Source organism: Melopsittacus undulatus, chromosome 4 (genome assembly GCF_012275295.1).
Source record: "Melopsittacus undulatus isolate bMelUnd1 chromosome 4, bMelUnd1.mat.Z, whole genome shotgun sequence".
NCBI lineage: Eukaryota > Metazoa > Chordata > Aves > Psittaciformes > Psittaculidae > Melopsittacus > Melopsittacus undulatus.
Window position 1 is genome coordinate 6,324,342 of NC_047530.1, and position 259,572 is coordinate 6,583,913.

The 259,572-nt window shown below is 47.4% G+C and overlaps 7 protein-coding genes across 16 annotated transcripts; 4 read left to right on the top strand and 3 right to left on the bottom strand.

Moving 5' to 3' along the window:
- The first annotated feature begins 2,593 nt into the window (after nt 1-2,593).
- Nucleotides 2,594-29,453, top strand: ARHGAP1 (Rho GTPase activating protein 1). 2 transcript variants are annotated; one of them, XM_034062338.1, is made up of 13 exons: nt 2,594-2,647; nt 8,351-8,534; nt 9,305-9,397; nt 19,877-19,964; nt 20,203-20,334; nt 20,799-20,885; nt 21,496-21,594; nt 22,265-22,372; nt 23,565-23,641; nt 24,027-24,104; nt 24,630-24,758; nt 24,926-25,029; nt 25,716-29,453. In XM_034062338.1, the coding sequence occupies exons 2-13, from the start codon at nt 8,396-8,398 to the stop codon at nt 25,893-25,895; spliced, it is 1,314 nt and encodes a 437-aa protein (XP_033918229.1). In that variant the 5' UTR covers nt 2,594-2,647; nt 8,351-8,395; the 3' UTR covers nt 25,896-29,453. The 2 variants fall into 2 exon arrangements, with proteins under 2 accessions (XP_033918229.1, XP_005154283.1); XM_005154226.3 differs by lacking the exon at nt 2,594-2,647 and adding an exon at nt 7,985-8,127.
- A 2,660-nt stretch (nt 29,454-32,113) lies between these two features.
- ATG13 (autophagy related 13) lies at nt 32,114-56,143 on the bottom strand. Of its 5 annotated transcripts, none has more exons than XM_031053575.2 (16): nt 55,784-56,143; nt 49,354-49,480; nt 48,455-48,535; nt 47,516-47,635; nt 47,040-47,086; nt 46,421-46,561; nt 45,322-45,362; nt 44,692-44,788; nt 44,242-44,340; nt 43,450-43,540; nt 39,048-39,181; nt 37,960-38,077; nt 37,237-37,314; nt 36,817-36,933; nt 36,233-36,361; nt 32,114-35,103 (listed from the first exon to the last, which is right to left on the bottom strand). In XM_031053575.2, exons 2-16 carry the CDS (start codon nt 49,420-49,422, stop codon nt 35,026-35,028), a joined length of 1,440 nt encoding a protein of 479 aa, XP_030909435.2. In that variant the 5' UTR covers nt 49,423-49,480; nt 55,784-56,143; the 3' UTR covers nt 32,114-35,025. The 5 variants fall into 5 exon arrangements, with proteins under 5 accessions (XP_030909435.2, XP_005154286.2, XP_030909434.2 ...); XM_005154229.3 differs by lacking the exon at nt 55,784-56,143 and adding an exon at nt 54,751-55,087 and having other exon boundaries at nt 49,354-49,435; XM_031053574.2 differs by lacking the exon at nt 55,784-56,143 and adding an exon at nt 54,751-55,087.
- HARBI1 (harbinger transposase derived 1) lies at nt 55,727-57,844 on the top strand. Its single transcript, XM_005154230.3, has 2 exons — nt 55,727-56,443; nt 57,019-57,844. Exons 1-2 carry the CDS (start codon nt 55,774-55,776, stop codon nt 57,393-57,395), a joined length of 1,047 nt encoding a protein of 348 aa, XP_005154287.1. The 5' UTR covers nt 55,727-55,773; the 3' UTR covers nt 57,396-57,844.
- A 2,995-nt stretch (nt 57,845-60,839) lies between these two features.
- AMBRA1 (autophagy and beclin 1 regulator 1) lies at nt 60,840-191,863 on the top strand. Of its 4 annotated transcripts, XM_034061665.1 has the most exons (19): nt 60,847-61,000; nt 71,958-72,213; nt 72,468-72,526; nt 73,250-73,433; nt 74,079-74,251; nt 75,004-75,070; nt 75,630-75,776; nt 76,935-77,089; nt 93,575-93,661; nt 100,210-100,392; nt 113,303-113,386; nt 113,908-114,008; nt 139,005-139,115; nt 147,313-147,501; nt 147,956-148,110; nt 163,624-163,763; nt 179,971-180,063; nt 181,665-181,858; nt 190,244-191,863. In XM_034061665.1, exons 2-19 carry the CDS (start codon nt 72,079-72,081, stop codon nt 190,732-190,734), a joined length of 2,748 nt encoding a protein of 915 aa, XP_033917556.1. In that variant the 5' UTR covers nt 60,847-61,000; nt 71,958-72,078; the 3' UTR covers nt 190,735-191,863. The 4 variants fall into 4 exon arrangements, with proteins under 4 accessions (XP_033917555.1, XP_033917554.1, XP_033917556.1 ...); XM_034061664.1 differs by having other exon boundaries at nt 60,840-61,000; nt 75,630-77,089; nt 113,306-113,386; nt 190,244-190,734; XM_034061663.1 differs by having other exon boundaries at nt 60,841-61,000; nt 75,630-77,089.
- A 1,084-nt stretch (nt 191,864-192,947) lies between these two features.
- On the top strand, nt 192,948-224,698 carry CHRM4 (cholinergic receptor muscarinic 4). 2 transcript variants are annotated; one of them, XM_034062629.1, is made up of 4 exons: nt 192,948-193,112; nt 199,295-199,384; nt 221,507-221,548; nt 221,767-224,698. In XM_034062629.1, the coding sequence occupies exon 4, from the start codon at nt 221,772-221,774 to the stop codon at nt 223,242-223,244; it is 1,473 nt and encodes a 490-aa protein (XP_033918520.1). In that variant the 5' UTR covers nt 192,948-193,112; nt 199,295-199,384; nt 221,507-221,548; nt 221,767-221,771; the 3' UTR covers nt 223,245-224,698. The 2 variants fall into 2 exon arrangements, with proteins under 2 accessions (XP_033918520.1, XP_033918519.1); XM_034062628.1 differs by lacking the exons at nt 192,948-193,112; nt 199,295-199,384 and adding an exon at nt 208,914-209,051.
- Nucleotides 224,699-225,026: 328 nt separating this feature from the next.
- Nucleotides 225,027-230,013, bottom strand: MDK (midkine). The gene is made up of 5 exons (XM_005154233.3): nt 229,859-230,013; nt 226,568-226,651; nt 226,313-226,474; nt 226,075-226,236; nt 225,027-225,725 (listed from the first exon to the last, which is right to left on the bottom strand). Exons 2-5 carry the CDS (start codon nt 226,644-226,646, stop codon nt 225,700-225,702), a joined length of 429 nt encoding a protein of 142 aa, XP_005154290.1. The 5' UTR covers nt 226,647-226,651; nt 229,859-230,013; the 3' UTR covers nt 225,027-225,699.
- Nucleotides 230,014-235,154: 5,141 nt separating this feature from the next.
- Nucleotides 235,155-256,725, bottom strand: DGKZ (diacylglycerol kinase zeta). The gene is given in 32 exon segments (XM_034061870.1): nt 235,155-235,328; nt 235,331-235,414; nt 237,708-237,807; nt 238,081-238,117; nt 238,612-238,732; nt 239,084-239,124; nt 239,877-239,908; nt 240,397-240,587; nt 241,147-241,187; nt 242,980-243,049; nt 244,481-244,560; nt 244,684-244,784; nt 245,559-245,758; nt 246,059-246,170; nt 246,280-246,353; nt 246,560-246,622; nt 247,591-247,646; nt 247,948-248,026; nt 248,520-248,660; nt 249,069-249,182; nt 250,039-250,099; nt 250,404-250,486; nt 250,745-250,840; nt 251,117-251,188; nt 251,281-251,397; nt 251,686-251,757; nt 252,395-252,463; nt 252,792-252,848; nt 253,133-253,210; nt 253,983-254,078; nt 254,772-254,880; nt 255,574-256,725. Coding segments are annotated over 32 exon segments (3,795 nt in total). The 5' UTR covers nt 256,689-256,725; the 3' UTR covers nt 235,155-235,295.
- Nucleotides 256,726-259,572: the final 2,847 nt, after the last annotated feature.

The window sequence follows — 259,572 nt, forward strand, 5'->3', positions numbered from 1 at the left end:
GTGTTGGAGAGGTGAGCAGCCTCTCAGCTGGGGACAGTGAGAACTGCACTGTACAGTGAGACGCTACTCTCACTATGAAGTTACAGCTTCATAGCTATGAAGCTATTCTTTCATGTCCTCAGAGAGACCTTCCAGTCACTGCAAGGCCTGAAGCAAGCGAAGCGTGACAGTGGAGAAGGAACACTCAGCACGAGCTCCAAGGTAGGACTTTGCTTCTGCTACTTGTGGGAAATGCCCTTCAAAAATGCACAACTGACACCTTGGTAACACCTGGGAGCTGCTTCCCAGCAATGGCTGCCATCAGCATCTCCTTCAGATGAGCACAAGTGCTGCTGAGCTCCAAGAGCAACAATTTATTAAAGGAAAGACTTGAACAGAAGGTGTTGTTCAAGCTGCAGTTTTGAGGCTCCTCCTGCCTTCCTTGGGTACCATGGTTTAGTGTGAGATGTCTCTGCCCATGGAGGGGGTTGGAACTGGATGATCTTAAGGTCCTTTCCAACTCTTAGCAGCCTTCCAGTATCTGAAGGGGGCCTATAGGGATGCTGGTGAGGGACTCTTCATTAGGGACTGTAGTGATAGGACAAGGGTCAATGGGTTCAAACTTAAACAGCAGAGGTTTAGATTGGATATAAGGAAGTAATTCTTTACTGTTAGGGTGGTGAGGCACTGGAATGGGTTGCCCAGGGAGGTTGTGAATGCTCCATCCCTGGCAGTGTTCAAGGCCAGGTTGGATGAAGCCTTGGGTGATATGGTTTAGTGTGAGGTGTCCCTGCCCATGGCAGGGGGATTGGAACTGGATGATCTTAAGGTCCTTTCCAACCCTGACTATTCTATGATTTCTATGATTCCCCATGGTGCATTGTCACTCACTGACAGCCTAATGGAGGCAGAGCACAAGCACTGCTCATTAACACTGTCTTCTCCAGGAAGTTATTCCCATTGACAGCCAGTGCTCTCCCTGCACCAGGCCTGGCATGTGTAGGCTCATAGCTCCAAGGAGCAGCTACCAAAAAGACCTGGGTCTACATAGACAGTTACTTTAATCCTGCCTGGGGCTGAGCTACAGAGCCTTGCTGCCACAGAGGGACAAGAGAGGTAGGGTTTTCATTGGGTTTATTTTTACCCCATTTTAATAAGTACAGAAGACCAGGACAGGGGGGACAGTCAGATCCCAGGCTTGACCTCCACCACTTCTGCAAGGGCTCTGAAGCCCACTCCTTCCCAGATGATGCCAACAGGTCTCGTTTGGTGCAGTAAGCACTGTCACACTGGGTGCACTGGAAGGGGCTGCATGTCCTGGTGGGCCAACACATGGGCTTTGAAGCTCTCCTCTGAACTATGGTGCTTGCCACACTCTGTGCACAGGAAGGGCTTGTGGCCAGCATGGACAAAGTGGTGTTTCCTGAGGTGGCAGAGCTGCGAGAGAGCTTTCCCACACTGCCCACAGCAGTGCCTGTGCTTGATCATCTCCTGGGATGGGGCTTTTGGTGTGGGATCTGGGATGTTGGAATGACCCCAAATCAAAGGTGACAACAGTCCCAGGTCTCCTGGACATGGCTCTTTATGCCCCATCTCTGCTGCAGATCTGGGATCCACATCCTTGTCAATTCTTCCTTGTACCTGCCATTGGCTTTCATGGTTGAGATGGTCTCAAGGTGCTGATTCTCAGCCCTCTGCTCACGTTCGGAAGCTGTGCTTTCCTCTTCTTGCAGCCTGTGGAAATGCTTGATGAGCAGCCTGCTAACCTCAGTGGGGACATCAAGGACCAAGGTTTTGTCACCTTGGAGACATCGGGATCCCCTGCACAAACACAGACACAAGGTGGGGGAGTTAACACTGGCTGTTGTTATGTGACATTATTGCTGCTGGATCAGAGGAATGTTAATGTTCGAGATGGATGAAGACAGGTTGAGAGAGTTGGGGCTGTTCAGCCTGGAGAAGAGAAGGCTGCATGGAGACCTCATAGCAGCCTTCCAGTATCTGAAGGGGGCCTATAGGGATGCTGGTGAGGGACTCTTCATTAGGGACTGTAGTGATAGGACAAGGGTCAATGGGTTCAAACTTAAACAGCAGAGGTTTAGATTGGATATAAGGAAGTAATTCTTTACTGTGAGGGTGGTGAGGCACTGGAATGGGTTGCCCAGGGAGGTTGTGAATGCTCCATCCCTGGCGGTGTTCAAGGCCAGGTTGGATGAAGCCTTGGGTGATATGATTTAGTGTGAGGTGTCCCTGCCCATGGCAGGGGGATTGGAACTGGATGATCTTAAGGTCCTTTCCAACCCTAACTATTCTATGATTCTATGACCGGTAAGACAGGACACCCGCTCCCTTCTCGGCCGGCGGCTCTGGAAGCAGCACAGGGTCCGCTCCGCAGCCTCAGGGACCCCTCCAGGCCGAACCGCTGCAGGCCGTGGGCCGCTGCCTGCACCGCCATGGGCTGCGCGTCCCCGTCGCGGCTCGTCCCCGCGGGGGGCTCCCACTGCCGCCGCTTCCCTTGCGCGGCCCCGGCCGCTACCGGAGCTCCGCGCTGCGGAACGGACCGAGCAGGCGGCGGGCGCGGCCGGACCGGGCCCGGCGGCGGGCGGGGCGGTGCAGCGCGGCTCGGCGCTCCCCGCTTCCGGCGGGCCGGGCAGGCGGCGGCTGCAAGGTAATGGTGTCTGCGGAGCGCGGCCGGGTCCATCGGGCAGCAGCGGGGCCCGGGCCGGCCTCTCCTCGGGGCTGCCGGGGCCGGGAACGGGCCCCGCGGTGGGGCTGAGGCTGGGCCCGCTGGGGCTGGGCCCGGAGCCCCAGCGCCTGACCCCCTGCCCGCGGTATTGCTGCGGGTGCGGGTCTGGGTCCAGGTCCGGGTCCGGGTCCGGGTCCGGGTCCTCCCTTCGCGGTCGGAGGGAAGAGCCCATCCGGTGCCCGGGCGGGGGGACCGGAGGTTTAATCCCTGCTTTGGTGCCGGCGGTGAGGTACAGTGGGGTGTAAGAGTACAACGGGGTGTAAGAGTACAACGGGGGGTGTAAGAGTACAACGGGGGGTAAGGGTACAACGGGGTGTAAGAGCGCTGGGGTTGGAGGGAGCTTTGCCGAGCGGGTCAGTGTCCCTCCGTTATGCGTGCGCGGTGTTTAACAGTGTGGGTAGCGAGGCTTACAGCCTCTTTGTTTGGATGCTGAAGTTGTGTGTGGGTCGCCACAGGAGCTCGGTGTAAGGGAACGGGGGAGCAGCAGATGTGTGCTGGAGAGGAGGGGTGCAGCCCCTGCAGGGCTGTGCTTGCCCCCGTTCCCTCACATGCTCCGCATGTGATCCCGCACAGTGCGGACTGCAGCCTCAGTACTTTGTGCTGCTGCTCGGGGAGGAGGCAGAGCTCAGCGCTTCTGGCAGAGCCAGCACAGGAGGGAACTGCTCCCTCGGGGGGTTCCCAGCAGGCACGGAGCGGTTTTCAGCAGCGGGTTTGGGATGGCTGGGGAGGGAAAGCTGCTCATTGAAGTGTCTGTTACAGTGACTGTAGAACCAGACTGGGTTGGGTTGGAAGGGACCTTAAAGCTCATCCAGTTCCAGCTCCTGCCACGGGCAGGGACACCTTCCACTAGAGCAGGTTGCTCCAAGCCCCTGTGTCCAACCTGGCCTTGAGCACTGCCAGGGATGGGGCAGCCACAGCTTCTCTGGGCACCCTGTGCCAGCACCTCAGCACCCTCACAGGGAAGGATTTGTTCCTGATGTCTGATCTCAGTCTCCCCTCTGTCAGGTTAAAGCCATTCCCCTTGTCCTGTCACTGCATGTCTTTGTTAAAAGTCTTTCTCCAGATTCCTCGTCAGCCCCTCAGACAATGGGAGCTGCTCTAAGGTCTCCCTGGAGCCTCCTCTTGGCCGGGCTGAACCAGCCCAGCTCTCTCAGCCTGTCTTCTCACAGGAGAGGCGCTCCAGCCCTCTTACCATCATTGTGCCCAACTCTGGACCTGCTCTAACAGCACCGTGTTGGAGAATGATAATGAGATACCAAAGAGTTTCCCCAAGCAATAGCGTGTCTGTTGTGCGTTAGTTGGTCACAGTGACCCAAACAAAGCTCTTCTGGCTCTTGACCCTTTGATTCTTTGAGGATAGTGATGCCCTCAGAGGTATCATCAGTCTTGATGTGAAGGAAGGGCTTGGGCTGGACTTCCTCAGTGAGTCTCGGTCCTGGAGCTCATTCACACGAGTAAGTACACTGAAGATATGCTGAGTAACTGCTTCCTTTTGTTGCAATGTGCTTGATATTAAGACTACAGCAAAGCACAGGGGCTTGATGGATGTGTACAGGAAAAGACATTTGTCCAAATGAAACAAAACTGGGAGGAGGTGCAGATAGCAGCAGTCAGAAAAACAACAGAGCCACCCAGAACTGGGATTCCCTTGGGTCTGAGTGTTGCTTGTTAATTGGGCAGGGAATGGTGTGTGTAATTCTTCCTTGTGTGCAGGTATGGGTCCAGGGTGTGGTAATACATGCAGGGACTGATTTTGTTGTAGGTTTACTATTGAATTAATAGTACATCTGGAAGGAAAACAGGAAAAGGAAACTGCCACACAGGTGCAGCTTGGAAATTAATGACGGGAAAGAAGTGAAACTGGAATTGCAGAAAAACACAGTCTGCATGAGCAGCAGCTGCTAGAACTTCATAGATACAAGAGAACTGTCTTCCCTGGGTAAATATCGGTGGGATCTTGTGTAAGGAGTCTCCAGCTCAGCAGAACAGTCTGTTCTCCAGCACATCTTTCTGTTATCAGAGAATCAGTTTTTATTAGACAACAAGTGTTCAGGTCTACCAGGGTAGGTGTGGAAAACATGCTTGGAAAAATGGAAACAGTTCTCTCTTTAGAGCCTGGCAGTCAGTAAATGCTTCTGATGTCAAAAGTGTGATTCTTTACTTTTTAAAAGTTTGACTGGCTTTTTACTTTTTAAACCTGGGTATGTCATTTTTCTTTCCTTATGACTGGCTATACAGGGTGCATCACTTGCATCTTGCCACGAGGTTGATCAGGGGACTGGAGCACCTCCTGTATGAAGACAGGCTGAGAATGTTGGGGCTGTTGAGCCTGGAGAAGAGAAGGCTGCGTGGAAACCTCATGGCAGCCTTCCAGTATCTGAAGGGGACCTATAGGGATGCTGGGGAGGGACTCTTTATTAGGGACTGTAGTGATAGCACAAGGGGTAACGGGTTGAAACTTAAACAGCAGAGGTTTAGATTGGATATAAGGAAGAAATTCTTTACTGTTAGGGTGCTGAGGCACTAGAATGGGTTGCCCAGGGAGGTTGTGAATGCTCCATTCCCGGCAGTGTTCAAGGCCAGGTTGGATAAAGCCTTGGGTGCCATGGTTTAGTGTGAGGTGTCCCTGCCCATGGCAGGGAGGTTGGAACTGGATGATCTTAAGGTCCCTTCCAACCCTAACCATTCTGTGATTCTATGATTCTATGCTGTTTATCTAAAACAAGTGTGCTTCTTCAGTTGTGTTACATCTGGTGGAATGCTCCTTTTTGACAACTGTTTTATACTGGTACAGATGGACTTTCTGCTCAATGACACATCCTGCTTAAGGGTATGCTTTGAGTACACAAACCTCATGACACTGCACTGTCAGGAAGTATCTATCTGCTTATACCAAGATCCCCAAGTAGTTTCTTACATCCAAAGTTCAAGTCTCTCCTCCTCAGTGCCTGCTAGGTCCCAGGAATTTAGAGGATTATATTTAAACTGTTCCGGACTTACCTGGTGTAAGACCTGTACTTTTGTCTTTTCCCCTGTTGGGAAATGGCTGGGGAAAATTCTGCTGTCTGGGACCTACAGTCTGGTTCACAAGGACCTGGCATCTAAGAAGTCTTCTGCTCTGGATCCTCCTTCCATTAACATTCTGCCATGGAGCACTAAGCTAGAGCCAAGGAATGGAGCTGTCTGCCTGGCTGTGAAAAGCACGTTGGAGATACCTGGGAAGTCTGGTCTGCCTTTCCAAAGGGTAGAGAAGGTTCTGGCAAGAGCACTATCCACCAGGGTTTATTTCCAGTGTGGAATTGTAAGGATCCTACTAACGGCTTCCTTCTTCCACAAGATGCCACACTGGGATTAATTGTATGTCTAAGGGGAAATCCCCCAGTGCTGTTTAAGAACCAGCTCTTCCACTTCTGACCAAGTGCATCAAATTGGCTCTGAAGCCAAGTTATAATCAGTGTAGGGACAAGTGAGGACACTTGGTGTCTTGCTGGCCCTATGGCAATACTATCACTGCTCTGTGGGAAGATTTGGCTTTGGTCCCCTTGTGCTTCAGGACCTTGCTTTGGGGACACTTGTGACTGGGCATCTTTAGGCATCTCTAGATGGCAGCAGTTGGATATAGGCCCTTACCAGGGCTGGGAAGTCCTTGGGAGCTGGAATGCTGAGGGGCTGCCCTGGGGGGCTGTGGATGCTTCCTTAGCATGGGGTGCTTGCTGTCCTGTGGGCTGCTGAGCTGAACAGGGAATGCTTTTGAGCTCACTGAGTCATCAGAGTTGGTGCCTGGTGTTACCATAGAAATCAGATCAGCTGCGAGGGGTGGGGAGTCCTTGTCCCTTGGCTCTGCTGCTGCTTGCATCCTTCCAGCATGAGCTCACTGTGTAAGGGGACCTGATTTCTTGCTCCTTCTCTCTTCAGGATCACAGGGGGTCAGACAGCTCTCACAGCCCTCACCGGAGGGCAGGGAGTAGTTTTCCTTGGGTCTCTGCTTGGGTGCAGTGGTCAGACCCTGTGTGTTTGCTGTGCTATCTCGCTGATCCACTGCCCATCTATGTTTTGCTCATTCGTATTTCATGGAACTTCATTTGCTTAGCAACAGCTCCCAGCCCTTTGGGAGCCCCAGGGAGGTGAAAACTGGTTGTAAACCGATGAGCAGCAGATAAGGGAGGACAGGAAGTAGCGAGTGTGGAGTGATCTAGAGAGAGGGCACAAACACCGAGTCTCCAGTTTCCTGTGCTCTCAAAATGCATCGCCAAGATAGGTCACAAGTGTTGCCCTGAGCATGGATGTGACGCCTTCCAGGGCTCTGTTTCTCACAGGTTTTGTCCTCTGGGCTTACATCTGAGTAACTGTTTCATCATCTTCTCTGGGTAAATATACACATTCAAGCTCTAGGGATGGAAGATGCAGAACATTATTGCCCCCCTGTTCAGCTAAAGGAAATAGCTTCCCTGTGAACATGATCTTTCCACACAAAGTTATTGTGCCTCCTCAGATCATCTTTGAACCCATTGCTCTCCTCGTAGTGCAAAACAAGCACAAGCCTGTCTGAGAAGCAGCCTTACAGAGTCTTCCTTATGCAAGGTGTCATTTTGTTTTGCTACAGTTCCTCCTGGCTTGCTGCCTGTTGGCTGTTGGATTACTGTCCGTGTGGTCCGTGTGAGCAATCCAGATCTATGTGCTTGTCCTTTCCAGTGTTTCCTTGCTTACTTCCAAGACACCGAGGATAACAGCTGTTTCCTAGGGGTTGTCCCTAAGAATTGGTACCCCTAGGAGGTGCTGTGTGCTGTGCTAGCTCAGTCCTGGGTTTGACACACCATCTGCTCCGGGTAAGAGGGAGAAATACCTGCAAGCAGCAGCAAATGCACTGAGCTGTCTCTTTCTTGGACCTCTTAATTCCTTGGTCTCCTCAGTATTATGTAATGATTGGTGAAAAATACTCATTCTGGCTATATGGCTTTAGATTAAAGAGATGATTCCTTGTCTTATAGGAGAAAGGGTTTGCTGGGTGATGCTGAAAGAAGATGACTCTTGTGTGTGTATTGTTCTCTCTGTCTTACTAGCTCAGCCTACGGAATCCTGTTTTAAGAAGCTGTTCACTTTAGTGTTCAGATCCCAGCACGCTGAAGCTGGCACTTCAGTGCTGTTGAGAGCTCCGGCCCTCCCTCATGGGGAGAAGGGAGGGTGATTCCTGGGAATGCTTCCAGCACTGGGCCAACTGTGGAAACAACTGGGCTTGGTGCCAGCCCTTCGGAAGGAGGGGGAGCTCAGAGCTGGTACAGTGAGCGTATCAGGCAGGGGCTGGTGTAGCCTGTCGCCTTCCTCAGCATCTTGCTGCTGCTCCATTTCAGGAGAGAAACTGCTCCTCGCAGAGCTTTGGCCAAGCAGGGACTCCGAGAGGGTTGGTACGTGCTCCTGATGGTCTTTTGATAGCAATTGGCAGCAAAGAATCTGACATATATCTGTGCTTCTGGCTTAGAGGAGTAGGAGGAGTTCCTGCCTGTGTTAAGGGGGAGGGGAAGTAAGATCTCTGGATACGTAAAGAGAGGATTTGGGGGAAATCGGAGAGAAAAGCCTTTATGGGAAGGTAAATTGTGATCTCTGTGTCTCACCCAGCAATCTCTGCAGTCCTTGTTGTAGATACTGCAAAATAACCCACGGTGTTTGGGGACCATGGCTACAGACCCGCTCTCAGAGCTTCAGGATGACCTGAACCTGGATGATACCAACCAGTCCCTCAGCCAGCTCACACTGGCCTCCATAGATGATAATAGCTGGCCAGCAGATGAAGCCCCTGCTTTTCCTAAGTCGGGTGAGTATCCTGCTTGTTTGGGGTCTGGGTTTTGACCAAAAAGGATTGTTTGTCCTGCAGCACTGCGGTCATATCTACATATACAGAGAGGCTCAGCTCCATCTGAAAGCTTTATAGACACATTAATCCTGTACCACACCCAAGTGAATTAGCCCTGCCACTGAAACAGCACTAAAAAGCTGAGAGCAAGCTGATGTAAATATGTTTTCCTCCATCCTGTAGCTGACTGCACTTTGGTGCTGACAGTACAGACATGCTCTAAGTCCTTGAGTGTCCTCTGTTATGGTCTCTTGCAGGATAGGTTGGCCTTCCTGAATGGAAGGGTCTTGAACTTCCATATGGGAGATGGGGATGGAGATTGAGTTCGTGCTCTTGAATCCTGTCCAATGGACTACTGCCCAAAGAGGTCGGGGATATTAGCTCAAGGGCTTATAGGATGACTGTGCATCCAGGGATGATGTTAAGATCCTCCTGCTCTGGAAAGCCATGATGTTACCCTTGGCACTTGGATATTGGTCTCTGTGAATGTTTGTGACCTATCAGAACAGTTGTTTTCGAGAGAGTGTACAGTGTGTACAGGATTGACAGGTCTCTTCTGAAGCCATTGCTGCTCTTGTCCTCTCAGAGTTTCAAAGGAGGGTTTCCAAGGTGAACAGTTATATGCATTAGTCCCTCCTCTGTTGAAGAACCATTTTTTCTCATCCCTGTACCCCTGGCCAAGGTGATCCAGATTCCTCCTTCTAATTGCTTGTTCCTTGTGTTTTGTGCAGAGGACTCCACAGGCTCCCCTGTGCCCGTCACTCACCTGCAGTGGGATGATCCCTACTATGATATCGCCAGGCACCACATTGTGGAAGTAGCAGGTAGGGGTCTTTCTGTTTTCTCCTGTGATGTCTCTGCAGCTGGGCTGAGGAAGGGTCTTTCTAATGGGGTTGTGGGGGCACCTGCTATATGCCAGGCCCATGTGGCAATGACATCTGGCATCCTAAAGAGAAGAAGCACCAAGCTTCATGAACACTTGCTGTGTGTGTAATGTTCCACTCACCTTGGTTAATCTTGCATTACTTCTTGGCTCTTAATGTCTTGGTTATATTATTAGCAGGACTTGGTTTCTTTTGCTGAATTGGCCCTTGACTATGTCCTGAGTACGGGATGTGGTTTTTATGTGATAATGCCACAGAAAATACCTAGTTATGCAGTACAGCTGCAAGGTCCTCAGCTGACTGAGTAATTCACAGTAAGTCTGTGAGCTCTCTTGTATCTGAGTGGTCAGAGCTTGCCATTCAGTCCAGAAACAGCATTTTCAGAAACAGGGGGAATAGACCCATGTCCGACTGCAAGGAAAGACCTGATCATTCAGGGTCAGGAGCATTTGGATTTTCTCTATGTGGTTGTCTTATCCTTATTATTTTATGACACTAACCCATGGCAGTTTACTGCTGGGGCATCCATTGGAAAGAGTTTTGGCGATATTCTTTATGTTGCTGTAGTAACCATGAGGGAAGGGTAATCCCAGTTTGTCTTGTATTCCAAATGCCTCTTCAGCCTGTTGAGACTTGATTCACACTTCCTTCTCCTCGATTATCTATGGCCACTTCCTACCCCTCCTGTTGCCATTCCTCTACCTTGGTCCATGCCCCAGATGTGAAATTGCAGTAAAGCAGAGCACAGGCTGGTGTCCTTTGGGTTGTTCTGCAGCAGGGTTTTATGACAGAGAGAAGATTCTCAGGCACTTACCTTGGTAAGAGTTGTCCTGACATCGTTCTTTTCTGGCCTGTTTTCTAGAATGAGCTCTCCTTCTCCTAACCTCTCATGTTACCTCATTGGGGAGCAAACAATAATGATAAACTCAAAACTTCATTGTCCTTTGTGCCTCTGGCTGCTCAGGTTGACAGGCCCGGGTATTTAATGTTTGGGCCATAGTGTCTTATAGATTTGCCACTAACACTTTCATTTGCAAACATGTTACTGACCTTTTCCATGAGGCTGGAGTTTTAGGACTGGGGTTCATAGAGGTCTTCACCCTGATGTCCCTACTGCTGGAAATGGGAAGGGACTCCACCATTTTCAGTCATAACAGCTAGACTATTTGTAATGCAGATGGCAGAGGTAAGTGGAGTTTCAGGACCCTGGGAGCTGATGAGTTAACTGGCTCTGTTGTTCACTTCAGACAAAGCTTCAGACAAAGTGCTTAGCAGAGGGTTTAGATCAGAGACATTGATAAGTCTGGAATGTCAGCCCGAACCAAGGATATACTTTGTGTGCTGCCTCCTGATGTAAGCACCAGTCTCTCTGAGGGGTTTCTGTTCCAAGGTAACACCATTTAGGTTTTTTTCCCAGGCTCTCTGAATGGAGTATCACTCCAGTGGAGGTGTGTATCGGTGGCCTTTGGAATGTTTGACACGTTGTCTAGGATAGCAAATGAATTATCTAACTTCCTGAGAGGATCTGGAAGTGGTTTGATGGCTGACTGGGAGCTGTGCCTGCATGCTGAAAGAGATCTCTTCCCTGACAGTGGTTTAAATTGGTATTTCTAGTGAGCTGTCTGTCCCTGTTGTGTCTGTGCATAATGTAGAAGCAGCTCAGAGAAGCTTCTGTTGTTGGTTGCTCCTGGCCAGTGTTCACCAGTAGCTGGTTTATCTAAAAGCGCGTGATGGTCCCACACACACAGCGTGGTTGATGCCTTTCTTGGCATTGGAATAGCAGCACAGCTCCAAACAGTGGATTTATTGCCACATAGTTTTGAGACTCCCGTGTGTCTCCTCTCCTGAAAGCAGGATTTATGAAGTGGATCTATGGGGCCTGAGTTGTAACCTGGCCTCTGAGGTGGTTTGTTCAGATTTTTTGGTCAAAAATTGATAACATGAACTGTTTGGAGAACGGGTGATGTTCTCTGGGCTGTTGTCGGAGTCAACCTGAGAAAATCTGGGAAAACACTGTTCCAAATAGCCTGGAGAATCAAAACTGTGCTGCAGGGTTAATATGAAACTGCTTGCATCTGGCTCTCCTGACAAGTTCTGCTTGTCAGCACCTTCATGTGCAATGAACGCTCCTCATGCTGAGCCTGAAACAAGTAGCTCCAACCTGGTTCTCTTGTAAATACTGCAAATGGCAGCAGATCAAGGATTGGTCTACCCATGCTACTGCTTTCTGAGCTTTCTTTTCTGTGTCCTTCCCTGCTGTGCACTGGAGAGCAGAAAGCATATGGCTAACTCTGTTCCTGCCTTCCCTGAAATACATTCTGGGATGCTGATGCTATTTTGAGACAAAACCAGAAGGCTGGTTCCCATCCTCGGGCTGAACTCCATGATCCCAGGGTTATCCTGTGTGGTCAGAAGAGTAATTGCTTCTTGCAGGAAGGAGGGGTGTGTGGTGTTAATTTAAACTTACTAAAAGCCCAGTTTTGATGACAGAAAGTTAACACACTCATTTTCTAGCTGACCTTCATTCCTGATGGAGTTCAAGGCGTGCTGGGTTTGAACATCCTGGATATCTGGCCTAAAGAGGGGGGAAAACAACACTGAAGATATTTTGCTAGAAATTTGCTAGAAAAAGAAGGGGTTTGCTCTTGTTTTTCATGTAAAAATAGTGCAGCAGCTTCACAGAGAGTCTCCTTTTATGCCTTGGGCTCCAGTCCCTTCTGGAGACTGGGATCTTCCTGGAAGAAGCTGTCCATGGGAAGGAGCAGGAATGTCATTGCTGTCCTTTGTGGTGGTGTGTCATAGGAAGATGGCAACAAAAGGCATCCAGGCCCCAGTTCCAAGGGAGTACAACAAGATGTTCCAGTTTTGGGAAGCGTTCCTTTAGTTGTGGGGTTCAAGGCTGCTCTGAAGGAAGGAGGTGGTACTCTGCCTTTCCCTGCAGACCTGCCTCACGGTGTGAATTTCTGGAGTGTTTTATGCAGGCTCTGGAGAGGTTTCTGTGTGGTTGTGCTCTTGACTCTTGAGTTCCTCTTTCTGTGAGCATTGTAGTAGAGAAATTGGTCTTCATGCATGGCTAGAGGCTGGAGCAGAGGCAGCTCGGTTTCACTGCCCAAACCACTTCTGCAAAGTGTGGTTTCTCTTCTTGCTCCAATCAAATGGCATTCAGAAGAAACACAGGCTTCTGGTTAAAGACTGTTGAGGAACTATCCCGAATTCCTGTTATGTGTAAGAGTTTCTGTATCCTTCTGCTAATTCTATGGCAAAGGTGTTGCTTCCATCTCCTTGAGGGTTGAGGCAGACTGGTGTGACATAATCTTATCCTCAGATGTCAGCAGAGGCTGAATTGCAATGCTGTGGTTAATAACAAGCTGAAGGAAGTCTCTGGAGATGGCAGTTCCTATTGGGAACCTGAAGCTGTGTGGGAAGAGCAGGACTCTTGACAGCTTTAGCAACGTGCTTGTTCCTTGTTCTTTTGCATAGTCCAAAATACTGGTCTCACCTTTGTGGTCAGTATGCAAACCTATAGCTGTAAAGTGCATCAGCATTCCCATGTTACACAAGAACTGGTTTTCTTCTTTTTGGGATAAGAAAACTGGGGCTTAGGATATGACTGCTGAATGGTGAATGAGTTTTCCACTGCTGTGGAGGCTGGAAATTGGTGATGCAGTAGTCAGCACAGTGGCTGTTACTATTTCCTTTAGCTATGTAGTCCCTGCCCAGTGACTTCAAAGCTTTGCTGAAGCCCAGAGCATGTTTCTGCTAGCTTTTGCTTCACACCATTAACTGTCAGTCTACAGGGCTGCCCTTGCAGAGGAGGCATGATGCTAGTGTGTGTAAGATCTGTGGGGGAAGGCAGGGTGGAGAGCTGGAGATGTAATTTATTATGAGTTACTGGATTAAAGCTGCAGTTTCACCAGTGGATCTTTATTTCAATGGTGAATCTGGTACCAAACCTACATGGAAACCATTGTGGCTGGCTGTTGGCTGCAGGTCCTAAAGCTATAACTAGTGCTGATGCTTTGTTGTTGCTGTCTGGGATTGACAGGAGGAGGTAAAATCAATCTTGGAGCACCAGTTTCATTAAGAAGGCAAAGCAAACAAAGAGAGACCTTGTGCTGAGAGTATGCTGCAGTGTGTCTTTGGTGGTAGAGGCCTCTGATAACAAGGGTTCTTCTCCCTTCCAGTATAGTATGTTATTATTGGCCCCAGGGTGCATCCATTTCTGCTGCTTTTGGGTGTAGTTTCTGGCTTTGACTTAAGTAATTTTTTTTAGCATATTTGTATGATACACAATGATGAATTGCATCTGCAGAATTGGGCCCATCAGAGCAAGTCCAGCTTGTGCACCATGTTTTGGCATGCAAGATCAAAGGAATGGAGGGTGTCTAAGGGGTTCTGAGCTCCTAAGGGAGACCAAGGGAATGAATGGAGGATTTCTTTCTACAGCCCTGCTCTAGAGCTCTCCATCCTTTCTTGTCTGACAAGACAAAATATGGGTCTGTTGAGTGCGTAGCTGGGAGAGTGATGGAGAGGGACTGGGCATGGCAATAACCACTTTGTAACCAGTCTCAGGTCATTCTGATTGGCAGTTTGTATTCAATTCAGAATCTACCAAACATTCTCTTTTAAGCTGTGTGTTGAAGATCTAAATTGTCCCTATCTGCAGCTTATTAGTGCAGCTTATTTAGTTCAGTTTATTTAGCTTCTTGCAAACCAATCCATTGGATGTGTTATTCAAACAGTATGATGCCATTCTCTGTACACTTCAGAAGGTGCTCAAAGGACCTTGGTGTTCAGATTTAATTGTGTTTAACCCTTTCAAAAGAGGCAGTACAGTGGTTGCCATTTTGGTGGTAAGGAAGGTGTAACAGTAGGGGTGAGAAGTTTGGCTGATAATACAGAATTAGTTGCAAATTCAAGACAGAAATTCGGGAATCATGGGTTGCTGTTACTGCTTCTCATTGTTAGATAAGATTGCTTTGGAGAAGAGCATGGGAGAAGGATGAAATAGGAGCTTGACTGTTGCAAGACAGCAACTAAACGCATCCCAGTGGCAATCCAACTAGCCTCTGAGACTATACTCAAGATTACTTTCTGGGGAAGGGTACAAAGCTTGGCTTGCTATAACCTTGTTTCTGTTCCTCCAGACCAGGGTGCACTTGATGGGGCCCAACCAGGTAGGTAGACTTTTTGTGGCGCTAACATTTGGTACTGTAGATCATGGTATTCCTTTAGCATGACCGTGGCCTGTAGCTGGACTGTCTCAGGGGAGCCCAAACTTTGCTCAGCTTTAGGCTGCATTGGCAACTCTTCAGGAGTCCAAAGCCTGCACCAAATTGTTGTCTGAGGGCTGCACCTCTGCTTCTGGCACAGCAGAACCATTTGAGCCAAATTGGGCATGTGGGCTTTACTTTGGGGCTCTTGGGTCTCAGTGTAAATCCTGTTCCTCTTCTGTCATGGTGGTGGCCTGCTTGGACCAGTTCAGTTTGAGCTGGGATTTGCCTCCTTGTCATGTGTGCTTTGGAAGTTCATCCTAGGATTGCTTTCTGTTCCTTCATATGATCTGCTGCTGCGCTCACATGCCAAGCAGCTGGCGCTTAAACTGGATTCTCCAGCTGAAAGCAACTGTTATCTGTTTCTTCTCCATTTGGCTGCAGAGATGTTGTGTTTTGGTAGCTTATTCTAGCCTGAAGCTGTGCTAGACTGCTCTGTGCTTGCTGAGCATTTGTTAATACTCTCTGGACTGCAGTCCCAGTCTGGCTGCCGGCGCTTTCACACTTCTCAGTGTAGGTGAAAACTTGTTTTGGTGTGAAATTCTTGCTTCTGTTTCTGAACAGCAGGTCAAGACCTTCACACAGTCCATGGAAATGCTGATCTTCACTGCCTCATTACATGGACATCTGCCTTGCTCTCAGGCATCCTCCCATTTTGCATTCTTTAATCTGACCCTGTAGTATATTTTGTATCAGGCAGAGCTGCAGTCACTTGTTAAGGCTTTATGGTTTGGATATTGGGAATATCTAGGTAGATGTTATGTGTTAAAATACTTCTACTTTGAGCTCCTTTCCTTCTTTAACTGAGGGGCTAAAGCCATGCTAGAATTGCAACAGGCAACTCAACTATATTTACACACTGCCCAGCTGTGTCATAAGCTTGGCAAGAGCCTGAAATGACATGAGAGAAGTTTTTTACTGGCAGTAGCTCTGATGAACATCCAAATCCCTGTGAAATCTGTGTAGTAGTGTTCCAGAATTATGCAGTGGTGTCATCTCCTTGACTCTCCACTCTTTCACTTTGCTGGTTTATGAATAGCACTAGCTTCTGGTGGCAAGTTTTATCCATCTTCATTCTCTCAGTATCAAAGTACTAGGATACTCCCATTTGAATCTTTCATCGAGGTGTGTCCTCAGCTGAGGGTACCTGATGAAGGTAGGAAGGAGCTGAGTCCCCGGGCTGCAGTGAGTAATATGATAGCTTCCAGTGATTGCATAAAGGATATATTTCAGGAGAAATACCTAGAAAATACAAAGCAGGATTTGCAGGTCAACCATGTCTTTCCTGTGTTGACTGTACAGATTCATTTAACAGAAAGTCCTGTCTCAGGACAGTACTTGGTAGGAATTTGTGCACTGATGTTTGTATTGCTGCAGGTTTCAGTCTGAAACATAAGCCTCAGTATTTAAACTTGAGCCCTTTTGAAAGTGTGGTCTTGCATCAATGGCTTGGAACCACCACAGTGATGTTCCATAACCCTTGTCTCAGAAGTGCTGCCCTTCAGGTGAGAGTTAAAACTGAGTCTGGCCTTTAAAAGCACCATAACAATGTTAAGGAGAGTTAGCATGTCCATCAGTGCTGCAAGTTAATGCCTCTTTAGATGGGCAGCTGTCTTGACTGGAGAGGCTTTGCATATTGGCTCTTTGTTGTTAAAAGAGATATATCTGGATTATATCCTATGGAGAGGTAGGTTTATTTCCAGTGTAATGTATGAAGTTACTCTCAAAGGTTTGCACATTGTTAGGGTGCTCTGTGAGTGCTGATGGCCATTGCTTCTCTGTTTGTTTGTTGTTAACAGTTGAGCCTTCCTCATCTGGGAGAGGTAGGAGACAGCCTGAGAAGCTGAGTGATTACTTCATGGTCTATAGTTGTGTTTAATGGAAACTTTAGCTATTTGCAATTGCAAACAAGGGGTGAAACCCTAGATACGTAAGATTAATATTGCAAACAGGAAAGCAAACAGTGCAGGGGCTGGAGCATCTGGGAAAGATCAAACACGATAAGAATCTGATTGGTTGGAGGCAGAGAGGCCACCTGCAGGCAGTTTTCTCTGACAGCCACGAATGCGTGGAATGGGCTTTATTTAGGTTCTTGCTTATGAACTGGAAGAACTGATGGTTCAGCTTTGATGCTGAATGTTGCATTTTGCCATGTCTGGAGGATGCAGGCTGACCTGATCTGGTTCAGGAGGAAACAAGATTGGCAGTTGGTTGTTTTGGCAGTGTCTGTGCTCAGGGAGGTTGTGAATGCTCCATCCCTGGCAGTGTTCAAGGCCAGGTTGGATGAAGCCTTGGGTGATATGGTTTAGTGTGAGGTGTCCCTGCCCATGGCAGGGGGGTTGGAACTGGATGATCTTAAGGTCCTTTCCAACCCTAACTATTCTATGATTCTATGATAGGCTGAGCTCAGTGTGATGAAACCAGAGTGAAATTCAGAACTCAGTGATGGACATGCTGGTTCCTGTGTAGGTCTCATGCATAAATTCATTCTGCTTTGGAAGGCAAAATGGACCACTCCTTTTTCACTCATCCGGGGGGCTATAGATTATCCTTTCCACCCCTAACTGTTCTATGAATCTATGATCTTCTGGTGTACTTGGTCCTGGAAATTATCCAAGGGAAACATACCGTCTCCCCTTCGGCAGAATCAGGGATTGTTCATTTCCTCTTTGCCAGCAATCCCAGACCTTTTCTCCAAGGCTATATAAGGAGCAAGATTCCAGATATTGCATAGGCCCTGCCGTAGGCCTTCATGTCATTCCAGAGGAAGGTCTTTAAGGTATGTGGCTCCTGATTTGTGATTTGTGAGGTGTGGAAGTCACTGCCCAGGAGCCGAAGCTGAGCATGTGGCCACCCACAACACTGCTTGAACACAGTTCTTCACAGCCAAGGCCTGCCTTGATGAAGTTTGCAGTCTGCTTCTGGCTCTCAGACCATGCACTCTGGTGTAATCCAGCCTCTCAGTTACCTGAAGACAGCACCTATTCTGACTTCAGCACAGAGCTATGATCTGCAAAGATCTGGAGTCTTTCTGACCATCTTCTTTAATCACTGTAAAACTCAAGAGATTCTCAGATGCTGCCATCTTCTTGCTGCTCTGTGCAGGCAGGACCCTTTATCTTCCATATAGAAACATACAAGTGGCTCAGGGTCATTGGGAAGAGTTAACAGGATGCCATATTCCTTGTCCAGGACTTTGTAGCATGCATCTTTGTTTTACAGACAGCTTATGTCCATTAGACCCAGCCCTAAAGCTCATAGCAAGCTACTAAGAAACTCTGGGCTAGGCAGAGAGTGGGCTGCTGTGGGATATGCAATGTGATGTTGGTCTTGTGGCCTGGCTGTGACTGTATCTGGGTGTTCCCAGATGAGCCTTGCATCACTCTCTCCTAGTCCTGCATTCTGGGTCATGCATCCTCCCTAATTGCCCCTTACCTCCGCATGTGTATGTCAATGTGATGGCCTATGCCAACCCTTTCCTGGTCTGTAGCTAGTGCTGCTTCAGTGTTCCAAGCTTTCGTAGAGGTTCTGGCTTGTGTGCATCAGTAATTTCTGTCTCTTGTGTTGTCTGGTGACTTGAAAATAGGACTTGCGAGGGAAAACCAGAAATGAACAAGTTCCAAAAGAATCTGTTCTTGTAGCCAGCATGGGGCTAAAAGTGGGTTAGTGGCATCTTAATGTCATGGCTGGTGTATGTAAGTCCTCTGGCTGCCATTTGCAAGGTGGTCATCTGTTACTGACAGGCAGCATTCCCAGGAACCTCAGGTTTGCTGTCCAGGGTTCAGTTTGAGGTCTCAGTTGCTGCACAGTAAGTGTAACCAAGCAGTAGTTGAGGCCAGAGCTCGTACAAAGGTGAGAAAATGGCTGCATGCTCTAAATAGTGTAAATCAGTGTGGGGAAAAGGATATATTGCAAGGTTGTTGTGCATAAGTAGTGATCCTTGCTGCTTTTCTGTGCTGTGGTCTGTATGAGATGGTTATGCTGTAGGGGAGCAAGGTGAGTAGCAAGAAAGATGGGAAAACTTGAACCCTTCACCCTAAAGGAACCATTTCATCTCCACTGGTGCTAAAGAGCAAGTCATCCTTATGGAGATGGATTGGGTGTTGTGTCTGGGAGAGAACTAAGCTTTTCTTCTAATTCCCTATGTCCAAAAGATTTGTGACCTGGTTCTTCCTTAGCTGTATCTCTGAGTTCCCCTGGCATTGTCTGCTCAGCTTGTCCATGCCCATCTGCCTGGATTTTGATAATGGAGCTGAGATCCCTGCTGTTGTAAGTCCATTGATGTATGAAGATTTACTTTGAGGAAGACTTGGCGTGTTGTTTCTGAAGCCTCAAGTGGTGCTTGGGAGTGTCCTCCCTGAGATGAGGATGCTCTATGGTTTGTTTGGCTCCAGTGAGATGATGACTGTTTTGTGCTGGGTTTATACATAATATACTTTGTTGTGCTGCACTTTGCAGCTCCTTGCAGCTTAGGCTGGAAAAATATCTCTGTGGATGGAAAATATAGGAAAGAGTGAACAGCTTGTTCTGCAATCCCCTGGAGAATCCAGCAGCTCTACTTGGTCCATGTGCAGAAGAGGCTTGTGATGATGCTTGCTTCTCATCTCTGGGATGCGGCTGGCTGGGACTGCCCTATTCCTAAGAATGTCTTGATTCCCAGGGTATGAAATGGCTTTGATTTCTGTGCAGGATAAAGCTTCTGGTGAAGCAAAGAACAAATGCACCAGGCCATGGGCAGTTGTTCTAGGACAGTGTGCAGGATGGAAGCAGTTGTTATGCTTGTGAGGGCAATTTTCTCTGTGCCTTCCTGCCATACATCAGGAGCAATGTCCAGGGGCAGTGTTGCACTCCATCCCTACATGCTCCAAGGCATCCTGGCTTCCAATCCTTTCCATTTTCTTTCAGGGCTGGAGCATGGACTCTGTTCTGTATTCACATTGTTGACTTGCCAGGCCTTTGGTTCAGGTTTCTGCTTCCATACTAGGCCCATGGTAGCTGCTGAAAATGAGGTTTAGCTTTGCTGGCATCCGTGACAATCCAGACTTCTGCCTTGTTATGGTGGTTTCCCATTCTCTGTTTGTCCCTTGCTGCCAGGACCACAATGTAGTCCTTAAACTCCCTGTAATCCCTGGCATTTCATCTGCAGGTGATGACAAATACGGAAGGAAAGTCATTTTGTTCAGTGCCTGCCGAATGCCCCCAAGTCATCAACTTGATCACATGAAACTGCTGGGGTGAGTAGTGTCTTAGGAGGCTGCTGTTAACTTCTTAAGCCTGATGTAATTCCCAGGTGCTGGATTCTTGAGGCCAAATCTAACAGTAGTTTCTGTAGCTGGATGTGTCCTCCCAAAGCACTTGCCTCCATTGCTGGGGATGCCAACCCTCTGTTCAGACACACAAAAATGAGTCCCCAAGGGAGGAAGAGCCTCTCTGTGGCAGTGTGAAGTGAGCTCAGCAGTTGTCTCTTCTCAGGTACCTGAAGTTCACACTGGACCAGTATGTGGAGAGTGATTACACACTGGTGTACCTGCACCACGGCCTGACCAGTGAGAACAAGCCATCCCTGAGCTGGCTGCGGGATGCCTACAGGGAATTTGATCGGAAGTGAGTAAGGCCGCAGTAAGCAAGGCTGTAACATGCTGTTCTCAAGCCTAATGTAGGTTCTTCCGTGTAGCTTGGGGATCATAATTTACTGTCACTTATTTCTGCTGTTTATGGAGGTGGGTTGTTGTTTAATGCAGGCTGAATCATGGGATAAATGGCCCCTTCTGTAGTTACATCCTTTAGGCCAACAGGCAAGCAGCAAAACCAGGACCCACTGCAAGGGTGTCACCCCATGGTGTAATTATTGCTTCCTGATGCTTGGTGAATCTTGGAATACAGTAGTGTGTGCCCTTAGGCTGCTGAGTGGCCTCACACAGCTGCAAAGCATGGGAGAACAGAGGCTGTAGGTATGGGAAGTGGTGAGGCTCAGTGCAGAAGGAATGGAGCACCAGGATGCCTTCATCTGGAAAAGTTGGGTCCTCTTCTTAAAGCACAGCTCATCCTCACATAGCTTCTTTTGGCAGGTACAAGAAGAACATCAAAGCCTTGTACATTGTGCACCCAACGATGTTCATCAAGACCCTGCTGATTCTCTTCAAGCCTCTGATCAGGTAGGGAAGCACTATAGGAGGCTCACCCACATCCTCACACTGCAGGCAAATAATGATGCATTCTCAGTGGGCACAAGATGAGCCCAGGCTGCAAAGCCTACTCTGAAGACTCTCATCCTATGCTGTTGCCTCTTTTCTGAGGTCAGACATACTCAAACACAAGAAGTACTGCTTTAAGAACCTGCAGAGTCTGCAGCTCTGTGCCACTGCTCCCTTTTTGTCCAACCAAGTAAAATGCTGCAGGCTCTGCTAATAATGAAAGAGGAAGTGAAAGCATCACTCCAAATTATACTTAATTCATTGTGAAATCCTAACTCTGTAAAGTAATCGAAAGCAAAACTTTCTCCAGCCTATTGCTGGAAGGAGAAATCCAGTGTTTTAGGGAGCCTGCTGCTGCTGGGGCATCTGATGTGACTTGGAAAGTCTTAGCATCTCCTGGTAAAACATACGGAGTTGGAGACCAATATGGGTGAAGTCTCTGCTGCTCTATATCTGCCCCTTTGCCCCATTGATGTCTCTTGCAGACCCCTGCTCTCCTTGTCTGTAGAAAGTCTGTTCTGATACTGGATTTCCCCATTCCTCAAGTTATCCTCTTTTCTCTTGTTTTCAGCTTTAAGTTTGGACGGAAGATCTTTTATGTGAACTTCCTTAGCGAGCTGGAGGAGTATGTGAAGCTGGAACAGTTGGGGATCCCAAGCCAAGTGCTGAAGTAAGGATGTTGCCTGTCTCCCATTTGCTTAGGACTCTGTGAGAGGGGACTTCTCTGGAGGAATGGCAAAGGGAGGAAGAGATTGTTCCGCTCAGGCAGTGGTTTTGCAGGGAGTGGTGACAAATTGCCTTAGGGACTGTTGTTTCAATCCATGCTCCTCTCTGTGTGTCCTCGGCCACAGTGCCCAGTTCTGTCCCACTGGAGCACCAATCCTGCTTCTCCTTTGGGGCTCTCTGCAAGCTCATGGAGCTCATGGTTCATCAGCTGTGTCTGGGCACCTGCACCTGCTCTGCTCCCTCTGCACAGTTCAGCTTGGTTTTGGGGCCTCCCAGCATTGCCACAATCCCAGTCCTGACAGATTGATTCCCTGTCCCTCACGCACACATGCAACTGGCTCATTACAAGCAGTGCTGCCCTGGCCTCCTGCCCATGCTGTCATCCGCAGCTACTCCAGCTCCTGATTCCAGATAGATATTCCTTTCTCCCTGCTTTTTCCTGGTAACCAGACATTTGATCTTGTTGCCCCTGTGCTCCAGAGCTGCATAGGTGGAATCAACTGCGCTAGGCTGGAGCTGTTACCGGTGGGTGTGCAGTGGCTCGCATGCAGCACTGGGTTCATGCTGCTTCTGGGAGGTGGGGTGGCTCCTCACTAGTCTGTGTTTCACCACAGATACGACGAATATCTGAGATCCCTGCAGAAACCTTCACAAGTGCCCCTGAAGCCAACCCCTCCACGCCCACCGCTGCCAAACCAGCAGTTTGGAGTCTCGCTCCAGCTGTGAGTATCCCTGGATTGTGTTGCTTGTGCCCCGACTTGCTTGATATGAGCTCACTGTATTTGTAGCTGAAGAGCAGCAGAAATGGCTGTAACCTTTGGGGTAGTTCAGACTTCCTGCAAAGCTTTCGTCATTCTTCTGAGGAACCAGATGACCAGATCCTGACCCGGTTCAGTTCCACCTTCTTGATTCCTCAGTTAGATTGTATCTAAACTAGGATAGGATTGCTTCTGCAGCTGAGGGTCACTAAGGGAGGAACAAAACAAGGGCCATGTGGGACAGCTTTGTGCCACTGCAAACTTCCTTTAAACAAAGGAAGTCTGTTGGAGGCTGGCGGAGGTGTCTTTAGGCCTGTTCTGATTGAGCAGTGCTGCAGGGCTGTTTCTTAGTTTTTTCCATATCATAAACTCTATTTTAAAAGCACTTCTGTTCACCCTTGTGCTGATCCCATCCCCCATTCCTGCAGGCTGATGCAAGCAAACACAGCCACTGGCAAGGGCTAGTGATACTGGCTAAGTGGTGAAGGTATTTTTAACTTGGAGTGTGATTTTGCTTCCCTGGGGGATGAGGAGGAGCCAGTACCCTGTGGCCAGGCAGATCCTCTGGAGCGATCTGGCAACACATTCCCCAGCTTCAGCACGTTTCTAAATGGTGTTTCCTGTGGTGCTGTGTGCCTGAGCTTGTGAGTAGCCTGAGAGGGGTGAACAGCTCCATGCCATCAAGTGGTGCAGAGAGCAAACACCCTGGCATCACTAGGTCTTCCTTGACAGGCCTTGGGTTGATGCATCTTCTGCTACAGGAGTAGGATGGATAAACTTACCCCATACATATTTCTCTCATGTGTCAGCTTCTTTCTACCCTTGCTCCTATGGGGAAATAAACAGGAAGTTTAACTCTTTTCATCTTATTAATAACTAGCAGCCTTGCCATCTGGGAACTCTTTTGCCTTGGAATCTACAGGCTGTGGGGTTTACAGAAGAGAGAGGATTACTCCTCTGGTGTAGTAATGAGCTCATGCTTGCTCCAGTGAGTGATGCAGCATGATGGGTGAATGGGAGAGAAAGCTGGAATAGTGGCTGAGCCAGGGACTGGGATAGCAAGATCCTATAGGGTAGGGCTTGTGACTTAAAGATGCAGGGCTGCGTATGGGGTAGGGAGGACCAGTCACTTGTAATCTTTTGTCTCTTCCCCCAGTCTCAGGGAGAAGAGCCCTGATCAGTCGCCTGTTCCTCTGGTGGTCAGAGACACCATTGCTCACTTGCGGGACCATGGTAAGTGTAGAGGGGGAACTGCAGCCCCTCTTAGTTCCATGTCATTGGCCTCTCCTCCGTCCAAGTTCCCATCCAGAGTGTGGTGAGATAAAGAACAACAGCCTACAGTGAGGTGTAAAGGCCTGAACTAGGTGAGTTAGCCTTCAAGAGAGCATGCAGGGCTCAGGAAACCTTTCTTCCACTCAACCCTACTTGTATAAGAGTAGCAAAATGCTCCTTGTATCCTTTGCCTGGTAGTAGAAGCAGAAAGAATTGCCATGCTCTGAAAAAGGGACTCATTGACATCTGTTTGAATGCCCACAGCATGGATTTATGACTGTTGAGACCAGCATTTTTAGGCTCTCACGTGTCTGATCTTTCTTCTCCATCTCATCTCCCTTCGCAGCTCTTACCACAGAGGGGATTTTCCGGAGATCAGCAAATACACAGGTTGTCAGGGAGGTCCAGCAAAAATACAACATGGGTAAGTGCCCAAACTCAGCAGAGCCCCTCTCATTCCCAACTGGAGCTGTGCTGGATCATGGCTCCTCTCCTTCTTTGATAGGCCTCTGGGTGAGGCCCCATCATGGTATGACCTGAGCTGCAAAGGAGAAGCACCTGATACTTCTGCTGTGTAGAAACCCTATTCCTTCCCACTTACATTCTCCTTGCTGCCTTTCTCATTCCTGAGTTTCCCTGTTTCTTGGGGTGGGATATACCACCTTAGTCAGGTTATCTTGTATGGACTGAAGATGACCAGGAAGAAACTCTTTCATCTGTTACATCTGATGACTTCTAAAGATGTAGTGCTGGATTCAGCAGTGCTTTGCACATGCTTTTGGGACACATTTTTCCACCCTCCTAAAAGATGTGGTGCTTCAGTACCCTCTCTGTGTTCTTCAAACTCCTGCTTCCCTAGTTCTGAGCTCTGGCCACCGTGTCCCATTCTTTGTCTGGAGGAAGCCCTGCTTTGGGCACTGAACACTGAGGCTCTGCTCTACTCTCTCAGGTGTTCCTGTAGATTTCCAGCAGTACGAAGATGTCCACCTCCCTGCTGTGATTCTCAAGACCTTCTTGAGGGAGCTTCCTGAACCCCTGCTCACTTTTGGCCTCTACAGCCATGTTGTCAACTTCCAGAGTGAGTTGAAACAAGAGTGTCCTACACCTGAATGTTACCCTGGCCAAAAGCAAAGACATCTTGGGAGGAGGGCATGCATGGGACACCCTGTGACTGCAAACAGGGCTTTCATCAGGGTGCGTGCTGAGGATTCCCCATGGACCTGCTTGTCTTTCCCCTCTTTATAGGTGTGGAGGAGGAGAATCGTGTGGATGTTGTTCGCAAAACACTCCAGACTCTGCCAGAAGAGAACTACCAAGTGCTCCATTTACTGACTGCCTTCCTGGTGCAGGTGAGCGGCTCCAAAGGTGGGCAGGCATATGCTAGTTCACTTGCCAGTGCCTTGAATCAGCTTTTTAACTGCTTGCTCCCTCTTTTCCTTCAAGAGAAAATGAGTCTCAAGTTAGGAAATTGCCTTTCCTTACCTTACTGTTAAACAGAGATCCAGAGTGATCATAATGATCTAGCCTAAGCAGTTATTTCTCATAATACTGAGATGTGCAGGTGGGCATTAAGCCTGTGTGGTTTGTGTGAGAGAGGCTGAGAGTTCCCCAGGGTTATATATCTGATGTGTGTGTGTGTATATATATATAAGCAAGACTAGAAGGAGGGGTCTCTGATCTGCCCCACAGTGTTTTGTGCTGCCAGGGAAGCCACTGCAAGGCTGCTCTAGCAAGAGGGAAGGTAGTTTTGTTTTGAGTGGTCACCTGGATCTGTAGAGTTTTTGGCTGGTGGTGCTTTTGGTCCTGTTGTTATGATATGGCCTGGGGGTTAAGCCATGGTGGCAAATGGCAAGTTATTGCTCCTCACCTCCTGACTGCTGGGTGTCATGTGTGTTTCTGTCTTCTGGAACTAGGCCTTCACTTTCTCTCCTCCCATTTTCCCTGGGAATCTGTCAGCTCTGGCTTTGGGGAGTGTAGAGGGCACCTGCTGTGTTGTTCTATAGGATTTATAACAGGCTCTCTTCTTCCCACACAGGTCTCTGCTCACAGTGACAAAAACAAGATGACAAACACCAACCTAGCAGTTGTGTTTGGCCCAAATCTGCTGTGGGCCAAAGATGTAGCCATCACCCTAAAAGCCATCAACCCCATCAATACCTTCACCAAATTCCTGCTGGACCACCAGAAGGAGCTCTTTGAGGATGTGGAGGCTTGAATCCAGGCCAGCCCACACCCAGCACACTGTGCTCACCTTCCCACCTCCTTTCCCACCTTGTCTTGGAGCTGTGACCGAGCTGACTCCAGTGTAAAGGGACTATTGATCCTCTGGGTGATGAGCAGAGCGAGGGGTGTGGAGATGGTGGCCAAAGTGTGTAAGTAAGCGAGCAGAGACCCACTGCTCGGGATGGGGAGGGGAGCTGGTCTCCCTGCTGCTCCGAGTGGAGTCCTGGCCCCCCTGCCAGTCTGTGCAGCTCCTCCAGGGCTCATCACCAGCCTGCTGCCCTATCAGATGCCCTGCCTCTTTCTTCCTTCCCTTTCTGCCCTCCTGGTCCCTTCCTCAGCAAAGACCTTTATTGTTTCAGCTCCCAGTAGCCCCAGCTCACCCCCTTGCCTCTGCTGGGCTGTCTGGGTGAGGGCAGCTTGCTGGGTTTGTGGTAGAGATGTTCTTGTTGCAGTGCCATCCCTCAGCACTGAGCATGCATCTGCCTTTCCCCAGTGGCACCTAAGGCAAGGAGGGAGCTGGGTAGCTCTTGTGCTTGTCCTGCACTTGCAAACAACACTCCAGACCCCATAGTTTTGGCAGGCAAGTGAAGGACAGGCTCACAGCACATGGGCTGTGTTACTGGCCAGATTCCAATACAAGGAAGCTGAATTTAGCCCAAACCCCTCTGGGGTCCCCACTCTTGATACTGTTCAGTGTTTGCTGGGGTGTAATGGGTGAGGTGCCTCCCACAGTTACCCACCTCAAGCGTTGCTGGTCCCTCCGGCAGCATTTCCAGCCCTGCTGGGAAGGTTCATGCCAGGCCTGGCTGTGTGGTGGGGCTCTGATGGCTGCATGAGTCTGAAGGGCAGGGAGCAAGTGCCCTGGGGACACTGAACCTGCTGCACACTATGAGCATCACTGCCTCTCCCTGGGGCAGCCACACAAAGCCCCTTTGCTCTGTCAGATGTGTACATCTATGCTGATGGCACAGACACCTTGGCTTCTTGAGCAGGACTCTCCCCAGCACAACATAACAGAGCATGGCCTTGAGGGAAGATGTAGGGACTGGGGCTCATCCTCACCCTGGAGTGCACCAGGCTGGGCTTATGTTTCTGCCCAAGTGCTGAGTACTCGTGTGCCAAAGCTGTGAGGGAGCAGCTATTCCATGCCAAGGGCCTTTGCCTTGTCTCCTCCTCAGTTCTGAGCTACCTTCCTTCTGTCCTCCCATGGAAGCCTGCTCAGATGCATCCTGCATGCCCTGGGCATGGCTGGAGAGGCTGGGTTGTCTGCAGGGCAGGCTCAGAGCAGGGTGGACCTGCTACCTGTGAGAGCATCACGGTTGGGTCTGGGTTGCAGCGTTCCCATTACCTGAGCTGAAAGAGATCCCTCTCCTCAGCCTGGTGCAGCAGGGTGTTAGCAGGGAGCTTCTAGCCTTATCTTACTGGTGTGTTGTATCTTTGTATCTCGTGCCCCGCGTGCCTGGGCCAGGCCCCTGTTGCTGCATCTGCCCACAGGGACAGATCTTTTTGGACCAAGCAGAATTATTCTAAATAGCTACTGAATGTAAAATAGCATTTGCTTTGTTGTAGTATTTTAGCCTGCCTTTAAACACTGACAAGGGTTGGTGCCCCAGCTGTAAGCAAAGTAAGTGTCATCTGCGGCAGGCTTTATGGAAATGGTGCTTATTGTTGAGCTCTGGAATGGGGATGGGTGAGGACACAGGCAGCTCTGTGCGGCAGCACTGGTCCATGAAGGAGGAACAGCAACATATACATGGGAATAGTGAGCAAGAACCTGAGCATCACTAAGGCTGGAGTAGGAGGTGTTTGAGGAGAGGGCTGGGGTCTCATCCCGTCTAGATAGTGGGGGACTTTGTCCTATGGAGTCTACAAGGCTGCTTAGTCTCCCTGTTCCAATGCCCGTGTTATTAACGTAGCTCCCTCTTTGTCCAGAATAGGAATGTTTTAGAGGTGGAGACACTCAGCTCCTAATTCACCTGTGCTCTGTGTTAGAGGAAGTTAGCCGGGCTGGTGTGCTGTGCAGGAGGGATGGATGGCGTGGAGGGGTGTACCTGCCCCAGCGTTTGCTTTAAGAGGCCCCAGTGTTTGCTCTAAGAGGCAGGGATTTCTGGACAGCCGGGGAGGAGTGTGGAGGCAAAGGGAGCCCAGTGCAGCCCCTCTTCCCCTGCAGGCACCCTGTGCTGTGCAGGCTTCAGTTTGGGGATAGACTTGATGCTCCAATTAGATCTGAGCTGACACTGGCCTCGCTTACATCCCCCTAGAGGAAAGGCAATCCCAGCTTGCTTCCCCTGGGACAAACAAGGCCAATGTTGGCAGCATGGATCGGGAAGTGCCTGCTTGCCAGGGCAGGAGGCCTTGGCCCTGTGTGTAGCCCCAGCTCCCAGGGGAGGCTGTCACATTCCAGCCACACAGAGCAGCAAGGACCATTCCCTTCAACAGTGAAGGGAGCAGTGCTGGGGTAGCTTAGCAGAGCAGGGATTGCTGGAAGTGTCCATGTTCTGGCTGGAATTTGGTGGGTGCTTCTTTTTAATTTTTTAATTTTTTTTAAGTGAATTCTTGAAATAATCTTTCCTTTTTTAGCCAAATGGAGACGGGCGCATCCCCTGCAGGCAGGGATAAAAGCCTGCTCCAGTTCAGTGCCTGCAGGGAGCAGATTTGGAAGGGCATTCAGGAAGCTGCTGCTGCGCACGGTGGGAAAGTGCTTGCAAATCCTGGAAGGGACCCAGTGTAAATATCCCTTTGTCTGCTGCTCCTCATGCCGGAGCTGCCAGGGGCCCTGGGACAGGCACGGGAACCGGGGTTGCTTTTGCTTCTGCAGTCTGCTCTCCTGGAGGCCTTGCATTGAAACACCCCTCTGTGACTTGAGCAGGGAGCTGCCTGAGGCTGCCTCAGCCTGTGCTGCGTGTGTGCCCACCAGAGCCTGCATCTGCCCGGAACAGGCGCTGAAATTCCCTCTGTTCCTGGGCAAAGAGCCTCTGCACACAGCCAGGCTGTGGCAGGCTTGGGTGTCTCTGCCACATACAGGTGCAGGCAGTATCTGTTTAGGGTGCTGGTCTTTGTTCTCCTTGCTGTAGAGCTGCCCAAGGGTCTCTTCCCTGTCTTTCAGGTTAGCTGTTAGCCATTTCTCCCTGTGGGGGTACTTGTTACACTTCAACCCTCTGCTCTTTAGCATCTCAACCATTCCCCTCTGCTTAAGCCTCCTGCTGTCTTATCGGCCTCTGCTCCCTGGCCCACGCTGTGTCCTGACACCAGAGCTGTCGGGGGGCACAGGGGTGCAGGGGCCAGCTGGATGCCTTGTGGCAACGTTTGCTGTTTGAGAGCTGAGGACCACTTTGGTCCTTGTTACCTTTCATGCACGGGGGCTCCTGTGCGTAACTGTTGGCTTTTGCTTTTGTTGCTGGTGTTCCTTGCTGCCTTTTCTGTTGATGTTCGGGAGGTGCAGGCTGGGGTTTTCACAGTTCACAGTTTGTTTTCTTCTGATCTGCACCAATCTTGTATTTCACAGTTTGCACTTTTTGTATTTCAATAAAATTCAAATGGTAATCCCAGATCCAGGTGTGTCTCTCAAGTGACAGGAGCTGTGGCACATCTGTAAGACACAGAAGTAAAGCTGGCTACGCTGCCAGCCATAATAACCATGCACAGAGGGAGGAGTGTGAAATTCCTCCTATGTGAGTAACCGGGAAGAAAGACTGGTTTGCAGGAGCCTCAGGTTGGGAGCAGAATTCAAAGCAAAGTGAAGCAGGGCTGGGCTCCCATGTTACCATCTCCCTGCAATGATGAGCAGTTTGAAGGGGATTGCCCTTTCCTAGAGCTGGACTCAGGCAGCTCCACAGGCTGTGGGATCACTAGGTGCTGAGTGGGAGCCACCTCAAGGCTCTCCAGGTAGGATTAGTGGGCTGAATTTATCCTGTGGCCATGTGGTCCATGCAGCAGAGACCTGCACCTTCTCGTGTCAACTCAGGTGGACCACTAACACCTGGATGTCTTCTGCTGCACTCCACCCCTTGATCCATGTACATCTAACCGTTGCCTGCAGACATGGTAATTTCCTAGTTACACAGAAAAATAGAATGGTTTGGGTTGGAAAGGTCCTTAAGATCATCCAGTTCCAACCCCTTGCCATGGGCAGGGACACCTCACACTGGAGCAGGTTGCTTCAAGCCCCGTCCAACCTGGCCTTGAACACTGCCAGGGATGGAGCATTTCCCACTTCATCAGTAAGCTTTTTGGCTGACAGAAAGGTTCTTAAATGCAAAGTGATTACTGTGATTAATAATACACATGTAGCAACAAGTGAACCCAATAGTGGCTGTGAGAACAGGAGAGCAGAGAGCACTGGAGCTAAAAGCATCACTGTGAGACACACGGGAGCCTGAGCCCTGACCACTGGCCTTGCCACCTGGATGATGTGTTGATGCTCATGCTAACACTTCCTGAAACTGCTGTGCTGCTTTTCAGTTTCTATTACTGATCAGATCAGCCACCCAACTGAGAGCTTCCCAGTGCTGCCAGTTCTCCTTCCACACACTGCTATTATTCAGTGTGACTCATGCCAAGCTGTCAGCCATACACCAGAGGTACGTTTGGCATCTGTTCACAGGTAACTCTTTGCATATGGTCCTTGTAATCTGATTTATGAATTTCTTTACCTGCTGTAACTGACAGGACAGTTCTTCAGTTCTTGAAGGGTTTAATACTCACTTTTGGGACTTTTTAATTCAGATGGTGCTTCTGGCTACAGTCTTACTAAGATTTTCCACACCTTTGGACTGTGGTGGCCCCTGTAACAGGGCTGGTGCAGTCTTAGGGCTTGGTCACAGTGACCTCAGGCTGGTGCACATCTGCTCTGGCTTCAGAGATCAGGAGCTGCTGGGTCTGGTCCTGATAGGGTGCTGTAGCTGGCAGGGCCTATGCTATGTGCAGCCACATGGGTAGTACTTTACACAGTGTGAACACCAGTGCTGGATGTTTTCATGTCCAACTGCCCTGTGGCCTTAAGGACATTATGCTCAGAACACTTTTCTCTTTACAAATGCATGCACTAGGCTCATGTGGATGGTATTTGATTGTTCCCAACGTTGGGGATGAACCACCCTTCGCCAGCTGTTTACTTTTCACTTATTTGTTGATGGTTTTTCCAGTGCCTTGTCTTACTGGTGATGTGGTGATGATGGTGGAGATTGGAGGCCCTGTAGTAAGCCCAGATCCCACAGGATGATTTTATGTGAGTTTGCCAGCAATGCATCTTGACCCACAGTGTACAGTGTCTTTTGCAAGTGGCTGAAATGACACTCATAAAAACACACACATGCACACTCATAATGTAGACAGATCAGTAGCTATAATGATGCAATGGGATACTCATTTTGCATTACATCCCACAGATAAGAGCACTTTTAAGAGTTAGCCTTGTTCCTCAAACTGGAATATTTCCTTTCATGGAAGCCTCCCATATACACTGTCATTTTTCTTTTCCCCCATTCCTGCTATTCTTCTTTGTAAGAACCAGACACCCTTTACATGGCAGCTTAAATCAGCAATTCTTGCATATACACACAGATTTTTACCATCTCATCCTTCCTTTAAAGTGAAGGTGTTATCATTTTACACTGCATCGTGTACTATAGAGGGTTCACTTCAAGCAACACTAGACTACAGCTGTTTAGACAGGCAAGCAGCATGCTCTGTCACCAGCATCTTGCTACTGAGACACCCACACTCATTTCTTCCCACATCTTATTTGTCTCTTTGAGCTCTTCTATCAGATCAAAACATTCCCACGCTCCCTTTAAGCATGTAGTAGCAACCATGTACAATGCAAATGCTGCTGGTGGGTTGGGTTTTTCCCTTTTCCCACCCCTTTCTTTTGGAGACAAGTTAATGTATTTCAGCTGGGGCAAGACATCCAGATAATTCCCTACTCCAGCTCACTGGGGAGGTCACCAGAGCCAATACTGTGTGTCTGTTCCCCATGTCTGCTTTTGGGACAAGATAGGAACCTGCTGTGCCTCTTCCTCACTCTAGGATGGTCTCACCTGAATCCTGCTGACTAACTGTAGCACATCAGTGCCTTATCCCTTCTGTGCTGGAGGCAGCAAGCTGATGCATCCTGCACTCTCTGACCATCCCATTTCCTGAAGGAGAATGATGATGAGAGGTTGGGACGTTCCCAGACCTGTCAGTATACAAGAGGACAAGCACAGAGCATTGCTTACATAAAAGTTTTATTGGAAATTCTTTGAATACTTGAAGTACATTGGAGACTGTTTCCAAAACAATGCAATTTAGGAGCCTTCCCCTTCACCCAAAGTTATCTGTAAATCAGCAGCTACATCCATCCTGTCCTCAATATAGAATCAAGCAGACAGCTGCTAAAGTAAACAGCCTTCATAACACAATCTGTGGAAGGCCACAGCAGCAGCTAGATCTTTCCTGAAGCAGAGCATTTGTGCAGTGGTCAGGGAGCCTAGATGCAGCAACCATGTGTTGAAACTGAGGAATGTCCAGGAAAGAGGCACATAACTCAGCCCTAGAGAATCTCTTTATTGCTGTGGCCATCCAGCTCAACACTAGCAGCTCATATAGGCAAGTTTCCAGCTTTCTGAAGTAGAAAAACCCCAAGTGCCACACTGATGTTCTGCCTTCTGGGATGTGGGAGCTGTAGCCATCAGCATCAATGAGCAGAAGTATTTGGTTCTGGGAACCTTCTGGACAGGATCAGCAAGAATGGCTTGCCTTCTGCCAACTCCACAGTGTGCCTCTGTGAGAAGGAGACAGCAGCAGCACTGGCTTGATGAAGTTCAACCTAGTCTGTTCTTCATTAATAGAGTGAATTAGCACTTCACCCCAGCGCTGCTGCTTTGCAACCCAGATTGTATCACTCTTCCCAGCACAGCCTGTACATTGAGAGGAAGGTGACAGCAACCACATCTCTGAGCTAGAAGGTGGCAGAGACCAGCTTCATAAGCGGAGGTGAGAGCCAGCTGATCTATTCGTTCCTTACGCTCCTGCACCCTTCTGCAACCCTTTCCACCTGTAAAACAAGGTGGCTCTGGCTGTGGGGATCAAGTGTTTGTTAAAGCCCATTTAACTTAAACCCTCTTGTGCACAGTTTACCTTGGAAGCTTTCTTAAATGTTTGGGCATCTTATTTTGCAAGGACTGAGCAGCTTCTGTGTGAGGCTGCTGAAAAGTTGATTTGGTTGAGTAAGCTGAAGAAGTTCTGGTGGGCAGCTATCCTTCAGTAAAGCTCTCCCCTAGAGTTTTAGAGCTCATATGGCCTCCCCCTGAACACAGCACTCAACATAAAAGCATTCTGTTGCTCTGACCTTACAGCAAGCTCCATTCTGAACTTGGTTCCTTGCTCCAGCAGTGGCACAGGAATAGTGTTCTACAGGGGGTTCCCCCGTCAGCTGCTTGTGATCTCTTTCAGTTAAGTCGAAGAAGCTGCTGCATTGCACTAACTAAAAGGCTGGTTACTCAGCCACTCTAAGGAAAATAAGATGTCTCCTCAGGCCTGAGGCAACACAACTCCACTTCCAGAGAAAGAAAAAGTGTTTTAGGACAGTCAGGGGTCCTGCAGTTGCTCACTGTAGTTACACATAGGAGGAGGAGAGAGAATCACAAGGAGATCTACCTTATCTAAGTTTCTGTTTAGTGTCACTGTTTCTCCTCCCCTCCTTACATCAGGCAAAAGACACGCACCAGCCGAATGAGCCCTTGAGCACTGCCACTCACACTGCTGATAACCACATCATTACAAAAATAACATTTCAGCTAATCAAAGCCAGCTGATTAAAAAGTACCATAAGCTCCCCCCCAAAATGTGCTTCTTTCAAGAAGCTGCCTTCTGAATGGCTGAAAACACTGCAAATTCATCCATGCCTATCAGAACACAGCTTTTTACCAAATCCCTGCCATTCCACCCCACTCCTGTGTGCGTTTAATTCTGTCAGTGGGCCCTGACTGGATGTAATGGACACAAAGTCCCCCAAACAGAGTATTATATTAGAATAATCAAGTCTGTCTTAGAAAATAAATATCTTGGATACTTTCCTGCAAGAAGAGACCAGTCTCACTGGCCAGGGTTCCATGGCACACTTGCTGTCTGCAGTGATCCAAAGCAGAATGACCCGCACTACTACATGAAAACAGAACATCTTTGAAATATAGGTTTCTTTAAAAGCAATAAATATTTCTTGACTCTTAAGATCATCTATTAACCATAAAGCAGGAAAGGTCTGCAAGGATTAGAGGAAAGAATCTTGGACTAAAGACTCCTAGTAACATAACCCTAAAGAAATAGGATTCCTAGTATTTACAGTTGTATTTCAGAAGCAGAGACTGTGAATTCAGCATTATCACAGCTGCTACATGCAGGCTTGCCAACAGTCAACACTGCTCAACTCAGCACGGCCGAGCGTCAGTATGCTCAGGAAGGAAATGTGGAAAGCTCTTCTCTTGTTCCATTCCTGCTTATCAGCCAGCCTAACAGAAGGCCTCACACAAAACAAGTGGAGGCCCAGTTCCTTAGAAGCAGTAAAACAAAGGTAACTTATATTACACAGGTCCCAACGCTGACGTCTCTCCCTGGCTCCAGGCACTCACACTGAAGTCAGGATGAAATGCCCCATTCTGCGGAATGGATGTCCTGGAGTGAAAACTGTTAAATCTGCTGAACTCACAGCCCCTGGAAATGAGCCAAAGCTTTCCATGCTCTAACAGGGTTGGAGACTGTAGGAAAGAGTCTGTTAGTAAGAAGCTACACCGAGGGAACTTACACCATAGGACCTCTGGAGGAAGCATATGACAACTTTTCACAAAGCCCCTCCAGAGAGAACAGAGACTGAAGAGAGAACAAATTTCATACATTGAAGTTTTGACTTCTTGTGTCTCTACTGAAGTCTTAAATTCAGAACTGTGAGCAGAAAAAAGCAGTCCAGAACTGTGTGGTGGTGTAGTGGAGGAAAATCAGATCTGCTGCTGAAGAGAGCAATCCAATGAAGCTCACTTGATGGAAGGGACTAATCAAAGTGAGACAAAAGGCAGAGCAGGGGCAACAGAGATATTTCTTGACGTCACTTTCCAGAATGCCTTGAGAAGGAAGAACTGGAAACAGCTTCACTGCAAGGTCTCTACAAAGGCATCAAACTCTTTGACATTTTTCTCATGGACTGCGAGCTTCTCTGGTAATGAGTCCTGAGGGGTAAGAAAGGGGCAGGTCAGAGCTCATTCACAGCAGATAAAAAGAAGCTTTAAACACACAAGTAACCCCTCTCCACTGCTCTGGGCTCCCCTTCCTACATGCACAAAACCAAGAGTCCTCTGGCAGCATCCACCAAGTGACCCTGAGAAGGGCACCCTGCCCACAGTGTGTTTGCTCTGTAGGAACAGTAGGTGCACTGGAGCCTCGCCTTGTGCAAGTCCTGCCACCAGCTGCAGCACAATAACCTGCTCATGTCACTGCCTCCATCAAGCCTCTTGCAGCTCTCAGCCTCTGGTATGTTACAATGCCTGTGAGCCCATTAAGGCACTCACCCAGACATGACTTTCACCAGGCACAACAGGGTTTGCCTCTGCTCAGGCTGCAAGATCAGGCTTAGTTTGCCACTAAGTTTGACACGCCAGAGGCAGGATTTGTTTGGGGGGTTTCAATGACAGCCATAGCAATGCAATGGCAGCTTTCAGCTTGAAGCTAAACACATCAGTTTCAGAATGTGCCACAGATTTACACTTGGCTGGAAAATGTTAGTGAGGGATCCCCTTTGGGCAGGGTCTCTCTTCTGAGAAGTACAGGGAAGACATGGATCTGCTGGAGTGGATCTGGAGGAAGGCCATAAAAACAGTCAGAGGGGTGGAGCACCTCTGCAATGAGGAAAGGCTGAGAGAGCTTGGCTTGTTCAGCCTGGTGAAGCCAAGACTTGGGGGAGACCTTGTTGTGGCCTTTCAGTAATTAAAGGGGGCCTACAAGAAATATGGCGACACTTTTTAGCTGTTGCTATAGGAGAAAGGCTGATGGTTTTAAGCTAAAAGAGGGTAGACTCACACCAGATATAAGGAAGAAATCTCTTTAAGATGAGGTACTGAAACACTGAGCCAGGGTGCCCAGAGAGGTGGCAGATGCCTCATCCCTGGAAACATTCAAGGCCAGGCTGGATCTAGCTGAAGATGACCCGTCTTATTGCAGGGGGTTGGGCCTTAAAAAGGTCCCTCTCAAAACAGATTGTTCTATAATTCTATGAAGATACATTTTTTTTCAAACTAGGAATAGGGAGAGCATTACAAACTGCATATGATTCCCATAAAAAGAAACATCAGGGCTTCATACCAAATCCTCTGCCATGGACTGAGCTCCAATGTCAATGGAGAGGCTGCTGAGTTGAGGGGGGTTCTGGAACTCACGGTAAAACGTTCCCAGGTCCATTGGAAGAATGTCATCCTTTGAAAATGCTGGTTTCTAGAATCAAAGATACTGCTGTTAATTCACATTCAGAGACAGTGGCTTCCCTTTCACTATAATCTCAGGTAATGTCATTACCTGCTATCAGTGAACATCTCTGCATTACAACTGTTGCTGCAATAATGCAGATTAACTGAAGAACAGCCAAGATCTGTGCCTGCCTGATCAATAGGAAGAGAACATTTCTTTGGAATCCTTTAGGCATTAGACAAGAGGATGCCAAGCCCAGGTGTTGGCATGGAACTGAAAAGAGTATTTAATTTGTAGCTGTTGGTTCCAAGTTATCAGTCTCTCTGCAGTTTGGGGGCTGTCAAGCTCTAGTTTGGAACTGAGACACATAGGTCCTTTACACCCCCATTGAAAACTATTCTTACATCATTTGCTATTGCACCAGCACCTGAAGCCCAACTAAGATGCAGCTGTTATGTGAGAACACTGATGAGGGCACTTACAAAGTCAATCATAACAAAGTCATCATGGGTGTTCCCTGTGCTGCTGCCACTGGAGCCCTCCGAGTGTAAGCTGCCTTGTAGAGGAGATGCAGTTTCTGGGGAGTCAGGAGGATTGACCTGCCCAAGAAATCAAAGGTGGTGAGTACTGATCTTATAATCACATCTATCTGTATTCTGATAGTGTGGGGACAGTTAGGAGGTTGGACAATAAACACATGCTACAGCAGGGGCAGCAAACACATACTGTTATTTTTATGTCTAGAGAGCCCAAGATTAACATGGGAGACTTCTTGAAACCAAACAAATCTAAGTAACTAGTTCTTTCCTCAAAACATGAAGTGTATTCAAAGTACAGAATAGCATGGATGTTGCATAAGGGATGCTGAGGAAGCACACATTATACCTCTGGAAGAGGCTTACCATGGGGTCGTTATCTTCCAGCTCAACATTCTTGGGAGCAAACATGGCAAAAGGAATGTCTAAGTTGGCCATGGTCACCTGGGGAGATTCAGCAAACAGAATTTCACTAAGATGCTCTTACCCAGCACAGAAAAGGATACTAAAAGTCTTTGCCCAAGATCATGTCAGCAGTTAGGTAGGAGGCTGACAACCTCATTTCAAAAAGGTATAAAATAGGGAAATTGTACTCTGCTGACTTAATGCAGACACATACCCAGAGGTGGGATTGCTGCTATACAGCTTGTATAATATAGGCAAGGATGAACAAACTGCTACAAATCCAACCAATTTTCCTTCATCCATCCAAAGGGCCTAGAAGAGCATCCTCAGGAACTGGGCAGATCTCTAAGCCACCTCAGCTGAGCTTAAATGCTTGCTTACTACTGGTCAACTGGTCTACTGCATGGCAGGCTTCCTACCAGCTTCCCCAGTTTATGAACTTGTGGTAGTGGTGTTATTGTGAGACCTCAGTATCAACTGTTCCACACTCAAACAGGGTGCTGGCAAAGTGTGTCTCTCACATCCCAGAAGGATTTTATGAAAAACAAGCCTTGTAGCTGGCAGAACACACTCTCCAATCTCCAGGGTTGTCCTAGCACTGGGTGCTTTTTGTTTCTCTATGTAGGAACAGATGGGAGCAGCAGGGTATTGTGGTGCCCTCTGAGAAGATCTATTGTTAGTTACCTGGTTAATGGGTTTGTTGACAAAAGCTCCCACCTTCCGGATAAAGATGGTCTCCAAAAGGTCATGTGGGGAGCCACATTTCCCTTCACTGCTGTTTGATACTGTTTCTGTGTCCTCGCTGGGGGAGGAAAATAGAGCAATTACTGACTCATGGTACAAACAACATTGGCAAATCCTATGATTGATCAGATTCCTTTATTCTTCTGGGTTTACTCCTAGTATTGGAAGGACAATAGAAATCTGTCCTTGTACCACAGATTCCTCCTAAGTCATAAACACAAAAGGGGAGTGGGACACCAGTGGAGCCAGATTTTTGTTTAAAGCTGGATGAAAACTATTTAGATGAAAAGTTGCTGCCATCTGAAATAGGCTTTTATTTTTGGAGATGGATTTTTAGCTTCAGAATGTGCATGTTCACAGCAATTCCTGTTCATCACTATTATTTTTCAGTAATACAGTAGTCACAGATCCATAGGGAGGTCCTAATGCAACTGTGATTTTTGGTTTCTTATAACAAAATGACTGCTTAAGATCCTTGACTCAGAACTGTGTGACCCAGAGAGACTGTGCAAGAAATAAACACAGTGACTAAAAGAGAATAGAGGGATTTCATTAGCTGAGAGGGAGGTGATTTAGGACAGCCTGAGCTTGCATTGTTTCCTTTTAAGTAACTTTGTTCATAAATAGTGAACAGATTTGCAGTAACTACAGCTGGTTTGGTAACAATTCGCATTAACTCTGGAGAATTTAAGACTCCCTTGAGAACTTATTTCACTTTGTTGTTTTACGATGAGCAAATACAGCAAAGAGATTTAAAAAGATAGAATTGATAATAAAGTTGACATAACAGAAGTTGCAAGGATGTTACAGCGACCAGGAGGTGTAAGGAGGTGGGTGAGATCATTGCTTGGAGAAAGGCTTGGAAAAGGCTGATGGGGAAAAAGCCCCATCAGAGAAAACTACTCATTGTTTTGGGGGATGGAAGGCAGATGTTATGTTACAGACAAAGAGGGGAAACCAACAAGTTTGATCTTAACAGGATTATAATTGGGCTAGCACAAGTGATAGATCATCTAAAACCAACCTACCTACTAGAAGGAGTAGCTGCTGAGTAGTGGCCTCCATCCAGTGGGGTGCACATCCTCTCTTGGTCAGCTTGAGTGCCATGTGCTGGCTGGCTGGGAACTGGGGGAACTCCCCCCTCTTTGCCTGGGCCAATCAACTGGGATGGAGAGAACAGGCAAGTTGGAGATCTCAAAATCAGGCAAACACCACAGTGCAATGCAGAGCAGATTCTGTCATTGTGGGACTAAGCTGTGCGACTTTTGGCATATGGTTGGGCTCTAGCCCCTATAAGGCTGAGAGAGAGGAGTCAAGTAGAAGGTGATCACCACAATACAAACTGGTTTCATTCCCTTCCTACTCCACTTCAGGCCTATTTTACACTGCAGAGGTCCCTGGCCTTAGGTCCTTTGCTTCAAGGAGAAGCAGGGGAAAAATAATCATATCCTCTTGCTATGACCTCACTGCTCTTTGCAGCTTCCTGAGGAGGGGAAGTGGCGAGGGAGGTGCTGATCTTCTCCCCGGTAACATGTAGGAATGGTTCAAAGCTGTGCCAGGGGAGGTTAGACTGGACATTAGGAAGCATTTCTTTAGCGAGAGGGTGGTTAAACACTGGAACAGGCTTTCTAGAGAGGTGGCCAATGCCTCATGCCTGTCATACTTTTTCCACCTGACCCTACCTCAGTAAATTCAGAATGCTGAGGATTCAACTCCCAGAATCTGTGCAAGTTGTGCTTTCTTTATATTTACCTTACATTCTTTCCACTCCTGCCAGACAAGATACTAATGCATGCACTAGTGTCAAGGCCTCTCTGAGATGTACAAGTGGCACAACTGGTTGCAATACCAGTCATGCTTGTTCTACCCTCTACAAGTACCTGGTGAGGGTGTGCAGCATTCAAGCCACCAGCAAAGAGTACAGGATACCCCATGTCAGCTGATCCAACTCCCAGGGCAGCAGGCTGATAGGAAAGACGAGAGCTGGAAAGCTAAGAAAGAAGAAGAAAAAACAAAAGGGCAAAGGGAGAGGAAAGAGGAAGGGGAATGCCCCCAGTCTGAATAATCATCAGTCACTGAAGAAGGACCAGGAAAAGTCAGAGGTATAGCATAGCATTTCAGACTGGCAGAAGGATGCTAAGTTTCCATTGGAATCAATAATGAAGGAAGGCTGTTACTATAAAACTTTACTGCAGGGGGCTAAGTCTGGGCCTTGACAAGAAAACAAGACTGGTTTCCTACACACATAGGAGAAAGCTGTGCAGGGTACAACTGATATTCAGTCACAGGGAAGCTCTGCTCTACAGCTCTGTTTTTGAGACTGAAAGAAGCATAAATGCCATCATCAACTCACTAAAGAGCTAATACTTTTTTCCCCAAAACAACTGCATTATCAACTGTTTGAACCCATTCCCACTGCACATTGAACAGGCCTTGAAGATACGTACATATCCTCAGCCAAAGAACAGAGTCCATAAACGTGCTAGGTAAAGAGAACTGGGTCTCTCCCAAAGCTAACTCTTGTGAGATTGCTTTAGGAATAAAGTGCTGGAAGCAGTGAAACCCAGAAGGTCCTTAGACCCCCAGCAGAAATCTCGCTGGTTGGATTAAATAGAACTTTCCCATTTTAGCTTACCTGACCTCAAGAGAAACACTCTTTTCAGAGCTCTGTGTGTGATACTCCAGCAACACCAATGCTGACATCATTTAGAGGGGTCTGAATGATGAACAGCAGGTTATTCACATGGGGCTAATTAAGCTGAATGGAGCACTACTGACTGCATAGGTTCTAGGGACACTGGCTGTTAAGAGAAAACACTCAATGTGCCTTACTACTTGGGTACTTCACTAACTGTGCAACCGCTGCTGTTTAGTTAGGGGTGCTTGTCCTGTCTTTGGGAGACCTTTCTCTATAAAGGCATTTAAGCAGCCAGTCTCAACAATATGCCTGGCCCATTTTGCATTCACCAGCCTTTCTCATGCACAACATTCCATATTGTTAAATTTCTACTTTTCTGCATTTGTTCTGGCATGCTGGAACTGTATCTGGCCACACATAACATATTCTATTGACAACTCACTTGGTGTGAAAAGGCCAGTCCCATCACTGGGACCTTCAGGGTGTCCGTCACCACAGGAGGAGGGGTCTGAAAATGTGCCTTTGTGACAGTAAAAACACACTGTGCACAGAGACAGACACAGAGGAAACAAGGAAAAGAGAGAGAGTAAGAGAGGGGGAGAGAGAAAGAGAGAGAAGGACTTCAGAGAAGAACTATGAAGAGTTGGATGAACTGAATGCTAGTGAAGAGGTTTGGGCTGCAGCAGCCACACCTACATATGGAGCAGAAGTCTCAGTATTGCCAGAAGCACATTCATTTTGTAAAAAATTGTCTGTTTTCCAATCTCAGTGAATCACTCAACACAGGTAATATTGGAGACTCCAGTGAACACTGAAAGTAACTGCCAGAGGCTCTGTTCCACAGCTCATTAGAACTGAACTAGATAATCAGCAAGGAGAAGGCTGAGCAGATGCCACAAAAAGCCAAGGGTATTTTTTTTCCAAATGTACAAATTACATGTATTTCAATAATCTCCATCCATACATATTCCTTATCTCCCAGCATTATGAGGCATCATATCTTGGCAGGTAGGTCTGTGCTGCACCCTTAGAATAAAGGGGACCCAGACTGAGGTGCAATTCAAACACACTGATGTGAAGAGATAACTCCATCAATCAGAGTGATGTTTCAGAGGTAAAGGCTGTCTCACAGAGGGTACTAATGCAAAAATGGCAATCCAAACCTGATTCAGTCCCATACCTTCTCTCAGTCACTTTCTTATGCAGTTTTCAGTTTAGGACAGCTTTGTTTCTGTGTATTGCTCATGGAGAGGCTTTTTCCTGAAATTCTGTCTACTCAACAACATAAAGACATGCTATGCAAGCTCACAGGGAGAAGGTAACAACTATTCCCTTCTATCATGCAGGTTAGGCCTCATTTCTACTGGGAAGGCAGGCAGAGATTTGGCCAATTTGCCTATAGAACCACACAGTTCCCAGTATTTTCCTACACGTTAAGTTGTATACAGAAAGCTAGAGAAAGAAATTAATGTCTTTTTCCCCCCCTTCTAATCTACTTTAGAGATCACTCTGCCAAGACAACCTTACAATTCCAACTTTAAGTAGCAAAGTAGCGAAGACTGGCTTTATAAATAAGCACACAGCATACGCCAACTATGAGCCACAGAAAAGCAAGAACTTAGGCTCATCCTCAATGTGAATCCTCAAGGTCTGTCTGGTTTCATAAAGCTTTTCCCCTCAGTGACAGCAAAGCTTCATGTACCCTGGGGAGATGTCAACCTCAATGTATTTACACTGTATTACTGTTAAGTAACACTGGCATGGGTCACTGGAAATTTCCTTATAAAACCTTTTGCATTTAACCCATTTTGTGAAAAGGCAGGACGCAACTTGGCCACAAACTCATCTTCTCAGCTATGTATCACAGAATAAGAAAAGCTTTATTTCATCAGACTTACTGCAAGTGCTGATTAGTTCAACATTACCTGATGCCCTGGTCACCCAAAAGCCACTTAGCACAAAAATGCTTCCTAAGGAAAGCTCATTTCTTAGGAAATAGCTCATTCATAGAGTACAATACATTTTGCTAAACCAGTCATGCTACTTCCTCTGAAGTAGTGGAAAGACCCATGGCAAATTCCTTCAGTTTGGAGCAGCATTCCAATTATAATTCATTCTATGTTTCACATGGACATCAAAAGAGATTGAGAGTCTTTAGATTGTCTTGAAAGATCAGTAAAGACATCTGTTTGGCTGGACAACAAGGTAGGAAACATTCCTGAATGTTTAAAGCTATAGGACAACTACAAATCTGACTAAGTCTTCAAAATACAGAATTGTGGAGTTGGGTATATAAGGACAGTGAAAGTAGGAGTTTCTGGTTTTTTATATTCAGAAGGAAAACATCATCATCCAACAAGTATGGCTGTTGTTTTTTTCCTGCTTTTCCATTCTGCACTGTGCTATAAGCATTTTCCTGATATTTCAGTGTTTCTCAGTGTCAGTCTGTTACCTTATGTTGCCTGGCATCAATCTCTCGAATTCCTCTTCTTACAGCACTAGTATGTGACTGTGTAAGTACATTGCTATCCTCTTCAAGCACATCTCAGCCCAACTATACTGTAGGTTCTTTGAATTTCAGTAATTCACTCTTTCCAGTCTCCTAGCATTTGGTTGAAATTAGTATCTAACTAGGTTTCTACTCAGAGTGTAACAATATAAATAACCCATACATTAGATTCACATTAGCATCAGGAGGCTGCCTGTTTGCACAGTGGTTGATGTAGGAGTATGCCCACTACCCTAACAGCGACTATACTATCTAGGAGTTAAAAAAGTCTGGTTTCCCTTACCTGAGATGGAGGAGAGGTGGAAAAAGATGTGGTACACACTTCTTGGGAATCTTCTACTGAGGGGTATACTGCACCATTGTCCTCACCAGCTCTAAAGCAGCAAGAAAAGAGAAGCTTTCTGACTGGAAATACTCCTTAAAACAAAGAAATAGTAAAACACACTGGGACAAACACTGCAGGAAGGTTGAGAGTATTTGGGTGGAGTTGAAAAGAAAAATATGAAGGGATCTGCTCTACATGGTAGAACTGAGGAAAACAATGTATGAAAACTAATTTTCCCCAGGTGTTCCTCTTCTACCTCCACACAGAAACACTTTCCAGTAGCTAATGCTACTGGCTTTGATGTTTACAGAACCATTGTCAAACAATACCACTGGTCCCAGTCTTAGTGCCCTCACATGCAATTTAGAGAAGACAAACATCTCATTGACAAATAGGAATTAAACTCTGATGTTTCCCCAATGGAAGTATCTGGAGATGCATGCCTCAGGACACATAGTTCTGCTGCAGAATTAACTGTTACATTTCAAAGGCAGGCAAGGTTAAACATCCTTTGTGTCCAAGTACTTCTGTAAGGAATCTGGGCACCTACTGGGGCTTGCTGCACTCAGTCTTCTAGATATGAGGGAAAAATGTCACCCTTCCTCGTATGCTCAACCATGTCAATATGGTTTGACACTTATCCTGTGGTCTCCCTTCCCATGCAGTCAGCAAACAGTGGAAAAGGCTCTGTATTTGGGCATAATTGATGCCTTCACCATACCCGATGACTTCAACTCATTATTTCCTCACCTGTAATTGCAGGGATGCATGGGTGAAGAGCTGGGATAGGGACGGTCCACAAAGTGATCAATGATAATCCCCATGATAGGAGGGGTCCTCTCAAACTGCCTGAAAGGCAACAAGCAATGGTGTTATTGGCTTTTCCCCCTCTACTCTCACCCCAACTCATGGCATCCTCACAGAAACCCTTTGTGTCTATTACTGGGACCAGAGCATCTTTACAGTTCAGCCCTGCAACTCCAAGCATGCATCAACAATTTGGGAGTTCTAGAGTCTGGCTCAGGGCTACCCAAATACTCCCCTTGCTGCAAGACTTAACCATGAGAAAGAGTATTCTCCATGAAGGAGAATCTTGGGAGGGAAGGATAAGAGTAAGGGAAAGATTTAGGGGCTCATAACATGAGGGGTTTAATAGTACACTATTGCAAAACAGGTTGTGGCATGATCATGTTTTCTCACCTGTTTGACATGAAAGCAAGGTTGATTCTGTAAGCACAAGACAAAGTGATGGTGCCCACTGGGGTACCCACTGTCCCAACACGGACTGTCTGGAAACCTGTAAGGTTAAGAAATGATTATCAGTTTCACTGATTATTTATGTTCTGTACTTTTTCTATTCTGAGGTTCCATTATCTTGTTTCTATACTGTTTATCCATTATCCCTTGCAATCTGAACTCCAAAGGCTTGAACCCATAAAAAAAAGCAAGACTATGTTGCCTTGCTGGTAGGCTTCATCCATGAGACTTCTGATGTTGCTTCCCATCTTAGTCTAAAACACTTCTCTGAAATGCTTATTGTTCCTGAGCAGATCATGGTCTTCTTTACTAGTCCTGCTCCTTATCAACATACTTCCATATTCTTATTTCAGTTCTGGATCACTAGAGTCAAAATGGCAATCACCCTAGATTTTGTCAAAGTACCACCATTATACTTGTCACCTTATGACACAACCCTTCACTGGTAGATCCAGATAAAAACCATGTAAACCTCAGACTTAATTTTTCTTATGGCACTTAGGAATAGTAATAAATGCCTAGCCAGTATGGGGAACAGTTCTGCTCTAGTTTGCATGTGTTGCCTAATCATACCTTCTCCCAAGCCGCTCAGTTGCACTTCACCAAAATATATCCTGCAGGAAAAGGAAAAAGAAAAGGTATTAGGTCCACTGGAGCATAATGCTATACATATCCTTATTCCTTATTTGATTTCATGAATTGAAAGGTTGGAACTAATTTTTCTCTTTAGGAAAAAAAGCAAAAAAAGTGGATAGAATGCCCACCTTGAGAAACCCTCCAGCTACATATCTTAGAGCAAGAGATGTCATGTGAAAAGAGAAAGGAAGATAAAATGGTAGTCTAATCAAAAATTTCTGTTTAAGTTTTTTAAGCCTCTGGCAAATCTACAGTTCAGAGCAAAAATGAGAAGTGACATAAACTTCACAGACAGATCTGAGTCTAAAAGTGAATACTCATCATGTAACATAAAAGATTAACTATGCTATGAAGAGACCTGCTCTTAAGTATATGCCAAAGCAGCAAGGGAGGCAAAAATGAAGCAATGGCTGGGATTTCTTTTTAAGCTCTCAGCTGTGCAAATGACAGCAAACCTGAGATTTAGAACCATATAAATTAGCTATGCAAACAGGTCAAAGACCTTTCCCAAAGCCAAAAACAAAGACTGGAGGCTGACAGCCATGAACCACAAGCCAGTCAGATCTCACAGGCGTAAAAAGAGCTGAACTCAGTATTTGGATGAGTAAACTGCCAGAAAAACAGGAAGTGGAGCTGAGAATGCATCTTTAATGAAACAGCAGAACGGAGTCTGAATTTGTACTGCAAAAGTATGTACTGCAGTTATGTGAAGCATAGACAGGCATTTGTCAAATATAGGCCAGACACTGAACAACTGGATGCTAATAAGCCATTTAACCAGTGCTTGCATAGAGAATTCTTATATTCTTCTCAACATGGTAGGCAACCAACAATACTTCACAGTCCATGCTTAGTTTGATGATACACAGCCCAGAATTCCCTCAGTTATCAGTAGTAGTTAAATCCCAGTAATTTGAATTTATTATCACTCATCCCTTTTTATCACAATTACAGCTGCACTGTTCAAGTCTAGAACCTCTGCTGTTTGTATTTCAAATGGGGAATCTCATATTATGCTTATTCTATATATATATACCTGTACAATATTACATATTCATGTCCTTGTTTCCTTGAGAGTCTGTAGGCTGGAGTTACCCTGGTTATAGCAAGCAAAGACTTCAGCAGCAGAGATAGCCTGTTGTATACGGTGTATGACACTTTGATTTCTTTATCACACCTAAAGAACACAAAAGGGAAAAAATGAGTCTTTCATTCACATCTAAGCTGTTTGGGGTTTTTTATTTTTTTAAATCAAAATTAGTCTGGGCCAATTGTTTAATGTCAATTTCATTGCAAAATTATAAAATAAAGCCTGAGTGTGGCTACTTGTTATTGAGCAGCCAGCTGAGAGCCTACTTCAATCTAGACACTTGTTGCAAAAGTGACTGGTGAAAAATTCCATGCAGACTTCTATTAGAAAGAAACATCTTTTCAGTATTAAAAACATTTGTCATCACTGAGCATATGAATTCTCTTATGTGAGGAAGCAGATGTTGTTGTAATGAATGAAGAAGGAATGAAATTACTAGTTTGTTTTCTTGACACCAATGTTGAACAGTTTGACTGCTAGACTAGACAAAGAGAGGACTTCCCATTTCATCAGCTAAAATACAAACACACACAAAGCAAGTGTGAAGAACGAAGAGTGTACTTACTTCTCATTCATTTCAAGACACCAAATTTCCAGCTCCATGGAGTCCCCCTGGATAAGAGAAAGGATGTCAGAGAAAGGCTCATTTCAGAACACAAACTCATATCTCCTTAAAGATCAAGAGCAGCCATAGTTCTCAATGAAAATGTTTCTCCCTGCTCTCACCCTCTTGTAGTGCAACAACAGAAAAAGGTGAACTGGAAGTCTCACACTGCACAGTTGGATCACCTGAGGGAATATCTTCCTCAGAAGTTCTTTAGGGTCTAAGAAACTAGATTTTGCTGCTTTATCATTTGTGTGTTTGGCCTCAGTTATTTGCAGTGGGTTGCTTCTGTTGATGTATTTCTTTTCATTAGCATACTACCTAACTGCATAAGTGAAGATATTTTCACACTGTTGTGGACTAAAGGGCAGGAACTCTGGTAAGTGACTTAAGATTCAGCTGAAAAAAAATGGCATCTATTTTGACTCAGTTCTCACCTCTGAGGTTTTGAGAGAAATCTCCACACACATGGACCGTCCAACCGCGGGGAGTTGTCCTGCCAGGGCTTTCTTTGCTTCATGAGTAACCTCTGGTATATCTTTAATTGCCAAATTGAACTGCAGAACACAAGAAATTATTTCATTTCGTTGAGAAACTGCCTAATGGTACACTGCAGACAAATTCATAGACCCATATAGAACATACTAGGTCAGCGTTCACTGAAATATTGATGAAACAGAAAATTCCCAGATGGACTCAGGCTTTTCATATTTGCAAACACTTCCTTGGTTGTTAATTCAAATGTTTTTCTTGATCCTGCTATAAAAATCTTGTTTTCCCTCATTTGAGTCCTATCTTTACCCACAGAGTAACCCGAATCTCTTCAATTTTAATAAAGTCCATTACTATAAAGTCCTGAACTGCCGAGTTGCAAACTTCTGAGAGAACAGAACTCCTCACCCTACCCCCAGCAGATCCTGAAAAGGCACCTTAGCTGGCAGGAGCTGCTGAGAGGTATCATTTCTCTCTCCTCAGCCCTTAAGAGCCCAGAGTGACATGTTAGGGTGGTGAAGGGCTGGAATGGGTTGCCCAGGGAGGTTGTGAATGCTCCATCCCTGGCAGTGTTCAAGGCCAGGTTGGATGAAGCCTTGGGTGGCATGGTTTAGTGTGAGGTGTCCCTGCCCATGGCAGGGGGGTTGGAACTGGATGATTTTAGGGTCCTTTCCAACCCTAACTATTCTATGATTCTATGAAAACAACAAAAAATCCCACACCACTAACGAACATATTCAAATATAGTACTTATGCTATGAATAGTTGTTATAATCTGCACGAGACTGTAACAACTACACTGTGTTCTCAACACATATGTGCACACACACATGAAAGAAACTCCAAATAGCTAATGGAATTGCTTTAACACCAGATGTCTTTACCCAGTCAGAGCCTGTTGGGGAGGATGATGATCGAGTACAGATTTTCTCTCCAAGTCGGGCCTGGACAATCACTTGTACCGTCTGGAACAGAAAGGAAAAGAAACACAGTCATGTTCTGAGCTCAGCAGAGCCCTCAGCTCAGAGCCTGAGCTGGACAAATTCCAAGTAAACAAAATATGAGAGGGCTGAGCAGGATGTAGAGAAATAGAGTTTGCCACACTAATGTTCAGGTCTAACTGGTTTGAATTATTACAGATAACAGGTAAATACATTTCAGACAGAAAATCACATTAAGCTGACCTTTCTCTGTAATAATATGAAGTGACTAAGCCAATTTTGCAATCAGGAGTTGTACAGTTCTTAGTAATACTGAAACAAAATTTACCACCATATCCTAAACCTGGACACTTAAACTGAAGTAAAGCATTTACATTTATAACATAGCCATTGTCAGGGAATCTATTTGCATCTGTGTACCAAGTGAGGCCAAATTTCATAATTCAGTGGAACATTCTGGTATTGTTTTTAGATGCAATCTAGAAATTGAGATAGGCAAAAAAGAAAGAGTGGAGTTCAACAGGAGATACTACCTAACAGCTGGGTGGTTACATGTGTTGATAGAAGTTGAAAGCTAACAGAGAGATGAAGTGCCTATAACTGATTCTATAATAGGACTCTTCTATAGGAAAGAAAATGATTAGGAGGTAGGAAAAAGAAACGGGAAAAATATGTTTTTCTAGTTATTCACAGGAATCTCCTAAATTTGACATCACCTTTTCTTGCTTTGGTTTTTAGCAAAAGTAAAAAACCCAACCAAACCCCAACCTTGTTACTCAACCACAGCAAGCATGGGTTTTCTTAAACAACAAAGAAGAGGAATTTGCCACAGGAGAAGTTACCTTTAAAGCAAAAAATTTGATGAACTTGTCCAGGTCCTTCCTGTCCTGGGAACTGAGATCAGTGTCCATTGCATCTGACAATCTGAAATATAGCACAGGCGTAGGGATGAAGTCCTCCTTCAGCTTCCTGTTTGAATGTCAAGATTTAAAAACATTTTGCCATTAGAGCAAAAGAAATGACAAGCAAAAGAAACGAAAGGCCTCTGCCTGTCAAAATCTTAACTAAGATCTGTGAGGGGTGGGTGTGAGGTATAAATGCACATGAATAGTTTATCTACTCACTGCAAAAGATACTAGAAAAGAAATAACAAAGGAGACTCACAATTCAAACTGGGTATAAGTTCTCCAATTTTGCTAGCTTAATTTAGTAATAAACAAACAAACCAACCCCAAAACACCCCAACAACCACACTGACTAGATTCTATACCAAGCTATGCAGCAGACATGACCATCTGCTTCAGAAATCTTCAGTTACCAACACTGGTCAAAACCAAGTCTTGAGTGAAATTCTAAAGCCAGTATTCCAGTGGTATTTCAGCAGATAATGAAATAAACCATTGCTTGAACAGGCTCCACAGTTTCCAACAAACAGTACTTGCATTAAACCTGTATAGCTACAGATTTACCTACAACCAACTGAAAAGATAAATATTTGCCAAGGGATAGACCAAAATCCTCAGTTCAGTTCTCCTGAAAGCTCTGACAACAAATACTGAGCTCTAACATTCACACTGCCTTGTTTGTCAAAATTCAGTTGTTTCTACCACAATGAACTTCCACAGTGCCAGAGGCGAGGCAGGGCAAGGCACTAATGAGATTCCTGCCACCATCACGTCACATAGCCTGGGATAAATCACAGTTTTTCTTTCAGTTTCTTTGTATTTAGGTTAATAATCACATAGAGACCATGGAGAGGAATGCCTTAATTAGCAGCATTAATTATACTTTTTGCTCATAAGCCTTCAAAGTATTAATTCACTCTTAATTCCTGGTGCTGTTTTTGTTTGGAGGCAGCTCATCAGCCTGAAGCAGCCTGTCAAGCATCACGTATTCATGGAACGCACTGCTCACCCCAGGTCTAAGGTCACTGAGCATCAGCAGCTGCTGTGCACAATGTCACTCTGCTCAGTGTCTAATCTTCAAGCAAAGATTGAACCTGCAGCAATGTACACTATTAATACACATTAAAGCCTAGTAGGCTTAGCGGGGCTGATAGCCCTGTTCACACAGAATATATGCAATCTTTAGTGACTGTGCACATCAGAACTTCTATTTAAGATATCTCACTTAATAGCAGTAAATGCCTGTTTGAAGCAGTGCTTTAGGAGCACCATCCAAGAAGAGGCTGCTAAGTAAGAATACTGCAATTTATAGAGTATTTTATAGAAAAGAGCAATACTTTCTGAATTACTTCATAAAAAGAAAGCTGGACATCTAATATGGTTGAAAGGCTACAGTCATACTGCATCTTATAATAACCTTGTAATAATCTATAATGAAAATTGTAATATAATTTGAGAACTAACAAGACAAGTGATTCAACTTTAGATGCATGACCAAATTATCCTTTGGATATTGCAGCCTCCTCATTGAAATGATTATATTTTCTTTCCTTGCCTTTACCACTACTAGAGATCACAGATCTTTTCTACTGGGGTGGGGAATAGATGGAAATCAGCGCTTAAAAGTATTAATGTTTCACTGATGCAGCACTCTAACTGGAAAGAAATAAGATTTTAGTATACACACTTCCCACTACAAAAAAAAATAGGTGAGAATGACCTGTTACCATTCTTTTGTCTCAACCACAAAAAGCACTGTAAGCATTGAGAGGACCTGAGATCTACAACAAAACCTGGCTGACAGAGGCAATAAAATATCCCATTAAAAAACCCCACATCTTTTTCTCAACAAGGAGAATGATGACATTTAAATACCAAGAGAAATTAAATTAGCTTTTAATGTGAAAAGAAGTGAGAAGCCATTTGTAGAAGACACCTGGAGAAAAGTGTAAGGAAGTATATATCCTGATGTTGTAAGGAGAGCTGTCAGCTAAAGCACCTATGTTTACTTGCCTTGTGGGGCTTAAAAGGAATGCTGGTATCAACTATTAAAAGATACTCAGGAACTAATAGAAGATGTTAGGCTCATGGTTAGGAAAGGAAACAAAGCAGACCATCAACATGGTTCTCTGTGCAGTGTAGGAATTAGTTCTAGTGACTGCATACCCAAATACCTCTGGAGAGGAAACAGCCACCAGAGCCATGTCTTAAATCCAGTGTTCAAAGAATGAGAGCTTCATAGTTTTGCCCTGCTGCAGCAGAATTGGGATTCTTCCTGCAAGACCTCAATTCAGAAAGCATTCATTAAGCACATGGATATTCATATGCCAAATGCCAGCAACAGTTGACTCACCAGAGCCTAAAGCAGAGCAGAAAGTATCAGGCAAGGTTTTCTGTGAGGAATCTGTCATTTCAGGGGCAAACTGGGACCTTGGAACTCAGCTCCTGACAAGTCTAAGGGTCATTATCTGACCAGCACCATCTCTCATTTTTGCAGGAGGGCTCTGGTGATTCCCTGAGATCTGCTAAGGCTTAGGACAGAGTTTACCTTTAGACACATTCATTGCAAAGAGTCAGGACAGGCCTAGAATTACAGCAAACATCTGATTTACAAAACTGCCTCAGTACCTTCAGCTAACCTGTTAAAGGAAATCCTTTAAACTTAGTTCCACTAAACTCATACAACTTCTCAGGTCCTGTAGCCTGCAACACCAGCACAGCTCCTTGTTAAGTGCCAGTACCTGTGCATGTGCTTAGCTCAAGCAAGACACTAATTTTGCACTGCAATAACCACTAGAAGGAAGTAACCTTTGGTCTAGGTTAGAAACCCACAGATGACTGATTCCCCCTCAACCGAGTAATCCCTCAAGTAAACTGATACCTCACTGCTTTAGCCATACACAGTGGCTGTTCATAGGTAAATAAAAGCATCTTGGCCACGTGGCTTTTTGCTTTGTTTCCCTCCTGCAACACCCATTTTCATGTTTTAATATGCCTTTGCTTCCACCTTCCTCTGAACAGAAACATCAGAGAGATGTTTAAAGGAGAACTGCCATGTGTGGCTCTTTGACTAAAGCCTTACTCTCTCATAAAGGTAAGAGGCAGAGAAGAACACTTAACCAACAGTTTAACACCTAAGCACTGTGCCTAATACACTCTACAGGGATTTATACTCTCCTACCCTAAGGAAAATGACACATCAGCATAAGGTGACGATACCCTACTTGCATGATGCAATGAACTGCAAGAGCCCTCCCCTTGGTGCAGCCCAGAGAAACTACAGCAACCAGCATGCCATGCAGCAGCTGCCTGTAACCCAGCCCACCAGAGGAGCACAGAACACTTACAGTTCGTGTTTCATACGTGGGAGTTTAGTGTGTGTGTCTGACGCTCACATACTTAAACAGGAAAGAAGCAGAAGCACCTGACACATACCAGGCATCATTATCACTGCTGGGGAAAGTATATACAGGTTGTTTCCATCATTTCCCTCCTCTGAGATTTCACTCTTGAGCAATGGCTGCTACAACTTAAAGTCATTGTGCTTTCCTTTTAAACAGATACTTACCAATGCCAAATAATTACTCATGGTTCCTATCCCAGAAGGAAGAAACAAGAAGGGCTGTCACTGTAAGGACAGGGCTATGGACAGCCCTCATCCCAGCTCTATGTTCCTGGTTACCTGACTGTGCTCCCCTGAACAGGCTCCTTGTCCCTACCAGAACCTCTTTGTTAACACAGGACCCAGATCCAGTCTCCAACGATGTCCTATGTGAAGCTCCAGAAAAGCCTCATGGAATCATGGAGGTAAACAAGAAGCACATGGAAGTTCTTGAAGCTTTTAACAGAGAGCCTTTGATAAATAGGCTTGACTGCCAAGCAAGCTTTCCTAGATCATCCCCTTCAATGACAAGCAGGTATTTTGAGCACATTAATAAGCAACTATAAAAAGATCTCCGTAAAGACGGTGCTCTGATTCAAAGCTGGGCCTACAAGTCAGCCTCCAGTATCCTACAATTACTTAGTATCTCTATTTTGCCTTCTTAGTCAGTTAGTCAGAAACCTGGGGGGAGGGAGAAGAAGGGAACAGTTCTAAATTTGAAGGTGTGCTACTCTTAAAGTTTCTGGATTTTTTAAGAGACGACTAGATTCTAGCAGAAAAACTGTTTCACATAATATAGTCTGACTGAAAGGCTCTGTTGTTTACTATATAAGTATTGATAAAGAGGCAATGTTTCCTGCTGATCGGGGAACAGATTTACTTTCTAACTGATTTCTAACTGATAAATTACTTCCCAGCTTAGGAAATACCAGCACTGCCAGCTCCACTGGCCTAAAAACAAAATGAAGCAATTCCTGTTGACCGGCAGTTACATTCTGTACTTCCCTCAGGTCTAAAAATGGTGCCAGTCCAAAGGTCCATCCTCTCATTTTGTTTGTCAGGCCAAAGTATGCAGAGTAACCCAGAACGTGCTTCCCCATACACTGTACTACAACTACCAATATGAGCACCAGGTCTCAACTTTTGTGTGAATACATGTTCATAAAAGTTGATGTTATACAATATCATTTAAACAAAGTAAGGTGATCCTGTGTGATCCTTCCAAATGTCTAAACACAGCCTGGCTCATTTGAATGACTTATTTCTTGCCAGGAGAAGGAGGGTTCTACCAGGTCAGGCCACTCCAGCAGTAATCTGGAAATGCTCTAAACTTCATTTACATAGGCAACCAATTTTCAGCCCAGGCAGTAACTGACCATGTTTTTCACTCTACATTGTGCCTAGTCACACCACTTTTGAGATTTGTAAGAAGGCAGTTTGTAGGTTGAACCCAAAGTGTCCTTTTTCTGGCTGTTCACTGACATGAAGATGTTTCTGCTCCTACTGAATCAGTGGGGATGACTCTGGCAGTGCCCTAAGAGCCATAGCTCTAACAGGACAGAAAGGTGCTGATCTGCAAACCCGTAATCTTTTCTAACAATCAGCAATACACACACTACAGGAAAACTATACAATGGCTCTGAGGTTTTAGTTTCTATTTGGCTCTGAAAGCATTCTGGTTTTAAAACACACCACTTGGAGAGGTTTCAGCAAGCCACATCCTTCCCACCAGCCATCCAGAAAACGAAGTCTGGCCACCCCTGGGTCGCGCTTTGTCGGGCACCGACACGGCTGCAGCAAACCGGGACCCCCGTGAGTAGCGAATGGAGACACGAAGCCCCAGCCAAAGGCTCACGACCCACGAGCCGGTACTCCCCTACCTACCCACCCACCCCTCGGAGCTCGCCCTCCCCAGCCGGGGACCCCAGTCCCGTCCCGTCCGGCCCCGGTACCTGCGGGGGGGCGGCAGTGCTGGCTGCACGGCGGCTCATCCCGCGAGGAGGCCCGGCTGCCCGCGCCGCTCCCCCGCCGTGCCCCGGCGTCTCCTCAGCGCCCCGCTTGGGCACGGGGGGATACCTGCGGCCCTGGGCCCGCTACCGGCGCCTCCAGGCACCAGCGGCCCAGCGGCCACTGGGCTCTGGACAGCGCCTCTCCTCCTCCTTCTCCTCCTCGGTGCCGGCCCGGTGGGGTTAGAGCCTGAGGGGAAACGGGGCCGGGGCTCGGGCTGCCGCTGCCCTCAGAGCCGCGGCCTGCGCCGCGCCGCCATCGCCGCCGCTGTTTGTTTTCATCTGCTGCGGGAGAGGAGGGGAGGAGAGGAGGGGAGGGATGTGTCTGCGTGTCCGCGGCCGCACTTTCCACACCGAGCCGCAGCCGCCTCCGCCGCCACCGCTCCTGCCCAGCCGATCCGCACAGCACCGAACCGGCGGGACGGGCAGCCAAGGTCGGGATCAGAAGGGACGGGTCAGCTGCCGCAGCCGCTGGGAGCCCCATGCTATGGCGAATCTGCCGCAGCGGGGTGCGGGCCTCCTCGGGCCGGCGCGCAGCGCCTGTGGGGCCGGGATCGCTGCAAGCGGCCGGTAAGGGCCGGGTTGGCGCCCGGCGGGGCTCGGGAGTCGCTCCGCTGCCCGTCATCGCGAAGGGGCGCCCGGCGGGGCTGGGGGACGCACACGGGTACCGGCCGTTCGCGTCCCGGCTGTTCGGGGCTGAACGCGGCCGGGTCGGCGGTGGCTGGGGACGGTTCCGCCCCTTCATGGGAGCCAGGCAAGGCTGAAGAGCCGTCAGTGAGCCCCCACCCCTTGGTTTTAAAAGTAGATGGAAGTAAAGGATTTGCTGGATATCCCTAGTAAAAGGAATATGGTAACAGTCTGAAAGGCTAACCGGGTTTTACCCGGTTTTTACCCTGGGTCTTCTTCCCCTTTGCCTTAGGCTCTGGGGAGGTGCTGTAACAGGGGAGCCCTCAGAGGACCCCCTCGGCCATGGCCGTACCTATTGCAGTTCTTGACTGCGACCTCTTGCTGTATGGCCGCGGACACAGAACTTTGGATCGCTTCAAGCTGGAGGATGTCACAGATGAGTATCTAGTATCCACATATGGCTTTCCCCGACAGTTCATTTACTACCTGGTGGATCTGCTGGGAGCCAGTCTCTCTCGCCCTACACAGCGGTCCAGGGCCATCAGTCCAGAGACACAGATCCTTGCTGCATTGGGTTTCTATACCTCTGGCTCCTTCCAGACTCGCATGGGGGATGCTATTGGCATTAGTCAAGCCTCCATGAGCCGCTGCGTTGCCAATGTAACCGAGGCATTGGTGGAAAGAGCCTCACAGTTCATTCACTTTCCTGAGGATGAAGCTACTGTACAGCGCCTGAAAGATGACTTTTATGGGCTGGCAGGCATGCCGGGAGTGCTGGGGGTGGTTGACTGCACCCACGTGGCAATCAAAGCACCAAATGCTGAGGACTTGTCCTATGTGAACAGAAAGGGTCTCCATTCTCTGAACTGCCTGATGGTGTGTGATGCCAGAGGAGTCCTCCTGAGCGCTGAAACACACTGGCCGGGCAGCCTGCCCGACTGCACTGTGTTACAGCAGGCAGCCCTGACAAGGCAGTTTGAAACTAAGCTACATAAAGATGGCTGGCTACTTGGTAAGTCTATATTCTACTCTTTTCTGTGGAAAGTCTACTATATACCACCACCTTATTGAGCCTAGAGCCTCTGGGCACAAGTGGTATGTTTACTTCTGATTGCTGCCCTGCAAATACCTTGAGATTCAAGACAGTCCTTCTCTTAGAAGTCTAGAGCAGTAACTTCCCATCTGTGTTTTATACAGGCTGATTCTTGCATGTGTTAGTCTACAGTCATTCTGTTAAGATCGTGCTTTCAGTATCCTACACCTTTCTAAGCTGAATTATGCCATTTTTAAATCTATACAGGGTCCTAATCCAGCTGTCTCTCACTGCCTTAGGTAGTAAATTAATTCTCTTTAAACTCCTCCCTGTTCTTCCAGGATTTCCCTGTGTAAAACTGAATGCCTTTATGTTGTTGTCACATTTGTAAACCTGTGTTACTGTTGCTCTTCCATGCCTTCTCATGCTTCCTGTTCTAGCCAAGTAACTAAGTTACTCTGTACCAGCAGTACCAGAAAAACAGGAGATAAGAGGTGAAACCTGTGGTTAACTACAGGTGTATAACCTGTCCTCCTCCTTTTCACTGCCAACAGGTGACAGCTCCTTCTTTCTCCGAACGTGGCTGATGACCCCTCTGCATATCCCTGAGACACCTGCCGAGTACCGCTACAACATGGCCCATTCTGCCACTCATAACGTTATCGAGCGGACGTTCAGAACCATTCGGTCGCGTTTCCGCTGCCTGGATGGTTCCAAAGGCACCCTGCAGTATTCTCCAGAGAAATCCAGCCACATCATTCTGGCCTGCTGTGTGCTTCATAACATCTCCCTGGAACATGGCCTGGATGTGTGGTCTTCACCGGCCACAGGACACATGGAACAGCCAGAAGAAGAGTACGAGCAAATGGAATCCATGGACTCGGAAGCCTGTCGTATTCGTCAGGAGCTTCTGCTTACTCACTTTAGCTAATGTTGTGATGGGGAGAAGGCTTCTAACGGTTCATCTGAGAAGATGCACAGAGCAACCATGCCCCTTTCTCTTCTTTAAGTCTGTAAACACTAAGCAGATCTGAGACAAAGAGAAATATTACTCTCTTCATTTCAGGTGGTTTTCTGAACTTCTCTCAAACCTCTCTAGAGATGCAGGTCAATCACTGAGTTTTTACTGTTGTGATGTTTAAATTCCCCCCTTTCACCTGACTCAGAGAACAATAACTAATGTGGGATGAGTGGAGAAACTTGGGAAATTGTCTGTGGTAACGATGAAAACTGTGTTAGCCTTGCACTGTTTTACAAAGCAACAATTCTATGCCACTTTCTAACCTAAACCAGTTCTGATTGTTTTTAAATGGTATTTCACACAAATTAAACTTCCATGTGGGCTCATGCCTACCATGAATTCATGAGCAGCAGAACAAACTTTTTGTTTGCAGGTAGAGATTCTTGCTAAATAACATTTTGTAGTTCTTCATATCTCCCAAAAACCCAGCAACTCCTCTGAAAGCAGCATCTGTGTTCTGTGAGGGATTTGCCTTTTTGCCTCGTACACACTAGTCTTGCTTGTACATAGAAGATCCAGAAGGACTGAAGGTTTCTTTTAATTAGACAGACTGGAGAAGATGTGAAGCTGTGGTTGACTCTGTTGGTTACTGAGCACATATCAAGACATGGGCTACTGAATGTAACTAGTTCTCGCTAGATATGTCTGCCACAACAGAAACCCATTCACCTTGTTGGCTGCTGTAAAAGAAATGCCAAGGACTGGCTGGGTCACACGAATTAAACTGATTGCAGTTCTTTATTTAGGTCAGAGCTGAGGTACATAAAGGCAGCTCTTCCACTGCTGGCAATCAACCTATTCTGTGGAAAGACTACTAACACACACAGCTGCTGTTGGCACAGGACTGGGAAATTTCCTGGCAACATTCTCTTTCCAAAAGATGCAAGTGTTTCCATGAATCTCCTGATAGCAGTCAGAGAAAATTTGGTTTCTTAGATTTTATTGTTTACTGGGCAGTAAATGAAATGGAAGTGGTAGGGAATGCAGAATGCTGCAGAAAGGTAGCTACTTAAAGTAGCAGTGCAACCACCTGGCACGGCAGGGCTGTATGTTCTTGCAGAGGAAATGTGCCTGGATCATGCCCCACGTTTGAGGAATAAGGAAATATGGGACACGTTCCCAACCAAGTGTAGGATGGAGATGCAGGATTATCCTACTGGGTGATGGCAGTGAGCATTTTACTATCTTACTGAAAACCAAGCATGCTTTATAGTGTGTAAACAAGATGTTTTCATAAGCCTTGATAAAAACTTTAAAATATACAGCAAACTGAGATGTAACTCAGTTTACCCTAAAAAAACATTTTTAGGGTAAGAGTTGTTGCTTGATGGCTCATAATTATATTTGATGGTCTGTGCTAAAAATACCAATGTTCAGATCTAAACACCAGCAGACACTGAATGAGCTGCATGGGTGACGTGAAGGTCAAGTGAGATTTGGACACATGTAGGTACAAACACCGTCATGTAGGAACAAGCTGGAGTTTCTCAACTTAAGCTATGAATAGCTCATCTCAGTGTGTGCTGGGACCAAAGTGAACCGAAAGTGGAGGCACTTCCTGGAACACGTGCTGCTGGGTCTTGTCTTCCTTCAGCCACTGGCAGCTTTGGTGGAGTTTAATTTCAAAATTCATCCCACTGCCTATCAACTTGGGCAAAAATTGCATCAGGCCACACCAGATATAATGAATCTACTGTTCTTCCTCTAGCCAGATGTCAGTACCCTTCAGTTCACTTGGGAACAGGAACCTCCTCATCTGGAGGACAGTTTGTCCTGTATATTCCTAAGCAGCTTCCTTCAGAACAGTTCGCCTAGACTTTCCCCTTTTCCATTGGGCTTAGACAATATTTAAATTGCACAGCTGAGAGTTACGTTTCTTTCCTGCTTTCTCACTTCCCTGTACTTCTGCCTCCTCTTGCCAGATGCGTTCTTGAGTACTTACAAGTCTGTGCATTATCAGAACTTTGTGAAGTTTACCCTGACCATATAATGTCTGCTGGTTCTCAGTCATCTGTGGGAGGATGACGGTGACTGACTGTCCAGCTGTCCAAGGTATTACTGCTTTCACTACATGACTAAACTCTTTGTGAAATCCCATCCTCAGCCCTTTTCAGTTTTCCCTTAAGATACCTCCTTGAAGACTGTTTTGCCATGCTGCAGCCTGCCTTTGCTCCCTCCAGTCAGGTACTACAGCAAACCTCAAACCCTAAACTCCAATGTGTCTGGGCCTTTTGACTCTTCCTTTGCTGGTTAACGGGTGCCACGTGCCCTGGCTTGCTTAAATTTTCCTCTCAACCTTCAAGTCTCCCTCCTCCCCTCCATTGAGCTCTCACTTCTCCAATAGAATGGTAGAATAGTTTGGGTTGGTAGGGAACTTCAAAGCTTCTCTAGCTCAAACCCCCTGCAATGAGCAGGGACATCTTCAACCAGATCAGGTTGCTCAGAACCACATCCAGCCTGGCCTTGAATGTCTTGAACACCACCTTCTGGGACACCCTGTGCCAGTGTTTTACCACCCTCACTGTAAAGAATTTTTTCCTCACACCCAGCCTGAATCTCCTTTTAGTTTAAAACCATCACCCCCATCCTGTCACAACAGGCCTTGATAAAATGTCTCTCGCAATCTTTCTTGTAGGTCCCTCTTAAGAACTGAAATGCCAGAACAAGGTCTCCTCAGTCCTCCCCCAGACTGAACAACCCCAACTCTTTCAGCCTTACTACAACACAGAGGAGGAAGCAAGATGCTGCTGCCTTTGCAGGGCCCCTCATTGCAGGGTGCAGCTCTCCCAAAGGGGCTGTGTACTCATTTTGTGTCTCCACCGCACACAGTATTGAATATATATGCCAATATATATAAAATACAGTCCTATTTCAGAAAAGGTTTCCAGTTACATCTGACACCCGTAGCTGTCAGTGTTTCACTCTGACACCGTTTTTCTTGCCTGTTTTTAATCACAGTTTAACCACCCTCTATCAGTCTGGAGGGGGAGAACTCCCAGTACAGGAGGCACGGAGCTCGTTCCGCAGGGTGTTATGTACCATCGGGGTACCACCTGCCCTGCGGCCTTCGCACTCCGGGGCACCAGGCCGCGGCCCGGCGCACCCGAAGGGTTCCAGCGGCCATCCCCACTCCCGTTCCGCCCGGTGGGAGCCCCTCAGTGCGCCGGCGCGGCCCGGCCAGGCCCACCCCCAACACCCACCCCCTCCACGCTCCGGGCTCGACTCGTCTCGCCTGCCCTCCGTCTCCCTCCGGCGGCCGCGTGCAGCGTAGCCCCGGCGCCTCGCTGCACCGCGGTGGAAGAGCTCGTCGCTCGGCTAGCGCGGCCTGGTGGCGTTCTAGCTTCGGCTGCTCGGGCCTTGGTACCGCTCTCGGCGCCGCTTTTCGGGCCTGGCTCGGCGCTCGGCTGGTTCGCCTGGCCGGAGCTCGGAGCGGCGGCGACGACCGAGCACTGGGGCCGTTCCTTCCGGGCCCGGCCCCGGCCCCGCTCCGCCCGGCCCCGGCCCTTCCCCGGCAGGTAGGCTCCGGGCCTACGCGCTCAGCCCGACTCCAGGCCACGGCCCCACCGCCGCCGCTGGTCCCTGGGCGGGCGGGCGCGGCCGTCCCCGCGGCGGCGCCCTGCAAGGCGGCTGGTACCTGCCCGCGCGGGGCCGCGGGACCACGGCGGGAGGAGCGGGGCCGGCTCTCACCTCCGGGGCCTTTGTTCGGGGGCTCCGAGACCGCGGCCTTGCGGCGGGGGGAGCGCGGAGGCCGTTGTGGCCACGGTGGGCTCCGCGGGGCGGCCGCGGCTGGTGAGGGCGAAACCGGCGGAGCTCGGTTTGGGGCCGGGCTGGGAGAGAAGGGAGAGCGGCTCCGGGCCCCGGGGAGCTGCCCCTGCCCCCCCGGGCGCTGCCGGACACCGGGCTCTCGTTGGGTGCCTGGGACTTCCTTCTCCATCGCCCCCTTCCCTCCTGCTGCTCCCACAGGGCAACAGCATAGGCAAGGGCTTCCAGGCATCGCGGGGGGGGTAAGGTCAGGCTGCTTTAGGAGGCTAAAGTAATGAATGTTTTTGTTGTTGGTGTTTTCCGGCCTTAGCCAAATGAAAGGTGAAATAAGTGTTGTCTTGTCTGTTTCTCCTTCTGTTTTTTATCGTGTGTTGTACAACACTTGCGTGTGTAAGTAGCATTGTGTATAAAATGCCTTCATGTGTGCCCCTGGTACTATGACACTTGGTAACCTCTTTTCTTGTGAGGAAGCAAGCCTGGTTAATTCATTAGCTATAGAAACGCTTTTGTTTTCACCTACAACACATAGATTTATGTAGTGTTGAGGTTTTTGAGTTTACTTCTTGTTGTGTCAGTACTGTGCTTTCTGCTCTCTTTATTGAACAACTTTTGCAGCACAGTTCCTGCACTGAAACATTTCATCTTCAGCAGATGCTTTACGTGGTTACATGCAGTTTTCCCTGACCTGTGCTTTTATGGTATCATTCTGAAGTAAGAGACCAATTTGAGATCAGTTGTTATCAAGGTGTGAGCCAGTGCTCAGGAAGACCAGCTATAGCAATAAATACATCCAGGAGCAACGCTAAGTGCTGCTCCATTTTGTCCTCCGTATGAAATGTTCTTGGGTCTTTGTATAAAATCCCAGTGTGTTTTTCTATATTTGTCCTTGTTTATTGCACCACCCAGTTTGGTGTCCTCCGCAAATGTCATCTGGCTTCTCTGCCTTTGCCACTCCCATCCTCTTTCAAATTGCTAATGGGAATGTTAAAATGGGACCTAAGAATGACCTGCTGGTAATGTGCTGCCAACCCATTACTGGGCTGTTTAATTTTGTTGTTGGGTCAGTTTTCAGAACGTGGCATGGGGTTAAACCCAGGCAGATTTGAATGAGGCAGGCAACAGTAGCTGAAATTCCCTGTTAAATTCAAACTCCTTGTTTGCGTTCTGCAAGGCTGCTGTGATGTTATTCCTGATGTTCGTAACTCTTCAGGTCCTGTGCTCCACAATTGGTGTTGCTGTAGATAAATACTGTTTTAAGTTGGACCATTTGTGTTTCAATGGTAACAAATCAATACCTTGTACTCATCTGTCGATCTGTGGCAGCGTGGATGTTTACAAGCGCAGCAGTCCATTAGCATTTATATCTGTTCTAATACTTGGAATGAAGAAAGAACTTGGATCCAAGTATCTGGACTTGCCTTTTCAGATTCAGTTGCTGGGGAGTTTAGGCAGAATGTTTACTTTGCTGACAGCTTCTCCTTAGTTTTCTTTCTTTTGCCCTTTTCTGAGTCATAACTGACCCTTTGGATTCCTGTTTGGTTGTTTCCTACTTTCCCATTTTTCCTGCAGTACTTTAACACAATTGTAACAAGTTATAAAGAAGGCAAGCGATGATACTGTCTGCTGCTATCCCTTTGCTATAGGTTAGGCATTTGGAGACTTCTTTTTTTTGTGTCGTAATCTTATATGAAACTTTTGGAAAGTATCTTTCATGCCATGGTTAGCGAGTGAATTGGATTCAAGGCTATTACAAAATTATTGTCTCTGTTAATGCTTATTAGTTCCATTAAAACAAATAGCATTAAGGTACCTTTTTTCCCCTATTGAGTTTGTATTATTGGAGACCTGATAAAGGGCATAGTGCATATTTAATGGTTGCTTGTGTGTTCTGTATTAGTAGCTCTGCACTAACCTTGTAATGAGGGTGATAGAAACAAAATATTAATAAGGTGAGGACAAGAGACTTGTGGCTTTTGAAAGTGGTGTGCAGTGGAAGAGGATTAAAGTTAGAACTATTTTAATGGGAAGTTGTTATATGATGTAGCAGTCACTTAATGAAAGGCCCATTGATTGGGTCGCTTAAAACAAGAGACCTACAACAATTAGAATTGTTGTGTGGTAGCTGTTTGTTGCCTCCAGTTTGTGTAAACTCTTTGTTGAAGGCTCACAGGATGATGAGGTGCCAGGTCTGGGCGTGGAGAGAGTCCTCTTAATCTATGTGCTCACACAGATCCACTTCCAGTGTTCCCAGGGAGGGCTGTGCCAGCACAGCAATTCTTGCCATCTTCTTCCTGGTACGTAGCACTAATTCTCCACCTTGAGCAGTGCAGGATTTTAAGAGGAGTCTCTCACCCATGTGTTGGACACTTTCCTCTCCCTCCCTTTATATTTCTCCCACAGTCTCAGTCCAAGGTCACAAAGGAAAAGAGCGTCAAGAACTGAGTGTTTATCTTTGTTCAGAGTCTAAATCATCATTGTCTCCCACATCTTTAGCAGTAATACATCTTAGCATGAAGACTTTAGCTTCTGTGTAGATCATCTTAGCTTTTTTGGCTCGTTACCTTATTTGATTATTTCCATGTGAGCAGGAAATTATATCAGCTGTGCTTTATAAAATACGGTCTTGCTTCCCCTTGCTGTTTCTTTATTACTTGGATAAGGCACACATGTGTGAAGTGCAGTCTTGAATGCATAAAAGCTTCATCTTGTGGGTACCCGATGCTGCTTCTGCTACTCTACTGTTGGTGCTCCCAAATTTCTCGTGTGTACGGTGTCACTAGGGGGCACTTGGCTGTGGCTCTGGAGCTTGAGGACCCTTGATGTGACTTTTAATGTAAATACTGGATTTTGAATTGAAAATTTCTTTGCTTTCCTGTATAAATGAGAATAGTTCTCTGAAGGGGTTAATCTGAACTCGATGTCATTCTGTTGCTCTCTCTTCCTTTATCTTTTGCCCTAGTTCTCTGTTTTTCTCTCTGTCCCTCATTTCCTGCTATGTACGATGCTTAGCAAAAGATGCCATGGTCTGAGTATGGAATTGTGGAAACCAACTCTTAATCTTATGAATCTCGGCTCTTTTGTTTGATTTATCTTACAGCTTTAGGAAGAGAATAAGTATAATTTCACATCTTGTGGATTGGAACTCATATCTCTCTTCTCAAGAATTCATTAAGTATATGTGGAAATTGTAATAATAGTCATGAAAGTGCTTCATATTCTCGTTGGTAAATGAAACTGTCAGACTCCAGACACTGCTTGATCACTTAGTTTTATTTTTATTACTTCCCTTTTTATATTTACAATTCCTTTTCTGACCTTTAGGAGTTGATAGCTGCAAGTTTCTCTTCCACTTCTTGATCGTTTTGCTTTAAATAACTAGCAATTTTAAAGTTCTTCTAAGAGTATTATAGCTCATTTAATTCAGCCTGGGAAGGCAAATTAAGATTCTAATGGCAATCAGCTCCTTGTTGCAGTCATATAGGATCTTGAAATGACAATGACATCTTTGTAATATAATTGAATTTCTTAAGCTGTTTGTAGTTTCAATTTAAAACATGGCATTGAATTTTTTAATAATGAAGCACTATTACAAGTTATTTTTCTTTAGGAATCCTCTTCTGATTTATGTGGAAGTGCTTAGAGCTGTGGATACAACCTAGAGCTGTGTACCTAGTGCAAAAGATGTGCTTTGGAATTACTTTCCACATCTGTCAGACCTTAATCAAGGGAAAACTTCAGATTGCAGAATAATACTTTAGGGAATATCTTAAAACCTTTGAAGACTAAAACCGGAGCCATGTAATTAAAGTGGCTTCATAATATTAGTTTTGGACTTTGTTGCATAGTTGCATCATAAACTTACTTTCTCTGTCCTCCTAAGGCTTATTTTTTAGTGGGGTTTTCCATATTTAAGGGACTCTAAGACTGGAATCTGCATGATTCTAGTGTCTTAAATTAAGCTACTTTTGGGTTGTTTTTTTTTTAAGCTTAATCAAGGACACAGAAACAGAACAAAAGAATGGGTTCTAGTTTTTCCCTTTTCATTGTTTTGGTTAATCATGCTCAAGATACTTGTTTGCGATACCTCGGCAGACTGTTTTTGTTTGTGGGCTTGTTTAAAGGCTCTAGTCCAATGTAGCTTTATTTCTGGATTACTTTTATTTCTCATTTTCTGTTCATTTAGTTACTGCTGCAAGATAACCCCAAGTTGTCTCAATACAGAACGTTTTCTGTTTGGGGTTTTTTGTTTGTTTTAACCCAGGAATTGCTGAGAATCATAGAATAGTTGAGGTTGGAAAGGACCTTGAGATCATCCAGTTCCAACCCCCATGTCCCCCAAGGCTTCATCCAACCTGGCCTTGAACACTGCCAGGGATGGAGCATTCACAACTTCCCTGGGCAACCCATTCCAGTGCCTCACCACTCTAACAGTAAAGAATTTCTTCCTTATATCTAACCTGAACTCCCCCTGTGTAAGTTTAAACCTGTTACCCTTTGTCCTGTCCCTACAGTCATAGAATCATAGAGTTATAGAATAGTTAGGGTTGGAAAGGACCTTAAGATCATTCATTTCCAACCCTCCCACCATGGGCAGGGACACCCCACACTAAACCATGCCCAAGGCTTTGTCCAACCTGGCCATTCCCTAATGAAGAGTCCCTCTCCAGCATCCTTATAGCCCCCTTCAGATATTGGAAGGCTGCTCTGAGAACAGTCATAAAGCCCATGGGGAAGTACCACAAATGGAGTTAATGGACAACAGTCATGATGTCTGAGGAAAACGTAGCTGATCAGGTACATTGTCAGAAATTCCTGTGACCCTGTTACTTTCTACTGAACATAGTCCTGTTCCTCCAGCACTTCTCTTAAGTTTTGATCCTTGGAACTGTTCTGGATATGAGTCATATCACCCTTTTTTGAACCTATTTTGTTGTTGTTACAGCATTGTTCGAATTCCAGTGTACATAGTTCAATTACTTACCAAACTAGGACTCTTTTAGTTGTCTTGTTTGTTTAGCTGAAGAAATGCAGTGCAAAGAGGGGAAATCAGTTGGATTTCTTTGTTGCATTGGTTCTGCATAAACTTGTCTTGTTTTGCTCAGTCTTGGGAGTGGAGACCCAATGAAAAGTGTTAGTGGGTATGAACTGAATCAATATCTTTAACAAAACTGCTGGTAGAATTCAGGTCTTATGTTCAGGATAGCATTTCTGGATCTTGTATAGTATTGTTTCATGGAAGTTGTTGGCATCATAATCTCCATTTGCAGAGGGGGCGGAAAACATGGAGTATAAAGAAGGAGGGGAACTGAAAACTCCCTGCAGCTGTGTGATTGCTCACATATATTCCAAATTGGTTTAGGCATCTGGTTTCTTCTTGCAGGTCTCCTGTCTGTGGGTTTCAGAACTAGGTTTTATTGCTTAATCAGTGGAGCTTCTGTAAGAGAAGGAGGGGTTGTGCAATCTGGAGTCACTGACAAGACTTTCTTCAATAGGCACAATGTTTTCTTTGCTCTTTTGAGCTTCTGAAAGACATGGGGGTCTTGATAAAGCAGTTTGTCAAAATTAAACTGGGTAAAATACAAGGGAAACTGATTTGTTATAGAAAATGCTTTGAGGAAATAACATGTCTTGTGACTACAGCCTACAAGAGGATCACTGGCAGCAAAGATAAAGCACTTTAGACTGTACTGCTGCATACAGTGTTTTCACTGTATCATCACAAGTCTGATGATCTTCTGCTGGTTCTTGGAGAACCCACCCACATGTACAATAGTGGGAATGCTCAATTATGACTAACACTTATTAAATGAAAATGTATTTAATACAGTAAAAAATACTCTGGGATATCAGCAAGATATTGGAGGTTTCAAAGCCTGAGATGCAACAGTTTCATTTGGAGTAAATGAAAGGGGATGCTTTCTTGTTAGTGCTGGATACTTTACTGAAGAGCAGACATTCTGAAAACAGAAGTTACTGGTGATGAGATAAGGAGCCCATGGCCAGAGCTGGTGTAGTTCAGAGGACTCATAATCAGTTTTTTGTCTTTTTCTAGAGATAAGTTTGCCTGTGTTTGTGCAGGTCAATGACATGCTTCATTGTTCACAACTGTTTGGGTTTTGTTTTGGTTTTCTTTTTAATACAAACTATACAGCTTGCACTGGCCTGTAACCTATGCAAAGCATACCCATTTTAGAGGCAGTGCATTTTGAAAGCCTTAAAACTTGACAAAAGGATTTTGAAACAGAAACTACCAGCACATGCTTTTCTCCAGGGAAGCTTATACGTTCATTCTCTCTATGGTTCCCGGATTGCAAAGCCAGAGACAGCTTTTATGTTTTACTTGATGTTGCCTCTTTCTTCATCAGTCACTTGAGACCTCTTTGGGCAGCAGAATTGCCTGCAGTTATTTGGACATTTATATCTTTTGGATAGAACTCCCATTACAGATTGCTCTTACTGTTTGCAGCTTTTTTATCTTATCTTTTTAAACACTGGTAGAGCTGTTTATGTTGTTTCTGTACATACGCATCAGGAAAGGCTTTTAGTGTTGGGCTCAGCACGCAAGCAAGCCGTCCTTTGGAGTGCTAATAGATTTGTAGGCTGTGAGCTGAAGGCCACATGAAGTAACTTTTTCTTTTCCCCCAGTGGAGAATGGAATAACATGAGGTAGTTCTCTGATATCTCCTTTGCATCAAAGCCAGCTGCACTCCCAGAATGGTGGTACTGACTCTCCACAACATTAATAGCACCAAACATGTTGTAAGGGGGGGAATGGCATGTTCAGAGATGGGACCATCATCTCTGTAAAGTGCTCATGTTTCTAACTGGAACTGTAAACCACTGCATGATGTATAAAATATCTTGGCATCCTTTCTATATGGCAATTTGAATGTGCTTCTTTTTATTCCCCTTCTTTCCCTACCTTTTTGTCAGTGTTTTCAAGGAGTTCTGTACCCCTACGAAGTATTACTCTGTCCCTGGCAGTATTCAAGGCCAGGCTGCACAGAGCCTTGGGCAGTATGGTCTACTGTGACCCTGCTCATGGCAGGGGGGGGTGGAACTAGATTATCTTAAGGTCCTTTCCAACCCTAACTGTTCTATGATTCTGTGATTACCAATTTGCTGCTTCACTTAGGTTTTCTAGGGGTTCAGTATCTGTAAAAGTGACAATTACAAGTGAGCTTCTATGGCTCTGAGGCTGGGGATTCTTAAGGCTTCTTTGAGGACAGCTGGCGCAGAGCAAGTAAAGGACTTGGGGTTGGGCTGTGTAATGCTTTCCAACACTGTAAACAGCCCAGCATGCTGTCCTAAAATGCCCTGAGGGGAGAAAATTTAGGGAAAGAAAGCTGCCAATTATAGAAAGATTTATGACTCTTCACTTTCAGAATTTCTCTGGTGCCCTGGACGGCATCCAGGGCATCATATAATGATCTTCCAGTTGCTGGACTCCACTTTTGGTCATCCTGATTATAAAAATACCCCTTCCAACAAGAAGAAAATAGAAAAGTACCAACCCCAGCAACATTCCTTGTTTTCATGGTCAGCTGTCTATCAGTTATGATAGCATGGGTGTTTGTAACAGAAGCTGTTACTGAATCAGTCCACCGCTTGCCTGGACAGGTTTGATCCAGTGAGCTGCAAGTTTTCTTTGTGCTGAGGGCTTGAGAAGTATTTTCAAACCCACTGTGTTTCATTTAAACCTTGTTAGTCAGATGGCTACTGAGTAGCTATAAATATGATTGGTACTTGCATGGTTTGTGTGCTAACATGCCAAACATGCTGTCATAGTTTGGCTTCTTATGTTTGAGCAGAATGTTTGGAGTTGGTGGGTATTTTGACTAGATTAGAGAAGGAACTCGGTCCTTTAAAAAACAATGACAATAAGGCCCCCAGACCTGAACATATGATTCAGTAATACAGTTAAAAGTTCCTCCTAAAGTGAGTGAAGGCAATGCCTCTGTCTATATCTGTTTCTCCATTTGACAGCTGTAATTTTCTTTGCCAGACTGAAGTGTTGCTGAATCTGTCACCAGGTTGTGGAGAGCAGTTATTGTATTCAGGCTAATTCAGGTAAAGGAGTAAACTTTCCATTATGATGCATGGATAAAGCTTGGCTCCGAAAGGGATCTGGGGTAACACTGACGTGCCAGCCCCACTAGAGAAGGGTACGTTCAGTGTTTTCTGAAGTGATCCCAGCTTTTAAAAACATTGAACAAATCAGCAGGGTCCTGTGTAGGCATCGGAGTGCGAGTTTCCTTTGTTTTCTTTTCAAATGGGATAAAGAGGTGAGTCAGAATAAGCTGAAAAAGCCAAGGACAGTCCCTGAGGGAAAACCATCAAGTTCAGACATGCACGGAAGGCTCACACATGGCATGAGTGTTACAGCCAAATTAGAACACATCTGCAAAGACCTAGATAAGCTGTTTTAAGGTAGGTACTTGATTCTTTTATTGTGAAGAGGACTTGGCCTTTCAGTGAGGTGAATACAAGAGGTTCACTAATTGCAGTTGTAGGTGTTACCTGCTTCTCTATTTTGCAATCGGTAAACGTGGCATAAAGATGTTTGTTAAACCTCCTGATTTCCTTGTTGCTGTTTTACTTCAGGGAACATTAGTCCTCCTGACAGGACTGAAATGTTGCTAAGCTGTCAGAGCTTGTTCTTTCTCATGAGTAACTGGGTTGTCCTGCTTGTAAGTTATCGGGATCTTTTAAGTTTCTTGTCCTTTACAGCTACTGAAAGGCTATTCCAAAGCTTAATGTTTGAGATCTCTGCAAGCTTTGAGCCTGTTCTGCCTGCAAGTCTTGTCTTCCTTTTGTGTCCGGTTTATATCTTGGGATGTTGTAGTTCTTACTCCTTGAATGCACCCCTATAGAATATCCACCTACTGCTTTCTTAATTTTGCTAGATGAAACTAGACCTAAGGTTTCCTCCTGTAAAATAGGCTTTTTGTTGCCTGTCCTCTGAGCTGTCCTCCCCTCTGCACTGCTTACCATCTGAATCCAGTCATTGCTGAAAATGGGTGGCTGGGGCTGTTTGCAGAATCCTGATGAGGATTTATTAGCATTTAGTGAAAAAAGGGGTTTGGGTTAGTGATTCCTGTATTATACTGTGCTTTTGGCTCTATCTACTCCAGTTATCCTTGGTTTGGCTTTTTTGGATTTGGGCTTTTTTAATCTGCACGGTCATGCTGCAAGTGGATTCTTAAAAGCATCATCTTTAGTTTTTGTGTTGCTTTCCAATAAGGCTTTTATTTTGTAGAATAATTCCTACCTAATGTTTGGCTGACTTTCATGGATTCATGAAAGAAGGCTTATTTTACACTGCAGAGTTCAGCTTCTCTAAAATAGATGATCCCCATGCTGTTCACATTAAGGGTCAGGGGATTTCCAGCTAGCTTGAATTTCTTTGTGGTGAATTTCTGTTCTAGGAAGATGGATGCCTTTACTTGTTCATCACTTCAGTACCCTTTATTGTACTTTTGCAATGAAAACTGGTCTGCTTTATTAGAACTCATTTTCCTGGCTTATCTCTTCACACAGCTCCTCCCTGTAAGCAGCAGCTGCCTTAAATCATCTGCTCAGGAGGCTTTTTTAGGGCGAGTGGGAGGACAGAAAGGTTTGCCAATGACCATTCTGTGTTCTGCCATTTAACAATTCAGCTCTTTGTAGGTACGTGGAGCTTCTTCCCCCCGTATGTGTGGTTTTGCTTTTCTAAGTTGCCACTTCCTTCTCTGTTGAATATTGATAGATTTGTTCAGTGTAACATGAACTGAGGAGGATTTATCTTTACATCTTTATGTTCTGAGGGGATGACAGAATATGTGCATGCTGCTGGGATCAGAAGGCAATAGCGTTGCATCAGCATTTGGTTTATGTATTCTAAGAAACTCTTGTTTCTGGAGAGCTTTGTGTAGCAAACTCCAATGTATGAGACCATTCAAAAGTTGTATAATTTGGTTGCTGTTGTATTTAGTTCCTTCAGAGAATTAACTTTTCTCCCCCCTAGAAAGCTGGCACTAAAAGCATTAATCTGTGCCATTGTGCATTACTTGAGCGAACTCTTGTTCTAAGAGCAATCTAGATGGAAAGATGGTGTGCAGACAGGCAAAATGAATCATCTTGATGAAATTGGCCAAGATACCAATGCAGTGTAAGGTTTTGCTCTGATACAGGGTTGTTTTCATGTGTTGTAAGCTATTGTGATGGAGTTGGAAGTAATTTGGGCTTGAGGTCTCTCAATTGTCTGACCTTTGCAATGATAATAATTCCTATTAGTGAAATTGGAATAATTCCATGAAGACTCCTCTGTTATATAGTCAATTTTTTAACACTATTCCAGTAGCTGTCAGTCACTCTTCCTGGACAGGACCTAATTCTTCAAGATGTAAAGACTGTCTATTCATAAATCTCTTTTTCCTTATAGGAGAGCAGGAGATGGAGGGAAAAGAAAGAGTTTCAAGGGCAGTTTTTTATTCTCTGTAGTTGTGTATGCCTGGGGCATGTGTACAAAGGGCTGGATGCTTTCAAAAACCTTTCAAAGTTATCTTTGGCTGCAGAAATGCCAAAAGTGGGCCTCATTAATGGAAGAAGGTAGCAAAGGCTGCAGGAGAGAATAGATTTTTCTCTTAACTCTAGTCTTTTGGGATTTAAAGTTCTTACTGCATCTAGGTGATGAAGGTAAAAGCTGCCTGTCTTATCATTCTCTTCTAGGTTTCCATGAAGATAAACAAGTGAAATGTGGATAGCCTGTTGGTAGCTTGGTGGTGGTTGTCATCTGGAACCTGCTGGTGGCTTCTCCCAGTAGCTGGTGTCACGTTGGCTGCTAAGAGCCATGAAGGTTGTACCGGAGAAGAATGCTGTCCGCATCCTGTGGGGTAGGGAACGGGGCACCCAAGCCTTGGGTGCTCAGCGGCTCCTGCAGGAGTTGGTGGAGGATAAAACTCGATGGATGAAATGGGAGGGCAAGGTAAGGTTGTGGGACAGAGATGCATCGCTTGACTCCAAAGTGGGGGAAGGGAGGAAGGGATATGAAATAAGTTGTCTTGTGATTGTACATTTGCTTTGTTACCCTTGATGTGCTCTCTGGCTTTGTTCAGTTCCTGCAGTGATGTGATACTAGATATGTTCCTGCAGCGGGTTCCCCTTGTTGTCTGTGTGGCTTACAGTCAAAGTATGATCATATGACACTTGCAACACTTCCTGCTTTGTTGGCTTTTTCAGAAAGTTGAGTTACCAGACAGTCCACGCTCCACCTTCTTGCTGGCGTTTAGTCCAGACAGGTAATTAATTCCTAGTTCCTTCCCTGTTTCAGCAGTCTCCTTACACTACAGAAGTGATGGAGGCTTGTGCCCATTTGCCTGTCCAGCCCCGAACAGCTGAGTGAAACTTTTGACTCCTGATGTGCATGGATGGAACGTGTGCATCTTCCTAATCTCACAGCTTCCAGTTTAGCTGGTGTTTAATTCCTGAGGTACCCAAGTGATGCATAGTTCTAAGGAAAAAGGATCTGTGTGGCCACCGTGGGATTTCATAAGAAACTTGAGGGTGTTTTAGCACAACATGCCAAGTGATCTGGCACACCCACTGGGATATCTAGGACTACAGAAGAGAGCAGAAGGATGGGTGTATTGGAAGCAGAAATGGAGGTGGGGGATTCTTAGTCACTTGGTTTGACAGTGGTTGAGATGGTGTGGAGAACTGGGACTATTTATTTGCCCCAAACTGTTACTCAGGAGTTTCTTCTGAGCTGCATGCTCATTCTGACTTTCAAGGTCAAGTTTGTGCTTGCTGGTTGGATGAGCTCATGTTTGCATGGACCCTGAAATCTGGCTACAGGAAGTGTTGTGGCCATTGGTGAAACAGTAGCCTCATACCCTTTGAGCACTGTGTGGGAGAGCTGTTGAGTTAGGTGTGAACGGGCCCTGTTGAGATGAAGCTAACCATGGTCTGGTTTTGCTGTATTCTTCTCATGCTAATGTTTATCCCACCTTCTGCATTCCCAGGACCCTAATGGCTTCCACACATGTGAACCACAACATCTACATCACAGAGGTGAAAACGGGCAAGTGTGTTCATTCTTTGGTTGGGCATCGCCGCACTCCCTGGTGTGTCACCTTCCATCCCACCATCCCGGGCCTCATTGCGTCAGGATGCCTAGATGGGGAGGTTAGAATTTGGGATTTACACGTAAGTCTTGCTTGAAACTTCTGTGCCTTTGGTATTTGGTGGGTGGTGGCTTTTTTTGTCTGAGTTTGTTTCCCAAATATTGCCTGGTAAGAGCTGTTTGGAAGCTTTGCTGGTATCTGTCTCTAACAGCATAGAACAGATCATAGCCATCCTCCTCTGTCTAGAGAGGAGGTGGCAGATTCTTCATTCAATCCCACCAGATAGGTGGGTTGTGCTCCTTAGCCATGCCTGTTTATTTGATTAGAGTGATAATGCTGGAGAACTTTGTACAGGGTACCTGTTTAGTTTATGTGAAAGACGTGCTGTTTTTGTTCCACCGAGTATATCTGAACTCTTCATTAGAGGAGCTGCTGCTCTGCCAGCTCTTGTGACTGGCACAGGGACAAAACCCATATACGTACCTGGTTGCTTTGAAATGCAGTGTTTTTGCAGGCTGCTTGAGACACACCTACAAAAATACATCTATGGTCGCTGTTAGAAGTAGCATTATGTACTAGGTATGACGTATGACCTTGCATTGAGAGCAGCTGTTGTTGCTAAGAAAGCATGTCACTTACATGCTCTAGACAGAGTCTTGGAGAGATGGAAACCTAATGATCTTAAACTCTGTGATAAACTGCTTGTGATTCTTGACTCCTCATTCAGGGTGGAAGTGAGAGCTGGTTCACAGATAGCAACAATGCCATTGCATCGCTTGCTTTTCATCCTACGGCTCAGCTCTTGCTGATTGCAACTGCCAACGAGATACATTTCTGGGACTGGAGTCGTCGGGAGCCCTTTGCCGTGGTGAAAACAGCTAGTGAAATGGAGCGGGTCAGGTGAGTTCCTGCTTCCACGAAAGAGAACAGTTGTATGGGATTAATGGTCAGATTTGGGAAATGAGGGGGGGCGAATCCCCTGGGATGCTGCACTAAGACAGTCGAGAGGGTTATTGCTTGCAGCTCCTTGACTCAGCTGGTAGAAAGAGTTCTATGGGCAGAAAAAAAAGGCAATTGGAAGGAATAGATCAGCTTGGATGTTGAAATTTGTGCCAAATAAATGCCCAGAATCTACTTGATGTTCGTTTGTCAGCTTAGTAATTAAACTTGTCAGCAATAAGTTGAGAGAACCCAGAAGTTGTTGGAAGAGAGTTGCTGAGCCATTGCTTTGATGCAGTTACAGAGGAAACTGCATTGCTGGAAACTTGATGCCTTCTTTTGAGCAGCTTGAAATAAGGCAATGATTCAAAGTTAATTTCTCCCTTTGTACCAATTTCCAGTTTATAGTATATGTACTCCTTAAAATTTCTTGGCTACTGCAACTGATACCACAGTACTTGGTTCCAGCTTTTAACTTCTGTATAGTGTTGCTGTGGACTATAAAATAGCTGCAGTCTTCAGCTTGATATGTACGTTTCTTTCTTCTCAATGCATAAACTTTTTGGCATCCTTCAGAAGAACATGATGGTAACGTGGTAATGTTCTCACTGCAAGTATTTCACATGGGATTTTCTTCCCTGCTGCGTCCAGCTTCCTGTGTCAATGTGCAATGTGACCTGATGATTAATACTCTGGCTCTGCTTTTGTTTTAGGCTGGTACGGTTTGATCCCTTGGGACACTACTTGCTCACAGCAATTGTTAACCCTTCTAACCAGCAGGTAAGGGGAATGTGTTGATTGGCTAATTACAAGATGTTCTCCATACATTAACCCAGTCTGTTCCTAAGCAGCCTTGTGCCTTTCTGAAAACCTGAAGTCCTAAGCCAAGTTCTGTCTTGCCTTAATTGGTCGCATGAATGATCTTGTGTTACATTCAGGGCTGTTAAAGACCTCTTCTAAGTGTGTTTGTTTTGCCCTCACTGTCTCATTAATAGTGGAATAGATGTCCCTAATGGCCCTGCTGTTTCAGTTCTCTTGTGACATTCTGCTGGATTTGAAGCTATGCAAGGTATTAACAATGCTCACTGCTGCTGACACTTGGGTGCTTCTGTTCATATGAACAGTGTATTGTCAAAGCTCGCTGGGCTGTAGAAGAGATCATTTGGATCCATAGAATGAACTTTGAAATAGTCTCACCTCTTTTCCTGCAAGTCAAGGCCTCTAGGAAGGGACTTAGAGCATCCTTTCATCTTGGGATGGTAGTTGCCTTTCTGCTGCTTATTTGGAAGTATGGGATTTTGCTGCAGGGTGACAGAACTCTGTCTGCTTCCCTCTGCAGAGTGATGAGGAAGTGGAAATCTCGGTGGACAGCACAGAGATGCCGCATTACCGCCAGCGCGCTATCCTTCCGTCTCAGCCTGTGAGGCGCACACCCCTCCTTCACAACTTCCTGCATATGTTGTCCTCCCGCTCCTCTGGCATACAGGTGGGAGAGCAAAACAGTGTTCAAGACTCTGCTACCCCATCCCCTCCACCGCCTCCACCACCACCACCTCCGCCTCCAGCCAGTGAGAATTCAAGGGCATCTGTCTATAACAGGCTCCGAGAGCGTGTCAGCTATCCCACAGCAGAGTGCTGCCAGCACTTGGGGATGTTGTGCCTTTGCAGCCGATGCTCTAGTGCAAGACTTCCTTCTTCTCTCTTCCCACACCAGGAAAACGCACCCTCCACGTCTTCTGGGGCCACTGGCACTTCCTTCTCCTCTGTGCAGACAGAGCCTTATCAACCCCCAGAGCAGGCATCCGTAGTGCAGGAGGAGCAGGGTATACTTAACAGGCCCTCTGCTTTCAGCACAGTTCAGAGCAGCACTGCTGGCAACAGCCTGCGCAACCTTAGCCTGGGCCCCACGCGGAGGTCCCTCAGCGGGCCCTTGGCAGGCCACCAGTCCCGGTACCAACAGTCTGCAAGAGAGATGGCTTCAGGCTTAGGTGGGTCTGACTGGTCCAGGACAGTGCTGAACATGAGCTCTCGGTCAGAGCTGGAAGCCATGCCTCCCCCTAGGACCAGTGCCTCCTCTGTGAGCTTGCTGTCAGTGCTGAGACAGCAGGAGGGAGGTTCCCAGGCATCAGTCTATACCTCTGCAACAGAAGGGAGGGGCTTTCTGGCCCCAGGGGCTGAGGTGGACAGTGGTAGTAGTGCTGGCCCGAGCAATCCGGCCAGCATCCGTAATGAGCTCCAGTGTGATTTGAGGCGATTCTTCCTGGAATATGACCGGCTTCATGAGTTAGATCAGGGGATTGGTGGGGAGCCCAGCCAGTCGCAACAGGCTCAAGAAATGCTCAACAACAACATTGAGCCTGATCGGCCGGGTCCCTCCCATCAGCAGACTCCACACAGCAGTGAAAACAGTTCCAATTTGTCCCGGGGTCACCTGAACCGCTGTCGCGCTTGTCATAACCTGCTGACCTTTAACAATGACACCCTGCGCTGGGAGAGAAGCACGCCTAGCTACACAGCAGGGCAGGTCCAGAGCACGTTTGAGGGTGTACCTCCAAATACCAGCCAGGTGCAGCCTGCAGAGAGAACCGAGGGCAGAGCTCCTGCCTCTGGCAGGCTGCAGCTGGGCAGCTCTTCCACCCCGCAGGAGGAGAGGACCGTGGGAGTGGTCTTTAACCAGGAGACGGGGCACTGGGAAAGAGTTTACAGCCAGTCGGCTTCAAGCAGACCTGGGAATGTATCACAGGAGGCCTTAAACCAGGAAATGCCTGAGGAAAGCTCAGAGGAGGATTCACTCAGGAGGTAAGATATATGCTTGGCCTTCCTCCTATTTTTGTTCTCTTACATCTTTCCCATCTAGTCTGAGTTTTTCAGTATTTTCAGAGCTAAAAACCTTTTCTCATGTGTTATTTGTGTAGATGAAAACAGAGACCTGGCACTGATGTCTTTTATAGCTGCCATTGTCATGCTGCAGATAGATTCTGAAGATTAAGGACAGAGGCCAGGCCTCTCAATAGGAAAGGAGGATGATAGTACAGGAGGCAAAAGAATGGGGTCTGGCAGCAGATCTCTGAGGTGAACTGTGCTCATCGTGTTTGCCAGACACTCCAGAAGGGTGGGAACACAAGATGTGCTACGCTGTCCTTTGTACCCCATCCTGCACATGCTCCACATGGAGAATCTGTATGGAAAACTGGGCATGAGCGGTAACAACTGCTTTCTTCAGTGCTCTGTCTTGTTGATGTGGTTGTTGTTAAGTTGGAAAACAGTCATTTCCTTGGCATTGTAAGTAGGGCAAAAAAGGTCAAAGCTCTGTGCCTTTGGGCATATACCTTAGCTGTGGGTTAAACCCATGCAGTTGGCTTGCCCTTGATAAAGAGGTAAGTTTTGAAAGTGGGTCTCGTTGACCCATATTTAGGATGAGACAGTTGGGAGCATGCTGATCACTGCACATTTTAGGCTCTGCTTTAAGAAAGTGATTCTCTTTTGGAAGGACTTTATACATACTTCACACATGTGTTGCAAGAAACAACGAGCCAAATTGAACTTGCACCAGGAAGGATCTGTGCTTTGGGTGAAAGTGTCTCCACTGGCTGGTATGGACGATTCAGCTACATTGGCACTTTGGATAGGTTTCCCTACTGGATTTCAGTTTGACAACCTAACCATCAAGTGATGTGTTCTTGTCAGAGGAAAGGTCCAGTCTTGCTGTTTCTTGGAAATGGATGCTTTGTGCTGTAGGAAAGCAAAGTTTCCGGGTTGGATGCAGTTGTAACTGACTGAGGATGCTTTGTACACAGGAGTGCCTGAGGAAAGGGAATTCTCTCCTCTTTCCTGCAGATAAGCTGATTATACTCAGACTGGAACAGTGGCTGCCTTTCTTGTTCCTGTAGTTGCATAGCAAATCAGTGGTGGTGGTCATAAAATTATTCATCTGCTTCTAAATCCTTGTCCCAGTTTTTTTAATAGCCTTCCACAATGAGAGTCTGAAGCTGATTACATGGTAACTGCTTCTTTCTTGGGCCTGAACTTACCTGCCTTTGGTTTAAATCAGATATCCTCTAGTCCCCTATTAAAGAGCAGAGAGGTGAGAAGGAGCTGACAGATTTAACTTTAAAATGGCACTTGAGTAAGTCTGATATTACCTTTCTTTTGAAATAGCTTTGCCTGCTCATATAATGTCCACTGCGTGGCTTGTTCTCTGGGCTGAGGCATTGTAGCATCAGAAATAATGGGGGCAAGTAGCTGCTTTATTGATTAGGCAGTTGCCACATATATACATACAAGAATTGGGTGAGATGCTGCCTAACAGCTGGAGTCCTGTGGCTAGACCTCTGGGTCACTGTTACCTGTAGCATTTGTGAAGGGTTAGTTGCCTACCTGGTCACCTGTGCAAATTGGTGCTTTTACTGAGGCATTAATTGGGAGCGTGTAGTTTGATGGGTGAACTGAATTCCAGGGAACTCCTCTAACAGATGAAACCTTTAGTGAAACTCTTTTGGCAGAAGTTGCTGAGAAGATCATGGGGACTCCTTTGTTTTCCCAGTCTTCTGCTTCTTTAACCGGGCCTTTCTCAAGAGCAGGCATGGCAGGGTTTCTGCTTCCCCTGTAACTGGAGTTAACTGTACTGGGGTGAGGAAGCTGGAAGCAGTGAGCAGTCTGGTATGAAATGCTCATGGCAGTTTCCTTGAAGTAAAACTTAATTTTCTTTCCTGTTAAACACATTGGGTAGACTTGGGAGACTTAAGGAACCTTTCCTCTTTAAAGAAGCCCTGCACGTGGGATAGCCACATCCTGCAGGTGTAATTTTCTGCCCTTCTCAAATTAGCTGTTCTGTTTTTCCTTATAGAGCAATAACAAGTCAACAAGCACACATTTACCTAATTTTTGTAGAGAATGAACATCCTCACACCAAATCATCTTGTCTCCCAGACCTAGTGTGTGCTTCCACAATGGGAAGGGCTGGAACCTCTCCTGCACAGCAAAGTCCAAAATGTCTGTTAACCTTTGCAGCCACAAAAGCATGCAAATGGGTGGGTAAGGGTCATGAGATGTAAGCTGTGTAATGCTGAAAGTGCTGGGGAAATAAGAGGGAGAGTAAGCTTTCAGTACAAGTGATAACTGCATACACTTTCAGTCAATTTTGTGCCTATGGACCTTAGTTTAGTTCTAAGCATTGGGCATCCATGTATTTGCTTTGTAACCTGCCTTCTGTTCTTTGTCTCTCCGTTAGATGTCCTCATTGGGCAATTGAGCTCTATTCAAAGGCCATCTGAAAAACTTAAAGATAACATTTTTACCTGGGAATTGTGTGCATATTCTCATTTCCTCTGCATGGGCAGGATCCATTCCTTGACCTGTCTTGCCTGGCTGAGAAGTAGCTTGCTGGGAGGACATTGCCACAGAGGGTCAATTAAGTTAATAGGTAGTTTAATGAAGGCTGTTCTTTGAATTCTGTTGATGCAGCTACGTCAGCTGGGTAGGGAGAGAATTTTGCCCTTTCTGATGATGCTGGGCTAATTATCTTGGGCTAATCACAAAGGCATTAAGAAGCATGTAATGAAGCTATTCCTGACTAACAGCTCTGGTACCTCTATTAGGAGGAACATGTCACTGGGAGCCTTGGCAGTACAGCAGTGCTGTCACATTCAGCTTGGCCTGAAAGCAGCATGGGCGTTGAGCTGTGTGTGCTTCTTGAAGCTGTGTCAGTGAAGTATGAAATTAGGGAAGGTTTATGGTCTACCTTAAGCAGAAGTTATTGAGACTGAGCTTCAGCTTTTCTGGTGTTCTTCAGGCTGATCTCATTAATTCAAATGTAGGGTTTTTTTTCTCTGGATCTATCTTTGCGCATTTCTAACATCAAAGTGAAAAGAGCCTCAGAAATCCCTGGAGTTGCCATGTGAAATGTGCTGCATAAAATCGGTGTTACAAGCTATTGGCAAGATCTGCATGAAGGAAGGAACCGAGCAACAGATGATGAGTTTAATTTTTCTATAACTTCATATTAATTAAGAAATGGGTTGAGGAAGCATGTGTTAATACTGTAATCTTAGTGAGGGAAAAGATCCTCTCAGTACTTTTAAGCCATTTGTGCTGTATGGGTCAATTCAGGTTGATAATGAAAAGCTGAACTGGGAGTGAAACGGGATTCTTTGAGTCAGCTGCTTGTTTGAGAGAAGCTAGTGCCACCTTCTAAGATGATATATAGAATCCTAGCAGTGGTCTCCACTAAAATGCGTTTCAGCTCATCAGTTAATGACAGGTACAGTGCAATGCTGACTAATAAAACTGATCCAGATCTTCAGATGCCAACTCTTGGCTGTTTTGACACCAGTGATATAACTAGTGTGTTATTACAAGAAAAAAACAAGTGCTCTGGCTTTAAATCTGGTGTTGTTTCTGAGTTCTGGCATGGCACCTCAGGCCACAGTCTCTGTAGAAGGGATGTAAGGAGCAAGTAGTGGCATGTGGATCCCTGTTGACATGTGTTCAAATTTATCATGTGAAACAATCCCTAGAAAGGGGGAAAAGAAAAATACACAAAGGGAAACTTGTCCTCTACACTTTCAAGATTTAGCTGATTGTAACGTACTAAGGGGGCAATTCTGTTACTATTTACCTGTCTCTTTTGACTAGAGATTTGAATTAATTACTGCAAATGAAAGATGAGTCCTGTCAGGCAGGTTTACATGAAGCCTGTGTTTCATGAGGAAATGCTTACTATCCTTATTCTTCCATTAAGAAGCTTTGTCTGGCAATTATGTTAAACCTCTGTAACTGCTCCATTGCACTCATTCTAGAGGTCAAATTCTGCAGGCTGTATTATGAGTAACTTCTGTGCCTGTGACTTAAGAATGCATAATATTTTCACCCTGCCTCACCTATTTGGTTTGGCAGACAAGGTATGGGCTGCTGAAGTTATCTTACAATCTGAAAAGTCTTTTGAACTGTTCTGGGTGATGGTTTTGCCATGCACACAGGTAGAAAGGAGTGTATGTGAGATGGGGGAGTTTGTATTGTCTGGGGGCACTTGCATAAACTCCTGTATTTTGCTTGTGGGTGTATAAAAGGGCAGAGTCCACAATGCTGTGCAAATAATTGAGCTGCTGAAGTTGCACAGCTTACTGAGGGCATTGCTTGTTGATGTGTCTCAGTCTGTTGGATGCACTGTCCACAAATGACGTGTGCAGACCAGCTTCCTTGGAATCATGTAGCAGGGTCCAGGGTCAAGCTTCTGTCTTTCATTTTGTCAGCTCTTGCCTGAAGACTGTGGCATTCCTGCTACACAATGAGAGCCCACTCTTCTTGTCCTGAGCAGGGATTGTATTGCCCTCAGCCTGGATGAGGAATAGGATTGTGAATGTGATCCAGCAGTCAGTGCTATACACTGCAACTCAGTTTGACTGTGCTGTGTTTCCCTTAGAAGTGTTTAAATGGTCTGCCTGTAGTTTCATGTGCTAGTGGACCTTTGTGCCTTGCTCTTGTAGAGGCCTGACATAACAGCAGGTAGGTGCAGCAGGGTGGAAGTGGTGGTACAGTTCCCACCTCCCGGAGCAGTAGTGACCCCAGCGCATACCACATCTCACTGCAGTCTTGATGACCTTTCTGGCAACACGTAGCTCTCTGTAGTTACAGCAGGTATGCAAAGAAATGGCTCTTCTTTTCCCATCTTATTTCCATATTGCTTTGCTGCCACAAGGGGGTAATGTTGCTTCTCCTCCTTGCTATTTGATTCCTTGTGGAACCTGAAAGTTTGAGTCCTTGCATAAGGGAAACGAGGTAGCTTGAGGACCCCCTCGCCCCCTCTGCTCCCCCAGTCCTGTATGGCAGCTTATCCCCTTAGTTACCATATGTTTACAGGTTCTTCAGTGTCTGGGGAAAGGCATGAATGGGGATCCAGAGGGGAAATGGCTCTCATGCAGAATGCAACCAAGGGAAGAGCTTTTGTAAGGGTTTGAAAGGGATAGATGTGGATCTCAGGTGAGCAGGTACTTTGTGATATGCAAATACCCAAGAGCTAGTGCTGTAAAAGACCTGCCAAGTTTGCAGAATTGGCCAGCTTGGCAGAAATGGTCTGGACTTCTTGCTCATTGCCTGCTAAGCCTGGAGCAGACTTCTCTTTGCCATCTGCCTTCTCAAAGGTTTTGTTTGCATTTAAGTGGTTGCTCATCCATCCTCAGAAGACTTCCGTAATATGGGGTGTATTTTGTGGCTGATTGCTCGGCAGTTGTTGACTGGAGTCTGGACAGTCACTTTTTCCACGGGGCTGTGTCTATTTTCTCATTCAAGTATGCCTTGAGCTGTTACCTAAGGTTTGGGGCTTTTCCCAAAGAAGGCTATGAATATGTTTGGGCAAATAAACATGGCTTACTCATGGTCTCTTTTGGCTCTGATTGTAGATAGGGTGTTCACTTGTGATGGAACTGGGACCAGTCTGTGATTAAAGTAGATAGACGGGGTAGGAAGACCTCCATTCCTGCCCAGCAGTGGTGAGTGCTGTATGTGAACTGGAAAAGAGTACAGTCACTTTTACAGCTTTTTCTTGCGTGCCTGAGCTTCTGGGTTGTGATTTAAATGGGGAGGCTGTTCAGGTCTCTGCATGTATTAGTGTCTGGTAGCCTTCTTGCTGTGCAATGTACTGAATGAAAAGGTGCATATCACTCATATCCTAACCTTAAAAACAAAACAAGCAGAACACTTCCTTGCCCCCCGCTGTGGATGCAGTTGCCTACTAGGAGACAGATCTGTAAGGGAAATCTACCACCTAAATAAGAGAGTAGTGCTACTCCCTGTGCTTTTTTTTGGGGGGGAAGGAGGGAACTAAAGCAGGAGGGAATTGCCTTGCCTAAAGCTACAAGCTGCATCTTGTGATGGAGACAGAGCACATACCTAGCGTATTCCATCCTGGTTTGTTCCTTGTTTCACAAAACACATGCTGTTACTATTTTTTTTCCTAATTGCTTACAGCAGTTGTGGCTTATTCAAGTATTTAATAATCTATTGCAGCAGTGATGTGTTGAGTTCACTGGAAAAGGGGGAGTTAAGCAAGAGGAGGGCACATCTCTCAGCTGCGGAGAAGAGAATAATGGTGCTGGCTGCTCAGACTGCACATCGGTGGGGATGTGGCCTGTGCCCAATCTAAATGGACCTACCCAGTATCATTTCTCCCCATCCTTTACATTCAGGCCTGTTATTTGTAGCAACCTTGCTAGCCTGGTGTCCTGGCATTTGTGTTCAGCATTCTGTTTAAGCTTATGGTCTGTAGACCTTACCTGTGCTGTGGAAAGTAGGATTTTCTGGCAAGCCTTGTCACCTCTATGTGTAATGTGATACTTTTGGGAAAGATTATGCTGTGCTGCTTTCAGATTTGGTAAGAAATAATTCCAGAGGTGCTCATTACAGTTCTTGAAGATGATGGTACTAAAGGAATATCTCAAGTAGTTAGTGAGGAACAGTGGGGTAAGTAGAAGTTATGAATGGATTTGAAGCAGAGACAAAAGGTTCAAAACTGAAGTGATAAGGTGACATAAACAGACATGATCATTAGGTGTGTTTATGGGGGAGATGTGCTGGCTGTGGGCACACAGGCAAGGTTTGGACTTCTCTAAAAATGGAAGACACAAATAAGTTTTATCCTGCAAATGCCACCACAGCCTGAACTGTTGGAGAGGCTGCCATGGTATCTAAATGGTTGGTTGATGTCTACGTGAGCTCTGAAGTTATTATTGCTGCTGCCCTTCCAGCTTTGTGGTTGTTTTCAACAACCTGTTGTTTCTGTGTGGGCAGGAAGGACTTGGTTTGACTGCCATGGTAGAAGTTTCAGCTCTTCACTGTGCTCTTAGCTGTTATGTAGAAGAAGGGAAAGAGGTGCCTGTTTTCTTGCACAAATGTTCCTCCCCACGCCTGTGCTGGTTTCTTGATTTAAGAATAATAGAAGGTTGCTAGAGCCCTTTTACTTCATTAATGAGAGCTGGTGGGGGAAAAAATGATGCCTTGTGCTTTCCCTCTTGCAGTGACTAATAGAGGTCACCCCCTGCTGCTGAGATTCCCTGAGTACTTTGGAAAGCTGAGCATGAGTCTTTGCCAAACTTGCAGAAAGACTTAGGCCTTCCTTTCTTTTCCTTTGCTTGAATTTAAATATATGGCAATGACTGTAGCACACAAAAAGATATTCTTTTCCCCATGTTATTCTTGCAGCATTTGGCTTGCAAACTAAGCCAGTACATAAATAACTCTGTTTTCTAAGGTACCTTCATGGTGTTTCCCTAGTTGAAGCACTGCCTTGCTCCCACCTCTTCCTTGTAGACCAGGCCTAGCAATGAGGCATTCACCTCTAATCTCCTGCAGTCTCCAGGGAGCAGACCTGTTTCTCTACAGGTGTCTGTCTATGGGACTGTTTGGGGACTTCTCCTTGTGTTCACCTACCGCAGCATGGCAGCAAAGGGAACTTGTTAAAACTGAATTCCAGTGGTGAATTCCATGGGGGGGGGGGGAGGAGCTACATGCTTCCAAACTGGCTTAGTCTTCTGCTTCTACTGAGGAGGAGTGAGATCTAGAGTTGGGTGCGTTGTTTTGGGTGTAGTTTTTGTGGTGCTTGTTCTGTTTTGTTAGGTTTGTTTTGAGGAAGGCCTATATATGAGATGACCATACAACAACAATCTTAGATAAACACAGATTGCTCAGAAGTTGAAAGACAGCTGACTTCAAACAGATAGCTATTTGAGGATACCATAAAACATACCAGCTCTCAGCTTTCCTACAGACACAGAAGTGTGAATAGCTTCCTTCTCTTGAAAGCTGTCCCTTGTTAGGCTGGCTGTCTCCTGTGCTTATGTGATTGTGGCTACCCTCATCCAGCTGCTGCAGCTTGAGCGTGTGCAGACAAGTTCCCTTGACCAGCAGCAGCTGCTCCTGTTCCCATTTTTTACTCCTGTACATTGAGTTCATGTACTTGTAGTGTTTTGTCTAGGGAATGATGCTTAACTCATGATGTCTTTGACACGCTTAAGTTATCTAGCTGTGATTTCTAGAGCTTGTTGTCTGGCTTCAGATAAGTGATGCTAATGGTTTGGCTTTCCTTTTGATAAGAAACAACTTATAGGCAGGCCCTTAGACCCTCTATTTCAGGCTTGCTTAGCTAAAAGCTCTCTGTAGTGTGGGGAGGAGCTGGCAGTATAGTGTGCCTCTTTTCTCATGCTAATACAAGTCCTTAATCGTTAGATGTGCAGTCACTTATTGCGTGCATTCATTCTTCACGCTCTTTATACATGCACACAGCACGGAGTGCCTAGGGACAAAGTGCCCTCATCCAATTATTCACTCCTTATTACAGAACGTGGGCTGGAGACCTTGCAGTAGAGCAGCATGCAGCTACTCTTTGGGCCTGGAGCAAGAGGAGAAGGACTTGTGATCTGACTCAGTAATACAAGTGTAACCAAAATAGTGATGACTCTCCATCTCTCCAGTTGAGCCGTTCTGGTCTGTTGAATAGCTAACATGCATTTGAAACATTTTCCACATACATATTTAACTGCTTGTGCCAAACGGCTGTTTGTGTGATGATGTAACTGACCCCCTCCCTTGCTCTTCTTGAGAAAGCACCTGCTGGAACTGAAGGCTGTGAATAAACAAGGTTCCTTATCTGCCAGGAAACTGACTCATTTTTCTGCTTGAAATGTATTAAGGAGAAGCAAATGCATCTCCTGCCTTCCTGAAGTGGGAGGGGTGGGGTAAGTGGCTGAACTGCCCTGCCAGTCATCTCTTGACCTGACTCTCTGCATTACTCCAGCTTGAACAAGAGCACTTTAAAGGAAGTGATTGATGTGTGGTGGGACCTCTGTTTTCATAGCCTTAGAAGCCTATGGAGATAACGATATGGCTTCTGCCCCCTCAGGAAAGACACCTCCTCTTCAGTTCCCTATGGAGAAACAGGAGCCCTATGTAATTATCCCAGAAGCTGACGCAGATCTGTGTGCGTGGGTAAGCAGAGATTTCTGCTGTCCGCACAATCTCTGGTTTTGGGAACTCCCAGAACAAGGAGAATTTGAAGCAGACATTATAGGTATGAAGGCAGGTAGAAGAGCCCTCAGGAACTGTCTGCATGCTGAGGGAGTTCAATGTGTTGGCTATGTTCTGGCCATCCTTTCAAGCTTATTATCATATGATGACTAAGAACTGATTCTCTGTAGCTGAATTTCTGGTATAATCGTGTTGCTAAGGGCCTAGGTGAATGAATGTGATGTCTTGTCTGCAGATTGACTGAGGTACCTGCCCCATTTTGAGCACTGGTATACAGCTGCCACTGCAGAGCAAAACAGCACATGCAGCAACGTAAGCTGACTAAAATTGCTTATCCCCTCCCTGCTCCTCAAGTTTTGCCCCTGCAACAAAGATTTCATCATTCTTCTCATATAGGAGTTATTGCCAAATTAATCACTGCAGCCATAGCTGCTCTTGACCCTTTTAATGTCTATCATGGATGTGTGCTTCCACTCTCCTGTTGAAATAACACATTAATCATTCCCTGGGTGCCATATGATGAGGACCTCTGTATAATGCTCACTCATCTTTTGTTCTGATGCATGGCCTTTGCCGGCAAGTGAAGTAATAGGTTAACAGTGTGACCTTGGATTCACTTAAAATCTGTTATCTTCTTCAGAACCACTGACCCTTCCCTTTGATGAGCTCCAAAGGTGCTGTTTAACTCCTGTGGCATCAGGTGATAGATGGAAGCTGAAGTTCCTAGTCCTCAGAGCAGGGGTGCAGTAATAGCACAATTCATCATGTGGCATTACTTTCTAGTTAAACTGAAGCAGGTAAACTTTAAAAGGGTTAAACATGCTCTTGAAACTCTGCTTCCTGCCTTGTGACTAGGAGAGCTCAAATCCAAATGCTTGTCTCTGCTATTCAAACTCTTATCTACAGTTCTTGTGTTGTGCAATTGTGCTCCTTTTCCCTGCGCTCTTTCCCAAATGTACTCCTTCACATCCTGGCTGAAGACCTGATGTGCTGTCTGTTTTCTGACTGAGAAAACCTTCCAGCTTGTTTTCTATGGGATTCTTGCCCAGAATCAGTGAAGGAGGGTTTTTTTTTCTGGTAACTTTTCTCTCTTGTATGAAGCCTGCTTCTCTGACAGCTCCACACCTCCAGCTGGGAAGGATGTCTTCTCTGTCCCTGGTTGCCCTTCAGAGTTAGCACAAGTGTTTCTCCTTACAAACAGGCTAGAGTGTTCTACAAAGGCCATGCATGGAATGTACCTGTGATCACGTACTACATCTTTGTTGTCACTGATTTCCCTAAAGAAAGGAAATTTTCTTGCAAATGGCATTCATTATGTGGAATAAGTTCAAAGAGAAAAAAAGTGATCAGAAGAATGCCTGACAGGGCTTGGATACTCATAAGAAAGGCAGCCACCATCTCTTTCCTCACTGAGGGGGGAGTTGTGAGCAAGGGGATGGAGGAGCTAACTTGGATAACTGCCGAAGTGAGTGTTGAGGGTTTCATCAGTAGTGAAATGCTCAAGATATTTCTCTCTTGCAGATGGTTACAATTATCTTAAGAAAAGTTTGACCATTTTGTCTGACTGTTTCTTCTCTTCTAATCGTCTGCTTGTGACCTGTCTTAATTAAATCTTGATGCCAGGCTGACTATGTCTAACCGTAACCATGCGAAAGCTGAAATAGTCCAGAAACGTTAGCTTAGAGGTATCAGAGCAGATTATGTTAAGGACTTAATTTTAGAAATCATTTTTTTCAGGCAATCTTTAGAACTGCATACTGATTGCTTTTTTATTTTAAGCTCGAATATGAAGCTGGTGATGGCAATAATGTTTTTCTCCTTGACAAGAACTACAAAACTTTCATGGAAAACGAAGCTGTGGAACAAAACACTTGATGGTTTCTGCTTACGTGTTTCAATTTGTGCTTTGAAAATAGGAGACAATACAGAGAGGTCTGAGATAATTTTTCCTCTATTGTTCTGAGAAAAAGGAAGAGAAGAATCTCAGGCAAGTGGATTGAGTTGGTTGAGAGTTTTGGTCAGAGTAGTTTTGTAGTGTTCTATTGAATCAGAAGTGACTTGGTTTGTTAACGGTTAATAATTGAGCATTCATCTGTCTTCATGCTTCAGCCTTCTTGTTATCTTTAGGTTAAACATTGCTTTGCCCTAAGAGAAGAGATGACTGAAGGAAATCTGGTTTTAAATTGTTGCTATTCTCTACATTCATATGAGGAGCCAGGGGAACACATACATAGGGACAAGTGCTCAGAAGGACTGAGCAGTGGCTGTAAATTGGAGTACTGAAAAAGAGATGTAATAGGAAGCAGTGCAGTAATTTTGCCTCCAAATGGATAATATAAAAGCCTTTCCAGGGAAGATATAAAACTCATAGAAGCTGCCAGTGTTAATACAGTTCTGCTTCAAAGGATAACTGTGAATTCCTCTCTTAAGCTCTTTTCATAACTGAAGGCTGGGACTGTGGGAAGTGTGCTTCATTTTACTGGTTTGCTCTGGTTGGTGGAGTGCTGCAGCAGCTCAGGAGGATGGCAGCTGACTGAAAACCTTTCGGTTTTAGGGAAGTAAGGCTCGATGCTGTTTGTTAGTGCCCCACTTTTGGATGGGGAGGAAAGCCCTTCCCTCAGTGTTGCTTGGAGTAGTGCTACTCAGTGACGCGTGTGCTGTGACAGCAAATCTAAGATGTGTAGGAACTGCATATACTTAGAAACTGAGAAGTCGAACTTGCTTTAAGGATCTTCTCAAAGCTTGCTGGAATGAATCACTCTGTCCCCAGAGGCTTTGGTGGTGATCCTCGCCCCTGTGAGGAGAGCACGGGTATAGTGCCATGGCTGATGTGCTGTGAGGAGGCTGCTTTATGACTTTTATCTCCTTGAGCTGTAGCTTCTGGCATCCAGCTGCTTCATTCCCGAGAAATTCCCCTTTCCTGCTTGCAGTGTCTTGTGTGCGTGCACTCTCTCTTTCTCTCTTCTCTTTTCCAAAGCTGTCCTGCAACTTGGACCTTTCTTCCCTTTCCCCCTTGCCAGCAATTTCTGCTGTTTGCAGACCTGAGATAACCGAGTGGTCGTAGAGCATTTGTTCCATAACTACTGATGTCTTATAGGAAAAAGCATCTGTTGAGATATCAGTGCTGCTGAACAGAGGCAATTTGTACCTTCTTGTAGTAGTTTTAATAACTAAAAAATAAAGCAACAAAAACCCCTACAGTTTCCCCCCTGTTTCATCAAGCCGGGCCAGAAGCATCTTTCAGGGTGAGCAGAGTTAATCTTCATCATTGTAGCACTGACTGACAACCTGGAGGATGATAATGTGTGATTTTTTTTTCTGGTGAGCGGGGGAGGAGAGTGGAAATTGCAGTTTCTCTACTAATTGTACTTTAGATGTCATTTGTGACAATTTCATATTGTCTAGACAGAGAGAGCGGAGCAATTGCTTCCACAGAGCCTAGTGTTAGCCTGTTATGTATCTGGGTAGCAAAAATGGGGGGTGTAGGAGAGGAAGAGGGTGCTGTAAGCTCCAGAGAAGATTCAGGAGTCAAGCATGATCTACTGAAGTGTTTCAAAGGGGGATGCAAGCAATATGCATTTCTGTTCTTTTTGTGTGCTTCCCTGTTGGAAAGTCAGACCTTTAGTGGCTCACAGTTTCCTGTAACAGAGCAGCTTCTGTTCATCTGTGGATTATGTTTATCCTCCTTAATGGAATTGCTCCAAACCTCAGCATTTACCGTGGTGGGATATGGGGCTACCTTACACTTTGGCTTACTGAAAACAAATAGGCTGTGTTTCTTCTGGGAATTTGGGTGACAAAAGCTATAAATGTGGCACCAAAGACATGATAGAGTGTGACATGACTTACTTCAGATAAATGTATCTGTGCCTTCCTGGGGGACAGTCACAGATGGGACACCTTATTGATGATTGTAGCAGTGGATCTGTTATTGAACCCATTTGTCAGTACCAAATGCATTTGGATCCTTAGCCTGGGCCTCCGGGGCTCAGTCTGGAGTGAGTTACTTGAGTAATATATTTTATTTGTGTTTAGCACTCTGGTTTCAGTATGGATATTGTTATTCTCTGTAGCGTTAAGTGCAGAGATGGTGTGTCTGGGTCTCATGAGACTGGACATCGCCTTGGTTTGGTTCTTGCCTGCTACATGTATTTATAACCAGCTCTGTCTGACAGAGCACACTTGTAGGACAACTAAGAACTACCAACCAGGCTTAAAGTCAGCTATAGCTTTTAGCAGTTACCATTAACTGAGTTATCCTCGTCCACCTGATCTGAATGTGGCCTTTGTATGTGGCTCGTGCGCCTTGGTGTGAGCTTGGTCTTGGAAGGCTCTGCTGGAAAGGCTGCCTTAGCTGAGCCTGTTCAACTCAGACAGCGCAGCCTCACAGAGGGTCCTGGGGACTGTGTTTAATGGAGTACACTTGTCAACCTGCTCCCTACAACCCCCTTACTACTGGTCATCTTAGGGTGTCTTTATGGTGAAGGAGGTTCTCCTAAAGCAGCAGCCTCCTGCTGCTTCCTGAGTTGCAGGCTGTTCAGGTAAAATCACAGGGATTACCTGGGTATCCAGCCGTTCTGTAGCCCAGGAAACTCTTGGTTTGTGTTTTACTGAAGTAACACATATCAGCTCTCATCTGAGGTGCCAGGTGCCTGGTGGAGCAAGGCCTTCAAGTATTTATTTCACGGATCAGATGGGATGTAGAGGTGAGAACTGTAGATTCCTTGAAGTGCTGTTCGCAAGCCAAGTGGTGGCAGACCCACACCAAGTTACTACAATGGGCACCCTGCGCCTGCTTCTACACCCTTCTGGGGTCCTCTGGTTAGTAGTTTCCTTCAATGCAGCTACTGGCTGCTTTCTGAAGGTGATCCCTCTATGTCAGTGGTATTCTCAGACAATTGCCAGCCTTTCCAAAGGTGAGAGAAGGAATATGGCTGGAGAGTACCTGGAGACTCTTTTCTAACAGAGCAGGCTGCACTGGTCATTTTGTGTTACAGCTCTTGATTTTGCTGTGTCATTTATTGGATAGACCCTGAAAGGTCAAGTAAAGAAGATGGCATGTAGAGATGCCACTCTCTTTCCCAACCCTCTTTTCCACTAGGAAAGAGTGTGTAGTGTATAGGTGCTAAGATTTCTAACAGGGATGATGAGTTTGGTTACCTGTGTGTGCACATTACCAGGACACCATAGGCATTGCAGAGAAATGACATTAAACATGTTCTGTGTCAGTTGCTCACATCTATGAGGAGGCAGCTGCTGCTTGTAGGGCTGTGCAAGATCTGTGTGCTGTGGGAGCTCTTTCTCCTCAGTTAAGTCCAGTGATTAGGCACGATGGTCCAGGAGGGCGGCAGCCTCAGCACATCCAAGCTGCTTGCAAACTGCTGGTTTTGGAGTGTTCTGCATAAGCAGCTCTGAAGAGCAGACCTCTAAAAAGCATGCTGGCGTTGCAGTGGCTGTAAGCCAGTCTCTGAACTCTGAGACAGTCGTTCAGAAAGGAACCAGCTGATTGCATAGATAGAATATCCCTTCTGCTAATTTTAATCTGTCTACCATACCCCACAGAAGGAATAAAAGCACTTTATATGTGATGCAGGTGATGGGTATACCTTGTAAACATAGGACTTCAGGTATACTTCGTAAAGCTGTTGCACCATTTGTTCTGGATTAGCTGCTTTTGCATATATTGACATACATTTGGAGTAGGAGAGTGGGTTTGATAAGGCAGGTTTGAAGTATGATAACTTTCTGGAGAGCCAAGGGATTCAGAGTATCTAGCAGTGTTGAAGGTTAGAGCTTTTGACTTGATAACCTGGGGAATTAATTCAGCTCAAAGTTTTAAGAGGTTTAATAACTGTTCTTGAATAAGACAAATGGTTGCCAAGCAACTTCATGCCAGAGAGGACAGGATTTCTTGCCTTCTGTAGAGTCCTGGTGCTTTGCAGCAAGTACCAAGTCTCTCAAGCTGACACTTGCCTTTCTAAGTAACTGGAGCGATCTCTTGCCATTTTCTGTGTTCTATGTTTATAATGTAAAATTGAAGTAATATTTATTTATTGCTGGAAAGCAGTGAAAATTTGTCTTGAGATCCTGATGGGTGGGCTGCTGCCGGAGAACATGCTCATTTGCATTGCTACTGTCTTTATCTGGCTGGAAATGGGAAGTTGGGTGTGATTATATCTGGTCCTTCTTCCTGCTTCCTGGATGGATGCTTGCTGTCCTGCATTGCAAATGCTTAACTACAAGTTAGAACTGTGGGAGTAAGACTGATACGTTCAAACCTTCCTTGACAATTGTGTATGTAGGTGAATAGAACAGATGTTTTGTTGGACCTTTCTGACTTTCAAACCACAACAGTTTTCATTAAGTTACAAAGACTGGAAGGCAAAATTTAGCAGGAGTTTGGATACAAAAAGACTTGAAAGAGATCTTAGCAGCCTTATAAACTTTGATAGCTGACTTTTCTACTCTCTACACCCACCGCAAATCACCACTCTTGTGTTAATCTAATGGCTGCAACAGGCTTGAATGAGTCAGTCTTGAAACAATGCTATCCTCTGCTTTATGCCAAGAAGCTAGATAGAGGTGCATGTAGAAGCTAGGGTGGAGGACATGTTCTATATACTTTTGATTCTGCTGTCTTCATGACTCAGACTTACTTTTTGCATATTCAAGCTGTCTGGCTGCATTTGCATACATTTACTTCTTGAGTGACTATTTCTCATTTCTCCCTGTGGCTGATTAAGATACAGAGGAAACGAACATTATTATTTCTTTTTGTGGCTGAAAACCTCTCTTTCAGAGCCTTGAAGCTAAGAATGAATATCTTACTGTGAATAAGCACCAGTGGTGCCATAAAAGCCCACATGCCGAGGTGTGTTCTTTGACCCTGCTCCTTGGCCCATTCCTTGTGTAGCCCCCTTTGAGTAGGTAGGAGTTTGACAGATGGCCAATGCAGCAGTGTTTATTGACCTAGCAAATGATGGCTTATCTCCAAAGGAGAAGTGCCATCTGTATCTTTCTCTTGAAACCTGGAAGTGGGTTTAGGACCACTCCTTCTTACTCAAGGTGTTCTTTCTCCTGTGCAGTGCGAATATTACACTTGAATAGCTGTGTGGTGAAAACACATATGCCGTCAGTGAGTGATTCAGTATGTTGCAGAATTCTCTGCCCTGATGACAGAAATAGTCTTAGGAGTTTCAGAAAGTAGGGCATAAATAAGAAAGATATTCTTGAATGGTCTTTGACTTCATCATTTGTTTTAATTTCTAGGAGGTTGCTGGAGTCTTCCCTCATTTCGTTATCTCGCTACGATGGAGCAGGGTCCCGGGAACATCCAATCTACCCAGACCCAGCCAGGTAAGAGCTATATGCAATGTAAAGGCATTTAAGTTTTGTAAATAAAAGCATAACTTTAGTATAACTCACTAAATCCTTTGGGAATGGTTCATATATTGAGCCCATCTCCTCCTCCATGACTTGCCACGAGCACAGGGCGCAAACCAAATGAGAAGATGCTATTAAGTCTGGGAGAGAATGAGGAAAAAGGAAGAGATTGCTGTTGAAGTAAGCAGATAAGGCTTCCTGAAATCATTTGGGATGGAGAACACTAGGTGGCAAGCAGGTCCCACAGTAAATGAGATGATATCAATAAATTTGAAATCTCGTTTGAAGAAAAATGAAGAAAAACCAAATAGCCAATTCAGGAGTAAGGGAGAATGAAGTTAAGGCAGGTGGGAGCTGGTGTGAGCAGACAACGTGCTTGGAAGGATGGAATGTTTCCATAAATGTATCAGTATGAGAAAGAGCATAACCAGGATGTTATGTATACTTAACTAAGAACAAAATACTGACAGTTATTTCTGAAGAGTCATGAATCACTGACATTAGACATGGAAACACCTGTAGTGCTGCTTAATCTTCAGAAGTGGTGGGAGTGTTTCAAAGGACTTGGAAAAGCAAACATGGCAGAGTTATCAAAAATGGAAAAGGGTGATCTTTGCAGTTTCTACTTGGTGTATTAAGAAAGCAACAGATGGGAAAATGTGACCTACAGACTCTGTCAAAAGAAATGATAGAATCGTGAACAGCAAGCAGCTTGGGAAGCTTTCGAAGAATAAATCGTGACAAATAAGCTTCCCTTAGATGGGTTTGACAAAGCTATGAATGAGGAAAATTCACTAAGTGTTAAATATATCTGCTTTAGCCTCTTAAGGGACCTTTGGCATAGCTGCTGGAATTGAAAGCTACTAGGATTTATCATAAAGGAGAGTGTGGGAATACCAGTGTGTGAAAATGAAATATCTTAAGTTGCTGAAGAAGGTTTGGCTGTTTGTCTATTTATTTATCTCACTTTTTTACATCATTAACAACAAAATCTGCATTTTAATACAGATGATGCTCTATGTACAAGAGCTGAAATAAAAGGCTATGTTGCAAACTGGCCAGATGGTATAGTGATGCTGGTAAATAACTCCTTGCTAAGTGCCTCTGTAGATGAAGCCTTGTACAGGTGAAATCTTACATTAGTTTTTTTCCCCTGAAAGTTGCTTTGTAAAGATAATTCAAAGGCTCATGAATGATGTAAATAAACTGTCGTGAGGGGACAGTAAGGTGGAGTGTGCTTTTTTTTTTATCTAAGGTGGCTGGGAAACCAGCCTAGGTAACTGCAGAAGGTCTTGGCGACAGCATGTCAGAATGATGCTGATAAATGTAAAAGCTGTCTAAATGGCAATTGATTTACTGACAGGTAAAGGAACTGATTAACCTGGGAAGATGAAAATGATATTTTATAAATGTTAATTAAAAGGTATTACTAGAGTCAGGTCAATTTATGAATGCCAAGAGCTGCTAAATGGCTGAAGTGCATGATTCCTTATTTCTGGAATGCATTATTCAAAGCAGGCAGATTTGCTCAGCAGAGATTGTAAGAACTCATTCTGGCGCTCTGGGAGCTGCCTTTTAAAAAGAAAAGGAGGAGGGCCTGCCTAGGTTACTGAATTCTTTCTTTTCCCTTCTGTCAGATCTCTGCTATGATGAAGTTCAATAAAATGTGTGTAAAGGGGTCAATGCCCCAGACCTTTCCTAGCGTAAGGAGCATTGTCAGAAATCTTTTTCACCTCGAGGCCATTTTTGAAGCAATATGATGCTCTACGTCTGACAGTTCAAGTGGTTTTAGATCGTGGTAGACGCTACAGTAGCTCGAGTTCATGAGGAGGTTTGAAAGAGAAGGCCAGTGTTGAAATCTCTTCCAAGAGGGTTAATTAATTCTATTAAGTGTCACTGTCCTTTTCAGAGGATGAGATTCATAGATATGAAGACAGGCTGAGAAAGTTGGGGCTTTTCAGCCTGGAGAAGAGAAGGCTGCGTGGATACCTCAGAACAGCCTTCCAGTATCTGAAGGGGGCCTACAAGGATGCTGGGGAGGGACTCTTCATTAGGGACTGTAGTGATAGGACAAGGGGTAATGGGTTCAAACTTAAACAGGGGAAGTTTAGATTGGATATAAGGAAGAAATTCTTTACTGTGAGGGTGGTGAGGTACTGGAATGGGTTGCCCAGGGAGGTAGTGAATGCTCCATCCCTGGCAGTGTTCAAGACCAGGTTGGACGAAGCCTTGGGTGATACGGTTTAGTGTGAGGTGTCCCTAGCCATGGCAGGGGGGTTGGAACTGGATGATCTTAAGGTCCTTTCCAACCCTAACTATTCTATGATTCTATGATTCTATATATAATCAGCATGAGCTGGAAGTTTAAGTGGGGTGAAATCAGCCTTCCTTCATAAACCTCACTGTTGTGTGAGGCTAGTAGGATTGTTTTATCTGCCCCCTTAACTTGTTAGGAATTGGGGATGTGATTAAAAGAAATATTACTGTGTGAGCTTTTTTTGTAGCATCCTAAGTTTGTAAGGGAAAGATAAGACTTTCAGATGTTCTTAAAAAAACAAAGTGGCAAAGTGGAAAAAAATGAGCATTAAATATAATAAGCATAAATCTATAGGTGTATGTGTGTTTATATATTAAAAATATACCTCCTTAAGTCCAAGCTGTCTCAGACAGAGTTGTAGGGTTTTTTTCCATTTTATATCTTTGTTTTAAACTATATGATCTGAATAAGTTATTTCTGAGAGAGTACGTGTGTGTTAGTTTTGTTTCTGCATCTACTGTCTATAATGGTGTCATACTTGAATAACCTAGGTCAGGACTGAGGCAGGGAGAGCATTTTATGGAGTTCCATCAGGTTTAGAATGAATATTCTGACGTGGATTGCAGCAGCCTTTCTCAGTGCCCTTGTTGAACTTCTCTAAGGTCAGCTTGGCTGTCCTGTCATTCTCTGCAGTTTCCTGAGCTCAGAAAACAATCTGCAGGGGAATCAAATAAAGCTGTCATCAAAGAAACCAACATTGTTTTCTTTCTTAATAGAAATACTTAAAAAGATGCTCCCAGACTGCCTCTGTAAAGCATCACAAGGGTGTTTGGTAAATGCATTCTCTAGAAAAACATCTAAGCTGCTAGAAGGTTACTGGGAAAGAGACCTTCAGGACAAATATTGTGAGTTGCAGGATTAAGTGGAATGGAAACAACCAGAAGTTGGTGTCTGCTACCACCAAGGGCTGGTGATACGTATGTGACCATAGATACTACCAAGAAATAATTGACACCAGTCAGGTAACCCCTTTGAAACGTGTCTGCTGACTGAGACATTTGGAGGCATGAGTGAACATCCTGGGCATCAGCATCAAGGCAGGGTTGATGAGTGGTGTTGGTACTTATGAAATGTTAGGGACCTTTGGGGTCTGCACAGCAGTGTAGTGCTCTTGGATGCAGATATATCAGTTCTTGTGGCTTTCTTGGGGACTGGGTCTAGACATTTTTCCAGTTGATGTTCTTGTGATTTTTGTTCTTTTAATTCTAAAAAAGATATTAAAATGATGGAGGATGAAGAGAAGCAGCCTTTGTGTAAAAAATTTTCCTGTTGTCCATAAATATGGCTGGATATTTTGGATATCTGGCTGTAGCTGAGGGCACTGCTGTGTAGTAGCTTGATATTTGGTACCTATGATGGCCTTTAGAGCAAGATACTTCACCTTTACTAATGTTAGCAGAACACTTCCTTCTCTCAGTTCCATTTCTTACTGGCCAGCCAGCAGCACTGGATGCCTAGAGGAAGCACTGCCTCTCAATAACGTGGCTGTTGGATGAGATAGCTGTTTGTTTCTGGTGTTTGCACTGCAGTTTCTCCCACTCAGTGCCTAGTTCTGTGGTGGTCACGTATGACAGCATAGCCTCTCCTCTTCTGACCCATCTGCTCCAGCAAGTGGGCTCCAGTCACCTCAGAGATGAGGTTAGTTTAGCTCTTTGGTGTTGTCAAATGCCAATGTCTGTGAATGCAAACTTGGTTTAAGAACTACTGGGTAATCTCTCTCTGTGCCACTGCTTTATGAGAAGCACAGGTGAGGCATAAACGGGCTAGGCAGCCTGCTTTGACTGGTGTGTCTTTAGCCAGCTGGTAGACTAACTTCGGTCAGGGGCTGATTTACAGTTGTGTTCAGTAGCTGAGTGAACTGAAGAGATAAGTTTAATGTTAACTGGTGTTTCTTATGCTGCTTTGCAGCTTTCTGCTCCCTCCAGGACAGCTACACCTCTTATGCTGACTCTCAGCTCTGATTCTGATTTGTTATAACTGTATTCCAAAGACAGATAAAGCCCAACAGTTTCTTTTTCCCCTGCATGCACTCATCTGCAAAGATTAATTCTTTAGTGCTTGCAATATGTTCCTGCCCTTTTGTACTTTATGCCTTGCACCTTCTCTCTGTATATCAGACTTACGCTTCTTGTCTTGTCTTTAGAAATCTTTTTCACAGTCTGTCCAGTCTGTATTCCGTGTGCTGTCAGGAAGCTGATTCTGGCATCTCAGCATCCATTATGGCCAACCCTTATTGCCTACTGTTTCTTGTTCTTCTAACAAGCATCATTGTGTTTTCTTCTTATGACGTGCTGTGCTGCATAATTTGAGAAGACTAAATGTCTGCAACACTCATTCTTCATCTCTTCCTGTAAAACTCTCCCTTGGTGTGATTTTTAGCAAAGAAAAAGGTTTCAGTGATTGCACTGCTGGTCTGCTGAGACCACTTTGTTCATGTTTTCCAGTGTTGCCTTGTTTCCATGTTCCTTTCTTCCTCTATCTGCACATGCTACATGCTGTAGACTTATTTTTATGCATACAGAGAGGCTTTGGCTAGTGAAGAAGGCCAAAGAAGAGAACAACTCCTCATTTATGAGTGCACTGCTGTAATGCCTTACATTTTTATGTTTGGCCTATTAAGTCTTTTGGGGAGTAGAGAGAAGGGCTGTGTTTGTACAGCAAAGCCTTCTGCGTTACATAAGCATGAACAGCTTTAACTCATCAAACAGTACATAAAAGTTCCAGGAGGAATCCAAAACAAACAGTGCATGGTTCCCTTTACCCTCTTGCTACCTAGTGACTGGGTTTTTAGATCCCTGAGCCTGTAGTCTGTCTGCTAAACTTGCCTCTTCACCAAGATGGCAGCCTGCTATGGTACCTTATCTTGGGGAAGAGAATTTCTCCTTGTGTCTGCATGACTTCTCATTCCTTTCTTTCTTGCCATCTTCTCTGTTGCTTATGTGCTCTGAATGTATAGCAGAATGGGAGATTGAGTGTCTTTGGGTGTCTGTATCCAAAACATTAATACAATTTATCCCTTGAAAAATTAGTGCATTGTTCTTCATGCTGCTCTAGGGAGCAGTTTCTAGAAATACTATTAAATGTAATTTTCCATTGAAATATCCTTTAGGGATAGCAGAGTGCTTTATCAGACATGGTCTGACTTATTGCTGCTCATGCTGTAGTGGATGTGAAACTTACCCATATATAAGCAAAAATTATTCCCAGTATATTCCCATAGAATCAGCACAGCTCTGGAAAGGAGAGAAGATAAAAGACTTCTAAGAATCACAATCGGTGATAATGATGGCGTTTTTATGGCTGGTTGTAGTGGAACACAGTGAAACTGTGTGGTGTTGGTCACTATGAAGTTAAATGTATCTTCAAGAGTTTTCATGGTGGATGGCGATGTCCACTGTAAGACAAATTTAGCTTGAAACTCTGATCTGAAGATGTGTAGGATTCCTGTAAGGCAGACAGGCCATTTCTCTTCATGAATGCAGATGAGTGTATTTTAATCTCTAGACTGTCCTCTGGAATTGACTGTTCATTTGAAGGGATTTGCTTTATTTTTCTTTATTTAACGCTGTTCATACTTTGATTTGTAGATTAAAATTAGTGCTGCTCTCTCCTTTATCAGTCTCTTGCTCATGGTGCCTTTGTAGGAAATGAGTTTGTATTTTCATGCTTCTGGGAAGCACCAGTCTGGTAACTTGAATACAGAAGAACAAAATCAAAGACATTAATGGAATGGGGTACGGAGCTAGAAGTTACAGGAATAGACATCTTGATGTCTAATTACTTGGGGAGGGTTATTGTCATCTATTATTCTCCCCCCAAATGAGAGATCAAGTACAATCTAAGTATGACTGAAGAAGTGATCATTCGAGCATCTGAGGTCTCTGGACTTTAACAGTGAGTAATTGTGCCATAGAAAGCATGTGTCCTTAGAAGCAAACTTCTCTATGCTGTGAATGAGCTTTTTGGTATATAGGCACTGTGTAGTGTATAGTACTGTCTACACAAGAAGGGAATAATGTGGGAGTGTATAAAGGGAAAATTACTTTTTCTGGCTTTCTGTATTCACTTTGTCTTACTCATGGATAAAATGCAAACAGCCAGTTCTGTGATAGCTGTTATTGTTCTGACACTTGGAGCTCAAAAGGAAAAATAGGACTGTTGTTGTTCTATACCTGTGTAACGAGTCCATGTATCTCTTGTTCAGGTTGTCTCCTGCTGCATATTATGCTCAGAGGATGATCCAGTATCTTTCCCGGAGGGACAGTATTCGACAGCGCTCTATGCGATACCAACAAAACCGTCTCCGCTCTTCCTCCTCCTCTTCTTCCACTTCAGAGAACTCAAGCCCATCTGTAGAGGGAAACGATCTGGAATTTGAAGACTTTGAGTAAGTGTGCATGCTGCTGTGTCCTCTTGCTTGAGTCTGTTGTCAGCACAAGACCGCTTTGTGGCTTCCCACTGTTTACCAATCAAAGACATCTCAGGCTTCCTGTAGGAACAGTTTAAGTTAAGTCATTCAATAAATAATTAGAGCTGTGATTGCTACAAATGGGTCTTGTAATTTCTGCTAGGAAAATTAAGGATGCTTTAGGCTACCTTCAGCACATCAGGCTATCTCAACCACATTTAAAAGACTGGTTGAAAGAAAAGAAGAATCTTTCTCTCATGGAACAGATGGGGAGCCAAGAGTTTATCAAAGCTTTCAAATATTGAGAGAGAACTGGAACCACTATGAGTGAGTGTGTTGCAGAAAACATGTGTCCTTAGAAGTAAACTTCTCTGTGCTACGGATGAGCTTTTTGTCTGTAGGTCCTGTATGGTGGTTCTTTGCTCTAAGGCTGTAGGAAACAGCCACACGTGCTGTGTTATTTTTACTTGTTCTATCTGTACAGCTTTGGCAAATTAGCTGAAGTTCCTGATACTGTTTTTTTGGAGGACTTGGTGATCATGAGTTTGCGTTCAGGCTGTTTCCTGGAAGGAGAACAAATGGCCTTTTGTGTCAAAGTGAGGAATGACTCTGCATCCAAACCTTAGAAGAGCACTGCTGTGAGCCACAGTATTTCTTTCTGAGTGGTTCTGACAAACTTATAAAGCCTGCTCTCCAGCATCTGCTTTTGGACCTCTAGTGATACCCAGTGTAATCCCAGCAAACAAATTTATTGCAGACCCTTTCCAATAAATGGTAGTAATGGCTTGCTTAGATGGCATGGAGACTGAAAGCTCAGAAATTTAGATTAAAATCCATTTTAGAAGGAAAGAGAATTTGATCTTTCTAGTCTGTGTTCAGTCACTTCCTTTTAGATATGCAATTTCCCCTGAGTACTTTTAAGTATTTTACTGATTTGTTTCCACACACCTCTCCCCTCCTCCTCCTTTGGGTATATTGTGATTAAAACCTAGCATGATTCTGAGCATGGTCATAGAAGTAGTCTTCAGTGGTAGTGTATTAGGGAGGTGTGTTTGATGGGAACAGTGAACTCCTCTAAAATTTGGGCTTCTATATTGCTGCTGCCAGCAGAGGATGCTGTCAACTTTGCTACTGTCATGATGTTCGTGTTCCCTTGGTGCAGTGCCCGATACTTGAGATGGCATGTTGTTAAAACTCCACATCCTTTGTGTCAGGGTGAAGTCCCTTTATGAAGGACACTGGTAACACCAGCTGTTCCCAGAAATGCAAGATATTCATCTCTTTCTCACTTTTTAAGTGATGGTAGACTTTTTTTCTCTTAGAATGTTCTGTGTAGCTGTCATTTCATGTTTCAGCAATTGAATATTCAGAAGTACAAGGTGAGTGAATGTCTTCCCCTCTCCTTGTGGTCTTGTTTAAAATGTAAATGAGGGGAGATAGTGCAGAAGAATCACAGCCTAGTAGCTTTTCCTAAGCAGCTTTGTGGTCTAGAAGAGGAGAAATATGGTGGCTTTGTGAGGTGGGTGCTTCTCAAACACCTTTATTTCCATTACTCCATTTTATTTGTCTGAGGTGGTGGCTTGTTGTGCTGGGCAAATAAAAAGAGTAAGTTCTTAATTCAGAGCATCAGGCAAAAGCCTGCAGAGAAGTGTGTTCCCCTGCAGATAATGCTCACACAGTGAGAGCACCCAGTCAGGGAAGCAGTTCAATCAGCTATGCTAAGGTTGTCTTTCATTTCATACTGGGCAAAAAGAAGTGTTTATTCCTTAATGTGCAGTGGCTGAATTCTTTGGGTGAATATTTCATATTGAATTCTGGTCTGTGCATTCAAGACTTTCTGCCTTTTCCCTTCTCTACTTCGTTATTTCTCCTGGCTGATGAGAGGGAGCTGCTGTGCGGGGGTCCTTAGAGCTGGAGCTTCTCGTGACTCATTTGATTTCTTCTGCTGACACTTTACAATGAAATATCTCATACAGAATTCTTGCTTCTCTTTTTGGCTCCTGTATCCCCCCTTTGCTTGCTCATATGAGCAGAGTCGTGTGTTTCTTCGTGTATTTCTTTTCCTTCCCTGATTTAGATGCTCTGGCTTCTCCACTTCTCCAGATCTGATGTAGGACAGTGAGTCGCTCCTGTTTCTGGCTATCTGCAGCTCATGCTTTTCTCCTGGAATTCAGTAGGGCTTTTTTTTATATAAAAGCCATAGCAAATTGCCTTGATGCTTTATCTTTCTAAACTGGTTAATGCAATTAATAAATATTCGCTCTTCTTTCATTTCCCTAGAGATCAGGAGAAAGATATAAAGGGCATTAGACACCAGCTGGTTTTACTACACATGGAGCTCGGGGCAAGGAGGGAGCCCTGTGTGTGTGCCAGGGAGATTCTTGGTTCTCAGTCTTCTGTGAGGTTCTGAGGGGTTTTTCTCCTTTCAGATTCATTTTGTATCTTTTCAGCTTTGCTCACCTGATGCCCTAGTAAGGGGCATGAAAAACTTGCACTGTTGGTGTGCTTATAGCCTCTGAATTTAATCTAAAGCCTCTTCTCCTGTGTGCCAATCTAATGATGTCATTTTCTCCGTGCAGTTTCTCCAGAATCTCATTTGAATTAATTCACAAATACATCTAGCTTGTGATAGCAATAGCAGTAGTGTTGGTCAAAGAATGTGAAGTAAGAGTGGTTTTTATAGGCTTTAGTAATATCCTTCTATTATACCAGCTTTCATGGACAAGGGAGGAGGAGGGAGACACAGCTATACCTGTGTTATCTGGTTTAATAAGATGTTATCTCTCTCCATGCGCTGCCTGTGTTTAACCTGTCACTGTTGTCATCTCACTGCTTGTTGAATACAACTGACAACTGTAAACTTAGTCATGTCTGCATGAAAGCATTTAATATGGTTTGTAGTATATATACAGATTGTAATATTAGGTTATTAACAGATAGATTGATATGTGTGGGTTTTAAGGTTAGTTTTAGCAGAATCCTAAGCTAAAATGAAAAAGCTTCTGATACTCTGGGATGAGAATGTTTGAATGGAGAATGGTGTCATTTTAGTCTTCCAGCATAACTGGTAAAAATAGATTCTTTATAGACAAATCATAGAGGTTGAAATTCCTCATTTCAAGAGGTGTTTTGAGTGCTTTGTGTTTGTATCTCATAGGAAAATCAGATATTTTGAGCTAAACTTTCTTTTCTTTTGACTTCTTCAAGTTTGGCTGGGCCTCTTCTAGAGACTTCCCTTAGTCTAGAAGAGCTTAAATGCTGGAGACGGTGGGTGTTGCTGCTAGGACTCCTCAGATGGCACAAACTGGTTTTGTTTCATGTGTGATTCTAACTCTGTAACCATAATCAGAATGTGAAGGTGTTTGTGCAGACGAATTTTGGCCGTCTATGTCCCTTTTTGTCTACACTAAGTGTGGGAACAAATACAGGTTCATTTTATCTGTCAGACTGGAAAGCACATGTATAGGACCGTACACCAGCTTGCTGTCTGAAAGCCTTGCTCAAATCCTTCACTGCAGTTCTATAAAGGCTTTCCAGCCAGGGCTAAAGGTGTGACTGTTCCTGACTCCTCTGTCTGCTTTTGAGGATGGCCTTGCCTGTTAAAATACAGATGTGAAGGAGATTGGACTTGACACTCTTCTCATGTCTACAGCTTTTCTTCTTTCTCTCCTCTCCTTTTTCCTTCCTCCCAGGAGGGTCTGTTGCAGCCTCTACTCTTTCAGTCTGTTTCTATACCACTGTTTGCTAGAGACACAGAGCAATGGGAGCAGTAATCTGCAGAAATGCAATCAATTTACAAGGCTCCTGCTGTTTTCCCTTAGCTCAAAAACTATAAAGAGCACAGGGGTAGAACTCTTTGCACAGCCAGTCTTGGTCTTTATTGCCCTCCTTCCCAGCTGTTCACTGCGCACTCATGTATTTTAGAATGTGTTTTATCCTTCCTGTTACAACCTTCAATTTTTGCAAGAGAAACTTCTTCAAATAGGAGCCAGGTTTTCTTGGCAGGAGAAGGGAGAGATTGGAATGGCTAAAGGTTTTTCTGAGCCCTTAAATAAGTATGCAGCTTCTGATCTGCAGCTCCTGAACAGCAAGACAAGTGCTGTCATTGAGGGGAGAGAAGCTGTATTGGGTTTGTATGGCAAGGTTTTGACAGCAGGGAGGCTACAGGGGTGGTTTCTGTAAGATGCTGCTAGAAGCTTCCTCTATGTCTAATAGAACGAATGCCAGCTGACTCCAAGACAGACCTGCTGCTGGCCAAGGTTGTGCCCATCAGTGATGGTTGTAGTGCTTCTGGGATAATGTGGTTTAAGAAGGGGAAAAAGTTAACACAGAGAAGCAATTGCAGCTGGAGAGAGGAGTAAGAATATGTGAGAGGAAACAGCTCTGCAAACACCAAGATCAGTGCAGAGGCGGACAGGAGGTGCTTCTGGCAATGGAGCAGAGATTCCCCTGCAGCCCATGGTGCATGGTGAGACAGGCTGCGCCCTGCAGCCCATGGAGGTCCATGGTGTAGCATAGGGAATCCCAGAAGTAGGGAAAGAGGTTTACTCCATAGGGTAACTAGAACTTAAGCTGACATCTCAGGATGGATGGGGTAACACCTGCTAAGTTCTGATAAGGCATCGTGAAGGTGGGTAAGAGATGACTTGATCAATGGTAGCCTTTTGGTGTAGTGGTAGGTACATATCCAAACCACAAGGTTCCTAAAAGCAATTAGGCTGAGTTTAATTTTTCTGCTTGTCATCCTGATGTTTACATGTGAGGTTAACAGACGACGTAGTAGGAGATGCGAGAATCTATAGGGGCTCTCTCATGTCACTTAAATGCTGATGGAAATGGATTTTTAGGATTCATGACACACCAGTATACTGCAGAAAACCCAGCAGTTTCTTTCTGGAAGTCTTAGATGGGATGTATTGTGATGTCTCTCTTACTTGAGCAATTTGTTGTTTGAGTTCAGATAAGGATATTAAAAGTAGGATTGTTATTTATTGTGTGTAGCTGCCTTTGTTGTTTGCTTCACAGAGCCCCTTTGTGGTTTTGATGCTGTTTCCTCTGCGTAAGTGGTTTTGATGAACATGGGCCTTATGAAAGGTGACTTTCAAGGCAGACCTGAATTATGTAGAACTTAGTGGTCACTTCGTTGTATTTTCTCTTCTCTGTTACAGCTTTCTGGAGCACTTAGTGCTGGGATGTTGCTTCCAGAAACACAACGATTTATGTTAATTGTATTCATCATCTTAAACACAGTTGCAGGCTAAGAATGCTAACAAGTCCTGGGTGAATGGGAATGATACTGAATCTATTCTTTGAACTTCGTTTTTCAAGGATTAGTTAGAGTCTTAGCTTGGCTTGTGATCTACTCATAGTAGCCTGCAGCTTCATTTTCCCTATTCTTTTTATCTTTATCTTTTGTGACAGTCTTTTATATTCCCCTTATCTTGGACTTAATGTCTAATAATACTGCCTGGATGCAGTGACAGGCAGTGACTGTTTCTTGCAGCAGTACTGCAGGATATTGCTAACCTCTCCAGCATAATGTTGTTTTACCATTAAGTCACATTCCAGCAAGGCAAGTGTCTTCACAGCAGGGCAGTGAAAGAATGAGTGCCTTTTGAGAGATGGCAGTTGCCAGGAAAGTTTACATCATATTCCATACTGTTGGTTGCTTGGGCTTGTAGAAAGAGCTTTGCTGTCAAGATGGTAGATCTGAGTTTTTCTGCTGCTTAGGAGCTCTGGTCATAGTTTTCCTTTTGCTTTTATTTTGTGTCTGTGAAACTCTTTAATCAGATTAGGTCACCTCATAGGTGATGTTTGGAGTTAATGGGAGCGACCAGGAAGCAAGCTGTTATTAGTTGCTGGCCATTCCGAGCAGGCAGTGGTTAGCATTCATCAAGCCTGTAGGTTTAACAGATAAGCATTGTTTGTGCAGTTATTGTTTAATTTCTGTTTCCTTTGCAAGAGCAATAGCATAACAGTGCAGTATATTTAAGAAAAAAAAAACCTTTTTGCTTATTTTTGACACTTATTGAGGCCTGATGGGGCAGCTGATGTTATGTTTGTGCTCCAAACTGTGTTTAATGAGCACCGGTTGTGAAGCTTCCAAGTGATTAGAATTAGCCATAGCATTGTTTTCCCTAATCATGCTCCTGTTTGGGTAGATGGTTGCAAATGGCTAATTAAGGGGTCTCAAAGAAAGGGTACTTGTAGTGTTGGATGTCCTGTTTTGTTTTGTTTTATTAATAAAACACTGAATAGTGGTTTCCTTAATACTCATGTACCAAGTCTAGGTTGGGGAGCAGGGATTCGCTAACTTCGTCTGGCCTCTGTTTCTGTTTTCTAATGTTTCACTATAGCTATGGAGTGTATCAGGCTTATTCTAAAACACATCATCAATTTGTGATCCCACCACACAGTGAGGTGATTAAAATCAAGACGACTGGATACTGTGCCTAGATCAGAGTGCGTGTTTCATTCTGCTTCCAAATCAGTCTTTCTCTGAAGCAATTAATCCTTGGCATTTAATGGGAAAGTGCTGCTGTTTCTCTTGACCAGGTGATAAATCCTCTCTTATGTGATGCTTCTCTGAAACACTTGATCTTCTGAAGTGCCATTTTTAATGTGGAAAATGCATTTTCCCCTGAACAGTCCTGTGAGAGGTAATCAAGGCTGGGGTTTGTTTCCCTCTGGTCAGGAGAGCCATTAGTAACTCAGCAGTCTGCTGCTTTATAGGATTTTTAAGCTGATAAATAGATATAAATTTTCTCTGGTGTTCCTTTGAAAAAAGTGCTGGCAAAAGACTGGCATTTTAGCCTTCAAAAGAACATAGGAAGATGGAAAGGCACCCATGCCTTGGGTGACTAACTTACCCATTACTGTATTAAGTAGCTATGTTCAAAATCTATTATTCTAGTTCCTGTCTCTCCAGCTGGACAGCATTGCTTTTTGCAGTTTCTCTTAATATTTTCCTTCATCAATTTTGTTTGGCTTCCAGTGTTATACTTGGGAAGCTCCTAATACATGCAGTGCCAAGAATGGCTTTTTGTGTAGCAGATACATCTCTTTGCTTGGATTTTCTTGTTGTATCTTCTCCTTCTGTTCTACCATAAGTACTTCTCTTTCAGTGACAGTCATAACCTTCAAAGATATGTGGATAAATTTATACCTTTCATTTTTACCAGCTTATGTATATTCCAAATCAGCGTTTTCATCCCTTTAGTGTCTGTGGATGTCAATGCTTGTACCATTTTGAGAGACCAGTACTCCTGACTTGTGTGTTTCTATCTGCTCAGCGATAAGTCAGTTGTCTTGAATCTTTACTCTTAAACATAGTCCTGTTTTTAGGTGAGATCATAGAATCATAGAATCACAGAATAGTTAGGGTTGGAAAGGACCTTAAGATCATCCAGTTCCAACCCCCCTGCCATGGGCAGGGACACCTCACACTAAACCATATCACCCAAGGCTTCATCCAACCTGGCCTTGAACACTGCCAGGGATGGAGCATTCACAACTTCCCTGGGCAACCCATTCCAGTGCCTCACCACCCTCACAGTAAAGAATTTATTCCTTATATCCAATCTAAACCTCCCCTGTTTAAGTTTCAACCTGTTACCCCTTGTCCTGTCGCTACAATACCTTTGTCCTTAGAGCCATTATGAGAGTGGTTCCCTTCTTCTGGGTTGAGTTTACAACTCTGAGCAAAGTGGATATACTGGATGGAACCTGTATTTTCTTATTAAGAGACTTAGTTCTACTGATCCAGGAGATGTTATTCCAGCTACTGTATCTATCTGCAGAGGTACACTCAGCTTGCCAGCGTGGTTTTTCCTGTTGCCTTCTAGGATACCTGCATTTTGCCAAAATATTCAGAATGTTAAGGTTTTATTTGTTTTTTGTTTACCTCTATTTTGAGAGGCTTATTTCCTAGAAACACTCCCAGTTTTCCCTAACTTCATTTGTAGATGCTCAGGACCTTGCAGGATCAGGCAGAGGAAAAACTGAAGTTTTAACATATTCTGGTGTTTTCTTCTCCTGTCGGTTGTAAGCTAGTACTGAACTTTCTGTCATGGTGTTCCCAGCACTGTTATATCCCTTACCCATCAGGATGGTGCTGGGAAGTGATTGACGTGTTCTTGCAATCACCAGCAAATGTAATGTTCCACTCTCCACCTTTTTCTACTTCTATACACTTTGTATAACATAGCACACACTTTGTCTTGTAGTCCTATGCAGCTCTTGTGAGTGCTCCCTTCTCAGGATGTAAGTCATCTGTTTCCATCTACATCAGTGAAGTGAATTGGAAGATTTCAGGATCTGCTTCCTCTTTAGCATGGCCAGTGTAATATGACAACCTCCAGGTACCCTCTTTAGAGAACCTGGAATCAGAGTTGACCAACCTCTAAAGTCAGATAAGTTTGTGTTTTCTGGTAGCCTCTTCTGAGCTCTTGATACAATCTTTGTGCTACTCCTGCCCTCTGTGCTATCTCTTCTGAAGTAACCTCCTGCAGTGTTAAAAATTGACAGCAAGTAAGTGGAGATGCTGAAAGTTTGAAGTAATGAGAAATTGTTTTTATTTTGCGTTATTTTCTGTTACATCAAGATTGTGCAACTGAATCCAGTTGCCAACCCTTAAGGGTGTTAGTAGATGCCACTTAACCAATTATTTAGGATTTCTACTGTATGTAAGTGTCCGACCTCTGCAGTAGAAATTGATTTAGTGTTTTAAATTGGATAGCATGAAACACGGTACAGTGCTGAAAATATGGAACAATTGGCTTGGTTTGATATAATTTGATTCTTACGAGCTTGTCTGGCTCACTGATGCTGGCTCTATTAATTAAATGGCTTTTCAGAATGGTCATTGTTGACCTAGTTCTGTTGGCAGTGTAGTCAGTGAGAGTTTTAATATTGACTACAATGGGAACGGTTAGACCAACAGATTGCATTAGAAATCCCATGCCGTGTGTTTAATTTCACTTCCTGATAAAACAGTCTCTAAATATTAAGGAGAATTCTTGCCAAGACAGAAAAGCATAACACAGTGCTTTTCCTTTTCTGATAGTCTTGACTATCTTCTGTATCCACTCAATTATTAATCATAGAATGGTTTGGGTTGGAAAGGACGTGAAAGCTCGTACAGTTCCAACTGGCAGGGACACCTTCCACTAGAGCAGGTTGCTCCAAGCCCCTGTGTCCAACCTGGCCTTGAACACTGCCAAGGATGGGGCAGCCACAGCTTCTCTGGGCACCCTGTGTCAGCGCCTCAGCACTTGCAAGTTAAAGAACTTCTTCCTTCTATCTAACCTAAATCTTCCTTGTTTGAGTTTGAACTGATCACCAGATGAAAAAGAGTGCCTTTTTCTCCAAACTTTGGGATGCAGAGTTTTGCATCTCCATCTCTGCTTTCAGACCTGGTGTTGCTACTCCATTATACTTACATTGGTCGACTTTCCTCTCAACAAACAAATGAAACAATAGCAGAAGAATCCAAGGAGATTTGACTGTCTTTCCCAGTTTATCCGAAATTTTCATCCTTCTTATGCCCTGTTAAATATTCATAAATCTCCTGGATGTTTGGGAATTGCTTTCTTATCCTGCTCTGTTCTGTGTTAGTATTAATGCTGGTTTTCCCCTACCAACTCCTACTATCTGTATCACTGTTTTGATTTGTCCCACATGGTATCTGAACAAATTATGAATAACCTGAATTTTAAGGCAAACCCTTAGATTGTTTTGACCATTTCTTGATTCTTGCAGTTTTCCTCCCAAGACAAATTGGTCTGTTAATAATTACAGTATTAAATCTCCCTTCTCACCTTACATGCTGATTAGTTCTGTTTCTTTCCCCTGCATTGTGCTCAATGAATCGCTTTGTTCCTTCATTATTACTTTTTTCACTGAAGAAGTTTCCCTGTGCTGTTCGTATTTGCCAGTGCACATAAGTCAAAGAGCACTGCAGGACACCTTTATAACCCTGTTACAGCACTTGCTGTGGCCCCTTTTTGTTTCATTTACTTTTGCAAGGTTATCAAGTTGCTTTACAGAAGAGGCTTTTTTTGTATGTAGACACACACACTCTGAGGGATCTACTTTTGGAGGTTATGTTAATTAAGCTCTCCACTGCAAATCATTAGCTAATGAGTCTGTAGGTAGTTGATGCTAAATAGAAAGTGGAGCATTAGGTTTTCACCAGTACTTCAGAGAACTTCGGCAACTTCTCATTGCCGGAGCGCTTCACGGTGGCACTGCAGTTGTGCTAACATCTGCTCTCCTCCCTCTGTCAGCAGGCTGTATGTGGGACAGAAATAACACAAAGTGCCTCCCATTTTCTCTGCTCTTTCCTTTTTAGAAGGTGCAGAAATAATCTTCAGCTGGTACCAGTGTAATATCAGCTGTTCTGGCTGCTCAGCACTAGACCCTTAAAAACACTCTTGCCTGTAGCTGAGCATGGGAGTTTAGATCAAAATGACTGTAAATCAGTGATTCAGAGTAATGTTTAGTAATATACTCCCCTGTGCTAAAGAGGAGTAGGTTACACTTTCATGGCTGTAAATAGGAATTCTCAAAGGGTAGTCGCTGTTTTCTCATTCCTAATTCTGCTGTTTGAGTTACAGGGCAGCGGCAGTTGGAGTGTGGGGTTTATTTAAGTTTTGTTTTTAAAAGGGATATTAAAAATAGATTTCTCTCTCTTGAATTAGTAAAGGCTGTGTCTGACATGGTGAAAACTGAAGAAAAGTCTCTATTTTTTCCCTTTTAGGCTTTTTGTACTAAGGAAGGGTTGTATGCACAGTGAACGGGGCAGTACAGACTGGAGGTCTGCATCAGAAAGTCTTGTTGCTTAGAAAATTGGTCCTAAAATATTTTTGTGGATGCTGAAAGCATTTAGTGGTGTTTTTAAGAACTTGAACTATTAATTTCTTTATGTCTCTTGATTTGGACTGTAGGATACTTGGCTCCTTTCTTTTCTTTTGTTTGCTGGAACTAATTCCTCATTCCTTTTGAACGCTGCTGCAGAGATCCTCTTCAGCTGGAGATTCTGCAGGGTGCAGTCCTATTGTGGTTCCTCTTGCTGAGATTTTTCCCTTTCAAAAGCATCTTGTAATTGTAGTAACTGTCCAAAGCAAATGCAAACCCTGAAAAACACTTCTCTGCTTTCCTCCCAGGGCTGCATATCGGCTTCATCTAAACTGCTACATGGACTCTTAAAAAGTGTTGTATCTCTTGTCTGATTTTCACTAGCTCTTACTTTGTATGGCAAGATGTGGAACATGACTCTCCTTTTCTCTTTGGACTTCTCTCTTTAGCAGGAAAAGGTGGTATGTCAGCACTGGAGCTTGCAAGATTCCTTCTGTTATTGATCTGCATCTTAATAGGCTGGAGGCCTCTGATGAAAGAGCAGCAGCAGCTTTTACTTGGCTGATTTCAGGAATCCTGCAGTGGTTATAGAGAAACTTCAGGGTGATGTATGGCTTTGACTGCCAACTGTAAATGCTGTGTCCACAGCGGGAGGAGAAATGGAAGCTTTGAGCTTGGGTTTAGATTTGGTTTAGGTGAAATAGCTTGGAATGCTACCGAGCTTTGCAGAACAACCTCTGCCTTTGTGTTCTTGATTCCTCAAGTGCGTGGGAAACAGCCACGTAATGGACTTTCTTCTCAGCCCACTTTTCTTGCTCACTGACTTTAAAAAAGCAAAACAAAAGAGTTGTAAAATGCACAGCTTGCTGGAGCGGGTTGGGAATGGGCTGCTAGTGTGTTACGCAAGGAATATTCCATTTCCTAGCGATTCCAAGGCTCTGCGAGTAATATTCTCCTCACAGCTGCTGGGGAAGGAGACGAGTAGGGCTGCAGTTCCAGATGGGGATCTGGGATCCAGGGAGAACAGCCTTGCTACTTGTGCAAGGTCATGCAGAGAGTAGATTTCTGAATGGAGAATAAAGCACTGCAGAGGTCTGTTTAGAGCTCCAGAGTCACTAATGGGGTCTCATTGTTTTCCTTACAGTTTTAGTGCTGTGTAATTACAGCTCCTCTTGTGACCTATGAATGCAGTATCAGGGGTTCTGTTTGCTGGGGACTCTGGAGGTGCTCCAGTTTGGCCTCCTGCTTGTTATAGTAGGTTTGTTATTGTCAAAACCAGACTGGGTCAGTCATGGCTCTGTCTAGTGCCTGTCTTGAGACTTCCAAGGATGGCAGCTCTGCAGCCTCTCTGGATAACCTGATCAGTGTTGCACTGCTCTCCTGGGAAGAAGACTTTCCTGTGTCTGCTGTAGGACAGCAGATATTAGACCCTTTCCCCTCATTCCCAAGGCCCACGCATCTGTGGAGAAACAGAATGAGTGTATTTTGAGGAAGTACTGTTTTGTCTGATAGCACCTGACATTTCTGATTTCACTGGAAAAGCTTGCAAAAGATGAGATTATCTTAAACTCTGATGGCATTTTAAGCTGGACATTGAGGGAAGGAGCACAAAAGGATAATCTGCAGGTTATGCTCTTTTGCCTGCACTTTGGAAATGAAAAAGTGAAACTTAACAGAGCTTTTTGACTAGCAGAAAGTTCTCGTCAGGACCGGGGTGTGCTTGCTTCTGCTCTCTCAGCTCACATTCTAAGGCTTCTCATTCATTTACTCAGGTGCTGACATTGATTCATTGACTGTGTTTTTGTTGATACTTTTGAGACATTGTCATATGATGAAGAAACTGGACATTAGGCAATCCCTATGTAAAACTGTCAGGAGTCTCTGGTACAGTGAGTTGTATGAATTTGGAATGTTACAAACATGACTTACACAAGAGAGCCACCAAATCTCAGTAGCATACTCAGGATGACTTGGAGAATACTTTACGACATAGTATTTTTAATGTATTTTTAATTTCTCTTTGCTTTTGCTGAAGGGACAATGGAGACCGATCCAGACACCGAGCTCCTCGGAATGCCCGCATGTCTGCACCGTCGCTGGGGCGCTTTGTCCCAAGGTAAGGCTTGTACATATCAAAGGGTGTGGAAGTCTTGGAGATACCCGTTGCAGTACAGCTTTCAGATGGATTCCTTTTCTTACACAGGGCTGCTGTGTTCTTGGTTTGTGATGTGATTGGATGTTAGTGTGATCAGTTAGTGTAAACGTGACATTTGAAGGACAGCGTGGTCTTAGTGCTTCTTACCTGCAGGTTGGGGCTATGGTGTGAAGGCAGGAGGAGGAGAAAAGAATCTTATTGGAGATTTTCAGCAGTGTGTTGGTTTGAGATTAGGAAGCTATTGTAGGAGGTGAAGGACTTGGTTAATGCTGATCTTCACAGCCACATTGATCAAAGGAGGATCTAATCTGTAGCTTGCTTTTTGTTTGAAGAAGGGAAGTAGTTGGCTAAGCAGAGGAGTCCAGTCTTCCCTCTACTATAGTCTGCTGGAATGTTTCCTCAGTGTAATCACAGTTTTTGTCCAGAGCTGTAGTACACTGGGATGTCTTTCTCTGTGTAAGCTTACTCTCTTTGTTTTGCAGACGTTTCTTGCTGCCAGAGTACTTGCCTTACGCTGGGATTTTCCATGAACGGGGACAACCTGGCTTGGCCACCCATTCCTCTGTCAACAGGGTTTTGGCAGGTAATGACATTCTTTGGTTGCAGTACTTGTGTATATTAGTGGTATTTTGTTGTGAATCTGAGCAGACGAAAAGTCTAATTCCAACTTTTGAGGTACTGTTTTTGTTGCCTGAGACAAGAGAAAGGATTGTTGGGGCAATTCGGTGAGCTGCCGTTCAAGTGATTGGGCATTACAGATACCACACTTCAGGTACATGTTAGGTGTATGGGAGTTTCTGCGTGAACTGGGGAGGGGTGCTGTTAACAATTTTCCCTTTGTTTAACTTCCCCTATCCCTACATGTCTTTTTCTTAACAAGCTGACAGACTAATGATCAGCTTGCTGCAGGTCCCTCTAATTGAATTATAGGGTGCCTTGTTCGTGTTCCGGCTGGCAAGATGCACACAAGGCAACGCAGGATTCGATTAGGATCTTAATAGGTGCATATTAAAAACCTCAGCTGCCACCACATACAGCACACAGGCACTTCAGGGAGCCTGAAAGTGCAGGCGGAGGTGGGAAGGGAGGTGGGGAAGTGGAGGAATACGGCACTGTGGCAGTTCATGATTGAGATGGTTGGAGGTGACAGAGGTCTTAAGGGTAGGTCTTTTTTGGCTGGGTCTCAGTTGCTCTGTAATTAATCCTAATGCAGGGGTTAATCATCCTGGAACTTGTGGGAGAATGAGGGATGATGGATGGACAGGTAGGTTGGGATGTGATTCTCTTCCTTCCTGTAGGTTATCCCAGGACCACCAGGGAAAGGAATGCTGTGTTTCTTGAGAGGCTGCATGATCCTTTTCCTTGCCCTAAGGCATGACCAACTATGCCTAAAGCATTTTGGACAGGAATCATTAACCCGTTCTTTAGAGTCTTCACTGGAGTTTTCCCAACCATTCTGGGGTGGAACTGTTGTTGGTTTTGCATGGCTCATTCAGTATGGCAGTGGTTTTTCTGGATGGAACTTTGAGTAATCTCATCTAATGGATGGTGTATCTGCCCATGGCAGAGGGGATGGAACCAGATGATCTTTAAGGTCTCTTCCAACCCAAACCATTCTGTGATCCTATGGTTTCTGGCATCTCCTGGACTTTTATCTCTCTGGACAGCTTGGTTTGAGTACATGGTTCATAGACCTTGCTATTGCAAGGCTAGCCTCCAAACCACCTCTGCTTTTTTCCCTTCAGAAAGAGTGGAGCTAGGCTGTAGCTTTAGCTGACGCACATACTTTCCCATGCTTGCTGCCTGTGTGGGCTTTGGCTGTTGGCACGTGGAAACAGCACACTGGCAGATAATTACTTGCTGCCAGGCAACACTGCAGAGCTCTAGTGTGGCCCTGCTTTGCTGGAGACACCTGCTTTCAGCCCTCCTCCAGCCCTCCTCACAGTTTGCCTGTTCTTTAGCTGGCTTCTTCTCCTTGCACGTTTTAGGGAATTCAAGCCCCAAAATGCACGTGCTTGTTTGTTGGGTATATGCCAAGATGAGCAAAAAGAAGGCAGAAATTATAAACATGGGAGTTACAAAAAGCAAGATCAATCTTTTTGTATGGTGCTGTGCTGAGCCTACTTAAGGCAAGTTTTGTTGGCTCATACAGTGTTGTGGAACCTGAAATCCATGGTAAAGGTTTTTATTGACTTGGATATAAAATTCTAATGCAGCAGCTGCTTGAGATACGTTGCTTTAATATTCTGTTTGCTTTAGTCTGTACTAAACTTTCAGCTTTCAAAATGTTTCTTACATTTGTGCTCAAACGCATTTGGACTTGATGATCTCAAAGGCCTTTTCCAACCTTGTTGTTTCTGTGACTTCTATGTTAATGTGTTGCCGACACCAGGATAGCTGACGTTGGATTAGGTGAGACATGAAAGATGAAAACTAGGAAATGAGTTTGCAATTGTGGAATAGTCAGAGAATTTCTTGTGTGCATTATGTTGGTCAGCAGCATTGTCATAACATGCTTTCCTTTTTAGTTAGCCTGTGGCAGAGCTTGTGGGAGTTCTTTCTTCACTATCATACTGAAAAATCTCTGCTCAAGCTCAAAAGTACTTTAAGCCTGCTCTGGTAGTTATGGGTGAGGTTGCCAGCCACAGTTGAAGGAAAAAAAATCAATCATTTATCTTCCTGTTAACACAGGCTAATCTAAGCTTGAGTGCCTTAAATTGCTTCATCCTACTGTGTATCCAGACTGTCATTTCTGAATTACTTTTAAATGCATAAATGCCAAATGTATTTCTTACGCAACCTCTACAGCATTTGAGAAAGGATGCCAACCCCCCCTCATATTCCTAACCTGACAGCTTTCTAAAAATGGACAATAGACTTCTGCAGACAAGGATGAGTGAGAGCTGGTTTTTGGGAAAATACATCCCATTCCCCTTATGCTCCTGCCACACTTATTCCCGTATGCAGAGAGGGAATCAAAGCAACAGACGGAGATCTTATGGGTGCGTGAATAACTTTGGTGTGCTGACTGAATTTCTTAATGTCAAAGCTCATGCTGTCAGGTTTTGTCCATGTTTACTTCCAGCTCTCTGTTTTATAGGAACAGCTTTCTGTTGTTCAAGTATCATTCTCATGGAAGTGTTACAGACGGCTCCATGCTAAGAAAGACTGCCTTGTGAATAAATTCTTCGAGCAGCATGGTTTAATAAACCACTCAAAATTACAGGTTATCTAAGCAGAGGGGTTAATCCAGCAACACAGTAGGTTTGGCAGAATGATTCTGACATGCCAGGGAGGGCTTAGGTCAGGATTAGAGAGCCCTTTGTGCTGGTCAGGGGTTGATGGCCACCCCTGCTCCAAGGCATTTCCATGTGAAGTATAGGAAAGGTGGCAACAGATGGGTAGAGTAGGTGGGAGTTCAGGGAGAGAATGAAGCAATACTAGTCAACATGACAGACAGAGATATCTCCATGCCAGCAGCCTGATTTGCATGTAGGACTGGAACAACAGTGAGTCCCAGTATTGCCTTCCCTCCTGACTCCTTATCTACTGGTGCAGTTTAGTGCAATCAGCTGGTATGATAACGCTGCATCACTGTGCTTCCTGGCACTCAGTAAAACACCATGTGAAAATATATTACATCAACATTGTTACCTTTAGCATTCAAACTTGTAATCACACCAAAAAGTGTTGGTAGTTTGACAAGTTATATTTTCCTGTAAAGTCGATGTTGATTGGCAGTAATTACACTGTCCTCCTTTAATCCTGTATTAACAGAGTCTTATATCAGCTTTTTCATTATTTTGTCTGGAATCAATGTCAGGCTGACAAGACTGACATGTCTCATCCTAGCTCAACCTTTTAAAATACTGGTATAACACTAGCATATTTTTAAGTCTTCCACATTCTCCTTTTATTTCAAGACTCATCAAAGAACCTGAGAGTTCATTTGGCAGCTCTTCCAAGGCTCTTAGTAGTGTGGGCTGTAAGCTGCCCTCTGGACTCTCCTCTCCTTGGTGAATAGCCGTGAGTGATGGGATGGTTGTCTCCAAGGAAACATCCATACAGGGAAAGATGCTTGAAGCGATTGTTTGCTAAGGCGATGGTGAAAGTGGTAAGTACAGTTTGGCTTCTCACTCAGCAGGACCGGCCAACTGCACATGGCAGTGCAAGTGGAATACCACATCTTGGGGCTGTTTCAGCCTGCTAGTCTCATGGGTTGTTTTTTTTGTCCTGTTGTGCTTCCCCAAAGAGCTGCCTGTGGGATGAGGTTACACCTTTTGTTTAAGCTGAATACTTCTGCCCACTGTTTTGGTTTGAGGTTTTTTGGTTGGTTGGGTTTGGGTTGGTTTTTGGTGAGGTTTTTGTGTTTGGGGTTTGCTTGTTTTGGTTTTGTCATAACTTTCTCTTTGTCCTAAGTCACATTATGAGGAGGACGCTGCTCAGAGATTTGAGGGCCAAGTCATAGATATCTTTTGTTATCTGGTAATAGACAGATGTACATCTTTACTATCTGTTTGAAAATCAGTAAATGCTTGAAAACTCCATTGCCATTGAAGTGCTTGTGACCTCTCATTTGCCAACGTGAACTTTTCCTTTAGGCTGTATAGTAATTGACTCTTTTCAGGATGGACAGAGACATGCTAATGAAATAGTGGATCAAAGAGGGCTTTAGTTTCAGTTCAGTGGAAGCTCAGAGGAGGAAGAAAAAACAGTGTTTGCCAAGGAACTCTGCAGGAGGCTTTAAAAATTGACACAGGTGCCAGTTTGATGATATTCCTGTTACTTAGCAGGAGGTCTGCAGATGAAAGGTTACTGGTTTGTGATAGTTACCTGGCTTTGTGAAATGCTCCTCTCCCACCTTGTTTAAATAAGCATCTATTCAGTTATGTGCATATCAACAAACAAAATAGTTTTTCTTCCATGAACACAAGTAGTGTTTGTCTGTTCTGGCTTTGCCAACAGACTTTGTTGGGTTGCACTGAAACAGATAGAGTCCTCCACCTCACGTGGAGATCAAGACTCAGTGTGGCTTGAGGGCTGAGTGATTCAGCACTCTACATTAACAGGTTTTGAGTGATTTCATTGCTGTTTCAGGGTAATAGATTCAGACCAGAGACTGAACACTTACTTGTATTCAAAGAAAGAGCTTGCTATTATAGATTTTTTCCATAGCCCACACCTATTCAGAGTATGACCTGCTACAAGAGTAATAATGATACAGCACTGGATATCTCTGCTGGAGCTGCCAAACAAAGCTGTCTGTAGCCTTGTTATGCTGAGGTAAGGCTCCAGGTGAAGTGCTGAGGGTACAGGTGAAGCTTAAAGTCAGTTGATAGCCTGTCTTTAATTGGAATCTAGGATTTCTAAGTGTAATGTTCAGCTGCTGCTGCTTGCCCCACATCACATAAGCTACCCCATTCTTCAAAGCTTGGCTCCCTGGGAGAATTCTGGGTCATGTGTCTTCAAGTGAATTTCTGTACCTCCTGACACTGCTAACACACAATTGTTAAAGCCTTTGAGGCTTCATCACAATGCAAATTAGCTAAGATTCTTAGACCTCATTCTTTAGACCTCATAGCAGGCTTCCAGTATCTGAAGGGGGCTTATAAGGATGTCAAGGAGGGGCTCTTTGTTAGGGACTGTAGTGACAGGACAAGGGGTAACGGGTTCAAACTTAAACAGGGGAAGTTTAGAGTGGATATAAGGAAGAAATTCTTTACTGTAAGGGTGGTGAGGCACTGGAATGGGTTGCCCAGGGAGGTTGTGAATGCTCCATCCCTGGTGGTGTTCAAGGCCAGATTGGACAGAGCCTTGGGTGCCATGGTTTAGTGTGAGGTGTCCTTGCCCATGGCAGGGGGGTTGGAACTGGATGATGTCAAGGTTTTTTCCAACCCTAACTATTCTGTGATTCTAAGATGGTGGATAATTGTCCTCCTACTGTAACAGGAGTACTTATATGAGCATGGGATGATAGTTCTCCAAATAAGAATTAGGGTGATGACCTCTCAGCAGTCAAATTTTCCAACCAGACCCATTAGCCAAGGTGCCTCCTGGTGCAGGTTCCTAATCTGCTGACCACTCTAGCTGTGTTTAGAGTTCAAGTTGTTCGAGTACAAATGACTGGCTCTAACCTACAGCCAGTTAAAATGGATGTTGAGGAGCCTGTGGTACACAGAACTGGATAGAGTTTAGGTTGCTGTTGCAACTAGAATTAGCCCAGTAACCTTTCACTTCTCTAGTGATGAAAGTGATCATGATAAGAGGCTGCTGTGGTTGCCTTGGAAACCATATTGCAGGCAGATTCTCCAGTTCCTCTGGCATTGCAGGTGTGATTGCCTCCCATGGCTCAAGTCTTCTTGACCTAATCCTGTTCTGCTGTGTACATGTCAGTGAGCTGTGAATTCTGTTCTGACATGCCTCCCTCCTCTGAATGTGCAGTGGTGCATAGCTGTATGGAGCAGGACTAAGATGATCTGAGAGCTCCAGAAGGCCAGCAGAGGTTGATGAGGAAAACACATCCTTGCTATCTCTAATCTCTAGCATCCTGATCTAATCTTGCTTTTCACAATAGACAGATCTGTAGAGGAGCACAGTTAAAGAAAATAGCTGTGTGGCTTTCTGTGCAGTGTGTTTCTGTTACAAGTTTGAGTACTGCTTAATAGGGAAAGATGCAAACCTTTGAGTAACCTCATTCTCTGGTCTTTCTGTGATCTACGTCAGTGGGCACTAAATGACATAAGAGGCTTAAAATACACCCCAGGTTCTTCTGCAAAATTGGGAGCTATATAGATATCTGTCACCTTCCCCACAGACTTGAGAACTGTTTATAATTTCTGTGAGAGTGCAGCCTTTCATGCAGAAATGTAAGGAAGAGGCTGAAGTGCTGAATTGCAAATGCAGGAGCTCATTACAGTGGGAGTGGAAAGTGTGCCTTTATGGAACTGGTGAGCATACCTCAGAGTTGTTGATTTATTCAATGTGGTACTTAAGTTTCTGAAGACACTAGGACTTTGGGAAACTTTAACTGTGTGACATCCTCTTATTAAGTGTTCCCTTACAAACACTTCTTGTGTTCTAATAATACACTTGCAACCCATGAGCTTTCATGAAGGTTAACTGCTGGCTCTCAGCTCTTATCTGCCTTTGCATCTCCAACTGCTACTTTCCTAGAGCAGTGTTTGTGAGTTTTCAATGGTGCTGCTTGATCATAGTGGAGTATCTCATAAATAAAATCTCCTGATAGCTTGATGTTGTGTATGGAGCAGGTGAAGGCAGAATAAAATCTCATACTGTCATCTAATCTCAGTATTAGATCCGTTGTTGACTTGACTTCATGGATTCTGTAGCTGTGGCTACAGGGTTATCCCACATCGTGACTGTGGTCAGAAGGTGAACTTCTTGGCAAACATTCTTCAAATGAAATCCTTCTCCCAGAAGGTAGAAATCAGTTTGTTAAAGCTTAAGAAAACAAGCCTAGAAAGCAGCTTGTAATATATAACTTCCTGTGGCTACTGGAGGTTGGAGAGCTGATCCACAGATGCTGCATTCCCCCTAGCAGGTCCATCTTTGTAGTACGTCAGTCATTTTCACTGCATTGCAAGACATCAGTGAGGATTCCTTGGCACTTTGAAGGCTGATAGGTAGTTGATGTCATTAGCATTTGAGTAAACCACAGGCCATCTCTTCTGAAATACTAGTCCTGTGCAGACCCCACAGGAGTTCCCAAGCTGGTGGCATTGGTTTTGATGCAGATAAATGCTCCTCTGAGCTAAATGGGTTTAGTTCTCCTGTCTAGCTAGCTGTCTCCTGAAAGTGAATGGTAGGTAGCGTTGAAAGCCATTAACATATACATTTGTGATGGAAAAGGTTGTGTGTTGTTTCCAGTTAGCCTTTCCCTCCCATCCAGAGTAGCAAATTCCGTAATGAGAATCCGTGTGGTTACTCTGCCTCATTTTGATGTCGGCTCCTGCTGTACACTGTTGCATACAAAAAGCATAAGACAGCTAGAGAGCATCGGAGTACTTTGTGTGCTGGAATGGAAGAACATTAATCTGGCTGTCTGCTTACAGTCCCCTGCTTGCTTTATGCCTCTGTTCACTTGCTGCTTCTATTTAGCAGCAGAGGTGCTCTGTAGGCACAAACACTTCTCTGTTGTCAGCTGTGAACAGATCCAGTTTGAATTCTTTGGTTGGGACATGAAGAGTGCAAAGCACTAAAGACTGAAGGGCGGACAGAACGAACTTGCATCAGAACCCTTATAAAATGCTGTCCCCTATTTGATTCCTGAGACTGGAGTACCCTAAAGGCTTGAGTGACTCCAAAATCAGTCAATTTCTAACATAAACTTGTAATAATATTTAGTGAATCAATGTCTGTGTATGAAAAGAGCTCCGTCCTCACGCAGGGACCTGGAGGTGGTCCAAAAGTATCTTAACTACTGCACAGTATAGGTGAACTAGAGTCAAAATTGTTTTAGTGCTTTAAAGCCAGCTCTTGCTCATTTGTTTTTGTTCTTTGTGCTTTTGCAGCTCAAGCCATAGTTTATCTCAATCTGCTCTGCCTGGGAATGTGCTAATTGCAAAGGGATGTGAGTTAACTGGAAATAAGAATCCACAGCTATGTGCTCTATGGGGGGTATTTGCACTGTAATTGTTGGGGCATCTGACTAAGGTGCCTGTATAGTTAGAGGAGAAAAAGAAGCTTCTGGTGTGGTTCAACACATGAAATGAGCTGAACTTAGGTGCTCTGAATCTGCTCTGCTGCTGCCAGTCTGTCTATCACTAATTATGTAGGGAGCTTTGGAAGAGTACCTTCTCTGTGGATACTTTGGATGCCTAAAATTAGGCAGATTGCATCCTGCCCTGACAGCTGAAAAGATGAAATCTAGAAGAGGAGCCTGAGCAGAAGGAATGAAATGAAAGCAGCAAAGGTGGTATAAGAAATTAAGATCCTTTCCATCCTTGATCTCCAGCGAGTCTCTGAATTGTGTGAGTGCACAGGAACAGTGATGATTGGGTTCAGCATAGGTGAGAATGGAGTTTGTTTTAGCTGAAGCTGGATTAAATACTGTATTTCAGCAGTAGTTAAAGGTGTTTCTGATTGCAGGTATTGGCATTGTTTGCTAAACCTGTTGTAGAACATTGTGATGGCTGTTACTGCAGAGAACCTCTGGCTCTCAGGGTTTATGTAAGAGAGCAAATGTTACTGGATAATGCTTTGTTACTAGCTTTCTATGAGGATGCGTATTTTGTGCCAAGAGTCTTTCAGTTCCTTTTGGTAAACTGAACCAATAGCTGAGAACCCTTCAGTCACCTACTTCTGTAGCATAAGTGTTCATAGGAGGAGTTGGTTTGGATTAGTGGCTGTATGTTATGAGCATAATTTACAACTTTATTTGCAAGTGAGATTAGAATGAGGTCAACTGCTGTGGTCAGAGTGAGTGCAGACCCGCTTTGTTTTACAGGATACGCTTGATGAGGTCTGAGGTGTCAGGGGATGTTTTGGCTAGTATCTGGAAATGTGACTGCACTGAGATTAGCAGTAGTTGGAAAGATCTGCATGTACTCAAGTGAGCCAGACACTTATCTGTGACTGGCTGCGTTTCAGGAGCTGTGAAGATGTCTGCAGTAGGTTGTCCTGGGTTATGCTGCCCCATGAGAGAAGTTTGTTAGAGAAATGTGTATGGCTTTGTCTTCTGTATTAGAAAGCCCTGTTAAGGGTTAAGAGGTCCCAAATACAGAGCTTTGAAATGCTAATTACACTTTTACCAGCATGTTTCCCAGAAGAGAGGATGGTGCAATCACAGGGTTGTTGTAACCAGCCCTGCTACTTGAGCTTCCATATGTATTTGTGGAAGAGAGGTCAAATGGGAACAGAGCTGTACTCAAAGCCTTGAATTAGGCTGAAACTGTAGGGAAGATTTTTGGACTGTTAAAGGAAGCAGGAATGGAATGATTCTGGGCCAGAGATAAGATATGTTTCAGAGAAGCCAGGTGTTAAGCACTCTTCAGACTCTGGAGTTCAGTGTTACCAGTCTATTGCTGTTGGCCTTTCAATGAATCAGGTGTTTGGGATCAATTTGTAGATGTGGGGTGTGACAGTGGCAGTCTCAATCTGTGTACCTGGAGGGCAGATCTTTCCTGCAGTTGCTTTATTCCCAGTGATGATCCAAGCAATGGCACAGTGTGGGTAGGTGAATATTATTACAGCCCAGAGATTGGATACCTTGGGATAAGTAATGTGAATCCCATTTGCAGTTTACGAAGGCTTGTTTTAGGAAAAGTAATGATTCTGAAAGTGTCTTTGGGGAATTGCACATGAAGCAAGGGAACGTGAATTCCTGTCATGATGACACAGCTCTGAGATGTTACACAGGCAGTACCAGAGAGTATGAAACTGTGGTTATCTTTCTATATGATCTTATTAAAACCATTCCAGATGGTGCTCAAATCATGTGTCTGCATTTCAGAAGGGCTAAAAGTAGCTGAAGGAAGAATCAGCTGAGGAAAACTTCAGCTATAGAATGACATAAGCTTAATGTACTTAGGTAATCAAAGAGGTAGTAGGTAGTCATTGTTACTTGACTGGTCTGGATATATCTGTGGGGGAAAGATTTCTGATAGAGCATCCTTTAATTCAGTAGACTAAAGGCATAGAAAGATGCAGAAACTGGTGTCAGACCGGTTTAGACTGGAAAGGCATGGCAGATATTTCAGTGATGGTTTTAGGGGTTGTTTTATTATTCTGTTTCTTAAAGACCTGTTTCATAAAGTTCACCATTTACTTTATGGTAGCTGATTCCTGAAACAGGTGGGTTTTTTTTCTAGTACATGGAGTGTTTAAATTAGCAAAACTGTTGCCTGGGCTCAATGCAAGTTTATGAGCATAGTATTGGACCCACAGTTCCTTACCAAATAAGTATACCTTACCAGAGTCTTAATGGGACGTCTTTAATGGTCCCACTTCAGGAGAGGTCCCGCTAGGCGTTTGCATCATGTCACAAGATGTATTCTGTTCCAGTGTGGCATGTTAGAAGGAAGCAATGAATCTGAGAAGGCTTCTATATTGGATTTGCTAATGCAGGCTGTCCCAGTAAGCCCTTCTTCGTATTGGTGGCTGGGATGCTAAAACTGGCTTGGAGATTCAGAAAGGCATTGGAGAGAGATGATGTTCCTAAAAGTGAAGAGTGCAGGCTGATTCCTTTTGTGTGCATTGTTCAAGTGATGAATTTCTAGATATCATTCTATCAGAAGGGATAAGGCTTTGCAGAAGTGCTCATCGTCTTGTGGGCGGTGAGGGCCCCTTGGGGACCTGTCTCTTTGTGGGTGGTAAAGCTCACTTAGCCATAAAAGTATTTTCCCACAGCTTCCTGCCTCCTTTTTAAAGGGGGAAAAGATAATACAAGAGTTAACCCACGCTGCAGAGCACGGAGGGGAGGCAGGACCTGTGCGATCTGCTGCATAGAGGGGTAGGAATTCTCTCTGGCCTGTCACGTTTGGCTGTCAAAGCCAAAGAGAATAGTCATGATTTTTGCTTAGTGTTTGACATGGGTGGGAAAAGAAACCCAACACCTCAAAGCAAACCCTGAGCCGGATTTGCTACACCCAATATAGAATATCTTCATCGATGTTTTTATAGCCACCCTGGCATAAAGATGGAGGAAGCTCTTGCTATGGCAACGTAGTTTTATATGGGATGTGATAAGGATGCTGTATGCTGATCTCCAGCTCCCTTTCCCAGGTAGATAGGGTTGTACTATTGGATCATTCTGCTGGCTACTTTAGAGGTGTTTTTTTTGTAATTGAGCTTTAATGTAGTGCTGTTATCACTTGATGTACACAAATCAAAGGTTGTTGCCAGCTATCAGATTCTGCAGTGATAATTTTTGCTTCACTCAGTATTGTGACCTGAGCTTGCTCTGTTGGTTTTATACTTCTGGCCTGCTGGTTTTCCTTGATGATTAGGGAAGAGGTATGGAATGTATTGTAAGGTCAGTCACAACCTGCCTGAGTCTTGAATGCCACTTTTGGCTTGTGGGTTTGCTCATCCCACATGAGTTTACCTTGCCTGTGTTTTACCTTAACATGAGCCACACAAAGAAATTCTGCTCTCTGTATGGAGTTTTAGAACATTCCCTTGGCAAGGGCAGAGTGTAGGAAAATAAATTTAGGATGTGGACTTTTCCCAAAACATAAAAGCTGCATTTGTCAGTGGTTTTGGGGTATTAAACGTGTGGAAGGTGCTAAGTGTCCTGCATGAGACAGAGAGATGCTTACACAAAACGAAGCAGAGGATCCAAACAGTACTTGTGCAGTAACACACACAGGCCCTAGTCAGGATGAGAGCACAATATAAACTCATACTAGCTTTTAATCCTGTTCCAGAATGCATGCAAAAGTAGATGCAGTCGGCAGATTTTGTACGCTAACAAATAGAAGCAGGAACCAAGGGTGGACATGTACTTCATATACCTCTCTTCTTTCCACCCTGTTTGTTGTTTTAGATTAGTATACCAACACCTCTGGAGTGGGGCAAAAAAGGGAATGGTCTCCAGTGTCTGCAGGAGCTCGGAGAGTTGGTTTTGAACTAAGCAGGAGTTGCAAGTGAGTGCTACTGAAGGAAGCTGTATTTTGCTTTCTTGAATAGGAGGTTGACACACTCTCCTGCTGAGCTCAGTGTGGGCTGTAATCCAGCAACCCTGGCACGAAGGAGTTGTTATGTTTCTGAGAGTTCAAAATCAGCAGGAGCCATGAGCCAGCTTCTATGAATGTAATTGCTCTGGGCTCTTAAGTCCTGCTGAATTCCCTGCTAGCCTGGCTTTGAGTCCAGCTCTTGCTGAGCTTGGGAACCAGGTTCGCACCTCTTGCTTCAAGCGCTGCCTGAAACCGACCTCCCATTTCAGCTGTATCAAGCTGCTTCAACCCACCTGATTTTGCAGCAATGGGTGGGAAGGAGTATGTAGGTGCAGCTTATGACCCATGAGATAACTTCAGAGCTGGCAGCAAGCTGGAAGAAACTGTGGTGGTGATCATGGTTGCTCATTTGTCTCCTTCAGCATCTTTGAGGGTGATGAGAGTGATAGCAATGGAAGTCATTCACACAAGGCAAGGGAAGAGTAATCCAAGAACCAAAAATGTTATCGCCTTTGCTAAGTAAGAGGTGATGGTTAGAGTGCTGGCCCTGAGCTTTGACTGGGAAGGGAGTCATGAGGAGCAGAGCAGCTTTAGTAGTATCTGGGAGATGGCCTGGAGAGGATCCAAACTGGATTTGTCAGAGAAGGAGAAGTGACTGTTGGGTATTCTTGTGGTGTACTTTGAGTGCCAGAGATGAGAAGAAAACAGAATGCATTTCCCCTTCTCCCACCAGATATCCGGAGTCTCTGAGGAATATAGAGATACAGTAAGTTAATGCATGTTTGTGTTGTGAGAGGAAAGAGATCATACAAATGTGTTCTGTCAAATTGGCATGAAATAGGAAGATGGGGATAAAATCATAGAGGCAGGTGGAGTGCTTAGGAGGGTTGGGAAGATGCTTCTGTATGTGGTGGGAGGAACTGCAGGAAGGGAAGGTTGAAAGGATGGAGGAAATAATGTCACTTTGTAATTTTCTTATAAGCAATTGAGATTGTGAACAGAGAAATGGAAGCTGGAGGAGGGGAGGGTTTGAGGAATGAGTCAAAGGTGGTGATGAGGCAGCTGGGATTGCAGGCGTGGGTTTCAGTTAAGCTGGAGAAACACTTTGTCTTCTCTCAAACAATTGTTCATATTAGCATTCATGGTGTGGGCATGCATGCACCCATCCATGTGATGTCTCCTGGTGTGCTGCACACACAAGTTGTTTGAGGATCTGTCTTTTGGTTCATGACAGACCAACCCGTCAGCTTTGTCTGACTTACCTGAGGTGCCATAGCAGAAGTAGAAGAGAAAGGTGGTGCCGTGGGGGGAATAGGTCTGGTGGCAGTTTTAGAATCATAGAATAGTTAGGGTTGGAAAGGACTTTAAGATCATCCAGTTCCAACCCGCTGCCATGGGCAGGGACACCTCACACTAAACCATGGCACCCAAGGCTCTGTCCAACCTGGCCTTGAACACTGCCAGGGATGGAGCATTCACAACCTCCCTGGGCAACCCATTCCAGTGCCTCACCACCCTAACAGTAAAGAATTTCTTCCTTATATCCAATCTAAACTTCCCCTGTTTAAGTTTTAACCCGTTACCCCTTGTCCTGTCACTACAGTCCCTAATGAATAGTCCCTCACCAGCATCCCTGTAGGCTCCCTTCAGATACTGGAAGGCTGCTATGAGGATGTTTTCATCACATCTGTCTCGCAATAGATGGTAGAATGAGAACTGGTGTTGGATAGGTCAGCTAGTGAGCTGTTACCTAACTTCTGCTGTCCTCTCACTTATGAGGCCTGATTTTATAGTCCCCAGATACAGTTTTAGGACTGAGAGGCCAGCTGGAGTGCTCATCTTCTTCTAGGCTCTACCACTGCCGAGTCTGGTAGGAGCTGCACCTCCAGCTCTGCTGTTGTGAGGATGAGATCTTGGAGCCTCTCACCACAGTTTCTTTTTAGTTTGTGAACCCAACCTCCAGTAAAACCTGGCCTACTTTGTGTCCTGATGGTGCCTAATCTGTAATCTTACCACAGATAAGTAAACTGATAGGCCTGTTTTCATCATCTGAATTTCCCTCCACTCTTGCTTATACATGCCGTGTGGCGTAGCTGTGGTGGTTATATTGTACAGCAGCTTCTTGGACACATCTGCTTAGTATCTTCTGGAAGTATTCAAGATAGATTTAAGGTCAAGTCTGTCGTAAAAAGAGATAAAACCCATCTGAAACAGCCATTCCTTGTGCAGCTCAGGGCCTGTATGCCGAGCAGCTGGGATGCGCTTCGGCTGCCCTGAGCCTAAGCCTTTAGTTTTTCTGTGGGTAGCTTTGAGTTTGACTTTTAACATTGCTTAAAATAATGGGATAAAGTGTTCGTCTCTTTTGTAATTGGAGTGGATTGGACCTGTCTGGGTTGAACTCGTCTGGGGCACTGATTTACAGAAGCCACAGCAAGGTTGTGAGTTTGGCTGAACTCCTTGATGGAGTCCTCCTGCCCTCTGGGAGCTCTGATGCTGTGTCACCATCCTGAATGTTACACCATTACAATGACTCTGTGTAGAGATCCCTGTGGATTTGCTGAGGTGACGAACCCTACTTTGTGCATTAAAACTAGTGGTTGATAAGGAATGAGTCTTGTTTCCATTGCCAAACTGCCCTCACAGCATCCTCCATCAGCAAGTATTCAAAACACTGGGAGTGCCAAGTACTTTCTTTGCTGTAGGTTTCTTTGTTCTTTTCTGGTTGGAACAATGTGGTGTCCCCAGTGTGTTCTTCCAGCCTGGTGCTTCCTCCTTTCTATCTCACCGTGCTTTAAATTTAAACTCCCTTCCCATTAGTTAAACTATTGTTAGATTTTGTGTTTTCCCAGTTTGCTAATTTTCTGTTCTTGGTTGTCTCCCTGTTCACTGCTGTACCCAGAAAGCAGCAAGCCTGGCTGCTTGCTTCCCAGTTCCTGTCCTGCCCTCTCTTCTTTTGCTCATCAAGTTGGTGATACCCCATAAATTGCTCCCTTTAGCAGTGTCTTTCCAGCTTTGTATTCTCTATGCAAGGTTAGCACCTGTTTTCTTTACAGACAGTGACCCACTGGTCTGAGAGTACAGCACACCCTTAAAATACATTGCATAAATGCCACCTGTCAGATCTTCGTTTGCCCTAAGGCTCTTGTTTATCATATGGAGTTTATTTAAGTTGTCAGGACCTGCATTCATATTAATGGAGGTGCATTTTTCTCTGAAAGCTTGTGACTTTGTCTTCACCTCCCAGACAAGTACAGATTCAGAACAGGCAACTGTTTCCTCAACAGACTTGTCCTGTTCACAGGATATTATGACTGTGAAATGTAATCAACCATTCAGTGTGTTTAGCTTAGTGCTCAGTATTGTGGTGGTAACTCAGCCCGTGTCACTGAGCTGACACAGCATTTCCATTGGACGCACAGGGCCTGTGCTGTAATACAGCAGTCCTGAAATGTGTTATTAAGGATATAAGAGTTCTTGCAAGTCTTCATTCATTGGCAAGTACAAGGCTTTGAATGTGTTTGTGTGCTTGGAGCTTTTATTAATACTGCATACTGCTTTTCCACAATGCATAGTGGCTCCAGCGTGGAAGCTTGGTGGTGGCGTGTTGATTATACACAGTTAAATCTCAGGAATTCAAACCCTTCTAGGGAACATACTGCTTCTTGGATTAGTGAAAGTTTGTATTATTGCGATGTGGTTGCTAATAAGGCATGCGTGTGCTCCACAAAGATACTGCTGAGGTGTTTTTTTCCACTGCAGATGAGTGTTTTGGCATAAGACACACACGTTTAAAGTTGTGCTAAGCACACATTCTTGCAGTTAGAGCTGCAGAGGCGGTAGCAGGCATTTGGCTTGCTGGTTTGTTTGGTTTAATAGGATTTCATGTAGTTTAGAAGGCACACAATAAAAAAGGCTCTTCTGTGTAAAAGCAGTTTCACTTGTTATTTTTGCACCTCTTTTGCATCTATCTGTTGGTGTAGCTATATTGGTTTGATGAGAGTGCTGTTACACTATTTGTGCCTCTCCTCAGAAGAGGAATTATTCAGTGTGAACCGAAACTGCGGCCACACTGATTTTTAAGCTATGGAGTTGATGGTAAAGTATAACCCGTGTGGAATATGGGCTAAAGTTGGCCCGTGTCTTGGCAAGTGGTCCCTACAAGAAAGTCCCAGGAAACTGCAGGAACTCTGAATCATGTAAAATCACATACAGTGGTTTTGGCAAGGCTGGATTAGCTCAATACTACATTAGCATCTACATTAGATGAGTGAAGTGCAGTACACTTACCTAGTAGACAGCATGGGAGATGTGACAGCTGTGGAGGACACAGGCATTAGCCTTGGATAGAGGTATGTTCTGGTTAGGCAAGGACAGCAACCCTGTGAAGGAGTAGTTTGCTGCTGCAGTGGAAATATTCCTCTCAATCCAGGCAAACTCTGCTAGACCAGAAAGTTAACTTCTTTAATGATTGTTGGAGGCAAAAGTGTCTTAATAACATGATGATTCAGTTTCTCTGTGCCTGTTTTACTGGCCCAGGCATTGCTAATGGAAAGGCTGGATGTGGATGTGCCAGTGGGACCTTGCAACTTTTAATACAATAAGAGACCTGGCTCTGGGATGAAGACAGGCAAATAACCCTTAGAAGTCAGATATTTATAACTCTTTCTGCTTTGACATACATTAGCGATATCTGAAGACTCTGCCCACCCTCGTCACATTGCACAGTGAGCTCAGATGGGCTCTTGTGCCTGGAATTTTCATTTAAGTAGGAGAGGGGAAGGCAAATCTATGTTCCCAGTATAGCTCCTTGGGGAAGTTTGTATCCTTTGGAAATGTGGCAAAATGAGATAGGAGCTCTGGAGACCAGAGACCTTAGAGTCTGGTGCCTGCTCGCAGCTGCTCAGTGGAAGGCTCTCCCCTTTGTCTAGTCTCTGCAAGACTCTCCATCCGAGGCAATTAGGATTAGCAGGCACATTTCATGCTCTGAAAAGTCAGAAAGGGAAAGAAGAAGGAGTTCTACAAAGGGCCGTGCCTACCAGGCACAGATTTCACTCTGGTTTTGTGCAGAGAATAAACACAGACGTGAAGGTTAAAAAGCAGATTTCCAGCAGCAGTTAATGAAGGGCTTGGTAATGATGCAAGGGACTTAGTGATGGGAGAGAGCGGAGGCATTGCAAGAGGCAGAGTTGGCAGAGGGAGGAGCCCAAGGGACACACAGCACATATCAGCCATTGAGACCTTCTTAGTTCACCTTCCCTGGGATTTTGTGAAACCTGAAATCTGGCAGGAAAGAGATGGAGCATTTTCATTTGGAGAGTCACCTGCTGCTTCTGGAAGCTTACAAGGGAAGAGGGCAGCGAACATGCCCTTGTGTGTGGGTTCAAACAGAGGTGAAGGAAGAGAACACATTTCTTTAGAGACTGCAAAGTTCAGATCTCTCCTACTCTTTTCACCTAGTGCTGTGCCCTGGCCTTGTTTGATTTCCCACCCAGTTTAATTAGGGGAAACACTTTTCTATTGCAGGTTCAGTTGCTTGGTAGCTGATTTTTGAGCTTTGGTTTTTTGAGTAGATTGATTTTGATTTGGTTTTTGAGTAGATTGATACAGATGGAGAAATTACTGTAACCCAGATTATTATTTCTCCTCACACTGACAAAGTAAAATTGTCTTTACCCAGTATTTTCCAATAAATAGGTTTCAGACTCCCATACTAGGGCAGTGACTGATTGCTCTTGTAGCTGATTCTGTAAGTATCAGGATTTTATGGTTTATGAAATAACAGAATTTAGGAAGAAAGCATAAACCTCTTTCTCCCACCCTTTGCTCACTGTTTTTTGTTAGGGCTTCTTCATGCATGCTGGCAAAATCCTCTAAAAGACTGCAAACATGGAGAAAAGGTCGAAAGAAAACATTAGTTAAATAAAATGCAGATTGGAATGTATTTTTAGTGCTTGAATGTTTTCCCTAAAAGGCTATACTGTAAGAAACATGTTTTACTGCTTGAATCATATGGTGGTGTGAGGCATGCTTTTAACACATGCTGCTGTCACATGGAAATAAAGAAATGGTCTCAAAACAAGCAATAATGTCTGCAGAAGCTTTCTTTAGCAGCTCCAGCAGTTAGCTGACTGGAAGACTCCAGCCTTGACTCCCCTTCCCTGCAAGGTGCCCTGATGGGAAAAGCCTGTTTACCCATTGACTTCTCAAACAACTTGTGAATTGTTTCAGCTTGTGGTAACAGATGTTCCTCTCTGTTTCCATAACATTTTCCTCTCAAGCTCATTTAATGATGCAGCATCTCTGTTTGCAGGAAAATTTTCTTAGTTATCTAGCCTAATAACCTTTATTTCCACCTGTGTGCTTCATGGAACAGCTTTGTTGCTTTGTACACCATTCCACTGCTGTACACAGTGTCAGAATTCCAGGAGTCTCACTGTGGTCCCTGAACAAATTGGGTTTTGCTGTTTTAAGATATGCCATTACATGGTGTAAAGCAGTCAATAGAGTGGAGCCTTCCCACAAACTTCCCATGCACTGCAGCTGAAAGCATCATAAATGACAAATGAGAAAACAAACAACTGAGCCTGAATAGTCCTTGTTCATAAAGGTTTTCTTATAAATTAAAAATCACACTTACTGGCTTCATCGGAGGTGTAGCAATGTAAAAGCACTGCTGAGACTTGCAGCTCTGCTTCTTGTGGCAGGGAGTTGGAACTGGATGATCTTTGAGGTCCCTTCCAACTCAATCCATTCTCATTCTGCAACCAGAATTTGAGGCTTCAGTCGGCTGGTAAATTGTACTTACTATCCTGCAAGAACAGACTTTTAAACTATGCAAGTGAAGTGTCCTCTGAAGAATAAGCTAAATGATTGTGAATCAGTTACAACTACTATGTTGTGTTCAGTTGCCAAATTCAGGCTCTCAGTTGTTGCATTCACCCCTGCTCGTTTCCAGCAGTTGTAGAGCAGTAATGTTGCTCTCATCACTAGGGTGAGGCATGAGTAAGACACTCTGGTATATACCCACAGTTCAGATGGTATTTCTTGTAACCTGTTTTGGGGGTTTTTTAATAGCATGAAGATTGTGAATTGTACAGGTAAAAAATAGTGTGCAAAACTTGTTTTAAATCCTGTCAAGACTTCCATTGTGGCAAGGCTGTACTTGATGTGATGATTGGTAGCGATTTAGTAGGTAGAAAAAAGGATTCCTTACAATTTGTTTAGTTGGCTTTTTTTTGTGTTCAGCAGTGCATGTTTAATATTGGGTGGTTGCAAGAAGTTCTTGGCAAGCTGGAGACTCAGCCTGTGATCTGTCCTTAACAGTGGCTGAGGCACCTGCAGCAAGGAAATGAAACTGCTTGTTTGTTACTGGTCACCCTGAGTAGGATGAAGACTTTAACAGTGACATTTGCTTGATCCAATGTGTATATGCAAAGGCTATGAAAAGGTACCTTATTTGTCACCAAGGACAGTACAGGGTTTTCCTTGTCTGAGAGGTTCTATATGAACATCGCTGGGGCTCAACTCTTGCTGGTTCTGGAAACTCACCATGTGGTTTTATATCTCATGTTCCAAGTGTAGCAGGGTGACACAAGCAGGGGCATCTCTGTAAGGTGAACAATAGAGAAACAGGAATTCTCTTTCTTAAGGAGAAAAATTATCAGCTTGCTTGGTGAAGTGCAAACAATTCAGTTAAGAGGGAAATGCATTTGAAAAGGACTTTAACCTCTTCTGTTTTCCCTGAGGAAAAACTGGATCCTACCATCAAAGACAAACACTTCCCAGATGCATTTCTGTGTTAATTGTCATGATCAGACAAAGGAAGTTCTCTAATGTTGGGAAGATGTCAAGGAGCCATCATGGCTGTACTGTAGATGGAGGCTTTGGGCAGGGCATTAATTGTGTTTCTTGCAAATAAACCAATTACCTTTTGAAGTCTGAAACTTGTAGCTGGAAAATTTGCTTTCCTGTATGATGCTCGTATTGTTCACATTGTGAGTGAGGCCCTTGGGCATTTTACTGAGCCCCTTTTATGATGGTCATCTTCACTGCCTGCAGCTGAAATTCCCATCGCTGATAGGACTGTGGAACTCAGCAAGCTAAGCATCACCTCTTTTAAAAGGAGATTTTGCAATAGGAATGGGCATGAATAGGAAATACTTTATACATCTGGGGTAAAGGAAAAATAATAGTCCTTCGAAGGGTTCAGCCTTCAGAGAGCATAGACCTCTCTGAGGCTTTCTCAGTTAACATTGAATCTATACTGAACTAGTCATAGTAGCGTTTTGTGCATCCATTCATGAAAATCCTTTTGCACACTTCCTATTTACAACTTGCTGAAAAGCAAGCAAAATAAATCCTTGAAAATCCCAGGTTGCTATGCATACTGTTTCTACAGCATTAGCCCAGTTTTAGATACTTAGCTCAGCCACTTCAAAGGCAGTGTCTTTGTGGTAGCATGAAACAGAGATTTGTTTGAACTTGTCAAATGCTTATTATGATTTAATGTTTCCTGTGATCAAAGGTGGTCCCCAGAACCAGGCTGCCCCATCAAATACTTCAGGGTCAGAGATGTGCAAGAACCTGTTACATCTCCACTAGGCTGCAGAGATTGGTAACCACATTTCAGCTGAATTCAGATTGCTTCGGAACTGGTTGAGAGAGTCTGGTGTATTCTTGCAGCAAAGAGCTTTAGCCTTGGTTTGCCAAATCAATCTGTCTTGTGTTTTGGGCTTCCTGGGGCTTGTATTATCGTAAATCTAGAACTAGTAAATGTAAAACTCATCAGCTGTGATAGATCCTTTCTCCAAGGGTAGGATAACCTCAGTATCATTAGCTACGGTTACAAACCAGCTCATAAAGAGGTAATTACTTTCCAGAGGTACTCATGCTTAAGCATGCAAGTACTAATCTAGGGGGAATTTTATACTAGGGCCTAATCACTGTCTCCAGTTGAGTCACAAATTAGCTCAGGGACTTATCCAGCTTCCTCAAGCTTATCTGTAAGCATCTTAATAAATTTTTCTCTTACTGTGAGGGGACCTGCCAGGCACTAAAAACCTAGAGGAAAGGATATAATCTAGGAAAAAAATGAGCTGTGGTTTCTGGTAAATACATGGGAAAGAAATTCCCACAATATGTAGATGATCCGTATTCGTGAAACTTGTACCCCAAAGCCTGTGTGACTTTTGGAGTTGTTAGCTCTTCCTCTGAGAGCCCGATAGTAGTAGTCTGGCAGTATCCTGCTGTTCACTGAGGGAGTGCTGGAGTGCCATGGAAAGTGGTTTTGCACCGCTTTGTACCCTTTCAGTCTAAACTCACATTGGCTTGCCTGGCTTGATTCATAAATGAGCAATAGCTGACTGGGAAAGGTTCATTTCTCCACATGCCAAGATGAGTTGGACCCTCAGAGGGGATTGAGACTGACGGGTAAATATCTGTCACGTGTAGGTGGCCTATAAGAAAAGATTTGAGGATTTTTTTTTGTGAAGTCTTTGTTAAGACTTTTTTCCCCCCACTCTTTAAACTCTCTTGTCATGTGCTGAGTGGGGGTGGATGGAGATCGGGGCGGTGAGGGGAGAAGGGGGGGGCTGCTGAAAGCATTTATCTTCATTTCTGCCATCACCCAGTGTTTATTACGCAGTGATAGACAGACGCAGGAAAGCTGCCAATCAAACCTACGTTCACTGCATTTCAATTGGCCTTTGCTTTAGATTTCAGCATGTTGGAATCTACATCATCTCTGCGGTGAAAGGTCCTTCTGTTCTTGGGGTGACAAGCCCAAGACCCTCAGGTACCCGCTACAGTCACTTGTGATCCCATCAAACAGTGGAAGACCTAGGAATCAGGACAGACTGTCAAGCTCTTGGTGAGAACTCCTACTGTAAGAGCTGATGTGCTGCTGCCCACATTTAAGAAGCTGAAGTGTGTCGTTTGCCTCCGGGTTACACTAGAACTTAGAAGGCAGCAGCACCTTCTTCGGATCTCAGCCAGGCTGAAACCCTGACTGGGCAAAGCTGGCTGAGAATGAGTTCTCACACTGGTGCACAAAGCTCAGTAGTGAGGATTTTAACTTTCTTACGTTTTCCCCCCATGGTCGCCAGTTTCCCTATTAACCAATGGAAAAAGCAAACACCAAAGGTTCGGATAGCATAGTTGTGTACTGGGGTGTATTTTCCTCCCTAAATTAAAAGCATGCAAACATTTCAGACATTCAATCATCTTTACTGTAGGACAGTACATGTGGGAGGCTTCTGGCAGGACTTGTGATACGAATGTTATGCCACTTCGTTATATGAAGCTACATATAGTTTAATAATTACACTTCTTAATCGCGTCATTAGTATAAATAGAGGTAATACTTCATAAAACCTTGTAGATCATGGATTTTTCATTAGTGTGAAGCACACAGATTTGGAGCCTTTGAAAAATGGACCAGATCCTTCTCAACATGCACCTTTCTCTCTCTGAACTTTGTTCCGTGTCTCCTGTCTTTTTGATAAAGATATGGATTACCTGAAGCACAACCATTTGATGGCTTTTGCTGAGCTGTCCCATAGATGGGAATGCTTCTTTCCATTGTTAGCTTTTCCATGTAGGATTTGACCCCCTTTGGAGGTGAAAGGATGTGAGGTTTAAATGAACACCATAACTAACCTGAAGGTTCCGGGGAAAGGGATGAGAAGACCGGAATCTTTACAGGAAAATAATCAAAGCCATTTGCCAACAGCTTTTTTTATAGCACTTGTAGCAGTAGGTGCAAGAGTAGCGTGAGCCAGATGAACTTGCTGTTTGTGGAGCACTTAGGGATGTTGCTAGGCTTCTATGATGTAGAGGGAGCAGATGCTTACTCTCTTATGGTATGGTATTCTTCAGTTTCTATATTACTTGCTATGCCTACAAAGGTTGTTCTTGTTGCAAAATAGATGATGATTTTGTAATGTCCATCTGTAATGAGATCAATATCCTGGAATTATATGCCATGAATCTCACTTCTGTTGCCTGTCTTTGCTGGGTGTTTTCCTTGTCTGAGTCCCATAGAAGTGATGTTAGTTACTGTTCCCCTGCAGCAAGTCCCACTGCTTCAAATCTGTACAGAAGCTACTTTGCTGTTTTCCACCTGGTGGCTTGAGGCAAGGCTGCCCTTGTGTACCAAGCAGGGGCTTGCAATGAGACCTGGAAAGATGAAGCAACATAAAACTTAATTGTCCTTCTTCCACTTCTAGTTACAAAATATAATTTCATTAATGCATTGAATCTGCTTTCTCCAGCATATATCTTTTGTTCAGAGAAGCCTTTTGTTTTGGAGGATATGGAGAACAAGGCCTTGGGCGTATATAGAGCAATGGAAATGTCCTTAATTCCGCTCTCCAAGTGATGTGTGTGTGTCTGACAGAGGCAGATACAGAGGCTGAGCAGACCCGTGGTGGAGGTTTGTTGATTGCTGCAGGCCTGGCACAGCTGGGTACACAGTGTAAAGCTCTCCCTGCTCACAAGTCTTGCTCTTGGCAAATTTCTGAGCTTTCTCCAGACCTAAAAATCAGGACTCAAGACAGCTTATTGATGAAGAGAGGACTGGCAGCAGCCTCTCGGTGTCTTTATCAGCACCAGTCTAGAATTTACTTCCTTACTTTGCTCTGCCCATCCTGTTCTTTACTTTGTAGAGAAAGCATAAACCCTGTTTGTGTGTGTGTGTGTGTGTTCAGGCCATTGTTTTACAAGCCTGAGTGCTCTGCTGGGATTTGGTAAGTAAAAATCAGCTGCCCTATCCTCCTTGTCTTCCTCCACACTGCTTCATTTGCTGGCAGTCAGTGGGCTTTTAGCTGTCAGCACAGGCGCCTGGCCTGCTGTGCGCTGGAGAAGTGATGTCTCTTCCACTGTTGCTGCTGTGGCAGCAGAGTCCTGAGCCAGCTCTTCTGGGAGAGTGAAGCCACTGACTTTTCTGTGTGTTTCCCACCAGAGACAGTGTGGAAATGCTGAAATCTAGACTGGGTACACTGGAGGCTTTGCTTTTCCTCCTTTGTACTTGGTGATCTTGGTTTGAGCTCTGTTATCAAATTCTATCACCTTGAGTTTCTCTGGCTGCCAGCATGTGTGTGTAGCACAATGGTTGCATGTAATGAAGACCTTAGAGACTGCAAATAACATGAAATTTTTGACTCTAGTACTGCATAGAACTGTATCTTCCCTCCACTTGCCTCCCTAGGGATTGCATTTAATGCCTCTGAGCTGTTTCTAATGTATGCTGACTTGAGTTACCAGTGGCAGTTCCCTTCTGCCTGGGAAAATACACTGTTTGTGCTAGTTTCTGAAGTATTCCGCTTAGCCTTCTGCTTTGGGCTGTTGCCCAAATCCTTGGGTGGTTAGCAAGGGTCATGTTGTTTGCCTGGAGTCAGCACAGCCCCTGCCTGCTGTAGGTTGGGCCACCCAGAGCAGCAAAGGGCCAGCTCATAGGTCCTCCAAATATTTTCTGTTCCAGTCCTTACTGTGTGACAAATGTTGTAGGCAACCTGTATCTTCTGAGTGGAGTTTACAGTAATAGCAGAGATTATGTCCACAAATGGGCGTGATTTGCCAGGGCAATGCTTTTCCTTAGTATTTATTCTGGTCTGCCTTCATAGATGTACAAGAAGCTTCACTAGGAGAATACATTTGCATCAAGTGAATTAATTTGGGTTTCTTGCCTTGAGTCTGGACAAGTCTTACCTCATCAGCTTTTATTTCTTTCAGAAATGTATTGCAGGAAGGTGCTTTCCTATTAATTTCCTATGGTTTCTTTTGCAGGTGTTGCCATTTCTGTAAATAAGGTTTCTTTAAGAATCTAGAGTTTTGTGTAATTCTGCCAAAGTGCAATTTTGAAAGGGTTTTCATGGTTTTGTCTCCCCAGCTCTTCTCTGGATAAACTTCTGATGGTTAAATTGCTAATTATTTCCCCTTTTGTGTAGGTGCTGTGATTGGGGATGGACAGTCAGCTGTGGCCAGTAACATTGCCAACACAACCTACCGGCTCCAGTGGTGGGACTTCACTAAATTTGATCTGCCTGAAATCAGCAATGGTAAGCTGGAAAGGACACCAGTACTTCTTTTAAATCTATACCAACCACAGCTCTAGGATCTTCCAAAGGTAGTTGTATGTTGCAGGCCTTGGATTGTTGGATTGTCTTGTTACATTTGGAACAGTCAAATAGCCCTTTGAGAAAGTTGACTAAAAGCATGCAGAGCTCTTCCTGCTCTGTCTAGCTTCTGTGTTCTTGCTGTCAGCAAATCAAGGTTTCTAGAAGGATGTTGTCTTTATACCTTTGTTAAGACCTGCTAATGAATTGGGTCTGAATTCTCTAAGTTCCTGACATTAGTGTGGGTTAAAGTACTGCTGTACTTTCTTGGAATCAGGACCCTGGTCTGTTACCACAGCGTTGAAAGCCAGGAGAAGCAGAAAGCAGATGTAACTTTTATCCATTTGCAAAAGCACATATTTGTCCCATATCTCAGATGAAAGCTGCTTCCGAGTCAAGAATATGGGCAATATTACTGATTTTATATACACATACATAGTTTTATGTATTTTTCACCTTCCCTTTGTGAAAATCAGACCACAGTTCTACATATGTTCTATGGCATAAGCTAGCTGTCACACTGAAAGAGATTTCCTTATGCATGCACAAGCATATTCAATGCATGTGGTCAGCTGATCAAGGAATGACTTTTTTGGGGCTAAAACTAACTTGACTAGAAAGACTATTTTTAACCCAGAATGGTATCCTGATATAGCTTCCTGCACAGCTGCAGAAACGTTTGTGGCAGCCTGGGATGAAGATAGGAGGTAGATATTCATGGTTTTGTTTTTTTTGTACAGTGATTTTTAGCTTAGACCATTTCTGTGCACATGACAAAGTCATTGCTTGACTTCTCAGCAAAATCAATTTGGGTTCTGCTTTAAGGGACTGACTTTTTTAGGGAGAGCAAAGATTCTGTTTTCAGAAAGACTTCTGCTTTCACTGGTGGCCATTGAAATGAATTAAGAAAGTTTTTTCCAGTCCCAGCCCTGTCTGCTCTGCAGTTCTGAAAGTTACATATCTGACAGTAGAGGTCTCTGGTGGGTACTGTCCTGTTGCTTAACGGACCCAGTACGAGCACATGGAGTAACACCATAGCAGCAGAGATGTGGGGAACTGAAATCATAGAACCATAGAATGGTTTAGGTTGGAAGAGAGCTTTAAAGATCATCTAGTCCATCCCCATCCATCCCTAGGCAGGGACATCTTTAGATAAATCAAGTTGCTCAAAGCTCCATCTGATCTGATCTTGAACGCTTCCAATGATAGGGCATCGACAACTTCTCTGGGCAAGCTGTATGGGGCCATTTACCCCCTGGTCCTTGGGAAATCAGAGGAGCTAGGGGAAAAGCCACCACCCCATTATGAGAAGCTTTCTTAGTGTGGTGTTCCTGTGGATAAAGCATCTGGTGTTTCTGTCTCATCTCTTTCCTTCACACTGTATAAAACATAGTGGTGTGATGCTTATAGCCTGCTGGGAAATAAAAGCCCTGCTTCTAGATGGTAACCCTCAACACTGTAAAGGGGAAAATGCTTTATGTTTTGTCCTTGAAAACCATTCTGTCTCTTGGGAAGAAGCTCAATGTATTCTTGAAAGTCAAATACTGCATTGAACTCATCTGTCAGTGCTTTTGTGTGTCATACTCTGAGCTACCAAACCTTGTAGTACCAGTGTAAAGGTGTAGGCTAAGGATCACTGCTGAAGTTTTGCCATGTGGTGGCAATGATGAAGTCAGAAGAGGAAACAACTTGCTTCTGACTTAAATTCTCTGGGACTTCTCTGCAAACTTGTGAAGTATTTGAAGAATGCTACAGCTGCTAATAGCTTTTTATAGCTTTGGGGGGCTTTTGGCCTCATCTGGCAGTTGAGAAGGCTGCTGATTTAAGAAAAAAAAAGCATAAGATGTTTGTTTATAATTTATGGAATCCCATGGAAAATAAGAACCATCTGCTCCTCAAGACATCAATATTTCAATCTTCTTCCTCTACCCTGCCAGGATCCTTCTATTCTGAAATAGCTTTTAATTAGCTGGAAATTGGGCTATGGTTTCTGTTGTCACTGTGCCCTTCTTGCAGGCAGGATTCCTGCTACAAGCCCATCTGACTCCTGACTTTGTGCTTCATAGTATTTGATTTGTCCATCTTGATTTATTACCATTTGGAAATGTTCAGTTTTACTCTGCCTCTTCCTTTTCACATGCTGAGCCCAACTCTGGCATTTCTAGATTGTTAGCCATATCTCCCTCTGCCAAGGTTCAGTTGGGATGTAAGAAGATGTAGCAGATGTGCTCATCCTAAACCAGGTATTTAGGATGCCAAGCCTGCATGCCATGCCAAACCTGCCTAGGCACAGAGCAGAGCCTAGCTGCAAGTTTGGCAAGGCGCATACGTTTGTAGAGATACAGTGAAGCTAAATGTGTAACAGTGGAGTGGTAGTTGGATGAGTGTTTTCTGACTCTTCCTGACCTTGGAAATAAACTGTTTTCCCAGTAAAGCGTGTGACCTCAAAAGATCCCTTCTTTTTCCATCATTTCCTATAAATCAGAGGTGGTCATGTGACAGAAGCTGCTTACACAGAGGGGGCAACAGCACTTCCTGGGACTGACCTGAACCACAAGTGGTTTGGGAGTTCAGGCGGATGAAATGATGCAGCTGAAGTTCGGGACTGCTTGCCAGCTCCTCTTTCCATCAAAGAAACAACTCCGTGGCCAGCCTCATCTCCGAGCAGCTCTTCTTCCTGTTACCATTAAACAAAGAAAAGATAGTTTGGAAGTAGGATGTTTTCCACTGACACGGATGCATCCGAGCAAGTGACAGCAGCATGATGAGTGCAGTCCTGGGATCTTAGCGGCTGGGCTCCAGCAGCCTTCAGAGCCCTGGGCTCTGGACTTGGCTCTGCAGCAGCAACATCACTGATGTTCAGTCCAGCACACGCACACAGAGGATTCTGGAAGTCTTGGGGAAATGGCTTTGCAGGGACGTGTGGGATTTTAATCTCTGCCCTGTCTTTCTCTATTAATTGCAAAATGGGAAATGATGGATTCAGATTTCTTCTCCTTTTGCCAGCTTTGCTTTTAATAACTCTTGACGTGAGCATGGTCCAGTCTTAAGCTGTAAATGCCAGTCGTATTAACACTGGGGTGAGGAATTTATTTGGCAGCAGACACAATGCTATCTCTGGCATTTATTTAATATTCTTTTAGTAAGTATTGCATATCCTTAAGATTTCCTGCAGCTAACAGGTGAGTATCAAATCAGTGAACAGCGTAGAATATAGCCTGTCCACAGGTAAAATGGTTGAAGGTTTTATCTCTTATTTATTGCTTTTGAATATAGCTCCTTTTGTGCTACTCACTGCTTGTTATTTCATTTTCAAGCCGTTGTGGCTCAACTGGTCCACTTCTTCCACATTCAGTCACATATCAGGAGTTTGTCCTGTTCTGACACTGGCTGGGACTTGAGGAAGGTGATTTGATCGCTACTTACTGGTCCAGTAAGTATTATAAGTAAGTGGGATGCTGAAGAACTTATAAGAAGAAAAGAAAAAGAAGAAAAGGCATGCTAAACAATGTATGAATAGGAGCAGCCATTAATAAAGTGTCATCCTTAATTGTGACTAGAAGTGGATGGTGCACCCAGGGCTGTTTTCCTTTGGCAAGCAGTGCTGTTACTGCCGGCATTGTAGGCCTTTCCTCAGCTTCAAGCATAATTATGCTGTAGGTGTAAGCACTCCTAGTTGGCACAACAGCTTGATTAATTTGTTCTCTGATGTTTCTTTTGATGTGTTCTGTCAGCTCGGTGGCTGCATTAACAACAAAAGAAAACACGAGATGAAAGGGCAGCCTTGTTGTAAATGGTTTTCAAAAATAGCAATTCTTTCACCCCCCCCTAAAATCGTCAGCATTGGCTTCATTTTTATAGATCAGGCCTTGGGCTCAAAGAAATCAAATAGCCTGTGGCTTTGGCAAATGCATGGGTATTGTCATCTTCCCCGTGTCTTGGGAATCTCTTAGATGCTGTTCCTTAAAAAGAAACCTTGCTGAGATCTCCACCTCTCATGTTTAGACATTTTCTGCTGGCACAGTAGGCTCCCTTGGTTCTAGGTGTAAGTGCTAACTGAGTCCCTCATCCATTGTAAATGAAGGAAGAGCAAAGAACCATAATGCCAGCACGAATCAGATATTGAAAGACTGAAATAAAGGGCGCTCTTCCTTGTTTAGCACATCTTGCATCTGTGATGTTTTATGTTCCAGACACACATCAAGGGGGAAGATAGTTCACTTCTGGCAGCGGAGCTCACAATCTGTTTTGCTATGAGGCATTCTCTGTATGCAGCAAACTTGAAAAAGAACAAACCATGCAGTTGTGTTGGCCATCCCTGTGGACTGCTCACCAAAACCTCTCTGCTGCATTGAAAGGGGGGTGAGGGAAAGAAAAACCATGTAACAGAAAATGTGAATATGTGCTATATGATAAATAGGCGCTTGGTGAGTGAGGGGGCCAAACCCTACATTGTTTTTAAAAGACATGTAGTAAATGCTAGATAAGGAAGACTATTAAGATATCTGGAAAGGAAAAAAAATAGCCATGGAGCTGAGAGTATGTACAAGACATGGCAATGTCCCTGTATCTGTAAATGGTGCAGAAGAAATCTCTTACCTTACAGAAATAAAGATGTGGAATTCTTAAGAAAGTCCAAGGTTGCGTTAGATTAAAAAAATCCCCAAACTTTAAAAGCTGAGAAGAAACATGGATTCTGTTAACTCTGATTTTTCAGTAGTTACAGGAACAAGGAAGAAATGTCACCTGTGCCCATAGAAATCGGTATCTGTCCCCTCTAAAACTTCTGGCACCTCTTTGAAAAGCACTAGGACATGAGTACAGAGAGGTCCCTGGGCTAGAAGACACCCATGCCTTTGGACTGATGAAGCAAGTATACAGTTTGGCTACTTCCAATATTGAGCCTCAGGTAACAGTAGTAAACATTGTAGAGAAACCATGGCTACCTTATGGAAATGGCATCCGTCCCTGAGCCCAGGGATGCAGAACAAAACTTGCTACATGTCTAGCAGGATAGGGATGAGAGACAACAGTTCTTTGATCCCAAAGAAAATAACAGGACTATACTTTTCTAATAATCCAAGGTTTTTTGTGCAGGTAGTGGTGGTGAGTTTCATAGCTTGGCATAGCTCTGGCAGATGCTCTCCCTTTGTGATGGGTAGGTTTGCTCTGTTGCAGGCCTTCTTGCTTGGCTGTCTTTTAACTAGTTAACTCAGAATTGGTTGTGAGAGTTCTAATGTTCACCTGCCCTGTAAGCTCTCCCCACACTTTTTCCCCCTCCAATTACTTAGATCACTGCTGACCTGAGTGCAGCTACAAAGGAATTGGTGAGAAAGGACCCCCTTAGCCACAGAGTGTAGCTCCGTGCTGTCTTAGGCAAGCACATCCTCTTATTCTGTCTTAAAATTGGTTAAATTCTTTGTCCTTTTCACTTCTGTTGAAAGTTTATTCTAGAATCTTGCTCGTCTGGTAGAAATCTTCTAATTTCCAAGCTTAATGGCTGCTTTTACCCACTTACCTGTCAGTGTTATTTCTGAAGAGAATTGGTGTTTTTCTTGCACTTACTTGCTGGTATTTTTTGTAAATGCAATCCTATTTCCTCACAGTCTTTTTCTTTAATATCCCCCCCCCCCCTGTCATCTTCCTATCTCTTTGCTGAACTTGTTGCCATTTAAGGTTTACTCTTTCTTGAACATGGCTGACCAAAGCTGTGACTGGTATCCTCCATGTGGTCCCAGCACAAGATTGTACGTTAACACCTGTACATGTGCTCCCTAGTGCACTGTAGGATCTCTTTCATGCCCATTGGATGGCTCAGTCCTTGCAACGATTACCAAAGCTGATTCTCTGTTGCCAACTGAGAAGCTCCTAGGTAAAGCAGAAATTTATAATATATAATAATATAATATATAATAAGATAAATTAATACACTCTAAAACTCTTCCATTTCCCTTTTGTTATGTCTCTGTGTCTTTCAGTTCACTGTGTGGTCTGATCATGCTCTGTTAATGAAATTACCCAACTTTATCAACAGAATTCATCAACCAGCTCCACTCTGTGTCTAGCCCATTGATAAAGCTAATAAATAGGACTGGTTTTGCAATGAGTCACTGAAGAATTCTGCAGGAATCCCTCCAGTTTAACAGAGATTACAGTAGTGTAACCTGTTGTCCTGCATCCTTTAGCTAGTTCACAGCATATACTGCAGTGCCTGCATTGAGGTCCATCTTCTCTTGTGATGATGTAATGAGTACTTGCATGAAGCCTGGACTTAAGGAAAAGAAGGGGGGGTGTGGTGTTAATTCTACTACTTTTAAAATCAGATAGTATAGTCTTTAATCTTTTTTTCTGCTGCCTTTCTGTTCAACTAGCTTCAATCTAAGCAGTCGGGAATTTTGTTATCCTTTGGACCGTCTGTTCTTTGAAGGGCCATGTGTGGTTTAGATTCTGTTATTACAGCACTGACAGTGACTACTGTTACTTACCTTTTTCTGTTCAGCACCTTTCTGTTTATGCTAGGCTGAAAATTACTGTTTTTAGCAGCTTTGAGACTGGAGGAAAAAAAAGTTTGGATAAATATAGAGTACAGGTGTAGGTGGCTTGGTACAGAGTGTAATTATATAGTCCACTTCTCATCCTCATCATCTTTTTCATCAGGGTTTCTTAACTGCAACAGCAGAAGTTGATACTCAGCCATGTAGGAAAGCAGTTCCCAGGGAAAATGTCTTTGAGACCAGAAGAGCTAAAGATGAGGTTCAGTGAGTGCTTCAAATCAGCAGTGCCGGAAGAACGAGCAGTCCTGTCTGCTTTCCTGGCATGACATCTTCTGCTCCTGCAAGTGGCTGTGTGGCATACCAGGTTGGGAAACCATTCTGGCTAAGAAGCGACCACAGACCACAGTCAGTAATTTCTCAACCGTATCAGTTCCCTGATGTAGCTTTCTGTGCACAGAAGTGTTGGGAACAAAGGGCAAGGTTTGTTTTTTCCTGGCAGCAGCACCAGTTTCTTAAAACATTGAGTTAGAGCCTTAATTTGATTTGGAAGTTCAGACTTTCAGAAGTATGCACGAAGCATTCTTGGCACTGTTCTTTTGTTAAACTAATAAGGAATCTAGCTTGAGAAGTGCCTTCATAATAAACTCATCAGCAATTTTAGCTGAATAAATCAAAACTACTTCTAGGCTGGGCATATTCCTATATTTTAAAAGGGAATTTCTGGAGGGTAGAAGTTCACATAGTGATCCACATGCTGCTATATCTTCAGGCATGTCAGATGGGTTGTTCTGTCTTCTAGCACGCAAAGCTTATATATCGCAAATGTGGGCTTTATTTCTATTTCTTTACATTTCTGCTCCTGTGAGTTTGAAAATCCTAGAAAATGAAATTTCCCCATACCCAAAATAGCGTGTGCAGTTCCAGCTACAAACCTGGAATAATTTTAGTGGTTTTAGTGAAAAACTGGAGCATATTTAGGTTAGGTTGAAAAAGCAAGCATGACTCCAGCTGTGTTTTACCAAGCCACTGTTGAACCATTGGTGGTAACAATGCCACAAGGCCTTGGAACCTCATTGTACTATGGATGGTACAAGTGTATAGTAAGAGTCAGTAACCCAAAGAGCTTGCATATGAAGGGCACAGAGCTATTGGAAATGAATGTATCTGCAGGGAGGAATTTTTCTCTCATCTCCTGTTTGTTGGAGATAAAGGGGAGCTGGAACTTAGGGGCTTCACAAGAGCAGGGGAAATGAATTAAGATGTACTGTTTCTAATGATGCTGCTGCTGGAGTTTGTCAGAGTCACAATTTGAGGCTTGTTTAAACTGTGCTGTCCTTTGCAAAGGCTGGTGTTATACTCAACAAAGGAAGGGTCTGATAAAGTGCAATTGCCACTGTTTCTTGGCTGAAGGCTCCAGGAGGTGAGTAGATTTCATTTCCTGGGCTCATTGGAGTGTCTTATCTCCGCTTTGGAGCAGATTTTACATTAATCAGGGTATTAAAATTTCATAAACTTTTGGAGAAAGCTAAATGTCATGAGTGCCTTTTACATGTATTGTTCCGTCTCTAGCATTATGTTTAAATCTTACCTTATTCTTTGTTGAACCTAAGTACTTTAATCACTGTTCCTTTCTTTATTCCTTGCAGCCTCTGTGAACGTGCTTGTTCAAAACTGCAAGATTTACAATGATGCTAGCTGTGATATCTCTGCTGATGGGCAGCTGCTGGCAGCCTTCATTCCCAGCAGCCAGAGAGGCTTCCCTGATGAAGGAATACTGGCTGTGTATTCCCTGGCACCGCACAACTTGGGCGAGATGCTTTACACAAAGCGGTTTGGTAAGCATACAGCAAGAAGTCAGGGTGGGTGGGAGTGTGAGAAGTTACCTCAGGACTCAGCCTGCAGTGAGAAGTGCAGTAGTCTGAACACCAGTGATTGTAGTAACGGGAAATGTTTTGTTAGCCTTCCAACCAGCTACAAATGCAGTACTACTGGGGAAAAGCTTGTGGTTTGGTCTGGACATGTAAGGTGCTGGTACAGGGGAGATGCTAAGGGAGAGTATTTGTTTCCTTAAAGAACTTCATTGTTTTAGGGGGAAGATGCTTGCAATAAGGAAATGTCCCACAAAATCTGTATTTGTGCAGGTCTCCTTATTCTTCTCTGCCCCTTATAAGAATGAGCTTAGTGTGCCATATGTTATGGGAATGCTGAAAGGGAATGAAGAAGCTGTGAGGATGAAACATGGGGAGGGATTTCAACTTGTGAGAGAAATTACTCCTGTTCTCTTCATAGGCCCTAATGCCATTTCTGTGAGCCTGTCGCCAATGGGCAGATATGTAATGGTGGGACTGGCTTCCCGACGTATCCTGCTGCACTCGTCCACTGAACACATGGTTGCCCAAGTCTTCAGGCTGCAACAGCCCCACGGTGGAGAAACCTCTATGAGGGTGAGTGTGTGTGTATTCTGCTTCTCTGTGTTTCCATTAGTCATTTCTTGCTGCTTTGGCTCTAGGTTAGTAGTTAATGGCTGGGTCATAATAGCAAAGAGGTAGCGTGCTCAAGCCCACTGAAGAGTAAACATGTCAAGGACTTTATTACAGAGGTATGCAAACATGGCAGGAGAACATGAAAGTAACAGAACTGTGACACTTTACTCTGGTTTTAAATATGATGACAAACAAATACATTCCATGTCATGGAATACATTCATAAGTCTAGTTAATACTCAGAATACCTAGTAGGTCTTTTGGACTTCTTTGGTTAATGCACATCTTGCTTCTGGTACTGTGGTTGGCTTTGCTGAGGGAGTTTTTCAGCTGACATTTCAGGATCATTTCCTAACATTCCTAAAAGCTAATCTCTAGGAGAGCAGCACTTTTGAGAAGGATAGGAGACAAGTACACTAAGGTGAGGTTTACTATACTTTTGCCAAACAGACTTTTGTTGGCTATTTATTTATGAGCTTTCTGTGTACGTGTAGGCATATTTTGGCAATGGAATTCTCCTTCCGTACTTCTGTTTCTGTATCCACTCTGACTCATTTAGTACCTGAGGAAAAACCATCTTTTTTTACAAACTGGCTAATAGAGTCAAGAGAACACATATGTCTTGATTTGTTCATCAGCAGAGCACAGCAGCTATTCAGTGATAGTTTAGGATCGGAAAAGCCATATCCAGCTGATAATGCACACAGCATGTGGAGGAGGCAGAACTAGGTAATTTCTGAAGCTGAAATTGGGGCTGGATTCAAGTTTTAGGCCATGTATTCAGATGACTTGTTGCAGGAGATGAAAAATAGCTATTCAATATTATAGCTATTCAATAGCTTCTCATTTTGGGGGATAGTTTGATCATAATGGAATTAATTCAATGAGCAGCTTCCCTCTCCCCCCCCCCCCCTTTTCCCTTTTAAGCCTTTTTTTTTTTCTTTTTTAAAAGGCCCCTATGATTATTATTACTTTTGGCACAGCTTTCCCGTGTACAGGGGTTGCACTGAGCCATTTGTGCAGTGGCCCAGTACTGGGGAGAGTCTTGTCTCTGGGAGAAACTGCTTGATTCACCTTCAGACTCTGTAGCTGCTCCCCAGAGAGCTCATGATTCAGAAAGGGTCATCTCAGCTGCGTCATTACATGAGCTGCTTTATCAGCTGATAAAACTCTTGTTTATCATCATCTGCACCATGTTATAAGGCAAGAGAAGATCAATGATGAGGATATTCTTTGGTGCACCAATCCGCACTTTTTCAGCCCTGGTTCTGAGCTGCCATTCTGATATGAGCCTCTTAAGGTAAGAGACAGAAATTAAAATGTATTTATGAAGAAAGCACAATTTGGTTAGCAGGTACTGTTGTTGAAAGCTGTGTGGATATGGTGAGATCACTAAATACATGGATTCAGTGTTCTGTTAGATCCTTTTAAAAGTGTAGTTTGCCCTGGCACCGTTTCTTTTTGCAGTTAAGATCCTAGTGAAATACACAGCTTATACTGCCAGATATGGGAGTATCCCTTCCCAGAGTCTTCTTAACGTATCATAATAAGATACAGAAGTCCTATTAGCTAAAATCATGTGTCTTCCTCTCATCCATCCTTTGCATTTGCTCTAAACTCCAGTTGCTATAGCTTCTAGCCCTTCCTTTTGGAGATGGGTTTTTTTTGTAGCCAGCTTAATCAGTAAGCTGCTGTCAAAATCTTCCATTTATATTTCTTCATCTCCATTTCAAACATATCTTTTTTTCCTATAGTGTGTTACACTGTTCAAATGCTTGTACCCTTGCTCTTAGTCACCATTTAGTGAAGTAATGCTTTGTATTCCCTTAATCTTCTCTTGTAATTCAATCTTCCAGCTTTCAGGGTGTTTTTTTTTTCCTTTATTGAATTCTCTCCAAGATATCCTTCCTTTTTTTTCCCCTCATTCTGGGATATGTTTAAATGTACGTAATGTGGTAAGTAGAATTTTACCAGAAGTCCACAGAGGGTATTTTTCTGCCTGCTTTTTCTGGACTATAGGTCTTCACTTACACACTCAAAAACTTGTTTTTTTTCCTTTCTTGATGTTATGGTGGATTGCAAATCTTGTATACTTTTTCCCACTCCTGCTTTTCAGACTTGCTCCACATCACTGCACTCCTGTCTTTCTCATCTGCTGTAGTTCTGGATTATTTTTCTCCAGATGGATTGCATGTATTCGAAAGGTTGCTTTTATCATCTTCCTTGCACATGTATTTTTAGCTTTCAGAAAGCTTTCCCCCACGTTTTTAAATCTATCCAGTCTAGCAGGATTTGCTAACTAATTTGCTGTTTTCCCCTTTCCCACATCATGTTTAAAGATGTTAAAAATGTTTCTTTTCTGACTGCTTTGGACTTTCAGCTTTCTGCATATGTGACGGGGTCACAACTAGAACAGTTTGAATTCATCTGGGTAAAGAGCCTTCTTGTGCGATAATGTTAGGTATTGTTTCAACATTCTGGTGTGGTGTTGGTTATCTTTGTGCAGTCTGTAGGACCAAGCTTGGAAACCATAAAGCCTAATCTTGTAAATATTATTCTTTTATCTACTTGTAAAAAAATTAGTAGATCACCTTTAGGTGTTTCTTCTGTCTTGAGTTTTGCAATAAGACTGCTCCATGACTTTGTAATACTTTGCAAGACATGCAAAATGAAGATAGAATTTGAAGTGGAAAACATTATAATATTCCTAGCACAGGGGCTGATGTACTCATATTCAGCTGAGTAAAATCCTGTTTCCAGCTTGGCCAGCATGCAGTAGAAAAAGGATTAGGAAACCTGGTGAAAGTGTATTCTTCAGTCTCTAATGTAATGTACACATTAGAGAGAATCAGAAAGTGTCTTTGTTGCCTCTGTCCCAAAAGCTTGTAACACAAAGCAATTGTTATTCAATTTCTTAATTAAAAATAAGTCATAGCCGTGTTCTGAAGCAGTGCTTTGTGGAGGTTTTAATATTACATTACCCACAAAACTCCCAAGAGAGAAATACAAGAGAAATGCTACATCAGATTCTATGAAAATTCTTGTAAGTTGTCTCATAATCTTTTCTTCCTTCCCTGATGCTTTTTGATTTGCAATCAATGAACTGGAGATTAGGGCTTGGCAATGTGGCCTATAAGTCACTGCACAAGTGTGGGAACCTGCTGAGGGATGAAATACAGTGATTATTTCTGCTTCAAATTAACCCCTCCTCCACATCCTTGACTAGCAGTCAGTGCAATGCAGCTTTCTGTTCCTCAGAGAGTTTCCTCCATCTGGCTGTTGAAATTGAGGTTTTGAAGATGCAATTAATTAGTTTTGTTACGTGAAACTCTAATAAATTTAATTGCACCTAGAAATCCACTGGCTGCTGGTGTCATTTTCAGTCTTGGAGAGAAACATTCTGAGAACTACAGGGCTTTTGAATTGTACTAAGGAGCATCTTGGTTATAAGAGTGTGCGATGTCTATATGCATCTTGCTCCTTATATTTCAGAGAGGTTTGGGTAGAGTTCTACAGGTCAGGGCTGATGTGATTTGACAGTTCTGGATTGTGTTCAGAAATGAAGGAAAAGTAGTGAATTGCCATCTAATAGGGTGGTCACGAGTGAGAGGTTCATGCTCTTTCTATTCAGTCCCTTCAGACCGATGTGCTTAGTGTTTCAGATGAAAAGCCAGCTTTGCTGAAGAACAAGCTTGTTCTTCAGGCTGAGTTTTCAGAAGCTCTCTAGTAGTGTTGACTTCTAACAGGAGTGGTATGCACGAGCTTCATTTCTTGTTGCTTTGTGTTGGTGTTTTATTTCTTCTGCAGACCTAGCTAACACCTCTGAAGTTTATCTGTAGTACAGAGACGGAATTGCTTTTAGCAGATCTCTAGCTTGGGATGGTACAGGTTACAGTGGTACTGGGAATTATCTGGCAATACTTGAGTTTCAGAGAGGGGAAGTTTGGAGAAAGGACTAATATGGAGTAAGGATAGTTTTTGCAGCCTATTTTGAAAGCATAGGTGGAGCTGGTCCCCAGATAAAAAGGATCTGTTTTCAAGTGGCTTGGGTCTAGGGCGATTTCTGAATTCAATATGATTCCAAGAGTATATGGAGGTTAAAGAACTTAGAAGAATTTGAAATTAGAAACTTGATCGGAGCTGAAGGTCCTTAGAAACATAAAAGAGTAAGGCTCAAATTGCACTGGATCTGTTAGCAGTGGATATTAGAGGGAAAGGCAGCCAAAAGGTACTTTTATTTCTGGCATTCACAAATTCTGATGCCCTTGCAATGTTCAATGTTTTTCATATTACCCAGAGGAAGCTAACTCTAAAATACCAGGAAAACATGATTGCTGTAATCAAATTAAAATAAAATATACAAAGGAACTTTCAAGCTGAAGATAAAAAGGTGAGGAAGGTGAGAGAAAAATTTGATGCACATGAAGCTCAAGTGCAATGCACTTTGTGGGGAGAAGGTGACTTAACCAAGCTGTATCTCAAATAGTGCATTGTGCTTTGAATCTGGAAGGAAAGTCAGGCTGTGGAGATCCAGAGTTAGCTCTTGACAAGACTACTGGTATTTGGGAAACATCCCACTGAAGTGATCGGTTGGTTGCTTGGATGGAACAGATTACGTGTATGCTTCCATTGTAAACAGATGGAGTATTCCAAATACCGCAGGAAGAAGGGCCTGAAGCAGCAAGGCACATGAGTTTTAGTGCAGAGCCAAGGTTTTTCTCAGCATATTAACTCTTAATAAGGGCAGAGTTTTATTGAGTGCTGTTGTCTCCTGAGCTTCATGCAGGTGTCAGTAGCATCTATTCAGTGTGGCCTGCAAAGGTCACTGCAGTCTGCAGAAATCACTGTCACACCTCCTGGACTCACTGCATGAGCTGTGAATTGTCTTGCAGCCATAACCAAAGGGGCATTAGGCCTGAAAGCAAATTGCCATTCACATTTGCTTCACTGAGGTGCAAGTTACAGTTTGTCAGAACCCTCAATAATGTGAAAGGAAAACTGATTACAAGAATACGTGGAGATGGCTTACTGCAACACATTAGCTCCAGTGGAAAAGTTCATGTGAACTAGCATACTTCTGAAAGCAAGAGTAGTTTGCAAGAGAGTACTGACCTCTTGCTGTGTTACTGAAAAAGCATACTTACTGCTGTGGTCCCTTGTGTCTCCTTTTAAAAGAGACTGACATTTTCAGGTTGATAGAGAGGGCTTCTGACAACTCTTGAGTAGAACTGCAAATAATACATCCAATTACTGCCCAGAGAAACTTTTCACTGTTGGCAGAACTGAGCCAGATGGATGTTTCTTAGACTACCGAAGATCCAAGCGGAGTCACAGACTGCATGTACATGTTGATACTTGAGAGCTGCTCTGAGCAGAAAGGACTTGGGGTTGTTGGTCAACATGACCCAGCAGTATGTGCTTGCAGCCCAAAAACCCCCTGTACCCTGGGCTGCATCGAAAGAAGCATTACCAGGAGGTTGAGGGAGGTGATTCTCTCCCTCTGCTCTTGTGAAACTCCATCTGCAGTACTGCATCCAGCTCTGGGCCCCCAACACAACAGGGACTAGGAGCTGCTGGAGTGAGCCCAGAGAGGCCACAGAGGTGATCAGAGCACTGGATCACATCCCCTGTGGAGACGGGCTGAGAGAGCTGGGCTGGTTCAGCCTAGAGAAGAGAAGGCTCAGGAGAGACTTTAGAGCAGCTTCTAATGCCTAAAGGGGCTACAAGAAATCTGGAGAGAGCATGTAGTAACAGGACAAGGGGGAATGGCTTTAAGCTGACAGAGGGGAGATTTAAATTAGACATTAGAAAGAAGTTTAACTGTGTCCTGGGCTGCATCAAAAGGAGCGTGACCAGCAGGTCAAAGGAGGTGATCCTGCCCCTCTACTCTGCTCTTGTTGAGACCTCACTTGGAGCATTGTGTGCAGTTCTGGTGTCCTCAACATAAAAAGGACACGGAACTGTTGGAACAAGTCCAGAAGAGGCCACGAGGATGATCAGGGGCTGGAGCACCTCCTGTATGAAGACAGGCTGAGAAAGTTGGGGCTGTTGAGCCTGGAGAAGAGAAGGCTGCGTGGAGACCTCATAGCAGCCTTCCAGTATCTGAAGGGGGCCTATAGGGATGCTGGTGAGGGACTATTCATTAGGGACTGTAGTGATAGGACGGGGGTAATGGGTTCAAACTTAAACAGGGGAAGTTTAGATTGGACATAAGGAAGAAATTCTTTACTGTGAGGGTGGTGAGGCACTGGAATGGGTTGCCCAGGGAGGTAGTGAATGCTTCATCCCTGGCAGTGTTCAAGGCCAGGTTGGATGAAGCCTTGGGTGCCATAGTTTAGTGTGAGGTGTCCCTGCCCATGGAAGGGGGGTTGGAACTGGATGATCTTAAGGTCCTTTCCAACCCTAACTATTCTATGATTCTAGAAGTTCTTCCGTGACGGTTTTGAGGTGCTAGCAGGGGTTGCCCAGAGAAGCTGTGGCTGCCCCATCCCTGGCAAGTGCTCAAGGCCAGGTTGGACACAGGGGCTTGGAGCAAGCTGCTCCAGTGGAAGGTGTCCCTGCCTGTGGCGGGGGTTGGAACTGAATGAGCTTTAAGGTCCCTTCCAACCCAAACCTTTCTATAACACTAGAAAGAGGACATGGGGATAGAACCCTTTCCTGACTGATATGGAAAATCCCTCTGGTATATTGGCAGACTCTGGCAGATATCTTTAGAAAAACAAAGCATATCCAGAACCCATGGTGCTAAGCACTGTTCATGTTGAGTGTTGTAAGAAAGAGCTGTATTCATCATCATTGGAAAATGCAGCTCCACCTTGGTGTTACAGATGGCATGAAGATTTGCACAGATGTGCACCTTTAAATGTAGATGCTGGAATGCTATGTTGTAAGAGTACTGAGATTGCTGCCTTGACCGATTCATCCATGTCTGCATGAAAGTTGGTAAGACAGAACTAAGAAGAAACTGTGAAAAATTAAAACTTACTAGGGTTGTTTCATAAAATATTATGTTGTTAGCTCATGTGATGGTTAAACATGGGAGCAGTGCCAGTTTTACCGAACTGGCATGAAGGAAATGCTAATGACAGCTATTCAGGTTGTTTTCACTTTGTGGGATGTGAAACTGAGAACCAAGACCTTTTTCTTTAATATGGGGTCCAGTATTAGGAGAGCTGAACTACTCTTGCCATTCAGATAAGGCCTTCAGCCCATTTGCCTCACAGGAGATAGTTAGCTTTGGGGCAGCTGGGTACATAGTTTTAACTAGGTAGAAGAAATCATGACAAATATGATTTCTCATCTGAGATGATGTGCAGTCATCTTGCCCAGATCAGGTAGGGGGAAGGGAGCTGGAGTGAATTATTACCAGATGTGCCATGGGCTGAGAAGAGGTTTGCAATTTCATGAAGACTTTTTGTTTCCCCATAATTCTTTCTGCCGTCTTCCTTGATTTAAATTTAAGCCAGCTCTTTCCTCCAGTATTTATGCCTTCCAGACGTGTAGGCAGCTGGATGACAGCCTCCTTTCACCTAGATGAGGATGCATGTAGCTTTGTCATCAACATATTGTTGACATTTGATCTTGTACGCCGTTCTGTAGAGGCTCAGTAGACGGAGAGTGGGGTGGAATGGCAGCTGTGCACGAATCCTTTGCTCTTGTCATTAGATCTTTAACGTAGTGTAGATTTTGCTGTTACAGTCTCAGCATGACATGTAATGGAAAAATCACAGGTGCTGCTTTTGGTTTGCAGCCTGAGTTAAGGGCAAAACTGAAGCTTGTCATTCTTTTTGCCATAGAAGTGACCATGTTTTTCTGGTTCCAGGTTTGGGAGCTGTCAGTGAGTTTTGCAAGAGATAGCAATAACTTGGGGCTGTTTGCACAGTTCAGTTCACTTGTGCATCTGTATTCAATATATACATACCTTTCTTCTGTCACACTGACACCCCCTTTGGCATGCCTATTTCTCTCCTTTCATCTGTTCCAACACACAGTTGAAAGGACAGTTGTTTTGTTTAGCAAGTTCTTGCTTACTCAGCCCTAGGTTTCAGATCTGAGCTTGGACCAGTCCCCTGAAGGGCTTTTTCAAGGTATTACCCTGGTTTTGCAGCCTTAGGGGGACTGGTAGTAAATTAATGAACCACTTTACTGCCATTGTGTTGTTTTCCTGCATGAGAACGTTGTTACCTGAGATGATCTCTTTCTTTGTAAGACCTAGTTCTTGTTCATGCTTGGAAGTTTCCCAGTAGGTATTTTAAAGCTCTTTCTCATGTAGTAGTTGCATGGGAGGCTTGTGAGAGAAAGAACTCACTCATAATGCCAAGAGCTAGCCTAAAGAAAGAAAAGAGTTAGGTTGTGCTGTAATGAGGCTTCTCCTGATCTGAGAGGGATCTTTATGTGATTGTGTATGGTCAACAAGAACAACAAGGTTTTACCTTTGCAGAAGGTTTCTCAGTCCATCCTACAGAACCTTCAGGTGCTGACCTGTTTTCAGAATTGGATCACATATCCATAGTTGAGGTTTTGGTTGATGATGAAAATAAAGGGTTAGTTCTTGTTTAATTCACTGTGGATCAAAAAGCCAAGCTACACTGACAGTAGGTGCAGAAAAAGGCAGAAAGAGGTCTGTTGTACTGGTGAAGAATGAGAATGAATTTCATATGTGATCCTGTTGCAGCTGGGGAAGATAAATGGAGTTGAAAGAAATTTTATTTGTGCTGAGCATTAAGTGATAAGATCCATTTGAGAATAAGACTGACAAATCCAAAAAAGATAAGTGCATTATTTTTGCTTCTTGCAATTTAACAGAGAAGATCTAATGGAAAGATGTGTTTGTTGTTAGCAGGAGCCAGCCATGGGGGAAGGGTTGAGACCAACCTGCTGCTTAGGGGGAGACTGGGGGCAAAAAAGCAACGTTTTCCCCTGTCTGACAATGGGAAATGCAGGTCTTTTTATTTATCTGTGTATTCATACAGAAAGGAGACTCCTTCCAAACAAAGGGGAAACCTGCCTTGTTTCGGAACACCTATGCACATTCTCTTATGAATAACTGTATTGAGCTGCTGATCAGTTATCCTAAGGAATGTTTGCTTTGCATTAAAGGCTTTCTGCTTTAGACAAGCTAGACTTAAACTGTGCTGCAAAGGGCTCTGGGCTTTGTGGCAGTGCAAGACATCAGCCTGAATTTCAGCAGCTTTTGTGAAACTCATTAATAGAAGGCAGAGTAAAGAATGTAATCTTAGCAAAAAAGGGTTGGTGTCATTTATTAAGGAGATCAGGTTAGGATGTCTGTTTCTTATTATGCTTCTGGACCTTAAAAAGCCAGACTTGTTTAAACTAATTGGCAGCACTGTAGAAGTCAGTGATGCAGCTGACTTCCTGGGAGCTAAGTAAAGGACATTCAGTGCTTTCAGTAGAGTAGAAGATGCTTGAGAGCATCTGATACCCTGGTGTCAGAGATGAATAGTTAACACATGGACATTTAAAAAACCAGGTAAGATCTTTCTGTGGCAACACACTATTGGGATGAGTAAGGCCAAAAAACAAGATAATTTGATTTGGGTGCCTTTCAGTCCCAGTGAGATGCTTGCAGTCAAAAAAGATGAAGTAAAACTTCTGAAACTCCTTGTTCAAGGTCAGATTGTGGAGCAGAAGATGGGCACATAGGATAATGCAAAATGTGTGCAGTCCTCATTGGTTTTGTTTTGCTTATGCCTTTGTCCCATTGCTGAACCTCATCTGGCAAATACAAATGCAGTTTGTGATTTTCTGCATTTCTTTTAATGCTCTTTGAGTAGTTCCAAACTGTACGTAGGCATTTCTTGGAGGTGTGCTTTTAGTGAACTTAATTATACAGTGTTGTGGATTGCCTGTGCTTTTAGGGCTTCTTCTGCATAACGTATTTCATGTGGCTTAGTTTGCTGAAGTGTGTTACAAAATGAGGTACCTGTGCTGGCTGAAGGATCTGGTTTAGCTGCAGGTACATCGGCAAAGCTGTGCAGCCTCTATAATTACTTTGGTGGTATAGCCTGTATCCATATGAAGAGCACTGTTTACCAACATAAACATTCCATGTGTGCAAGCATGAGGTATGAATGTAAGCTGCCAGGACAGCTAAACCCATCCAGCAGAGGTCAATGCTGCTTTCTGAAGTTCTTTTCTTTGCAGCCCAGGTCAGAGTAGCTGTGAAACTATGGATTTTAACAGTCCTCCCAATAAGAGGTTTCTGTTTGATTTAGCGCATTAGATGTTTCTCGTGTGTTTTCATGGTCAGTCAGCCTCTGGTGACAGTGTTGATTCTGTTGCAAAATGAATAATTGTATTTTAGGCTGGTGCCTGATAAACCCACCTGATGTGCTTCAGGCTTTCCTCTTCCTTTACCTGTCAGGATGGAGCTTCATGGATGACAAGATTTCCCCATGTAAATGAGATAACATCTGCACCCCCTCCCCATGCAGTCTTTATCAAGGTTGATCTAATAGCCCAACTTACTGCTTGGCCTAAGCAAAGGTAATTGCTTGAAATGTATTGGCATCTTGAAAAGCGATGCATCTAGTCAAGAGCAGAAATGTCTCTATTGAATTTAAAAAGATAACAAGCAAGTGTTCCTGCTGAGTTTCCCTACCTGCTTGTGCCAACATTCTTTTCTCTTCCAGCTTCAAAACATGCTTTCTCTTTCCTGTGTGCCAGAGAGAAGAAAGGTCCCACTCTGCCAAACAAGTAGTGTTCAGCACTCCCCTGCTTTTCATTGCTCTCCTTACTGATGGGAAAGCCTTGAGCAAAGAGACAGTTGGGCAGAGGATGTGGTGCCTCTGCTTTGGCCGAGCGTGGTGCTGTTCGGACCAGTGCAGCACCGTTGCCAACTGGCAGCAGTAGCAGAGCCTTGGGACAGCCTGCTGCTCCTTTGATGACTGACAGGATCCTGGCAATTGCTCTCTCCAGCTTTTTAACTTTGGCAAACCCAAGAAATGGAGGGAAAAGGTGGAAATTGAAGAGCTTTATTAACTAGCAGCAGCTTCCCTGGGATGGAGCAGGAGGGGAAGAGGGAAGCACTAGGCCAATAACTGGGGCTTGCAGAGCAGAGGCTTTTAGCAGAAAGTTTTCTTACCCTTCCAGGGCAAGTACAAATTGAGCTCTGTGCTTGAGTGTTGTGCCCTGTGTCTCCTTCTTCCCACATAAGTACAGTAGCTTGACGGCGAGAAAGAGATCATTGGGAAAGATTCCTTGAGGCTGTTGATTGTGATGCAGCCTCTCCTTGGCTCTCTGCTGTAAGTAAATATAAATACCTGTGTTTAATACCTAAGTGGTGGCTGTGGCAAGTGTTACACTACTGATGTGCCAGCACTGACAAGTTGGGGGGAGAGCAGCAGCAGTGGACTCGAGGTGGCCTTTGCACGCCACATGCCTTACAGCCCTGCTTTCTCTGAGCCATCTTCTCCCCTGCTGAATTCAACAGAAGTGTCTGTGAAGTGATGAAATGAGCTTTAGGGAGTTCAGGAGATGAGGCAACTGCCCACTCCTGATCAGGGAGGATGGAAAAGGTACACTAAAGAGTTAAGTAGTTGCTACTATGGCACTCCTTGAAAACAGAGAAGTGTGGAGATGAATTACTCAACGAAACCTCTGCATACACGTCATGATTTTAGGGATGTAGAATGGAAGCAGCCAGCTGTTTCTTTAGTGAGTAGTGTGCCTTTTGTGTATAACCTTGGCTACCTAGACAGTTTCAGTATTTGTAGAAGAAGACCTTTTAATCTTGCTGACATCTCCTGAACTCACAGGAGAGATGGAGTTCCTGAAATGATGGAAGTGTGTGTGTAGTGTCAGGAGATCACCAGAGATAGGGTCTTCTGCAAACATAATGCACAAGTCAAGCAACTGTGCTTTGTAATCCAGGCTGGATCCCCTAAAGGGAAGGGGTAGGACCTTTCTTGCCTGCAGAAATGACATTTAAATGTTTGTTGTTGCCAAGAAAAGAACAGCTTGCTATACTTACATTGCCTGTTTCGGCTTCAGCTTCCACAGGGAAGTTCAGAAGCTCCCACTCCTCAGACTTCACAGTGTTTATAGTTAGAGAAAGATGCCATTCAAACCTCTATTTCAGCACAGCATCTGTAAACAAACACAACTGCCAACTTCACAAAATGCTGACTTGCCACATCTAATGGCATGGCTGTGTATTACTGAATCAGTATTGTAGTGGTGCTAAGAGCAAGTTTGACGTTGGTTATGGTGAAGAGCCTTGAAGCTTCCTGTGACTACTGGCAATGGTTATGGGCTGATAAAGTATGGTGCAATACAATATGTCTCCTAAATGAAAACACCATTCTATTAAAATGACCTCTTTGGAGGCTGTAGTGCAGTGTGGTGAGTGCCTTAAAGATTAGTGGACTTCTGCAACAGTGGTTCTTGAACCCGTGGCCATCAGTATGGCTGTTACACATAGCTGCAAATAGGGACCAGGCCCAATGAAAGGGAACTGGTAAATTACCAAGTGCTAGTTTTAAGAGTGTCTGAGGGTTGGCAGCAATCTGTTGACCTACAAGCTGGAGAATCATGTTAGTGTAGGATTCCTGTAATAAGTTGAATATTATAGCTAGAAGCTTAGAACTAGAAGGCGCAGACAATCCCACTGGCAAAGAGTTGTGGTCACTCTGCGGTGTGTTTCAGGCTGGCTTCTTTGGTTGAAATAGCTCAGTAACTTTTAATAAGATTTAGCAATGGAAACAAAAAGACAAGAAAAAAAATCCAAGAGGAATTAGCTGTGATCTATGGAGAATAATGCTTCTTGGCAGGCTTCTGACCCTCTTTGAAGAGAGAGACCTGCCGATGTTGGAGAAACTTTAATCTGTGGATAGAGTAGGGGGTCTTGCTAATGGATGCAATTGCCAGAGCCAGTCTGTATGACTGCATCAGATTGATTAGCTGGGTCCTGGTTACTGCTGCGAGTGGTGATTATGCCAGTACAGCTGCTTTCTCTTTTTATGTACTAATTACTGCATGCACGGATGTCATCACCCTTAACACTGCATGGAGTTGTCCCATTAGCGTGGGAGTGGGAAGCAGCAGGGGAGGGGAGCTCTTCAGCATGACAAGCTGTTTGGAAGTGAATGGAGTGGAGTGATGAAGCAACTATTACGCAGAAATGTTAAGCCATCTTGCCTTTGGGATTCTGCCCTCAGCCAACATGTTTGCAGGTTGTCAGAACCAGACCCGTGTCCTTGGCAGCACTTTCTATGGGGTGCTATTTACTCAGCTGTAGCTGGCAGGTCTCCCCCTTTGGCATGGCTGGTTGGGGAGCATGTGGGACAGTGGCTCTGCAAACTTCCCTGTGGAGGAGAGCTTGTGGCTAACCCAGGAAGGCAGCTTCTTGAGCTGTAATACCTTGTTAATGCCATTCTCAGGAGGAGAGGAGCCATTTCTGACTTGCTGAAGGAGGATGTGATGGAAAACCCTTGCAGTTCTTGAGAGTTTTGGAATGCTTGTTTTATGAATTTATGCTTCCAGCTCTGGCAGACCCCTCCTTTTCTCCTCCTTCCTCCTCCTCCTCAAAATCCAGTCTTCCCATCAGAGTGCACCATAATCTCCATGGTAACAGGTGTTAGCATCATACATCTCATAGTTTTTCCCCAGTTCTTTTTCTTCCATGGTAGAGATGGGTAAGACCTAGATAAACTTGTAAGGACATGTTCCTTCCATCCAAACACCAAGCTTGTCTGAATAGACTGACTGCTGAGTTATAGCCAGGGTGAAGAGTGATCAGCTTCTGTCATACAGAGAAATCCTGAAGGACATTTTCTCCTTTAATGTGGTGGCTTTCTCAGAGGTGAGGTTAAATTATATTACTGATGACAGGACATAATGTAGCTATTGTTTTGTTCTGATTTACTTTGCATTATGATGGTCGAGATGAAGGTTCTGGGTACTAGCTATTGGAGGTCATACAGCTAAGTGGTTTCTGCCTCAGTCTTCAGGTTAAGTTGTCAAACACAAGATGTGGGGTGGGCAGTAGAGCTACAGAGGAAGAACAGTCCCAGTTTGTTATGGTAGCCGATGAGTTCCACCCACAAGAGTTGTAATTATTACTTCAGGCCACCTCAGTAGTGCAGAAGTGGTTGACCTGCATTCCCGTCTACCTTTATCCTGTTGTTCCAGCACATCCTCATTCCATTCCCTGCTTCCTGGTCCAGCACTATCCTCTCTTCTGGGGAGTCTGGAAAACATGTTTTGTGATGGATGGTTGCTCACTGTTAAAAACTAATGTAAAACACATCTTTAACCTGGGACTTATCCCATTGAAACTCTAGATTTGAAGTCTGTGTTACCTGCAGTGATTACAGGTTTAAGCCCTAAATCAATTCCTGCAGAAATTCTGTTAATGATTTGGACTTGTAAATGCAGTCTTCAGTCCTGCCCTTCTGAAGCCATGATGGAACATGTTCTGATAGCCCAGTCCACTGACACAGCTTGTCCCTGTTCCTGGTAGCCAAACTTATTCACTACCCCACTTCCCACTTCCTATACCTTTCTTTTCATGATCTACATATGTCATATTTTCTAGCTAAATAGTGTTGCCAGTATACCAAGTTCTTGTTGCTGGGTGTCAGGGTGCAGGAAAGCATTGTGCTGTACAAAAGACATTAGCTTATTGAAGAAGGACAGTATCCATGTAGATATAATGTGCCACTTTAATGTTCTTGCTTTTCAAGCTCATACGCTTTGGAAACAAAGCTAGTGCAGACCCGAGGGCAGAGTTTGCTCTTGGTTCTTCATGTGCACAGAGTTTCCATTCAGCTTCATTACTGCAGCTTGCAGCTGTGCTAACTACCTGCAGTCTTAGCAGCTCTTCAGCATCTTACCTTACTGCAGGTAAAATGAATGGTGTTGGAAGGGGATCTGAGCTGAGGGGTTTTGATTTTCTTCCACACACTGTTGGTGTGGGGTTGGCCAAACTCTGAAACATTGTCAGGAGGCTGTTTAAATGCTTAAAAAAGGAGAGAAATTAGTATTTTTGCATAAAGCTTGGCGTAGAAGCAATAAACCTTTGATGCTGAAAGCCCCTGTCTACTTGCTAGATTCCTGTTCCACACTAATGAGTTAAGATGAAAGGTGAAGGCCAGAAGAGCCCCAGCTGTCCTGCCTGCTTTCTAATGACTATATACCACTTGTCCCCATCACTTTAATTAGTTTGAATAGGACTGTGCTGCCCACTGAGTGACATGCAGATTCTCCTGGGGGAAGAATTTCTTCTGCTCCACAGCTGTGTGCCAGTCAGTCCATTAAACACTTAGGGACACATGTATGTGCATTTCTAGCTTACTCTCACTCCTGGATTCATGGTTTCTTGCAACATCCTGTAAAGTGTTGTGGTCTTCTTGGCTAGCTGTGCTGCTGCAGGAAGATTGAGCATTTGGTTGAACCTCCTTGGCTCTCCTGTCTTGTATTGTCCTGTCAAGTAATCTCCTGTTATTGTTTCAGAGAGTTTTCAACGTTCTGTACCCGATGCCTGCCGACCAGAGGAGACATGTCAGCATCAACTCTGCTCGCTGGCTGCCTGAGCCAGGCCTGGGATTGGCATATGGCACCAACAAAGGGGACCTGGTGATTTGCCGACCAGAGTAAGTGCTTTATTTGGAGATGCAACTGCTTTGGCTGTTCTGTTCTTAGGGCAGCAGAGATAAGATGGCTTTTTACTGCCTGAGACATTTCACTTGATGGACCCAAAAAACACAGCTCCTAATGGTCTTTTTGGACTGCCATAGTGTTTACCAGAATCTCTTACAGTCAGTGTTTGGTTTGTTGATTATGAACTCCTGAGGTTTTTTGAAGTGCATATCTTCAGTTCATTTTATTTCTCGTATGTTCCTGTCTCTGGATCCTTTGTTTCAAATGTGTCTCAGTTTCTGAATTTATGGACTTCTAAAAGTTTCCAATGGGAACAGCAAGTTTGAGCTGTTAGTGATACGCTTGCTTTGCTCAGCTTTCATGGACCACTTGGAGTCCACCAACCAGGTTGAAAGCTGCTGACCTAGAGTTACCGCATGCTTGTTAACAGTATTCAAGCATGAGATTATATGAACTGCAAAGATTTTTGTCATGATTATGAGCAAGTCAGTGAATTGTTTTGGTTCTCACTTAAAAGTGCAGTGTTGTGACATGTAGGCTTGAGCTCTCTTTTATTTGTACAGCACCATGAAAGGTTTAACTGACCCTTTGTAAACTTGCAGTTAAGCACAGGCTAATTTAGATGTAGTGTTTCACAGGTGATGACTGAGCAGTACTGGTTCTTGGGGAGTCAGCACCATACTTTGTTGAGACCCTTTTCTCCATTGTGTTGTGCAGATGCTTGTTTTGGAGCTGTTTCTTTCATGTTGCAGGAACACTTCAGGGTTTTCTCTGCTTTGGTTATTTACCTTGGTATTCTTTTTGGGTTATGTTTCACTTGTTGAAGTTCTTTGTAACTTAAAAGCTGGCAGCTAAAACCTTGCAGCACTGCTGGGGGTCTTACCACATGCGTGTGGGCTCCATCTGTTGTGAGTGATATCAGGCATGTGGTGCTTGAGGAGGCTCATATGGGCAGTATAGAGCCCCTCTCTTAAATCAGAATAAATATATACAATTGTAATAGTGACTAATTCAGTACAGCCTTCTAGTGAAATCTGTGGTTGGAATTCAGATTGGACCAATTTCAGTCACACAGAATGCCAGCGCTCTTCAAACAGCCTTCTTGTTCTCTTGAACATAATCTTTCATCAAGGCCTTATTTATACATGAAGTTCTACAAGATATTATTATGGAATAAGCTATAATCACTCTTCCAGGATAAGTGGCTTTCTTCAAGAACAGTTGCTGTACTTTCTGAGCAGAATTATTCAGGAATAATGGCTCTCTTTCACCAACTCCAAAGTTATTCTAAGTTTTTGTCAGTATAGTGAAGTGGTAAGATCTAGTCTACTGATTATGGCTCATGAGATGAACTGGGATGAGACCCAAGGAGAATGAAGTCTCCCTGAGGATGGATGCTTTGAACGCTGCAGAGTCAAGCTAGGTCTGACTGTTGTGGCTTGCCACACCTACATTAGGTATCCATTCTGGTGCTTGCAGTAGCCCTAAGCTAAGTGACATGTCTCTGTGTGGCACCTCACTAATTAAAGACACAACAGGTACACTTTTGTGGTATGTTATAGAAGCAGTGTCAGTCCTTCTTCAGCATCTCTGTGGAACCTTCTTAGCACACCATCTTGCTAGGGCACTCTTCTATCTCCATAAGTCTGTTCCAGCAACAATCATGCAATCATTCCAGTAAAACCAACGTTTTTGTATATGAATGTGAAACAAGGTGGCTGTAGAGGTAGGACATTTCTTGGTGGGTTGACAGAAATGCTTCAACAGGTTTCCTGCTGGTGGTTTGAAGTGACTGATGTTTCTGGTGCAGACCTCACAAGTGCTAATGGGTTCTTTTTGGAGCAGGACACCTCATATGTTCTGTTCTTGACCGCACCATTTTATAGACCAACAACAGCCAGGATGACTTACAAACCTCTGCATGAAGGTATAGATACTCACCAAGCTGAATAATTTGCATTGAGGTTCTAACATCAGAACACGAGTGAGGCTTCATCAGAGCAGAAGTGGTTTGTGGCTGTGATGTCTACCACATATCTACTTGGAAGATCTTCAGAGAAGGGAAAAATCCTGACATGTAGATGCCACTCCAGTAGCTCTTGGATTAATAGACTTGTTTTGAAGTTGGCATATTTGTTGACTTTAACTTGAGAAATGAGGGAGAAAGATGAAAAACATTGGTGTAGCTTCCATACACAGTAGTACAGAGAAAGAGAAATACTAAATAAAGGATTCAGCAATTGATAGAGTATGGGGACTAGGCTGGCAAACAGCAGGGATCAAGAAAACACTGTACTGCTGAAAACACCCCCACTGTTCTAATTTGGCAAAGAAAATGGGGGTCAGTAGCAAACAATGGAGAGGGTTATAATTCCCTAGGTCTTTATTCCCATGTACACTAAAGGCATTTGAAACCAAGTACTACAGGGATCACATAAACAGGTTGAAATAGCAGCTGTGCCTCAAATACAGGATTTGAAAAGCATGTGCTTAGGGAAAATGAGATGAGTAGTCTGCAAGCACAAGCTGACCAAAAAAAGCATAACTTGCTCTGTGGGCTCATAATGAGAAGCTGTGCAAGTAGTCCTTCCAGAGTTATAAAGAAACAGTAATTAAAATCAGCTGGTTTGGGCTATATTGATACATTGGGGTAGCCCTGATGGCAGCTGTCATTGCAAATGGAAATGGGGAAGATTGGCAATCCATGATGTGAACTTGGTACTTGGTATATTTTGAAGGAAAGGAAAATTAAACCCATGAAAAGTGAAATCAAATGCATTGTGATTTGGCTAAGGTGGGCTATAACAGGTTGGTTTTTGAGAATTAAATATGTTTTTTATAATTAAAGGGTCAACTAAGGACTTGCTTCAGGTCTCATACCTCTGTGTTTTAGTAAGTGAGTAGTTCCCATGTTGGAACTACAGTAAATCTAGTTAATTTGTGAAGAATTAAGATTAGAATAAGATCTGGTAGAGAGCAGGTAAAGGCCTGGCTAAAGGAAAGAATACAACACAACTGAGAGCTGGACTGTCACAAAAGACGTCATTAATGGACTTCCTTAAGAACCTGTTCTGAGGTTGGTTGTTAATACTATTTACACTAATACCTTGTAAGGGTGTACTGAATAAATTTGCAGAGGATGTGACATTAAGCCTTGTCATTGTGGAGAAGGATCAGAGTATTGCACAAGAATTGCATTGCCTTGAAAGTGACTGGAGCTATAGAAATAATAACTTATTAGTACAAAGTGCACTTAGTGACTAATAACACTGAGCTGAGTAGTTAAAATGACAGAGGAGGAGAAAGACCCGAGGTTTTAGTTGATCGTAGGTGATTAAGCCATCAATATATGAAGCTATAAAAACAAAAAGATTAGTCCTAGGATGAGACACAGGATGCTTAACAGCAGAGATAGCAAAATGTTAGTATCACTGTAGAAAACACTATGTACATAAGCTGGAACAGTTTAGGATTTGCATATCTGTATTCAGAACTGATTTTGAACTGGTACAGTGAGGAAAAGTGGGGTCAGTGGAGCATTTTTAGCCAAGAAAACCTGCAGCTTAGGGTCTTTAGCAGGGCTGGAAAGGAGGGGGTTATATAGCCTGCCATAAATCTTCAGGAAAAGAGAACTATCTAAATATATATACATTTTATTAGAGAACAGAAAGGCATAAACTGACTGTGTCTGCAAACCAGAGGATGGTATTAACTAGCTGATTTCTGCAGTAGCCTGTACGGTGGTTGGGTGGGCGCAAAAGGCTTAGCTGCTTGGAGATGCAGCTTGGCTGGCTTGCAGGGAGACAGTGTATGACTTGAATACTTGTGACTGGGGGTGGAACTGGACTGCTGAGCTGTGAGGCAGTTCTCAGTATTTTAAACCCAAGATCCATGTCTAAACAGGTGTTGACAAGTTGGCTCTCAGAGCTGTTGTGCTGTAGGGAGGTGAGGTGGTGACAGCAGTGCTCATCCACACTTGGAAATGCACCTAATGGGCCTGAAAGAAGCTTACAAGACACTGGCATTCATAAGCCAGTACAGTAGCTATGAGGATAGAATAAATATTAGCAAAAGATAGAACCCCAGCAGAGTTGTATTGTGGTGAGTAAAGGAGTCCTTAGGCTGCCTTAGATTTTGGGGTGACTTCTGACTTACTAAATAGTGCTATTTGTGTGATTAAATTGGAAGAAACTTGTAACATCAGGAAAGTTTCTCCTTTCCCAAACACTCAAATGCCAACCAACTTGTTTATTAATATGTTTGAATATGCAGTATACAATACAGACTTGTATTGAAAACTCAGAGATCCCAATGTCAGTGAATAAATACTATTCCAAGTAAGCATAATGAACAGCAAAGGTGGTGGAGCAGATGTTCAGCAGTGTCTGCCTGTCCTACGTATGTTCTTGTCTTTTGCTTATTTAGCTGCTGGTTTCACTTGCTTGCAAATAAATAAACTGTTCATGTGAGAGCAAGTCTCTATGGTCTGTTCAACATTTTGCCTACTTTTCCTGCTGAATTACTGCCCTTTTGAGGACCAGTTTGTGTGAAAGATCCCAGGGGGCTGGGTTCCTGTGGGACAGGAGCCCAGCTTTGGAAGCAACTTGCTCTGCAAGTGACCAACAGGACAAGCAATTTACTTTCCATAAGTTTGATCGTTCATCTTTGTTTGAAAAAGTCATCAGCCACCCTGTAAGATAGGGAGCCATTGGGAGAAGGTTCATGGAAGTGACCACTGGGGACAGAGCATGAAGGGCAGGAAGCTGATTTGAAGGAAGACATCTGCAAGTCCTGAATATTCACGGGGTAATTAATGGAATTCAGTAGATCACAGGCAGTGTAAGTGTCTTCAGGGGGTGCTTCATGCTTGTCTTGTTGCTCTTCGACCAGTTGTAAAGATGCTAGGCTGGAGCAAGGGTACTCAGGTCTGAGATTCCTGCTGATGAGAGGTTTGGTCCTCCTATGTGGATTGGAAACAGATTGCAGACTGTATGAGGTTGTGACAGCCTGTTCCTTTTTTGAGGGTCCTGTAGTTCACTCTTGTAATGATTCAGTGTACAGATGGTTGCCAACTGATAGACTTGCATACGTATTAGATCATGAGCCTGCTCTCTTAAAGCTTGCACATGGACTCACATTAACACATGATAGTCTGGGCTTTTTGGATGAGTTTCAATGAGTTTGTGTTCAGTCCAGAAGTGTGTTATTGAGAGGCTCAGAGGCTGCCGTGTTTTTAAGGGTGGGCACCATTGAGCTAAATCAAGACACTAAATTCCTGACAGTGATGTTTATTGGGAGATTCTAAAGGAATCCCTTTAGGCACACCACTTGAGGTAGTGTGCTCCACTTGTCAAACAAAGTGAACTACCATCTGCTGCTCACTGTGGCTTGGAGGTTTGTCATGGGAGATGGTACAGAGCACTGTGAATTCCCCCTCCTGTGCTATCCTGCAGGACACTGACTTTTCTGTGTCTTGCTGGTGCTTTTTTAGCCTCCCCATGGCTACTTCCCCCCACGACATGCAGCCTGACATCCTCTGTAACTGTGACCAATTCCAGTGCTCACTAAGGTTTTGTGCATCTTTCTTGGCTCTAAAGAGTTCAAGGTTTGATTCAGTTCCTGAATCTTTGGATACAGCAGCATGGATTGAAATCCACAGTGCCTTATACAGTAGAATCCTCTCATACCCACCCCATGAGGAGCATATTCTGGAAGGGCTCAGTGCTCATGTGCTTCTGAAAATACTAATCCAAAAAACTTCTGTATTCTGCAAAAGCATTTGAAACCAATGCTTGGTTTCAAAACCAAGCACTGAAAACACCTTGTCTAGGGCTAGCTGTGTAATGCAGGCATCCACAGGAGAGGAGGGATTTCTTCAGCAGACTGAGCCTCTGGTAATGGAATTAAAATACTCCCTGAGCATCTGGTTCAGAGGCAGCATCCCTTGGAATTCTCTCATTGGGAAGTAGGTGTGGAGAGTCTCAAACTGATTCAGTGCTATGCAGTGTGCATATTTTAATTCTTTGTGGTGAGATCTGCCTCTAATGTGAAATTATTCTGGGAAAAGTCTCTTCACAATAAATTTCTATGCCTATTCCTAAATTCCTGTTCCTTCACAATAAATTCCTCTTCTTATCCTATGTAATTCTCTTCGCAATAAATTCCTACTGTAGCGATCATTGCAATTGTTTGTCCATGCCAATCCTCTCTTTTTCGTCTCCCCTTGAGAACTGCATATCCTCTCATCTAGTAATGGGGACAATATGTCTGTATCTAGTTATCCATGTCAGTAGAGATGGTAGTCTATCCAGCTGTGTCTCTGCTGGCTGGCTCCATTAGGCTCTTCAGCCTCTAGCTATGATGCCCCCCAGCAGCACAAGCTCTGGTGCATTGTTTGCCTTTTAAGAATAGCTTCTGGAGGATGAAGTAAACAACGAGACAGAAGGAGGAGCTGTCTTCCTTCATGTGTAACCGAGGGATATTAGCAACCCTGCAGAGGGAATGTTCTCACAACTGTTAACTGGGGCAGCTGGTGAGCCTGGTAATGTCTGAGTCCTTCCTCCAAATGGCCTTTTGAAAGGCAGCATCTGCACAGTGGCCTTTGACCGTGGGCTGAGTAACTGAATGCATGCCCTGGACTTTTAGCCACGAGATACATTGAATTTTCTAAATGAGAGGGAAAGATGATTTTCATTGATAAAAGGACTGAAAAGGGGGAAATGGCACTAAAGATGCATCCTGAAAGCTTGTATTTGGATTTTGTTATTTGTGCATTTAAGGAAAAGCTGAAATGAATCATTTCCAACTTGTGCAGGAACGCCCAGGTATCCAAAGTGCCAAGAGGCTCAGTCATTGCAGATGCAGAAGTAGAATGGTAATATAGAGGCTTGGAATAGCATTTCCACTCTGATATTGTTTTTTATTCCATTTCTGTTTTTCTATGTGAATCTGATATCCAGGGTGAATGATGGCATTAGGTGAAAGATGCCTTCATAAAATTCCACTTAATATGTCTATAAATCCTAGAGATGAATTTTGAGAGCTGCTTTAAGTCTTCAGTTGTTAGCAAGTTCATTTCCCTCACCCAATTCTTCAGGATGTGCTGAAGCACTGACTACTTAGTGACATTTATTTTCCACCATGAGAAGGGAAACTTGTCACAGAGCTCTGTGTTACAGAAACTTTGCCCACTACTTACCACTTTGTGTACTGTGTCACCAGGCTTCTGCAGCTCCTTACTGGTTCTTGGACTGGGTAAGAGCATGGCCATGTACTCTAAGAACAGTTACCAAATGCTTCACTTAAATCTATTCACATCACACCTGCCGCCTTTTCTTCCTTCCATTTTTTCTAATTCTATCTACAAAAGCAATTAAATTTCATGCTATCATTTAACTTACTGCCTACTGCATGTAGCTCACTCTTTCATTGTTTCATATCTCCTTTTTTTCTCTTTGTTATATTACTGCCTTTAAGGATAAAAGCTAGGCTTAGGAGAAAGTAATTGTCAATTTAAGGATGGCTTTCTTTTCAAAGAATGCTGCTAAGGTGGCTTTTTTGGCCTTTTGTCGCTTCCTGGGTTTGTTGTAATTAAAAATCAGGTGTGAATGGCTCAGAAATTAACTTATTTTCTTCTTCTTCTTCTTCTTTTATGTCTGTAATAGTCTTAATGAGTACAACTAGCTGCTCTGTCCGGCTTCCTTTCTGACTCCCTAATTATATAAGTACCCTTGGATATTTTTTAAGTGGAGGCTTCAGAGGGAAAATTCAGCCTCTTCTCATCCGCTTTGAGTCTCCATTGATTTTTGCCCTGAGCCTCACTGATGAACAGACCTTTTTTAATTCCAGGACCATTTTCCTCCTGTTTATATTTAGATTGTCTTTCCCCTCCTTGGCAGCACCCATCCCTCCTGCTCTCTTAAAACCTCTCTTTTCTCGGCAGGTCTATACCAGACCTTCCTTCTTCAGTTGTTTACTCCCTTGGTTTTCCAATAAGATCATCTTTAATTTTCCGGTCTTTGATCCACTTTATTTGTGGAGTTTCATTTCTTGTCCCTTATGCCTGTGTTTTCCTTGTATTGAAGCCAGCTAGCAAATCGCCATTATTTTCTTCATTTTCTTTCCCTTTTTTAAACCCTCGCTCTGCCTGCTTCTGTGAATGGTCTCAGCTCAATGTCTGCAAACTGTAATTGGAATAATAATTGTGGATTTGGGGGTTTTGTCAACTTTTGTCCTTTTTCCTTGTTTTGCTTCTTATTTTGTTTTCTTTTGGAGCAGGTTTTCCCTGTGTGCCAAACAGAGCACTTTTTAGTTGGCTAATATCAAAGCTGCTAAAGATTGAAAATGTACAACTTGGCTTGCCCTGTGAATCTCATTGAGATTAGACCAAGCCAAGATCTTGCTTCTAGAGCTTGGCAGCTTTGCGTGTGCACATCACAATGTTCTATTAAAAAAAAAGAAAGCATTTGTTATGTTTGCTAATTTTAAACATTTATTTTGAAGTTGATTCCTCCCATTCTAAATGCATTTCCCTTGTTTAGTTTGTTGGCCTAAGAGCTACAAAACAAGCCTGCTTGGAAGTTGCTTTTGAATCAACGTAAATGCTAGCTCCTACTAAAATGCTAATGGAAGTTCAAAGATGACTAAAGAGTGACTTTGGCTTTTGAGACTTGAAGCAGTTTAAGATGTTTAAGGCCTCGGGATGCTTAAGCAATTTGCTCTCCCCCATAGGCTCCTAATGTCTTAAATTGTCTAAGCCACTGGAAGAGCTGATAGATCATAAACAGCTTAAGATATTCTGCTGGTTCAGAGTTTATTTGGAATACAGTCTGTCTGTAATCACTTAAAGCAATTAACAAGCCTTTAGGTTTTTAGAAGACTTCAAGTAAGTCATGCATTTAGAGCTTGGTTTAAGATGATACCAAGCTATATTGTTCTTATTTAAGACTTCTGCATTCTGTAATCTTGTCATGTACCTTCCAGAGGATCCTTACATGCTACTTGATGTGGTTGGAGCCAGATAAATGACGGATGCTATGGAATACTGGCAGGATTTTAGTCAAGAAGAAAATTAATGAAAAATCAAGAAATTCTTCTTTGGTCTGTTTCTGCCATGTATAGTTCAGGCTATTTGGCCTGAGTAGTATGTTTTTACATAAACACGCTTCTTGTAATAGTGCTAAAGCTAGTGTGTAGTGTGCTCTTACCAGTGATGTAGGAGCCAATCTTAACTCTGGGTCTTCCTTGTACAAATATTGGGGCACTCCCTGAAGCAAACAGTGGTGGGCACTCATCAGGAAGTAAATGCCACAGCTTACATCGCCTGTGTCTGCATCATCTGTACTGGTGGTGAATGATGCTTCCACTCAGAGCTGCTGAAGGGAGAGCCTGCAGTAGGCATCTACAGCTTTCTCCTGGGACAGAGAGACCTTCCTGCAGATGATGTGCCCAGATGGAAGATCTCCTGCAGCAGCTGGCTGAGGTGCAGAGCATCAGCAAGGCTGAGAAGGAGCTGGACTCCTGGTTCTAGGCACAGTCAGCAGTGGAACTGCAGCTGCTGTGATGTGGCTGCCCCATCCCTGGCAGTGTTCAAGGCCAGGTTGGACACAGGGGCTTGGAGCAACCTGCTGCAGTGGAAGGTGTCCCTGCCCATGGCAGGGGGTTGGAGCTGGGTGAGCTTTAAGATCCCTTCCAACCCAAACCGTTCTGTGATTCCATGAGAGTTTTGTCCATCTGTGTATTTAAAGTACTGCATTAATTCAAACACTTTGCATTTAACGATAGCCTCAGTACATCCCCTCTAAACTGGTATGTATCTCTTCTAAATGTCAAGGTACCTGATGTCTGCATACAACCTCAGTAGTGCAGGGGTTACGTTTGGGACTAAGAAGGTTCCCTGCTTCTCTTAGGTGCAAATTACAAGTTCCTGTGTTGTGCTGAGTGTGGTGTAAAAAGCTCTGGGAAAAGCTGCTTTAAAAAACTGTTGTGGCGTTTCAGTAAGTGAATTGATATTGGCATGAGGGGCCATGAGGAACATTTCTTGGCCTTATTCTCAGCTTAAGTTTTGCTGTGTAGCTTTGTGTCCTTAAGGGCAGTGCTCTCAACCTCAATATCTTTGCATGTGTCCTAAGGTAATTGAACATCCAGACTTTCATACAAACCTTTCTCCTGCTGTCATTGTGTTGATGATCAATTTCTTTTCCTTGCTCGTTCAATGTGTTGGAAGACTGAGTCTTAATTTAAGACTTTTTCTGTTGAAATGGAAAGCAAATTCCTCTTATGTTTTCTGTTGGAGCATCCTCCATTTCAACTCATTTTATGAGTTTGCTCCTGGGTTATAAATGGTGACTCCTGGAAGTTGCTTAGGTTTTAGTTGCAGTGACCCTGTAGATCAGAAGAAACCATTCTGTTTGGGTTCTTCCTACTGTGTTATTCTCTCCTCTCTCTTACTCTGAGGTATCTAACAGCTTAGGTGACTGATGACTCCCTTCCTTAGCTAGCACATTTTTGCCCAGGGAGGATGATTGTTAAAAGCAGACCTTCTATCTAGTCTTTATTTTCTATCTCCAAACTTACAAGGCTGTCCTGATTTAAATAGTGTGAGTTTGAATAGAGGCTTTTCAAAAATCACAGCATTTAACCCAGCCAGCAGGGCCCCACAATCAAACAGGGGGCCAGTCACCTTGCATAGGGTTGTGGTTGAGTTGGCATCCTCCCTGCAGCAGGCACGTGCTGCACCAAGCTGCTCCCTGTCCTGCTTCCACAGCACCTTTGGCAGCTCAGGTAGGTGTCAGGATGTGTTTCTGCATGGTTGCTGCTCTCCAGGAGGGCAAAGCTTGCAGGATTCTGGAAGATTAATGGGCTGTATCAGTATAAGGAGTAAAAATACACCTACTGCTAGTTGTGAAGGGGTGACCTTTCCATTGTTCCTCCGAATGTGATGACTAGGATAATATCATACGTCACCTAAATGTCTGGGTGGTTGTTAATCGTAAACTGCCGATCTTGTGTTCTCTATGACTTATCTTATTAGGAATTCCTGTACTTGATCTCGTGCTCTTCTCTTGCTGCTTATATAGAGGCTGCACTCCAAAGGTGTGCACTGAAATAGACCGGTGCCAGTGAAGCTGCACGTCTTCCTTGGTCAAAGGGAACTGCTGCCCAGCAGAGGTACTCCAGGAATCCCGTTAGGTGGTTCCATACAGTCTGCACTGCAGCCAATTTTCACTTGGATTTGTCTCTGCAGTGGTTCGTCGCCTGCACAGAAAGCTAAATATTTATGAAGTAGTGTGTTAGAAATTATTGTTTTCCTACCCAGGCAGCTGCTAGGAGTGCCAAACTTTGCCTTGTGCTGACAATGCCGTTGCCTAGCTAATCATGGGAGCCAGGGATGGGCTTGCTGTGCTGATCATCACACACCGGCATAAGAGATAATGAGCTGCTGACAAGGGTGCATCTGGGATCCGGTCGAGCATTGCATTGCGTGAGATACTGCGTGCTGCTGCTTCCTTCCCAAATCAGGACATTGGATTTCCTGTTCCTTAGCATAGTGTCACCTTGCTCTCTGGAGCTCACTGTGTGTTTCCTTGTGTATCAGCTTTAAAGAGTACTTTCTTTCAGGGAGAAAGCCAACCTTGGCAGTGTGAACATCAGCTATTCACCTAGGTGCACACTGTGTGGTATCTTCTCCATGTCGAGCTCGCCACAATCTTCATTCTAGTAATGGGGTTGTGCTGATATTGCAGGCAGCAATGTCTTAATCAAGATTTAAATCAGTACCTCAGCAGACTTGATGGTACTTGGTGGTGCTGGTACTGATGCGCCTTTCCATGGGGCAGGATTTGAGGGAGGAGAGCAGTGCATTTGCCCATTGCTGCTGCCTTCTTCAGTATTGGGGGTGGTTTCAGTAAAAAGACAGTAAGTGACATTTATGCTTTCCTGGACATGCACACCCTACTTTTGCAGATTATGGGGGTTTTACCTTGCCACCTTGCCCCTGAGCTATATTATTAAGATGGAGTTGGGGGACTTTTGTCCTAATCCCTTCTGCTCTTCAGCTCCCGTTTTGGATGTGCCAGCTGGGGGATTACCCAGATGTCTGAGTCGGTTTGTGCTGACCTGTGCTTTCTCAATTTACTTTCAAATACCAGTTAAGCCAATGCAGTAAATCGTATTTCAGCTTTCTTGTCATGTATGAATAATTTAGTCCTTAAATCCTAGAGCTTGGTCCTAGTTTTTTTAGGAGGACATACCTGAGCTGTGTAGGAAATAACGTCCCTGCAGATGGAGAGACTCTGCTGCCTAAGTTGGTGGCTCTTGGTACTTAACGTGCTCGACATTGAATTCTTCACCCTTCAGCAAAGTGTGCAAGTCTGTGCCCTTCATCCTCTCCAAGCTCATTAAGAATATGGGCTGGACACAGGCATTGAAGGAAAAGTCCATCTCAGAACAGACCCCTGCTGGGAAAGCCAAGCTGTGAGCAGCTCTGCACTTAACAAAGCTAATGGAAATTTCCAGGGAGGGCTTAGAGAGCTTAGTGACAGCCATAAAAAGGAAGTAAATAAGAACTTGCCTAAGTGGACCTCACTGTCCATGACTGACACAGTGTGGAGAATGGCAATTTTTCACCCCAAAGCCCTGGGCAACAAATGTCCTCCTTACTGCATCCACATCCAAGAGGCAACATGCGCCATGCTGCACAGAGCTTCTACCTGTGCCTTGAAGAATGTAAAATGCCTCCAGCATTTCCATGTCTAGAGCTTGATGGAGCACAAGTTAAATGCTTACATCACCTGAAAATATTCATTTCTCCAGTGTAAGCTCTGCTTTTGTGAAATGAATAGTCAGGCCTTGATTTGCAAATCTCCCGGGAAACATACTGTGTGAGGCTTGCTGATTTACAGAATTCAAGCAATATTTTGCATTGGGAGTTAAAAAACCCTCGGGCTTTCTGAAACGGGGAGATTGCACTGTTTTAAATAGGTGTGGTTAAACCAGAGCAAATCTTGGAGCTTAATTGAAAATCTGCTTTAAACCAGGGTAATCATGGTTGTCACACACATCTTGCTGTGTACTTGAGTTGGTTTAAGGTGTGATTATGTGATCAAGTTTCTACTGCAGGTATGGTCTTAAAGCTGACAATCCATACAATAGCAGCGTTTCTTTGATGAAGTCTTTGTTATTAAGAAGGGAAGTGATGATCTATGTATAAAAGAGAGCACCCAACCAGTTCCCTCTGTTCAGATACTTGCTTTCCTCACTGTACCTTGGTGCAGTCTGAAACATCGCTTTCTGCAGCTTCAATCCAAAGGCTGGAAGACCCAATTGGGAGCAAGCTGGATGTTGGTCTGAGGGCTGTGGGGCCACAGATGTGGGTTCTAGGTCAATGAAATGCAGATGCATGCGAAAGAGAGCAAAGATGGTGCTGAGGTAGGGAGTGCCAGCTGTTTGTTCTGAGCCACTTGTCTGGCCCTGCAGGGAGACACAGTCCAGTGTAAACAGCCAAGTTCATGTGGTGCTGAGGATGTTGAACTCCCATCATGGCCAAGTCTAATGACCTCAGCTTAAGTGTGTTCATCGGTGTTCCCAGAGGCAGCAACAGGAGCAGTGGCACCAGCTGCTACAGGTCCTCCTATGGGAAAGGAAAGCAAAGTCCTCAATTCTCTGGCAGTAAATGAGTAAATAGGACTCTGGCAGTGAAATTCAGTTGACAAATGGCAGCATTTAAAACCAATGTGCAAAGTCATGTATTAAATGGAATGACTATTGATTTGGTGATCCAGGGAAAGGTACAAACTGGCAGCGTGGAGTTAGAACAGACTTTCCTGTCCAACAGCCTGACTGTACAGGAGTGAGCCTCTGCAGAACAGGGGGGCAGAGGGACGGGAGTTTTTAACCTGGTGTGCTGCATGTCAGCTTGGTACCATGGTGCTTCTGCAGAAGTGAGGTGAATCAAACTCAAAGTATGTGTGTGCATGCAGGAGCTGAGCTTTCTGTGCAATACAGGAATCGCACATTTTGGCCTTTGAAGTCTTCTGGTTTCATGCCTTGGGAGCTGACAAACTGGCAAAGACAAGTAGGGTACACAGAGCACCTTGGTGAGGAGTAATAGTCATGTAGGTGGCTGTGTGGACTAGGCTGTGTGGACTATGCCTGTACTTTGGAAAGCATGAAGAAGTGTGGAAGGAGGGGGAGAAGAGCATGGGTCAGTTTAGCACTTGTGTAATAGCTGCAGATCCAAAGCAAACCAGGCTTTTTATGGAAATGTTGACTACCAGGTCAGAAAGTCTCCATTGCCATGGGAGTATGCTACTTTGCAAACAACAAAGTGTGACAGCCAAGTCTCAGTGTATTAGAGGGGATGGAGCAGCCAGACAGACTGGCATGGATTTAGTGATAGGTGCTAGGTGGAGAGCAATTAATACTGAGGCCTTTCTAAATCAGCATCTCCCTGGCAGCTGCTTCCATGGGGTAGGAAGCAGCACAGGCCCAGCTCAGCACAAATTAAAGTGATGACTGATTCCTTCCTGTAGGCTCCATGCGTGGTTTTGCTGACCTGATTTTCCCCAGCTCTCGTCCTGTGTCCAAACCTGGGGTGCTGTCACCCCAGCAGTCTCCAGCACACTCAGCTCTACCATTGCAGCATGTCTGATCTGCAGCATCCTCTGAACTGGGGTTCCTGCCAGTTCTGCTGAGGCATCTCATTACAGGGACAATAGCTTTTATATGTATCTAAAACACTTATGTTTGTGCCCAAGCCAGAACCAGCTACCAACTACTTGCTCTGAATCCTTCCTTCACATTATGAGATACTAGGAAGCAGCTCTTCCCTATGAGGGTGCTGAGGCACTGGCACAGGGTGCCCAGAGAAGCTGTGGCTGCCCCATCCCTGGCAGTGTTCAAGGTCAGGCTGGAGAGGGCTTGGAGCACCCTGCTCTAGTGGAAGGTGTCCCTGCTTTAAGGTCCCTTCCAACCCAAACCATTCTGTGATTATGGCACTACCCTTAGTTCATGCTCTGAGACTGCCTGCAGTGTGATGCAAGTCCAGCTCTTCAGACACAACTCCCTTCTGCGTATACAGGATCTATTTTGCTGTTCACTCTCCACCTACCACCATCAAATGTCTGCAGTCCAGCAGCCATGTGGTGGTATGCAGCCTGGTTTTGAAACCCACAGCTCACACATGGCAGCTGATGCGTCAGCATGGCAAAGCACTGAACAGAAAGTCTCTTCCATAGTGCCTCTGGAGGTGGGAGATCTCCATCCTGCCTCGGACTGCACAGTGTGTGCCTGTCCATTGAGATTTCTGTCGAGCACAGGGGGAGCTGGATTTGCTCTTATCTTCTTCCAGTCTAACTTCTGGCCTTAGAAATAGTGACAGACACACTTAGAGCATTATGGTTATGGTGGTTTAGGTTTCGTGATTGCCTGTACTCTTCAGCAGTGATGTGATAAATAGCTATGCAGTGTTAACCTTGCCTGTTCCTGTGATTAGCCAGCCCTGGCTTCATGTATCTTTTAGGGAAATGCACTGTGAAAGGTTGCCAGAGCATTTGCTTCTCTGTTAAACTTAGTAGCATTAGCTGTAAAATTCATGTTTGGGGTTTTTTATACACACAAGAAGTTGATCCAGTACAAAAAGCAGTGCAAACCCTTTTGTGGAAACTTGACATATTCTGTACATCTGCCCTTGTTCCACAGTGACTGTCAGTGAGAGGGCTGTATGGAGATTTATTTATAGGTAGAATGAGTACCGTTTGCAAAGAAACTAAATGTCAAATAAGAGCAGTGTTTTACTTAACATTACCTAGTGCAAGGAATGCTGGCAGGCACCACAGAGAGAGCCTTCCTATTCCAATTCTTTGTTTAACAGTCACTTGGAGTTAAGGTAACCTGATTTTATATACACAATTGTATGTCTTCATTTCCTGAAAATCTCCCTGCTCCTGTTGCTGTGCCTTGGTGCTAATATTGAATTGAAATGAATGGAATATTCCAGAGCTGTCTGGGCAATACAGGTGTTTTTGTTTGCAAGGCTGTTTATAGTGATGAGCCCTTTAAGTGAAAATGTGAACGGAGCTAGATCTTTAGTTTGTGTAGGGCAGGAATCAATGCTGTCCCTCGTGTTTTGGGGATGTAATGTGTGCTGGCTGGAGTAGTGTCCTCTCATGCTAATACATTTTCCTTCTTTGGTGTTGCAAGGGCCTTAAACTCTGGAGTTGAGTACCACTGGGACCAGATGAATGAGAACGTCTTCACTGTGCATTCCAGCAGCAGGAGCACTGAGCGGCCTGGGTGAGTCTCTTGGGTGTGGGTTAGGGAGACCTGACCCTTTCTGCTGCTTTTGTTACATCTGACAGCATCACCTTTTCTTTATTCCTTTAGCACTGGCTGCTTTAAATATGCAGTTACACCCCTGTTTTTGATACTGCCTAGTTGAGTCACCTGCCTGCTTCCAGCAATTGACACTCAGTGCCTAAAAGTGCTGCCAGTGGTAGTAAAGTAAGATGCCATTCATGGTCTCTGTAACATCTGTGAGCAAGCTGCAGCAAGAACATGTGATGCTTGATGCATCAAAACCACAATGCAAAGTAAATGACTTTGAAGGATAACTGAAGAATGGGAGGTTTCACAGAGATGAGTGCAACTCCGTTGGGCAGTCCTGGTGACTGATTTCGTCCCTTTAGTTTCTGGTCATGGAACAGTTATTTCTGAGCAATAAACTCTAAAAATACAGCTAAATCCCTGTTGGCTGCTTCATCCAGTCTGGTGATGCACAGATTAGTTATTCTAAACATGAGGGTGGTGCTACAGACCCTTGCTTCTTGCCCCAGTGATGAGTATTGTCTGTAAGCCGGCTCTTCTCAGCAAGAGGGTGACAGTCTTATTTCTCAATTGTGAGCTCCAGGATCCCAAGGGAGTTCTGAGCTGGTGTACAGGGCAATATCTGTGCTGTCCTGCAGCCTTGGTCTGACTGAGGGTGAAAAATAAGCCATAGAGATTCTTTACCATATGAGTGGATATTGCCACTACTCATGGGTTTTGACAGCACATGTCAGTCTTGCCTGATAGGCTTAGGAGCAGCTTGAAGGCAGAATATTGCTCAAGAATGAACTGGCTCACAGAGAGAGCAAGCAAAGTGTGGAAGGTTTCAAAACCTTACAAAAAAAGGTTGTGAATGAAGCAATATTTCCTAGAATCTCTTTACCATTCCCAGCACTTACAGTCAGAGGTCAGTTTTGGAAAGAGCATCCAAGCACTGACAAGACACAGCTCTTGAAGTGTCGTACACTTCAACTGTTTGATGCTGAGAAGCTAATGAGCCTTGAGGTGGTTCCTGTTGTTTGCTTCTGAGAACAGAGAATTTCTCCTGTCCAACTGGAATGGGCAGAAATGCCTGCTGGAGTGCATTCATGTCTGATGCTGACAAACCAGGAGGTTCAGAAGAGGGAAGGGATACAGGCTGTGTCCTTGGGAGTTAAAACCACCCTGCTGACACGCAGAGGAAGGTTGTGTGTGTGTTTGTGGTCCTGTGCTGCACGTCCTGTTGCCTGCTCAACTCAGTGACCCTGAGACAGAGTTGTACTGAAGGCTTAGTGATGCTGCAGGGATCTCTATCTGTGCCTGTCAGATACGCTGCTTCTATGGAAGGGTGAGTGGATTACAAGATTCTGCTGGCTTAAAACTCAAGGGACCAGCCAGCTGAGGCTGGAGAGGGGTGTCTGTGTGTGTGGGTAAATAAGCACAGGGCACAGTTCCTCCAGCCCCATCTGCATACTGGCTAGCCTGTGCCCACTTCAAGGGGAGGCAAGAAGAGGCTCACATGGATGCTTCAGTCATGCTGGGGCTCTTTGCCTCCAGTGCTCCTGGTCTTACTTGTTCTTCTCTCTTTTCAGAACCAGCAGAGCCACATGGAGGACAGACAGAGACATGGGCTTGATGAACGCCATAGGCCTGCAACCCCGAAACCCCCCTACCTCTGTGACCTCCCAGGGTACCCAGACCTTGGCACCTCAGCTGCAGAATGCCGAGACTCAGACAGAGAGGGAGGTACAGGAGCAGGAATCCGCCTCTGCAGGGACTGGGGAAGGTAAGAGCTCAAGCAGTCTGACACAGCTTACCTTGGTGAACGAAGAGTTTACATATAGCTTCCACATCTTATCAATGCATTTGTGCATTTGGGCGTTGAAACTGGATGATCTTAAGGTCCTTTCCAACCCAAACCATTCTGTGATTTGAACACTCCTGTTATATCTTCAGCAAAGATTTCTCCAGCCTAATTTGCCTGCAGCCAGGCTGAGATATCAGAAGAGTGACTCTCTGTCCATCTTAATGGTGAAGTTGTCTTTTTTACATACTTGTAGAAGGCAAAATGAACTCTTCCCCAGAACTTTGTGTCTTTGTAGAATCAGCTGTACTGGCACCACTCCTCCTGAACTCTAACCATCCATAAAGCTGCAAACTGTTAAGAATTATCCTTTCTGCCTCTCTGTTAGTTTAGCTTGGTCCTTCAACCTCTGCATCTAAAACCTGTGCAAGATTCACAAGCTCAGCACCTGGACACAAAATAAAATCCTGTAAATCACTTCTCACAAAGCAGGTGTGAATATTCTGTTTAGTCTGGTCAGTGAAGACTTTGATGAGTGTCCAGTTCCAGCTATACAGAAATGCCTCTAGGGTTTTCCAGTCCAGGAAAACTTAGTAACACATAAAGAGCTGGAAGTAGCTGATGTGCAATTCCTATATGAAGATAAAATCACTGATATTTTGAAACCATGATGGTCTTGTCCAGGCTTCCTGTCTCTATACTGTAGCATTGCACTTGAATCCAGTTCTGAAGGCCTGCTAGGATGGAGTTGAGCAGTATATATATAGGAAGGACAGAGAAAATTGAGGAGACAGTTTTGAAGTTGTTGGTTCATGGTGAACCCACTTATCTTTGGGAAGCAGCCCATGACATGCTTGTTTGTGACTGTATGCTTTCTTGTGCTCTGTCACTCTGAAAGATGCTTCTTGGCATGTGACTCTTCCAGAGTTTCTGCTGTGCAGTATCCAGCATGTATGATAAGGCTTTTTTTACTCTGATCTCTGCTCTTCTTTTCAAAGGCAAGTGTCTAATTCTTGAGCTGAGATGAACCTCTCTTGAAGGTTAGTACACTTGAGGTGTGTGAGTAAGGCTGGAGCATAGGAAATCTGGACTAATACTGAACTTGTGAGACCTTGTGTGCATACACTGAATGTGGTATGCAGACTGAGAAGAGGGGATGCTGAGGGACCTTCCTGCATCAAGGCTGTGATGGCTGATGCTGCAGGCTTGGAGGTTTTTCTCTGCTGTGTTAAACCAGTGGAATTCTCCAGTGCTGCTTCTCTCTGCTGCTGTTCTGAATCATCTGAAGGTTTCATTATCTCATTCTTTCTAGTTAACCTTTCAATTTTTAGAACTAGGTCATGGGTTTTAACTAGACCATTAATGAGATGGGGAAGCATTGTCCTTTACCAGTGCCTTGGGCAGGGTGTCTCTACAAAGAAGCAAAACGTAACATTTGAAAGAAAGGAAATGTAGATAACAAACCTAGGACAGAGACCTTTCTTTGTCTCCGTTTTCCACTTGGAAGGAGATTGGCAAGTTCCACATCTGATGCAGTTTGTGGCTCAGATGCTGACTTACCACATGTCCCCTTGCAAGTGGGTCTCACCTGCAAAATGGGCTGTCACACTCCTGTCTCTTGTAAGGAAAAAAGGAATTATTCCAGGACAGATACATGCACTGGAGATGAGCCAAGCAGTCTTTGCCCTGTAGCTGATCAATTTTTATGTCAGTTACATCCTCAGTGGAAATTCCTCAGCAAAAGCTCAAGGGCAGCTCAAAACAGGGAGCTCTCAAGGCATTAACTATTGGAAGGATCATGTAGGATCCAAAACCCCAACTCTAATCTATGGCAGAGGAATAGTACAAGGACCCAAAATGAAGCAGAAAGGCATATTTTCAGCTGCTGTTAAACAGCATCTCAGCCAGTTAGCCAGGGACTTGTGACATCAGTACTCTGGTTCATCCAAGAGTCTTCATGCTTCACATTACACTTGAGCCCTATTGCACTCCTTGTGACATTAAGATGACTGTTTTCCCAGCGTCATAAACTCCTGTGATGCTCATCCAGTGTGTTCATGCAGGCTAGATTAGACCCTGTGCTTCTTTTCTGATGGTTAATTTGCCCACTGCATCTACCACAGCTCATCTGTTGAAAGGGAAACTGTTCCCTAATAGCAGGATCTAGGTGTCAGGGACACAAAGGAAAAAAGAGCAAAAATGTGCTACAGTGAACTTGGTGTGTGACCTAAGGCAAATTATCAATCATCTACCAAATGGGAATAAATCTTCCCATAGCACAGTACACCAGGGGCTATGCAGATTAATTAGTGTTTTGTATGGGGTTTTAAAGATGTAAATCACTACGTAAAGGCTTAGCAGCATTAGCAGCAGCAGAATGGATACATCAGATGTGATTCAGAGCAATGTAAAGGAAAGTGTTTTAGTTATCACCTTGTCATGAAGGGATAAAAAAAGAGCAAAACCCTTTAATGTTTAAAAAAAGAGAAGGAAAGGGTAGTGCTACCCCCAAGAGTGGGTTTCTGTCCTGTATCACATCAGCCCCGCTGCTGTGGGGAATTCTGGCTCAGGGCATTTCTTGCAGATATGTGCTTACTGTACAAAAAAGAAGTATGCAGAATTGCATCAGAAATCTAATTAAGCTCTGTGCGGGTATAAATAGTTTCCTTTTCTCATGCAAAGCTCTGCGGGGACTTTGCTGTTCTGATTATCTTTCTACCTCCTTTGGAGGAATGAGTATATAATGACTTTATTAGAAGCGAATCCCTCTAATGTCTGTATCTTTTTGGTTTGCAGCAGTTGATAGCTGCCTTGTGAACTCTGCTCCCAAGCCACACATAAACCAAAGAAGTTAAAACTAGGAGAGATATCATGAATGTCTAAAACAGTGTTTCAGCTGTTTCCTAATTATTTAAGCTGACAGACATAGTGGAAATAGTGATGGAGCTGTAACTTTGAGGCACTCTTAATTAGAAACAATCTGTTGGGAGTTATTCTATGCTTTCCCTTGCAAATGGACAGGGATGACGGGGGAGGATCTGTGTTCGACTGGCAAGTTAAATCTCACTTAAAAACCAGCAAACATTTCTAATGAGATTTAATAGTCCAAAGCTTTAACCTTTAGAAAATGCAATTCCTGGTCCAGGCTGGGTCAGGCTGTGGCTGCCACTTGCTCAGGCTGTGGGATCTATGGAATAGGGTAGAAGTGGCAGTAACTGTCAGGGATGCAACTGCAAAATGTGCTGCAGGCTGAGGGAGAGGGACCTTTGCAGAGCTGCAGGACACTTTTTTGGTTATGCACCCATGCTATCCCCTAGCTATTTACTGTATATCCATACATCATTCAGGTAATCCAGTTGCATAAAACCAAAAAATACCCCACACTTAAAAAAGAAACTTGATGGAAATAGCTGGAAGGCAGTTGTCATCTCCTTCCCTATCATCTGCATTGTCTTTGGGGCTGAACAATCTAGCTAGCTCAGTGCTCATTGTTCAAGTAGGCACACATTACAAACTACTGAATTGTAGCCATCTGAAGGCTTGCTGTCAGTGGATTGCTACTTTGCCTGTCTCTGGGGGAGCAGCATATTGACTACTGTCATGTCATATACAGATTTTAACCTATTTGCTTTAAGTGTTGCTCACCAGCCAGCACAAATTTCCATCACGTCCAGCTGCTTTCAGAGGTTGCAGCAGATACCTTTGAGAGGAAAAAGGGCTGTAAAATGAAGGTTTGGGTTTGTGGGCTTCAGTCTGTTCAAACTGTTAGTAGCAAAAAGCACATACAAGTGAAACTTGCCTGGTATGAGCAAAGCATCCTGAGGATACTGAAGGATGCAGATGCAGTGTGCCTGCATGTGATGTAACTTATTTAATCTGCAACATTAGGAGCGTGTCAGTGGGCTGCATGGGCAGGAATACCCTGTCCTCAGCCAAGCCTCATGAATGATAAAGAGAAACATGTTGTTTTACATTAGCTGAACATGTTCCTGCAATGCTGTTGTCAAATGTTATGTGAATTTTTGTGTGATTAGTGTGGAAATGGGAATCGAGACACCAAGGATCAGCTTCCAGATCTGCCTTTTATTCTCCAAGTAGGAATGTGGGTAGATCCCTTAGCCTTTCAGCTGCCTATCCATCTGTAAAATATGTGTCATACATACTATAGAACTGCAAATTTCAGATTCTCTTTAAAAGCCCTCTGAAAAGCACTACCTAAAAAATAGAATCAGGTTCTAGAAGCATGTACTACACAAACCTTTACAGTGTGAGCTGCTCCGAGTACCTGGCTCCCTTGGGATTAAATTATGGGGGCTACTTTTAAACTCTCATTACCAAAATAAGTTTCACTCATAGAAATCACCAAGGTGAGATATTGCTAAGAGGATTTTTACAAGTCAAAGCTGGTGTGTGTCTTTCCTGAGTTCTGTGGAGCTGTTTGATTTAGCTGCCTTAGAAAGGAAGTGTGAACCCTCTTCTGAGCTTGGCTGGGTAGAAGAGTAACCAGTAGTATTTCTTCTGGCACTAAGGGAGATGTGTGTATTCGTAGCTGGTTATGCTGTGCTCTGACACTCCCGTTCCTATTCTTATGCAAGGAGTGGATTAATTTAAAAATGGTGATATTTTTATCTTTGAGCATCTGAATTAGTGGGTCAGCTCACACCTCCAAGCTATTATTCCATGTTCTCTGAAGACTTACATCTCTCTCCGGTGCTTACTCTTAGTTCTAATTCTGAAGCTTTGTTTGCAAGCATGGCTACTGACTACTCCTGGGTTTAGAAAGAGGAAAGCTGAAAATGGGCAAAAATTCAAGAGCAGTGTTGGTATATCCCACAGCCTGATCTCATCTCTGCTTCTGCGGGCTCTGCTCCTTATCAGGTGTGTGCTGACTATGCCGAGAGATAAACAAGTTGTAATTCCTGTAAGTACTTCAGAGACCACTTCATTTAAGAGTGGAAATGCTCCTGCCTTATACCCAGCTCCATTGAAAGTATGCCAGATGTTTCTGCTTTGTAGGCTTCTGTGCCAAACTCGGATCTCGCTGGAATAGCATGGCAGAGGACTTCTGAAGACAAATGCATTAGCTAGGGAGCATTTTGTTAAATGTTGGAGCCAGTCAGCTAGATGGACAGAAATTACTCTCCAGAGTGATGTTTTGTGTCTGTGTTTGGGATAGATGGGGCGTTGGACCTCTGGAAAGGTCGCTTCAGTTAGAATAGAAAAGATTCGCAGGAGCACAGCACTGGGGACACAACACTAATACTTACTTGTATTGCAGAGAGAACCATGGGTGATGCTTTTATGTCCTGTCAGGCACAGAACTAGTGTCTCAGTCCAGAGAAAGATAAGACTGTGTCTCAAGATTGCTTCCTTCTACGTGATGGATTCTGGTAGAGGGACAGCTTAGGTGGAGAACGAATTGGCAAGTGTTGTGCTTACAGTAGTACTTCACACATTGGTACTTCACACACTGGAGCTGGTTAGCTCAGTCTTCTAAATTTTGTCTGTAGTATACTATGAGGTTTTTCTATATTTTTGCATTCTCCAGAGAGTCAGAAAAGGCTTAGAAGGATGAGAGCTTAAGATAAAGGATTTGACAGAGCCTGGGACTTCAGAATGTAATTTTGAGCATAAAATGAGAGGAATTGCTTTCTCCATATGGAGAATTAGATGTGCTGTCCTTGCCCTGCTCCTGCACAAGCTCAGATTCATGCTCTGAATATGCCTAAACCCTCTGGAATCTGACAGAAGGGTCATGAGCATGGGGTTTCTCTCTGTTCTGGTTTTGTTCAGCTGGTGGTGCAGGGAATGGGGTTTGGCCACTGCAGCAGGTTGGAACTTCCAGCAGCCTGGGGTGTGGGGTTTACAGCATTGCTGCTGTTCTGGGTAGGTGCCTGTGTGCACACTGTGAACCTCCACCAAATGGAAGTCAGCTTATTTCACTTGCACTGAGCACTGATGCAGTCTGCACTGGCAGCCTGGCGAAGGAACGAGTGTGGGAGTCACCAGGCAGTAGAAACGGGCTCTATGTGAAGCTGTGCTATAGCTCAGCTCAGGGAACACACAGGAAGCTCAGCTCTGAACCAGGCAGCCAAAGGCATTGTCAAGACCTGCAGGGAGGGGGAAGGGAAGGACAAAAAGGTCCTTGGTGGCTGCTTGGATGGTGTCTTTCTGGAATATCCAGCACTGCTGTATCTCCGTGCTCCTCATCTGAAGGTCTGTGACTGCTGTGGCATCAGCCCTTGCCTGTTTCTCAGCAAGCAGCTGCCTCAACTGGATGTTCAGCTATGGCATGTGGTAATTAAGGGGCAGAGAAGAGCAGGGGGTGCTTTGCTGTGCTCTGCCTGCATGAACTCCTCTCGTGAAGCACATGCTTGTAATGCTGAGGAGCACTGGCCAGAGATCCTTGCTGACTCGCTGTTCCAAAGCTCCTGTATTGGGCTGGTTTATAGTAAATAATCTATCAAGAGCACAGTACCTGCTGCTGTTTCAGGACTGGTGTAGATAAGGCTGGCTGGCTGGCATGTCTCTAAGCCAGGTTGCACATCTTGGCTTTCTTAAGCTTCCCCTCTGACCTGGCCAGATGGTTGGTAACAAAGTGCTTACACCTATATCCTCAGAAGGAAGCGATGACTGAATCCAAAACCGTGCATCTAAAACCTTCCACTTACTTCTGCTCTGATTAATGCTTCAGTATCCCCTGGCATGCATGTTTCTCACACTGAAGTTTCCAGGCTAATAGCTGCCTCTGTTCTCAGTCTTTGTGCAGGTCAGCCAGGCTCCTAGTTCATGCATCAGACACAGCCTGAACAGGATTGCTCTGCAAGAGTTCTGGGTCAGGCTGTGCCCAGGGGTATTTGTGCTCACTCTAGGCTCTGCTCCAGATTCTCATGAGGTTACTGGTGCCTCTGTGGTCTCACTGAAGCTCTGACCAAGGAGCTCTGTAATTGCTGTATGCATAGTGGATAGAGCAGGCTTACCAACTTCCTAGCAGAAAGGGACTTACTCTGCCTGTGAGGATTAAATTTGCCCTTGATGTCTGTAGTATTTCTACAGCAGGGCAGTATGGCAGCAGGCTTGCTTGAAGATGGAATTAGCCATACCCTGTGGTGGAGGAAGCTGGTTGTGTTCAATGCAGGTACCACTGAGGAAAGGGAGTAAGCTGTCACTGACAGACTGCACATCATATTAACCTCTCTATCCTCTGTAGTTACATGGTGTAGATAGTGCTGGATACCCCACTCTCGTGTTGGATACATGATCTCCACCCCACAGCCCCAGTCACTTTTGCCTTCCTACTGAGTGTGGCATTTTGGTTTCTATTGGGTTTTAACTCCTGCCTACATCCACTCTTGTTGACATTTGTGTGCATCTTCTGGGAGCCAGGAGAGCTTACGGCTTTCCTCTCTCATCTAATCAGCTCTGCAATAGCATCGTGGAGCTGGGAGTGAGATTTATCTCTTTAATAAGAATCATCAGGATCCCACTGTGGAATTGTTCTAGCAGTTTGTGATTACGGCTTGTTTTCCCCTGATGGTCTGGGTAGGGTTTGTAGCAAAAGGAGGATGCTGGGAAACAGAACGGGGTTGGACTTTCCTGCCATGGGGATTTCATTCTGACATGAACTGTTTTTCTGTGAGACTTTCTTCTTCTTCAAAAGTAATCTTCAGCAACCAAGGCATCTGACAGTGGCTCCTCAGAGCTCAGTACAGCCTGACTGTGAAGGGAGAGTTCAGAGATAGACAAAGAACTATAGATCTTGAAAGATGTTTTTTGCATTCCCTAAAGATACCAGTCAAGGGCAGCAGGAGCCTACATACTTGATCGCTCCTTGATCAATGGTGATGTGGAAGCACAGACCATGTTCTGTAGCTGCTGTCTGGTCCTGGCCTGTGTCCTCTCTGATAGCAGGGAGATGGCCTGGGGTGTTCTCAAACAGGTGAAGTAGAAAAGGCCACAGGACACTAACACCATGGTGAGATATTTGGTTTATTGCAGGGCAAACTGAGGTTTTTCCTCTTGCTTTGGAGGAGTGGCTGGGCTGTCTCTGCAGCTGTGAGAAAAACACACTGCTTCTGACTCCTCTTTTTTCCCCCCATTATGGCTAGATAAGAGCTGCTTCTCCAGGGCTTGGACATGCAGGTCTGTGAGGGATACCTGTGGGATTGGCCAAGATCTTCTTGACAGAGTTCAGTGCCTTTGGCACTCACCAAAAGTTACAGAAATAAAATGTTGGGTTTTCTCTGGAACAAACCCCATCTTCTATCCCAGCACATGTGCACTGTGTGGTGCATCCACCCAGCATTGCTTTCTCTTTGTGTTGTAGCTTGCCTTGTGCATCCAAGTCGCTTCTGCTTTCTCTTGCAGGTGAAGGTCAAGACTACGGGGCCAGTGGGGAGGATGCTCTGAGCAGGATCCAGAGGCTGATGACAGAAGGTGGCATGACTGCCGTGGTCCAGCGGGAGCAGAGCACCACCATGGCGTCCATGGGCGGCTTTGGCAACAACATCATTGTGAGCCACCGGATCCACCGCAGCTCTCAGACCGGTGCAGAGTCCACCGGAGCTGAGGGCACATCAGCACAGCAGTCCACCTCACAGCAGATGGCAGCTGAGCTAGAGGGACGGATCCTGTCAGAGTCTATGCAGCTCTCGGAGCATGGCCTGAGCCCGCGGACAGCCCCTGGTGGGAGTGAAGGACAAAGCGCTGGTGACCTGGACCTGCCAGAGCAGGCCCAGTCCTCCATGGACACTGAGGGACCAATTGAATACAGTGACCTAACTAATAATAACCATCTTCCTGACAGTACCAACTTCTATAGTAATGACAGCACCAGTGGGGAGTCGCGGAACAGGTAGAGATTGAGTTGTGTGTTGGTGCTACCCTTGTACTGCTCAGCAGAGACCTGTACCTCACAGCTGGCCAGGAGCTGGAAGAGCAGGCACATGTGGCTCTGTAAGGATGCTGGTGGTTCAGAGGGCTTCTCTGTCCTGGGTGGGTGGGGAAGGACTAAGGACTGCAAGGGAAGCCATGGGGAAGAAAGCATACTTAACTGCCAACATTCCCACTGCTGAAGAGTTAGCAGCAGTATGAAGCAGGAATATGAAGTGTACTGGCTGCACATCATGCAGATTTGAAAGCCCCTTGGGATCCCCTGAGCTCAGTCCTAACCCTGTAATTTGGTCAGTGTCATCCTCTGTAAAGCTTCTTTCCTTTCCTTTTCCTGCCCTTTTATGCCCAGGGGCTGATCAGTAGAGTGAAGAAAGGAAAGGGGGCCTGCAGCATCCTTCTGGAGACAGGCAGCCCTACTGGGCAAACCTGGGTGTGATGCTCCAGCTCCATTGCTGGAGTGGAGGAGTCTTCCAGGCCACAGGCCCACTCCATGGCGCAGCACTGCTTCCCCCTCAGTGTGGAGTTCTGAGACCTCTCCTGTCTGCACTGGGGTCTTTTCTGGGAAGAACTGGGCTTTGCCATAACCTGCATGGCTCAGGATGTGCTCATGGGTGGGGATCTTTCCTTTTTAGAGTTAGTGTAGTACTTGGCAGGAACCTCAGCAGAGCTGCTGTATAGATGGGTAGAGGGGGACAAGGGCTACTGCTCTCTAGTCAGGATGCAGTTCACACAAGGATGTTCTAAGCTGTGCCAATATTAACATGAATGAGCCATCCCAGTGGTTTCATGTTGCCAGGACTGAGCTGCACCTCCTTGGCAAGGGGGCAGGAAATGTCTCTCAGCTCCAGGCCAGGCTGTGAGGTATGGGTCTGTGATGTAAGGTGTTGCATGTGAAATCTTGACCTTGTACATGTAGTTTCTAGTGGAGAATTCCAGGCTCTGATACTTTGTTTTTAGTCTCAAATGTGATTTTCCTTTTCGTTTGTAACTCTCCATCCCTAGCAGGCTTGTGGAGGATGGGCTGGGAGAGCGTGAGTGCTGACGAGGGAAACACCAAAGATCAATGTCATTAAAATATGACAAACCCTTGCTTGACCTACTGTCTTCATTTGTGTGCTGTTGTCTCGGTGTTTGGCCCTGGGGATGGGTACAGAAGCTCAAGGAGGAAAGCAGGCTCAGCCTTTGAGTTGAAAGCCCAAAACTGGGAACCAGGGAGGAGCATGGTGGAGTCTTGATTGCAGATTGCCTTTTAATCAGCCTGGAGATGAGGGGGCACTTCTGTGTTTCCCATCACTCAAGAACTGCAGCAGGGAGAAAGAGAAGCATTTCTCTTGTCCTGCTAAAAAGGTATGTGGAGATGCAGCACTCTGTCTCAGGCAAGCAGAGAACCTTGCTGACCTCTCAGTGCAGACAAGGGGTGCAGTGTCTGGCTGTTCTGGATAAAGGAATGCATGTCCCTGTGTTAGCACTCTGCTGTGAGGGATGCTTCCCCTGCTGCCTGAGCACCTTGCCTGGCTCCTCTGGATCCTGCCCTGCAAAGACATTACAATAAATAAGGCTGTCATTAAGCAGCACTCAAGCTCCCAGTCAGAAGAGTCTGTTAAAGAACATTAAGCAAATCTTCTCTTAAATCACAGCCTGGAAATGAACCTTAAATCAAATCAGCTGCTGCCAGGCCTCATTGCAGAGTGTTAATGAGGCTCTAAAACCTGCCCTGAGCCAACCACATCCCTGCTCTGACAGGAGAGCAGCCTGAAAAACGGGATTCCCTTGTGTGGTGAGGAGGGTTTCGTGCATCCTGGTATTGCCTCAATGTGGGGTGGCCTGAGGATGTGCTGCCATTTGGGAGCTGGAAGAGCTATGTCTCCACTCAAGACTTGGGCAGACAGGGCAGGTCTGGGCAGAGCTGTTTACTGCTCTGCTTGAAAACAAACTGAAAGGGAGCCTGGAGAAACAGGCTTCTGCTTCAGCTCAGCCTGGCAGCTCCTTCCCTCTCCCTGCATGATTCCTGGAAGAGGCTTCAGGCCCCTTCTTGGTAGATGTGTTGCAGAGCACTTAGAGATGGCCAGAGCCAAGCTACCTACAGAAAACTTTCCATCATGACTGGAGAAAGGTCTCCTGGGATGTTTCACTCTAGTTCTGTGCAGGGGCCTGAATCCTGCTCTGCTGAGGACTTCCCTTGGTCCAGACCTGTCCCCATTGGAGATGGTGGCAGAGCAAGTAAGTGAGCTCCAGTGGGAGCTGGAGCAGACCACAGCTGCTGCCTTTGACATCAACTCAAGACATGTTTGAAGCTCTAAAGCAGCTTTTCATTCCACTCCTGTAGGGGAGACTTCCAGATGAGGTAAGGATGAAGGCTTGATCAGAGCAGCAGCTCTGATGTTTCTCCTAAGCTGCTCTGTAGCTCTGGCCAAAGGCTGGTAGCGGCTGCAGCCTGACTCCTGTGTTCATACAGGCTTTAGGCAGGAGCAGTGGGGCAGCATGGGTGTGGGTGGACTTAATCCTCAGATGCTGCCTTGGACGTGCTTTGTAGATGACCTCCTGTGGCCACACAACTAAGCAGTGCTGTGGGCTTGTATGTAGAGAGCGCAGTGCTTTGAGTTTGAGTTTCAGACCTAGAATCTGCCAAGCTCAGGTTCTGTCCCTGTCTGAGACCTGAGGGAGAGAGGTGGGTTGGTGGGAAGGAAGGGACAGGAGGGAAAGCTCCCCACACTTGTTCTGTGGGCTCACTTTCCTCCCCTCAATGCAGGTTAGTTATGATGCGTTCCATGCTTCCTGTGGAACAAAAATGGCTTTAACCTGCAGAGGGGAGATTGACATGAGACGTGAGGCAGAAGTTCTTCCCTGTGAGGGTGCTGAGGCGCTGGCACAGGGTGCCCAGAGAAGCTGTGGCTGCCCCATCCCTGTCAGTGTTCAAGGCCAGGTTGGACACAGGGGCTTGGAGCAACCTGCTCTAGTGGAAGGTGTCCCTGCCTGTGGCAGGGGTTGGAACTGGATGAACTTTAAGCTCCCTTCCAACCCAAACCATTCTGTGGTTCTATGAGCAAAACTCTCTCCCTGCCTTGGATTACCCTGCTCTATCCCAGCAGTGTTCCTTGATTGGTGTGTGCAGGACTGAGCTGACCTGTACCTTCTGCATCCATGGGATGACTGGGGCCTGGAGCCCTGCACAGAGCAGGAGGCAGTGGCATTGCCCACATCCAGGACAAGCACAGCAGCAAAGCTCACAGCTTCCTGCTCTCTGCAGTGTGATAACACAGTGCTGAGGCAAGGGTCCTGCCAGGAGCTATGTGGAGATTCCACAGGATCTGCCCGAGGAAACCCGGGCAGAGCTGTGTGCTCCGTGGCCCAATTTAGGAGGCACAGTGAGAGCTTTGCTGCGTAGGAGCTGGAAATAATCTTAAAAACCAAAGCTTTCCTCATCCTCAGCCTGTCAGGAGCCTTTAAATGTGCTAACAAAATCCTGGGGAAAGCAGAAATACAAGGATTTTACTTTGCTTTCAAAAGGCCTTTGATAAAATCCTTCATCAGAGGCTATTAAAGCGACTGAGTCACCTCTAGGGTGAGGGGTAGAGTCCTTCTAGAGCCGTTTGAGGTGGGAATTGGAGGCAAAAGTAACAGTTCTTGGTTTGGAAAGAGGTTAATGGTGGGTTGGTTGGGTTTGGTGAGAGCCAGTGTTCTCTAAAAGCCATGATGAGCTGGAAGAGGAGGGGAATAGCTGAAGATACAGGGTTATTTAGGTCAGCTCAGCAGAGAGAAGGTGCTGGAAGCCTGGGGCAATGGTTGAAGCTGCTGTGCTGGAAGGGGGCTTTGTATGAATCCTTCACGGTGCTCACCTGCAGACCGTGAATGCTCTAACCAAACCAACACTGCCTGGAGGGGAGACCTGGGGTCCATGGGGGGCTGCGAAGCCCTGGTAGGAGGTACAGCACTTGTCCCTAGGATCCCTGTGTTCTATGCCATGTGTCCCTCGCTAACCTGCTGCTCCATCTCCAGCACCTCCATTTGACTCCTAGCCAGTGGCCAGTGTGGGGTGACCCCTCTAGCTGGGTGGTACGTGGTGGCCAGGAGCTGTGCTGGGCAAGAAGGGGAGGGCAGGAACCAGGTCACAGCCAGATGCATGGGGAATCTCCTCTCTGGCATTACTGAATGGAAGCTGAACTCCATAGCCAGGTCCTCTGCCCATCGCTCAGGCTGCTGGCCAGGGAGCATCTCCCCTTTCTGCTTGGGCCCTGTGTATCAGAGAAGCTGTTCTCCAATAGGAAGAGGCAAATTGATTAGAGGATGCAGCATGTGAGCCATCCACTGCTAACTGGGATCTCGGTGTGCAGCATGCACATCAGAACACCAAGTTGGAAGGGACCTCAAGGATCATCTGGTCCATCCTTTCTGGGCAAAGCATGGCCTACATTAGATGTCTGTTGATGGCAATGGCTGATTGCTATCACTGTGAAGTGTTTCCCTTTTGTGTCCAATTGGAATATCCCCAGGTGTAACAACACCAAGCCCCGACCACCCCTGCCTGGAGGAGGCTCACGAGGGGTCTGGGGGGTCACAGCAGCCTTTCATTTCCAGCTAACACCAGTTAATGCTGGGGCTCCTTTCTCTTCACCCCCCAGAAGCAGGGGCCTCTCCTCTGCATAGCTCCTGGGATGGATGCTCCTTACAGCCCGCTCAGTGCAGGGATTTGTTCCCCACCACAGAAGCACTTCCCGGCTCCCTCCTTAGGCTCCTGTTTTGCCTTTCCAGCAGTTGCTGCTGGTGCATGGCACTGGTGGGAGCTGGCAGGGATCAAGCAGTCCTTCCTGGGATGCTGGCCCAGGGCATCAGCTCCATCCCAGCCAGGAGCTGGCAGCGTCCCCGAGAGGGAAGTGTGAGGCTTCCCCTCTGCTCCCATCCAAATCAATTCCCAGCATCCATCCTCTGTGCTTTGCCTGATGATCCAGGCCAGGCCAGGCTTTTCCAGCTCGGTGGTGCCATGTGGGAGGCACTGGGGGCCCTGAGCTCCAACAGCTCAGTGGGACAGGCAAGGTGTGAGTGATGGAGAGGTGAGCAGGAAGCGAGTGCCACTGCTGCAAGAGGCAGAAACCGAGGTTTCCAGGAGCACCCATTGCTGAGACTGGACCATCAGAGTAGCAGAGGGGCTCTGCACTCACTGAGCTTCCCTGCAGCCGTAGCTGGCAGGATGTGAGCTGCAGGCTGGCTTGTGGGCTGCGGCAGCCACTGAGGTTTCCCTTCCTGTCTTTGAGTCCAGCCCTGCTCCAGCTTGGCTGGAGGAGTTGGACTATGAGGCTTTGTTCTTCCCAAGGCTCCTTGGCCTTCCACCTTCACCCTCTGAGCTCCTCAACTCCAGCTCTGAGGCTGGGTAAAGAGCAGACACGGTGCAGGCTGTGTGAAAACAGGAGCTGTCCTGGTAGTTTAGGCTTGGTCCCTTCTATTCCTTAGGCTGAGCTACGTGTCCAGGCCATTATTCCCACCCAGGTGGGTGCTATGGGTACACAGCTGCTACAGCTTTCCCCACACCCATTGTGCTCCGGACCAGCAGCTCCTGGGGTGATGTCCAGGAGGAGAGGATGTTCCTGTGCAAGGGCTCTCCTATGAGCCAAGGTTTGGGTGACCAAGGGCAAGGATGCTCTCCTGGGCTGTTTCAAAGCTGGTGCTTGGCAAACATGGGCTTACGCCCCCATTGACAACATTTGTGTATGAACCTGTGTCAATTTGCTGCAGGGATGAAAGTACTTTCATCCTCAAGGATTTCTTGGCATGCAATTGCTGCCTCAGAGCCATGTCCCTTCCTGGAGTTTAATGCTGGACCTCTGATACCATCGTAGCTATTAAAGCCTGTTATTAAACCCTCAATCTCCAGCTCAATAATACAGTAATACCCCGATAGGATCAGGGGCTGGCTCTGATGGAAGATGGGCATTGCCACCCCATTGCAGGGGAGCTTTAATTCACACATCATTTGTTTCCATGGCAGGCTTTGGAGAGGAAGATGAGCACATCCCTGTTATCAGGGTGCTGGTTGCTGGCTGCTGACCAGGCTCTGCTGAAAGCCAGAGCCCTTTGCTGGGCTCTGTCACGCTTTGGTGGCTCGTATCTAAACCCAGCTCCATTCCTTCCCCTGGCTCCTTGTCAAACCTCCCTATGGTGATGCAGCTCTGCCTTCCCCTGGGGGTCATTCCCCTTGGATCTGCTCCTGAGAGCAGGGCTGCTTCCCATGGAGCTGACACCCACCATGGCCCGTGCTCTGTGCCTGGGTAGGTGCTGCAAGCTCCATCCTGCTTTGGCCACAGAACTAGAGAAGGCTCAAAGGGGCTGATGAAGGCTGACTGGCAGCCACGGGGAGGCTGATATTAGGGTGCTGAAGCGTGTTTAAGTGAGGGCTGTGCTTACCTGCCTGCCCATTGCAGAAGTGCCCAGGGAAGCCCTGCCAGCAGCCCCTGTGGATCACCTCCATCAAAGCAAATGCTAATTCCAACCATTATTATTGAGGGATTGGGGCTGATCCTGCTGCATGTCTGAGGGGGGGCTGAGCACAGCCATGAAACAGCAGCTATGGGGCTCCAGGATCTGGTGTGACCGGCAATGAGTGGCACTGGGAAGGACAAGTTGGGTTTGTAACACACAGGGGATGCTCGGGCCATGGGGTGTAGTGTTTGAGGAGGAGGAGAGCTGAGCATGCAAAGGCAGCAGTAACAGTGCAAGGTTCTGCCCAAGCCTTTCCCACCCTGCTCCATCCTCCGTGGCCACGCACAGGGCAGGAGTAAGGATCCTGCTCCAAAGACTCTTCGTTTCCAAGTGATGCGAGTGCCTCAGCTCTTGGCTGGGGGGTTCAGGCTGTTCCCTGCAGAGCTGGGTGCAGTGATCCAGGAGAGCCCCCGGAGATGGGCTTGCTCTGGAGGCTCTGAGGATGGCTGAACCCAGCATTGTTTTTGATGAGGCCTCAGGTTTGATGGCAGGGGTAGCTGTGTTGGCACAATACACTCAGGCTCCTGTAAGGTATTTGACATAATACTTCCTGACAGCCTGATGGGAAATTAGCCCTATGCAGCACTCTGTGGGTTTAACGCAGCTAAGTGCAATGCCATATGTTTGGGGAGGTGGAATGTAGGTCGCAGCAGTGAGATGGGGCTGTGAGCAGCCAGGCGGAGCTCAGGGTGGCCGAGGTCCCAGGGGATGAGCAGCACCCATGGGTCCTGCCCTGTGGGGCTGAGCTCATTGCCTAGAAGTTACTTTGGAAATCAAGTTTGGAGAACAGGAGCTCAAACCCCACCTGGGCTCTGAGGTGCCACAAAAGGTGTTGTTTATCCTGGGTACGTCAGTGAACATGGGCTTTACTTCCTAGGAGTGCTGCCTCCCTCGCAGCTCATGGCACTGGTGCCACCAGGGCAGTCTGGAGATGATGCTCTGGGTGCATCCGTCCATGGGCACAGCCCAGGGTGCTGCAGATTCATGGGCTCTGCTGGCCAAGAGCAAAGCCAGGTTGTGAGCGTCAAATCATCAAATCCCAGAATGGTTTGGGTTGGAAGGGAGCTTAAAGCTCATCCAGCTCCAACCCTGCCACAGGCAGGGACACCTTCCACTGGAGCAGGGTGCTCCAAGCCCCTGTGTCCAACCTGGCCTTGAACACTGCCAGGGATGGGGCAGCCACAGCTTCTCTGGGCACCCTGTGCCAGCGCCTCAGCACCCTCACAGGGAAGAGCTTCTTCCTAATATCTAATGTAAATCTGGTGAACAGCCCCAACAACCACTGAGATTCCTCCCACCTCAAGCATCCCCTGCTCCATCTTCATCACAGCTGTTTAAGGCCATCCAGATGGCCTAATGGACCTCATCAAAGTCCAATTTGTAGCGCAGTGCACAGCTATTTAAAGCATCCCAGCTCCAGGCTGGTGGGAAGGCTCTGGCTGGGCTAGGGGTGCATTGGCCTCAGTTTGTTGAGGAGGTGATGGATGGAGGGACTGTGCTCTGGAGCACAGCACTGGGGTGAGGCGTTGCATGGAGGCTCTGGTCTGGTTGGACCCCCTCGAGGGGTTGGCAGCTACTGCTATAGGGATGGATGCACATGCAGCAGGTCCTGTCCTTTAGGACATGGCTGGAAAAGCCCTTTGAGCCCTGCAGGAGCATGGGATCTGTCCTGTCGGCTGCCCTGTCCCCTGCTTGCAGCCTGGCTGGTTTGGCACCAGCCCTTTGCAGTCCAAAGGGGCTGTTCCTCCTTGGCAGCATCTTTAGCTCACTGGGGGTATGTCATTAAGCACTGCTTTGCTCTGCTCTGTGCTCTCTGGTCAGGGTCTCTGTGCTGCAGGGGTCCTCCTGCACTGTTTCTCACATGGGTGACGTGCTCCTGCCCCATGGGACAGGACAAGAGACATCTTGTCCCCTGCTCTGGGGATGCTGCCAAGCCCTGAGCAGATGGAATCGATGGATTTCCACAGAACAGTTTTACCTTCCAGACAAGACCATGGCTGCTTCCTTTCCTCTTTTGCAGTATTATCACTGAGATGATGTATCTTGTCATTGCAGTGATGAAACCTACCGCGGGTCAGGTATTCAGCTGGGAATGAATTAATTCAGCTCATCAGAGTGTGGTGTCCCTCCATTGCTCTCACTCAGGTAGGTCTGAAAATCTATGAAAATAGACTTTTCCCTCTTTCTGGTAGCAAGAGGGGAACCTGATTTGGGTTTCTTGCTGTATTATGGGGTGCCAACCATCCCACTGCACAGCAGCATCAGGGGGAGAGCCATGCTGGTAGGAACAACGGCCCAGGGGGATGCACAAAGGGAGGCTGGAGGAGCTGGATGAGGGTGGCTCAGCCAAGGACCTGCATGGAGCAGCAGCTGCCAGAGGTACCACCAGTGGGGAAAGGATGCTGTGAGCTGGGGTCTGAAGATGCCCCCATCCTGCAGTGACCTTGGCCCAGTCCCACCTAAGCCATGGTGGCTGTTACCACCCTGTCTCCAGTGAGGCAGCTGGAAGCATTTGCTCTCTGGAGATGCTGGCAGCTCCAGGTTACAAGGCCAAACTCCTGCCCTCCTCTTGCAAGGGGCTCATGGTCCCTCGCTGCACCCTGGCTCTGCCTGGCCATGTCCTTTGCTTTGTCTTCATCCCCCAGCCCAGTCACCCTGGGGCTGGGAATTAGGTCCCATCACAGGCTTGTTTTCATTAATAGAACCACCAGGCTGGGCTGGGATATGTATTTATTCCCTTAAGTGATCACCCACCTACAGCTCCCCAAGCCTCTGTCTGGCAGGGAGAGGGATGCTCCATAGGAATCAGTGGGCTCCCAAAGGCACCTTTGCTCCATGCCATGTCCAAAACATCCCAAACCTCCATCACGCCTGTGCTGGGATCTCCTCAGCCAGCTCCTGCTGCTGGGAAGGGAAGATGCAGCGATGTGCTGGGGCATCCCCCTGCCACAAGCAAGGGTCTAGCATTGGGTACCCAGAGAGAAGCACTTTGCCCCCATCCTGCTAGGATAGAATCCCCCACTGGGGCTGTATGGGACCAGTGCCAGGGCAGAGCAGGAACTGGTTTGGTTGTGGGGTGGAGGATGATGAAGAGGCTGTGTGTGCACACGTGTGTGCACACATGTGTGTGTAAAGGAGCACCTGTTGGAGGGGAGAGGGTCTGCAGCATGGATGGATGGATGGATGGATAGATGAAGATTGGATGGATGCATGGATGGATGTTTGGAGCTGGGCTGGCAGCCTCCTGCTCTTCTCCTGCTGTGCTCTCTGCCCTGAGACGCCTTATTTAAATAAATGATGCAATTACTGGGCATTAAGGGGAGGTGAGGGATCGATGCCAAAACAGAAGTTGCTCATTTCCAGCTTCCCCAGATCCTTCTGGTTATTTTATGCACCCTCTCCCCCTCTCTCAAGGCTTCCCAGTGAGATCATTTGAGGGATGGACACCCACCTTGGCTGGGGGCTGGTTCCCTCCTCCCTCGGTGCCTTCCTCCCACAGCCCCCTGGTTCCTTCCGTGACATTTTGACTATTGAGTCCCCTCGGAGGGGCTCGTGCCCTCATGCCTCCCGCTTCCCCAGCTATGGGGTGAGTGGTCCTGGGTGTGCAGGGTGCACCTTGCAAGCAGCCCCAGCCACGCTGCCCTCCTGCTCTGCAGCAGCCCCTGCTCCCCCACCAGACGCAGCAGTGCGATTATCGTAATGATGTCCGACAAGGCACTATCAGGAATTACACTGATAAATCTGAGCAGACAGCTCAGAAAAAACCCCAACCAACCAACCACAGCTGAACCCTGGCCTCTAATTTAATCCAGGGTTATTAGCCTGGCCGGCAGAGAACAGGCTCCTGCAGCCTTGAGTCTCCATCCCTGGCTCTGCCTCGGGAAATGGCCTCATGCCATAGCAAAAAGAGACCTCAGCCAGGTTTGTGTCTTGCCTTGGGGCAGTGGAGTCTCCTTGGCGAGTTCTGGGGCTGGGTGGGGGCTACAGGCCTGGGGGTGAATGGGAGACCCCAATGGCAGTGCGGTGCCTTCATCCCCATTGCCAGATCAGGGGTCTTCTTCCTGGGCTAAACTCCATTGGGAAGAGGCTTGGGAGCAGGGTGGGGAGTGGGGCAGCCACACACAGGGGAGGTATGAGTGCTGTGGATACTGTGTCCATCACATCAGCCATGGGATGAAGGCAGCAGGGTCCCTGCAAGGTGTAGGGAGATACAGGACATGGGCAGCATTATTCCTGGGGAAGAGAGGATCGGCTTCATTCTGGCTGTGTTAAATGCTTTCTGGACACAGCAACTGCTGTTTTCTTTACCTGCTGTGGTTTTTGCACACTTGCTGTGTTCTTCTCGGTTTCCTTCCCCATGAAGGCATCTGTAGGTAAGCACTAACATTAATGGGAGCTCTACACTAGATAAGTACATGTGTGCGAAGCACAAATCTTGTCCAAACAGGAGGCTGAGCACACACAGAGCTCTTTGTCCCCCAGCAGCACTGGGAATTACCTCAAAACAAGGGAAATGCATCTTTTTAAGGCACACATTTAAAACACTGGGTGCACTAACACAGGCAGACATTAAATCTGATGGTAGAATGGCTGAGCTGCATGCAGGGCCGCTGGATACCTGCCCCTGTGGGGAGAAACCTGGGGGGAGCTGCAGGGAAGCCCCCAGAGAGGCTTGGTTTTGGCTTGGTATCCCCAGCACAGGGAGAGTCCCAAGCCATGGGGCTGCTGGGGTGGGTCTGTGTGGGGCCGGGTCTTGTCTCCTTGCTTGGGATGAGTTTCTTCAAAGCAGGATGGAGAGAGAAGATGTCTGGTCTCTGCTCCCAAGGACCAAGGGATGGGATAAGAGGAAGCGGCCTCAAGCTGCTCCAGGGGAGGTTTGGACTGGAGATTAGGAGCAATCTCTTCCCAAAGGGTGCTCAGGCACTGGAACAGGCTGCTCAGGGCAGGGCTGGAGTCACCGTCCCTGCAAGTGTTCACACAGAGCAGAAACGAGGCCGTCAGTGCCATGGGTTAGTGGTGGCCTTGGCAACGCTGGGGAACGGTTGGAGCTGATGATCTTTAAAGTGTTTTCCAAACCAGTTGATTCTATGATTCTCCTCCAGTGAGTGGCTGGAGCTCCATGATCTTGGCTCCATGGATGCTTATTGGCTCCCACCCCCCTAACCCAGCACTAGTGCACCAGTGTGTCCTGCAGCCATCCTCTCCTGCAGCTGTGCATCAGTCACCAGCACCTCCTGCAGAGCATGGCACCCATAGACATGGTACAGACCAGCCTCCAGGGCTGCAGGGTGTCAGCACGGCCACTGACCCCAAAGCCTTTGGAGGGGAGGTGGCAGCCACCGTGCTCTGTGCAGCGCTGGGAGGAAGGCAGAGACCCTCACTGCAGTGTGGGCACTGCTGTGTGTGAGCAGGAGGGTGAGTGAGTTTGTGGGTTAATGAATTAATGAGGTATCAAACTGGAACGTTAACGAATTCATCTGTGCAAGGGGCTTGAGCCTCTGTTGGCTTTTTCCCTGGTGGTCAGGCAGGAGGCCAGGGGAATGGTTCCTTGCCTGCGTGCTGCATGGCTCCAAGGGCACAGTGGGCATGGAAAGGATGTCCCATCGTCTGCAATGGTGTGGAATTAGCACAGGAACAGCACAACCCTCCATTTCCACTCTTTTTCCTCCCCTTTTCTTGTTTTCCGGATAATAGATGTAAAAGAAGTGATTCAGAAGCACTTTCCCCCTTCCATTACTCAGAAAGCAAATAAGAGTCGCAAGAACGGGGACTGCAACAAAATGATTACATTGAAATAGTTGGAGTCGTGCTTATATGGCAAATGTGACAAAATTGAGCGCAACCTTAAAATAGCAGCAGCAGCAATCCTTTAAAACACAAAAAGCAAACAATTATTGACTGTGGAGGTTGCAGCACAACAGGCTGTTGTGTTTAATTCTCTCCAGAGACGTGTGCTCCCTGTGCATCCCTGAAAGCCACAGCAGGCACTGGCTGTGGATGCCCTTCTGCTTTGCATGAGCTTGAGCAATCAGCAGTGCCCAACAGCCAACTTCCCCAAGGCTAATATCAGGTGAGATGAAGTCTAATGTTTTGCCTGCTGTGCTCCTTCACATGGGTTAAGGCACTGATAGTTGTGGTCACTCCAAGAGCATGGATGTCAGGTGGTACCCTGCATCTCAAGGATGCTCACGGGCTGGTGTGACTTGTACCAGTGTGCATGGGCCAGGTGTGAATAGATATAAAGTTCTTCCCTATGAGGGTGCTGAGGCGCTGGCACAGGGTGTCCAGAGAAGCTGTGGCTGCCCCATCCCTGGCAGTGTTCAAGGCCAGGTTGGACACAGGGGCTTGGAGCAACCTGCTCTAGTGGAAGGTGTCCCTGCCCATGGCAGGGGTTGGAACTGGATGAGCTTTGGGTTCCAACCCAAACCATTCTGTGATTCCATGATTAGTCACAAAAACCTCATTCACCCTCACCTGGCTTCCTGGCCAGGTGGCTGTTCCCTGCTTTCCTGACTGTGCCCTGCCAGGGACCCCAGGGCAATGGGTGCTGCTGGTGTCACTGTCACCACGGCCGCTGCTGCTGTATCTGCTGCGTGGCTACACACAGTCACCCGCTCCCTGGGGCTGTGTCTCTGGCATCCCTCAGTGGTGCTAAAAATGACATTTCCCAAATAATGAAAGAATCTTTCATTACCCTGTGTCTCTGAGCAGCCTGCGAGGCTGGGCAGCAGCTGAGCACAAACTGATGTGTCTAATGCGGCTTCAGCAGCGGTATTTTTGTTCCTCTGTCTCTGGTCCACCCATGTCGTGAAGCATGAGAAGATGTGGCTGTGGATGGCTCCTGGGGGCCTGGCTGAGGTAGTGGAGCATGGCTGGGTGCTTTTGGTCTCCTCTCTCTCTCAGCAGCATGCCCTCCTCCACCTCGGACCCTGCAAGTCCTCCTGCCCCTTCTCCTGCAGCATCCCTTGCTCCCTGCAGCATGGTTTTGTCCCAGGATGTTTTAGGTCCTGGCTCACCCCACATCCATGAGTGACTGGCCTGGGGACAGCTGGAATGAGGGGGAAAGGCTGTTTCCCTGGGGATTGTGCTTGACAGGGAAAAGAAGGACTTGTGTTCACAGAATCCTGCGTGTCCTTAACTGGGGGAGCAGCAACGGGAGGTTCCAGGCTGACGTGGCCTGGGAGTGGTATCTGTTCCAGACACTTTACACTGCTCTAAGCCCTTTTATGAATGCACAATGCATGCCCTTTAAGGGCAAATCGCTGCAAGGTTCTGTCCCTTCTCCCATCTCTCGCAGGCATGACGCTGGCTTGGGGGAGCAGCCCATGTCCCTGTGGGCTGTGTCTCACCCACTAACACAAACAGGGCAAGAGCTCACCCATGGATGGTATCTCTCTGTTGCCCACAGCCCTAGGCACAGGCAGGAGGACTGAGTTGGTACCGTGGCATTTAGGCAGCTGTCTCCTGCCAGAGAGGGTCTGTGAGCCTGGGGGCTCACCTTCCACCCTGACAACCCCTCCAGGGTACCTGGGGTGCCTCCTCACTTGGCCAAAAGCAGGCAGAGCATCGGCTCCTGCTCCCTGTGTCAATGCTTTAATGCTCTCCCCCACTGCCGAGCAAAGCCTTGATACCCATCTCTTTCAATGGGGTGGTGCTCAAGGGGGGCTGAGCCTTTCTCACTGTCACTGGCTGTTTGTTCTCTCCCTGCTTCTCCTCTCCGGATCCGGGTTTGTATTGTTGTTGGGCTGATAGACGGATTAGCTAGCACGTATCACCAGGCTGACTACCGGAGGGTTATTAAAAGTGATTTGCAATGTAAATACTTTCATCATCAACCACATTTTCTTTAGACTGAGGTTGACTTTTATGAATATTAAAGCCATGTGGATGGGTTCAGCGGGTCTGTGGGCGTTCGTCTGTCGGAGGGAGGGGGGCTGGCTGCCTGCAGGGCTCTGTTGGGAGAGCCAATGTGGATCAGCCTGAGGGCAAAGGGACCTGGTGCTGGAAGGAGGGAAGCCGAGCATGACAAGGTGTGTATGAAGCAGAAAGAAAACCTGAGTGCTTTGCAGAGGGACATAAAGGAAGGAGAGGGAGCATTGAGCGTGTCACGAGGGCATCTCTCCATAAGCTGGGGCTGGGAAGGGAAGGCCTGGACAGAAATGGTGATGAGCAGGTTTGCCCTTGAGGCACGTGTCTGAATGTGTGTTGCTTCTTCACCCTGCCATCAATGTGGGGCTGCAGGACCAAGGGTGAACCCCTAAATCCCTCAGCAGCTGCAGGCTGGCATTAAGTTGTTGGAGCTGGTGCTGGCTACACTGCACATGTGAGTACAGCTATTGGGAATCTCTCAGGGATAATGGGTGGATGTTCCCAGGTCTGTCAAGGAGACCAGAGTGAATGATCTGTAATTGCCTTCACTGCTCTTCAGACAGCCCCATCTCCTGTGCTACCCAGTGGTGTAAGCACTCCTCTGCCTCAGAATGGGTATGGGTTGGAGTTACTGCAAGCCAAGATGAAGCATGAAGGTGGCCACTTGCCACTGGCCCCTGTATCTCCCACCCCAGGGCCAGAAGGAAGAGGAGAGGCTTTGGCTGCTTCTAGGTGTTTGTAGTGTTTTGGTGTGAGGGCAGCTTTTGAGATGGAGGAGCCTGATGGAGCCTTGCCAAGTGTTAATGGAAGAGCAGCAGTTGCTGATTAGACAGCAGGCACAGCAAAGCTCCTGGGCATAGCTGAAAAGAAAACAAAAAAAGAAAGACAAAGAAACCATCCAAAAATAGAGGTTGGGAGCACAGTGATGGATGTACAGTGACGAAACAAAGGGAGATGTGCAGTTGCATGAATAATGGCCAGCTCCAGGGGCATCCCAGATCCCTACAAGGTGACATGTGCTGGCTTTTACTCTCCAGATAAGACTGACCAAGCTGTGTCCGTCAAGGAGATGCCAGGAAACCTAGGCTGTCACAGGTCCTAATTCCAAAAGAGAGCAAGGAAGGGCCTTCCTTAGCTTGGGCCACTGAACATGAAGGCTGGTTGGTCTCTGCCTTCTGCTGTGGGGCAACCACAAGTCCCTCCTGTGCCACCCCATAGCCTGGCACACCATAGGTTGCCAGGGGAAGGGTTGAAGCTGGGATCACACTCTGGAGTGGAGTTACTGTTTCTCATGACCAGTGCCTACGTGAACTAAGAAGGAAAGTGATGGGCACTTTGGTGACAGCAAGAGGGGCTGGCAGGGAATGTGTGAATGTGTCAAGGCAAGAGAAGCAAGTGCTATCTCTAGATGGAACACATATGGGGCATCCGGGCTTTCAGAAACTGCTTCTTCTTCTGACTAATGAGAGAGCACAGCTCTAGGCTAAGTTAGAAGTTAAAAAGTTTTGTATTCAGTTTGGTTCCATATTTTTATCTCCATGACTGATCAGCTTTGGAAGAAGACTTCTTGCTGTTCATTACAGTCTTTTGTCTATCCATGGGGAGTTGTAGTTTGAAACAAGAGACCAATCAAATAACTCAACTCAAGTGCAATCAAATTGACTTTGAAGAAGATATTTCCTCAGTCGGATGAGTTCACCCAGAGCATGGCAAAGGTTTTTTTTTGCACAGGCTGAGAGAATTGAGTTTGTTGAGCCTGGAGAAGAGGAGGCTCCGTAAGGGGAGACCTTAGAGCAGCTCCAGTGCCTAAAGAGGGACTACAGGAAATCTGGAGAGGGGCTTTTTACAAGGGCCTGTAGGGAGAGGACAAGGGGGAATGGCTTTAACCTGACAGAGTGGAGTTTGTAATCAGACATTATGCAGAGGCTCTTCCCTGTGAGGGTGCTGAGGCGCTGGCACAGGGTGCCCAAATAAGCTGTGGCTGCCCCATCCCTGGCAGTTCTCAAGGCCAGGTTGGACACAGGGGCTTGGAGCACCCTGCTCTAGTGGAAGGTGTCCCTGCCCATGGAGGAGGTTGGAGCTGGATGAGCTTTAAGGTCCCTTCAACCCAAACCATTGTGAATCTATTATTATTTTCATTATGGGGGGAAGGAAGGTGAAAGGGTGATATTTACTTGGGGTCAGGGTTTGGGATGAGGAGACTCCAAGTGACTGGCTGGAGTCCTTGCCAGGTTTTGGCCAGTGACAGCAAAAATGGTGTGGGCAAGATGTTAAGCTGGCAAAAGTCAGTGCAGCCTCAATGCACTCAGTGCAGCCGTGTGGCTCTGCACCAGCTGACGCAGGGAGAGCTTTGTCTTCTTGCTCCTCAAAGACAGGCAAGAAAATTAACAGCAGTTGAGTGAACCAAAGAAATGCCAGGATCTGGCCTAGGGTGACCAAATAAAGATGGTATCTGCCTGGCTGCTGTGACAGGGGCCTCTCAGTGTGCAAAGGCAGCAGCTGAGTGGTGGATGCGAGTGCCAAAAGGCTTTAACCTTTTCAGTGTGCAGAGAAGCACGGGGAGCTGGAGATGTGTCATCAGAGAAAAGTGTCTGTATTATCTTACAGTGGTCTCTCTGCTGGGATTCAGAAATGTGGTTTCATCTCCGGGGATAAGACACCAGACTGCAGGACGTGGGGAAGAGAGAGGTCAAGTCTGTGAACTGGGCACATCTGGCTAACATTTCAGATGAGACACTGACATGGAGCACCAGCCTTTAGTTAAGTGCTACCTCCCAGAGCAAGAGATGTAAGAGAGGAGGGTGAGGAGGTGAAGGAATGGATGTGGGAACTTGTTTGAGACTGTGATCACTCAGAGGAGGGAGAAAGTGGGGCGTTTATTTGTTTATGTGTATTTATGTGTGTATGAGTGAGAGTCGAGCAGATGGGGAAATTATACCCGTGTGTATCTGTGAGACAGAGCAAGTGAGAGGCAGAGGGGGGGTGAGAGAGCTGGTCTAGGTAGAAGCAGAGAAAAGGGAAAGGTGTAGAGGGAAGGGAAGATGGATTTCCCCCCTCTTTCCCCCTCACCTCCTCCCCTTGTTTCTTCTTGCTTGTCACTTTCTCATAACTACAACGACAGGAGAAAGCAGAACTTGTGGGGCAGTGACACGATTGGGAAACCACCTGCTGATGGTTTTGGTCCTGGGGGAGAACCCCAACAGTGAGTGTTAGTGACAGCCCGGCAGGGCTCTTCATGCAGTTCAGGTCTGCGGATGCGTGCGCCAGGACCGGATTTTAGCTGTATTTTGGGGGTCGGGAGCACATCGAGGACTCCCTTTGCCGGGCTGTGCTGGACTGCGCTCTGCCTCTCCCACCCTTTCCTTCTCTCCCTCCTTGAGGCCCCGGTGCTCCCGGTGTCCGGGGGTGCTGGTGGGTGCAGGAGGCACCAGATGCTGCCTGCGGCGGGGGACAGCGAGCAGCGGGCACCGTGCGGTCCTTGTGCGGCCGGAGCGCTCCCTGCAGCACCGCGGACAGCGCCGCCAGCAGCCCCGACGGGGGGGGCCGCGCTGCCGGCACCGTCTCCTCCTTCCACAACATCTGTCCTGCGGGTCCGGGTCCGCACATCTGGGATGGGGAACAGCGGTGTGTGGAATGGCCGCGGCTCCCTGGCGTCTCTGCGGCGGGGAGGGGGCTCACATCTGGGGGAGGCACATCTGGGAGCACGGGAGGGAGGGGCCGGGGTTGGGGGGAGGACCGGACTGAGCCGGCAGCGCCGGGGCCCTCCCCTCCCACCGCCCCTTCCCCGCCCCTCCGCCGCGCACGGCGCCGCCGGGAGCCGGGAGCCGGGGGCCGGGGCCATGCGTGCCGGAGCCCCCGACGGCGCGGCGGCGTGCGCGGCGCTGCACCATGGCCGCTGACAACGGCTCGGCGGCGGGCGGCGGCGCGGCCTGGGGGCTGCCCGGTGAGTCGCTGCTCGGGGGCTCCGTGTATGTCGGGAGGGAAGGGGGGGGGGGCAGGGCATCTCCGCGGGGCCCCCCCTCCGAGAGCGCCTGGGGGATGGGGGGCAGCACGGCTTCAGAGTGCATGGGTTGGGGTGCGCACCCCGGGAGAGGTAACACCCGGTGGCCCCAGGAATGGCGGGTGTCTCCCTGCCAACTTTCCCGCACTCCTGCGTCGCTCCGGGAAGCCCGGCGTGCTCCGCGGATCAGAACCCCCGCATCTGTTCCGCCGCCCCGGCATGCGGGAGTCGTGCGGGGTTGCAGCTCTGCCAGGGCGCCGGGAAGAGATCTGGCACCCCCCTTCCCTGCTCCCATCCAAACCGGCGCCGCTCCCGCGATCTGTGGTCCAAAGCGCCTCGGATCGTTCAGACCACCTGGGAACCGGCCCTGTCAGCACCCGCCACGGGCACACGAGCATCCTGCATCCCTGGGGGATGTGGAGTGGGAGGGTATCTGCTCCCCTGGTGCTTGCTTTTGGAAGGAGGTTTGCTTTCTGAGCAGGAAACTACCTGCACGCTTGCTGTGCTTCCCTCTATATTCCAACAGAAGCAGCAGGGAAGAGAGCCCACATCTTTTGGACACTGTCCCCATGCTGGACAAAACCCCTCTGGCCCCCTGGCCACCTCCCACAACATGACCAGGCAGAAGTCTCCCACCTCTCCACAGAGCCCTTTGCTGGGTTGGGCATTGCAAGGGAACAGTTCTTGCCCCCTCTCCCTCTAGGTGTGGGTCCCATTTGCCTTTTAGCTCTTGCTGGCCCTGCTGCACCTTCCCCACTGGTAACAGCAGAGATGCCCCATGCTCTCTGTTGGTCCGTCATGGACAAGAGCCAGGCAGCATCACCCTTCACCTCTCCCAAAATAATGGCATGGGCTTCAAATCAGGGAACAGTTCTTGTCATTTTTCTCCATGAAAGTAATGCTGTAATGCTCTATGTGAAAGTCATGTTCTGTCCTGCTCTCAACCCCTCCGTTTGTGTTACAGCCACGTTTTCTAGCTGGTCTTTGCAAAGCGCAAGGCTAGGGAGATGCTTCCCAAGCTGAGGAACAGCTAACATTCCTCTGTGCCCAGCTGGCAAAGCTGTTGGGCTCTGCTTGAGCATTTGTCATGGGTGCCTTGAGGTGACTTGGGTGGCTCAGCTTCTCCTGCCATTACTTGTGGGATGAGCAGAGGGGCAGGGAGGGCCGGTTCCCACTCAGTGGGGTGGCTTGTTGATGTCTCTCAAGATGCTCAGATGCCAGTGTCCTAGAGCCCAGGGTTTCGGTGAGGCACACCAGTGGCAGCGCTCACGTTGAGATCCCAGGCGACTGCAAGATGCTTTTCGCTGTCACTACTGCTGGGCATCACCGCCTGCTTCCTAATGCCTTGACTTCTATGATCTGAGCACCTGCTGCTGCTCTCCAGCCTGGAGCAGGGCTCCATGAAGCATCCAGCAAAGAGCAGGGTGATTTCACCCCAATGGAGACCCTAAGGAATAGCGACCCATCCCCTGCCACCCCTCAGCTGGGCTGGTGCCCAGTGGGCAGAGCCCCTGCATAGGGATGGGAGTGGGGATCTGTCCCTGTGCATGGTGGCTCCCGATTCCTAAAGGATTGAAGCCAATGTGTCCCTGCTCAGAGCCAGCAGCAGGTTCCCAGGTCTGCCGCATGGAATGGCAGTGGCCTGGGGAATGACCTGGTGAGTGGGAAGCTGGTGGGAAGAGGAGGAGGAGGAGAAAGGCTACCAGTAAATGCTGTTTGTTCAGTCACACAGGGGCATACCTGCCTCAGTGGGTCAGTCTGTTTCTCTCATAGAAGAGGAATTAACTGAAATCATTAATTAATGCTGTGATCCAATTACTCTGAGTTTGCAGCAGGAGCATGGTTTGTCTCTCAAACTGTCCACAGGAAGATGCTATTGATGTCAGGTTTTGTCATGGATGGGTTTGTTTGTTTGTTTGGGGTTTTTTAATTAAAATGACAAATATCTCCCCAGGAAATAAACCGACAACAACAGAAAAAAAGGACAAAAACAGGGAATAAAAATAGCGAGAGCAGGAGGAGCGGCTGATGCAGAGCATCCCTAGCACACTGTCTCTGCTCGCTCTGCTGAGCCCCAGCCAGCAGCACCCACAGACGTGAAGAGGGTTGGTGAGTGCCCCCCGAGGTGGCAGATGCAGCTCTGCAATAGCAAGAGGAGAGGGAAATGGAGCCTGCTTGCAAGGGGCTGCTGCTCTCTGCACAAACACAGCTCCTCTTCCCACATGCACGTACATGCAGCAGGAGTTCCAGGTGCACAAGCTGACCCCTTCTCATTGGCATGGTCAATCATGGGCATCTTCTGGAGAAGCAGGGTTGTCCTTGAGCCGGTCTCTGCTCAGTCTCACATGGAGCTCTCCCATAAGCCAAGGGAGGAGGTTTGCTTTGCATCTCAGCATCTGTGCTGGGCTAGCTCTAAAACTGTGTGTCTGAAGGCCGTGTTTCAGGGAGATGAAGGATGCAGGGAGATGAAGGATGCAGGGTGTGGATGCGGAAGTTTGGACCAGCTCGTTCCCATCTATTTCCCCTCTTCTCTTCATCCCTTTCCCGGCATCCACACTGACTGCTCTTTAGCCTGCCCTAGCACAGCACCCACCAGTGTGCCAGACACCAGTGGTGGTGCTGGGGACCTGAGCAGGGTTGAATCCCCTGCAAGCTGGTGCTTGGAGCCATGCCGAAGCCATCCCTTTCCTGAGGGATTCAGGCGACCACTCAGCAAACAGACACCAGTTCCTAGGAAGACTCACATGTTCTTCTACCCAGGGTCTCAGCAGGCAGAGCAGTGAGGGTCTTGTCACCTAACTCATAATGGAGAAACGTGCCAGCTTTAACCCTCCCTAGAAAGCACTGATTCCCACAGCATCCCTTTAACCCTCTAGGCATGGGAAAGGCTCGATGCATCCAGACGTTGGATGTACCAAGGTTGGCCGTTGTGCTCTGTTCAGATCAATCCATCTGCTGCAGCTTCAAGGAGTTTGGCATTTCCTGGCCAAATGAATCTGGAGCCCTTGCTTCCCGGCAGCCTTTCCCACTGCACCAGTGCTTTGCTGGTGCAGAATCACAGGGTGCGGTGTCTTGCGGACAGGTCCCCCCCTTGATATTTAGGGTTTTAGCAGCAGACACACAACCAGTCCCTGTCCCCCCCTGCAGACACTGGGGTATCCGCACCCTGTGTGCGTGTGGGCATCCATCACTTTCCTTGTGGTGGATGCGCTGGTCCTCTTGGGACTTGACTGTGGGCCAGGACAACATCATTTGACCTGGCTTCAGGCCTTGATTTCCCTGGAACAGTGAACATGAGCAAATGAGGGTCTGAGGAGACTCTCTGCAGCCCAATCCCTTGTGTGCCGGGTGAAGCCGCTCACACCTTCACATTAGGGATGCTCCTGGGACCCTCCTGAGATGCCTTCAGCCCAGAGGCTGCACTGCACAGAGGAGGAACTCCAACAAAGGCTCGGTTTATACCTTGTAAGATGTAAGTTAGCTGAGGAAATTACCTTCACAGCCTGTCCAAGCCTCCAAACGCAGTGGCTGCAGGCTCTGAGCGTGGTCTCTGACAATGCCCAAAACCATTGCTGCAGATCCTACAAATCCAAGTTGTGGGAGTGACACCATCCCTCCTGTCTTGCTGTGAGCCTGTCCCCATCACCCCTGCATGGCCTGTGCAGTGTGGGCTTCAGACCTGCTCAGTGCCAAGGGTCTGCTCCCTTCCCACCCCAGCATTAGACAGGCTGAGCCGTGCTGGTGCAGAGGACCCGCATGCACCCCGGGTGCTGTTTCCATGAGTCAGAGAGGGCTGGACAGGGCCATGGGGAACCACAGGGCTGTTTGCTTGTCTCCAAGAGCCTCGCAGAGGAGTTTCATCCCAGGTCAGCTGGCGCAGGAGGAGCAGCAGCTGGAAGTTTGTCCTTTAAAGGCAGGACTCAGTGTAAACCATGGAGCTCCTTGGGCTGGCTGCACTCCTCCAGCCAAGAAAGCTGGGCACAGAAGCAGCCCCTGCTACCACAATTCCTATCAAATATAATGTATTTTATAGCACCTTGCAGCTCGGCAGAGGAGGCAGCGGGGGCTGGCACCAGGTCCCTCAGCTGCAGGTATCTGGAGAAGAGGGGTGCAGGGTGATGTGCTGTCTGCAGGGCTCAGGCTCATGGCAGAGCTGGTTTGTGTCCGGCAGTTAACGGGTTAACCTCTTTGGGCTCTTTAAGCAGAACCAGACTGATTCATCTGTGGGAAACTCCAGTTGTGCAACACTGAGCCTGAAAACACCACTCTGCAAACGCCATGTCCCGGGCCCTCATGTCCGCTCCTGGTCATGGGGCAGCTCTCCAGAGGCTCGCATGGCGCCTTGCTTCAGTGACCCAGTGATCCCAGACCTTCCTAATGCTGATGTGAGCTGGCCCCCTCCAGCAGCACAGCGGGCTGGGCTTGCGGGGAAGGACAAGCATCCTTATGGGATCTTTGCATGACTGAGATGGGAAGGAGCGTATCCGGCATCTCTTCATCTCTAGTGCCTTGGGGGTAGCTTGGATCCCTGCTCTGCTGGCAGTCACGTCATCTGCAGTCCACATTAAAGCCAAAATAGTGTGTGCGTGTGTGCAGAGAGGGGTGGAGAGAAACAAAACCCTACTCGCATCAGCCTTCGCCCGACAACAGGCGTGAGGTGCCTGGGCTTGGGGCTGCCTTTCTGCAGCAATGCCTTGCACAGTCATCCCTAGGCTGCTTGTGGAGCTCGGATCACCCACCATGGCCCATAAGTGATGTCCAACTCATGAAACCCTCTGCTACCATGTGCAGCCGCAGGCAGTGAGGTGCTAAACCCCTACCCAGTGCTGCAGGGAACTGGTGGGATTAGTGTAGGGCCATGTCAGGCTGGGGACTACTACCCTGTGATGAGAGGTGACTCCTAGGCAGAGCTGCAGCCCATGAAGGTTTCCATCCCAAGTGTGGTTCTTGCTCTGCCCATTAAGGAGCTGGTGGGAGCATCCAGGGAAGGCAGCAGGGAGAGGTTTGAATGATGTCTGTCCCTTTTGGAAGAGTTTCCTAGGGCTCTTCTGTGGGGGCAATGTGTAATCCCTCCCTGGCAGCCAAAGCAATTCCCATTTCCTTCCTCTCCATCCCTCCCCTCCTCTGTTGTCCCTATGGACCAGGGTTTCATACCTGTTCTCCTCCCCTGGCTCCCACACTTCCCATGCTGCCTGCCCATGCCCTGGGCTCCCCTGCCCACCCTCTGCTGCAGCTCCTGTCCTTCACTCTGTCCCCTTGCTCAGGCACAACCTCCAGCACTAAAACCCCCCGTAGGTTTTGTGGCCAAGAGGGGTCTAATATTTTCAGCTTCCCTTTTCATTAGCGTCCCAAAGCTTTCCTTCTGCTCTCTGTCCCCAGGACTAGGGCTCTGTCACATCCACATCCATCCAACTGGGCCCTTGACAAATTTATGCCCTCGGCTCAAGGCATCAGCTCTCTTTTCACTCACCCATTGCTCAGTTGGCTTATTCGGGCTCTCAAAGCCTCGCAGAGCCTTGTCCTGCTCTATGGGACAAGAGGCTGGCACCCAGGTAGGATGGGAGACCAGGGGCAATGACATGGTGAGGGGCTTCCCCACAATGGGCTTCCCCAAAAAGGATCTGAATCCATCCCCAGGCAAGGCCCGTCCTTGTCTCTAGGGCAGGGAGAGCTGCACTTAGGAGCAACCAGATCAGGTATCTTACAGCTCCGTGCCCTCTTGCTCCCTGCATTCTCCCACAGGCATCTGATCCTGGCCACTAACCTCTCCCTAGGGAGAGCCCAGCTAATCCAGGCAGGCACTTGTTGCTGTAATCCTCCTGCTCCTTCGAGGGGAAGCTCTGCCAGCTGAGCCCAAAGCCCTTCCCTGTAGGACCTGTAGCTGCAGTGGGGTTATTTCTGCTGTGCTGCCTTGAAACAGCTGGGTCCTATCAAAGCTTCAGCCCGGGGATATAAAAGAACGTGAGCATCTCTCAGAGGCAGAGAGTATTAATGCAGTAGATGAAGTGTGGCTCAGGCTCAGCTGAGAGTCAAGCACATTCCTGGCTTAATAGCTTTGGCTGAGTTTGCCACCAGCCCAAAGCTGCCCCCCTTTTGCTACCCACTGGAGCTGGTGTGATTGTGGAAGCTGCGGGATGGGTACAGCAGGGTAAGGCTGGACATTGGCTTCAATCACATTTGCCTGGCACACTCGCTATTAGTGTTCCATAATAACTGATAGGTTATTTATTAGGCCTAATAATTGGGTGAGAAATGGTTAATCAGTGTCAGCGTGGTCAGCATGCTGGTTGGTTATGTATAGGAGTCACTTTTAACCACTTAATTCCACTTTCTCACTGATTTCCTTCTTGTTTGGTAATGCTGTGTGTCAATGGTGTGTAGCCCCTTATGATTCAGGGCACACTACGGGTACAGGCAAGCGGTGGGGAGGCAGCTGTGGGATGCTGGGCTGGGCACTCCTTGTGTGAGTGGCTTGTAAGCCATTGCTCTGACCCTTCTTGCAGCTGGGTGCATGGCACCGTGGACAGGGTGCATCAGCTTCTCTCTGAAACCCAGCAGCAGCCACCCAGTTTGAAGCAGCACGGGGGGCTCCCGGCTTGCTCACAGTGGTGGTCAGGTTGGCTGACTGCAATGCTGCTTTACGGCCCTGGACACAGCAAATGTTCAACACCTGGTGCACAAACATGTGCTGAGCATGGGGAAGTGCCTCCAGCCCCTTTGCCTGCCCCCGACAACTGTCAGCTCCTGTGCCACTGAGCTCACTGCTGCTCTGGCAGCTCCAGGAAAAGCCATCAGAGACTCTCAGCTCACTAGGACAGAGGAATTTGCTTTGTGTCATGAGAACCGGTTGAACAGCAGAGGAAGAAAGAGGAATGGATTGTTTAATGGAAAGACAAAATGCCCCAATACACCCTGTACGTTACTGCAAGACGCAATTCCTCTGGTGAGATGGTTCCCATCTCCTCTGGAACAGCAGAAGGACTTCAGGGGTCCATTGACTCTCTCTGTGCCAGCTCCAGAGGAAGCCCTGACCTCCCAGTGTAGGAAATCCCCCTGGACTCTCATCTCCTTCCTGCATTCCTGGTTGTTTTTTTGCCTTCATTGTTCCTAATGCAGAGGCATGGAGCAGTCTGGCACCAGGCAAAGCACACCCCAATGGGGCAAAGCCAGGCTAATCCCCTACCAGGCACAGGCCCTCTGCTTGATCCTCCCCCATATATTGTATTTCTAAGGTGCCTGTTCCTGGTACCTTGCAGCATTATTTTCACACTCCGAGGGGTGTGAATCTGTCAACCTGAGCAATCCTTCGCTAGCTGAAAACTGGTGCTATGACTCAGGGACTAATTAATGGCTATTAGATAACGCAATTAGTGCTGAAAACTGTCACCCCTCTCTGAGTGTCCCTTTCCTTTGTGCGCAGGAGCCATAAACACAGCTATCTGTTCTGCATCTTCTATCCCTCCTTCCCTCTGGTTCAGGTTGTGGCTGCACTAAGTGCCCTGCCCCACATCCCATCAGCAGTTCGACATGATGGAACTAATCCCATTAAGATGTTCACCCTCTCGGCGCTTAAAGGAAAGCCAAGACAAGCAGGGGGCCGGCAGCAGGGCTGGGAGGGCTGGTCCTGCTCTTTCCAACAGCAATGCCAGAGCTGATGTGCCCTGACCCCAGCCCTGTGCACACATTCAGAGCAGGGAGAGATGTGTGCCTTCCCCTGGGGATGTCCCTGGCAGCAACTCAGCTCAGAAGCCTCTGTGAAAGCGATGCTTTCTCTAATTCCATTTCTTCCCCTTCGAACATCTTCTGCTCCATCCCTGGCAGTGTTCAAGGCCAGGTTGGACAAAGCCTTGGGTGATATGGTTTAGTGTGAGGTGTCCCTGCCCAAGGCAGGGGGGGGTGGAACTGGATGATCTTAAGGTCCTTTCCAACCCTGACTATTCTGTGATTGCCCTGAGTGGCGTGAGCTTCGTTTCTGGTGGCAGTGCTTGCTGAGTGTGCCGGGTGTGTGCACAGCCCTGCTCATTCCCATAGACCTCATTCCAAGCTGCATGTGGACCAGCTGTGACTCTGCCCCTGCTCCCCCTGGCCCCAAGGATGAGGATGGGATGGGATGCTGGCAATGACAGGGCAGGGTGGTGATGTGAAGGACAGGGGCCATGGAGGGGCCAGAGAGGCTGTGCAGTACAGGAAACAGAGGAAGGGGACACTGCGGCAGTCGGGATGCTTGCTCCAGGGGCTCATCCCATAGCTCAAGGTGCCACCATCGCATAGGTGTGTGAACACCAGCCTCTCCTGCTACCTTCTCCATGCCAGCGGGTGGCCAGCTCCTGACATGCAGGGATGGGCAGGAGGGAGCAAGATGCTCTGTCCCATACAGGTTGAATGCTCAGCAGGTTACCTGATGGTGTGGTCCATGAGAGGGCTTTCTCCTTTCTTAGCTTAGCTCTTTGCCGGGGCTGACAGGCAGAAGGCTTGCTGGAGTGACACATGAGGTGTGCAGCAAGGAAAGAACAGGAGCACTTCACTGTACCCCAGACATCACCCTGTGACCGAGGAGGGGTGGGCAGAACTGGCTTTGATCACTGCCTCTGGAGCTGTCTCCTTGACCATCAGTGATGGCATCGTGGGCAGTGATGTGGTGGCATCTCAGGCTGCTGTGCCAAGCGCTGCCCCAAATAGGTGGACCCCAACCAAATTACAACCTTTTTGGCTTGGATCTGTGGCTGCCTGTGCCTGTCTTCATCCATAACACGCAAGATGTTGGGTGAGAAGGGAAAAGTGTTTCCCTGTCTTGAAGACATGATTTCTGAGTGCTACGGCAGCCACAGGAACCCTTAAACCAAAAGGTGCTATCAGTGGAGATTTAGAAGCTCCTAATGGTGTCGATGGAGAGGAGAAAACCAGACATAAATCACCACTGGAAGTCCTAAGGAGGGAGAATGCTGGTGATGGAGTTTGTAGCTGGCTGGTGAGAGCAGGTCTGAGAGAGCACCCACTGCGTGCCGCAGGCAAGGGATGGTGTGTGCAGGCTGAAAAGCCAACTGGTGTACCAGGTAGGGGCCTGAGTACCAGGAACCTTTCTGAAGTGGCCTCTGGGCTTTGACGAGGCTGCATCTCCTCCCTGGCTATGGTGCCAGCACAGAGATGGGTGGATAAAGGGGGATGGAGACAGGGAGGGTGATGTAGAACAGGGACATGAGGGGATGGAGAAGAGGAATGTGCAGGGGAGAGAGATGGGCACTGCAGGGCATGGGAGAGGCATTTATCTGTGATTTATCTGGAGAGGTCTCTGGGTGTCTGGGGGCTTCACAGCACTGGGGACAGTGCTGCAGCTGGTGTGAGAGTGGAGATGGAATCGCACTAGCAAGTGTGTGCTCCCTTTGTCCTCAGGCACATCCTGGGGCACAGGCAGAGCTGGGGCTGCCCAAGGGCTGTGCCCCAACCCGGGTCCTCCATGCATAACTGCCTGCACAACCTCGGTGGGCTCCATCCCAAAGGCAAACAGCAGGATCTATCCCCAGTGCCTATGCAGGCAAGATCCATGGCTTGGGCAGCTGATCCGACACCTGATCCCAGCTCCGGACTGAGCTGCCTGCCCTGCTCAGCACTGGGTGAGCTCGGAGAGGGTGTCAGGGGCAGAAGAGAGATGGCAGGATGGAGAGAGCAGAAGATGGGGAAAGGAATGCCCAATAGGCTGTGGTATGGCAGAAAATAGCCAGTGCCTGAGGTGAGGGTGAGCTGTGTGCGCATCTTCCAGCTTGTTGTATGTGTGTTGTGTGTATCTTCACATCCTTAACCACCGCCAGCCCCCCTCCTACCCTCAGTCTGGAGACTGCTTTATACTTGCCCTTCAGTGAAGGCTCGTTTGCAAGTACCCGTTGAAGTCCTTCACCCTGCGGCAGCAGCCGTGTCTCAGCCCATCACTTTCCAGCATGACCTCTGGGTGGCATCCGAAGGGAGCGAGCGCGGCCACGCCAGTGTTTTCCTCCTTCATTCCCGTGACCGGTGCTATGGACTGGAATGAGATGGACTTTTCTTACTTGGGGCAACTGAGAGCGCAAACCTCTGTCAAGGCTGATAATGAATTAAATGCACTTAGATGAGGATGCTGGTTCACGAAGTGAAGTGGAAAAACTGAAACCCTCATTTTAGCAGAGATGAAGGAGAGGTTTCTTTTCAAGATTTTCAAGTTCTTCCTGGAAGAGCTGGGGTAGATGTCTGCTTGATTGCTAGCTTGTCTGATTGGTTTGATTAGCTGTTACAGGAATGACAGCTAAATCTCCCCATCTCACCAAAGCGAAGAATTTAAAACTCATTTCAATTGTACTGAAACCAACCCCCAAACTGCCACAATTACAGATTTCTAAGCCATCTTATACACTTGTCACCTCTTCTTGCATCCTTGGCAGGGTGCCTAGGAAGGGTGGCAGCACAAAACACTTTTCTCTCTTCCTTTATGCATCCTTTCCCCTTGCATTGGAGCTGGGTGCGAAGCTGGGCAGTGCCACTGGGCTTCCTCAACCCATCCGTATTTAGCATTTCTGAAGGGTCTCTTGCTTTTCAAAGCACTCCATGGGCCACGTGTACCAGACTCAGAGGATAATGGTACAGATGCATTTCCCCATCCCTCATGCACTTCTTTCCCCTGTGTATGTAAGCAAAGCCCAGCCGCTGCTGCAGCTGTAGCCTTGATAATGCAGAAGCTGCCGTAAGAGCTACGTTGGTTCCCCAGCTTTAACATCACAGCAGCCCTGCTCCCATGTTCTCACACCTGCACCTCTTTAAAAAGCTGTTGTATTAAACCTTGGCTGTTTGCTGATGGCAGAAATCTCCTACCCTCAGCGCAAACAAAAAGCAAGGGCATTCCTTTTAAAGGACTTCACAAACACAAACTGATCCCAAAGCCTGACAAGCCTTGCTTTGGAGAGGTGTGTGTTAATGTTTACACATTTAGCACATCTATATACATTTAGCATGTTTATACATTTAGCAAAATCAGCCTCAGGAGTCCCAGGTGTTTGGAGCCAGCACCGTTACCCAAGCCAGCTTGCAGAGACCTGCTGTGCCAAGTGCTCTGCTACTCACACTGGTGTGAACACCAAGCTCCCACTGGGCTACCAGCAGCAGTGCCCATGGGGCAGTGCCCCAGGCACGGAGTGGAGCTGCTGGAGACACTGCCCTGGCTGGGCTGGTGGGGTCGGGATGCTCCCAGCACCCAGGGTGAAGTGAAGCCCAGCAGGCTTTGGGGTCTGGGTAGAGTGGGTGAGGCAGTTCCAATGGGAAGCTCCTCTCTCCAGCACAGCTCCTCAAGCACCTTTGCTTCTCCCTCTTCTTCCAGGAAATTCCTCTTCACAGAATCATGTTTTGGGTTGGAAAGGACCTTAAGATCATCCAGTTCCAACCCCCTGCCATGGGCAGGGACACCTCACACCCAAGGCTCTGTCCAACCTGGCCTTGAACACTGCCAGGGATGGAGCATTCACAACTTCACTGGGCAACCCATTCCAGTGCCTCACCACCCTCACAATAAAGAACTTCCTTATATCCAATCTAAACTTCCCCTCTTTAAATTTAAACCCATTACCACTTGTCCTGTCACTACAGTCCCTGATGAGGAGTTGGTCTCTGGCATCCTTGTAGCCCCTTTCAGATACTGGAAGGCAACAGATCACTTTTGATGCATTGATTTTTCATATTTGAACACCCATTCTCCTCTCAGCTTGGGGGTTAACTGCAGGCAGCTCAGTTTGGATGGAGCTGTTCTTTCTGCCCGTAATTCCTGCCACCTTTCATTAATAATTGCATGTGTCAGGCTGAGATGCTGGCTCCACCACACACATCTGCATGGCTGGTGTGGCTGCAGCTGAAGTGTGATGTGGGACTGGGGGAAGAAACCAGTATTTTCTGGCTTTGCTGGCTGACAGCACTGGTGTAGCCCTTTGCTCTCCCACTTCTGCTGGGACTGGGCTGTGGACCAGGTCAACCCAAATTAGAACCATAGGATCATCAAGTCCAACCATTCCCCAGCATTACCAAGGCCATCACTAAGCCATTTCACTGAGGGCCTCATCCATATGATTTGTGTTGATTTCCAGGGATGGTGACTCCACCACTGCCCCAGGCAGCCTGTTCCAATGCCTGAGCACCCTCTTGGTGAAGAAATAGTTCCTAATATCCAATCTAAACCTCCCCTGGTGTAGCTTGAGGCTGTTTCCTCTTCTTCTTTCACCCATTTTCACCCTTGTTTGGGTTTTCAGCATCTGCCTCTGTGCAGCATCTCCCCTTTGTCAAGGCTACCTCTGTTGGGAAGGTTGGTGCCCACCATTAAGATACCTTGGGACTCACATGAATTCCTTGTGCTGAAGCTGTAATATAACTTGCTGTTTTCCCTGTCCCAGATTTCATCTTCCAGAAGGAGCTGTTTGCTGCCAGAGAGACAGGTGAGCCGAGAGGACCATGGCATGGGCTTTGTGGGTGTTCTGGGGATGCTGGGGGCACACTGTAAGCCTGTTCTTATCCCTGGGGCAGGGCACTGGCTCCATGCCGTGCTATCCTAGCAGCAAGTGCTGTACATCACCGCTCTGCTCAACATCCCCCCTCCTCCAGCATGGGCCAGCAGATGTCACATTCTCCCTTTCTGTCCCCACTCCCCTTGCAGACCCCATGCACAACTTCTCTGCTCAGCCCTGGCAGTCGAAGATGGCCAACCTGACCTACGACAACTTCACCCTGGGCAACCAGTCCGAGGTGGCCATCCAGCCTCCCACCAACTACAAGACGATGGAGCTGATTTTCATTGCCACTGTCACTGGCTCGCTCAGCCTCGTCACAGTGGTGGGGAACATCCTGGTGATGCTGTCCATCAAGGTGAACCGCCAGCTCCAGACTGTCAACAACTACTTCCTCTTCAGCCTGGCCTGTGCAGACCTCATCATCGGGGTCTTCTCCATGAACCTCTACACGGTCTACATCATCAAAGGCTACTGGCCACTGGGGGCTGTGGTGTGTGACCTGTGGCTGGCCCTGGACTACGTGGTGAGCAATGCCTCTGTCATGAACTTGCTCATCATCAGCTTTGACCGGTACTTCTGTGTCACCAAGCCCCTGACGTACCCGGCCAGGAGGACCACCAAGATGGCAGGGCTAATGATCGCGTTCGCGTGGGTATTGTCCTTCATTCTCTGGGCCCCTGCCATCTTGTTCTGGCAGTTCATTGTGGGCAAGAGGACAGTCCCTGAGAGGGAATGCTATATCCAGTTCCTCTCCAACCCGGCGGTGACCTTCGGCACAGCCATCCCTGCTTTCTACCTGCCTGTAGTCATCATGACAGTGCTGTACATCCACATCTCCCTGGCCAGCAGGAGCAGGGTGGGGAGGCACAAGCCTGAAAGCAGGAAAGATAGGAAAGGAAGGTCCCTCAGCTTCTTCAAGGCCCCCCTGATCAAACAGAACAACAATAACTCTCCCAAGAGGGCCACAGAGGTGAAGGAGGAGGTGAGGAATGGCAAAGTGGACGACCAGACTTCAGCACAGACAGAGGGCACTGGCCATCAGGAAGAGAAGGAGACATCCAACGAGTCCAGCACTGTCAGCATGACCCAGACCACAAAAGACAAGCCCACAGCAGAGATCCTGCCAGCGGCACAAAGTCAGAGCCCGTCCCACCGCCGGACGAACCCGACCTCCAGGTGGTCCAAGATTAAGATCGTCACCAAGCAGAGTGGGTCTGAATGTGTCACTGCCATCGAGATTGTCCCTGGGAAGGGAGGAGCCTCTGACCGTAGTTCCCTGGCCAACAGCCGCCCGGCCAACGTAGCCAGGAAGTTTGCCAGCATCGCCAGGAGCCAGGTACGGAAGAAGCGGCAGATGGCAGCCCGGGAGAAGAAGGTCACCCGCACCATATTTGCCATCCTGCTGGCCTTCATGGTCACATGGACTCCATACAATGTGATGGTTCTCATCAACACCTTCTGCGAGACCTGCGTACCCGAAACAGTGTGGTCCATCGGCTACTGGCTCTGCTACGTCAACAGCACCATCAACCCAGCCTGCTATGCCCTCTGCAATGCCACGTTCAAGAAAACCTTCAAGCACCTTCTCCTGTGCCAGTACAGGAACATTGGCACAGCCAGATAAACTGGCACTCAGGGACCACTCTTCAGTAAGGTTATGGAAGCCCTTCCCTTTGCCTCCTTTGCCAGGGAGTGTCCTCTGCTCCCCACTCACAACAGTGCAGACTGTGCAGTGATTGCAGATGATGCTCTTCATCCAGTGCTGACAAAGGTCCAGGACACCACTGAGCTGCAGCTCCTTCCAGTCACACTGGGCCTGGGGACTAGCCTGGGGAGCCAGCAGGAAAGCAGGAGGCAAGAGGAGGAGATGTGGTCACCAGGAGCTCTCCCCAGCACCCTGCTCTTGAGAGGTTGGCCAAATGGCATCAGTGTTTGTCCTAAGACTGGATGCCTCTTCTCTCCCCTGGATGACCCTCTCAAGGACATCAGAGCTTGTCTGCATGCAGACAACCTAACACGGGATGCTTTCAATAGGCTTTTAAACCCTTTATTACCCAAGAAATGACAAGTAACCAGGGCCAAACATTTGCCAGCATATTGGATCAGGCTGGCTCGGGCATGGACACAAGGAGTCCTGCTAGCCCAGCCAGGCCCTCTCCCAAGGCAGTCAAGATTGCACCCTACCAGATGTGGCAAGCTCTTTCCTTTCCCTTGAGAGATACCATCGCACATCCTCACCCAGGGACCCTGGGGGGAATTGTTCCCTGGCCTTCGTCTCTGCTCTTCCCTTCAAGCCCTTTTGCCCTCAGCCAGCATTGGCTGAACGACAGACAGATAAACCAAGCATCTCACTCCTGATGAGGAGTGTGAAACCCACTCTCTTCCTTCGACAATGGAAACTCACCTGCAAAGCAAAGCAGTGGTGTGTGCAGGACTTCTCTTCACAGCCCTGGGGAAGCAGGCCTTGAGAAGTGGCCGCAGCAACTGAAAGTAACTGTCCTGGAGAGGGATGGGGTGGTCAGGAAGAGGGGCTGCACTGTGGTCGGGGTGCCCTGTGTCTTCTCAGGGCCAGGATCAAGCCCCAGCTCTCCCCACAGTGGGTGTTGGAGGCCCAATGCACAGCTTTGGGGTGGCCCCAGCCCCACAGGCTGAACCCAAGAGAGGCGAAAGGAACCTGCTGCCGAGCTTTGTAAATGGACATAACCCTGTTGTCGGTGTTGCGGTGGAGCCCTCAGCATGCGGGCTTCATCCAGCACCCCAGCCCCGTCCCAGTGCTGTGCACAGCCCAGGGCTGCTCCTCAGCCTGTCCCAAAGCTGGGTCTCTGCAAGCCTTGGTGGACATGGCCAGGTGCAGGTGAGGGATGGGATGGGGCCACGCTGACACTGGCAAACCCTGTGTCCCCATGTCCTTGCCGTCCCCATGCCAGGGCGATGCTGTGCAGTGCAGAGGGGCACCCTGCCACTGCCTTTAGCACCAGTCACATAGCCGTGCCCAGAGCGCCTGCTGGGCTTTGGGGTCTGGGTGTTTTAAACTGTCAAAAACCACAGCCCAGCCCACCCTGATAAATAAAGACCTTGGACCAGAACCCAATGGCCATGGCGTGAGGAGTGGTTGAGTCGTTACCTGCTTGAGCCTTCCCAGTGTCACCCACTGGTGACATCTCCTGCGGTACATGGTTGGCAGCCCCATCCTTAATGCTGAGATGGAGTGGGGATAGATTGAAGTGCTGAGATGAGGCCACAGGGTCTGACCACTGCCTTCTCCAGGACCATGGGTGTGCGGCACCCAAGGCACTGCCACAGGGACTTTACTGCTGGTCCCGGTGGCATTGACAGAGCTGGGGTTTGCTGTGCTGGGTTTCCAGCCCAGCAGCACCTTGTGGGGATGACTGGTGGGTTCTGATACTTCTTGTAAAAGGTTTTTATTGGAAAAGAAAACAAGCCCTGTTTTCCAAAAGAAGTGAGAGCTCCCACCCAGCACTGGTGGTAGTGCACTGAGGACCACAGCCCCGGTGTGGACACACAAGGTTTTAAGTGATGGAGAACAGGGATGCAGGGGTTCTTGGGACAGTGGTTTTGCTTTCCCCAGTTGCTGCAGGGAAGTTGTGCCCTGACTGAAGGAATGTGGGAAGAAGCCACCCTGAGCCAAGAGCAGTCCTCATGTGAGTGATGGGATAACTCGGGCATTCCCAGCCCTTCCCTCCAGCAGTGGTATCGGGTGGAGGAGTGAGGAGGCTGCTGGGTGCCAAAGGATGTGCTATAGGCCTCATTTGTGCCAGAGGGTGAAAAGATGTGTGCTTCCATCCCAGCTGTCCGGGAGCATCCCAGTGAACCCCAACACCAGCTGAGAAAAGCCGAATGGGATGACACCAGCAGAGGGGCAGCCACTCCTGTGGGGTGGGTGGGTTTGCTCTCTACAACACTAGTGGTTAAAACAAGGCATCTCAGTGAAAGAGGAGGTCACAGGAAGGAGGAAGAAGAGGAGGAGGAGGAAGACTGGAGTATGGGCTGGCTGCAGCTGGGTGTCCAGCCCTGTAGGCACCTTGTTGAGGGGCCGATGAGGATGCTGGCTTCCCGCTCTAGTCCTTCCCCTTGCCCTTCTTTGCTGCATTCAAGAAGCACAGGAGACAAGAGTTAGTGTTTGCTGGCAGCTCACTGCTCTCCCGTCCCTGCAGGGAGCCTCCCCCCACCATGCAAAGCCCCACTGAGGAGAGGGGGAAATCCATGTCCCACCAAACCTAATGGTGATTTATGGGGGGACCAGGGGTTTCTCTAGCACCACCTGCATCCCACCCAGCCAACAGCTGGACTTTGAGGACGTTACATGTGCTGATGCATGGAGCAGAGCATCCTGCATGATCCCACACCAGCCCAATGGGCTATACTACCCCTGGAGAGCCCTGGCCTGTGGTCCCAGCAGGACCATTGTGGGGACAGGATTGATGGGGGCTCACCTTTGGTCTTCGACTTGATCTTGGACGAGCAGGGCTTGGTCACGTAGACGATCTCCTCACACTGGGCATTGTACAGGGCTTTCTTCAGGATGCCAGAACGAGTCTTCACACCTGTCTGAGCACTGCACCCCCCCCAGCTCTCAAACTTGTACTTGCAGTCGGCTGGAAGAGAGGAGAGAGGTGTCAGAGCCGAACAGGACCTGGTGTGAGCATGCCCAGGGTGGTCCCATGCACCCACCTCCAAACTTCTTCTTCCAGTTACAGGGGATCTTGCACTTGAGCTTCTTGCTCTCATCCTTGCACGTCCCCTCACGATAGCCCAGGCCGCAGTCCTTGCTGTTGGGGACGCAGGGTCCCCAGCGCCAGTCCTCGCACTTGGACACATCCTTCTTCACCTTCTCTGTGGGGGGAGGCAGAGTGGGTGCTTGCTGCAGGGACAGGGGAGCACATCCCAGGGTGCCCCCCACACCACCAGCCCCCCGCCGCCTCTCACCTTTCTTGTTCTTGCCAGCCTCGGTGGTGGTGGCCAGCAACATCAGTGCCAGGAGGAGGAGGAGGCTCCGGACCTGCATCCTGCCTGGGGAGAGGGATTGGAGGGGTTGGGGTGCAGTGTGGCAGTGAAGGGGTACAGTGGGCTACAGGCATCCTGCATGGGACTGAGATAGCATCTTATGTCTGTGTGCATGTGTGCACCCTGCTCGCTGCCACCCATTAGACCATGTGTACTAATTACCATAGAATGGTTTGGGTTGGAAGGGACCTTAAAGCTCATTCAGCTCCAACCCCTGCCACAGGCAGGGACACCTTCCACTAGAGCAGGTTGCTCCAAGCCCCTGTGTCCAACCTGGCCTTGAACACTGCCAGGGATGGGGCAGCCACAGCTTCTCTGGGCACCCTGTGCCAGTGCCTCAGCACCCTCACAGGGAAGAACTTCTTGCTGTCTGATCTGTCAGGTTAAAGCCATTCCCCTTTGTCCTGTCCCTACAGGCCCTTGTAAAAATCCCCTCTCCAGGTTTCCTGTATCCCCTTTAGGCACTGGAGCTGCTCTAAGGTCTCCCCTTATGGAGCCTTCTCTTCTCCAGGCTGAACCAGCCCAGCTCTCTCAGCCTGGCTCCATAGAAGAGTTGCTCCAGCTCTCGGAGCAGCTCCACAGTTGTGTATCTATCTCTGCAACTCTGCATCCAGGAAGCTGCTGAGCTGGGAGCTTGTTCCCATTCCTGGAGCCCCACATTGCCCTGTATGGCTGAAATGCTCTCCATGGGGATCCCCATACAACCCCCTTCCTCCATGGGTCCTTTACCCAGCACCAAACAGGCTGCCACCCCACACCAATGGAGAGCACCACTGCCATAGTACCTTTCTCCTAAGGGCTCCAAGCAGGGAAGAAGAAAACCCAGCAAACCCCATCCTGCTGCCATGTGTGCTGCACCAGCAGGATGAACACCAAAGGACTGAAGTCCTCACTGTTTTAGAGCCGGGTGGAGGGATGGAGCAGGGGCACTGTGCCCACTGCTGGCACCGCAGCTGGCAGCACAGCACCCGGGCATGCAGGGGCTGTGTGTGTTATGTGTGTGCAGCCGTGTGCGTGCACCTGGGAGCAGGGCGAGGATGAGGGTGCACACATGCAAGGATGCAGCTCCTAGAGCTCTGTCCTTGGGGCAGGGGATGGCTCCCATCTGGCTCGCACCAGGAGCACCTGCAGGCCACTGCTGCCAGCCCTGGGGTCCCAGCTCCTGCTGCCAACAGGAGTGCAGACATGTAGAGCCAATGAATCAAGTCTGGTGACCCTGCTCCCCCAAAGCCTTTGTAATGACATCCATTGTCTTACAGCAGCAAATACATCATACCTGCCCTGGTTCCACGATGCACTTGGTGGGACCAGGCTGTAGAGGTCAGGATGCACCATGTGCCCCCGGGGACATGAGCACAGGGAAGAAGCTGGGGTCAGCTCCCTGCCCCCAGGCTCCCCAGCAGCGTGCTGGAGCTCCCCACATTATTCAGGCTCCAGCGCACTCACCTTTCATGCATGGGCCGCCGTGAAGCTGCCGCTTGGCTCTGCATTGAACTGTCACAGGGAATTACACAGCCCGGCTGGCTGAAGGCACAGCAGAGGGGGTGAGAGCTGCCTTCCCCCTCCGCCAGCCCGGCCCGGAGACATCCTGCTGAGCACAGCATGGCTCAGCCTCTTCCCACCCTGCTGCCTTCCAAGGGGGCAAGAGCTCAGTTACAGACGGCAAGGCTGGGGCTGGGCTGAGTTAGGAGCACTCTTGTCCCACATCCTGCAGCGGCTCATGTGGGGCAGCACGTCTGACCCCGCACTATTCACAGCATCCTCAATTTCAGGTGCTCTGACTTCTTCCATCCTTTGCTGCAGGGCAAGGATGCACCCACCTCCCTGCCCAGTGCCTTCCAGCTCAGGTCCTGCGGATGCAGCTCATCCCTCGGTACCAGCATAGACACCATGGGGTCCTGCCTATGTGTACACTGGGATTTGGGAATGGGGGCTCTGAGGGGCAGCCCAGCTCCAACCCCAGGCACTCTTGGTTTTGCTCCTTGCCTTTGCCCAGCTCATGTTCCACAAGCAAAGGTTTGCAGGGACCCTGAGCTCACCCTAAAGCATTTATAAGGAGTGCAGTTTTTCCAAACTTGTTTTCCAAACAAACAGCCTTATCCCCTCTTTGCTGATGGAAAAAGAGCCGTTCCTGGCCGGGCTGCCAGTGCCTTCAGGCATGTTCACACAGCCCAGCTCCTCCCGCATCCCTGCGGGGCCCTGGCTCCTCTCCTGCTCAGATCCTGGCAAGTTCTCACACTGCCTTGGCCTCTCTCAGGCACAGGCAGAGCAGCCTGGAGCCTGGCCACACCATGGCAGTCCCTATTTCCCTTTCCCACTCCCCTCCTCTACCTGCCCTGGGTTTGAATAGCCTAGGATTACCTCTGTATAGAAAAAGAGATCGGCTGGTGATGCTGAAGCAAGTCTCAAATGCCCATCACTGTAATGGGAGAGCCTGGACCCCTCTCCAGACACAGTTCAGGGCCAGGCTGTGCCACTGCAAGTCTTTCTCTTAGCAGGGGCCGCCCCATCCTGTTCCCTCACTGCTGCCCCGATGCTCTCTGCTGGGCTGGCAGCCCCTCTTCCCAACTCGGCTTAGACTGCAGCTGGCTCTGGCAGAGACCCAGCGCTTGGGGAGACCATGGGTCGGGGTACCCAGTGCCTCAACAGCAGGAACTTCCCTCCTGCCAGGAGAGGGGAGTCTGAGCTTCTCCCCGTGAGCCAAGGGGTTAGCATGGGCAGGAGGTGCTGGGGAGATGCTCCAGGGGGAAAGGGCTTGCTCTGCGTTCTGCCTGTGCGCGCTGGGGCAGGCGCTGTGCCCTGAGCCCCGTACAGACCCTTCCCCCGACGGGCTCCCCGGGCTCCCGCCGGGGCATCTCCCACCACCTGAGCCCTCTCCAAATGGATGTGGGGTACCCCAAAGGTGGGGGCTGCTATCCCAGGCCACTGCCTGCTCTCCAGGAGTCCTGCTTCCCTCCAAAGCTCTTTCCTGCACCTCCAGCCACTTTCCTGCCCCCACGGGACTCCTGCCCCAAATCCTCCCCAGCCAGAACCATATCCCACACGCCGGCAAATCCCTTTTTCCCCACCCGGGACCCCTTTCGCATGGATTTCTACCCCGGGGAAAGGAGCGGGGGGTCACCGCTCGCCTTACCGGAGGCGCCCATCCCCGTGGCGTCGGGCGGGCGCTGGGGCTCGGGTCGGACCCCGCGCAGCCGGGGTGCCCACACTCACCTGCGGTGCGATGCGCGGAGCGTTGCGCGGTGCGGAGCTGCTGCCTTTGTGTGGCGGCCGCGTGCGGAGCCCCCCGCGCAGCGCACAGCGGCCCCTGACGTCGGGCTCGGCTGGCAGCAAAAAGGTGATTTTTTAGCCCAAAACTTCCCGCAAGCTCCTCCTCTTGCACATGAGGCACAAAAGGAGGGGCGGCCCCGGGGGGCTGGGCCGGTCCTGCCCAGCCGGTGAGTGTGGGGCGCACGTCCCGTGTCCCCCGGCCCCGGTTCACCTTCCCCTTGTGTTTGCCTCCAGCCCGCACCCGCGGAGCGGTCCCCAGCATCACCGGGTGGTTGGAGGGGTGCAAGAGGAGCAGCAGAGCAGGGACACCCACTGAGGGGCTCCTGGGGCTGGGTGGAGTGAAGGGAACCACCCCGTGTCTCCATCAGATCCATGGATGCCTCTCCTCCCATCAAAGCCACAGGCACTGATGGTTCTTCTGCCCTTTTCACCCTTGTCCGCTCCAATGCCCCCTGTGGGAGGAGGTACCAGCTCAGCACCCGAAGCAGTGTATCACTTTCGTGCTGGTCCATGTGCCTCAGCAACCCCAACCCTGGTGACCTGCTTGCCCCCAGCTCAGCCGTGCTGCTGCCCTTGGTCCAGCCAGCAACACGGGATCAGGCTGGTTAGGGATGAAAGGACCTTGCAGATGTGACTGCTCCCTTCCCCCCCTCTTTCTTAGGTGAGGAAAGGCAGGGACCAAGCCAACTCTCCCCTGGAGTTACCAGCTAGAAAGATGAGTGTCGTGGCAGAAGAATGGGGCTGTGGTGGGGAACAGAGCTGGTTTTCCATCCCTCACACTGGAAGGAGGCTGCTGAGAGCAGGGCAGCCACAGGTGGGGTGGGGGCTGGTTTTATGAGCTGCTTCACAACCAGGAATTGCTTTCCAAGAGATTCCCGCATTTAACTCACACTGTGCCGGTGGTTTCCTAGACATCCGCAGAGGTTTTGAGGGCTGATAACCACAGGGTCGTGTCCTGTCCCCTGAATGAGGTACACACAGCAGTGGGTGCTGCTCTGGGTGGTGAGGGCTTTGGACGTGCTGGGCTGCACAGGGCGCAGAAATGGATCCTGGATGGGTAGCAAAGGCAATAGCCCCATTGCTGGGCCTTTAAACCAAAGCTGAAGCAAGCTGCTGAAACAAACTTCACGGTCAAAAAGAAGCCTAGGTGTGCTGCTTTTGGCTGGGGTTCAGTGGCATCAGGTTTGCAAGTCTGAGTTATGGGGTTGTGATGAGCAAAGCAGGGCCTGATGGAGCTGCGGGACAGGTATGGGGTGAATGCTGCTGCTTTTCTTCTGCCACGCTGGGCAGGAGCCAGAGACCCCACTGGGGTCCCCAGTACAGAGCAGCACAAGGGATGGGGAAGCCCTGTGCAAATTTTCCCTCTTTCCTTCATTTCCAATCCATTCCCATTCTCCTCCTGTTGCCTCCTCAGGCTGGGGAGCAGGACATAGGTACTGGCTGCATTGGAGTGCAGGAGATGCATTGGTGCACACCACTCTCTGCAGGGGTTGTGCTTGGTTCCTTTGGTCTCTTTCTGACGGATGGAGGGGGGAACGGCTCCTTCCCCAGCTCAAACAAGAGCAGGGGAAAGCTGTGTTTGCAGGAAGGGTCCTCATAAAACAGAAAGAGGAAGGAGGGACAGCGTGACCAAACCCAGGTGCCTTTCCCTTCCATGGCTTAATTTAAGCGTTAACCTCTCAAAACCGTCACAAGATAATTCATGGCATGTCAGCTCCACATTTTCCATCTCCAGTCGAAGGCCTGGTCCTTTGGGGCACTGTTAGTGCCCCAGGGACACAGATGTGCACGAGGGGGGACAGCACAACTTTTGGGACTTGTTCAGGCTTGCAGAGGGCAGGCGAGGGGAGGTAATCATTAACAGGGCCAAACTGCTGTCTCCCAACCCTCTGTTACGGGGCTGGGCTTGCACCTTCCCCATCCTCCTGTGTGCATCCCCATACACTCTCAGATGCGTTTCCAAATCCCATGGGAAGCTAGAATTGGGGACACCCAGTGAAAAGAGGGGATGCTGAGGCAACTTTTTTTCAGGGAGGAAGGTCAGCACTATGCCCTGCAGTTTACTGCCCCTTTCAACACCCCTCCTCACAGTTGATTCCCGTTTTTGGGGCCCTGCTTCTCTGCCCACACCCTACATCTGACACAGGGGCAGCCGGAGAAAGCACTTCACTGCCATGGTTACTGATGGTCTTCACTACCGATAACGGGCCAAGAGCCAACACAACGGGTCTGGGCACTGAAGCGGAGAGGGCCCCCTCCTCCCAGTCCACACGTACTGGGCCATAGCCCAGCAGGGCAGGGGGACAATTTGGTGTGCCTGACGCTCACCACAGAGCCCCCATTGTGAGCACTTGGGCAGGAGCCGAAAGGCTGAAGCCGATGAGTGAGGTGCCTTGCATAGGGTGGAAGGGGACAGGAGGGGAAAGGAGGGTGCTGCTCCGGATGGAGAGGGGGGCAGCCGGGAGCAGCAGGCAGGCTGCCCCAAGCTGCCTCATGGGGAATCCGAGGCTTAAGGTACGAGTGTAGCTTCCCATCAGGCCACCGTGTGCATCTCTGCTCCCGCACCAGCCAGAGTGGATTGCCCTCCCTTTTATAAAGGAAAACGCTGTAGGAGAGATGGTGTTGGCTGCAGGCATCCATAGGAGTCTGGGGCTGGAAGGAGTGTCCCTAATCCCCTGCTTTTGTAATGTGAGAGTGGAGCAATGGAGATACTGCCAGGCCTCAGTGCTCAGCACTGCAGGCAGCACCACAAGGCTCCCCTCTGGAGCTGGGAATGAACAAGAGCCCCCCAGCAGGCTCATCCCCAGCGTTGCTGGGCACAGCTCACCACAAATAAAGGCTGACCAGAAGGGGTTTGAAAATCCAGAGGTTGGATGCAGCTGTAGTACCCACTGAGAGCTGCATGGCAAAGGGCAGGCCTGCCGCTGGGAATGCTGCCTCCCAGTCCAGGGAGGAACCCGAGCTGGGTAGGAACAGCAGGCTCCCAGCTCCTCACTCACACTTCCAAGCTTTTCTGGATCACTTAGGATGGCAGTGAGCTTTTTCCCTGTTCCATGGTACACTGAGTATCAATGTATGCCACAGGATGGGGGAGAAGGTCCCTCAGGACAAAGGCCCTGTATCCAGGCAACCATCCCATGGGGATGCTGTGCAAGAAGTAGGCAAAGACCTCTCCCAGCAGGATCCTCCTAAGGAGTACCCCCAGTTTGGAAGGGAGGCAGAGGCTTTGGGGTACAGCATTGTTTGCTCTGCGTGGGGTGTCGCTGATGAAGCACCCCACCGCATTCTTGCGGATGCAGCAGGAGATGGGAACTAAAACATCCATCTCTTTATTTCAACAGGCAAGAAACAACAAACAATCCAAACAATCCAAGTCAAAAAAGCGACGGGAACGCAGGCTTGTGCCAGGCCCTGAGCCTGCTGGGAGCCGGCACCTCGCAGGAGATACAAAAATACAGTCCTACAAACAGCATCTAGGAAACACAGACCCAGGTATTGCACAGAACCCCTGCCCTCAGCGGGCAGGGCAACCAACACCCCCCTCCGCCTTTAAGCCACACACAAGCCAGGCTTGGAATTGCACAGCAACTCGGCACGGAGGGGCCGGGGGGGGGGAACAGTGTGTCTCTCAACTACCTGTACAAAAACTCTAAGGGAAGATACAAAACTGGGGAGGAAAGGGGAAGCTGGGGCTGTAAACGCCTCTGGGTGTCCCGGCTGGGGGGCAGTGGTTTGGACCTCTGAGAAGATGACAGTGCCTTGTGTCCTGTGAGCAGTGCTGATGGAACTCCGGGTGCTGCTGGAGCATCCCGGCTCTGATCACACTGGCATGCTATGGTTAACAGATGCTGGCCCCTGGCACTCTGCACTGCTCTCTGCCTCTCTCCCCATCACAGCAACTGCCATCCTGCAAGGGAACTCTGCCCCTCAGCCAAAAAGCCTGAAGGGTGTCCTGGTTCTCTGTGGTATCCTCATGCCTTTTGTTGGTGTTGGTATTAGGAGGGGTTCAAATGGTGCCACCCAGCACCAACCAGTGGGCATAGTGGCAGGTGGGGCCCACACAGACCGTCAACAGCACCATCCTCCTCTCCTGACACCCGAGTTGCGAGCACCAACCTGCTTCACAACCACTGCTCACACCCTTGGTGGCCGAACCAGGTCTGCAGGGCCCAGAGAACCCAGGTTTCCTCCTCCACTGACACCTCCTGGTCCCAGAGACTGTCAGTTCTGTGAAACCCTTGCTGAGGGGCTGGCTTGATGCCTCTGTGGATGCTCAGCACCCACAGCATCTGCAGGGGAGATGGGTCATGGTGCCTCCTGGTGAAATGCCATCCCACTGCAGAGGCTTTCTATGCACCCAAATCCCTCTTTCTGTTAAATCTGGAGAGGGTGAGCTGCTGTTTGCCCAGGGAGCTTGTGTCTGGGCTGGGTCAGCTCCCAGGTGTTCCCTGCAGAGCCCTGCACCCTGTTTATGGGATGGCAGGAGTCAGAACTCAGAGCATGCGTGTTGCCAGACTGAGGGGTATGGAAGGAATCCCTGAGAGTGGCACTGACCCCATCACTGCCCCTCCACCCCAGTGCAATATCTAAAGCAGGGAGGGCAGCTAAATCCAAACTGGGATTTGGGAAATAGAAGAGGTTCCACCACAGCCACTGCCCAGGCCAAGCACAGCACTACAGACAACCATGAGGACAGTGGCTGCCCTGCTTCCAGAGAATGCTCTGTGGAAAGGCTGGGTACACAAGGGACATCCCTCCTGCTGCAGAAGGCCCTGGTAGGGCAACACAGAGACTCAGGGCAGGTCCCAAACCAACAGGAGGGAGGTAGTGGCAGGGCAGTAAGTGATGGTGTTTCCCTTGGGTAAAGTCTGAGGATCATGGTCTCTGCTGTCTATTCATAGAGCCTATGCCTCCTGCGGCTGTGCCAGACAGGAGAGGAGGAACAGGACATGGACCTAGCTAAGCATCTAAAGGAGGGCACTGCCAGCAGGGAGAAGGGGGCAAGCAGCAATATTCCACAAGGATCATAGGTAGGAGCCTGCGGAGGGGCACCAGGATCACTCCTGTGCACAAAGGGGTGACCAGTGGCCATCAGCCTGGCCTAGCCCAACAGGGCTACGGGATGGAACCCATCCAGAGCAGGGATGAAGGGATGAAGGGTGACACACACAAGGAACCAGACTTCAAGTCCCAAATACCCACTGTCCTCATAAACAGAGGCCCAGCCCAGCCTGGGGCAAGGAGCTCTGCTGTCTCCATCTCCTCTGGGGACCAGGTTGACACGTAGGGAGGGGCTGGGCCAGACTCACAGCTCTGCCAGTTAGCATTGTCCTCATTCTCATCCTGCCCGAGGCTGGCCTGGGCTAAGGCACACCAAGCACTACACAGCAGTCTCCTGGTCCTCCCGCTGGAGTCATTCTGGTAGTGCTGTCGGTTCTCGAGGTAGGCAGCTAAGTCGGGGTCATTGGCTTTCTCAGCCCGGTGCTTGGGGGTGTCTCCCTGCACAGAGGAGGCAGAAGATGTCAGGGTACCAAGCACTGCCTAAATGCCTCAGCACCCAAAGGTGCTCCTACACCCCAACCAAGGAGATGGCTGCAGGGCCCACAGCCAAGGTGAACGTGTGCTGCTCCTCAGCACTAGGGAGGCAGGCGGGAGAGGGCAAGGAATGAGGGGTATGTCTGGGGAATGCCCTGGAATACCAACCCCCCTCTCCTCTCGCTGCCTGGCTAGCGCCGCGGCTCCCGGCGGAGGATCACGTTTCACCAGCTTATTGCAGCCATCTGGACTGTGTCCACTAATGAACTCCCGCACTCCATAAAAAGCCAATCTGTTAACAGCTCCCAGCTCCGGCTCCTCTCCCCCTTCCCTCCCCCTTGCTCCTCCTTGCCAACTGCCGGGGCTCTGCTGTGCCGCACAGACCTGGCGCTCTGCTGCTGCCATTGAAAACCAGCCCTGCAAGGGACACCGGCTTGTCCCCTGGTGCACAGCCCTGGGGTGCTGGGAGCAGTGGTCAGACATGCAGAGCCTGTATCCATGGATGTAGCCGTGGATAAAAGCACAACCTGTGCGCAACTGGAGAGATGCGATGCACTAAGGGACCCCTTCTTTTGCCTCCTCCCCACTGCCCCTGAATGCAGGCGTTCATTTAACGAAGCAGGGGGGGAAAACCAGAGGAGGAACTGATCTCTGTTCTACAACACTGCCTGCTCGCAGCCTGAAACCAGAGCTGCCCGGGCCCCTCTGCCCAGCCGGGCTGAGGCATGACAACCGATAAGACCTGGCTCCCCTTCCCACTGCAGGGAGCGGGATCAGCCTGCTCCAAACCCCTGCTACAGGTCTGATGTTACATATCAGGCTGTGCCCATGATGTGCGGTGGGCTCCTGCCTGTGCAGGCAGGCTGTGACCCTCAGCCCATACAGGTCAGTGCAGCAGCACAGAGGGGTCCCCCAGGCAGCCACAAACCCCGACATGCGTTAGCACAGGCACATGCAAGCCCATTCCCCGCGGCAGCATCATGCCTGGACAGGACTCCCTGTTGTGCTGGCAGGTTGGGGGCTGCTCCTCTCCTTCAGCAGAGGAAGGGGCTGGGAGCAGAGAAGGGCTATGCTGGTTCAGTCACCAGCCAGACCAGCCCCACTCTGGGTGCTGTGCGAGGCCCAAGCCTTAGCCAGGACCAAGGAGGAGTGATGGGGAGCCAGAGATTGTCTGCTCAGCACCTCCCTGGCAGCTGGCAATAGGGCTGCGCATTGTCTGAAGCAGCCCCAAGCTCCACTGGTCTCTCAGCTGGGCTCCTACGCTGTGCCCAGATCTACAGATTGCACCTTCTTGGCTTGTACATCTCCTCTGCTATACCCCATCACTATGAGCCTCTGCCAGACAAATATGACCGTGTCCCCTCTGCTGCATGCCAGTGCTGGGAACCTCCTGTACCAAAACACAGCCTCGAGCCCCCTTTCTGAGTCTCCTCTGCTGGGGCTGGCACAAGTCCCTGGCACCAAGGCACGTCCTGGTTAACTCGGGGCCAGCTTCACCCGCTGAGAGAGCTCCCAGTGCCTCGGGGGAGAGTGGGGGGAGCCCTGCAGCTGGGAGGGAGAGCACAGCGAGAGTGTCCTCGCTGTGACCCCGGAGGGTGGGAAGGGGGAGACAGGGATGAGACATTCCAGCCCCTTGCTTCTAATTTAATAAAACAACAGGGAGAGGAGCGCAGGGAGGAGAGGGATTTAACCCCTCTGCAGCTGGGCAAGCACGGGTGCTTCATGTGCATCCTCGTGTGCTCACGAGGATGATCAGGGGCTGGAGCACCTCCCGCATGGAGACAGGCTGAGAAAGCTGGGCCTGGAGAAGAGAACCTCTGCAGTGACCTCAGAGCAGCTTCCAGTATCTGAAGGGGGCCTATAGGGATGCTGGAGAGGGACTCGTCATCAGAGACTGTAGTGATAAAACAAGGGGCAATGTTTTCAAACTAACACAGGGGGAGTTCAGGTTAGATATAAGGAAGAAATTCTTTGTTGTGAGGGTGGTGAGGCCCTGGAATGGGTTGCCCAGGGAGGCTGTGAATGCTCCATCCCTGGCAGTGTTCAAGGCCAGGTTAGACAGAGCCTTGGGTGCCATGGTTTAGTGTGAGGTGTCCCTGCCCATGGCAGCGGGGTTGGAACTGGATGATCTTAAGGTCCTTTCCAACTCAAACCACTCTATGATTCTGTGCCAGCTCCTCTCTGGTTGGCAGACACCAACCAAAGCACCTTGCTCTGCTCTCCTGCCAGCTCCCAGTGATATCCCTCCCAGCATCACCTGCAGGTCCGTCTTCATGAGCGAGGCCCCGGCCTCCACGATGTAGTGGCAGATAGTGCGCTGGCGTAAGGCTGCAGCCTGGTGCAAGCAGGTTTCACCGCTGGGGAGGAGAAAGCAGGAGATGTGAGATGTCCCCCCCGAACGGGGACAAGCAGCGTGTGCATGTGGCAGCAAGGGACAGCAATTGAGAGCAGCAGGAGCTGATGGTGGTAGTGTGCTTGTCCAGGCAGGGGATGGGGTGCTACTCAGGGATGCTCAGTCCAAAGCGGACTGGGAGCCATGGCTGGGAATGAGAGTGATGGCAGCTGGTAAATGCCCAGATGACCCTGCAGAGGTCCAGCCAACAGGTAACACAAGTCAGCCAGCAACTTACTTCTCCTCCTCTGTGGCATCAAGGATTTCTGAAGGGGCTGTGGAGAGAAAAACAGCGCAGGGTGAGTGAGACCCAACTGTGGGGCACCACCTACTCCCCAGTCGCATTCTGCATCTTTCCATATGGGCTGTTATATCCATGCTGCCTGCAAAGGTCCTGGTTTCAAAGCAGCATCTGAGCCCAGCTGAGCCCAAGGAAGAGTTGAGCTGCACTCAGTACAGAGAAACATCTAAACAAAAACAAAGCAGCTCCTATTTCAGTGGGAGCTGCCAAAAGCAATGGGGCAGCTGCCCTGAGGGCAGGAGCAAGACACGGAGAAACACTTCCCAGACATGCTGGTCCCTGCCAGGGTGCAGCGACAGCCATGGGAGCACCCTACTGCTGGCAGAGACACCAGGGAAAGCCCACATGTCAGAAGGATGATGTGGCAAACCCAGAGGGACGGGATCTAAGCCCAGGAGCATCCCTCTGAGCAGAAGGTTGGGAATTCTTGTCTCCTTTGCTAAGGGTGGTACCCTGGCCCCAGCTCACCGTTCTCGATGATGTACTTGACAATGTCCTTGCTTCCTGATTTGACAGCATGGTGGAGGACGGTCTGGCCTGAGGAGTCTCGCACCATCAGGTCCCTTCCAGCCCGGTGCAGCTCTTGGAACTACAGGATTGACAGATTGCTTGGGATGAGTTGCTTTGCCCCAAGCCCTGGTATCATGTCCCCAGGATGTCCAGCAGGTTGTGTGGCTATTCAGGGCCTGGCAGGGAGCTTTGTTCAGCTCAGCCATGCCACCAAATTCCTTCCCTCTGTGTCCCCCAGGATAGGAACAGGGCTTCTTGCTAGGAGCCTGCCTGGTTTCCAGTCACCACTCCTGGAGGAAGGCCCTCAACAGGAGCTGCTCCACAGCAATCAGAGCATGGCTGACAGGGCTGCCCATAGCCAAGCAGGCCACAGGGAGACTGGGCAGAGCCAGCCCTGGCTGCTCACTGCAGAGGCAGCAGGAGCACCTACCTTGCTGAAGTTGCCACTCTTGGCAGCTTCTATCAGGTCATCTGCAAGGAAGGAAGATGGGTTGGGGTCAGAAAAGTCAAGCTGTAACACCATTTATCTAACCTTGGAGCCACAGGTTAGGCACCCCAGGAGCAGACAGATGAGGGTACACACGAGGTGTACCCTCAGGTGCTAACCACTTGATCAGACTGGTTTTACAAGGCTCCTACAACCTCAGGCACGTAAGGGACAAACAGGGGAAGGAAGGAGACACCATGTAGCTGGGGGCACAGCTGGACCCCAGCCCCAGGGGGGATGAAGTCTCTGCCTAAGGGCAGGATGACTTGTGATGGAAGCGGGGAGCAGACCTCCTGGATGTCAGCCAGCAGCCCTCTCATCCATGACTCACTCACACTTCCAGGCACTGGGCTACGTTCAAGCTCCAGGAAACTCTTTCCATTTGCTCAGCTTGGTGAGGCCCCTGACCTTGTGTTCCCACCTCCCCATCCCCAGCCAGCCCCTGGCAGAGACAGCCCCCAGCCAAGCCTGCATCAATCAGCTCTGCAGGTGGGGGATTAACCCCTTGCCATGCCGCTTCCCACATGTTGGAGCCAGGAAGGCGCCTGGCCGGGCTACTCCACAAGTCACTGTCAGGTCACTCCTGCCACCTCCGGGGTCACCTGCCCGCAGGGCTCCATGCTCTCACCTAACACACAGGTAGCAGGGCTCCGAGCACACCAGGGAAAGGACAGCCAAAACCCATATGTGGGGGACCCAAACCAGTGTGACCTGAGAGGGGTGGGACAGCACTCACCTGTGTGCGGGAGGCAGCACTCAGCCTCGGCACTGGAAGGGAAGAAGAAATGGTGTAACTGACCCTGCCAGTCCTGTCAGCAGGCATACATAGGTAGAAGGATGGCTATGGAGGAGCCTGCCCATGACACTACTCTAGCAGGAAGAAGGGGCAGGCCAAGGGATTTTGCTCCTCTTTGGCCATGTCATCTGCTCCTTTCCTGATTTTTCCCCATCCCCACTCCCAGCGCTGCTCCCAGTCCTGTTGCTCACCCATACCCAAGGGTGGCCCCAGCTGGGCTCAGAATCACCCATGCCCTTTGCTCCACCAGGCGCTGGAGCCACCTTCCAGCAGCACTGGCAGAGGAGCAGGGAAGGCAGGATGGCATCTCACTCCTTGGTTTAACTCAGCACTGAATTCCTGCTTGCTTCCAGGGGGCCCCCCTGTAATGTGGCCCAGGGATCAATGCTGTAAAGCCAACCCTGGCTCTTCCATCATTGCTCATCCTTCCTGAGGTCCAGGACCCCTCTTCCAGACTCACCTGGGGGCAGGGGAGGAGGGTGGAGAAGAGGAAGAGGGAGGGAATGCAAAATGGTCCTCAGTGGGTGCAGCAGACAAGTCAACGAGGTCAGGCATGGCAGGAGAGGTACCCACAGTCTGGGTGATCACTAGCTCTGGGTCCAGCACATAGAGCTCATCCTGAGAGATCTCTGTCACATAGTTGAGGTGCTCCTGAAAGACACAAGTGAGCCCTCCTCAGAAGCAAGACCTACTTCTCACATCCTCTCACATCCCATGCCCTGTAGCCCAGACACACGCAGCAGAGTGATGGTGGCTTGAGGAGTCCTGGGACCTGTGCCTGTCCTTTTCAGGCTTCCTATCTCCTACCAACTTAGCAGATGACCCATACACCTCAACTCCATGTTCTCCTCTCCAGATCATTAAGGGAAGTATTTAATGCTAGTTAAGATGACCCCAGTCAGTGGGTGCCTTGGCCAGCCTTGTTGCTTGGCTATTCCTTACCTGCTGTGCTGTAGGGCCCTGCAGGCAGCTTCCAACCCAAGTCTCTGTGCTCCTACCCACACCTCCTCCCTTTTCCATGTGAACCTGGAGGTGCTGGGGCTGGGCCTAGGCCAGGCTCATCACACCACCCCTCGGGGGATGCCACAGGGCAGGGATGTGAAACCTGTGTGTCTCCAAGGCTAAGCCTTTCAGTCTGCATGAATACGGGACACCCAAGCACCTTCCCAGTAGATGCTGAGGGGATGATGGTGGATGAGGCTGCACTCACCTGTGCACGGTCTATCCTGTAGAACCGATCTGCTGTGGTTGCTGTAAAATGGGGACAGAGACAAGGTGATTCTTGGTGTGAGATGAGGAGACAGCCATTCCCACCACTGAGTGCTAGTGAACTGCCCAGCTGTCTTGTAGCATGTACTGAGGGCATAGCAAGGCTGAGAGAAGAGGGAGCTCAGCCTCCCACTGACTTGACTGAATAGGGTCCCATGGACCACCATGAGGCCATGTCAGTGCTTGTGAGAGCCTGGCACAACAGAGTGTGCCACTACCAGCTGTAGATCCAAGGCCCTGTCCCCAAAGACGGCCGGAGAGCTTCAGACCAGCCTGTTGCTAGCAGCAGCCTGAGTGAGTGCATCCCTTTGTTCTAAATGAGGCTCTGGCCTCTTTCCTGACATACCTTCCTGAGCCAGAACCTGCTGCTGTGGGAATGGCAGGAGGATGGAAAACAGTCCTGGTATAGCAATCCTGCTAGGGACACCTGGAGCAGCAGCACCATCCACCCCATGTGCAGGACTGGAATTCCAAACGGAGAAGGTGCATCCTCTCTGCATAGCATGAGGCTTCCCAGGCTCACTTTGCAACCCATGGCTGTGCTCTGCTGTTCTCTAAGCCCTGTTACTGGGAAGTCAGGGAGATGAAGTGCCACCAGCAGTGATTCCTCAGTCAGCTTCCAGGTATAGAGGGAGAGCTCTGGAGCCTCTTGGTCAGTGAAGGCAAAGGAGAGGAGATATTCTGATGCAGGGAAGAAGAAGCAGCTGGAGCACAGCGAGGAGCCTGATGCCCATATCACTGGGATGCTCCTGGTGAGCCTCGCTGCTGAGTGCTGGAGCAGGGGGCCCCCTGCCTGCATGACACAGGAGAGCAACCCCAGCAGTCCTGCAGACACATGCAGCCAAGCTGCCTTCGGCTGTGTGGGCAGGACACCAACAGATGCCCCTTGTTCCAGCAGTCAGAGACATGGCCTGGGGGGCAAAGCACTGCAGCACTTGGACACTAACACCCCAACATCCCTAAGTCTCACATGGCTCTCAGTGGCTTGTCACTAAGGGTTTGTCCCATCACCCCCCGAATTCATAGAATCATTGAATTGTTAGGTTAGGAAAGACCTTTAAGATCATCAAGTCCAACCACTAACCACTGCCATGTCCATCACTAAACCACGTCCCTAAGTGCTATGTCTACACAGCTTTTAAATGTCTCATCACCAGATATGGTGACTGAACCACTTCCCTGGGCTAGCAACTGTGAGACTTCTCCCAGCTGTTCACAGCACATATTGTATGCCTCTTCATTCTGGTTGGGAACTGCATAACAGACTCCCAGCATGGTATCTGCCTTGTTGGCCTTCCCCCTGATTCTTACCCATAAACACTCAACCATATCATTACCATCATTAAGCTCTAGACAATCAGAACACTTCCTTACAGGGCTATCCCACTGCCTTTCCTTCATTACCTATCCCTTCTGAAGAGTTCATAGCCATTCACTGCAGCACCTCAGCTGTGAAGTCATCCCACCATGTTTCTGTGATGGCAAATGTCACAGTTTTCCTGCTGCACAATGGCTCCCAGCTCCTCCTGTTTGTTGCCCATGCTGTGTGCATTGGTGTAGATGCACTTCAGTTGGGCTATTGATCCCATCACCTTTTCAGGGGAAGAAGCCCAAATTCCTATGTGACCATATGTGCTTCCATGGTTTCTAACACATCAATAACCCTTGTGTCGTTGCTGCCCCATGGATCTCTGTCCCCTTCCTCCACTGAGATGGCAGACTGAAGGACCCCACTAGCACACTGTCAGCACATCCAGGGGAGGATGACACTCACAGTCCAGGAAGCACCACTTAGGTGACAGCTTCTGGGATGACAGTGTCTTCGGTTTGGCTCCATCTCCCTCCTGCATAACGAAAAGAGATAATAAAGTTGTGTCTCTTGGCCTTACCATCAATCCCCAGAGCACCCCTCCTGCTCTGGGAGATCCTTGCAGACATGGAAGACCACAGGCACTTGGATGGCAAGGGGAACTTGAACACAGGCACAGCATGCAGCCATGGGGAGCAGCATGGGACATTCTGGAGCTGACACACACCAGCTCCCTGGAGCAAGATGTGCCACAAGATGAGCCCACAAGACTGGCACAGTGGACATGACAGATGGGCCTTGGGGACAGAGCAAGGCCATACACACCTGAAAGAGCAGGCGCTCTAAAGCAGAGAGCTGGGGAGGGAAATCCTGCAGAAAGGCAAGATGTGCCATTACAGCGGTTGTCTGGGTGGCCCCCATCCCCTCTCACCCCACTGGAGATGATGGCTGTGCTGCCATACCTGGCTTTATACACCACCTGGCCAAGGTCCCTGATCCCTGCCCTGCTTTGAGGCCAGAGCAGAGAGCCCAGGAAGAGAGAAGAGGTAAACCATGGGGTGACTGAGGAACACTGGCCTCAGTGCACGCCTTTAGGAGGCTGCAGAGGCATAAGCCTACCAAGCTGACACCACAAGAAAGAATTCCCCTCTGAGCCTGGGAGCTGCTAGCCATGTGCCTGCCTGCATGCTCTCACCAGTGCCTGGGCACCAGGCAAGCAGGGGACAGGCATGCAGAGCAGGCAGAGCAAGGAGCAGATGCCAGTGTGCCAGTCTGGGCACACAGGACACTGCACATGCTTGATGGGACCCCCTCAGGCACAGGAGCCAGGTAACTGGGCACAGAGCAAGGTCCCTTCAGTCTGCTGGGAGAAACCAGATGGACAGTGCAGCACCAGGAGGCACGCTGTGGACTCAGAAGGCACTGCTCACCACGAGCAAGTGTTACACAGCCCATGTCCAGTCATGGACACACAATAGCACATTGGCAGGAGCACAAAACTTAGTATTTGCAAATACGAAGACCTGGAGAAGGGACAAACCTAATCCAAGCACCTGGGGAGGGCAGACCCATGCCAGGAAGCATGGAGTCTGCAGAGGGCTGAGGCAACACAGCACCAAGGGACAGAGGAAGGGCCTCCCCAAACCCCCAGGGGCTGAAGGCATCCATAGGATGTGTGCTGACTTTTTCTGCTGCCCCTTCATTTTTCTGGGCCACTGACACTCTGGGCCGTGAGAACAAGGTCAGAGGAGCAACACTGAGGAAGAAGCTGCCAGAGAGCAGGGAGCAACAACCCATCCAGCTTGTGGTCCTGCTGCCACCATATGGTGAAGGCAAACCATGACCTGCTACCACAAGCAGGAGCCTATGTATTGAAGTGCGCAGGTCAAGGAAGCTTAGAAGTCCCTTCCCCAACCCCATCCATCCTCAGCATCCATCCGTAACCACTTCCCATGCAGAAGCTCACCTCCTGCAGCCTCTCGATTTGGGTCCGGCACAATTCCAGGTCGCTGTCTCCTGGAACCACGATGATTCCCAGCGGCACGGCTGCATGACAGGCACAGACACAACTCAGGGAGCAGCACCAACACCTCCCACAGCTTAGCTGAGGGCACTGCCAGACTCAGGGGCTGTGGATCCCACCCCCTGGTCACTCAGCTGGTCACTCACAGGCTTCCTTGAGCTTTTCCTTGTCGTAGTGCAGTGCCTCATAGTCACGCATGCTGATTCGGCTCACCCGGATCCGCAAGCGCTCAGGCACTGGCTGCTGGCTAAGTGCAGGGGGGGAAGGAAAAGGGAAGGGATCAGGAAGTGGTAGCCCAGTTTCTCCTTATCCCACTCACCCCTCTGAAACAGGCAAGAACACAGTCTTGTGCACAGATTGGGGTATGGAGGTTGGCACCAGCAGCTTCTCCCACACAGAATCATAAAAGAGAGTTGGAAAGGACCTTAAGATCATCCAGTTCCAATCCCCCTGCTATGGGCAGGGACACCTCACACTAAACCACAGCACCCAAGGCTCTGTCCAGCCTGGCCTTGAACACTGCCAGGGATGGAGCATTCACAACCTCCCTGGGCAACCCATTCCAGTACCTCAGCACCCTCACAGTAAAAGAATTTCTTCCTTAGATCCAATCTAAACCTCTGCTGTTTAAGCTTGAACCCGTTACCCCTTGTCCTATCACTACAGTCCCTACCACTACCTAACACTACCAGGGATGGGGCATTCACTTCTTTGGGCAACCCATCCCAGTGCCTCAGCACCCTCACAGTAAAGAATTTCTTCCTTTTACCTAACCTGAACTTCCCCTGTTTAAGTTAAAACCCATCACCCCTTGTCCTGTCACTACAGTCCCTAATGAAGATACCCTCTCCAGCATCCTTGTAGGCCCCAGACAAAGGTTCTGGCCATATTTCTGTGAACTGATTCCTTCCCAGGCCCTTGAGAGAGGATCAAAATATCTCCAGGAGTGATGGATGAGTCCCAGATTCCCTTTCCCCATCCTGCCTCAGAGAGAAGGTGGCAGATTGATCTTGGAGCTTACTCATTGAGCAGAGGCATGGAGTTGCGCCTCTTGGTCTTCTGCACCATGTTGGCTTGGTTGCGCAGGGAGATGTGGATGCAGGAAGCCGCCAGCTTGCAGGGCTCCCCATCTACCTGCATGGGGATGGCCTTGGACGTGGTAAGAACCACCTGCCGGCACTGATACAGCCGCTCCCCATGGCCACCAACCTGCAAGGCAGCCTGTGAAAGGGTCCAGAGTGAGAGCAGGACATGGACTGAGGCATGGATGGGGGAGCACACACTGTCAGATGCTGCAAGTGAACCAAGGTCTAAGGGTCTCAGGCCTGATCTCAGTGGGAAGGGATCCATGGAGACCAGAGCATGACAGCACCTCACCTAAACCTCAGGGAGCACTGTCACACAGGCCAGCACAACTGCTCAGGAGAGTACCTGTGGGGTTGTTGGGCTGGCAGTTACCCAGTCAATGGGACCAGTTGCTCCCCTGGTTGCCAGCTACAACCAGCAACAGCATGAACTCACCAGGGATGTCATGGTGAAGCCAATAACTTCAATGCAGCCATCGTCATGGCGCTGTGGCTCGAAGTCGTGGTGCTCCCCAGGGTTGCCCCAGGGCATGGTGCCTGCACAGTACCTGTGAAGGGATGGTGAGGGATGCATGGATAGGCACCCGAAACCCAGGCAACAATGTGACATGGGAGTGAGGAGCCTGGCACATGAGGGCAGGTCCTGTGGCTGCTCACCTGGGGATGTTCAGGAAAACCAGGCACTGGGGCTTCAGTTCCTGGATCTTGGGGGTCAGGTCTGTCCCATCGCACTGGAGACAACACAGGGACATTCAGACTGCTGTAAAGGGGATGCTGGCCTTCCCCAGCCCCTCTGCTCCCTACAGTGACTGTTCTCCAAGCCACGGGAAGCGGATGCTGGCAGAAATACATCCTCTCCCAACCCGAAGATACTCAGTGTGCCTCACACCTCCACAGCTCATCCTCCTCCCCGGCCCAGCGCACCCTGTGCACTTACAACCAGCTTGACGTGCTTTGCCAGATCCTTGGAGCTGCCAGTGAGGAAGTCAGAGAAGGCCGTCTGCAAGGCAAGGGACAGTGTCAGTGCCCACATGTTCCCTGAAATGCCACCGACCTTCAGACCTCAGCCAAAAACCACCTGATCTATTCCACTTGCTATTTTGCCTACCGAAAACTATGGGCACCTTCAGAAACATGCCCTACGATTCCTTTGCCAGCTCAGCCCTGCCTTTAGGGAAGAGCTGGCCAGGTGGGTCTCCTCCAGTGAGAGACCTGAGTCACAAGAGACAAACTCAGTCTCAAGCTGTAATGAAGTACCATAAAACAGAGCTGATGTGGCCCCATCTAGAGATACCAGGAGAGACAGTTACGTCCTTTGTTACACAGATCCCAGGGTCCCCTTTGGGTTTAACTGCACAGAGAGGAGGGGAGACACAAACAGGAGAGACATGAGATGGTACAGAGCAGCACTTGGCCTTTAGAACTGCTCAAATACCCATCATGCTGCCACCTGGGCAAGGAATTATATTGGGGATGGACAACAAAGACAACACTGAGGCAGAGCTCTACAGGTGAGATACAGGAGGGTGGCATAATTAGCCAGAGAGCTGTAACTGGCCCAAGGTATAAAATAAAAGACTAAAGTAGTGTGTGGACTCTATGGAAAGGCTTCCTGTTCCTGTGCAGGGGGGGCAGCCTGGCTCCCCACAGCTCCAGGGAGGTCCTGCCTGGGTGACCATCCGTGAGCTGGAGAACAAGAACAATAGTGGCAGGAGATCAAGACAGCAACTGTACCATAGGACAGAGAGCAAGCTGTACTGCCAGCAGTGCTCACAGCCAACGAGGAGCTGCAGCTCTCAGGCTCCAGCCTTTCTCCATCCTTGGGGGGCTCAGCTTGGGTGCACCTGAAGCCTTGTGTAACCCAGATGAGCAAGTTTAGGGTGCGGACAGGAGGCAGGGCTGTGCCTGTGCTCCAGCTGATGCTATGGCTGATGTGAAGGCATGCCCAGCTATCCTCCACACACTCACCCCAGCATAGAACATTTTATTCCGAAACCGGCTGTTGAACTTCTCTGGGTTGGCCTCTAGGGAAAGGAGAAAGAAGCCCAGGTCATTGGCCTGCACATGGAAATGTTCCACTTGCCAGCTCCCCCAGACACAGCTCTCCAGCCAGCCTCGGCCAGAAGGCAGCCCCCAGCTCTCCTCCCATGCAGGCACCCCTCGTCCCCCTCTGCAGCCTCCACTTGCTTCTCAGGTTTGCTCCTCCTCCAGCCCTGTCCCTGGGGCAATCCTCTGGGTCACTTTCCTAAGCGATGCTTTACAGACCCATCTCTGGAGCACTCCCCCCGCCACAGACCCTGCCCAAGCCCTGCCACCTCTCCGTACCTCGGGATTCATGGAATTCCAGCGTCACCCGTGCGTCAAAGCCAAGGCTGAAGTAGTTATTAAAGACATCCAAGGGGAGCTGAAATGGAAAGGAGGAATAAGGATCAGGCTGCCAGTGTGTGGCCATAGCAAAGACTAGGTCAGGCTACTGCAGAGCCATGTATGGTGCTCATGAGGCTGAGGGAGCCCATTTGCCTTCCCCCTAGGAAAATACAGAGGACATAAGCCTGAGATGACAGATTGGCCCCTGGCTCCTAGGGATAAGAAAACACATGCTGCAGTCACACATGTTTCTACTAAAGAAACCATCTCAGGGGGGACTGGGCTTACACCTGATGCAAGCTGTGGTTATAAAAGCTCTGGTGGACAGTCAGTGCTGATCTAGAGATCGGATGTGCCTCACCGTGAGTGATGTGGGTCAGAGCCATGAGCAGAGGAGTGGAACTGGAGCAGGGAGAGGGAAAGACCAACCCAGTGCTGTAGTTGCAGGTGCTAAGGCTGCCTAAACCAGTGGGAGAAAGAGGAGTGCAGACCCCCGCACAAGGAACAAACATGGAGAGGAGATGTCCCACCTTGTCTGCAGCTGTCTCATCCTTCTCCTCAGGGTTTGCATCGGGGTTCGGCTCCACATGGAGATTCCAACGATCGAGCTGCACAATGTTCCCTTCTTCCACGTGTGACAGGATCTTGGACAGAGGCTCATCCGTGTAACCCTGGTGAAAAACAGAACCTGGCAAGTCTCCTACCTGCCTCCTGCAGAGATGTCCCCAAAGACAGTGGGCTTTGGGGAGACATCCCAGAACAAAAGATGTGGAAAAGACTGACTCTACTTGAATGCACCACAAAGTGGGACTATAAATATAAAACAATACATCTTCGTTCTAAAAGTCTCCCTAAGTTTAAAATAATCATTGCTTTTGTTAATGTCCTAATAGATTATAATCTAATGCAGAATAATTCAAATGTCACCAGTGACATTCAAATGGCACTTCTTTGTTGGTCTGTATTTAGGGCAAGTCAAAACACCCAGCCCATGCAAATTCCCACCCATGTGTCTGGAAGCAGAGATGGAAGCGCTCAGTCCCCCACAGCAACAGCAGGAGCTTGTGCCCATCACTTACCCCACCCCAGTTCATTGTCCTGGCCAAGTCGTTCCCCGTTCCCAAAGGTAGGATGGCCACAGGAGGAGGTGGGTTGAGGCGTAACTGGTCCAGAATGGAGAGTATCCAGCCCACCTGCTCGGGCAGGAGCACAAAGAAACGGTTGGTTATTCCATGGACTGGCAGGCAAGTCCCACCTTGGAGCACCAGCAATGGCAGAGGAGCAGAGATGGGGACCCCTTAGCCACCACTGAAGCTATTCAGTGTCTTTAATGCTCCAAAGAGATGCTGTGGGAGATACCAGTAACCTCAGTAACCTCTGTGCAGTTCTGGTGTCCCCAACATAAGAAGGACATGGAGCTGCTGAAGCAAGTCCAGAGGAGGCCACAAGGATGATCAGGGACTGAAGCACCTCCCATACAAAGAGAGGCTGAGAAAACTGGGTCTGTTCAGCCTGGAGAAGAGAAGGCTGCGTGGAGACCTCATAGCAGCCTTCCAGTATCTGAAGGGGGCTACAAGGATGCTGGTGAGGGACTCTTCAACAGGGACTGTAGTGACAGGACAAGGGGTAACAGGTTCAAACTAAACAAGGAAGATTTAAGCTGGATATGAGGAAAAAGTTCTATACTATGAGGGAGGTGAGGCACTGGAACAGGCTGCCCAAGGAAGCTGTGAATGCTCCATCCTTGGCAGTGTTCAAGGCCAGGTCGGACGGGACTTGGAGGAACCTGGTCTAGTGGAGGGTGTCCCTGCCCATAACAGGGGGGTTGGAACTGGATGATCTTAAGGTCCTTTCCAACCCAAACCATTCTGTGATTCTATGATTCTTAAAAGGGCTGTAAGTCCAGACATGCTACAGACTACCATTCCCTGGAGGCGTGCATGAGGGACCCACAGTATCCAGTGGCACCAGCTGTACCATGGACACTGGATTACAGTGAGGAGGGCCGCTGCTGGCACTGGAAAGGTACGGAGGGGCTGTGGGACTCACCGTGCCATCTCCCCCACATGCTAGGATCCGGAGGTTGTGGACCTTGCGGTACAGCTCCAGCCTGCAGGGAACAAGGAGGGTGAGGAGGGAAGAGGCACTGAAGGTGTCACAGGCAGCATTCATGCCATGTGTGTGTCTCCCTCCCCACCACCACAGCAGTTCACAGACTACACCAGCCTCCATCAGGAAACACTGTCTGATCACAGGGTATCCTAGAGATGCTGCTCAAAGCACAAACTTGGTGGGGGTCTCTGCACAAGGGAGCTATGGAGCATCAGGTTTCTACCAAACATGGGAAGAGCTCTGGGGAGGAATCTCTGGGGCAGGGATGGGGGACAGAAGAGTGCTGCCCCATCAGTACTCACGCCTCCTTGGGTCCACCCTGGCTGAGGTCAAAAACTTGCCGTGGGTTGAGATACCACATGAAGGATTGAATGATCTTGGCTCCCTGTGGGGAAAGACTTCAGGTAACAGGGAGCTCCCAGTGGGTGGCAGAAGGGGACAGGCCAAGAACAATGCTGTTCTCAGGGGATTCAGGCAAAGCCTGGCCTAAGTGGGCACTGCCAGGCAGCAAACTGGCACTGTGGGGGTTGCCTTGCCTCTTCTGCAGCTGAGACATCACCAAAGCTATGGCGAGACCTCAGCAGCCAAATGGCAATGCCCTCACACAGCTTCCTGCTCAGGGAGATGCAGGACATGGCCATACCTGATTGCCACCGCTCTTGGGGTTCACGAACACCAGCAGGGGCTTCATGAGAGGAGCTGGCATGGGCTTGATGACAAAGGGTTTCCACCTCCCTTCCTGCAAGAGACACTGCAGGTCCTTCAACAAACAGGGAAATACAGACTTCCACTTGAGCTGAGCCCTAACACTGCACAGATCAGCGAGTGGGAGGAGGACAACATCCCAGCCACACCATAAGCCTATAGCTAGGATCTGCCCTGCCAGCAGGCACCCTCCCTCCTCCCCAACCTCCTTAACTTCCGTGCAGACACAGTAAAGCCCCTTGTTTCCCAGTTCTGCTCCTCACAACCCTCCCCCTCTGTGCTTCCAAGACAAGGTCCCTTCATCTCTTACCTCAGCCCCTTTTTTGCTGGATTTCCTCTTGAATGATGTCCTCTTCTTCTTCTTACTTGACTTCAGTGGATTCTAGAGAGAAATGAAACAAACCCACAAGTCCTGTGAGGAGCTGCTGGGCAAACAGGAGCCGTGAAAGAACCACAGGAGCTGAGGTGCCTTACCTGGGGCCGTCGGACCCGCAGGATCCAGGTGGGAGGAACGACAACAGCAGCGTGAGCTCCCAGTGAGCAGGGCTCTTCGATGTGTTGTAGCATGAAGCAGGAGACTTTGCTGTGATACTGGGGAAGAAGACAGAAAACTCAGCTGCTCAGTTTGATGGTGACAGCCACCGTCTCCTCCTCCCAGCTCCTCCACACCAGTGCAGGGAGCGCTGCAGGAAACCATGCAGGAATTTTGTAATGGGAAAGCAATGAAGAAGCTCCCAGCTGCCACAGTACAGCCTGTCCCAGTAAGAGCAGCTGTTAAGGGCAGGTTGCAGAGAAGCAGCCTGGGGAGGCCCAGCAGAAAGCAGACATCATGAGGTGCAGAACAGGCTGGTTCAGGCATTCAATGGGGGCTTTGCTCACCGCTTGCTTGCACCAGGAACAGCTGATGGCTACAATCTCTTTACTGTGGAAGGCAAACTTCTGCTGGAAACCCTGTGGAGAAAAGGATAAGAGGCTTCTAGAATTCTCTCCCAGCTTTCTGCCACCCAGCAGGACTTTCCCACCCCCAAGGGAGATGTTAACAAAGATGCATGCCTGCAGCTGGAGCCCTCTGTGTCCCTGTCAGGTAGCTCCAACCACCACTATGGCACCAGGGAGGCCAATGAGCTCTGCAGGGGTGTCCCTATTGCTCAGGGAAAGCAGGTAAGGAAGACAGTCCTCTCCAGGACTGGTTTGTCCCAGGGGAAGAACTTTATGTGGGAAGTACTTATGTAGTGCTTCAGTGTGCGAAACAGGGAACATGTTGGTTTTAGAATCACAGAATCATAGAAAGGGTTGGAAAGGACCTTAAGATCATCCAGTTCCAACCCCCTGCCATGGGCAGGGACACCTCACACTAAACCATGGCACCCAAGGCTGTCCAACCTGGCCTTGAACACCACCAGGGATGGAGCATCCACAACTTCCCTGGGCAACCCATTCCAGTGCCTCACCACCCTTTTGCTGCACGCTACTGATTGCCACTGGTGAGATGTCCCTGGTCCCCAGTCCTGTTCTTGTCCCTGGTTTGACCTTCGCTTTCCCTCCAGCTGAGAAAGAAACCCAAAGCAACAAGAAGGGACCCTCTCACCTTGCCACACTGCCGGCATTTCCCTTCCTGCCGCCTCCGGTGTACCCAGTGATGCCGGACAACAATGGGCTAAAGGGGAAAGAAAAAGAGGAAAAATAACGGAATGAAAGGTCCAACGCATGAGGGTATGTGGGAACAGGCAGGAGGCACAGAACCAGGCCAACCAGGACCTCTGCTCTTGCAGCAAGCCCACTGCCTACAGACAACAGCACCAGCCCTCTGGGAGAAGAATGAGGGACCAAGAGGCCAAATGAAGGTGCTCAAAGAAGGAATTAAAGCCAGAAAAAGCAGGAGGGGGAGGAAATTGAAGACTGGGAATCCCACAGAACAAACCCAGTGGAGTGTGGGCACACTGGAAAGGAGGGCAGGTGTAGGCAGCATCCAAGGCATATCTCACCTCCCGTACATTCCGGGATCCTGACTCCCTGAAGGAAGGTTTGCAGCGGAAATTTATCTGTAGATTGAATGCACATGAGAGGAATCAGTAAAACCATCAGAGCCAAAGGAAACCTACTGGAGTTTACTTTACTAGAGCAGGCCCAGAGCCTCTGGAGATACTTGGTACTTGCTGTGAAATCCTTCACATCTCTCTGTTACTGAGCAAAACAGGGCTTGAGGCCCCAGATCATGCCACTAGATGCTGCTTTTGATACTGTATTTCACTACCCAAGACGAAAGGCTGCCCAAGGAAAGGCTGTTACAGCTTTGTAAGCCAGAGGGCTTAACAGGTTTACTCACTTTCTCCAGCTGCTCAATGCAGGGTGTATGCACTACAATCTTGCAGGCTGCACACTTACGCCTGGAGAGAGGTTTTTGCTGGAGAAGGAGAAAAGAGGAGGAAAAACATGCATGAGAATAGCAGTGTTTAGAGGCCAGCAAGCTCAGCCTCCCATCACACCTCCCTTGTATATCTCAGGATGCAGAACAAGTCCTGCAGTAGACACAAACTAGACTTCTTGCAAAATAAAGGCATCTAAACATATGCACAGAGCAGATGCTCTCAGCTCTGGGGCAGAGCAGGGAGGTGGTCTCCTGCTGTCCTGTTCTGCAGTCCTTGGCTTCTTCTGACACTGCCAGAGAGCACCATGGAAGCTGGTCTGGGAGGCACCTGCAGGGCTCCCATGGTAAGGCACAGGATGGCATCAGGGCTCTGTATCCCAGTACCACAAGCAGGACTGAGCCTGCAAACGGGGAGGGAGGACTGCAACAACCCCATAAGATCAGTGCTGCCTGCAGGGTCAGGAGGCAGCAGGCCTGGGGCTCCAGGGGTCAGTCTTCTCCTCTATTGAAAGGTTTTGGATTCAGATTGTCCCTTTAAGGGTGTGGGATCCCAACAGCCTCTCCATGGAATATTATCCTAGCACCTCTGGGTGAGTTGCAGCCCTGTGCTGGGTTCTCATTGCAAACTGAGCATCAGCACTGGCAGAAATAGAGGTCAAAGCCCTCCAGCACACCAGGGTAGGAGGGACACACTCCTCACCTTGGAGCCCCCCACATGTCCCCCAGCTCAGGCCTTCATGGCCTCCCTGCCAGGCAGCAGCACAACCCACATCTGGGGTCCTTGCCAGGGAGGTGTGTGACCACTCACCAGCAGCTTTGCCATACAGTTCTGCTCCCCAACATAGCAGAAATCCCCAGAGACATTGGTCTCAAACCAGATGTGCTCCCCATAGACCGCGGTCTCCTGAAAGGCACAAGACAACATGTTTATTTGAGAGCACCCCCAGGTGCACATCCAAGCCCCTAAAATGCTTCGTGTGAGGGACAAGACACTGCTGGGGGGTGGGAGGCTGGAGATTGCTATAGACAGGAGACAAGATGTACAGAACAATCAGAGCAAACATCTGAGTGGAGGAAGCCTCATGAAACTGCTGCCATTGCCCACTTGTTGGAAGTGAGGATGCAAGAAAACCAGCTCCAAAACCCACAGTGTCCTGCACAGGGGAGCTGCTTCCATCACCCCCCGAGAGGAGGCACTGGGGCAAATGCCATGCAGGGGACTCTCCCAAAACAGCTTCTGATCTATGACCTGAGAGTGTAGCTTAAAGTCTGCTGGGCTTTGAAAATGAAGGGGCAGGGGCTTGCTCCTGTTGCTTGGCCCCAACCACCATAAGACCTTGGCTGCCAGGAGCAGAAGAGCTCTCAGTGGAGTAGTTTTGCCACCCTCCCAGGAACTACATGTGCCTGCACAGCCTCTCTGCAGCACTGCAGGGTGCCGCCAGCAGCACAGATGCTGGCACAAGCTGGTGGCAATGGCAGAGGCCATAAATGTGTCAAAGCCAAAGTCACCTGGGAACCCTCATCCTGGGAAGAGCCTGCTGGTTCTTGGCTGGGAGCATATTCCATGCTATGCCCAGCAAAACACACTGCAACTTACGCTCCAGTCCACAGTGCTGCGTATCTGCCTCTCCGAGTCGCTCCTCAGGGCTAGCGCAGGGTTGGGCTGGGCTACCATGTGCTGGAGGCTGGACTTGGCAATAGCTTTCCTGGAAGACACAGGAGGGCTGGCTATTAGATCCGGGGAGGAGAAACATGTGCAAAGCACAACCTGCTTCTGGGATGGAGCAGAAAAGCATCCTCAGGACCAAGTGGCTGTAAATGGAGTGAACTTCCAGCACTGTTGGCTGAGGAGTACCCGCTCCTGTGGGATGAAGAGGTGCTGTCCGTGCTGCTGATGGCTCAGCACCTTGCACCCAGCAAGAGGCACAGCCTAGGCCAGCTCAAAGCCTTCAGGGATCACAGGTCCATTGCAAAACAGCCTGGGACACTCCACCAAGCTGTGGTGATGGGGACAACCTTCAACCCTGGAAGGCTCCCCACAGCGTTCCCATTCCAATGCATTCCAGAGCCTGTGGCATTTTCCAGGACAAGCACACCCAGATGGATAAAAAGCAGTGGTTTGGGGCTAGCAAGCTGCTCCCATGTGTGCAGGTCTGCATCTCCAGCCCACAGCCAGGCCTGACACCCCCCGCTCTCCCCAGGCTGGCAGAAGAGGACACCCTGCAGCCCTGGGGTTGCACTGAGCGCATCAGAGGCAGCACTGGCTTAGTGGGGGATGCTCAAGGGATGTGAGCAGCATTGCAAGACACCAACGGCAGGCAGGGCCAGTAGAACAGACCCCGTTCCCTCCTTCCCCACCAAGCCTGGGTACACCCCTCCCGAGGCATCACCATACATACAGCAGTCGGGGGCTGCAGCTATCCAAGGCAGCACGGCACGGAGGCTCCATTCCCAAGCACTCAGAGGAGCACCCGGCTCCATCCGCCCCCATGCAGCGCTGGGCCAGCAGCCCGGGCCGGGCAGCATCGCTGGAGCGGCGGCGCTGGCTCAGGCGGCGGTAGCGGCCCGGCAAGCCGTGAGCAGCGCGGCCATGGCTCAGCTCGGTGGGCAGGCGGTGCGAGGACACACGCCGCAGGCAGCGGGGACCCCGCGACAGCAGCCCGGCCTGCAGCGGCCGCAGCCGGGGCAGCATGGCCAGCCACCTCTCCTCGGCACACCGCTCCTGCCGGCACCGCTCGGCATCGTCTTCCAGAGAGTGGGATGTCTCAGCGCAGGGCATCCCTTCCTCTGCAGTGGGGATGAGGCTGGCCAGCAGGATGGAGGGACCCATCAGATGGGCATCGATGGCTCGCACGCAGCCGCCGTGCTTGGTGTGCACGGCGAAACGCGGGCTGAGGCAGGGCGGTGTGGTGCTGGAGCGGCGCCGGCGGGGGCTGCGGGGCTGGCCCAGGCAGGACAAGGCTGGCAGTGGGGCTCCGGAGCCACGGCGGCGCTGGACCAGTGAGGATGAGGGTAACCCAGCTTGGGAACGACGCCGGGCTTTGCCCGTGGGCACGGCCACGGCGCTGGCACGGCGCTGCCCCTTCCTACCGAAGTGCCGCCTGAAAAAGGTCTCCATCGCACCCGCACTTGGCTGTTGACACAGAGACTGGGAATTAAATAGGCTCCTATGGGAGACCGCAGGCGGGGAGATGGATGGAGACAGAAGGCAGGAGTGGGGGACATGCGTGGGACCCTCTGCATCCCCTGCTGTGGGATCAGGAGATCCCCTGCATCCCATCAACCCCAGCATCACTCCTGGTGCTGGTCCACCTGGTTTTCCCATGGGAACTGCTCTGGCTAAACACCAGCTCCATCGAACTTGCAGCAAACTGAAACTGAGCTCTTGTGAATCCAAGAGAAGAAAACCAAAGTAAGGTAAGAGCAGGAAAGCAAGTAGAGGAAAGCAAAAGCAGGACAGGCAGACTTGGTAGGAGTTAGCTGGGAGAGATGGAGTAGCCTGGTGGAAAATCATCCCATATGCCCTGCACAAAACTTCCCCCTCCTGGTGAAAAGAGCTTTACTGGGGCTCTGGAGCTTCCCCTGCCCAGCCCTCAAAGCTGGACAGGCAGCCTGGACACTGCAGCAGTCCATGGAAAGCCCCATGGCACAAGTGGATGGTGCCATGGCACTGGCAGCTTGGCATGCAAAACTGGAGTGGAAGGGGCTGAATGTGGCTCGCTCCAGTGCTAGTGCTTCACTTCCCACCCTCCAGCACCACCTCTCTACAGCCACTAAACAGAGAGGATTTACTCAAAACCCACCCCACCAAGACCCATAGTTTGGTAGAAGCAAACTCATGGCTCTTCAGTTGCTCCCAAGATGAGGAACTGGCTCATGGAAGCCTGCAGGCACTCACAGGCCACTACCATCACTCTCAACAATGGCTCCTCTACCCATCACAAGGGTATGGGCATGCTGCTCATCATCACACTAAGACTGATATCTCTTCTGCTTGCTTCTACCTTCCTCATGCTCTTACACACATATGCTTGCAGCAATACAAGAAGACCTTCAGAATAACACCCTGACCCAAACCTCCACTGCCCCAAGGCCCATACAAACAGGAGAGTTTGCCAAAGCTTCCCTTTTCGTTTGGGAACTGCATGTAAGATGGGACATGTTATTTTCTGGACGACCATTTGGAGCTTTTCCTTAGTGCCTGCAGGACAAACAACCCAGTGGGCTTTCTAAATGACTTTCAAATGACTTTTTAAGATGACTTTTAGATGACTTTTAGAGTCATCTTTTATATGACTACAAAGCTGAGCTTGTATTTTTGGAAAAGGTCAGGCTTGGTTTGCTGTCCTACAGCCTGGTAGGCAAGGAAGCCAGCTCTTTAGTTTCTACAGTCTCATTGCCAAGCCTGTACTCAGTAACATAGGCCAAGGAGGGATGGAAGGACAGCAGTACCCTCCAGGGCATCTACAACCTGTTTGAATTGAAGGCAAAACCAAAGTGCCACCTCCTCAGAGGGCTTTCTCCAGTCTCAGCACAGCAGCAATGCAGGCCCTTGGTCACCAGCAGGTTAATCATCACACCACTGAGGCCTATGCAGCTCTGCAGAGGACATGTTTTGCTGTTCACTCTGCTTCCAGCCTGCCCCTGACACTGCAGTGCTCCATTCCTGCTCCCTCTCCCCATTACCTGCAGCGTGATGCCCAGCGTAAATTGCATCATCACCAAAAGGTGTTTAAAATTGTCTGAATCAATAAACCATGTTAAAAACCCAAGAGAGAACACTGTCTGGGCATGGCACACTGCAGCAGACCCTTTCTGGCCAGCTTAGCTGCCGGGGGAGATGTACTGTCCAACTGCATCCCAAATGAACCGAACAGATGCTCCCTCCTGCTTCACATATTCCACTAGCATGAAGCTGCTTGCTGAGCTGCTGCCATGGGCAGGAAGATCTCTCAACACAGCTTCCTTCCTTTTTGCACCACAGTCTTGTGAAGAAATCTGCTAGAACAGCTTGACATTTATGTTTGAGTACTCGCTGATCAGGGCCCTTTTTATCTTCAGGGCTGTCTGCAAGTGACACATGGGCTCACACTCTGGCCACCAGTCTTTAAGGTTATTATGAGGCAACCCATCTGACAGCAGCACATGACAGCTCGGATATGATGGGTGAAGATATCCTAATCTCTCACAACTTCCAATCTGAGCTCCAAATGGTGCACTGCAGATGCTGAGGGCTGCTGCTGGTGGAGCAGATGGACGGACTGCTGGAGGTGCCCAGGGCTGATCTGTATCAGCAGAGCTGCATGCAAAACAGCCAGGGAACCAGGTACTGGGTGGAGAGGAGCCTGAGAGGAGCTAATCCCTGGAAGCCCCTAGCCTAACACCAGCACATCTCTGGGATCTCCACTGTTTGTCACTGAGGCAAGATGGAGAAGAGCCATCATCCATGGCTGCTCTTCAGATGGCATCACTCAGCTCAGTTGGGTAAGGAGGCTGGATGGAGGCAGCCTGGCATCTGCAGGGTGGCAGGGAAAGGAAGTCCTGCTACATACGCTAGGATATCAGCTCTACTTACAAGCAGCTATGCACTATCATTTCAATCTCCTTCTGTGAATGAGGGGTAGCTCTGGTCTGCTCGGAATCTGCAATCAGAGCTCTTGGGAGATGATTTTTTTCTAACCAGACCCCTCGAGATCCTCAGTCTCCCTGCCTCGCATCAGTGGACAGAGAAGCTGCTGAAGCAGGAACATGCTCCAGACCATAGGCACGCAGCAATGCCAGGCTCAAGAGCTGGAGGAGGAAGGGGCTGCTGCAGGAAGCTCCCTGAGCACTCAGAGCAAGCTGCTACCTCTTACTCTGAGGGCAGAGCTAACCTTGGTGGCAGGAGGTAAGTGCCCCTGGAAAGTCAAGCAGGGATCAAAGAGGAAAAACTTGCATCATGTAACTTCAGTGCACACAGCTCATGGATTAACTGATGTGGAGATCCTGCCATCCAGACAGCCAGCAGCATCCCTCCTGCAGTGGTTGGGAGCTCCAAAACCAGACAGGGTGACTCTTAGGGCTAAACATACATTGTCCCTGAAGGCACAGGCTCTGCCCACGTCAGGAGGAGCTTCTTGACATTTGGCTCCATTATTCTGCTTTGCTTCACTAGTCTCAAACAAACTCCCTTTACCAGACTGAATAGGCCCTATGTGCCCTTAAGACACGTAGGGGGATGCTGCCTGTGCCATATGCCTGCTCATCCCTTCCTCTACATTGTTATTCCCTCTGTCCCTCCAGCAGCCTGGTGTATTCCTGCCAGAGCCCAGAAGAAGAGAGACCCCAGGTTACCTTCAGTGCCAAATCTAGCATCCCCTCTCCTGGCACCAGGGGTGGCAAGAGGATGCTAGTGCAGG

Bases quoted from the DNA above. Each gene is read 5' to 3' on its own strand.
- CHRM4 (XM_034062628.1), top strand. From the start codon at position 208,997: ATGGCCGCTGACAACGGCTCGGCGGCGGGCGGCGGCGCGGCCTGGGGG. The intron at 209,052-221,506 runs GTGAGTCGCTGC...TCCCTGTCCCAG, and splicing joins CGCGGCCTGGGGGCTGCCCG to ATTTCATCTTCCAGAAGGAG. The intron at 221,549-221,766 runs GTGAGCCGAGAG...CTCCCCTTGCAG, and splicing joins GTTTGCTGCCAGAGAGACAG to ACCCCATGCACAACTTCTCT.
- HARBI1 (XM_005154230.3), top strand. From the start codon at position 55,774: ATGGCCGTACCTATTGCAGTTCTTGACTGCGACCTCTTGCTGTATGGC. The intron at 56,444-57,018 runs GTAAGTCTATAT...CACTGCCAACAG, and splicing joins TAAAGATGGCTGGCTACTTG to GTGACAGCTCCTTCTTTCTC.
- AMBRA1 (XM_034061663.1), top strand. From the start codon at position 72,079: ATGAAGGTTGTACCGGAGAAGAATGCTGTCCGCATCCTGTGGGGTAGG. The intron at 114,009-139,004 runs GTAATGACATTC...CCTTTTGTGTAG, and splicing joins TGTCAACAGGGTTTTGGCAG to GTGCTGTGATTGGGGATGGA. The intron at 180,064-181,664 runs GTGAGTCTCTTG...CTCTCTTTTCAG, and splicing joins AGGAGCACTGAGCGGCCTGG to AACCAGCAGAGCCACATGGA.
- ARHGAP1 (XM_034062338.1), top strand. From the start codon at position 8,396: ATGGCTACAGACCCGCTCTCAGAGCTTCAGGATGACCTGAACCTGGAT. The intron at 8,535-9,304 runs GTGAGTATCCTG...TGTTTTGTGCAG, and splicing joins CCCTGCTTTTCCTAAGTCGG to AGGACTCCACAGGCTCCCCT. The intron at 25,030-25,715 runs GTGAGCGGCTCC...CTTCCCACACAG, and splicing joins TGACTGCCTTCCTGGTGCAG to GTCTCTGCTCACAGTGACAA.
- MDK (XM_005154233.3), bottom strand. From the start codon at position 226,646: ATGCAGGTCCGGAGCCTCCTCCTCCTCCTGGCACTGATGTTGCTGGCC. The intron at 226,475-226,567 runs GTGAGAGGCGGC...CTCCCCCCACAG, and splicing joins GGCTGGCAAGAACAAGAAAG to AGAAGGTGAAGAAGGATGTG. The intron at 226,237-226,312 runs GTGGGTGCATGG...CCTCTCTTCCAG, and splicing joins CTGGAAGAAGAAGTTTGGAG to CCGACTGCAAGTACAAGTTT.
- ATG13 (XM_031053575.2), bottom strand. From the start codon at position 49,422: ATGGACACTGATCTCAGTTCCCAGGACAGGAAGGACCTGGACAAGTTC. The intron at 44,341-44,691 runs GTGAGAAAACAT...GTTGCCTTTCAG, and splicing joins CTTGCTTTCATGTCAAACAG to GCAGTTTGAGAGGACCCCTC. The intron at 36,934-37,236 runs GTAAGCCTCTTC...TTTCTTGGGCAG, and splicing joins TGGAAGATAACGACCCCATG to GTCAATCCTCCTGACTCCCC.